Below are 227,308 nucleotides of genomic sequence, written 5' to 3'. Positions count from 1 at the left end.
GAAACCAGCTTCTGAGTAACGAGATGGTCTAAATGCATAAAGTAAAATACAAAGTATCACAAAGCCAGGGGATGCGCAGAGTCCTGGCACCTGGAATCAGGAAGACCTGAGTTCAAATCAAGCCTCAGGTACTTAGGGAGCTCCGGCACCCTGGACAACACTTAACCTCTGTCCACCTGAGTTTCCTCGTCTGTAAAATGGGGATGATAATGGCTGCCAGAGTCGTTGTGAGCATCCAATGAATGGAGAAATTGTAAAGTGCTTAGCACAGTGTCAGAGATTCTCTCTCCCCTCCCTTGTCCTACAAAGGAAGTCAATTATATGGGCAGTTATACAGTAGGATGGGTAAAGCATTGGACATGGAGTCAGGAAGAGCGGAGTTCAAATCACAAGTGGTGCGACCCTGGCTAAGTCACTGAAACTGTTTGCCTCAGTTTCCCCAACTGCGATAATAATAGCACCTATCTCCCAGGGTTGCTGAAATATAGTTCTTAAAAAAAGAAACAACCAAGTTCATGGACCTCAAGTTAAGTACTGAAGAGAGATAGGGACTGTAGGTAAAGAATGTGGTCTATACATCTGAGGGGGTCACCAGGTGGCTTGAGCTTACTTCATTGTTTTTGTTATAAAGAAGGTTCTATGGGGTAAGGAGGAATTTATATTTGTAAATGAATGAATGGATAGATAGGTAGATAGATAGATAGATAGATAGATAGATAGATAGATAGATGGAAAGATAGACAAATGGATAGATAGATGGATAGATGGAAAGATAGACAGATGGATAGATAGAAAGATGGACAGATGGATGGATGGAAAGATAGATGGGTAGATAGATGGAAAGATGGATGAATAGATAGATAGATGATAGATGGAAAGACAGATGGATAGATGGATGAGTGGATAGATAGATGGAAAGATATATAGATAGATGGATGGATAGATAGATAGATAGATAGATAGATGGATAGATGGAAAGATAGACAGATGGATAGATAGATAGATAGAAAGATAGATGGACAAATGGATAGATGGAAAGATAGACAGATGGGTAGATAGATGGAAAGATGGATGAATAGATAGATAGATAGATAGAGAGATAGATAGATGGAAAGATAGACAAATGGATAGATAGATGGATAGATAGATAGATAAACGGACGGATGGATGGAAAGATAGATGGGTAGATAGATGGAAAGATGGATGAATAGATAGATAGATAGATGGAAAGATAGATGGATAGATAGAAAGACAGATGGATAGATGGATGAGTGGATAGATAGATGGAAAGATATATAACTAGATGGATGGATGGATGGATGGATAGATAGATAGATGGATGGATACATAGATAGATAGATGGATGGATAGATAGAAAGATAGATGCATAGATGCATAGATACATGTAAATTGTATAAACAAAAGCCATCAATAAAACTTCTTCTTTTCTTAAATACAGATGAGCAGTGATGAGGCTTAAAACCCAGTATGAGATAACTGTAAACCCCCGCCTGGGGAAGGGTACTTATTTCTGGACGTTAGGTGAAGAGGCAGATTAGGGAGGAAGGCGCATCCTCCACCATAGTCAGTGGTACAGGGGAAGACATGCTGATGATGACTTCACTATGGAGGTCTTTTGGAAGATTCTCTGTCTCTGACTTGGGTAAAAACAAAAAACGCTGGAGGCTAGAGAAGCAGATTCCTGAGCCGTGAGATGTATGGAGTAGCCTGAGCAGCCAAGTCTGAGGCAAAGGGTCAAGATGAAGATCTTGGTGGTTTGGCAGGACGTAGCTGAGAAGAGTCGTTTGGATGTCCTGTGTTAGCACTGAGGATCAGACCTGAGCCAGCATCCGTTGAAACGAACATTCTTCTCACCTGTAGTTCTTCCCTAATACAATCTGCAAATATGCCAGGGCAATGGGAAGGAAAGAGGAATTACTTTGGAGCCAGAGGGCCTGGGGTCAAGCCAGCCTCCAAGTTTCCTACGTGACCTTGGCTAAGTGGCGTAACTTCCCTGGGCCTCCACTGCCTCTTCTGTAGAATGAGTAAATTAGAGTGGAGAGTTTCTGAGTCTTTCAGCATCTCTAGATTTGTGGTTCTCTGTTTTCTCTACTGGAATCATACAACAAATGGTCATATTTACAAATAATGTGTACAACAAATGGTCATATTTTAGATGCAGAGCAGGAAGAGTCCTTAGACGTCATAGAGACTATGTCCCAAAGAGGATGATTGTCCAAGGTCACCCAGGCAGTGAGGGGCAGAGTTAGGATTCAACCCAGCTCCTTTCCTTCTGATTCTGTGTCCTCTCTACTGACCTCCAGTGGGGGGAAGGCACTTCCTCCTCTGACTGCCCATTCTTCTTTGGGTTAGTTCCAATTATCAGCAAGTTGTTTTTTTTTTCCCTGATTTCAAGCCTAAATCTGCCTCTCCTCACAGTCCAGCCTTTGCTTTTAGTTCTCCTCTCTGGAGTCGATGAGTCAACAAGCATTTCTTAAACACCTAGCTGGTGAGAGGTGTTGGGCAAGACACTGGGAATACAAAGATTAAGAAAATGAAACCCTCCCCCACCCACTACCCCCATCAAGGAGGTCACATTCTATTGGGGAGACAACATGCATATATAATTAATATGCACAAAATGAATGCTGGGTATTTTTAGGAGGCAACGGGGCATTATAGCCTGGGGGGAGTGGAAAAGGCATCCTAGAGAAGGTGGCTCTGAAACTGGGCTTGGAAGGCCAAGGGGAGGACACAAATAGAATCCCTTTTCATATAGTATTTTTTGAGTACTTGGAGACAGCCAGCATTCCTCTCCTGAGCTTTCCTTCTCTAGGCTAAACGTGCCCAGTTCCTTTAAGCAATCCTTTTTGTCACAAACTCAGGGCCCTTCCTCATCTGGATTGCCGTCCTCTGGACCCTCTTCCGCTCATCAGCATCCTCCCTATACTGTGGTAACCAGAGCTGAACAAAAGATTCCAGGTCTGGTCAGGCCAGCACAGGGGTTCGAGGGACCATTATCTATCAGCTATGCATCCTGCTAAAGTGGAAATGGCACCAGCTCTGAAGTTCATGGCCCAGATTCATATCCTCCCTCTGACACTGGTTGACTCTGACCCTGACATCCTCTCTGGGCCTTAGCTCTCTCATTTATAAAATGAGGGAGTTTGATGAGATGCCCTTTGTGGTCCCTTCCCCCCTAACTCTGTGCTGCTCAGGATACTTGAATGAATCATTCTTAAAGCAGCCAAAGATTGCATCCTCTTGGGGGGTGCCGTGCCATGCTGCTGAATCATACTGAGCTAGCTGGTCAGGAAAGCCCCTGGAGGCCTAGAATCTAAGTGTGACCCTGTTAAATTTCATCTCATTAGATACAGACCAATGTTCTAGAATGTCAAAAGTTAAACCAAGAATATATTAAGTACCTACTGTATGCCAAGCACTGTGCTAGGCTCTAGGGATACAAAGAAAGATGAAAACAGTCCCTGTCCTTATAGTAACCACACTGTAATAGAGGAGACAATATCCAGACAACTATGGACAAACAATATATATATATGTGTGTGTGTGTGTGTACATATATTGCATATATACATATACATACATGTGCATACATACACATGTACACCTACATATACACATGTGTGTGTACACGTGATCATGTAATAGATTGGAGATAATCTCAGAGCAGAGATATTAGCATTACCTTCCTTCCTAATCCTGTGTGTTCGCTCTTTTCTCTGCTGAAGGAAACTGAGTGTTTAAGTATCAGTTCTGAAACAATGTTCTGCACTGAATTATTCTTAACATCCTTCTTATTTAAGGACTAATAAACGTATAAAGGGCCTGATAGCTCAGGAAGGACTCCTACCTGAAGTGAATAGGGTAATATGAGACCAAGAGGGTTTGATGAAGACTAAGAAATATTTTCTTAATTCAATTAGTAGAAACATCTCTTGAGTTTTCCCGTGATTATTCTGAATGAAGAATCCTTCAAAGACGCTGTTAAAGAGAGTTTGAATGTTTTCTTGGGAAAATGATTCTCTAAGGTTCACCACAAGTTCCGACCATTGTTTTATTTGAAAAACCAAAACTGTCAGCTGCAATGTCACTGAGTTCTCTAACTGTCTGTTATCCTTAGCATGTAATGTGGTCTTTGTTTGGGAATACTATAAATTGCAATTTTAAAATGAGTGTTTCAGAGGGCTTTTCTTTTTTCAAATTTAATTAAATTGTTTTTAGCCAAAATTTATGTTCTCTCCCATCTACCTCCACGCTTCCATTAAAGTAAAAAGAGAAAAACAATACCCTTTTAACAAATTTGCATAGTTAAGCAAAATAAATTCCTACATTGGCCTTATCCAAAGCCTATGTCTTATTTTGTATCCAGAGTCAACACCTCTCTGTCAAGAGGTAGGTATCATTCTTCATCATCAGTCAGTCAACAAGCATTTGTTAAGCACCTTTTTTTTAAGAACTTTGTTAGTAATAAGGATACAAAAAAAGGCAAAAAAAACAACAACCAGTCTCAGCTTTTAAGGAACTCAGAGTTCAGTGGGGAGGAAACGTGTAAATAATGATGTACAAATAAAATATAGACAAGAGAAATTCAAGGGTGACCCGTTCTTTGACCAGTCATCTAGACTAGTTATCTAGACATCCACTAACCATCTTTTTGAAAACAGACCCTAGAATTTGCCTAGGAAAAGGACTGGCTCTATTACATCTTGATAATCTTAGAAGAAAAACGGAAAGGGAGGGGAAGAAGAGCATACTAAGAGGGGAACAGAAGAAGAAAGTAAGGAACAGTATCTCATAGAAGCAGGTGTGAAAGTAGACAAGCAAGGAGGAAAGGCTAGGGCAGATTGCTCATACTTGAACCTCGCTGTCATCTGAACTGGCCAAAGGAGGGAAGTTGGAAAAAGAAATAGGAACCAGGAGGGAAATAAGAGGAGGGAGAAAGGAGAACAAAAGAGAAGGTGGATTAGAAGGGAATCAGCCCTAAGCAGTGCAAACTAAGAATGCAGAAAATATTTTAAGTAGCTCTTTTGTGGTGGCAAAGAATTAGAAACTGAGTGGTTGCCCACTGAATGGGAAACGGCTGAATGAGTTACAGTATACGAGTGTGGCGGCATGCTATTGCCCAGTAAGAAATAAGGAAGGGGATGGCTTCAGAGAATACTTCCATGAACTGACGCAGAGTGAAGTGAGAAGAACCAGGTCTATTTATATGTGTACAACAATATTGTAAGATGAATAACTTTGAAAGACTTAGGAGCTCTGTTCAAACTAACCATGATTCCAGTGGATTCATGATGAAACATGCTGCCTATCTCCTGAGAGAGAGTGCAGAAACAGATACGCAGATACATACATGCACATATGTATGTATGTATATACACATATGTTATGTGTATTTGTGTATACTTATGGCCAATTTGGAAGTCTCTTTTCCTTGACTATATGTGTTTATAACATGTATTTTCTTTTTCTTTCTTTCTCAAATGGTGGTGGTGTGGGGGCCTAGAGGGAGAAAGCGGGCAGATTTTTGCTAATTAAAAGAATAAAATTTTATTTAAAAAATAATTTACTCAAGAATATAATTTAAATTCATTGGCATATTGTTTAAGATTCCATTTTCTTCCCTTTTTTGAAAATAAGTACATGTGCCCTTTTCCAGGTAATATACTACTTCTCCTGCGTTGAACTGAATCTAGTAAGATAAAATTAAATACAGATAAATACGGAAAGTCTTATGCTTGGGTTTGAAAAATCAATTTCACAAGTACAAATTGGAGGAAGGAATGGTTAGACAGCAGTTTGAAAAAGATCTGAGGGTTTTAGTGGACTGCAAGTTCAACCTGAGTCAGCAGTTGTGATGTGCCAGCTCGATAAAAGCTAATGAGATCTTGGGTGACGTCAAGAAAGGCAGAGCTTCTAGGAAGAGAGAAGTGATAGTCTCACTGTTCTCTGCCCTTGTCAGAACTATTAGGAACATTATGCTCAGTTCGAGGCACCACAGTTTACGAAGGATGTTGATACGTGTCCAGAGGAGGGCAACCACGTTGGTGAAGGCCCCCGAGTCCGTGTCACTTGAAGATGATCCGTTGAAAAGACTGAGGATCTTTAGTTTAGAGGTGACTCAACAGAGCTGTAATTGATGTAATCACGTGTCTGAAGATGTTCTGGCAAGTAGAAGAAGGATTAGATTTGTTCTGTTTAATTCCAGACTATAACCCCAATAAGAAGGGATGGAAGTTACAGAAGCAAATTGAGGCTTGATGTCAGGAAAAACTACGTAGCAATTAGAACTTTCCGAAAGGGAAATGGGCTGCTTTTAGGATATGGTAGACTGCTCCTTCCTGGAGGGCTTTGGGCAGAGGATCCTTTTTCTATGGGGGTAGACTGGATGGTCACTTCTAATTCTGAAATTTCTCTGAAATGTCACTGGCAGTGGCAGGGGAATTCCATCAGCCTGTTCTGCCAATACTTGAGGGCGTAGGGAAGTCATCAAAAGCAGCTGGAGGTCCCTCAGCATCACTGTACCTCTCTCGGGTATCAACCCCCTATAAGCCATTTCTGCTATTTCAAGTGCAAAGCTTGCTCTCCTTGGTGGCGAAAATAGGAACAACATAAAAACGAGAAATTCTGTCTCCTCTTTCTTGTCAGTTGCCATTCCAGCTCCCCCTGAATAGCTGTCAGCACTTTTTTGTTCCTCCACTTTCAGCACAGCTTTAAAACATACCACACACACACACACACACACACACACACACACACACACACACACACCCCTTTCTGTTTCTTGGTTTTCCTTATCAGCTCATTGTGGGTTTATTATTCCTGACACTATGCTTAGAGGAATTTGTTAGGCTTTTGTATTCAGCCTCCTTCCCAGTCCTTGCTTTCTTCTGTATATAGAACAGACTTGTGACCTTCTGTCCATATCCTTTTAAAATTTAAGTTGTTTGGTGAGTCCTCTAAGCATCCACATCGGTCTCTTAAGATGACTCTTGTTTTTCTTCGTTGGAATTACTTCCCTTTAGGTCTTCAGAATTTTATTCTTGAGAATTCACCAGCCCTTGTGGGAGGATTTCCCCAGTAGAATTTTAGTCCGTGGGATTCCACCTATCTTTCCTCCGAACTCACTGAAATCTGCCTAAACTCCAGGATGCATGGCAGACTGTGCCCAGCTTTCTTCTCCTCCACCACAGACTCTAGAAAAGAAGGGTCAGTTTCACTACCCTAAAGGTTCTCACAGTTTCCACCCAAGAAAGCAGTTCTTCTCTTATTGTCAAGAGTCAGAGACTAGGCCCTGGACCTAATGGGGTGGGGAACCTGTGGCCTTAAGGCCACCTGTGGCTCTCTAGGTCCTCAAGTACGGCCCTTTGACTGAATCCAAACTTCACGGAACAAATCCCCTTCACAAAAGGATTTGTTCTGTAAAACTGGGACTCAATCCAAAGGCTGTACCCAAGGACCTAGAAGGCCATATATGGCCTTGAAGCCAGAGGTTCCCCACCCCTGGACTAGGATTTCCCATTGATGGTTTCTCCAGATTTGAAGAATGAAATTATCATTAAGAAAAACCAAAATGTTATTAGCTCTTTTGCTTTTGGCAGAGAGAAAACCCCAGAAGATGTCTAGTCCCCCATCGCTATTACAGCATCTCTAGTCCAAGCTTGTGGTCTGTTTCCCAAACTTCTCATCTATTTCTTCTTTCTGTCATGGAAAGCCATAGTACAACCTGATGAAAAAATTGCTTCTGTTCTTCCCTTCATCAGTCTTCACCCTAGTTCATCATAGTCCTCTCCCTAGTTCCTGAATTTGTTTACATTTTAGGAAATCATTCTACTCCACTCTTCACCTTTTTAGTCAACAAGCATTTATTTTTTAAATTAAAAATGTTTTTTGTTATCAGCATTTTCCCCTCCCTCCCACCTCTCACCTCCAGAGAAAGAAAAAGAAAACAAAACTTTTTACAACAAATACAGCTAGTCAAGCAAAAAAAATTCCCATATTGGCCATGTCCGAAATGGTGTGCCTTATTCTGCCTCTTAGTCCATTCCCTCTCTATCAGGAGGTGTGGATACTTTCTTCATCATTGGTCCTTGGGAATCATGGCTGATCACTGGCAACAAGTATTTATTAAGCAATTATCATGTTAACATGTTCCAGGTACTATGGCAGGTGTTGAAGGTACAAAGACAAAAATTAAACAGACTCTGTACTCAGGGACTATTTTTTATCGGGAAATACATCAAAGACATATGCCAAATGGATACAGGTGATTTGATGGGGGAGGATGTGGGGTAGAGAAGGTTTCACATAGAAGGGCACTTGAGTCAAGTCTTGAAGGAGATTAGGAATTCTAAGAGAAGAGGTGAAGAGAGAAAATGTTCCAGGCATGGAAGACAGCCGGTACAGAGGCATACAGATAGAAAATAGAATACCATGGATGAGGAACATTAAGAAGGTTCGCTTGAGTAGACTGAAAAATGCATGAAGGGGAATAATATGTAATAAGGTTGAAAAATTAGATTTGGGTCCAGGTTCCGAAGGGCTTGAAAGGGCACAGGAGTTGATAATTGATTCTAGAGATAATAGGGAGCCACTGAAGTTTATAGAGATGGGGAGTGACATGACCAGATCTGTGCTTTGTGAATTTCACTTTGGCAGCTGTTGGAGGAAGGACTGGAGTAGGGAGGGACCAGAGGCAGGAAGACTAATTAAGGAGCCATTGTGATAGTCTAGGAAAGAGATTGTGAGGGCCTGAAATACCACGGTGGCTTTGCGGGTGGGAGAAGGGGACAGATGTGCCACATGTTGTAGATGTAGTCACGACAAGATTTAACAATGGGTATCATGCGTCTGGTAAAGGAGAGTGAGGAGTTGGGGACGACACCAAAGTTATAGATCTTGGTGACTGAAAAGATGTTGCTGCCCTTAACAGAATAGAGAAGTTTGGGAGAAAGGTGGGTTTGGAAGAAAGATAATGAGTTTTGTTTCAAATGTGTTAAGTTTGAGATGCCTCTGGGTCATCCACTTCAAAACATCTCAGAAGCAGGTAGACCGGAGCTAGGGAGAGACATCAGGGCTGGATAGATAGATCTGCAAAGAAATAAAAATTAAATTCAAATGAGATAAAAAAAAGACTAGAAAAAGATAATCAGGACCAAGACAGAACTTTGGGGAACCCTAACAAGTGGTAGGTACGACAGCGACGAAGAACGAGCCAAGGAGGCTGAGAAGGAATGGACAAAAACCAGGAGAGAGCCGCGAAATGAAAACTCAGAGCAGAGAGAATATCCACCCTTCGGGAGACAGCGGTCAGTAGCGTCGCACGATGCAGAGACAACCGGGAGACGAAAGACAGGAAATCCCATCAGTCTAGTGAATTTAGAGATCGTTGATAACTTCCGCCTGTGGTTTTAGTTGAGTGGTAAGGTTAGAAGCTAGAATGAAGCAAGAGGTTACACGCTTCTCACTGCTGGTCTGCCCAAAGCTTGCCAGACACAGAAACCGTCCATTCCGTATCCTATTGTACGACGAGTAACCCAAGGTTATTCCAGTCCAAAATATATCTTGACTTTCTCCCATGGAGGTTCCCTTGCCTTGAAATTCCCATCATCGAGAGTCAATGACTACTTAGACAACAAAGGCAGGGTGTTGATTGCAGGAGATCCTCCCATGAACAAGCCTATCAGCGTTTCATTTATTCAATAAATATTTATTGAATACCTGATGTGGGCAAGGTATCATGGAGGCAATGTGATGTAGCAGAAAGAGTGATTTTGGGGGGACGGAGTATCTGGGTTCAAATCAAAGCTCTGCTGCTACTTGTTTCCCAGGTGTGATAATGCGTAAGTCGCTTAAGCATTCTCAGACTTAGTTTTCTCATGTGTAAAACGAGAGGGCTGCACTAGGTAATGTCGAAAACCCTTTCCTATTTTAAATCCTATAACCTGTGCAGGATACAAAGATATATAAAACACAATTCTTGGCCTCAAGGAACCAACAGTTTAGTAGAGAAGGTAAAGCATGGACAGAATAAAAAGAAAGTAAAAGCATCATTGAAGTTTGTTTAAAATCTATGAAATAAAATAGAAGGAAGGCCGGAAGGAATCAGAGAAAAGTAGATCGGCTTTGAAAGCTACATGTTGCTTCTGGGTCATGTCGGCAAGAAGATGACAGACTAGACATGTTCTCCTATCCCCACAACCTTTCGAACCTCCCCAAAACAGAAATTATGTATGAAGGATAAAGCAACTTCAGCTATTTCCATGGTCCAAGAATCCAAAAGAAGGTTTAAAAAAAAACCCAAACCCAGGAACTGATGCTCACTGACCCTGAGTTCACTAAGTGGCCTTCTTCCACCTTCCACACTACCACCAGTGAGGCTACACTAGCAGACCCGAGGATGCAACACAGGCCTACATCAAAGCCCATCCCTATACCCCAGTCCCCCTTCTTCCTTCCATTGCCATAAGGACTCCACCTTGAGGCTGTGGATGTTTCCTCAAGTCCCAAAAGCCAGCTTGGTTAAAGCTCTTCAGGATCAAAAGCCTGCTGGGGGCTGCAACTCAGGAGTACCAAAAGTGCAAAATTCTGAACTTCTGGGGAAAGCAGGCTCTCAACCACAAGTGCATAGACATAGTAACTATACTGACATAGACAGTAACACAACAGTGGCCAGAGACCCCAATATCCCTCCATCGGTTTTAAATAAGTCTAACAGAAAGATTTTTAAAAAGGCAAAATATGAAACTGGATAAATTCTTGGAGAAACTAGAGTTAAAAGATTTATGGCATCTTCTAAATACTACTGCAAAAGAGCATGCATATTTCTATGTACTACATGGAACTTTTACAAAAATCAACCATGCATTAGGACACAGAGAAATTGCAAACAAATGTAAAAAGGCAGAAATAATCAAAACATCCTTTACAGACCATAATGCAATAAGAACAGAACTTGATTCAGGGACCACAAAGGAAAGCTACATTTTGACTTTTATTATATGCTTTAAAAAAAAAAACCAAGCTGGATATAATGTAATTTCATGTACAATCCTCTTTTTCTATTTTCTTTGGAAAGATCTGTTTTACTTTCTGTTTGTTAAGTTCAGAACAAAAATTAATTAATAAAATTAATTTAAAAGGTAAAGAAAAATGCAGCATGTGGCGAATATAATGAAATTTCCAAGAGAGAAATGATCACTGAGAAGGTCTTATCTGAGAAGGTCCTCAGGGAAACCTGGGCCTTGAATGTTAAGAGGCACAAAGGGTGGCAGAGTCATTTCTTCAGGTAAAATAACCAATAACCTGCAGAAAGGGTGCTCGTGAAATGTCATGTGGCTGTTTAACCAGAGGAAAAGGTTGGTGCAAAGGAAAAGTGAGCCAGGTTGTGGATGTCCTTATATATGAGACTAACGGATTTAGATTTTATCCTATCAATAACAAGAAGCTATAAAAGGCATTTGAGGCAGCTAATATACCAGTCTGGGGTGTAGGAGGTATTTGGGGAAGATTAGTACCTCTGGTGGGAGCACCTGTCAAGCCCATTTCAGGGTTGTTCATATATCTTTGGCGTCCACCTATCACCCAACTCTCACCTACGGCTCCAAGAAGCTGTAGCATGTGTAATGGCAGATGGGCTAAACTAGGTTGAGGATATCGGACAGGCCTCAAATCTGTGGGTGAGTTAGGAGGGTCTACCCCAAGCACGTGAAGACTTTCCCTGACAGAATGGGTGGATGAGAACAATTTGTTCCAAAGGGGGTAGAGCACTTACAGCTTGGTCAGGCTTCGAAGACACCAAAGTCATCCACTGTATCCTGGGCCATTGCCAGTCATCTTGACTTTTGTCCTGCCCCTGGACTTTGGTGACTCAGGGAGAGTGAGCCGGACACTGTTGTGCAATTCTGCCTCTCTTAAATCCAATTCATGCACAAGTCATCACCACTGATGTCACTGGTCCTCTTCCAAAATGAAGGATGAATGACAACATACCAACCTAAGACAACTCTGACAGGGAAGTGTAGGATGAGCCCAGAGGCAGCGAAACCCATTAAGAAGCTACTGTTTGAGGAAATGAAGATCTTAAGTAGGATGCTATTAGAGGGAATGGCGAGGAGAGGAAGGATTCAAGAAATACTGGAAAGGAAGAATCTCAAGGGAATGCGGGGCATGATGGAGAGCAAGGAGCCAAAAATGGTTCCCAGGCTTCAGCCAAAGATGGCTGGGGCAATGGCGGTGCGATTATAGAGAGACATCAAAGTCAGGAGAGGGCATGGGCTTGTGGCGGAGGACACAGGTACAGACGATTGGGTTGAGGAGTCAGCTGGTATGCTATACCCCATCAGCAAATCTCAAGACCCTCTCTGCTAGTCGTTTACTGGTACCACCTCTCCTCTTGACCGTGCATACAGTAGGTTATAATAATAATAGTAGGTTATAATAAACCACTGCTATATTTAATTAAATTGAACAGAACGTCTCCACTCTGTTCTCGGTGCTCTGCCCTGGCCAGACCCCATCTGGAGTCCTGAGTTGTGTTCTGGGTAGAACAGATTAAGAAAGACATTGATGAGCCAGACAGTATCTCAGAGAGGGAAAAGGATGGCAAAGGGCCTTGGGATCACGACATAGAAGGATCCCTTGAAGGAACTGAAGGTTTTAGCCTAGAAAAGAAAAGAGCCCTTGAGCTCTTTCTGAGGCTTCATGACCAGTGGTGTCAAGCACATCCTCGAACAGCGATCTTCTGGAGGAGAGACCCGGCTTGTGCTTGGCAGAAATAGGAGCACCAGGGTTGTAGATGGCATCCTTGGTGAGGTCCAGGTTGGAGTTGGTGGCTGCTGTGGTCTCTTCCATTCATGAAATTCTATGATTCTGAGTTCCTACCAATCAGCTCGGATTGGGGAAAACTTTCCTTCTCCTTTACCCTGTTCCTTAAAAGTAGCCAAAATACTTTCTTTAAAGCTTTTATTACTTTTTTTTTAACCAAGAGACTCCTTCCCCCTCTCCTCCCAATCTGTTTCATCGGTGTATGGGTAACTTTTAGTGTGGAAAATCCTTCTGCCAACACAAATTGGCAACTCATCAGTAACTTAGAGGCTTAAAGAACTACTTGGGGTACTGGGGTCATGGCACATGTGGAACAACTGGAGCACCCTGGACGATTTAGTTAAGAACAGAGAAAAATCAGAGTAGAGGCACAATCACTGTCTCTAAATCTTTGAAGGGCTGGTATGTGGGTGGAATAAATGTATCTGGTGTTTCTCTAAGGAGCAGAGTTAGGACCAGTGGATTTTGAAGAGGGAAAGATTTTTCACACAGTATAAGGAAGGATTTTCTAACAGAGTAGTTCACCAAAGGAATGGCCGACTTTTTAAAGTAATGTGTTCCCTGTCACTGGAAGTATTTTAACAGAGGCCTGCCAGGGCTTCTTTAGAGAGGATTCTTTTTAAAAATTTAAACATGAATTATTATTTTTATTATTATTAAACTTTGCCATCCACTCATGGTATATTGACATTCTTTAAATTAAATTTTATTTTTTTAGTCAACAAAAATCTGCCTTCTTTTCTTTTTCCCTTCCTTCCCTCCACATTGAGAAAGAAAGAACAAAACCCCTGTTTCAAACATGTATAGTCAAGCAAAATGAATTCTTGCATAGGTCAGGTCCAAAAAAAATCCACACCGTCAGAAGGTGGGCACATGTACAAAAATATTTATAGTGACTCTTTTTGTGGTGGCAAAGAATTGGAAATTGAGGGGATGCCCATCAATTGAGGAATGACTGAACAAGTTGTGGTATATAATTGTGATGGAATATTACTGTGCTGTTACAAATGATGAGCAGGCAGGTTTCAGAAAAACCTGGAAAGACTTACATGAACTGACGCTGAGTGAAGTGAGCAGAACCAGGAGAACACTGTACACAGTAACAGCCACATTGTGTGATGACCAGCTTTGATAGACTTAGCTCTTCTCAGTAATGCAATGATCGAAGACAATTCCAAAACACTCATGATGGAAAATGCCGCCTACATCCAGAGAAAGAACTATGGAGTCTGAAGGCAGATCGAAGCAGACTATTTTCTTCCTTTTTTTCTTTCTTGTGTTTTTTTCTCCTTTGTTTTGATTCTTCTTTCATAGCATGACTAATGTGGAAATATGTTTAATATGTTTGTATATGTATAACCTTTATCATATTGTTTACTGTCTTGGGGAGGACGGAGGGAAGGAGAAAAAATTGGAGCTCAAAATCTTGCAATATTAATTTTGAAAACTATCTACATGTAATTGGAAAAAATAAAATACTATTAAGTGGGGGGAGGGGAAAAAGGTGGGCAGCATGTTTCAACATAAGTCACTGAATTGACCAGTCTTTTAAAGTTGATTGTCTTTATCATGTTGTTGTCACTGTGTAAATTTTTTTCCTGGTTCTGCTCACTTTCCTTTTCATTGGCTTATGCAAGTCTTCCGAAGCTTTTCTAAAATCATCCCTTTCACCATTTTTCCATTACATTCATAAACCATAGCTTATTCAGCCATTTCCCAATTGATGGGAAGCCCCTCAGTTTCCAATTCTTTACCACCAAAGCAAAAGGCTGCTAAAGATACAAATTTTGTCCAGATGGGTTTGTAAGAAATGGGAGGAGGAGTTTTGTTTCCACAGAAGTAAAGGTGTGCTTCCCTGCCCTCCCCCACCCCAGCTTTAGCAGAGACCAGGCCTCAAGGTCGGGTCAGGTGAGAGGTCAGGCTTGTACTCATGTGCATACTTTTTGAGAAGGCAGTCTGGGGAATTAGAGAGGCCAAACCCACTTGAACCTGTTCAAGCTTATCTAGGGTCTGGTCTTGGTCAAGAATCCAGGCCTACTGATTTGCATCATTTGCATATGTTAAAGAGGGAAAGTAGGGGAAGTAAAAGAATATAGTTTAATCCTAAACTAAGACAAGGAAAATCTAATTAACTTCACTTTTGCTTCTGTATCCTTATTATCCTATTTATATAAACTGTATAACCTAGGAAAACTATGTAAAAAACAAAGATTGTAAACTAACCATGACTCTAGCAGGAGTGGAGGGAATGGTTACCCCTGCTCCTGCAGCTGTATCAGTGTGAGTGTTCCCGTGAGCACTGCACCCGCTCTCCCGGGGAGCGTAATAAAATGCCTTCCTCTGCCCACTCTGGTCCTGAATTCTTTGGGTGTGAATGGGCAAATCACATGGATTTTCCTAAGGTCAAGTGAAGGGAAGCAACAGGCAGCGGAAGCTCGCCAGGCTTACTCCTGGATCTTGTCTTGGGGTGTCCTGTGATCCCCCCTGCGGTGTTAAGAGGGCTACCACTCTGGATTCCCTTGGGGAACCCTGTGGTCTGCACGGCCTTCTTAAGGGGACATCACATGGGACTTCCGGCCCTGTCTCGGGAGCCTTGTGATCTTACTGCCATCCTAAGGGGCCATCACTTGGGTCTTCCTTAGGGTCTGACCCCTAGGAGGCCCTGTGATTCCCACAGATTAAGGGATGGCTACCACTTGGTCTTCCTCTGGGAGTCCTGTGGTCTGTACAGCCTTCCCTAGGGATTATCACAGGGTTCTTCTTCAGGACTTTGGCCCTGCCTAGGAAGTCCAGTGATCGCCAAAACCACGTTTCTCACAGGTTCATTTCTTTGTAGAGGGGATTCTTAGGGGTTAGAGTAGATGATCTTTAAGGCTGAGATGATCTTCTGAATCTCAGTGCCTACTCTTCCAAATCTAAGAATTCTTTGATTGTAATTAAATAGCTGATAGGCACTGGGGGAACAGAACAAATGACGAGTGCTACCCTCTGAGTCTGCTGCCTAGTAGGAGATACAAGGCAGGCAAGTAGGCAGGCATATTTTCAATAGGACTATGTACACATACAAACACACAGTAATTACACAAGTGTTCTCAGTGGGAGGGCTGAGTCAAGGAAGTCCTGGCAGGTTGGGGAGCAGGAAAAACTTATCAGAGAATATTTCCTAGAGAAGGTATCCTGGAGCTTTAATTTAAAGTGAGGGAGGGGGGCCTTACATGGCATAGTTAGTGGGAGGATATGGCCTGTGCCAGGAGGGTCCTTTCCAGGGGTGGCTCTGAATTGGCAGAATGATGGTTCTATGAGAGACATCATAAGAAGCTTGGTTTGCATGTCAGTGAGAAAGCAAATTGTCAGACCACAGGAAGTAAGAGTTGGGTTACATGCCCTGGGTTTCCATTGGGTTGTTGTTGTTCATTCGTTTTCAGTCATGTCAGATTCTTCATGACACCATTTGGGGTTTTCTTGGCAAAGATACCAGAATAGTTTGCCATTTCCTTCTCCGATTCATTTTACAAATGAGGAAACTGAGGCAAACAGGGTTAAGTGACTTGCCCAGGGTGACATAGCTTGTTAGTGTCTCAGGCCAGTTTGAACTCAGGTCTTCCCAACTCCAGGCCCTGCGCTCTGCCCACTGTATCACATAGCTGCCCCAATATCCACCAGTAGGGATGGGTTTAGCTGATCCATGCATGCATATACCCGCTGTTGTCATATGTATTTGCAAGCCAGTTATGGTTAAGTGGTCAGCTATGTCTGCTATTAGAAGTCAATCTCTAGCTCAACGGATCAGTCTGACTGGGGTTAGGGTTCACTCTATGGTTGATGCTTGACTCTATTCAGCAAACATTTATAAAGGACCTACTATGTACAAGGCATTGGGCTAGGTACTGGTGATACAGAGACAACAACCACCTACGTTCCATAGGGTTAGGAGAAGGAGAATAGTTTGTGCCCCGGGTTAGGGGCCAGTTTGTGGATTCGTTTAGACAAATAGTTATTAACAATGTACAAAGCATTAGGATACTTGCTTCTCCTCTCCCTCAACATACTCTCTCTCTCTCTCTCTCTCTCACACACACACACACACACACACACACACACACACACACACACATCTTCTCAGCTGCCATGAGTAGCAGTATTATCTCTAGGCAGATAACTCCCAGATCTTTCTCATCTGATGAAATGGCTCACAGCTTACCGAGGCTCACCCCTCTCCTTGTTCAAGTGATCCCATTCCATCCCATCTCCTCCAACAGATTGCCCCTGCCATCATCCCCACTCCACTTACTTTCAAAACTTTTCCAAATCTAGGAATTCTTTGTACTCTCTACTGGTTCATTTTTGACTTTCTACAAACATGTCCATGTTTCCCCCATCCTTAAAAAAATCTCACTTGACTGTTCCATCCCTACTGTCCGATATGTAAATAAACTCCTCAAAAAGGCCACCTGTAAGAAGTGTCTCCACTTTCTCTCCACTCACTCTTCTTAACTCCTTATCATCTGGCTTCCAATCTCATCATGCCACCAGAACTGCTCTCTCCAAAGTTATTAATGATCTCTTAGTTGCCAAATCCGTCGTCTTTTTTCAATCCTCATTCTCCTTGACCTCTTTGCAGTTTTTCACACTGTGGATCACTCTCTCCTCCTTGATGCTCTCTTCTCCCTAGGGTTTCTATCTCCTGGTTCTCCCGCTACCTCTCTGTCTGCTCCCTCTCTGTCCACTTTTCTGGGTCCTCTTCCAGATTATACACTCTAACCACAGCTATCCCTCAGGGATCTATTCTGGGTCCACTTCTTTTCTCCCTCTATACTACTTCCCTTGATGATCTCATCAGCATGCAAGGATTTAATGACCATCTCTATGCTGATGATTCTCGAATCTGCCTTTCCTGCCCCAATCTCTCTGCTGACCTTCAATCTCCCATCTCCAGCTTCCTTTCAACCTCTTGAATTGGATGATCAGTAGACATCTTAAACTCAATATGTACAAAACTGAACTCATGATCTTTCACCCTAATAATCTCCCCCACTACACACACACACACACACACACACACACACACACACACACCGCTTCCCTATAACTGCAGAAGGCAACACCCTCCTCCTAGACCCTCAGGCTCCCAACCTAGGAGTCATCCTGGACTCCTCACTATCTCTCACTCCTATGTCCAATATGGTACCCAGGCCTGTCAAGTTCACCTCTGCAGCATCTCTCCTAGCTTTCACCTTTATGTCTCTTGTCTATTTCACTTCCGCTGCACCTCTCCTAGATTCCATCTCTGCAGCATCTCTCCTAGATTTCACCTTTGCAGCATCTCTTGTCAATTTCACCTCTGCCACACCTCTCATAGATTTCACCTCTATATCTCTTGTCAAGTTCACTTCTACAGCATCCTTCATCAATTTCACCTCTACAGCAGCTCTCTAATACTCCCTCTCTTCTGACACTACCCTTACCCTGCTTCATACCCTCACCACCTCATGGCTGTATTACTGTATTATTGCAATAGCTGTGGGTGGCTGGGGGGGGGGTCCTGCTTGCCTCAAGTGTCTCCCCACTCCAGTCCATCCTCCGTTCAGCCACTAAAGTGATTTTCTTGAAACACAGGTCCAACCATGTCACCCTTCTACTCAACACACTCCATTGACTGCCTCAAGGAGCAAATATAAAATCTTCTGTTTGGCATTCAAAGCCCTTAATATCCTAGTCCCCTCCTACCTGTCCAGTCTTCTTACGCTTTAGTCCCCAACAGGCATTCTTCAATCCAGTGACACTGGCCTCCTCGCTGTTCCACGAACAAGACACTCTATCTCTTGGCTCTGGGCACTTTCTCTGACTGACCCCTATGCCTGGAACATTCTCCCCCCTCTGTTCAAACTACCGACCTCTCTGGCTTCCTTTAGGCCTCAACTAAAATCCTGCCTTCTATCGAAAGCCTTCCTCAACCCCTCTTAATCCTAGTGCCTTTCCCTCTGTTAAATATTTCCTTTTTATCCTGTATATAGCTTGATTCATATGTATTTATTTGTTAGAATATAAACTCCTTGATTTGCCTTTTTGTATCCCCAGCACTTAGCACAGTGACTGGCACATAGTAGGCACTTTGTTGTCATTTTCAGTCATGTCCAACTCTTCATGACCCTTTCTGGGGCAAAGATACTGGAGTGCTTTGCCATTGTCTTCTCTAAGCCATTTTACAGATGAGGAAACTGAGGCAAACACGGTTAAGTGACTTGCCCAGGGTCACACAGCTAGGCAGTGTCTGAGGCCAGATTTGAACTCAGGAGGAAGAGTCTTCCTGACTCCAGGCCTGGCACTCTAACCACCGCACCCTTAATAAATGTTTATTGATTCATTGATCTGGCCCTGGTTTGTCTGACTCCTGACCTTCAGTTCCATTACCGACAACAGTAGCTATAAGGACGACTAACACTTATGTGATGTTTTAAGGTTTGCCAAGCACTTTACACATTTTATCTCATTTGCTCCCCACCACAGCAGCTCTGTGAGGCAGGTATCATTCCCACTTTATGGACGAGGAAACGGAGGCACTTCTAGGTTAAGTGACTTGCCCATGGTCGCGCAGAGAGTGACGGCTGAGGTCAGGTCTGACTTCAGGCAGTCCTCACTCCAGGTCCAGCGCTCTATTTGGCACATGCCTCGGTGGGCTGTACCACTAACTATCTACTGGACAGTTCTACCTAGATGACTTCTAGGCATCTCCAACTCCTACGTCCAGAACAAAACTCATTGTCTTTCCCCTCAGAACCACCTCCCTGCTGAACTTCCCTGCTTCCGTGGTGGCCACTAACATCATTCCAATTACCCGGATCGACGAACTCAGAATAACCGTGGTTCTTCATTCTCACTCACTATACACATACAATCTGCTGTCAGTCTTGTCAATTATACCTCTCGTGCCCATCCCCTTCTCTCTACTCAACGTTGGCCGCCATCTTAGTTCAGGTTCTCTTCACCTTTCGCCTGGACCATTGTCATGTCCTCCTAATTGGCCTCCCTCCCTCCAGTCTTTCCCCTCTCCAATCCAGCCTCCACACTGTGGCCAAAGGGATATTAATAAATCATAGGTCTGATGGTGTCACTCCCTGTTCAAGAAGCTCCAGGGATTCCCTCTTGCCTCTGGATAATTTACAGGAAAAGCAAACTATATGTAGAAAAGTTTGCAAGATTGTCCTCTTGTGTTCTGCTCTACATATGGAAATTCTCATTTTTTTTTTTAATGTTCAGAATAATAAATCAGTAAAACTGGAAAAGCCACAAACTCCCCTGGCATCTGAAGCCTGTTGCAGTCTGGACCAAGCCTGCCCATCCAGACTTATTATTCCTAATCCAGCCAAATTGGTTCACTTGCTATCCCTCACTCAGGACATCTTGCTGCCTGCCACTGGGCATTTACTCAGTCTGTCTCCCATACCTGGAATTCCCCCTCTCCTAACTTCTGCTTTCTAGAATCTCTAGTTTCTTTCTGTAACACCAGAGCAGGTAGGGTCATTGCTTAGGGTCAGTTGACTAGAGATAGTAGATAAAATCATCACTGCCCTTTTCCTTCCTAAACTCCTTTTCTGTCTGGTGATTTAATTCTAATAAATTATACATATCTTTTAATAAGTTACAATAATTAACTCATTTTAAGCCTAGGGCCAATATAATGGCCCCTAAGGTTCATCTGGTGCTCTCTTCTTTTGCTTTAGGGAGTTTATATTAAACAAAAATTCAGAAGTACAATCACAGTTGCTCAGAGCCCTCAGTTAGGAAAATTCTTAATATTTAAACAGAGGTTTGACTCTCTCTTGGGCAGCTAGGTGGTGCAGTGGATAGAATATCAGGCCCTGGAGTCAGGAAGACTCATCTTCCTGAGTTCAAATCTGGGCTCAGACACTGACAAACTGTGTGACCCTGGTCAAGTCACTTAACCCTGTTTGCCTCAGTTTCCTCATCTGCAAAATGAGCTGGAGAAGGAAATGGCCCACCACTGCAGTGTCTTTGCCCAGAAAACCCCCAAACGGGGTCACAAAAAGCTGGACGTGACTGAAAATGACTGAATAGCAACAACAACAAAAAATAGTTTCCCTCTCTGCCTTCGTTTCAGTTTGTATTTATTGCTGGCTAACACTTGGCCCCTTTGTGTTTGAGGAAAAATTCAGATTAGCAGAAACATTTGAGTAAAAGAATCACACAGACTATGTCACAGGGTTTGTTAATGGGCAGAGAGGGGAAGTTGGAGAAGGGTAAGAACTTTTTCTTAGGACTTCCCCCGCCCCACCCCGCCCCGGGTCTCTGAAAAGATGGGTTCAGCCCATGCCTTCTGATCTGTAATGGACCCTTCAGGACTCCTTCCTTCTCTGGGTCTCAGTTTCCTCATCTACAAAATGGATGTTTTGGTCCTATTTTTTTTCCTTTGGTCTCACAGCTCGGTCCTGCTTTTTTCTTTCTTCTTTCATCTGTTGTCCCTGTGCTATTAATCCTTTCTAACTCAGCTCTTAAAGCCCCTGCTCCTTTCTCTGGGCTGCCAGATTCTCAGATTTCCACATTTGGAGCTGATGTTCTGTGTTCTACAAATCCCTCAGGCTTAGCCAAATCTCCCCAGCTAAAACCACCACACTTCCCTGTGTGGCATCATTAGTCTGCGACTTTTCACATCTAGTCTAAAGCCTTTGAAGTGTGTAGGTCTCACTCCCCTCAGACTTCAAAGCTCAGCTCAAATGCTGCCTGCTCCTTTCCTGATCCCTCGGGTCTTAGCACTCTTCCCCCTTAGCTCGTATTCCCTTTGTATATGTTTTGTGTTGTTTCCCATGACAGGATGTAGTGTATTTCATTCCAAGGTAAGCCCCTTGGAGGCAGGGTCTGTCTTTTGCCTCTTTTTGTCTCCTCAGAACTTAGCACAATTCCTGGAAAACAGTGGGTGCTTAATAAATGTTTATTTATTGATTGATGACTTAAAGACTGGAACTTTGGGGGCTTTTTTTTATGTTTTTGTATATTCAGCCCCTAGATCATAATAGGTGCTTAATAAATGTTTGTTGACTCACTGAATGATTCCAGAGGGATCCCAAGAGAAAAAAAAATCAACAATTCTTGCCCTCAAGGAGTTTATATCTTAATGGTTTTGATCGATAGACAAAGCATTTATTAAGGCTTCCAAAGGGCCAGGCACTGTGCTAAGCATCGGAGGTCCACATACAAATAAGCAAGACAGTTCCTGTCTTGGGGCAGCTAGGTGGCGCAGTGAATAGAGCACTGGCCCTGGAGTCAGGAGGGCCTGATTTCAAATTCGACCTCAGACACTTGACACACTTACTAGCTGTGTGATCTTGGGCAAGTCACTTAACCCCTGTGGAAAATATTATACTATTTTATATAATTTCTAATTTCAACTAGACCCAAAACCTGAATTAATGAGTAACTGGATGAAGATCCAGGACCTGGGCTTCTTTGTTCTCTCTAAAAGTTTGCTCAGGAAATACCCTTACGTCTGTCAAACAAGGCCAGATTAGACTGACCCAAGGACATTACCCTAACCCCAAGAGAGATTACCTTGCTTAATATTCTACAGGTATATACCATGTTATGGAATGGAATGAGACACAGACTTTTGTCAACATCCTTTACAACTCTATTCAACTAAGGAAAATCCTCTTCTTGTATCATGGTTAAACATACATGGGGGTCATAAAAAATGAGATAATACAGGCTTGCTAGCTTTGCTAAAATAACGTATATAAGTTTTCTCATTCCTTTGTTCAGACAGCCAGAGCCTATGCTCTGACTCCTTGTACGTACAAGTAAGCTAGCTTAGCTATGCTTTAAGGGAAAATAATAAACAACATGGATTTTTCTATCACCTAGCTCTGTTGTTTCCTTCAACCAAATTTTCAGGTTTAACACCCCAGTTGCCCTGCCTTCCCCCCTGCCAAAAAAAAAAAAAAGACAGTCCCTGTCTTCAAAGGGCTTACATTCTAAAGGGGAAAGACACCACACAAAGGGTAACTGGAAAGGGGGAGGGGAATGCTAGATGCGAGAAACGTGGTTTTGGGGATCACTGGACTCCCTAGGCAGGGCCAAAGTCCTGAGGAAGAACCCTGTGATAATCCCTAGGGAAGGCTGTACAGACCACAGGACTCCCAGAGGAAGACCAAGTGGTAGCCATCCCTTAATCCATGGGGATCACAGAGCCTCCTAGGGGTCAGACCCTAAGGAAGACCCAAGCCATGGCCCCTTAGGATGGCAGTAAGATCACAAGCCTCCCGAGACAGGGCCAGAAGTCCTAAGTAATGTCTCCTTAAGAAGGCCGTGCAGACCACAGAGTGGTAGCCCTCTTAACACCACAGTGGGGATCACAGAACACCCCAAGACAAGATCCAGGAGTAAGCCTGGCGAGCTTCCACTGCCTGTTGCTTCCCTTCACTTGACCTTAGGAAAATCCATGTGATTTGCCCATTCACACCCAAAGAACTCAGGACCAGAGTGGGCAGAGGAAGGCATTTTATTACGCTCCCCAGGAGAGCGGGTGTAGTGCTCACAGGAACACTCACGCTGATACAGCTGCAGGAGCAGGGGTAACCATTCCCTGCACTCCTGCTAGAGTTATGGTTAGTTTACAATCTTTGTTTTTTACATAGTTTTCCTAGCTTATACAGTTTATATAAATAGGATAATAAGGATACAGAAGCAAAAGTGAAGTTAATTAGATTTTCCTTGTCTTAGTTTAGGATTAAACTATATTCTTTTACTTCCCCTACTTTCCCTCTTTAACATATGCAAATCAGTAGGCCTGGATTCTTGACCAAGACCAGACCCTAGATAAGCTTGAACTTGTTCAAGTGGGTTTGGCCTCTCTAATTCCCTAGACTGCCTCCTCAAAAAGTATGCACATGCGTACAAGCCTCTGACCTCTCACCTGACCGACCTTGAGGCCTGGTCTCTGCTAAAGCTGGGGTGAGGGAGGGCGGGGAAGCACACTTTTAGTTCTGTGGAAACAAAACTCTTCCTCCCATTTCTTACACATGACGATGTCCTTGACCTGAGATGGAGGTCTAGATCTGGGCAAGGGGAGGCAAAGCTCACCTGTCAGAGCTCAGGGTGGTTTTAGGTGGAGAAAAGGTTGAGATGATGGTGGAATGGAGAAGGCATGTGTGAAGATGGCAGGGCTATGAGTGTTGGATGAATAGTTGGTGACCAGGGAAAGATAACCTGTGGTGGGGGGGAAGGGAACAGTCTGTAGCCAGGAGTAGGGCTCAGTCTGTGGCTAGGACTATGGGCCAGCAGGTGGCTGGTAAAGAGAGGGAAGCCAAAAGGCCCCACCCCTTAGCCGACTGGTGGTAGAAGAGGCCTAGGTCCAATTTTCCATTTTAGAGCTCACCCACAGTGGCTGCCCAGCTACAAAGAACATCTAACTGGCCCTCCACCCAGATTCCCAGAGTGCTAGAATCTGCTCCCCAGCTCACCTGCAAAAGCTAGGAAGAAACTCAGAGGATCCTTTCCAACAGTCTAGGGGAGTCAGCAAGATTAGGAAGGAGGCCGGATGGGCCAACCGAAGCAGCTTCCAGTAGCCAGATGTGAAGTAGGTAGGCTGGGCTAATTGTGGTTAGCATTGGAAATGTCATTAAAACTGCTTTATAAAATATTATTGCATAATAAGAGATGATGAAAGGGACTTTTCCAGGGAAACTTGAACCCAACAGATGTAGTGTGAAGTGTGTACAATTGGGGAAAAGATTTATACAGACACAGCAGCATAATCCTTTAAAAAATCACCTTGGAAGAATTCTGATCAATGCAGCAATCAACTTTGGCGCTGGAGGAATGATGAAGCGTGGTGCTCCTGACAGAGGCACAGAGGCCCATTTTTGGACGCCCTAAATGTGGGCGCTGGCTTTGTTTACCTATGCTCATTTGTGCTCAGGGATTCGGGGGAGAGGTGAGGAGAGAGAAGCTATAGACTGAGTCCACACCCCACCTCCCCAGCCAAAAGAAAAAGAGGAAGAAAAGAAAGAAAGAAAAGAGGGTCATTGGAGCATTTTTAAATGAGGCCAGAAAGGAGCAGAACGAAGGTCAGAAGCAAAGGCAGACAAGGACCACAGCTTTGAAAGTGACATGGTGAACTATATACATATATTTTAGAAAGCAAGCAGTATGTAACCTTCATGTTTTCACAGTTCTGGTCCACTTTGTATCCAGGAATATTATTTGTTTGTTTGCATTCACTAAAATCATGATAAATAAATTTAAAACAGAGAGAGAGAAAGAGAGAGGGAGACGGAGGGAGGGGGAGAGAGACAGAGACATCCATAGACAGAGAGCATTCTCCTGGGCTAAGGGAAACTGAACTAAAGGTGAGGCCTGCTAGGTATTAACTGACATCCAGAATGAGAGAGTAAGTGGCAATTCAGCTCACCCCACCCTTCCTGGCCTGTTTGGAGCCACTCCCCAAGGGTGACTTACCTGAAAAGGGTGGGAGCCTTTCGAAGGACCCACGTCCAGGTATAGGATAGTAAGGTCAGATCTGGAAGATACCTTAAAGGTCATTCAATGCAAACACCCATTTGTAGATAAGGAAACTGAGACCTAAATGGGGAAGTGACTTGATACCCATCCCATGGCTGTACTGGGCTGTATCTTAACCAGTCTTTTGTGAATTCTGCCTCTGGGCACTTCAACAAGGATATTTTGCCCCTAAGATTTGTCCAGCACTATGCTTGATGCAAAAAGGGCTATATAAGAAAGAAAATCTATTTAGAGAGCTGGCCTCATATCCAGGGTTCGAGATCTGCCAGTGATACATCCTGGCTCTGTGACCTTGGGCAAATCACCTAAGCTCTCAGTGCCTGGCCTGACAGGGCTTGAGGCAGCTCTCTTTTGCCTAGATAATAAGCTGCTAAGAAGCTGTCTGCCATCATTGGTAGAGGGAGTGTTCCCTCCCCTGGAAGCTTCCTGTACTAATAAAACCGAAGGTCCAGTCCCTATCCTGCCTCCAGCCTCTGAGTACATGTGAGACTGAGGAGGCAGAGCATAGGAAAGAACGATGAGAGGAGCCATGGAAAGGGTGCAGATTTTGGAGCTAACAGACCGGGGTTCGAATCCCAGAGCTGCCACCTCTTACCTGTGTGGCTTTGGGGAAACTGCTCACCTTTCTGGGCCTCAGTTATCAAATCTGTTAAACGAGGGGGTTGGACTAGATACCCTGTGAAGATCTCTTCCAGTTCTAGGTACATGAAGATATTGAAATTCCAAGGCGGGAGAGAGCGGTGTTCTTTGTGGTGTCACAGTCTGGGGACTGTCATCAGTCTAGCCATTTTATTAGATGGATACTACAAGGGCACACTGTTGCTGGCCTCTTCTAATTGTGCTGTTAGGATTGGCTTTCCCCCTTCTCATGCCCAAAGAAGGTGTAGCAGTAGAAAGGATGCGCTCAGAAAAATTGAAAACAAAAGCAACAAAGGATCCCCTGTGTGTGTAAAATTGGCTCAGAGATGCAGCACGTGTTTTCTGAGGGAGAGAGAGAAAGAGAAGCAGATAGAAAGGGGGGAAGGGAGAGACAGAGAAGGAGGAGAGAGAGAGGGGAAAGGGAGAGAGACCTACAGAGGGAAAGAAACCTAGGCAAAAAGGAATGAGATGGAGACAGAGGGAGAGAGAAGGATGGAAGGAGGGGGTGATAGGAAGACAGAGGGAGGGAGAGGTAAAGAGAGAGGGGGGAAGGGAAAGGTGGACAGAGAGGGAAGGAGGGAACGAAAGGGAGACAGAGGGAGGGAGGAAGGGAAAAGGGGACAGAGAAGGAGGGATGGAGCAAAGGAAAGGGGGATGGAGAGGGAGGGAGGGAAGGAGGTGTGAAAGGGAGACAGAGGGAGAGAAGTAAAGAGGGAGGGAAGGGAGAAGGAAGGAGGAAACTAAGAAAGGAAGCAGGAGAGAGGATCAGAAATTGAAAATGAGAGGCAAAGATAAAGACAGAGATGGAGAGAGGGAGAGATGAAGGGAAGGAGAAGAATAGGGAGGGAGGGGAAGCATACAGTACATAGTGGTGGCATTGGTCTATGAACTATGTCTAAACCTTCCCTCCCCCCTGCACCCATACCCCAACTCAGTAATACCAGTGTCGGGGGCCATGATGAGAGCCCCAGTTAGATTCAATATATATGCACAGCAGAACTCTGAATCCCTTATAGTCTTCACAGGGGAAAATAGGAAGAGGAGTAGTGGGTCCCTGAGCCATGGAGCAATCTTGCTTCCTCCTAGGCATCCCAAACAATTAACATGCTGAAGTGGTCAGACTGGTCTGTACTTGGGGGCAAAGGGGCAGCCTGGCTATGAGAGCTGAGCTTGGCCTGGGGCCACAGGGGCAGACAATCTATTCTTAGCCCAGTCACACATTCTCCATCTGGCCTAGGGGGAGTTTCTCCTTCTCACTTTATGTGTGAAAGTCATAAATGAGATCCCTACCCAGCTCAAAGCCGGGTGGGGAAGCAAAGCTCTGATGCAGGATAGAAAAATAACACTAAGGATTTTCCCAAACAGAAAAGTGGGACAAACGCCATGCACTACCACTGCTGGCGATCCAGAGTCTCCAGGTCCTCTTTCTGACTTCCTGGCATCCTACGGTTCTCCCTCCTTCTTGGTGGCTGCAGCTTACTGCTCGGGCAGACTGCCTGGCCAAATTTGAACCTACTCTGTGGTCTGCCAGGCCTGTTCTGCTGACAGCTCTAACTGCTGCGTCTTTATGACCAGTGAAGAGAAGAGGTGTCAGAAGATGCCAAGCTGGGTTTACCCCAGGTTCTGTGCAATTAGAAACTAGGTGCCTCAGCCATTGAGGTCAGTGAGGGATTTTCCATTACAAGAGGAGTAAATTTGGAACTTAAAGGTGGCCTCACAATGTTGGTTCTCCGGTGTCTAACCTTGAACCCATGGGCCTGGGGTACTAAGGCATTCCCATCCACTCAAGGGCTCCTGTGCTGCAGAACCAGGTATTTTGTTTGGAATAGGTTTGATCTTGGGGAGCATGACCTCTAAGGAGAAGGGGCCCCTTTTCTTACCCTCATTGGCTCACTAACCTCCCACCCTGACATCCTCAGGGATTATTCTATTTATGAATCATGTCTAGGATCTCCTCCAAAATGAGGGGAATAAGAAAAATACTCAATGTCTGATATGAGTCAGGTATGGGACAGGTAATTTATTCCTGCACACAAAAGGAATGCTAACCACAGGAGGCTCACAAACTGCATTTGACTAGACAAGCTCAAAACAGGATTTAGTAACTTAAATTCTAACTACTGTTACAATCTATCGGAAGGTTGATACTTAAACTTCATCAGCACATGAAGCACGTGAAGTACAGCACATGAAGTAGTCTGTAGGATGTCAATTAGACATTTCACATTTCACCTTGGCACCGCACTGTCCAACCTCTTTTTGGAGGTCCAAGGTAGAAGCCTTCCCTGACACTTGCCTGCTCCTGTCACTACCTCTTGTACCCAGCACCTCTGGACCTCTTGAATTCACAACATTGCCTCCAAGCCTCAACACATCTATAAATTACATGAGCTGTATTGGTCAAGAGAGTTCTCACACTAACAGAATCTCAGATGACTAATGTATTGATATACCTTTAGGTAGCATAGGTATTATAGACAAAAATCTAGGCTTATAAAACAGATTAATTAGGGAGGGAGCAATTAGTTTGCTTTTCAAAAATATTCACTGTGGGGTTTTTTTAATCAGCTAATTGAGAAATGTTACTTGAACATCTATTAATATAAAAGACACTGTCTAGGCACTATGATAGGGTTATGACATGCCCACCCGAGAAGGTAACAGCCCAAGGTAACTGATGATAAGGGCCCCATTCAGTGACATGTTCTGGGCTCTTCTAAAGGCTTATTCTTCTGTAATTCCTAGATAAACCTATGCCCCTAACTTCCCTTCAAAGCTAGTCTTCTACACCTATAGAATGATGTATCTGATTATTCCCTTCTATCCCTGTTGGGTAAAACACAATCTCCACAATGGGTGAGATTGTTATTTTTATGCTTGAGACCCTGGTGTTCCCTATATGAATGAAATTATAGGTCCAGTCCCTATCCCTATCCAGGATCATGTGTATTTTAGGTTGTTGAGGTTTCTTTGACCACACCCGTAATTTTATTGGTACATGACAGAGGTCAAATGTGAGGCCAATGGGCTGCACTATGGCTCCTGTGGCTAGAACTAGATTAAAATGTAAAAACTGGGAAATATTTAACAAAGGAAATAAAAATGCGATAGGGTGTAGTTACTGTTAATATGTGGTTTTCTATGGCAGTTTGCAGCTGTCACCTAAACTTCTGTCACATTCAGTGGCCCATTCTATTTAAGTTTGATGCCACCGGTATAGAGAACTCCCAGAGAACATAAGTTGCACAAAAGAGAAGTCAAACTGCAAAGGTAGAGGGAATTCCCCTTGTTCATTGATTGATTGTTCAGTCATTTTCAGTCATGTCCAAGTCTTCATGACCCCATTTGGGGTTTTCTTGGCAGAGATACTGGATTGTTTTGCCATTTCCTTCTCCAGCTCATTTTTATAGATGAGGGAACTGAGGTAAGTAGGGTAAAGTGACTTGCCCAGGGCCACACAGCTAGTAAGTATCTGAAACTGAATTTGAACTCACAAAGATGAGTCTTACCAACTCCAGGCCTGGCAGTCTATCCACTGTGCCATTCAGGTCCAGGCTATGTCCCTATTCTACATGCCAAGCACCTGTACTAGGTGCTGGGGATGTGATGGAGGGCATATAAACTGATACAGAGCAAAGGAAGCAGAACCAGCAAAACAATGTATGGAATGACCAGAATAATATAACTGGAAACAAGACTAAACACTCTGAAGTTCTAATGATCAAACCTGGCCCTAAAGAAGAGTCAGAAGAAAACCCCTCCCTTCCTCTCCCTTCCCGTCCCTTCTTTTCATTCCCCCTGCCCTGGGCCTTTTTTGGCAGGGAACCAGAATTTCGTTTGGAACAATGGTCATGACGTCAGACTTGGTTGATACATACTCTTTTTTCCTCTTTGTTGGAAGGGATGACTTTAGAAGAGGGGGACGAAAGTACTAGAAAATGAAAGTGATGTAAAAAGTACCGATAAAAACGTAAAGAAAAACCAACCTCCTATTTGGTTCAATCTAGCTGCTACTGTTCCCCCAAGTCTGCAGGGATTAGGTTCGTTATTGCTCATCATCCCTAGAATCTAGAGCTAGAAGGGACCTTACGAAGCTCTTTTTTTTTTTTTTTTTACAGACGGAGCAAACCAAGACCCAGAGATGTCCGGTGACTCATCCACAGTCACACAGCTAATATGAGACTCTCCACCCAGTCCTAACCCACATAGTGAGCAAACCTGCAGCTCTGTCCACCTTATCTTCCTCCAATAAAGGGTTCATTTCTGGCGGATTGTGTGGTGACTACCACAGAGAAAACCCCTGGAAATGCCCAGAGTTTGGGCACTAGCGGTGGGTCCTCAGAGGGCATTCTGAATCCCTGCTTTGCAGAGGTGTATCTAAGATGTCCCTAGAATGTCCTGGGCTTCTGAAATTCCTATCCTGTGACACTGACTCTGTAATCCCTTTTACCATTCAACTGAAAGGGGAAAAAAAGAATCCAACAACCTGAGTAGTGAGGTTCAAACAACTGTGAATGAGAAAAATCCTGCTCTCTGGAGCCTGGAACCCAGGGCCCAGGAGGAGCTGTGGGTGGTTGGCTGTGCCCTCCAGGGCCAGTGGCAGCCTCGGCAATATCATCACACCCAAAGCACTGAAGGAAAAGGTTCTTGATCCTTCTAGCAGAAAGGTAGCTTAAGAGATTAAGCAAGAGGCTGATAAACAAGAGGAAAGGGAAGCCTGGAAGACTGGAAAGGCGTTGTATCTGAGCAGAGGAGGTGATGAAGATTTCAGAGCCACCTTGATCCTAACAAAAAGAGAGACTACAAAGAAGGATCCTTGTGAGCTAATGGAGAGCTATTTACATCAGTTGACAATGAACTAGAGGAGAGTGAATTCCGTAACAGTGTCCACGTCATCAGCCAGACAATGGAACCTGAACGGAAACCCTGCGAAGTATGGTCCTGGCCTTGGGAAGACAAGACATCTAAGACCTTGAAAGGAAGGGCTGGTGATCTAAAGAAATGGCCAAGTATTGAGATGAGAAAACTGTGCCAATGATTTAGCTTCTGACAAGGATGTGAAGAAAAATGGTGTCCTCTTAAAAGGGGAGGGAGAAGAGACAGCCATGATGGATAGGGTGACTCAGCTGAGGGAATGCCTCCAGAGCTCTGGCTCTGATTTGACTGAAGAAATAATTGTAATACCATGCATTGAAACGTTGCTGGCAAATACTCTGGTCAGACAGGTTTACACAGTTTCACTCCTATTCTTGTCTGGGAAGAAATATTTGCTATGCAGTTCCAAAAGAATATGTTAATGAATTTTATCTGAAGAATGATTGATTTTTTAATTTAAGCTACAAAAAAGAAATAGATGGCAGTGATCCTTTTACCTGAGTGTATCTGGATGAAGGGGAAACAGATTGTCATGTTGGTTCACCTCTTGTTATCACACAAAATGTCAGAGTTTGATAGGACCTCCAAGGTCATTTGGCATAACCTTTCCTATACCAGCGTCTCTAAAATTCCTTTAAGTGGTCATCTGTTCTATTTGTTGTTTGGTTTTTTTTCAGTTGCATCTAACTCTTGGTGACCCCACTGGGGGTTTTCTTGGCAATGACGCTAGAGTGGCTAGCCATTTCCTTCTCCAGCTCATTTTACAGATGAGGAAACTGAGGCAAGCAGGGTTAGATGACTTGCTCAGGGTCACACAGCTAGCAGGTATCTGAGGCCAGATTCGAACTCACAAAGATGAATCTTCCTGACTCCAGGCCTGGTGTTCTATGCACTGCACTGCTCTATCCACTTTCATTAGCTCCCCATCCAATCTATGCTGAGCTCTGAGAGCTACCAGTTGTTTCCAGAGGCAGCCCCCTCCACACCTGGATAGCTCCCAATGTCAGGAAACCTTTCCCTGCTTTGAGCTTCTATCTGCCTCTTTGTGCCTCCCCTCCACTCATCCCCCTCCACTGCTGCTCTTAGTTGAACACTTCCTCCATGACCATTCTTAAACCCTCCTTTATCACATTTGGGGGGCAGATGTAAAGACTCGTTTCCCTCATGTTTGTGGGTGCTGTAGTAGCCCTGCTGATGGCACAGGGCTCTTGCCCATTACTAGCATCCTGACAAACCTGACCCTTTAATTATTACAACACCCTTCTATTAGGAAGCATAAAAAAAGTATGTGGAGTTGAACAGTAACATTCATCCCTGCCATATTAATCAATGCCTTCACAAGCAAAGAAAGCGGAGAACTGACTAAGAAGCCCAAATGCCTTGTGGTGCAAATGCCTCTCTTGCTTGGCTAATCTTTATTTGAAGTGGGACCACAAATGAACACAGACTGGCTTCCCTTGGCTGTGGATGATTGGCTGATTTCCCATAATAAACTTCGACAGATCTTCCTGTAGTGAAAGCAGTCTTAAGATGGAAGAAAGCACTATGCGCATAGTTCTCTTTCCAAGAAGTCTTCTTAAACTTTACGCTCCTGATCCTCTCCACTTGCTCCATAGTCCAGTGATGCTGGCTTCTTTGTTGCTCCTCAAGCAAGACCTTCCACCCACCTCCTCTGGCATTTTCACTGGGGTCTGGTCCCTCGTGCCCTCATCTCCACCTTCTGGCTTCCCTGACGTCCTACAAGTCCCAGCTAAAATCCTGCTTTGACTGGAAGCTTGTTCTGACCTCCTGTAACGGCTAGTGCCTTCAATGTATCCCGTAGAAAGCTTGTTTGTACCTAGTTATTATATATTGTCTCTTAGAACGGTGCCTGGCACATAGCAGGGGCTGGAGAAATGCTTCTTAACTGACCTTTTTTACAAATCTGAATTTTCCCTTACTGACCCGTCTGGTCACAGTGAGGTCAGTCACTGGTCAATCATGGTCTGGCCTGGGAAGCATCTCTGATCCATCCTCCTGGTGAGTAACTTAAGGAAATAAGCTTGATGTGACCTTGATGTGGAAACCGGGATCAAATCCTGCCTTTGACTCTTAGGAGCTGTGTGACCCTGAATTGGTAATTAAGATGGGCTTTTAACACTTATTCAATCAAGTGCCCTTGAAGAGTTTGGCCTTTGTTTCCTTGATTAAATTAGGAGTCCCTGATGACCTCCTTGCCTCAAGGGAAAGCCTATTTTATATAGGTTTGAGTGACATGTTTGTGACATCAGAGGCTTTTAGACCATGTGGGTTTAAGTTGCATTTTTGTGACGCTTTTAGGTCATGTGGGAGAGTTGCATGTGTGATTCACCTCTGACCCTGAACAAGACATAGAAACCCAGAGGTTGGCTTTTTCCCTTGGGGCTCTCACTCTTGGAGGTGTGTTGATGTGGAGACTCTGGGCAGCTGTAGTTAAGAGCCCTCTAGCTTGTAAACCCGGATGTTGGGACTTTGTTAAACCCTGGTAGCTATGCATTGAGATTTGAATCAGACAAGGTCTGTCTGTTGATGTTTGTAATTTTTTTGTATTTGCTCTGAAGTTCATGGTGCTGGCTTTTCCCCCTGAGCTGAGTGAATGATATGTATGTTGGATTAAACTGAGATTGTTAACCCCTTAACGTTACTTTCCTTAGTAAAGCAGATCAAAGAACCTGTGCTGGCAGCATTCTTGTTGTCGGACTTATGTTGGTCTTTCGCCCCGACGACAGCTGCTAGCCCAATTATTGAAACAGACCCTGGACAGGTCACTTAAACTCTTGAGTCAAGTAACTTCCTGCTAACTAGCTAGTTGTCTCAGGCTTGGAGTCTGGAAGACCAGGGTTCAAATCTTGCCTTAGATACTTACTAGCTGTGTGGCCCTGGGTAAAATCACCTAACCTCTGTTTGCCTTGGTTTATGCAACTCTAAAATGGGGATTAGAACAGCTAGGTGGTACAATGAATAGACCACCAAGTCTGGAGTCAGGAAGATCTGAGTTCAAATGTGATCTCGGACACTGGTGTGTGACCCTGGTTAAGTCATTTAACCTTGCTTGCCTCATTTCCTCATCTGTAAAATGAAGGGGAGAAGGAAATGGGAAACCACTCTAGTATCTCTGCCAAGAAAACCCCAAATGGGGTCACCAAGAGCTGGACAAGACTGAGAAACTGCTTAACAAGATAGGGATTATAGTAGCCCCTACTTTACAGGGTTGTTGGGAGGATTAAATGGGATATTCGTAAATCCTTTTGCAGTCCTCAAAGTGATATATCTGTGCTAACTATTATCAGTAATACCTAATGACTTATAGATTTGTAGCCATCTTTAGCAGGTGAAGGAATTCCCACACCACTGAAATCATGGCCCCATAACCTATTTCTCCTCTGTAAAGTGCCTGAATGGGATCAGTCAGTCAACCTACTGTCCATTGACTGAGTGCCTACTGTGTGCCAGGCACTGTGCTAAGTGCTGGGGTGAAACAGGTCCTGTCCTCATGGAACTGACATTAGAATGAAGGACACTGCATGCACACATTGGGGGTTGGACGATGATAGCCAGAGCAGAGGAAGGGAGACTCAGAGGGGAGGTGTCAGCCAGTTGGGAGGACCAGGAGAGACACCTGTACCTTCAGTGCCAGTGATGATAAGGGGGAGAGGGACCCAGAGGGTGACTGACTCACAGGGGCTAGTTCATTCATCAACCCTTAATTAATTGCCTACTTTGTTCAAGGTGCTGGACCCAGTGCCTTAGGGGCACCAGGGAAGCCCTAAAGGCATATCTTGCCACTTTTGACTGGCTAAGAATTACAACGCATTCATAGCCTGCCCTAGGCAAGACCTGTCTCCAGAACTCTCTTCCCTTCCCTTCCTCATGCTTCTTCTTAGCCACGTTTGGAGAGTCCTTTTTTTCCAAGGACTTGCTTTCACTCTAGATGATATAGTCTTCCCTAAGGGTTTACCTGATAAGGAATCAAGACATTTTCCCTTCTAGAAATGTTTGCCTTTTAGTAGGGGACTCAGAAAATTGGAAAATATAAACAATATAACCAATAACCAACCAACCAATAACCAAAGGAATGAAGCTATAAAAGTGGAATTGGTGGTATCCTACAGGCTATCGAGGGAAATATTTTGCAACCAGGCAGCCTCCCCAGCCCCTCTCAGCACACGGTGCCTGGCACTTTTTATCGTTGAGTCATTTTAGTTGTGCCTGACTCTTCATGACCCCACTGGGGGTTTTCTTGGCAAAGATACTGGAGTGGTTTGCATTTCCTTCTCCACCTCATTTTCCAGATGAGGAATCTGAGGCAAACAGAGTTAAGTGACTTGCCCAGGGTCACAGAGCTAGTAAGTGTCTGAAGCTGGATTTGAACTCAGGAAGATGAGTCTTCCTAACTCCAGAGACTGTACTCTATTCACTGCACTACCTAGCTTGCCCTGCCTGGCACATAGTAGGCACTTAATCGATTGATTGACTTATAAGGACTGGAATGTCTTCTCTCATTCCTTTCACCAGCTAAATACTTATTCATCCTTTAAGGGCCACCTCAAACATCCTTTCCTCTATAAAGCTTTCCCTGATCTCCCCTCTTGGCAGTGATGAAAAACTCCTCTCTTCAGGACCTTCCCTCGAGCTTTGCTTTGCACCTCTCTGAAACGTCTATGCGTTATTTTGTGTTACAGTAATCATTGCATGATATCTCCTACTCTCTGCGAAGGCAATGGTGGCTCTGAATTCTTGCATGTTTCCCATCTCTAGCATGCAGCCTTCCCCCTTAAAGGCTTCGTATTTGAGTCCCAAGGATCCTAGATGTAGACTTGGAATGAACCTCAAAGACCATCTTGTCCAACCCCTCCATTTTACAGCTACAGAATCCAAAGCCTGGGGTGATCAAGGTCACATAAGTAGTAAGTGTCAGAGGTGGGATTAGAATCCAAGTCCTCTGACTAAAGCCAGTGATTTTTCCATTGTACCAACCTGAATACATCCTCCAAGATGCCACTTGGGGAAAAAAAATGATTGACAGCTGTAAGAAATGGGGGAGGAGTTTTGTTTCCACAGAGTTAAAAGTATTCCCCTTCCTCCCCCTCCCCCCCATCCTCCCCCCCCTCCAGCTTTAGCAGAAACCAGGCCTCTGGTCAGTCAGGTGAAAGGTTAGGCACATGCTTAAATGAGTTATTTGAGGAGGGCATGATGTGGGTAGTCAGGGGTTTGCATCTGACCAATGAAAAGCCTGGCAGGAGATTTGATGCTGGGGTCAATAAAAGGACTGGCTTCCATCTGAGTCCTTTGTACGTTCTCCTGTACTCTGTTCAGGGGAGGTACCCATTTATTCAGGAGGAATAAATGTAAACTATAATTAAAATGTTCCTGGCTTCCCAGGGAATATTGTTTATTCCTAGACAATGTAAGTATGTTTCTAACAATAGCCTTAAATAAAGGACTGAAAAAATTCTCCAATTCTCCGGACACTCTTTATTATCCTTGTCAGTGTCCTAAAGGTGATAGAGATCAAGTGGGAAAAGCAAATGCCCAGGAGGCAGATGACTCCTATAAGTTTTCCCTAGGGCTCTGCTGATCAGCCTTCTGGGAAACAGCTAAAATTATAGGTTGCTCACCAACTGGCCCAAGAGTCTCCTGGCTGAGCTAAAGCCTGAAGAGAGCCTTCACTTTCTGCAGGCAGGGGCGAGGCTGTTCAGAGATGTTTCTGGATCCCCCTCTTTACACACAGGGACTTTGTTTTTCTGCTCTGGGCACTGCAGAAGGCACCAACACCCTGCTGTCCCTGTTGCTAAAGCCCCAACCTCCTCTAGAGGAGCACCATTGATGGACAGAGAGTGGAGGGTGCCAGCGCAAGCCCAGTGGAGAAGTTTCTGTGATTTTCCATCTTGGAGCTGGGCAGAGACCATTTACTCATTTTACCCATGAGCCGTCACTTATGGAGAAAGGTCTGTGTTGGGCCCAGTAACACGCCCTGAAAGTTCCCTCATCCTTGGCCTGAAGCTGAACTGCTGCCTGAGTCCTCCCAGCAAGAATACAAGCAATGGAGCTCTGCTCCCGCCCCCCGCCCAGGTCCCAGCCCCAGGGGTGGGGTGGAGGATCAGGGGTGGCTTTAGAGTTAGGGGCTCTGGGTTTAAACCTCAGCTCTGCTGCTCCCTCCCCAGGAGCCCCCTGGACTCAGAGATCCTTACATGAGGAGTGGACCCCAAGGCACCTTGGCTTGACTCAGGAATCTCCTGGCCTGGCCTGCAGGAAAAGCCTGATGGAAGCGCTTTTATCTCTGGTTCTCTGCTGCCTCATCTGGGAAAGGATGTAACCAATCAGACCTTTTCCCCACTAATTAGCCCATGGGGCACTCTAGAACTGCAAACACTAATGGGTAACACTTATGACACAACGACATAACCACCTTGAGAAATAGAAAGGGAAATTATTATAATCCCATTTCACAGATGAAAAAACCAGAGTGCTACAAGGATATTGGATGCATGCCTGCCTCCCTTCAGCCAGGCCAGACTCAAAGCCCCAACCCAGAGCTCTGTGCTCCAAATGACATCACCCATTGCAGTGGAAGGAGCCCACACAGGGAGCTTGTGCAATAAAGGTGACCCCCATAGTTTGGTGGTCTGAGGATGGTGGGAGCAAGCCGGATGAATATGCTGATTCTCATAGCGAAACTCACCTGTGTTCAACACATCTGCAGCACCAAGTTCCATGTGAGAAGCAGCCTGACATGGCATACAGAGAGCCAGCTGGGAAGCGTCAAAGTCAGGTCAAGAAGCAGCGAGGGAGCGCAGTGGATGGAGCACTGGCCTTGGAATCAGGAGGACCTGAGTTCAAATGCAGCTGCAGATGCTGACTAGCTGTGTGACCCTGGACAAGTCACTTAACCCTGGTTGCCTCCCCACAAAAGAAGCATTTACTAGGTGCCTACTGTGTGCCAGGCAGCCATCTAAGTGAGCATTAGACAGACAAAAACACAGTCCCTGCTATCAAGGAGCTCACAATATAATTGCTAAGCCCTGGTTTCAAGTCCTATCTCTGACATAGACTGTGGGATCCTGGCTATGGGGCTTTAAATAATGCGCTGAGTTACAGAGAAGGTATTGACCTACATATGTCAAAGGAAGTTTCTTTTGCCAGGTTATACCGATGAAATCATTTGTCCTGTCCCTAGCCTGAGGTCTCTTACAAATATTTAGAGGGAAGGCCATCAGTGGCATTCCAATATTCTCACAGAATTCCTACTCATAGGATGCTGAACACCAGGGTCCCTTAGAACAGAATCTTTGATAGAACTCTGGACTTGGTGTCAAGGGGACCTGGATTCAAATCTTTCTTCTGACACCAGGTGTAGGACCCTGGTCAAGTTACTTATCTCTCAGAGCCTCACTTTCCCTATGTGTGAAACGATACCTTAGAGGGTTGTCGTACTCAAGTGAGATAATACACGTGGCTACACCTTGCTTTCTTACATTCCCAATCATTATTTTCCTCTGGGCCAGAGGAAAAGAGACTGGCAAAGCAGTTTCTGATGACCCTGACATAAGATGTGGCAGATTACCTTTCCCCTGCCATAGGAATCTTGGGAATCTTGGACTGGAGAGAGCAGAAAGCTGGGTACCAGACAGAAAAATGCAAGCAAGAGGTAGAGGTATCTATCTGGCCCTGGTATGGCCATGCCACTGTTCTCATTTAGCGTGTGCCCTTCATCCCAACCAGTCTCTGGCCAACCCTCTTAAAATGGGGGATGGTCCTGACCTCAGAGCACCATCAGAGGTCACTGCTGATGCTTTCAGCCCTGAGAGGGTTTCAACATCAAAGCGATTTGTACATTGGTGTGCTAATCATGCTGGGCAGCTGTGGTCAGGCCGACAGGACCTCTTTGTAGTTCTGCATTTTGAAAAAGAACCCAAAAAGCAGTAGTTGCCCCTACCCAGAGATCTTTGAGGGAGAAGTCCTTTCGCACTGGTGGGAGCTGACTTAGGAGCTCTTCGTTTAGCAAGTAGAGCTGGAATGAAGTCCAGCACAGAAGCTAAACCCAGGCCAGGCTGCTACATTGTTGTGTGACTTTGGGCAATTCATTTTCCTTCTCTTGGCCTTCTGAAAGACGAAGGGGTTGGACTACAATACCTAGGACAACTAGATTTTACATGGCAGCTTTGCATCTGGCAAACCCTTCCCATGTGTCATTTGAGCTTCACAACAACCTGGAGAGGTCAGTGGTCTTATTATGCCCATTTTACAGGTGAGGAAACTGAGGCAAACAGAAGGTAAGGGACTTGCCCAGGGTCACACAGGTACTAAGTGACTGAGGCCAGATTTGAAATCAGGCCTCGTCCGTCATTCTGTCCACTATAACTCCTAGGAACATATCGGTCAATGTGCTCTACTAAGAGCCTACTCTGTGCCAAGCACGTGCTGAATTCTGAGCATATGAAACCAAAATGGAAATAGCCCCTGCCTGGCCTCAGGGAGCTCACATTCTAGCAGCTAATAGTGGAGAGGGCCCGTACATATTTAGGTATGTTTGGTGTATATACACCTTGTAGAAAGCTGCCCTTGAGCTCAGGCTTGAAGGAAACCAACCATTCCAAGAGACACTGACCTAGGCGTCTCTGATTCCTGGACTAGAGTCCTCAGCAGGCTCCCTGCCTCCCAGAGGTCTCTCATCACAGAGCTGATCTCTCTCCATACAGCTGAGATCAGAGCCCTGTCTGTGGCAGCCTCTCCAGGACATGAGCTCTTCAGAGCTCTGCCAACAGCACATGTTACCATATAGCCCTAGTACACACAGTTCTAGTCTCAGCTTACCTCATGACCTGCTCGGTAACCTTGGGAAATCTCTTCTGGCTTCCTGGCCACAGACCTGCCACCTGGAACATGGGACTGTTTATCTGGACCCATCCTCTGGCTAAGTGAGTGTGGAGTCAGGAAGTTAAGGATTTAAAATGTTCGATAAGATCTGTCATCTGGAGAGGAAGGTTATTGGATATGCTGATTTTCCCTCTCTTCCTTCTCATAGGGAGGTTCCAGGATCCAGGAACCCCTAACTACCTTCCATGCTGCTGATTTCTCCCCTGGGGCTATCCTCCTTTCAGAGTTTTGCCCAACCTTGGAACAGAGAAATGGAGCGTGTCAATCTTTGCATTTGACCTCCTTTTCTCTGAGAGTGGAGTCATGGATAGAAGACTCTGGTCCCTCACTAGCTGGGTAAATCTTGGGCTGGTCACTGACTTCTAGGCCTTGGTTTCCTCCTTTGTAAAGTGAGTGGGTTGGATCTGGTAGCCTCTAAAGCCCTTGGGGGGCTAAGGGTCACATCTTATGAATCGTGGATGTGCCCAGCTTTGGTGGGCTCAGAGCGTCACTTCCCTGAGCTGAAGTAGGCAGAGACAAGGAAAGGGAGGGAGGGCAAGGAAGGCCCTCAGCACGTCGTAGGCACTAAGTAAATACTTGATGCAGTGGCCCTCCGTCCTATATTTATTGTCCGGGAGGTCAGTAATTCTTGACCAAGATTGTTACAGGGGAAAGGGTAAGAGGAAGAAGGGAAAGGGAGACAGCAGGAGAGAACCTGGTTTCACTTAGAAGTCAGACCGCTGCTGCACTTCATTATGAGGAGTCAGAAAATAGAACCAAGTCTAGCAAATCAAAACAACGGTGCAGGCTCTTGCTCTGGCCTGCGTCGTTGGAAAGTATAACCAGTCAATCTGGCAGAGGGGAATTAGGGCTCCAGGTCTTGAATCAGAAGTGGACAGATGGGTTCAAACAGGGCCGTGGCCTGCTTTGAGGCAGATACTGGCAGCTCCGGACCCTCAGTTTCCTCATTTGCACACTGGCAATAATACTCCCACCACCTTCTGGTCAGGATTAGGGTCTATTTTTTTTAAGGAGAGTTTTTAATTGGAAGGTAACATGAATATGAATCATTATTAGTATGCTGTGACACGTTTCGCCTTACAACACCGGAACATATCCAAAGAGCAGATAAGTTGATGAGTTGAATTCTATGGGCATCAGCCCCAGCCCTGCAGCTGCACCCCTCCCCCCACCTGGAATTGCCCCACTAGCACCCAGAATCCAGAGAGGACTTAGCCCATTGGCTCAGTTCAGAGCTCCCAGACCCTGAGACTGAGCTGTATGGACAGGCCAGGGCTGAACCACCTCGCCCGCTGTACCCAGCCCTACCCATATGTATGGACACATTCCCCAGCCCACCACCCTGCTTTCCATCTTTTGATCTGGGAACAGTGAGCAAAGCAGCCTCACCATTGCTTCTGGAAGGGGCATGACCTCCGACTGCTTCTCCTACGGAGCCGCCTAACCATCCCTAGGACTCCCTAGTCCCTTCTCTGGCCATGGCTTCCTCATAGGGCTTGTCTCCTCCATTAGAATGAAAGTTCCTTAAGGGCAGGGACTGTCCGTCTCACTTTTGTATTTGCAGTGCTTGGCATATAGTAGGAGCTGAATAAATGCTTTTTTCAATCATTCTTTCAATTCCAAAGCTACATTGATTCATTGCTCCTAACCAAGCCAACATTTTGGAGAACCTTGGCTTCTTTTCCCTACCCACCACCTTCATGCCTCCCTTTCAATCTCTTCTCCAGTGTATTCTAATTTCCCTTAAACTGCATTTTAGTCTAGGCCTGAGAAGGAAGTCAATGGCCGATTTATGGGTGAGATCTTGAATGACTACATTTACTCATGGCTTTCTTCTTCTGGATGACTTCTATGCGAAGCAGGTTTATAGAACAATACACAGCATAGAAAGGCACAGAGGACAGGGACTTTTAAAGGCCCTCTAGTCTCCAGGGCTCCAGTTTGGTCAGGCTGAGTGCATTTATTAAACACCTACTGCATTCCAGGCACTCGGAAAGTGAAATCCTCCCTGCCCTCAGGAAGTTTATATTCTATCAGGGAGATAATCTATACATATGGAGGCATATACAAAATAATATTTTGGGGGAGGGAGGGAGACATAATCAGCTAGGAAGACCAGGAAATATCTCATGTAAGGGCCTGAACTGCGGCTGTGTGAGTAGAGAGCAGGGAATGGATGGGAGAGAGGTTGTGGCGGTAAAACAAGGTTTGGCAGCTTAAGCATCATAGCCGACATTGATGTGGCAGTTACTCTGTGGCGGGCACTTTGCTAAGCACCTTACCGTAATTATTTCATTTGACCTCACAACAACCCTGGCAGGCAGGTGCCACTATTACTGAGGCAGAGGTTGGCTTGCCCAGGGTCATGCAGTTAGGAAATGTCTGAGGTCACATTTGAACTCAGGTCTTCCTGACTCCAAGCCTGGCACTTCATCCACAGCACCACCTGTCAGCCGCTTCTTGGGTAGCGGGGGTGATAAAGGGAAGGAGCGAGGCTGACAGCCAGGTTGTGAACCTGGGTGACAAGAAGGTGGCCCAGTGCGGGGAGTGCAGAACAACTCACGTTGAAATCTGGCCCCAGACACTCACTTGTGGTGTGACTCTGGGCAAGTTAAGCCACTTCCCCACCGTCTGCCTCGGTTTCTTCATCTGTAACATGGGGATAATAATGGCACCTATCTTCCAGGGTTGCTGTGAGGATCAAATGGGAAAATCTTTGCCAAAAGTGCTTAGCACAGTGCTGGCACATAGAGGCATTAGATAAACGTTGGCTATTACGTGTTTTTGTGACTATTACCATTACTACTCTTGAGAGAAACAGGGAAGTCTGACACAGGTGGGTTTTGGCGGAAAATGATGAGTTTTGTTTTGGACACAGGTTTTTTTTTTTAAATTAGATTTTTTATTTTTAGTTCACGACACTTAGTTCTACATGTTCTTGGGTTTTGAATTTTCTTCCCTTCCCTCCCCTCCCCACTCCCACCAAGACGGCGTGCAGTCCATTGCTACATAAACCTTCCCATTAAACTTATTTACACAATAGTCAAGTTGCAAAGAAGAGTTATGACCAATGGAATGAATCATGAGAAAGAAAAAACAAAACCAAAAAAGAAGAGAAAAAAAAGAGAGAGAGCAAATAGTTCACCTCAACCTGCGTTCAGACGCCATAGTTCTTCATCGTGAGTGCTTTGGGGCTGTCTTTGAGCCTTGTATTGCTGAGGAGAGCCAAGTCTATCACAGAATCAATATGTCTGTGGTTGTGTATAATGTTCTCCTGGTTCTGCTCCTCTCACTCAGCATCATATCATGTAGGTTTTGCCAGGTTATTATGAAGTCCGTATCTTCCCCATTTCTTATAGCACAATAGTATTCCATTACATCCATATACCACAACTTGTTCAGCCATTCCCCAATTGACAGGCATCCCCTTGATTTCCTATTCTTTGCTACTACAAAAAGAGCTATAGATATTTTTGTACGTACAGATCCCTTTCCAACTTGTGTGATCTCTTTGGGATATAGCCCTAGAAGTGGTATTGCTGGGTCAAAGGGTATGCACATTTTATAGCCCTTTGGGTATAGTTCCAAATTGCTCTCCAGAATGGCTGGATCCCTTCACAACTCCACCAGCAATGTAACAGTGTTCCAATTTTCCCACATCCTTTCCAGCATTTATCATTTTCCTGTTTTGTTATTTTAGCCAATCTGACAGGAGAGATGTGGTACCTAAGAGTTGTTTTGATTTGCATTTCTGTAAACAAGTGATTTAGAGCATTTTTTCATATGCCTATAGATATCTTTAATTTCTTTGGACATGTGTTTTATATGGCCTACTGGAGGTCTACTTTGAAATGTCCTGCAAGCAGTTGGTGATGAAAGACACAGGAGGGGCAGCTAGGTGGTACAGTGGCCTGGAGTTAGGAGGACCTGAATTCAAATCCAGCCTGAGATACTTACCCGCTGTGTGACCCTGGGCATGTCACTTAGCCCCTGATTGCATCCAAAAAAAAAAAAAGACTAGAGCACAGGAGAGAGACATAGATTTCTGAGTCATCCATATAGAGATAATTTAACTCATGGGACTTTATGAAGCCACCAAGAAAATATAGAGAGAGGAGATAAAGGGGCCCAGGACAGAGCCATGGGTATACCCACAGTTGAGGATGATGATCCAGTTGGGTGACTGGGAAGGCAGGGCCAGAAAGGCAGAAGGAGAATCCAAAGGTTCCTAAAATCTCGGGATAGGACAGAATCCTAGGATAAGGGGTTTTCCACCCTGTCAAATGGTGCAAAGAGGCCCAGCAGGATGAAGGACTGCGAAAAAGCATCAGATCTGGCACTTCCAGGGTCACTGGAGGCTTTGGAGAGAGCAGGTTCAGCGGAACAGAGAAGTCAGAAGAGATCGGAGGAAATGAAGGGGAAACACCAATTGTAGATGGCCACAAAGTGGAGGAAAGACATGGGCTGTTAACTAGCAGAGATAGATGGATCAAGGCAGGGTTTTTTTTTTTTAAGGATGGGGGAGACCTGGGCACGTGCACAGGCAGCAGGGAGGCAGCCAGTAAGGAGACAGGAGGAGAATGAAGGTTAGTGAGAGAGGGGAGAATCTGCTGGAGAAGATGGGACAGAGTCAGCTCACTGGTGTAGGCAGAGGGCTTAGTCTTAGCAAGAAGGACCACCTCATCAGGGGACTGGAGGAGAGGAAGGCATCAGAGTGATGGGAGATGAGGAGGAGGGGATGAGAATACGCTCCTTGTGAGTGGTCCCAATTTTCACAGTGATATAGGAGGCCAGGTTCTCAGCTGAGAGGACTGGGGGAGGGTGAATTAAATAAACAGGTGTAAAAAAATTACCTTGCAGCAATGAGGGCCCAACTGAGATTTTGTAACATAAATTATGTAACAGAATAATAGCACCCACCTGATAAGGCTGTGGTGTGGATTAAATGGGATAATGTATGCAAAGTACTGAATAAATTCTAGTTATCATCACCTTTATGGACATATCTAAGCAATCATTCTTTTTGAGGGTTCATTATGTTGAAGCATATTGAAATAAATATTTCTCCAGTCTGAAGTCCTTTCTGGGCAAACCTGAATGCAGGAAATCATACCAATTCTTAATCAGATTTCTAGGAAACAATTTCCTTTACTAAAAATTCTCTCCCTCCCACTACTCCAGTGGATAGAGGGCTGGGGCTGAAGGAAGACTCATCTTCCTGAATTCAAATCCAGTCTCAGACACTCACTAGCTATGTGACCCTGGGCAAGTCAATTAACTCTGTTTGCCTCAGTTTTCTCAAATGAGCTGGAGAAGGAAATGGCAAATCACTCTAGTATCTTTGCCAAGAAAACCCCAAATAGGGTCACGAAGAGTCGGACATGACTGAAACAACGAAACAACCACCATTTTTTTTTATTAGGAGAGTTTGTAAAAGGGTGGTGACCAGACTTAGATGAGAAATGCCTTAATCTAGTGAAGTTCATTGCCCACCTCCACCAAAGAGCCAAGGTCAGTGGCAAGGTCAGTGGAGACTTGGAAATAGGAAGTCATGAATTCAAATCCCACTTCAAACCCCACCTTAGGAAAGTCATTCAGCCTCCTCTAAATTGGTAGCGATGATGACGATGATGATGATGATGGCACCCACTTCAGAGGATCTGAGATCGCTATACAAACGCCAGCTGTATCACTATTATTAACGGTATAGGGTAGTGTAGGAAATCATCCTTTAGGCTTTGCTGACGTTTTTGACTTGTTCCGTTTGATGAAAGCAAACAACTAAAATTCCGAACCCCTGCTCAGTCTTGACTGTGAAATCTTTCACGGATGCTATAAATTGTAGCTTCGAAATAGCTTATGTTAAGAGAGATTTCCAAGGGCACGAAGCGGCCTTGGCAGGACGGATTTTAAGCCAAAAAAAAAAAAATGAGGGGTAGATTAGAATGATTATGTTTCTGGCAGGTTTGTGCCTAAAATGTGGGGAGGACAGTTTCCTGCCACGAGGACGATGCCTTTCACTTGCACCTCTCCACTTCCACTTGGTGAAAACCAGACACAGCTTCCTTTTCGGAGGCCGAGGTGGGGGCTCGACAAGACGCAGGACCGCAGAATGCGGCTTAGCTCAGACACAATTCAGGAGTGGCTGTTTTGGGGTGCAATGGGCATTATTTAGGATTCAGCTTTTCGCAGTCAAGCAGCACGGTGGTTTAGTGGGTAGAGCACAGGACCGACATCCTGCCTCAGACAGCGCCCGGCTGGGTGGCCCTGGGCACGTCTGCCTCAGTTTCCCATCCTGTAAAATGGGCGATAAGAGCGCCCGCTCGTAGGGAGGATCCGATGAGGTCACGTTTCAACAGCCGGCTATTATGTAAAGCTCCAAGAGAAGCACCAGCGCCTGGCCCCAGGCCCCCCTTCCGCCAGCGGCTCCTCGGCCTGGGAGAGAAGCCCCCCCGGAGGCCGGCCCGGCCGCGAGCCCAGCCTCGGACGTGGCAGGAGGGCGGCAGGGGCGGGGCCGTGTCAGTTACCAGGGCCACGCGCCCGCCGGGCTCCCGGGACTCCGCAGCGCGATGCCCCCTCCCTCCCCGGGGGCTCGAGCTCCTCTCTCCGCCTTCTTCTCCCACCTATCAGGCTTCCCGCGCTCGGCGCGTCCCCGCCTCTGATTGGCCGGCGGGCGCGGAGGGGGCGGGCCCCGGAGCGGCTCGCCGAGCCGGCCGCGTCGCCAGCTCAGTCTCTCCGGGTCTCCGCCTGGGGTGGGTGGAAGGGTGCGAAGGGCCAGGCGGGGGGCGCGAAGATGCCCCAGGACGGCGTTGCCGGCGGCGCGCCCGGGCAGGGGAAGGGAGCCCTGGCTGCCGCCGTCGCCGCCGCAGCCTCTGCCGCCGGAGTGGTCGGGCTCGGCGGCGGGGCACTCCTGCCGAGCCCCGCGTTGGTGGCCTCCGTAACTGCGCCCGTCCCGGACCCGCTAAGGCGGTGAGCGCGTCCTCTGGGGAATCCGCGGCCCGGCGGCGAGTGCGCATGCTCCCTGGGGGTGTGTGGCCCCCGGAGGGAGGCGGGCGGGGGCCGGCAGGGACGGGGGCGGGCGCAGGGGCGGCTCCGGGCTCTGGGATTGGTCGCGAGGAGGCAGTGACACTGACAGCTGGTTGTGATCTGGGTAGCGCTTTCCCTACCTGGTCCATTTCATCTTGTGCTGCCCCGCTGGGAGCTCGGAGCTGGCCGGTGCCCGAAGGGGCCGCGGCGCTGCCCTGAGCCCCAGGCCTGCCCCATTCTGCGGGGTGACCTTGGGCAGGCCCCTTACGGGGCCAACTGCGGGGCGCAGGGGGTAGACCGCTGCACCTGGAACCCTGAAATCCCGAGTTCAGACCCGGCTTCTGGCCCTTGCTGGCCTCCTGACTCTGGGCAAGGTACTTAACCTCTGTGCCTCAGTTTCCTCAGCTGTAAACAGTAATCCCACCTGCTTCCCAGGGTGCAAAAACGAAATGATGTTTGTAAAGCGCTTTGCAAACCTTAAAGCGCTATCTAAATGCTAGTTACTATTAACTTCCCCTCTCTGGGCCTCAGTTTTCTCACTCTAAGGTTCTCTTTCTGGGATCCTCAGGATGCCACCTCCCCCTCAGGGCCCATTTGTCAATATAAGAGACAGAGCATGTAGCGCAGGTATTCTTGAGGTTTTTTGTGCGTCGGCCCCCTTGTGTCTGGTGAAGCTAGTGGCCCCCTCCATGGTTTTAAATCGGTGTGTGTGTGTGTGTGTGTAATGACAATTTTAAATACTGTTTTTAAATAATTGAAGAAAATGCTAAATTTCAGTTAGGGTTTAGTGAAAAAAAAAGATGCTTCCATGTTCATGGACCACAGATGGTAGACCCTAGGATGACAGCTCTGTGATATTATAGCGAAACCTCGTCTTACAAATGAGGAACCGTGACCAACCAATTAGGGTAAGAAACTTGCACATAGTCTTGGAGGAAGTGAAGACATCAGGTCTTTTTTTGGAATTGGAAGGGAAAGTCTTAGTCAAAACCCCCCAACCTGCAGGTGACAAAAGGGCCCAGACAGGGGAAAGTTGTGTGGCTTGTAAGAGGGAACGGCAAGACTTGAATTAAAGTGTAATGACATCCGGTCTAGTCCTTTTTTTAACATCAGTCTGCTTCCCTGTGTGTATACATGCTGGGATAAGGTGATTTAAGAACAGAAAGAAAATGAAATCTGGTGACTGGGGAAGCCTTGTGACTTGTGCCTCTAGTATAGAGAGAAGGAGGCCCCAGAGGATGAGTGCAAAGTTCAAGGTCAGATGGGTGGGAGTCAAACTTGAGTTCTTTGACTCCAAACACAGACCTTGATCCCTACACCAGAAAGATTTGTTCTTCTTACAGGCATTAGAAACCCATTTCCTTTCCTCATAATCACTCTCTAACTGTCCTTTTTTGTAAATCCAGATGTCCTTATATTAGTTAAGGACTATTCACAGAGAGCCTAACTCTGTGCAGACTGCTGTGTAAGGGTCTTCCATCTGTCTACGTGGGAGCATTGATTCAACACAGGAGGAGCATCCCATCGCCCACAACTTTAACTTAGAGCAATAGACTTTCCCTGCTCCTTTGGGATCATTAGGAATAAAACATTTTAAGGCTGTATTTGTGGCTTCAGAGAGATCTGGGAAGTCTTTTGATACGACCTTTCCCTTTTTATGTAATTTTTTTTCTGGTAGTGGGGAAACACATGCTATAGATTTCTGGGGTAGGTTTTGTGAGGGAAAACTGAGAGCGAGGGGAGCAAACTGGCCAATAGCCTTAGTCCTGAAGCTTCAGGCTTCTCCCGGATGCCAGTGGGCTGGGGAGGAGGGCGCTCTGCCAACGGCTTTGATGCAGTGATTTCTGCGTGGCCTAATAGGACTGAGTGATTCATTTCCCAGGCTTGGCTATATCACAAGTAACACAGAAGCCCAGCTAACTGGATTCCCATGCCCTAGAATGGGCATGACAGAGCATCCAAGAGCATGGCCTGTTCTCCTTAGCAGACAGAGGGGTCCTCTCTTCATAACCCTGCTCTTTCTTACTTTTTTTTAAAAAATCCTGGCAGAGTTTTAATGTGTAGAAATAGAGGTTTCCTTCTTTCTGTCCTGTAGTCATTAAATATTAAATTGAATGGTTTACAGAACCTTCCCAGCAGTTATGTGGTTTTGGATAATAGGATGTCATATGTGTTTTCTAACATCAGTATATTTTTTTGATGATACGGTCTCTTTCTTGGTCTTCTTCTAAGTCCTAATTCTGGAGATATTGTTATGTTTTGGTTTGCCCCTAACCCTATAACACTGGGCTTGTTTTGCTTTCTTATCCCATAAGAAGGGGGTGAAGAGAAATAGCTTGTGTCCCTTGGATACATTTTTGTCTACTTATGGTATTGCCAGAATTATTTGTTTCTTATGGATCGCCCCATTCTAGTGTGTTGTACTGTTTATACCAGTTGGCCCTATGGAGGTATGGTAGGCTTAGGAGAGGGGGATATGGCCATGTAAATACAGTTGTATCTTGTTTTATACAATAAATGTTTATGAAAAATATGTCATTTAATTGATCATGCTTTTAGAACACCAATGGAATTTCTATTTAAAGGAAGTCTATTTAGAATCCTTTCATTAAACCAATAACCCCTTCTCATTTCATCCTTTGTTTAATGGCTGGCTTGGCAGCAAGGTACCGGCTAATTTGGGGGCACCAGCAGTTCTTGAGTCTCCTCAGTCCTACAGAAGCTCTGGTTGGCCTTTGTGAATGGAGTATGACACTGGCAAAGGGGTACCTGTTTGAGGGATTGAAAGCAGAGAGCATCAAATCCTGGTCTTTGTTACACTGAGCTTGACTTTGTGGTTAGGTTTTTTTAAACAAGGATGCCTGTAGTGAGCCTCCCTAGCCTCTTTAGAAGGGTTTAAATTGGGGCAGAACATTACAAGATTGCCTGGCCCGTATTACCTCGTGTTAAAAGATGAGGGAAGCTGAGGCTTGAATAGGCTAAGTGACTTGTCCAGGGTCTCATGGGTCATTTTATTTGTGATTCACTCAATCACCAAAAAGCATTGCTTAAGGGCCAGATGGGGGCCTGACACTGGGGCGGGCTCAGCTTAGACATATTCAAGTTTTGAAATGAAGCCTGCTGTCCAGGAGCTCCCAGGCTTCCAGGGAATGAGGAGGTCACATAGAACCACATACAGAGCAACTGTAAAGGCAGCAGCCTGGCTTGGTGGGTGTCAGGAAGAGCTGAGTTCAAATTTTGCTTCACACCCTTACCAGCTGTATGATCCTGGGCAAATTCCTCCATCTGACTGAACCTCCAAGTTTTGATTTGTTAAATGAGGATAATGACAGCTCTTCCCTCACAGGATCATTGTTTGGATCAAAGCAGGTGATATCTGTAAAGTGCTGTGGAAATATTGGCTCTTCTTATAAAGAAAATAAATAGATACCTACAACATAGATAATGGAGGAGAGAAGGCACTTGAAGTTGGGGGCGATATCAAGAAAAGCTTTACGCGTGTGATACATGATCTGTGTCATGAAGGAGGAAAAAGACTTTGTGAGCACGGAGTGAGAACGACTGTATTCCTGGCATGGGGGGCAGTTGTGGGTGGGAAATGGAGTAGTACTATGTGTGAGGAATAGAGACCAGCCAGATGGCTGGGCTGCAGAATATGGAGGGGCAGGAATGTATGCCAAGGCTGGGAGATAGGTTGGGGCCACTTTGGGAAGGGCTTTAAAAGCTCCTCTGTGGAGCTGCATTTGGGAGCTGCTGGAGTTGAACCGGTCAGATCTGTGCCTTAGGAAAATTACGTTGGCATCTATAGTGTGTAGGTTAGACTGAAGTGGGAGAGACTTGGGGCAGGGAGACGGATTCGGAGGTTGTTGAGAGGTGACGAAGGCTGTAAGCAGAGAGGAGGCAGATGCAAGAGATATTGTAGATGTAGCAGATTTGGCAACTTATTGGGTACGTGGGATGACCGAGACCCAGGAGTTGAGGATGAAGCTGAGGCTGTGACCCGGGAGACTAGATGTGGGCTTTGGACAGAAATAAGGAAGTTTGGAAGAGGGCTGTGTCTGTGACAAAGAGATAATGAATTTTGTTTTGCATGTGTTGAATTTAAGGTGTTTTGGGGGCATCCAGTTTGAAGTGTCCAATGGGCAGTTTTTGACGTGGGTTTGAATTTCACGGGAGTCTGGTGCTGGAGATGGAGATCTGGGAGCCTTGGTATGGAGATCAGAATTAAGCCTGGAGCAGCTGATGAGGTCACTGAGGGGGAAGAGAACAGGCCTAGTATAGAACCCTGGGCAACCTCCCCACTTAGAGGCTGTCTGTGTGTGATGGATGGTGAACAAGGAGCCTCTCCCAAGAACCTGAGAAGGGAGAAGAATCAGGACAGAGGAAAACCCAGGGAGGGGGGAGCATCCGGGGGAGAGGAATGAACAAGGTTTTACAGTAACACGTTCAGATTTAGGGGCAGCTAGGTGGTGCAGTGAGTAGAGCACCAGCCCTGGAGTCGGGAGGACCAGAGTTCAAATCCGGCCTCAGACACTTGACACATGTACTAGCTGTGTGACCTTGGGCAAGTCACTTAACCCCAATTGCCCTGCCCCCCCCAAAAAAAAGCAAAAAAAAAAAGTTCAGGTTTTGTTTTGGGGGGAGTCAGGTTGAGTCGCAATGAAAAATCATATTTTCTTTCCCTTAAAATCAATAATGGACATTTCATATATATGGCGTATTTAGGGGCAGCAAGGCGGCCTGTAGTGCACAGAGCACTGGACTCATAATCAAGAAGACTTCTCTCTTTGAGTTCAGGTCCGGCCTCAGGCATTTACTAATGTGTAGCACTGGGCAAGTCGCTTCACCCTGTTAGCCTCAGTTTCCTCATCTGTAAAATGAGCTGGAGAAGGAGATGGCCAACCCCTCCAGCATTCCTGCTGAGGAAACCCCAAATGGGGTCATGACTCAACAACAAACAGCGTCCATTCTAGACTCACAACTCTAGGCATTTATTAGTTATTTTACACATGAGGAAAAAGACTCTGAGAGGTGAAGTAGGAGGGCGTGAGGTGCAGCAGAGACTGCTGGGTTTAGAAACTGAGGACTTGGGGTGGGGTCCTGGCCTCTCTAAGGAATGCTCCTAGCTTCCTTACCTAGAAGATGAGGGTGCTGTTGTACTAGGGGCCCTCTGGGGTCCCTAGTGGCTCTAAATCTGTGACTTAGCCTTGGGCTGGTGACTGGGAAGTGTCAGAGGCAGGAGTCAAGCCGTTCTCCTCTGCTCTCTGCCCTTCATCCTACCAGCATTTTTGTAGAGTCAAAGGAAATCAGTGGGGTAAAATCCTGGAACAATACAGTTTTTCTAGGATTTGGGTGAACGTGCTAGTGAGGGAGAAGGGCAGCACATTCTTTTCCCTATAATTTGATTTATAGAATTGAATAGTATCATATTCCTCGGGCTTAAGTAATTTTTATTATTTTAATGTGGTACATATTCCTTATTCCTTATGAGATTGGTTTTCTTACTGCTTATCAAAGTATTGTTTTGTCATTAAAAAACTGTAGTGTGGGAAAATGTGAGGCAGTAATATTGTCCTCGGTTAATTTGGTGGCATTGTCGTATCCAACTTCAGTTTGTAGCCCTTGGGGTCGGCTTTGCTACTGCATCTTTCTCCAGTGAGTTGTTTGCTGCTGCTGCTGCAGAAGGCCGTTATCACTTTCTTCTTCAGGAAAGGCACGGTTGGACGGTAGTGGCCAGTACGCTCTAGTGTTCTTGAGCTTTTGGACGCGCCTGTTGAGCCTTATTTGCATGGAAAATTTTTGTTTGTTTTAGATGAACGTCTTAACTGTGCTCTGTTTGACTCAGGGGCCATGAATTCAAAGGAGTGGCCCAGGCTTGGAGTCTTGCCAATGAGAGTGGTCCCAAAGTGGCCTGAACTGCCTGGGGAGGCAGTGCCTTCCCTTTCCTCCCAAGTCTTTTCCCCATTGAATTTTGTCTTCCTTCCTCTCCCTCAGCCTTGCCTAGTGCAGCCTGCAGGAGTGGACAGGGAGGCTTTGGAGGTTTGTTTCCGACCTGACTGAGTGTTTTCTTCTTTGAGGGCTCCTCTGGATGCAGTTGTGGGGAGCTCTTTCTGGCTAGCAGTTAGTTGGCTGACAACAGATCAGCACAGCCTCTCTCAAGTTCCTCCCACAGATATTTTACATTACGATATCTTAATTACCTTTGCCTCTACGAGCAAAGGTAGAAGGAGCAGATGTGACTGAACTACGGGTGAGGATGATAGAATTGGAGCTGATATTTGGGGAGAATTAAAGGAAGAGTCTGTTCTGGATGGTAGGAGATTGGAAGGCTCTCTTACCATCAGATGCCTAATTGTATATGCATGAAAAGGGAAAAGAAGAAGCCACTTTGGGCATTTAAAAGGACAAAAGAGAAGAGTTGGAAAAAATTCCAGATTTTTTTAATCACTAAGTTCTTAGAAAAAATTTTTTTCAGTTTTCTCAAAGTTACCTTAAAAATCTGTACAACCTACATATGTAGTGAAGTGGATGATGGAAATGTTTTGTGAGCGACAATGAAATATGATAGATTCCAATGCCCCGTTACAAATGTTAGTGTTCATGGAGTTGTCAACACCAATATCATAAAGCAGGTGATAGAAATACAGAGGAAGACGTTTCAGTTTGTTGGAGTGATGGTGTCATGCTGCATGTGTGGACTAGAAGGAAATGAACACAGTGACGTAGGCCTGGAAGAAGGGTTAGGTCTTGACTGATACAGAGTTAGACATTGGGAGGCTCATAGATTTGGCACTTCTCAAGCAAATACCAAGCTCATTTTAGCCATGATGTTGTTTCTTCCTGGGAATCTCTGGGAGGGGAGAGAGCTTGAGATGGCTGCCTTTTTGGCTTATTATTCCAGAGAAGATAGCTTAGGCTCATAGAAGTTAGAGCTGGAAGGGCCTCTTCGGATCACTGTTGTTAAGTCGCTCGGTCGTGTCTGATACTTTGTGACTCCATGGACCATAGAGGACCATATATTTAGAGCTCGGGTCCTTGTAAGTTGTCATCTTGTTGTATAAATGAAGAAACTGAGGCACAGAAAAAAGAATCATTTTCATGAAGAGAGCTGCCAATTGAAGGCTAGGTCCTCCAACTCCAAATGCACTGGGTTTTCCCCACTACACCACACTCCTTCTGATGGCCTTTCGCAATGCAGCCAATCCCTGTTGTATTCAGGGGTCAGTGGGGGAATAAAGGAATGAAAGCAAGTGCTCCTTTTTAGAGTTGGGGGGCGTATTCAGGTAGCGTGCTAAAAGATCAGTAAAATAACAGCTTCTAAGCAAGCCTACTTCGAAGACCCATGGCCTCCCCTCATTGGAGCTCTAAGCACAGGCTGGATGACTACTTGTCACGTTTATTGTATTGCAGTACAGTCATGCCTTCTACATCGAGACTTTCCCCATCTTGGTTTCAATATATCGTGGGTTGTCATGATAAATGGGTTTTGTAGAAGCAGCAGATGACACAGAAAAAGTTTTGAAACTCAGAGATGCATAAAATATATGTATAGTATTGTATACTATAAACATATTTTACTCGTTTTCTAGATTGAGGGCTAGTTTTTTTTACTCGTTTTCTAGATTGAGGGCTAGGAACCACTCCTAACCCCTGAGATACGGAAGGCATGACGATACTTCGTCACAGAAACTGCTTCCAGTTAAGAAATGTTGTGAATCGGTGAGCTGGGGAGTGGTTAAGGAAGTGCCCTCATTGTCCTTGGGGTTAGAGACACTGTCTGGCTAGGCCAGGGCCTCCTTGCTTGTTGCCTAGAGGGTTCGCCTGAAGGGGCATCGAAGTGCTCCCCAAAGCTGGCATTTCTACAGCTCTCATCAGAGAGAGCTCTCCCTTCTTATAAATTGTAAATGGGAAAAGTGAAATAAAGACTGTCTCAGAGGCCACTTAATGGGTTGTTTTTCAGTTGGGGGCTGAAATCTGTCTCTTGGTTCTGAGTTCAGTACTGTTTTCTTCAGAGATTTCTCTCCATAGCGCAGTCTGGGAGAAAACCTTAACTCTCTTTGTCTACTGAGATTTGGAGAATTGTCCTTGGCATTTCCCATGTGCTGTGCGCACCCTTATGAAGGTAGTAACAGGGAACAGTGATGCCTAAGTGGCTTTAACTACTGGATGCCAAGTGAGACTAACTTATCTCCACGAGGTAGGGCTTTCTGATTTTTTTAAAAGGATAGAACACCTTATATTTATGTAGAATTTTGCTTTCTTCTTGACAGCCCTTTGAAGTAGGAAATTCCAGAATTATTATATCCATTTTAGGGATGAGAAAACTGAGGGTCACAGAGTTTACTTATGCATACTTATTAAGTATGAAATTCCAAGTCTCCTTACCCAATGTCACTGTTCTTTCCACCAATCCGTTCTGCCTCTTATGACCATAAAGGATGTATGCCAGAGTCATGAAATGAACCATCAGGAGAAGGGGAAGTACGAACTTCGTTAATCTCTCACCCCAGGAGGTGTTCTTCAAAGACCTTTTCGTTTCTCAGAAGAGAGAATATCTTGTCTCTGCAACACTTCATTTAAATGAAGGTAGTTGAATGGCAAGGGGCTGGGAGAAAAGGTCACCAAAATTTGTGCTGGTTATAGTAGCAGGAGGTTAGCAAAACTGGCCAAGGAAAAGTTGTCTGAATTTGTCTGGGTGTGAGAAAGAGAGGCCTTTTTGTTGACTCAGTGGGTTTTCCCTTTTGCTAGTTTTACTGAAAGAATAGGTAGATGCAGGTCAAACTTAGATATTTGAGGGAAAAGTAATATGTTGTCTTCATCCTTGGCTCCAAATAAGCCTGTCAGATGTTGTGATTGTGTTCAGAATAAGCTGACTGTAGGCCTTTTCCTTGAACTATCTTCCTAGTTTCAAAGTCACTCTTCTGGGCAGTAAAAATGAAAGCCCCTGCTTGTTTATCTCAGGACCTCAAAACATTGCAGATAAATTCCAAACTGCCTGGCATCATATCCCAAGAATTCCGGCCCTCACCCATCACACCCATCAGCGCTTGCACGCACAATTCCCTAGAATAGCCTTCAGGGCAAGTGGAGCAGTCACACATGCAAGTTCTTTTGGAAGTCCAGCCTGTGCTGGGGATCTCCTTAAGCCCGGCAGTGAGTGGGGAGACCTTTCAATAAAGCCCAGAATCTCAATTGCTTCTAGCTCTTGACGTCTGCTCTTTTGACTGATGGGAGTTTCTTGGTTTTAAAACAGATGTGTCTGGTCAGTGAAGAGCTGCTTTGTGCGCTCTGTCCTCCTGGCAGTGCCACCCTCTCCCTGGCTTTGATGCCTCGCTGCTGCCTCTGCCTCCTCAATTGCCCGCCTTGTGTTGCCTTTTGTGAGTAGCTTGTGACCACGGAAAAGTCATTTTCCCAAACTGCCAAACTGACTCATGAAAAACAGATGAAAAATAGTGGTGATATTGGAAATAATTTTCTAATTTTTTCAAGAATTTGAAGCTGTTGAATTATTCTTCTGTAGCCACGGCCCTCTTCGTCCTCCCTCAGGTTCAATGTCTGCTGAGATGTTTTGAACACAACACAAAACATCACTAATAGAAAAACTTTCTTCTAAGAATATAAAAGAATTTTCCAAGTAAAGTGTCATTAGTCCTGAATAGTGAATGAAGAAAATTGAAATGGAGCTTGTCATCAGCCAAAGGGAATGGATTTCAGGAGTACCAGAATACTCTCTTACTGTGGGCCTTCCTCTCTCCCCCTCATCTCCCTTAATTCATTTATTACCTGGGACATTGGAGTAGTTCACTCTGGCATCAGAGGATGAGCCATGTTTATGACATAATGTTGAGTTTAAATGCTACTGGAATGGAAAAAAAAAACATTTTTAAGATCTTACTATGTGCCAGGGAGTGTGCTGACTTTTTACAAATCTTGTTACTCAATTAAGAGGCCTTCTGTTTAAATTGGGGGTTCTTTCTCAAGATCAGTTAAGAGAAAGGGAATGGGATGGGGAAGGATGCTTACCAAACAGCCTTTTGGTTTGTGGCTTCTCTCACCTTGTCACTGGCATCAATTATTCCTGCTAACTTCAGCACCGGACAATTTTCTCCAGTTTTGAAAAAAACACAGTAAAACAGGAGGTGAAGAATTTAGGATTTCCTGTTCTGTAGCCTCAGTAGGGGAGGAGATGGTCTACCCAGGAGGCTCCTAAGTCACCAATGGAATCCCAGAGCTGGAATGGCCCTTTGCTACTGAGAGCTCCTGTTGTGAGTTGGGTCTGCCATATTGAGTCTTCTGCTGTGGGGCCCCAGGCAGTGGATGGGGCCATGTGGGGGCACCATTTGTTTCTCTTGCTGGTATATACAGAGAGAATAGAGGCTCCTTGAGTGCTAGAATGATTTCATTGTTTGTGTCTCTGGCACCTACCACATCATAGGTACTTAAGAAATACTTGTGGATTGAAAGAATGAAAAAGCATTTATTAGGCACTTATGGTATGCCAGGCACTGTATTACGTGCTGGGAACACAAATAAAAAAGTAGCCAGTTCCTGCTCTTTAGGAACATGTGTTCTAATAGAGGGAACCAATATGTGGAGGGGAGCGATGGCCAGGTAAGTGTCAGGGAATCACAGGGCTTATGAGTTGATCTTAAAAAATCAGTCAGTTATTGAACAAGCATTTTTTAAATTATTATTTATTTTTAGTTTTAGTTTACAACAGACGGTTCTACATAATTTTGAGTTCCAGATTTTCTCCCCTCCCTCCCCCCTCCCTCCCCAAGACGGCATGGAATCTCATATAACTACCACGTATAACTTCGCATTGAATTAATTTATACACTAGTCAAGTTGCGGAGAAGAATTATGACCAATGGAATGAATCATGAGAAAGAAGAAACAGAACCCCCCAAAAAAACCCAAAAACAAAAACAAAAGAGAAGAGAAAAAGGCGAGCATGAAGTGTGCCTCAATCTGCATTCAAACTTCACAGTTTTTTCTCTGGATGAAGATAGCATTCTCCATCACGAGTCCTTTGGAGTTATCCTTGCACCTTGTGTTGCTGAGAAGAGCGAAGTCTGTTAGGTTTGGTCATCACGGAATCCATATATCTGTGGTTGTGTACAGTGTTCTCCTGGCTCTGCTCCGCTCACTCAGCATTATGTCGTGTAGGTTTTTCCAGGTTGTTACGAAGTCTGTATCATCCCCATTTCTTATGGCACAATAGTATTCCATTACCCTCATATACCACAGCTTGTTCAGCCATTCCCCAATTGATGGGCATCCCTTTGATTTCCAATTCTTAGCTACCACAAAAAGAGCCGCTATAAATATTTTTGTACGTATGGGTCCTTTTCTCGCTTGTGTGATTTCTTTGGGATACAACCCTAGAAGTGGTATTGCTGGGTCAAAGGGTATGAACATTCCTGTGGCCCTTTGGGCGTAGTTCCAAATTACTCTCCGAAATGGCTGGGTTATCTCACAACTCCACCAGCAATGTAACAATGTTCCAATTTTCCCACATCCTCTCCAGCATTTATCATTTTCCTATTTTGTTATTTTAGCCAATCTGACAGGAGAGATGTGGTATCTAAGAGTTGTTTTGATTTGCATTTCTCTAATCAGTAGTGATTTAGAGCATTTTTTCATATGCCTATAGATAGCTTTAATTTCTTCTTCTGAAAACTGCCTGTTCATATCCTTTGACCATTTCTCAATTGGGGAATGGCTTGTACTCCTATCTATTTGGCTCGGTTCCCTGTATATTTTAGAAATGAGGCCTTTAGCAGAGATACTAGTTGTAAAGATTTTCTCCCAGTTTTCTGCTTCCCTCCTAATTTTTGTTGCATTGGCTTTTTTTTGTACAAAAACCTTTCAATTTAACATAATCAAAATTATCCATCTTGCATTTTGTAATGCTCTCTATCTCTTGTTGGGTCATGAATTCTTTACTTTTCCACAAATCTGATAAGTAAACTATTCCTTGCTTTCCCAAATTACTTATAGTATCAGCCTTTACTCCTAAGTCATGAACCCATTTTGACTTTATTTTGGTATATGGTGTAAGATATTGGTCTATGCCCAGTTTCTGCCCTACCATTTTCCAATTTTCCCAACAGTTTTTGTGAAATAGTGAATTATTAGCCCAGAAGCTGCTCTCTTTGGGTTTATCGAAGAGTAGATTGCTATAGTTGTTGACTTCTCCATCTTGTATTCCTATCCTATTCCACTGATCCACACCTCTGTTTCTTAGTCAGTACCAGGTAGTTTTGATGACTGCTGCTCTGTAGTACAGTTTAATATCTGGTATGGCTAGGCCATCTTCTCTAGCATTTCTTTTCATTAATACCCTAGATATTCTATACCTCTTGTTTTTCCAGATGAATTTTGTTATAATTTTGTCCAGCTCAGTAAAATAATTTTTTGGTAGTTCGATTGGTATGGCACTGAATAGATAGATTAATTTAGGTAAAATTGTCATTTTTATTATATTAGCTCAGCCTAACCATGAGCGACTGATATTTTTCCATTTATTTAGATAGAAAGCAAGAGATAGAAAGAGAAATTCCATTCAAAGTTACTGTAGACACTATAAAATATTTGGGAGTCTATTTGCCAAGACAAACCCAGGGCCTATATGAACATAACTATGAAACACTTTTCACACGAATAAAGTCAGATCTAAATAAATGGAAAAATATCAGTTGAACAAGCATTTATTAAGTGCCCACTGCAAGCCAGGCACTGTGTTAAGCCCTGGGGATACAAAGAAAGCCAAAAACCATCCAAAAACTCCAAACCCCAATCCCTGCTCTCAAGGAGTTCACAGATTAACGAGGGAGAAAGGCAGATAGATAAGTAAAGAATGGGATCTATATAGGATAAATGGGAGACAAACTCAGAAGGAAGGCACAGAGATTGAGGAGGGCTGTGCAATGTTGGGATTTGGGTGGGGGTGGGACGCCGCTTAGGGCTGGGTGGAGGGTGGGGCAGGGACTACAGCTTTCCGGGTATAACGCTTTTCCGGGTATATCGCTGGGCGGTGCCGGCTTAGGATGAAGCCCGTCCATATAAGGCAATGTTATAGCTCTCGCCACTGGATTGGCTGCAATAGGTTATATAATGTACGGGGATAGGGGAAGAGAGGAGAGTCGAGTCGAGCAGTCGCCGTGGAAGATGTACCAATAAAGACCGTGAGCGAGATCCTCTGGCGTTCTGTCTGGTGAATTCCGGTCTGGGTGGAGGCCAGGCCGGCCGGTGACGACCGAAGGCTCGGTGTAGGAGCAGAAGAGGTCCCCCGGGGAGGACTGCCCGCGACCCCCGGCCCAGGAAGAGGCCTAGGGGGAACGCGGCAGTGCAAGGCTTCTTGTAGAAAGTGGAACTTTAACTGAGACTTGAAAAAATCTGGGAAAGCAAAGGGGTGGAGATGAAAGAGAGAACTCCAGAGATGAGGGTCAGCAAATGGAAATCTTGGGAGTGGCAAATGGAGTGGGAAGGACCCCTAGTGTCACTAGGTCACAGAAGGCTTGGGGAGTGGAGAGGAAGGTAAGAAGACGGGCCAGTTTATCTAGGGCATTAAAAGTCAGACAGGATTTTATATTTGATTCTGGAGAAAATGGGGAGCCATTGGAGTTGACTAGGGAGGGGAGTGATATGGTTATATCTGAGCTTTAGGAAGATCAGTTTGATGCTAAATAGGCTGGGGTGGGAAAGACCAACCAGAGGGATATCGCAATAGTCCAGAAACAAGGACATAAGAGCCTGCCCGGGGGTGGCAGTGTTAGAGGAGAGGGGTGCGTAAACGAGGTATTACAGAGATAGAAATGATGGCACTTGGCAAAAGACTGGCTGTGGGGGGTTGGGGAGAGCAAGGAGTTGAGGATGACCCTAGGTGTGAGCCTGGGCGCCTGAGAGGATGATGGTATCCTTGATAGTAATAAGGAAGTTAGGATTAGGGGAGGGTTTTTTTGGGGCGGGGAGATAATGAGTCAGTTTTGGACATGTTGACTTGAAGATGTTGATGGACATTTAGCTCGTGATGTCCAACAGACAATGGCAGATCTGACCATGGAAATCAGGAGAGAGGTCAGAGATAAATAAATCGATCGAATCATCTTCATAGAGATGATAGTTGAATCCATGGTAGCTTGATGAAATAGTTGAATCCATGGTAGAGGGAGAAGAGAGAAGAGCCCAGGACCAAAACTTTGGGAAACACCCATGATTAGCAGGTATGACCTGGAGGAAGAATCAGTCAGATTGGTAGGAGGAGAACCAGGAGAGAAGTGTGTCACAAAAACCTAGAGAGAAGAGAGTGTTAGGAGAAGAGGGTGATTGACACTGTCCAAAGCTACAAGAAGGATAAGGCTTGAGAAAAGGCCATTAGATCTGACGATTAAGAGATCATTGGTAACTTTGAGAAAGGATTTTCACTTGAATGGTGAGGTCAGAAGCCAGAATATAGAGTTCAGAAGAGAGTGAAAGGAAAGGAGATGGGGGCATCCGTTGCAGATGGCCTTCTCAAGGAGTTTAGCCGCAGAAGGGGGGAGAGATATGGAATGGTAACTACCAGGAATGGGTAGATCAAGTGAGGGTTTTTTGAGGATTGGGGAAGACACGGCCATGTTTGTAGGCAGGAGGAAAGCAGCCTGTAAAACTCCAGAGAGAGACTGGAGATTAGTGAGAGGGTAGGGACGATAGAGGGGGCAGGCTGCTGGAGAAGCTGGGATGGAATGAGGTCATTTGTGCATGGAGTAGGGTTTGCTCCTTCCTCTGTGCCCTCTGGAATACCTGCCCCATGGGCAGCAAACTTGCTTTCATCTTACATCTGTTCCATTCCCATTCCTTTGATCTTCTCATTCTCGTTGAGACCTCCTGATGATACAGACTCCCCAGCCATCCATGCCAACACTAGAAGTACTGTCACTCATTCTCATTGACTCACTGGTAAGGTTGGGGGAACTGAGCTACTCCTTGCTCCTCATTGCTACTTCCAGCCCATAACACCATCACTCAGTAATCTCACGAGGAATCCACGTCCACCATCAAATCCAAATTCTGGTAGCTGTTGTCTGCCACCCTCCAGGACGTTCCCTTCTTTCCTCAGCAAGCTCAGTGCACAGCTCGCGGTCTTTCTCTCCTTCCCATCACCTGCTGTCCTACTTGGGAGCTTCAGCATACACGGTGATGCTCCCACAGACACCCCAACATCGCAGCGCCTCAGCTTGCTCCTTTCACCTGGCCTACCCCTCCACCCCGCCCCATCTACACACAGAGATATTCATACCTTTGACCTTCCCATTCCCCGCAGATACACCGCTTCTATGTTCATGAACCCTGGAATCCCCTTCCCTGATAATAACCCTCTGTCCTTCTGCTTCTCCAAACCACACCTGCGCCTCGGTCCACACCGTGACCTCCGATCGTTTGACCCCTCTGTTTTCCCCAGGCCATCACCCCTGCACTGGCTACATTCTCCTTTCCTCACCTTGACCTCTTGGTGAACCTATTTGACTCTACCCTTGTCCTCTTCTCTTGAGTCCTTCGCCACCTTATCAGATCCCTGATGATGCCTAGTTGTGTTTCCCCCCTCTGCTGCCTCTACTCCAATGTATGTACTGATGAACAGAGGAAACCACGATGCTGTCCCGGTCCACTACTCACAGTGGGCCCACTGTGCTAGCCAATCCTTCTACACTTCCCTAGTTAACTCACTGTCCCTCTCATTGAGAGGGAGCTAGGTGGTGCAGTGATAGAGGGCCAGACCTGGAGTCAGGAAGGCCCGAGTGTCCATCTGTGTGACCCTGGGCAAGCCACTTCACCCTATTTGCCTCAGTTTCCTCATCTGTAAAATGAGCTGGAGAGGAAAATGGAAAACTACTCCAGTGTCTTTGCCAAGAAAACCCCAGATGGGGTCATGAAGAATCGGACATGACTGAAAAATGGCTAAACCAGAAATCCCACTCATCACAGAAGCTCGTCCAAACCTTTTCATCCCTCCTCAAACTTCCCATGGCTCCCCTTCCCTCCATCTTCTCAGCTGAGAACATTGGTACCTATTTGTTGCAACAATTCGGCTAGCAGCTGTTGTGGGGGTGAAAGCCCAACACAAGCCCAACAACAAGAATGCTGCCTGCACAGCTTCTTTTGATCTGCTTTACGAAGGAAAGTAATCATATGGGGTTAACAATCTTATTTTAATCTAACACATACGTATAAACTCACTTAGTTTTGGAGGAAAAGCCAGCAACCTGAACTTCAGAGCAAATACAAACAAATTACAAATATACCCAATATAAACAGACCAGATCACAATTCATAGTTACCAAGAAACCATCAACATCTGGGTTGACGAGCCGGGAGGCTCTTAGAGCGGCTGCCCAGAGTCCCACGCCAACATTCCTCCAGGAGTGAGAGCCTCAAGCAAATAGCTCTGTTCTCTCTTTTTATACAGTCTTTGGATGTCATCAAATGTCATTGGCTGTGGTCTTAGCAACTCCCTTTAGGGTCCTGGGGGCTTCCCGCCTCTCTGTCAAACTAGCCAACTAGTTTGCTAACCAACCTGGGGCTTTGCACCTCGTAGTAAAAGGGCTTGGGCCTGGGGTTTAGCACCTAGTAAGACTGTATCAAAGATGCTTAATTAATTTAGCATTCTAAAATAGAGTAAAAAAGTCCCAACTTAATTGATATTACACTATTTCAATGAAAAGATTTAGGGCATTCACCAAGAGCTCCCTCTTCTCTACTCCTCATATCACTCGAATGCCTTCCCTTTATCTCCTCCTTCAGCCCTGTCTCACATGAAGAGGTGGCCCTTCTGTTTGCCAAGAACAGTGGTCCGTTAACAAATATGTGTTAAGTATCTGTTATGTGTGGGGCACTGTGCTAAGCATTGGGAGTACAAAGAAAGGCCAAAGATAGTCCCTTCCCTTGAGGAGCAATCAAGCTAATGGGGGAGACAATGTGCAAATGAGGACCACGAATGAATAATCCACAGAGTGATGATGCTAGAATTAAGAGGCACCAGGAAAGGCTTAGAAGCTTGGAGGAGCTGAGCTTTTAGCTGGGACTTGAAGGAAGCCAGGAGGTGGAGATGAGAAAGGAGAGCCTTCCAGGCATGGGGATGGCCAGTGACAGCAGTTGGGAGATAGAGTGTATTGTGCAAGGAAGAGCTCAGAGCCTAGTGTTACTGGATCTCAGTATGGGGAGGGGGATGTAAAATTTAAGAAGAGTGGAAATGGCGAGGGGGCAAGGGTAACCTAGTTATAAGAGGTTTTGAGTGCCAGAGAGAGGGTGTTCTATTTGATCTAGGAGGTGACAAGGAGCCACTGGAGGGAAGTGACATGGTCACACCTGCGTTTTGATAGCTGATTAGAGGATGGACTGGAGGGTGGGGAGACACACTTGTGATGGGCCAACCAATCAGCAGGTTATTGCAGGAATCCAGGCACAAGGAAATGGGGGGCTGTGTGAGGTTGGGGGCAGTATCAGAGAAGACAAAGGTGAAATCTACAGTGGGAGATGACACTTAGGTTGTGAGCCTGGGTCACTGGGGAGGTGGTGGTGCCCTCAACAGAAACAGGGACACTTGGAAATGGGGGCACTTTGAGGGAAGAGAATTAATTCAGTTTTGAATATGTTAGATTTAAGATGTCTACAGTACATCCAGTTTGAGATGTTTGATAGACAGCTGAAAATCAGAAAAGACAGAAAAAAGATTAGGGTTGAATAGATGGATTTGAGAAGCATCAGCTAAGAGATGATAATTGAATCCATGGGAGCTAATATAATCACCAAGGGAAACAGTATAGAGAGAGAAGAGAAAAGGGCCCAGGACCAAGTTCTGTGGAACACCGAGGATAGGTGGGCGTAACCTAGATGACGATCTAGCAAAGGAGACTGAGAAGTGCTCAGATAGATAGGAGAGAACAGGAGAGAGTGGTGCCTGGAAAACCTGGAGAGAAGAGTGATCAGCAGTATCATAGGCTGCAGAGAGGAGGACTGACAAAAGACCATTGGACTTGATGATTGAAAGATCAATGGTAGCTTTGGAGGGAGCAGTTTAGATAGAATGAGGTCAGAAGCCAGACAGCAGAGGGTTAGAAAAAGAGTGGGAGGAAAAGAAGTGGGGACATCAGTTGTAGATGGCCTTCTCAGGGAGTTCAGCCACAAAAAGGAAGAGAGAAATGGGATGTTAACCAACAGAGATGGATAGATCAAAGCAGGGATTGTTTTAGGATCGGGGAGACATAGGCCCGTGTAGGGCAGTAGGGAAGTAGCCAGTAAAGAGGCAGAGACTAAAGATAGGTGATAGCGTGGGGATGGTGGAATGAGAGGTAGAGGGGTTTACTTCAGTAAGGGGAAAGCCACACTTATTAAGTGAGGCAAGGGGAAGGACGAGATGGTGGCAGAAGACATCTGAGTGATATGAGATAAGGTGAGGGGGAAGGGGGAGCTCTTGGCAAATGGCTTCGATTTTTCTCGGTAATATATGAGACAAGGTTCTCAGATGAGAGAGTGGGCGAGAGGGAGCCATGAGGAGGGATTGGAGAGTTTAGATGAAGCCCATTGGAGAGTGGGAGAGTGAGTTAATTAGGGAGGTGCACGAGGATTGCCTTGTAGCAGCTAAGGCCCAGTATTTATGGTTATGCTCTAGCTTCATTTAGCAGTACTTGTGTAGGAGTGCAGGCAGCAGAGGGTGGAAATAATCCAAGGCTGAGGCTTGGCTGGGCACAATCAGCGATATGATACGGGGGCAAGAGACTCAAGATGAGAACTGTGTAGAGCTGAACTGGTTCAGCAGTTCAAGAAGGGGTCAAGATGGGAAAAGGACAATGTAGGTAGTGCAGGGATGATGGCCTGGAAGAAAGCTGAGGGGTCTAGGTGTTGGAGGTGTGGACAAAAACAGGGCTTGCCATAGCTAGGCAATTTCAGAGTTAATGAATGTGGAAGTGGAGCATTTGTGGTAATGGGAAGATCAGGGCTATGAACATCTTTGTGAGTGACTGAGGTCGAGTAGAAGACTAGATCATATAAAATGATCAAGTTTAAGAACTGTGAGGTTAGAGTGTTTGAGGGAGTATCCGGGAGGTGTGGTGGAGTCCCCAAGTATGGAAATAGGAGCTGAGGAGAGAATGACTGTGAGCTAGGCATTGACCTCATTTGGGTGGTAGACAACAACTACCAGGATTCCGATGGCTGTGGATTGATTGAACCTCAAAGGAATAGAGATTCCTGAGTGATGGTGTTATGGTGAGAACCTAGAAGTGGCAGTGGGAGCAAGGAGCATTTCAACTCCCCCGACTTGACCGATAAGTCGAGGAGAAGTTATTGAGAGAATGAGGGGAGTCAATGCGGGCAAGGATAGCTAGAGAGTCTGTGTCATCAGGAGGGAGCCAGGTAAAATAGAGGACGAGATGGTTAGGGTGGATGACCAAGATTTTCACAGCTGTCATGGAGGATCAGCATTGCAGCGTTGAAGTGGAAGAGCATCTCATGGTAGATGAGGACACCCTTCATATACTCCTGGATATGTGCTTGCTGGAGCTTTCTCTGGAGGGAGTGGTCCGAGGCTGAGGCTTGGCCGGGCACAATCAGAGATACGATACGGGGCCAAGAGACTCAAGAAAACTGTGTAGAGTTGAAGTGGTTCACCAAGGGGTCAAGATGGGGAAAGGACAACGTAGCCAGTGCATCTTCCAGATGGCCTGGAAGAAAGCTGAGGGGCCAGGGAATTAGAGTGTGGACAAAGAACAGGGTTTGGGATGGCAAGGCAGAGGGAGAGGTGGAATGAAAATGAATTATTATCAGAGAAGGAAATTTCAGAGTTCAGGAACATGGAAATGGAACATTTGTTGGCGATAGGAAAATGGAATAGTCTCTGAATGAAATTTGCTTGTGGGATAGTGAATGACAATGGTCAAAGCCTAAAGAAACTTTCTTATTTAGATTTTTTAGTAAAATTTTATTTTTTTCAATCAGCAAAAATCTACCTTCTCTTCCTTCCACCTCAAAGCCCTCCCCCCAATCGAGAATGAAAGACAAAACCCCCATTACAAACATGTATAGTTACAAAATATGTCTCATTCTGCCTTTGCTTCTCTGTCAGGAGGGGAGTGAGTAGCATGTTTCATTAGTAGTCTGCTGGAATCACAGTTGGCCATTATGATGATCAGAGTTCTTCAGTCTTTCAGAGTTGTGTGTCTTACAGGTTGTTCTCTTGTTTCTGTTCACTCTGCATCAGTTCTTAGAAGTCTTCCAGGTGTCTCTGAAACCATCCCTTTCATCATTTCAGTGGGCTTTCCTCAGTAGTATTCCACCCCACTTAAGTACCATGGCTTGTGCAGCCATTCCCAGCTGATGGCTGTCTTCTCAGATCCCCTTCTTTGCCACCTCACAGGAGCTGTAAATCTTTTTATACCTCCTTAGATGCAGTGTGTTTTGCTTCCACCCTCCTTTTCTCTCTTCCCCACCTCCTTTCCCTCTCCTCTCCTATTTCCCTGTTGAATGAACACCCTGTGTCTGTGTGTTTCCTTCTCTCCTCTGACCAGTTCAGGTGAGAGGGAGGTTCAAGTGTCCACCACTGCTTGCTTTCTCCCTGTTTGTATAGACTTCTGCCTGTATACTCTGTTGTGTGTGATGCATTTGCCCACTGCCCAGGGTATTCCTCTTCTCTTCTTTTTTCATTCATCTTTTCTGATCATCAAACATAACATCCCACTCCCAGGCCTTCTGTCCAGTTAGACTCCCTCCATGACCCTCAGTGAGGTGAGATAGAGAGGGATACATGATCATCTCCCCACATTGGAAGAGAACAGCCCATCCTTGTTTAGGGCCTTGTGATTGTTTCATTTGTAGACACCTTTTTATTTCTCTTCACTCCTGGGTCCGAACTTCAAAGTTTCTATGCGGCTCTGATTTCTTCATCACAATGCCTGGAAGTCCTTTCACTGTAGACCCATTTTTTTTCTCTTGAAGGGTTATACTGAGTTTTTCTGAGTAAGCTATCTTGGCTGTAGCATATTTCCCATGCCTTTTGGCATATCAGATTCCAAACTCTCTGCCTCTTCTGCTGGTGGCTACTAAATCACATGTGACCCTGGCTGTGGCTCCATGGTGCTTGAATTCTTTCTTTTTGACTCCTTGCTGTATTTTCTCTTTGACCTAGAACCTCTGGATTTTGGCTGTAGTGTTCTTGGAAGTTGTTCTTTTATGGTTTCTTTCAGGAGGGAATGTTGTATCCTTTCTACTTTGTCCTCTGGTTCTATGAGATAGGGGCAGGTTTCCTAAAGATTTTTTATAAGATGTCTAGGCTTTTTTTTTTTTTTTTTGGTGGTGGAGTTCAGGTAGTCCAGTAATTCTTAAATTTTCTGTCCCTGACTTGTTTTCTGGGTCAGATGTTTTTTGATATGAAATATTTTATGTTTTATCTTTTTTTTAGTCTTTTGACTTTGTTTTGTCTCACAGAATAATTGGCTTCTATTTTGTCCATTCCAATTTTAAGGGAATTTAGGCAAAGGGTTTTTTTTTTTTTTACTTTGTTTTTGTTTTTTTTTTCCCTCAAGCTGCTAATTCAGTTGAATGTAGTTGAATCTGGGCCAAGCTGTGTTTTCTTTTGAGGCTTTGCATGTAGATGTTTTGAAGTCATTCTCTTCTGGGTCTGTGTCTTCAGCATCCCTGCCACCACGATAGCTTTTTGGGGGGGTGAGATTCTTTTCATTTTCTCCTTCTTTCAGTTTCTTCCCTGACTTCTGACTTGATGTTAGGGATTGGCCCTGCACAATTCTGGAGGAAGGTCTGGGCTCAACCTATTGCTGCTTGAGTTTGTTGAGTATTGTGTCATTCCGGGACCTTGGGGACAGCTCAGGCTAGGGAGCTGCGGGCTTTAAATGTTTGTAAAGCACAGCGTCTGGCACATAGTAATAAATGCACATTCCATCTTTGCTCATTCCCCCTTCAGTGCTGTTTGATCCAGGGCAAAGCCTGATTCCTGCACCTCCAGTCTGAGCTCTGCAAGATCCTGCTGGGCATCCATAGACTGCTCCTGGACTCAGACCCTCTTGTCCAGCTGCTGGTCAGAGGGATGGAACTTTAGGATTCCTGCCTTGGTTATTCCTCTGCAGCCTTCAGTTAGGGGGTGCTCTTCTCCTTGAATCTGAGCGACTGCAGCTGGCCTCAGAACTTGTCCCTCTCTGTCCGTATAATGGCTTGGGCCTGTCATCACCCCTTACTTTGGAATGCCACCCCAGGTGCTGGGCCCCACCTCAGTTTACCTTTGATCTATGACCTGTATCTGAGTAGTGGGTGGTAAAGCTGTCAGTGGGCATCTGTTTCCACACCTTGTGTGAGGTTGAAATGCCCCTGCCTGGGTGTGAGACCTCTTCTTGGCCTGGTACCCCAGCCTCTCCCTTGGTGCTGGTACCGTGTGCTCCTGACTCCCCCTGTCTTCAGTGTCCACAGATCTCCTATGCCAAGCTGGGTTGGACAAAGGACTCCCTGGCACTTTTTCTACATTTCTCCATCAAGCTTCAGTCTGGGGCATTTTCTAAATCCCTAAGGAGGAGTTTGTGGAGAGGAGCTTTCTGCGTTGCTTCCAGCCCCTCCACCATCTTGGTTCTGCCACTGGCAGATTTAGTCTTCATGTGAAAAACTCCTAACCTTTAGAGCTATATGGCCAATAAACATTTACTAGGCACCTACTGTGTGCCAGGCACTGTGCCAAGCACTGAGGATACAAAGGAAGGTATAATACAGGCCCTGCCTGCAAGGAGTTTACAATCTAATGGAGGGAAAACATATTTTAAAAAAAGCTCAAAAGGGGTAGGGCAGGTTACCTGGCAAGAGGGTGTGAAGAAATTCTGCAGCTGCGGGGGGAAAGGATCTGCAGAGGTGAGCAGTTCAGAGTTGATTTTGTCTTGCAGAATGATGAGTTCTAGACATCATGAAATCCGGGAGGTCAGCTGAGTGGGAGGTGATGAAGCCAAATGAAAGAAGGGAAGCCTCCAAACAGACTAGAATAGCAGTGACCCCATTTGTAGTGGGGATTCTCTTTGGGATGTAGATTGAACTAGAAGGATGCTGAGGTCTCTTCCAACCATGAAGTTCTGTAACTCCCTTGTCAAGGCCCCCAGTTTAGTTTAGGTCCTTACCACCTTTTGCCTGGCCTCCGGTAATAGTATATTGCAATATTGGTCTTCTTGTTCCATTCTCTCCCTTCCTTGGTCCATCCTCCATCCAGCTGCTAAATAATCTTCCTAAGACACACGTGGGACCTGGTCACTCTCCTATTCAAAGGCCTTCAATGTCTTCCTATTGTTTCTGGGGCCAAATCTGGTCTGGCCTCCAAGGACCTCCGCCGTCTGGACTCAGCCCAACTGGTCCAGTTGTCGTTTATCTTCATTCATTGCTCTCCTTCGATTCCCTGCCTTCTAGGCCACCTGGCCTACTAGCTGGTCCCTAAGCTTGGCCTTCTGATTCTCATCTTCAAGCCTGGAGTGTTCCCTTCTCATTAGGCCTAGTAGAGTCTTACCTGCAGAACACTCAGTCCTGTGGTGATGCCTTCCCTTATTCCACCCCAGTCTCCAGCCCCTCGTGCTGTTGCTGCTCTTTTCCTCTTCCAATCACCTTAAATTTCTGTCTTTGACTTGGAAGGCGGGGCCTCTTGATGCCTTGTGCACAGTAGGTGTTCCACAAGCGTTTGTTGAATTTAATAAAATATCCTGTTGTGTTGGTAAGCAAAAATGGGTTTCTTAGCACTTAGTTCAACAAGTGCCCTTGAATAGTTTGGCTTTTGTTCCCTTTGAGTAATTCATTCAGCCTTACTAGATGCTAAGCCCCAGGCCCAAACCCCTATTAGGTGTAAAACCTTAGTGGGTGTGGATTGGCAACTAAGGTGGGGCCCAAGGTGGGGCTAACTCCAGGGAGGGCCTAGTTTACATGTCTGGGAGAGCAGAGGCTTTTAGACCACATGGGTTTAAGTCCGCCTCTTTGTGACGATTCTAGGTCACGTGGGTGAGTCGCACGTGTGACGCTGACCCTGACGCTGAAAAAGATATAAAAACCAGGGGTTGGCTGTCTGTTCTTTGGAGCTCTCTTACCCACAGCAGTGGTGGTACATGTGACTCTGGGCCAGCCCTTGTTCTGAGCTCCCGGGCTGAACCTAGATGTTGGTAACTATGAATTTGTATTGGGTCTGTCTGTTGATGTTTGTAATTTGTTTGTATTTTGTTCTGAAGTTCAGGTGCTGGCTTTTTCCCCTGAACTAAGTGAATGCTGTCTGTATGCTGGATTAAAGTAAGCTTGTCAAACCCTTCACCTTGCTTTCCTTAGTTAAGCAGATCAAAAGAACCTGTGCTGTTGGCAGCTTTCTGGGTGCTGGCTGTGGGTGGATCTTACACCCCCACAGAAGCTGCTAGCCAGATTGTGGAAACACCTGTTTGTCCAGTCTCTGTATGGTTGGTCTTTTTTCTATGTTTGTCATCATTCACATTGGTTTTCTTGACGAGAGCTCCTTCAGGACAAGGAATATGTTGGATTTGCTTTGCCGAGGCTCCCGTACAATGATGTGCACAGATAAATGTGAAGTGATGCTTTTAGATGATGATCATGGTAAAAATTCAAAAATTTCACGAAGACAAGAAAAGTTTATTTAGAGAAAATAAGACCACAGGGAGCAGGAACATCTTTGCAAGTTGTGAGAACTGGGTCAGTTTGGGAAGCTTTGAATAGGCCTTCCCCAGCCAAGTTACTCAGTGAGCAGGCAGCACTCCGTGCTTTGTGACACAGACCGCTTGCCAGGCTGGCAGGACTGGAGGAGGGGCCTGAGGCTTGGCAGCAGATCCTGGCATGAAAAGAAGGACTTCCTTCTTCCAGGATGTGGCCGTGGTAGGTGCTCAGAAGTGGGGTGGGGGCTCGTTACCATGTCAAGAGATTGCCTTCTCAGTGATTTCAAAGCACAAGACGATGATGGTGATGATGGTGGCGATGATGATGGTGATGATGATGATGACATTAATACTTCTAGAAAGTGGGGGGGGGTCTTCCCTTTGTTGTGTCATAGAGTCCTTCAGTGCTCTGGGGAAGTCTGTGGACCCCTTTTCACAATAATTTTTTAGTAGTTGAAGGAAATACCAAATTTCAGGTGGAAATCACTGAAAATAAAGAGGAAAGTTTTCCCCCATTCATATTCACAGACCCCAGTGCACTGATCCTTTGTTAAGAACGCCTGCTGAGGAGCTTTTGTTGGAATAGACAATCTTTCCACAGGGACAGACCCTAACTCCTCTCTTACTAATGGTTGAAAAGTGAATTGCCCGGGTGCTACCGTGCTAGGTGGGCGGCCTCTCCAGATTTAAACTAGGCTGACAGACCTAATTGTCCATCACCTCCCACTTGCAATCTTTCCTGCTTGGGCTGACCAGGCAGGGCTGGCATGAGTTTCACCTTCCTCCTCAGTGAATCAGGAATTCATAATAGTCATGCTTTTTCAATTATTTAATATATTTTTTCTTCAATTACATGTTAAAACAATTTTTAAACTTTTCTTTTTTACAGTTTTGAGTTTCAAATTCTATCTCTCCTTCTCTCATCTCCTCCCTCCCCCATCTGGTAAGCTATCAGATATATGCTGTACATGTGCAATCATGTCAAACACTTTCATATTAGTCATTTTGTACAAGACAACTCAAATAAAGAAAAAGAATGAAAGAAAGTGACAAATGGCTGCTTCAGTCTGTATTCAGACAAGATCAGTGCTTTCTCTGGAGGTGGAGAGTGTGCTTCACCACTGGCCCTTTGGTCCAGCGATGCCACTGCCGGGTCTATAGCCATAAGAGTACTATTAATAACTAGTCTGTAGTATTGCCATCTGGAGGCAGTTAGGAGGCCGCCCCCTCCCACTCCTGCCGTTTGGGATTCAGTTATGCAGATATAAGTCATTCTCCAGTGGAAGTGCCCTCTCCCAGAGAATCCAGAGGATATCTCTTTGAATGCCAGCAACAGTACTTCGCAGCCTGTTTTCTGGAGTTTGGGACAGTGTTTGCCCTATTCCATGCGTCCCGTACGTCTCCATTTTTCAGGATTTTTCATATATGGTGACTGGTTCAGCAATAACCAATTGTCTCAATCCCCAGGGATATAGTTCGTCCAGACCAGGTTAATTGAATTCACCATTGGCATCTCCGTGCTCCCCCTATTGGTCACCATTAGCATTGATCCTGCTGGTCTCAGAGTCAGCCTCCAGAATTGTGATGGAGTCGATGCCCAGCAGTGCCTGCCCCAACCTTGCCAGGCACCGTCACTGCTAGTCTTTCTCTACAATGCCCCAGAAGCTTCTTGTTCCTTGGAAGCTCCTTCTACCTCTGGTCTTTACCCATTGGAAGGAGCTTCTCCCTCTGAGCGAACCCAGCCAGGCCAGCTGGGTCTTCCTTCCTCTCCTGGCCACTCTCCTCACTCTCTTCAGACCTGAGGCCTTTATCTCCTCTGTCCTCTTCCCCCTCTTCAGCTTCCTCTTTGTGTGATGTTTAGACATACTAGAATGTAAGCTCCCTGAAGGCAAGATCTGTATTTCTGCTTGTATTTGTACGTGCCTGGCATGTAGTAAGTGCATAATAAATGCTTGTTAACCTGTTGTTGACTTGTGTGCACAATATTGAGCAAGCTACTGAGGGGCAGAAAAATTTAAATAATAATACTAGTAATGTAGTGATAGCTAACATATAGTGCTTACTATGTGCCAGGCACTGTGCTAAGAACTGCACAGAAGTCATTTCATTTGATCCTCACAAAAACCCTGGGAGGGAGGTGCTGTTATCACCCCAATTTCACAGATGAGGAAACTGAGGCAAACAGGTTAAGTGACGAGCGCCAGCTAGGAAGTATGTGAGGCAGGATTTGATCTCAGATCTTTCTGGCTCCAGAGACAGTGTTCTCTGTACAACTGGTGCCTATTGGCAGCGTCTTGCCTTTGTGAACCTTGCAGCATAATATGATAAATATGGAATTACAGAAAGTGCATGAAGGAAGCATGAGCCAAATCTGGCCTGCTACAAGAAGGCAGGTGTTCAGGTGAGTGGGGCAGCCCAGCTGCCACCGCTGTGTCCAGTCATATCTAAAGTTCATAAGAGAATTCACTATTCCACACTCAGGCCTTTTTTTCCTGTTTTTTCCCTTTGTATTTTGACATGCTCATGTTGTTCTCTGCCAAGTTCATCATGAAAAAAACTAAAACTTAGCAGGGGCCAGTGATGAGGGGGCCAAGAATAGCTTCTCGGAGGAGATGAACAGATGAATGGAGCACTTTTTGAATGCCTACTGTGTGCCCGGCACTGTTCGAAGCATGGGGATAAAACAGAAAAGTCAGACAGCTCTTGCTCCCGAGGAGCTTCCAGCCCATGAGGAGGGTGTGAGCAGGAAGGGAAGGCCTGAGGATGATTCTGGGATTGGGGCAGAACGCACTGGGTTTGGAAACAGAATTGTGATTGTCTGTTCTCCTCCCCTGCCTTTTCTGAGCAGAACAGTGGCAGCCACCATACAAGCTGGTGGGGCTTTCATCATTTGTCATGTATGCATGGAAGGTCTCACCTTTGAGCACCACATCTTGGATCCCTGTAGACATCTTTTTTGTGGCTAATAGAAAATTCCAGTGGGCTCATAGCTAGGATAACTTTTCATATGTTTGTGTGGGGGCGGGGGAGGGGTCTTTAGGCACAATGTCGGTGATTGTTTTTAAGTGCTTCTGAGGGGATTCATTGGAAAGGATGACCTCTAAGGCCCGTAGGGCTCTAGGGTCATCGTATTCTAGCAGCTATTATATTAATGGTACATGAAATGGCTGAGTGTTGGATTCTAATTAGGAGAGTTTCTTTTAAGTACACATTTTCATTAAGTACCTAATACTAGAGCGTATTGGGAATTTCTGAGACCGGACCTTCCTCTCAGAATGGCAAAATCTGAAGCCCTCTTGGACTTTTCCTTTGGCTAAACAGTATTAAGCTCTTCATGGAACAAACATCCTCAGATTCTTCGGTTCTGTTCTCATCAGAAATTATGACCTCCTCACCACCTGGGGGTGGGGTTGGGGGAAGCTTTGATGAAGGGGACATCAGGGCTTCCCTGCAGGAGACACTCTGCCAGCCCCAGGAGCAGGTGCCCCATGATTCCCTGAGGATGAACCCAGCTTAAGAATCTACAAAAGTTCACAATAGAAATTCACATTCCACATTCAGGTCTTCTGGAGGAAATGACTCCAACTTTTATTGAGACAGCCTGGCTGTGGGAATAAGCCTGTCACTTCGCAAAGACTAGAGCCTGCCTTAGATGAGCCTCTTGAGAAGCCTGGGACGTTCTTTCCTCACAGACATGAGCTGATTGACTAGACTTAGGTTGTTTGGGAGTAAAAGGGTCTCAGAAGCTTCCGGGTTTCTGTCAGAGCAACAGCTGAACCCGACTCATCTCTGGGCCTGACATTACCTTTCACTTAATGCTCGTTTTGCCTTCTGTCAGATCCATTACAATGGCATCACTACTGGGGCCTGGGCTTTCTGATGTCAATGGTGCTGCTGCCCTCAGACTTCTAGACTCTGCCTTGGACCCAGTTCCCATCCTGACCTTGAACGTCATGCATTCATGGAATTTCAAGTTCAGTGTCACATGAGATAACACATGCCACACTTTGCAAACCTTAAAGCGCTGTAAAGATGCTAGCAAGGAACACTTCAGGACTAGGAAGAGCAGCAGAAATTGCTCGGTCAGACCCTCGGAGATCAGTGCCTAGTCCTCTGCTACTGTTGAGGTTTCTTGTGTTTGTCTTGTGACCAATGCCCACGATTGAATACACTTCATCTTGGGCCATGGAGAAAGAGGGACGAGAATTTCACAAGACGAGAAGGAGTGGATGAACTTTGGTCTGTGCCGACGGAGGGAGGGACTCTTTATGAGGCTGTATGTCCACTCAGGTATTCTTGGACTTTGTCATAGGTTTCCCAGTTGGCCACTGTAAGGAGTATGTGTCTGTAGTAAGAAGAGCGCACCCTGTTCTCTCGAGATGACAGTTCTGGTCTGTGCTGCAGCTGTTAACTAATGAAGATGAGATTGCAAAGGAAGCCACTAAATCTAGTCAGGAAGTACCAACCTGAAGAGCATCAGGATGAGCTATCATGGCTGGTAATCAAGCTAGGTGGCTTAGTGCAAAGAGCTTTGGGCCTCGAGTCAGGAAGACCCGAATTCAAATCCAGCCTCAGACACTTACTATCTGTGTGACCCTGGGCAAGTCACTTAACCTTTGTTGGCCTTAATCCACTGAAGAAGAAAATGGCAAACCACTCCAGTATCTTTGCCAAGAAAACCACATGGATGGTATGGTCCATAGGGCCACAAACAGTGGGAGAGATTTGAACAACAATCAAGAGGGAGGCTGAGCAGCCTGTTAGTATAACATGGGGTGACGATTATAAACATTCTATGACCTAATAACTGATGTCTACAAACCGCCTTGAAGTAAATCTGGTTCTAATCCCAGTTGGCTTTTGATCCTTTGGGAGAAAGATAGGCATTTTTAGAATGAAAAAGACTTTTTTAATATTTGAAGGCAGGCAGATTTAGAGTCAGAACTATCTCTGTTCCTGCTCATCTGTGGGCTCCCAGGTTTGAGACACTCTGTGGGTGAGCCACACTCAAGAACAGGGCTCACAAGCCCCCACAGATGTGTTTACTTTTACCTGCCAGCCAGAAGAACCAATATAAAAAAGAAAATTTAATGAGACAAGAAAAGATTCTTCCATGCATACTTTCCCAGTGGTGTCTATGACACCAGTGGGAAAGGTTACACATACAGAGAACAGGTATGATCAGGGAACCGGTGTTGAGGCCAGAACCAGAACATGTGGCAAGGGAAGGCACATATGTAGGCAGCACGCACACATGTCATGTGCACGTGGCCAGGGCGTACAGAGAAGATGCGCATGTAGGGACACCTCTGGTGTCATAGAGGTGCCTGCGTCCTTTGGTGATGTCATTTCTAGATGCTGGGATACTTTCTGCTGGACATTCTGTCTCCATTTTCTGTGGCTCTACTATATCTCATCATAACGGAGATGTTCCTGCCACCATCTTGAGTGCTTCAAGGCTCTTTACTCACTTAATCAATAAGCATTTATTGTGTCTGTGGTGTATCAGGCCTTGTCCTTTACTCCACTGAGGTGCAGTGGCTAGAAAGCCTCTCCCTGACGGGATGCAGGTTGATAGCTGTTTTAGTGCATAGCTATCAGACCCCAGGGAGCAAACAAAAGGCTAAGATTAGCAGCTCTTTGGACTGTCTCTAGCGCTGATTCCTTGATCTCGGACAACTATGTGACTTAAGATGAGACAATTCCGTGTTTAATCCTTTTAAATTTCTGATTGTGAGCCTGTGACCCCCAAATCCAACTTCAGGGGCATTTCCCAAAGAACAGGAACTGCGTGAGAAGCTGAAGTGAGATGGTCTACCTCAATCTTGAGATCCTTCTAGATTGGTATGCAAATAAAACTTAGCAAAGCAGGTGGGGTCCATATTTCTATCTTTATTATTCATATCTGCTAGCTACAAAAGTGTGGATCCTCTGTGCCCTGTGTCCCCTTATGTATATTTGGATGAATCTGTCTATGTATCAATAGGGGTTCTAGTTCTGAGAATAAACCTAAAAGGGATTGTGGCATTGAGAACCGTGTAGGAACTACTTCTGAGCATATTCCACACTAATTGTCACTAGGACTGACCCTGGGTAAAGTGGTGAGGTGAATGAAATTTGTCCTTAGAACCCTGGGCTTTTCGTTGGTCCTTTGTCATAGGTCATTTCACGGTCCCCGGTGGTGGCATAGAGCTCCTAAGTCCGACATCTAATTCTGTCCTGGTCTCCCTGAGAAGAGCTCCTGCATACAGAGATTTAACTGTCTTCCTCCTCCGCCCTCATTCAGACCTTAATTGTTTGGGGGCCTCTTTGGCAGCCTACAGTGAGATGATCTGAGAAGCAGATGTGGGTTTTGTTCAGTCTAAAAGGTTACACTTCTGTCCTGCTTCCCCTCCCAGAGTTCAACCAATAACTACTGAGGTTCCTACTAAATGCAGAGCTGCTGTATCCCCTCCTCCTCTATGGGCATTCTGCAGAGACACTCTAAGTTCAAGGTACTTTTTGGGGATGTGTTCATTCAGTAGCACAGCTCACATGTTTTCACTTTTACTGTAGTTAACCAGAAGGCATTATTAGTTCAAAGCAAAGGTATTTCATGAAATACCATAGCAAGAAAATTCACAAGAGAAGATTCTCCCCATAAAAGTAGGGCCCAGTCCCCTACTAATGGCGACTCCGTCAGTGACTGGGGGATAGTGGCCAGGCATGGAGCATAAGGGGCACATCGCCTGTGGCCAGGACACACACACCCTGGGGCTGTCTTCTGGCGGTGTCAGGGCAGTGCCCTCGAGGCTTGTTTCCCACTAAGTGTGTGTAGCCTTGCTGAGCGGGACCCTTTGGGGTCTCGCCGGTCTTTGGGTGACCGCTTGGCCCAGAGTCTTTAGCGGACCCTGCTCTGCCGGTCCCTGCCGGCCTGGGTCTGAGTGTGGCTAATCGAATCTGGGTAGAGTTCACCCCGGCTAAGGTGACATCTGAGTGGAGGGCAAAGCCTGCCATTCAGAGACTCATCTCGTTTGGGCTTAGTTATTTGGTGTTACGTTTTGGCCATCGAACAACCTCAGGGTCCCCGCCTTCGTGCCCAGTACTGTGCCAGGCTGCGGGGGGCGGGGGGGCACGGCGCTGCCTCCCTCCTAGGGTTTCCCACCGCGCCGTGGGACCAGACGCAAACTCCTCCGTGGGGCATTTGGACGCCCCTTCACCCGGCCCCGCTACCACCGGACACTCCCTGGTCCTGACGTCTGTCCGCCCCAGCCAGCGCGGGCTGCGCCCCCTCCTCATCTCGGGCCCCTCCTAGACGTCCCCAGGAGGGGTCTGTGGCTCCTCTGCGCCATGGTTCGCCGGCAGGACCGGCCCCCGCCTTTCTCGGTAGCCCCCGGGCCTGGCCCAGGAAGGGCCGGTGTGACCCGTGCGGGATATCCCCAAGAGATGCCACGTCCACGGCCCTCGACGGCCCCCGTGCGCCGCGGCTGCGGGATGGTTTGTGCGGGCACGGTGCGGGAGGGCCGCGGGGGGCCGGCTGTAGCCCCAGCGCTGTGAGCTCCGGCAGCACGGGTGCACTTTATAAAACGCGGGCGTACCTGCTGCGTGGGCCCGGAGGAGGGCGTTAGGGCGGAGCCCCGAAACCCCGAGCCCGGCTCAGCTGCCCGCGCCCCGCGCCGCTGCTGCTCTCTGCCGCCATCTGTCGGTCCCCGGAAGACCTGCAGCCTCCACCCCGGGAGCGAGGGGGAGGCGGGTGGGGAGAGAGAAAGGAGGAAGAGAGAAAGGGGAGGAGGAGGAGGAGGAAGAGGAGGAGGGTGGGGAGAGAAAACGGAAGAAGAGGAGGGTAGCCAAGGCCGCCCAGCCACCTGTGCCCAGGCATTCACCACCATTAACCCCCGAAGTGTCATCTGAGTTTTCTGTCTGGCCTAAGCGGTGTCTTTGGTGTGGGGAGCGTCTGGTGAAGACACTGCCTTTAGCAGTGCGGAGAGCTCTTCTGCAACGTCGGGGGCCTTGGAGAGTGGCCTGGGCACCCAGAAACCGTGTGACTGCTTAGCCCGAGAGTGCAGCAGACCTGGCCGAGGTCTGCGTGGCTTGGCTCTGGCTCTCCATTCACTAGGCCACACTGCCTTTGTTCTCAGTTATGGTCCCAGGCTCCACTTAGCAAAACTGCAGAGGAACTGCCTGGAAGTGCGATGATGAAGGCAGGTTCTCCCCAGTGACCAACAGGGTTCTGGGAAAAGGACCAGGGGATGCTAGAGGTAGGGCTGAAAAGGACAGAAGACCTCCTCTGGTTTAACATCCCTATTTTAAAGGTGGATGTGGCTGAGAATCTCAGAGATGAGAATAGATTACTACTCTAGGTTTTCATGGGTGACAAGGAGCAGAGCTGGGGCTTGTACTCAGGCCCTGATGGGAATGAAATTCATTCATTTCCTCTTCCCTCCTTTCCTGCCTCCCTCCCTCCCTTCCTTCTTTCTGTGAGAAACATGGTTTTGGGGATCACTGGACTTCCTAGGCAGGGCCAAAGTCCTGAAGAAGAACCCTGTGATAATCCCTAGGGAAGGCTGTACAGACCACAGGACTCCCAGAGGAAGACCAAGTGGTAGCCATCCCTTAATCTGTGGGGATCACAGGGCCTCCTAGGGGTCAGACCCTAAGGAGGACCCAAGTGATGGCCCCTTAGGACAGCAGTAAGATCACAAGGCTCCCTAGACAGGTCTGGAAGTCCCATGTGATGTCCCCTTAAGAAGGCTGTGCAGACCACAGGGTTCCCCAAGGGAATCCAGAGTGGTAGCCCTCTTAACACCACAGTGGGGATCACAGGACACCCCAAAACAAGATCCAGGAGTAAACCTGGCAAGCTTTTGCTGTCTGTTGCTTTCCTTCACTTGACCTTAGGAAAATCCATGTGATTTGCCCATTCTCACCCAAAGAACTCAGGACCAGAGTGGGCAGAGGAAGGCATTTTATTACACTCCCCGAGAGAGCAGGTATAGTGCTTATGGGAATACTCACACACTGATACAGCTGCAGGAGCAGGGGTAACCATTCCCTGCACTCCTGCTAGAGTTATGGTTAGTTTACAATCTTTGTTTTTTTACATAGTTTTCCTAGGTTATACAGTTTATATAAATAGGGTAAGAAGGATACAGAAGCGAAAGTGAAGTTAATTAGATTTTCCTTGTCTTAGTTTAGGATTAAACTATATTCTTTTACTTCCCCTACTTTCTCTCTTTAACATATGCAAATCAGTAGGCCTGAATTCTTGACCAAGACCAGACCCTAGATAAGCTTGAACAGGTTCAAGTGGGTTTGGCCTCTCTAATTCCCTAGACTGCCTCCTCAAAAAGTATGCACATGTGTACAAGCCTCTGACCTCTCACCTGACCGACCTTGAGGCCTGGTCTCTGCTAAAGCTGGGGTGGGGGAGGGCAGGGAAACACACCTTTAGCTCTGTGGAAACAAAACTCCTCCTCCCATTTCTTACACTTCCTTCCTCCTTCCCTTCCTTCCTTCCTTCTTCCCTTCCTCCCTCCATTCTTCTCTCTTCCCTTCCTTCTTTCCTTCCTTCTTTCCTTCCTTCCTTCCTTCCTTCCTTCCTTCCTTCCTTCCTTCCTTCCTTCCTTCCCTCTTTCCTTCCTCCTTTTCTCATGAGATTTGGGGAGATGCCACCCCATAGAACTATTAGGTACTTTTCCGGGTTATTGGGGGCTGAAGGAATATCTCTGTGGCGCTTGTTCTGCACATCAGTTGTTGTGTCTTTCTCAGAGATGAGAGTTGTTGGATCGCTAGTGCTCAGGAGACAGACTGAAAGGTCTCTGAGCAGCAGCAGTAGCAGCCCCCACCTCTGGAAGCAGTACCTGCAGCTACCAGACAAAGGCCAGCTCTGACCCTCCACTCCCTTCTCTCCCTCTCCCTCTGTTCACAGAGGTTATCATACCCTTACCTGCAGGTGCTCTGCCTAAAGGAATGTAAATTTTGATTGTGAAACCTAGCGAGATATCTTGGGGTTTACTGGCTAGATTTCTTTCTTAAGGACCAGGCCTTAAAGCCAATTCACTCTGGTTCTCACTGATTGGCCAACAATATAGGTCCCAGACCAAGCCCACTTAGTGATAATTGTTTGGGCCCTGGTGGCTCTAGTGAATGTAAATAGTAATTATTTCTATTTTGGCCAGAAACCCTGAGGGTCTTCTCCTCCTGGATTGATTTTTTTTTTGATTAGGTAAAAGAAGCCATTCTTTGTCTCATTTCATACTTAGCCTTAATCACTGAATGGGTGTTGCCTCATTCAAAGTGAGAACTCAGACAGACCTTAGCTTAAAAAGGCCAAGGTCTCCCGCTGCATGGGGCCTCTCCAGTCTTCCTGATCTATATCTCTCCACTGGACCCAGATGGCTCCAGAGGAGGGAGCTAGGCTGGTGACTTTGCACAGTCCTCTCTTATTTAAATCCAATCCACTTGAAAGTCATGGCCTCTAGTCCTCTTCGAGAAGGAAAAACAAACTGCAGTAACAACATGGGAAGGACAAGAGGCTACCCAGAAGTCACTTCAGCTGCCTCCGCACACCCAAGTTCAGATGGCAGCAGCAGCATCTTCAAACAAACCAACAACTTTAAGTGTTTTCTTGATGTCCTTTTTTCATCATTGCTGTCACTTCCCGATGACCGCCCCCAGCTCCCCCCAAAATGTACCAAATCTTTATGGGAGATGGCGCCAGAGTTTGTGTCCTCAGACATTCTCTGGGTGACCCTGCATGGTCGCTTAACCTCTGTCTGCCTTGGTTTACCCGCCTGCAAGATGGGGGTAATGATAGCAGCTACCTCCCAGGGTCCTTGTGTGGATCCAATGAGATCCTGATTGCAAAGCGCTTGGCACGGTGCCTGGCACAGAGTAGGCCCTATAGAACTGTCTGCTCCCTCCCTTCCTCTCCGCTCACTGCTGTGAACATTCTGGAGAATGCCCGTCATCCTGCCTGGGGAAGGCTCCTCAGAGAGACCCAGAGTCCTGACCTGCCTCCTTGGTCACAGCAGATCCTTAAATACACGCCGCCTCACAGAGGTCACTGGGAGATGTCCTGAGCTAATTTTATACAGTACCCAGGTCTTTGCTGCCCCTTGGCTCAGCGTGTCAGCCTCTGGGAAACTTGCCGTGAGCCACCGGTTAGGATTGTTTAGGTTAAACGCAGTGTGGCTCAGAATGCACATTCTGACCAGTCTAGCAGGCAGAGGCAGCTTGCTGCTGCTTCTTCAGACTTTTCTTTCTTGTGTTTAGAAGTTAATAGGGTAATGCTGCCTTAGGAGAATCTCTTGTCAAAAGTTCATCTTTAAAATGAAGTACTTTTTGCAGCTAGGTGGGATCACTATGAATAACGAGGCCCTGAAGTGGTCGCATTATTTGAATTTGACCTCTATTTCCATTGGACCAGAATCAAATACCATATTTTACATAATTATAACTAAGAACAGTGTGAATTTGAATATACATGACCACTTCAGGGAATTCATCATTCACACTAAAGAGGACCTAGCTGTAATCTACTTTTCATAGGAACACCTAAGAAGGTGTACTATTTCCTCTGGAATGTTCAAACCTTTCTCTAAATAGGGATGGCGTTTGCATCTAAGCAAGGCCAGTAGGGTTTTCCAGAAAGACCCCTTCTCTTGGAGTTAAGGTGGGGCCGTGTTAACTTGTGCCTTTGGTTTCTGTATAGTATACTGGTAAAAGGCAGAGGGACTGGAGAATGCTGTAGCTGAACTCCTTGCCCTGAACGTTGGCTGTAGTGTTCGGTGTGGATTACAAGAAATCAGCATCAAACCATGATTCATTGTCAGAGGGAAGCCAAGGCCTTTGGGCGGTTTGCTGGCAATAATATATTTGGAGTAGTCTAGCAGAAGATCTCAGAGATGAGACAAGAGTTAGCTAAAAGAGGAAGGAAACCTCTGGGCATTGGAATCCCCCCTGGAAGTTATGGGTTGGAATTTTAAATCTTGTTTAAATGTTTCTCTTTTCCAGGTGCCAGAGGTCTGCTAGGGCACTGGGTCTTCTTGGGTACCATGCTTGTACCCCATCAGCGACCTCACCAAGAGTCTTGCTCCTGTGTTATCCTAAAAACATTATTTGCTGAAGAACCCCTGTGGGAGTATCTGGTTACTCCTTACCCCATCGCTTAAACCTGCTGATTCATTACACTAAGTACATTCAGCTGTTGCTCTTCAAAGTCACACAAATGATTTTGAAAAAGCAAAATTTTGCTTCATGCTTATGCACAACAGTGGGGAAAAAGGTTTTTTTGGGAAGGGTGGTATGGGTGGCAGGGTCCCAAATTCCTGCTGTAACCCCCACTGAGACTTTCCCAGGGTAAATGCACCTGAAGTGTTAGCAGAGCCCACTTTGTCTCTGCCACTATTCTAGTTGAGCAATTTCTCCTCTAATTTTTAATATTTCCACTTTTGTACTTATTTTGGATTTGTTTCTTTGTTGGCATTCTAATTTTTAAAAAGCCCTATTTAATTCATTAATCCTCTCCTTTTTTCTTTTGTTAATGTAAGTTTTTAGGGATATGATTCCTGCCCCCACCCCCCGTACTGGTTTAGCAGTATTCCAGAAATCTTGGGATACTTTTCATCATCTCATCATTATAATTTTCTTTTACCTAATTAGTAACTTTTTTCTGTGATTGTTCTTTGACACACTCATCATTTAAGATTTCATTCTTAAGTCTACATACAGATCTGTGTCTTTTGTTCGTACTTCCTAAATGGATAACTAGTCTTCTCGTGTAAAGGACATGTTTACTGTTTCTGCCTTTTTACATTTGCACTATCTCTGCCCTAATATTAGCATGGTCAATTTTTATGAAAGTTACATTATGATGCTGAGAAATACATGCATTCCTTTACAGTCTCATTTAGAAGCTATTTAGAAGAAGGCATATAGCCTTTTCACTTTACTTTCTCTAGCATTTTGTTTAATTTAGTATTTTCCTTGTGTATCTTTCTGTTAGACTTATCTAGGACTGAGAGGACACTGTCCTTTACTTCAGTATATTGGCATTCCTAATAAATTATTCTCCTTTATTTCTTTGATAAGACGTGCCATCTTGAATTTACATTTTTCTTTTCTGCCAGATATTTCTTCTGTGCAGGCCATACATTTTGCTTTCACAATTCTTATTTCTCCTTCAGACCATTCAGGAACATTCTGCTGTGGTTGCTTGCTCTCTTGGGAATCCACAGAATCCTCTGCCTCATCACATGGTGATTCATTTTCCTTTGTCTTATAATATTTCTTCATAGATGTCTGAGCTCTTTAAGCTGATTTGGAAGTCTTATTCCCTTCTGTTACTAATGTATTCCCTAACTCTTCAAGAATTTCAAGTTGTTTTATTTTCTTTATATTCCCTCGTTGCTTGCTTTCTGACTTCTTCCAGTTCCTTGGGGACTGGACTGGACAATGCACTTTTCTGTGGCTGTAATCTCTGCCCCAAGTGACTTCTGGGGTTGGGGGGGTGGGGCGGGGACTGGCTTCACCTGGATGCTGAGCTCTGTCTCTCAGACTTAGAGGAATGCCACAGATAGGAAACTGAGGTAGACAGAGGTTGTGACTGACTTGCCCAGCATTACACAGTGAATAAGTGTCTGGTGCTGGATTTGAACTCAGTTCTTCCTGACTCAGTCCAGCACTCTATTCACTGGGCTACCAGCTGCCTCTAGCACTTAAAATACCTTTCTCACAAAAGCCTTGTGGGGTAGGCCCCACAAATATTTATTAAGTGCCTGCAGTGTGTGCTAGCACTCTCTTCCAGATGAGGAAGCTGAGGCTTGGAGGACTTTGTTGACTGCCCCAGGATGACGCAGACAGCATTGGTCAGCGTCAGGACTCAAACCTTGGTTTTCTGGTTCTAAAGACTGCTTCATGGGTGGGCACAAGGAACCAGGGAACTGGGGGGAGCACTGTGCTCGGCTGTGTGCCATTCCAGGGAATGGGGCAGCCCCACGGCTCTTGCTACATGGAATCTTGGGCAAAGATCTGGCCCCCCTGAAGATCTCGGGGAGCGCAGGGCCCAGAGCATCCTGGCTGACCCCTGTCCTGGCAGGCGTCTGTGTAATGAGATTGGGTTCAGATCCCAGGCTGTTGGAGAGTTCTCTTTGGTGAAGTAGAGCTATGGGTGTGGTAGTGGGTGGTGGGCTCAGAGTTGCAGACAGAAACACCCAAGATCCTGACTCAGGCCTGTCTCAGTTCCTCTCTGTGCTGAATCTTCCATCTTGTGATTGCCCAGCCTAAGGAGGCCTCTGGAATCTTTGGTAATGGCCAGCTCCCCAGCAGCTGGGTTCTGAAGGGCCTCCTCTTATCTCCCTGCATTCGGCTGTAGCAGCTCCAGCCCATGGGCCTGGCTTGTGGTTTTGGCTCAGAGCCCCTCCTTACCCGCTTCTGCCTCGGGAGCTGCTTTGTCCCACTCTTGCTCTTTGCTGGCTCCCATTTACCTTTTTCTTGCCTCCAGAAAAGGTTTAATAACTAAATTCATTCATTTTTCCTGCAAAGATAGGAAATGGACCTGTGATTTCATCAGTATAGGGAACTCCCAGTTGAGTAAACTCCCTCCACAAATGCAGGTCAACACTATCTCTGTCAATTAGATTCTTACTAAGTTGCCCAGGGCGCTGTGATCTTAAGTGACTCCCCATTTGGTCACACACAAGGGAGAAGCCAGAGGTAGGACTTGGGGCTTCCTGACTCCAAGGCAGACTCTTGGGCCATTCTTCCCTACAAAAGATGATTTGTAAAAGTTTGTGGCATTTTACACTCCTAACACGATGCCTCTCCAGTTATGTGGTACGTCAGTGGGAAAGTAGCATGTCAGGAACAGAAATGAATGGGAGAGCCAACTTTTCTAGGATACTTCCATTGACCTTGATCTCCACTCTTATAAAAGTTGCCCGGAGATGTCCTAAGTTCCCTGAGTCACAGGCTCGTGCCTCCTCTTTCCTTTGTGTCTCCCAGAATTGCCTAATATGTACACAGCATACGCTCAACAATGTTGACTGGCTACATTGCATCCACCATTTTGTGCAGTTCATAAGTATGAAATGCCTTTGTGGGAGGTGGAGGTGCCTGTCCTTGATTAGGAATATTCTGAGCACCAGAGACAAGATTAGCCCTTGTGAGTCTCCCTCCCTGAAATAAGGGGCTTCCTTTACCAAGATGTCGATATAATCAGAACTGAAAGGGTCACTTTGAATAGTAAACCATGAAGATAAACTTGGGTAGATGTATCACTGGCCTCAGTGGAAGAAAGAAGGCTCCAACCAGCTCAGTCTGTTTGAGTGGCTTCTCTATGGAAGGACCTTCCTGGCCCTTGATTCTGCAAACACAGCGAGAAGCGTGTTTGTTCTTAATTTAATTTCCCGAATGGATTTCCTTACTGGGAAGAGAACGCTTTGACCACCTCTTAGTCTGCGTCGTACTTCCATTTCTTGTTGACTTTCTGGTTTTAAACAATAAGGACCCTTGGTGAGTTTGGGCATCATGAACCAGCTTCTCCCAGGGGCTGATCACACCTGGCTAAGCTGAGTATCCAGGTTCCAGAATTGGAAATCTGAGAGCCAGACCCTTGGCATAGGGAGTGCTAACAGCACCCGGGAAGTGGAGGATTCCTCAGGGACTCCAGGTAGTTTAGGCATTTTAGTGGCGGTTCCTGAACAATTGGCATTCTATGACTGGGCAAAGTTATGTAATCACATTTAATTGATTTGCTGCAGGTAGGAGTTTGTCTTCAGTTTTGTAAAGGTCATGTAAGCATTTCTGCACAGCGGCGATCTAAATATTTTGTCTCATAAAGTCTGTGATTCAAGCTTTACTCATGTAGAAGTTGTGATAACTCAGATAGGTCAGCTGAAGTTTATTTTTACTTCTCGTATTTGTGGAAGACAAAGGTTTTTGAAGCAAATGACAAGTGTAAATTATATTCAGGAGTGGCGTTTAAACTGTTGAAGAGAATAAACTTAACAGATATTTAGAAGCATTCATTTGTCCACAAAGACCCCAGTCATTTCTATGTCATGTCCTCTTTGCTATCCCTAGGCCTGTTATTTTGGTTTATATCGGTGGGAGAGTTGGAGGGTGGAGCTGGGAGTTGGGTCATCGGAGAAAGATGGGACGTTAAGGCGAGGTATAGGTGGCTAACGAGAACTTGAGAGAGCTCAGCTCCAGTTCAGTTTGCCTTTTTCTCTTCCCAGCTAGAACTCAAACATTAAACAGTCAAGTTCTTTCCTTTCCAGAGAAGGCTTTGTGGTGACAGAAGCCAGAAGAGCCTTTGCTGTGGGCTATAGGAAGAGGCCTAGAGCTGCTGAATGACCAGCATGTCCAAATGATTGGTTGTTCTTTGGAGCCCCATCATGCCCGTCTGGACTTTAATGAGTTACCTTGTCTTATACAAATGTCAGAAGATCCATGAAAGGGATGTAGGCAGCCATCAGGCCCAGAACAAACAGGTCCCCACAACAACCTCCCCAATCATCTAGCCGATGCCTCGAGACTTCCAGACACTGTTTTTTTTCAGGTGATTCACTCCACTTTGGCAGATTCTCATGACTTAGAAGTTCTTCTTTGTACAAAGGGGGCTGGATTTGCAGTCTGAGGACTCAGGTTAGATTCCTGGCTTTGCTACTCAGTACCTATGGGACCGAGGGTGAAGAGCCACTGGACTTCTCTGGGACTGTCTGATGAGAGGCTCGGAACAGACACTGCTCTCTGATGACTCTTCCAGCTACGTGCTCATCATTTTAAGCTGCAATTTTCCTTGACAGCTTCTACTGATCATTCTTGATTCTTTCTTCAGGGACCAAAGAGAGCAAGTCTCTCCTAGGTGTACAGAATTTCAAGTACTTGGAACCAGCTCTTATGGCTCCCTGAATCTTCCTTTCTCTACACTAAACATTTTCAGCTCCTTCAGCTGGTCCTCAAATAGCCTGAAGTCATTGCAATAGAAAAATCGATGAGGATTTATACTACACATTAGAAATGGAGAGAGGTTCTTACTTTTCTCTAGCATGTGACCCTATTATACAGATGCTTCTTATAACCTAATTACTACCTGGGTTTACTAGGTAATTACTAGATAATTACTAGGCCGTTATAACCTAATTACTACCTGGGTACTGACATTGGTAGCTGTGCAGATACCATTGGGAAAGTCTATGTCCTACCACCCAAATCACCCTTTGGTGTAGGCAGGTGCCCTTCTGTGGATGGGCTGTGTGTACCTGGGCACTTACACTAGGGGTGAGAGCCCCGCCCCCTCTTTTCATTTTGGCCGGACAGAGTGAGTCACATGGATGAGTTGTAATCTGCATATCACCTCCTTGTGTTATTTTTCTCCTTAAACCCACCCCCCTTTTGAGACAGCTGAGAAGCCCAGTGGGTAGAGTGTGGGACTTGGAGTCAGGAAGACCTGAGCTGAGATCCTGCCTCAGACACTCATTAGCTGGGGGAGTCCAGGGAAGATGCTTAACTACCCTTACCCATAGTTTCCTCCTTTGCAAACTAGGGTTAATAATAGCACCAATCTCACAGGCTTGATTTGATGATCTTAAGAATTAATGAGGCAGCTAGGTGGTGCAGTGAGTAGAGCACCAGCCCTGGAGTTGGGAGGACCTGAGTTCAAATCCGGCCTCAGACACTTGTGTGACCTTGGTCAAGTCACTTAACCCCAATTGCCCTGTCTTACCCCCTCCAAAAAAAAAAAGAATTAACAAAGGAAAAGTGCTTTGCAAACCTTAAAGCAATAGAAATGCTAACATTTGTTATTATCCTCTGTTCCTGTTGAGGATGCCATGAAATTTGGAGGACCTGAATGTAATGATGAGGGACAGAAGGGGTAACTGTCCAAAAATTGATGTGGATACACAGGGAACTCTTTGATTAGCTTTGTTGTTAAAAAGATGTAAAGAAAATAGAAGTGGTCCCAGGTAGCAGAGGAAGGACAAAAGGATCTCTTGGCGCAGGGTCAGACCCAAAAAGCTGAGGCTGACTGTGGCTGTTGAGGACAAAGAAAGGGGCTTATTTTGAGTGAGACAATGAGAAAGGATATCTGAGAAAAAGCACAATTCAACCCGTTTGCTTCTCTTTTTGCTGCCAAGGAGAACCCTCTTCATCCTTGGAAGGATAGAACAAAAATAATTAACAGGGATTGTTGTGTGTTTGTTCTTCATCTTTGAAGAGGACCATGACCATCAGGGAGATGATCACATGACTTGCGTGAGGGAGGGCTGCGCAAGGTCACCAGCCTCACTTTCTCCTCCAGAACCATCTGGATCCAGGGACCAGATATTCACCAGGATGACTGGAGATGGTATAAAGGATGGTATCGGAAGCAAAGTATGGGAGCATGGAAAATTTACCTGTCAGATCTATGGATAAAGGAAGAATTTATGACCAAACAAGCAATAGAGAGGATCATGGGAAGTAAAGTTAATAACAGATTGAAATGCAAGGCAAGAGGAAAGGTAGGACAGCATCTCGCTGTCCTGGGGGAGTTCAGGTCTCCAGACCTGGACAAGTCCATCCAGTAGCAGTGAACAGATACTCAGTACAGCATGATTGCTGACTTGCTGTGGGCCTCAGATGGCCTTTGGAAAACTGTGAGACAAATCAGGCTGGAGATGGGGGAAGAACCCCACTTTCAAAGTGGAGCAGACAGATTCTTCAGACTACAGGACTCTGTCCATTCTTAGCTGTCCGAGTGACCTTCCTAAAGCACAGGTCTGACCGTGTCGCCCCCTACTCAGTCAGTTCTGGCGGCTCCCGTTCAAGATCGAATAGAACATCCTCTGTGGGATGTTCAAAGCCCTTTGTAATCTTCCTGATCTTTCCAGCCTCATGTATTTACACTTTACCAAGTCCTCTTTGGTCCAGTAACACTGACCTCCTTTCTGTTTCTTAAACAAGACATTCCATATCCTGGCTTGGGGCATTTCCTCTGGAGGGCCTCCTCGCATGGAATGCTTTCCTTATGGTCACCTCCTGGCTTCCCTGGCTTCAAGTTCCAGCTAAAATTTTGCTTTCCTGATCCCTCTTAATTCAGCACCTTCCTTTTGGCAATGATTTCCTATTTGTCCTCTACAGAACTTGTTTGTATACAGTTGTTTGTACGTTGTCTCTCCCTTTAGATTGTGAGCTTCTTGAAGGCAAAAACTGTCTTTTGCCTGTTTAATTTTCTTTTTGTATCTCCAGTGCTTGGCACCTAGTAGGTGCTTAATAAATGTTTATAAAGAGAGACCACATTTAAGCAATGTATTCCAGAGGAAGACTAATGGGATGCCTCAGATGATCAAACACTTAGACTTTAGAGCTAGGAAGAAGAGCAGAGAAACAAAAAGTCAAATGACTGGTCCAGGGTCACACAGGTATTATGTCGCAAACGTGGTGAGGTGACCAGAAACCAGTATGCACCTTATAAAACACACACGAATGAAACTTAGAAAGGGTGAGGTAAGGAGGAAACAAAACATTTTATTTTATTAACAGGATAAAAATCCCTTATTGCTCTTTAGAGCAATGTGACCAAATAGTTCTCATTAACTTGGAAAAAATTCCTTTGTGTGTCCTAGGGGGTAAGGCAGATTTATAAATGATAGCAGTTCTTCAGCACATTGGATGCTAGCCAGCCAAGTACATTTCTCTTTCTCTCCTCTCCTCCCCTCCGCTCCCCTCTCCCCTTCCTTCCTTCCTTCCTTCCTTCCTTCCTTCCTTCCTTCCTTCCTCCCTTCTTTCCTCCCTCCTTTCCTTCCTTCCTTCCTTCCTTTCTTCCTTCCTTCTTTCCTCCCCCCTTCCCTCCTTTCTTTCCTTCCTTCCTTCTTTCCTCCCTCCTTCCCTCCTTTCTTTCCTTCCTTCTTTCCTCCCTCTCTCCTTTCCTTCCTTTCTTCCTTCCTTCTTTCCTTTTTTCTTTCAAGATAAACTTTTATTGACAGATATGCAGTACCACAATCCAATCAATGATCACCACAGTCAGTGAAAACCACTGCTTTTCACCAGGAGTCATGTTTCTCTGCGTGTGGATCATCATCAGACACACTGCCAAAATGAATTGTCTTTGATTTAATCAATTTTTCAGCATAAATCCATTTCTCCTTATTTACCTGGCCCTTGTCAATGGGTAGTCTCTGACCTTAATGTTGTATTCCTGTTTGGATAGTCGAGTTGGATTTTTGTAGGAGTGATGGGAGCAGTAAGAAAGACAATTTGGCTGGAGCACAGAGCACAAGAAGAGGAGTTGTGTCCAGTGAGACTGGAAAGCTGGGTTGGGGCCTGGCTGTGAAGAGGACTATTTAGGTTGGATTCTAGAGCCCACACGGGGCCACTGGAGTTAAGAATATCGAGTAGGAGCATGAAATGTTTAGACTTGGCCTTTAGAAAAATCACTTTGGAAGGTAGGTATAGATTGGAGAGGGTAGAGACTCGAGGCAGAGAAGCTGTGTGAGAGGCAGTTCCCATAGTCTCAGCAAAAAGTGATGAGGGGCTGAACTAAGGTGATGGTGGTGTGAGGGAGGAGACGGGCATAGATTCCAGAGGGGTTGTGGAGGTAAACATGACAAGATTTGGCACCTGAGGAGAGTGAGGAGTCATCAAGTAGGCATATGTGGGTGAATGGAAGGGTGGTGGCACTCAAGCAGTAATAGGGGAGTTCACAAGTGGTGTGGGTTTGGGGGAAAAGATAATGTAATGACATCTGCTGTGCACATTCCCTCTTTCAGTGCCCGTGTTCTTCCTGTACAACTTGCTCTGTCCCACTGAGAAAAGGGAGGGCTGGAGCTCTTCCTCACCCGTCTCCTCCCTAGAGCACTGTGCCCAGCTTCAGAGGGCTGCCTGCCCAACGCTCCCAGGGGATGTGCTGGGCTTGCGCGATGGTGGTGGTGGGAAGCCAGAAACAGATGCAGCCTCATTGCTTCCCCTCTTCATTTTTTAGTTGTAAAAGTTATCCAGAACTTAGGCTTGGAAAACATTTTAATCATTTTAGAAAAATTCCTTTTGATCTTTCAGTTTTATTTGGAGAGCTGGTGAACCTTGCCAAATTCCCCGTCATTGCATCTAACTCCTTCCCATTCAATAGGCCTGTCCTCCTGGGTCAGTAACTCATTAATATATTAAATTAGTCAAGTGCAAACCTTCCTTTAATAGCTCCAAGCTCCTAAAGACCCCATCCTTTTTAATGCCAACATTCTATTGATACTGACCAAAACAGTCTTTGAAGAACTGAAAATGAGTATCACCCAGAGGGCAGTGGAGAGGTCCCTGGTGGATATGATCAGCTGCAACTTGTGACAAATGAGGGACTTGGAAGAACAGGAGTAAAGGAAGTTACCAAGAGATTATGTGACGGGAAAAAGAGATGGGCTATCTACATGGTGAGGGAGAGAAATGACAGGTGCAGAGCCTGAGCACTCCACGGGTGCCTTCATGAGGTTAAGAGAAGGAGGAAAAGGCCATGAGGCTAAGGAGCACTGGCCTGGAATCAGAATGGCCCAAGTTCAAATACTGGCTCCCTGGGCAAGTCACTTCACCTTGTCTGCCTCAGTTTCCTCGTGTGTCCAATGAGTTGGAGAACACTCCACTATCTTTGCCAAGAAAACCCCAAATGGGGTCACAAAGAGTTGGACGCGGCTGAGAACAAGCGAACAACTATAACAACAAAATGAGTAAGGTTCAAGGGCAGGCGCTGGTGTAACAGTGGACATGGTCAGCAGGTCAGCCGCAGCACAGTGCTAGGCACGGGTGAGACCCCCAGCTTCAGAGAGCTTACATTGTGCCACTCGTGATACAGAATACCTACAAAGAAAACCAAAGGTCCTTTGTGGATGTGGCAGGCACTGGCAGGCTGTGGGATCAGAGAGGACTTGCTGTAGGAGGTGACCCTGGAGGGGAGCTTGGCTGCGCATTTGGAGAGACGGGGTGGGGGAAGAGAATGTGAGGGACTTAACTTCTCTGTTTCCTCTGGGAAGATGCGGCTAATGTTACTGAGACCTCCGGAGCTCATCTCCCTGGCCTGTTGGGAGGGGCTGACCGGATGCATGTGGTCTCTTGGTAGCAGTGAAATTCTGTTCCTAAGTGGGAGGTAGCTGAGTTCTGTTCTTGGCTCTCCTATGTTCTTGGGGCTGAGAGGATTACAGTGGATGACAAGTGCCTGAAAGATGAGTTAATGACCATCATTCTCACTTTGCTTTTGAGGAAACGGAAACGTAGACTAATTCTCAGAGCGTAAGTGACCAATTCCGTCCTTCAGGAATTCATGGCTTCAGATTAATCTGCGCGTCTTTCTGGACTCCAAGGGTCCCGTGAGAGTGGATGCTTCACTTTTGTCGGACTGCTGGAATCTTGCCCTTGGAAGAGGCCTCAGAAGTCATCTAGCCAGTAAATGGTCATTCCTGCCTGGTGGTCTTCAGGGGCCTCTGCTGAAGCATCTCTGGTGAGAGGGAGACTTGGTATTGAACAGCTTCCAGGAAGTGGGGCCTGATCCTGTCTGTGTTGGACAGAAGGTGAACATTGTTTTTAGGAGCAGCCCAGAAGAAGGATGGCAACTTTTTCTTCTTTTGGTGAGCATAGCATTCCTTTTTATAATAATTCAGTGATTGCTCTGGCCTTGCTCTCTTAGAGTGAGCCTAGATACATTTCCCTGAGGGACTGGGAGGTATCTTTCTCTAGTCTTGAGTATAGACTCCAGTGAGTCACTCCACCCGACCCCCCCACCCCTTCCCTTTCCATTTAACCAATTAACAAGATTTAGCTTTTTCTAAAGAGATATTTATTTTGAAGATAAATCAAGAACAGAAGTACTGGGGTCGCTATCTTTTACCACCTTGGTTCTGAGGCAGAGCAGGCCCAGATTAATGCTGTTTTGACATAATATTGGTCCCATCTGGTTCATGTATATACAGCCTTGCTATTCTGTGTGTCCTTCTCTCAGTTGCTGCTGGACTGGGTCCTGAAAGCTTTTCCTTATTGATTACTCCAATCCTGATGTTGGATTGGCTGGCCCAGGCTGTAGCTCCTGGCATTCTCCTTCACTTTACACAAAAGACACCAAGGCAAAGAACTCTCCCCTGACAGCAGGTCCATCTTCTTGCTTGGGAGCCCTGCCAAGCAGGGAGAAGGGAATGCTCTGGTCAATTAAGGTCTTTGGAATTGTCCGATTCTGGTGGTGTAGCTGGCCCAAAAGGTCTTCTTCATCGCATCATCCAGCTACGTACAGAATGTGTGTGAATGCTCTCCATCTGACTTGGCCTTCCACCACGAGTCCTCCTGACCTGGACGCAGGTACCCCCTGCCTCTCCCCTCTCCCCTCAGCCCAGCCCTCCTTGTTTTATCTCATTAGATCCTCACAATAACTCTTCGAGGTAGGCATTGGTATCCTCATTTTACAGTTGAGGAAACAGGCTGAGGGGTTAAGTGACTTGTTCAAGGTCACACAGCAGCATCCGAGGCATGGTTAGAACTCACGGCTTGTGGACTGAGAGTCCAGCACTCTATTCGCTCCACCACTTGCTGTAGGATCACTGAAGTAAGGCAGACTCTGAAAGTCCATTGGAAGCTCCATGCTTCTGCAATATCTGATTTTGGGATTTCTGAAACATCTGAATTTTGTACATAAATTCCCCTAGTTCCACCTGGGACAGCAGCAGCAGCACAGAAGGCCCTGGGAATAGCAGAAAACCACCCTAAAGGTCTTTGCGACAAAGGGCCAAAGCCTTGGACACTTGCAAATCCTTCCCGAGAGCATGAGATGGTTTTGCCCCCAAAACTGTGAGGCATGGAGTCATCCGGGGTGGGGGTGGGGAGGAGCAGAGGCCTGAATTGCAGGTGGTGTTTGGGCTGTGTCTCCTGGCTAACCTGGGAAAAGGAACAGATGGATGGAGAGAGAAGGGAGTGTGAATGAAGGAAGGGAGTGAACAAGGGCGGGAGCTGTAGGGGGAAGGGCTAGGCGTCTATAACAGTGATTTTCCTAAGGCAGCCTTGGTTGTCAGGAAGGCAGTAGTAGCTCTGAGGTTGTGGCTGGAGTGCTGACCAGAATGCTTATTTCAGCTCTGCCCATAACTTTTTGTGACCTTGGCCAAGTCACATGATATCTCTGGGTCTCAGTTTTCTCATCTGTGAAATGGTGAGGCAGGGGCTAGACTAGATTAGTATTTCCCAAACTGAATTCCATGGAACCCTGATATTCTAAGGATTACATACTGTAACTCAGAATCTAGTGACAACTTGTCTCTAGGAAATATTAAATTATGGATCAATGATATTTGTTAAATATAGAATTATTCAGGATGGAAAAAAGTTTAATCTCTTCTCTTTTGTTCCAAAGTTTCTTTACTTCTTGATTAACCAGTGGATGTCCCATATCCTAGACCATTTTTTACCCCTTCCATAAACATACTTAACATTCATATGTGTTTTGTGGAGAAATTAGTTTGGGAAACATTGGGTTAAATGATATATAATTTTTTATTTTTAAAATTCTTTATTGATGTTTTCTTTTACATTAGTATAGCATCCCATATATCCTTCCCCTCCTGACAGCCATCTCATATGACAAATGCTGGGGTTTTTTTTAGAGAGGAAGAAAGAGTCAGTGAAGCTGACTGATACATTGAAAAAGTCAGAAAACATATATAATGTGTAATACCTGTAGGGCTCCCACCTATATGAAAGAGTGTAACAACAGTGTGGCTAGCATCTGCTATGGGGGTATAAGACCCACAGCACCAGCACACAGGAGGGCCGCTAGCACAAGTTCTTTGATCTGCTTTTCTAAGGAAGGCAACTGTAAAGGGTTAACAATCTCACTTTAATCACACATACAAATATTATTCACTTAGTTCAGGGGAAAAAGCCAGCACCCTGAACTTCAGAGCAAATACATACAAATTAGAAACAGAGACAATATAAACAGACCAAATCACAATTCATAGTTACCAAAGAACCAATGGGTCTGGGTTAGCAAAGCTGAAGTGTAGTTACAATAGCTTGCCCAGAGTTTCAACGCTCCTTTCGTGAGTGAGCTCCAAACAAAACATCTGGGTTTCTTCAAAGCTGTGGGGTTCTTAACAATGGCTACCCAGAGTCTCCATACCATCATACTTCCAGTGACTGAGGGCCCCAAAGAAAATGCTAACCTCTGAGTTTATATACTCTTTTTAGGGCCTGAAGGGTTCACACCTAATCAGCAAAAGGGTGTGAGCCTGGGGCTTTATACCTAGTTAGCAAAAGAGTGTGTGCCTGGGGCTTAGCACCTAGTAAAACTTAATCAAAGGCACTTGATTACTTTAGCATTCTCAAAGGGAAAACAGTAAAAAGAGTCCCACCTTAATTACCAACACAAGGAGTAAGTGGGGGGAGCATCTTTTCATCTCTTTATTCCTGTTTCACTTGATCTTCATTATTTTGTTACATTTACTTTTGACTTTCTGGTGTGTTGTAGTTCCTTACGTTTACATCGTTGTGATCACTGTGCACATTGCTTTCTTGGCTCTGCTTTTGTCCTTCTGCATCAGTTCATAGAGATCTTCCCATGCTTCTCTGTATTTATCACATTTCATCATTTTTTACAGAGCAGTAGTATTCCATCACATTCATGAGCCACAATTTGTTTAGCCTTTATCAAGTGGATGGGCATCAACTTTGTTTCCAATATATTTTGGAGTATATGGGGACTTTTTTCTCATCAATGACTTCCTTGGGCTGTAAGTCCAGTAATAGAGTCTCTGGTTCAAAGGGTATGGACATTTTCTTCAGCTTATCTACATAATTCCAAATCATTTTTCAAATTGTATCATTTCATAGCTCCACCAACATTATATTAGTGTGTCTTCTACAATCCATCCAACATTTACTGTTGCCATTTTTCCTCATTTTTGCCAATTTGCAGGGTGGGAGGTAAAACCTCAGAGTTGTTTTGATTTTTGTTTCTCTTATTATTAGTGATTTAAAATATTTTTCCATGTGGTTGTGAATACTTTGCAGTTCTTCTTTTGGGAACTGTTTGTTCATATCCTTGGACCATTTATCTATTGTGGAATGGCTATTAATCTTGTATTTATTTATTAATTATTTCTATATCTTGGATACTAAACCCTTGTCAGAGAAGTTTGATACAAAGATTTTTCCCCCCATTTGAACACTTCCCTTCTTATCCTAGATTCATTAATGTTGTCTGTGCAGAAGCTTTTCAGTTTCAATAATCAAAATTATCTATTTTATCTTTGGTAATTGCTTCCATCTCATTTGGTTAAGAATACATTTCTTACCTATAGCTATGAGAGATACATGATCTATTCCTCTTCTAATTTATATAGTATGACCTTTAATATTAAGATATTATATCCACTAAGAATGTATTGTGGAGTGTGGCATAAAGTGTTAGTCTAAGCCTCATTTTTGCCAGACCACTTCCCAGTTTTCCCAGAAGTTTTTGTCGCATAGAGAGTTTTCCCCTAGGTAAATTCCTCTTTATCAAAGACTGGGTATTAAATCCTATTATTCTGAATCTTCCTTGTCTAGTCTTTTTCCGATGATTTATTTCCCTATTTTTTAAATCAATCCCAAATGGTTTTGATGACTGCTGCTTTATAATAGAATTTGAGGTCTGGAAGAGCATGCTGTTCCTCCTTTGACCTTATTTCTTTTCATCATTTCTCTTAATATTCTATATATTTTATTTTTCTTTTATTTTTAAATTTAATTTCTATTTATTTGGAACTTAAATACAAGAGGACAAAAAAATATTTCCATGTACATAGCACAACATAAAAAGAGGATTCAAGGCAGAACCAAGATGGTGGCTGGAAATCAGGGACTTGCCTAAAGCTCTCCCCCAGGACCCTCCAAACACCTATAAAAAATGACTCTGAACAAATTCTAGAACTGCAAAACCCACGAAATAGCAGAGGGAAGCAGGGCTCCAGCCCAGGACAGCCTGGATGATCGCTGGGTAAGGTCTATCGCACCGTGCTGGGAGCAGAACGGAGCAGAGCCCAGCGTGGGCCATGCCTGGACCAACTAGGCCTGGGAGCTGGGCGGAACAGGCCCTAGCACCCTGAATCAGTGAGCTGTGGCAGTTACCAGACTTCTCAACCCACAAACACCAAAGGCAACAGAGAAGGTTAGCGGGAAAAACTGGAGGAACAGAGTGAAAGGAGTTTGCTGTCGTCCACCGACCCAGGGGCGGCTGAGGTGGTGCAGCTGTGAGGCTGCTTACAGAGCGACAGCTGCAGTTGCTTCTGGCCCCAGGCCCACCTGGTGGGAGGAATTAAGTGGCAGATCAGAGCAGGCGTGCAGAGCCTGCTTAGATCTGAGTCTTGGTCCAGGTTGGTTCTTGGGGGAGGAGGAGTGCTGGTGTGGCAGAGCTTGCTGTGTAGAAATAGCTCTGAAAACAACAGCACAGCCCCTCAAGCTTGGGACAAAGTACTCTTTACAAGCAGTCATACCTTTGCAAAAAGCTCAAGGGTCAAGTAGCTGGCTGGGAACATGAACAGGCAGCAAAAAAGGTCTCAGATTCAAACTCAGACTTTGGAATCTTTTTTTGGTGACAAAGAAGACCAAAACATGCAGCCAGAAGACGTCAACAAAGTCAAAGAGCCTACATCAAAAGCCTCTAAGAAAAACATGAACTGGTCTCAGGCCATGGAAGAGCTCAAAAAGGATTTGGAAAAGCAAGTTAGAGAAGCAGAGTAAAAATTGGGAAGAGAAATGAGAGTGATGTGAGAAAACCATGAAAAACAAGTCAATGACATGCTAAAGGAGACTCAAAAAAATACTGAAGAAAATAACACCTTAAAAAATAAACTAACTCAAATGGCAAAAGAGCTCCAAAAAGCCAATGAGGAGAAGAATGCTTTGAAAGGCAGAATTAGCCAAATGGGAAAGGAGGTCCAAAAGACCACAGAAGAAAATACAGCCTTAAAAATTAGATTGGAGTAAGTGGAAGCTAGCTATGAGAAATCAAGATATTCTAAAACAGAACCAAAGGAATGAAAAAATGGAAGAGATGTGAAAAAAAGAGGATTCAATATAAAAACCATGAAATTCTATTTCATACTGTTTACTTTTTTAAAATTATGTAATAAATATTACACCTCGTTTTCACAGCTACTCTGCTTTTCCGTGCTTCCTTCTAAGTTTTCTTTTGTTCTCTGCTGTGCACTTTTTATTTAAGTGTGTATGTGTGTGTGTGTGTGTGTGTGTGTGTATAAAACCCTTACTATACAAACTTCTATTTATCAGTTCTTTCACTGGATGTGTATAGCATCTTCCTTCATAGGTCATTTGTAGTTGATTTAAGTTATATTCAAAATGACTTCGTTGTTCAAAGTTGTTCTTAGAACAATATTGCTCTTTCTGTGTACTTGATTCTGCTTATTTTACTCTTCATTATTTCATGCAAGTTTTTCCTTGTTTTTTTTTTTCTAAAATCAACCTGCCCATCCTTTCTTATAGCACAGTAGTATTCCATCACAATTATATACCACAACTTGTTCAGCCATTCTCCAGCTGATGGGCATCCCCTCAATTTCCAGTTCTTAGCTACTACAAAGAGAGCTGCTATAAACATTTTAGAACATATGCATTCTTTTACTTTTTCCCTAATTACCTTGGGAAACAGATGTAAAAGTGGTATTGCTAGATCAAAGGGGATAGGTAGTTTAATAACTCTTTGGGCACAATTCCAGATTGTTCTCCAGAATGGTTGGGTCAGTTTACAGTTCCACCAACAGTGAATTAATGTCCCAATTTTTCCACATTTGTGGCTTTCCCCTTCTATCATTTTAGCCAATCTGATAAGTATAAGATGATATCTCAAAGTTGTTTTAATGTGCATTTCTCTAATCAGTAGTGATTTAGAGCATTTTTTCATGTAACTATATATAGTTTTGACTTTTTCATTGAAAAACTGCCTGTTCATATCCTTTGATATGAACATTTATCAATTGCGGAATGACTTGAATTCTTATAAACTTGACATAGTTTTTTCTTTTATACTTAAGATATGACACCTTTATGTGAGAAGTTGTCTATGAAATTTTTCTCCCAATTTTCTGTTTTTTCTAATCTTGGCTACATTAATTTTTTGGGGGGGAGGCAGGGCATTTGAGGTTAAGTGACTTGCCCAAGGTCACACAGCTAGTACATGGGTCAAGTGTCTGAGGTCGGATTTGAACTCAGGTCCTCCTGACTCCAGGGCCGGTGCTCTACTCACTGCGCCACCTAGCTGCCCCTCATCTGATTTACTTCTAACTGCTGTCCCCCTAATCAGCACCTTTTAAAGAATATCTCCCTTAACCCTCCTCTTTCTTAATCTCCTCAACCCACTAAGAATCACTCCTTAGTCCTTTTTGTTCTACATACCCTTCTAAAAGTCCCTCCTCCCAGATCCTATCCCCTCTCCCTTCTATTTCTTTATACATTTAGAAGACCTTTATACCCTTCTAAGATGGATGTTATTCAGTCTTTAACCCAGTTCTGAGGAGAACAGAGTTCCAGCACTACCTGCCCTCCACCCAGTCTGCTTCCTTTGGTAACAGTTCTTCCATTCATCCCTCCTTTGTATGAGATAATTGCTCCATTTTACCTCTCCCTACCCAATTTTATTTTTTAGTATTATCCCGTCTTACTCATTTCAACCCCAAGCCTTCCATCTATCTATGCTCTTTCAAACTACCCAAGTAAGAATAACATTCTTAGGACTACACATAGCATTTTCCCATGGAAGAAGCAAACAATCTGACCTCACTGAGTCCCTTATAATTAGTCTTCAGTGTGTTTCTCCTGGATCTTATATGTCGAATTGTCCATTGATTTCTGGTCTTTCCATCACAAATACCTGAAAGTCTTTCAATTCATTAAATATCCTCTTTTTTATTTTCCATTCAGGATTATACTCTGCTTCACTGGGTAGGTTATTTTTGGTTGCAAACCCAGATCCTTTGCTCTTCAAAATATAATGTTCCACGCCCTTTGATTTTTTAATGTAGAAGCTGATAGATTCTGCATCATCCTGACTATGGCTCCAAAGTGTTTACCCTGGTGTTTTCCCCTTAGTTAGTTGTAGTATTTTCTCCTTGACCTGGAAATGTTACAGCTCGGCTATGATACCCTTTCGAGTTTTCATCACGTGGTGATCAGTAGATTTTTTTTTCTGTTTCTATTTTACCCTCTCATTCTAGCACTTCAGAGCACTTTTCCTTAATAACTTCTTGTAATGTTGTATCTAGACTCTTTTTAGGTCATCCACCAATTCTTGTTCTCTCTCCTCGACCTGTTCTTCACATGAGTTGTTTTTCTAAAGAGATGTTTCACACTCTCTTCTGTTTCTCCATTGCTTTGATTTTCTTTTATTATTTCTTGGTATCTTATAATGTCATTAGCTTTCCCTTGCCCAAGTCTAGTTTTTAAGGAGTTCTTTTCTTCCTTAAGTTTTTGAATCCCTTTTCCATTTGGTTGACTTTCTTTTCATCATTTTCTTGATTATCTTGGATCGTCCTTATTTTTTTCCTTTAATTTTCCCTCTACCTCTCCGATTTTTAAGGTCCTTTTTCAAGCTCTTCCAAGAACTCTTTTTGGGCTTTTTGAAGTAGGAGTGGCTTTTTTTAACTTCACTCTCTTCTTCTGAGTGTGAGCACAGATCTTTTCTGTCCCCATTGTATCTACCCATGGGTGGGTTCTTTCTCTTTTGCTTACTAATTATTATTAATGGCTTATAATTAGAGTTAGGTTCTAGTCCCCAGGTGTGAGGAACGGTGCTCCAGGTCTCAGGCCCTTCTTACTGTTATTTTCTGAGCTCTTCTGGGGGCATAATCTCAGACACCCTCTGCACCCCCAGCCACAATGCAAATGCTCTTGCTCCCTGGGGCCCCACCCAGCTGCCAACTTCTGCTGTCCCCACTGCCCTGGAGCTGAACCCAGGCCAGCTGGTCCCCACCCCTCTGTCACTGCACTCCCTGGGCGCATGAGCTGCTCGGTCCACAGAGAGTCCTTCCATAGTCCTCGGATCTGAGGTCAGACCCAGACCCTGCCTGTGAGGTGAAAAGTCCTGAACCGCCTGCCCCGCCCCCCCCCCCCCCCACTTGTTGTCTGTAGGCCTAAAAGTGTTTGCACTTCTAGAGGCCTGTCTTTGTTAAGGTCCTCTCAGGTTGTCCTAGGAAGTCACCTGCTTTACCCCAACTTCTAACTGTTTCTGCTGCTCTAAGTTCATATTGTTTGTAGGAGAATTATGGAGAGCCTGGTATTCCATCCTCTGCCCAGAATCCTCTTTGTTATTCTTTTATCAAGCTCTCATCCTCCCTGGATCCTATCAAAGTGTGTGTGACCCTTAAACTAGCCTAGCCCTGCTTGGTCTGTTCAGCCCATTCTCTCATCACGCTCCTCCTCAGGACCCTCCCATCACCCCAGGACCAGCCTGGATCCCTCCCACAATCTTCCTGCCTCAGATTCAATCTACCTGGCAAATGGTGAGATTTCTTAAGACTGCCCATTATGGAGAATCTGTAATAATGTTTTTCCCTTTGGCTGTGGGAAGGCTTGAGTCTAATTCAAGTAGGACCCGGAATGTTGGTGTTTTGGGATCTCAGACACCCTTAAAAACATCTGTCTGCCTAGCCTCATCACTCAAGGTCACACAGCTAGTAAGTGTGTCAAGTGTCTGAGGCTGGATTTGAACTCAGGTCCTCCTGACTGACTCCAGGGCCGGTGCTTTAGAGACTCACTGTGCCACCGAGTTGCCCCCATTCTTTAATTCTTTAAGAAGTGCTTTATAATTGACTCTAGTCTTTTGTGTTCTTTGGCATGTTGATCCCTAGATAATTTATGCATTTTATAGTTAACTTGTGGAATTTTCCTTCCTAGGATTGCTTCTTGTGTTTTCGTATACAGAAATGCTGTTGATTTTTGAGGATTTGTTTATGTAACCTGAAACTCTGCTGAAGCTGTCGTCTTACTTAGATCTTTGCTGATTTCCCAGTGTTTTCCAAGTAAACCATCATATTGTCAACAGACAGGGATAGTTTTATTTTCTCCTTACTCATCTTCATTCCTGTAATTCCTTGGTCTTGTCTTATTGCTTTTGCTAACGTTTTCAGAATTATATGCAGTGATTGTGAAAGCAGGCCCCCTCGCTTCACTCCTGTGTTTATTGGAAAAGGACTGGTGTGTTCTCATTGCACATTACCCTTGCTTTTGGTTTTAGAGAGATGCTGTTTTCTTTTATAATGTAAACATATTTTATTCCCCCCCGGCAAATTACACGTTAAAACAATGATAGATGATTTTCATGATATTAAAAAAAGTCCCTCTATATGTTTTAGGATTTTTAGCCTAAAAGAGTGTTTGTCTCAGGCTTTTTCTTCATCTGTTAAAGCATTATGTGGATTTGGATATTTTGGTTAAAATATGAAAGGTTGATGGTTTTCCTAATGTTGAACCACTTTTGCATCCCTGGTATAAATCCCACTTGATCATAATGAATAATTTCTTGGGCAAATCACTGTTATTTAATGACATTTTGTTTAAAATTTTGGAGCCAATTTCCAATAATGCTATTGGCTTATAGTTTTCATGTTTTATCTTTCTCTGGTATAGTCATTAGGGCTATATTTGTTTCATAAAAGGATTCTATTGGGCTTCTTTCTTTCTCAGTTTTCGAGAATGATTTGTGAACTGCAGTACTGCTGTTTAAAAGTTTGAGAGGATTTTCCTGAATCTTCAGTCCAGGGTTTTTTGGTTTTGTTTTGTTTTGCTTTTGGTAATTCCTTTATAACTAGAACTGTTTCCTTTTCTGAGACTGGGTTATTTAAGATCTCTATTTGGTCTTCTGATATTTGGGGAATTTTATATTTTTGAAGATATTTCTCCATTTCTTTTGTGTTCTCAGTGTTATTAGCATATAACTGCATATCTTCTGGTTATTCTTTTTATTTCTTCTGATTTTGCTGTGATTTCACCTTGTTCATTGGCCATTTCATTGATTTGATTTTCTGCTTTCTTTTTTATAAATCAGGTTAGCTAAGAGTTTATCATTTTATTAGTTTTTTTAAACCAACTTTTAGTTTTATTGTTTCTGTTTTTGCCAATTTATTTTCCTTCTAATTTTTAATTTTTCTTTTGTGCTTATTTTAGGTTTATTTGTTACTCCTGATTTAATCAAAGAAACAAAGGCCTGGCTCATTGAGGGCACTTGATTAAATGTGCTCCAAAAAGAGAAAACAATAAAAAAAAGTCCCACCTTAATTACTGACACGATCAGTGGAACCCCCTCCCACCTTTCTTATTTTCTCCTCTTTTCAGTCTTTCCCCCACCTCCTCACCCACTCCCGAAGCCCTTCCTGGCTGGCCCTTGATTTGACCCTGGCACATCACTCCCTTCTTTCCCCATCTCTCATGTACCTCCTATGTTGTAATGTATTCTCACAAAGGAAGTGTTCCCCTCTAGGCAGTTCATGGCCGTGTTCTGTCTGGAACGCCCACCCCCTGTCCACCACTTCACTGTTACCTCTGCCAGATTTCCACCATCTCCTTGTGTAGATTAAGAAGCCGCTTCTTGCAAGATCTTTCTGTTGTCCGTCTGTGGCTGCTGCCATCTGCATTTATTCACTCCTGCATTTCTGTTGATTGTGGTGTTTGAGATGCAAACCCTCTTTTCAGTTATAGTTTTCTTTCTAAAAGTGTTTCTCACTTCTTTATTATTGAATATTCATCTTTTGTCCTGTATATTTAAGCTTCTATCTGCAGGATAGTTCACCCTGTGCTGCACCCTAAGCTCCAGTACTCTTGGAACACATTATTCCATTCACTCCTTTTTCTAGTGGGTGTAAAATAGTTTGGAATTATTCCAGTGTTCTTTCCTTTGTATTGGAAGGCTTGCAGAATTTGTTTCTAAATTGAATTGTTAAATGTAATACTATGTGTCTTGGAGTTTTCAGCCTTGGATTTTTTTCTGGAGGTGATCCGTGAATTCTTTCCACTGGAATTTCATTTTCTATGTTCAGAAGTTCTAGACAATTTTCTTCTATTATTTCCTTCATTAAGTTTTTTTTTTTTGTATGTGTGCGTGTGCTATCATGTCTTCTGGGAGACCTATGATCTTTTGCATCCTGTCTTCAAGATCCATATGTTTTACTTGCATGGTGAGCACACTTTCTTGGGATGTTCTTGTTTGTTGCTTTTCTTCTTTTTTCTCTTCTTGTCTTTTACTTTTGTGTATTTGCATTCCTAATCTCCTGTTCTCTCTTTCGTTTCTTTGGTGAGGTTTGTTGCAGATTGCTGTTGCAGATTGATGCTTTTTCTATTCTGCTTATTTTTGCTATGCAGGACATAAATTCTTTCTCCTAATTCTCATTTCTTTTTTAAACCACTCAGAAACAGTGTGTTGTGGTTCTCTGTTCTCAACTTCCCTAGGGTTCTCTGTCTCATAAATGCTGGGTCACTTTCCATTGTTTTGTAACATTTATTCACAGATGCCTGAACTTGTTTACTAGATCTGGGGGCCACACTGCCCTCTGATTTAGCATTTTTCCTGTTGATTTATCAGTTTATGTTCAAGGTGTTTGAGATTTCTTCTTCTTAGAATCTTTGGTACTTTCAGTCTCTCTTCCCCATCCCCTTATTTTCCTCTCACTTCTCCCTCCCCCTTTCCACCCTCCATTAAGTTTTCCTTGGGAGCCAGATCTCAAAGCATCTCAGCCTCCCCCTTACACAGGGCAGTTCATGGAGCACCAACCAGCTTAGGTCTCTGCCCCGATTGACTTTTAGGTGATCAGAACTAGCTGAAGTTGGTCTCTGTGCTCTTCCCTCAGAGTGCTGCCTGGCTCCCTGCATGCCCGGTGTCCAGTCCTGGTGACCTTTCCTTCCTTCTGTTCCTCAGTTCTCCAGCCCAGAACCAGCGGTTCAGAGCCTGCTTTCCCAGGCCCTGGCAGATCAGAGCTGGGGTATAGGGGATGGGTTTTGATGTAGGTCTGTGTGGTGTCCGTGGGTCTGCCAGGGTAGCCTTGATGCTGGTGGTGTGCTAGGTGGAGGAGGGGTCCTAAGGTCAGTGAGTGCCAGTTCCTGGATTTTTGTTCTTGTTTTTTAACCTTCTCTTGGATTTTTGGTGCCCTAGATCATGGAAATAACTATTGTTCTTTTATGTTTGGCACATAATTTCTGTTTTGGGGAAGTTTGAGAGGTTGTGGGGATCAGAGAAAATGTCTAGTCGGCTGTATTGTTGCTCGTGTGATTGGGAAGAAAATATTCAACATTTCTAATATTAGCTATTTAGCTTGAATGTTTGGTGAGCTATCAGAGGTAGAGGATTCTGAGAGCTGGAAGGAACATCTGGGGTGCAGACACGGTCTCTTTCTGATTTCTCATGGTGGTCGTGTCTCTTCTAATCTTGCTTCCCCTTCCTCCCATTCATTTCATGATGAGATGCCCCTGAGATGTGGAGGCTGGGCTCTAGTGCTGGAGCTGTGTGAGGGTGAACCACCCCTCCCTCCATCTACAGAAAGGCAGGATGGTACTGAAGGGTTTCTTAGGGATTTTCCAGCTCTCCCATTATATAGTTCATGGTTGTAATGACCAAAAATATACAATGAAATAGCAACTTAGGAGGCATGCATTTCAAAAATGGAATTGTAATGCTGCGTCTTGACGTTTCTCTTTTATGCTTTAGGTTAGGAGTGTCTTGTGGGGAGGGAGTGTGTCTTTGGAGCCCTACTTGTGGTTGCTTTTTACCAGGGGGTGCTCAGTAATAAATCTGATTGGTGAGCATGGTAGCTCTGCCTTCTTTAGCTCAAGAGCGACTCAAATCGTAGCAAATCTGAGGAAACAATGTTTGTGTTTATACTGAAATACATGTCAGGCCAACTAGCCACGCTGTCAACGGGGCAAAAGCAGTGGTGGGGGTAGCAGGGGCAGGGGTGTAGCCGACGGCTCAGGTTTGGCTGCAGGAGCGCTGTTAGAAGGGACCGTTTAGCTCTAGGTATGGTTCTGAATACGGAGACAGGCGCATATACAGAGAATTCTGCGAATGGATTTGTCCAGTCATTATGCCAAAAGGAAGTTTATTTGGGAAGGAAGTGGCATTATCCTCCCCACTAGCGTCTTCCTTCTTTTGTAATTAGAAAAAATAAATGGAGGCTGATTTGTCATGTTGGGGTCGTGCTTCTTGGGAGACCTGGGATTTCCATTTCCAATTTTCTTATTCTAAAGGACTTTTTAATGAATTCTCCTTTCATTGTTGCTAGAATTATTACTAGGAATTTTCATTCTTGGGGCAAGCAGCAGGGAAGGACCCTCAAACGAACTTTGTAATCATGGAAATAATACAAGAAGTAATTAAGACAAATTGAGTTGCTCTGGGGAAAGAGCACTGGTTACCAGAGTGATTCATGGAGTGGGGGGTGGTGGGGCGTTAACAGCACTTAGGTCTTCTTTCCTTCCTTCCCCCAGCACTCACAAGACTAAGACCCATACAGGGCCAGCATGGGTGGGCATTGTTGGGCGGAACATCCACACGTCTAATGGCACAGCTCCGTGTGAATGTCGCCTGCTAGCTACTTATTTTCACTAATTCTTGTTAACTAGGCTCTAAGTGCAGTTTGTCTAGCTGCTGGTGTGTATGTGTTAAATCTTTGCACCTTCCAGATTTACCCACCCTAATTGTGACCACTCCAGGTGGGCAAACTTTTCTACTATGGCCAACTTATGCAGAGGCAGCTGGGTGGGTAACGTGCTGGGCCTAGTGTCAGCAGCAGAGAGACCCTCCATGAGTCACTCCACCTCTGTCTGTCTCAGTAACTATGAGATGGGACAATTACAGCACAGCCACAGCCCTCGTCCTTCTTTCCTTCACCCCAAAGCCTTTCTGATTGAGATAACTGAAAGCTGAGCTTTCACACCACCTCCTATGCTAGAGATAGAATTTGTTGTTTTTAGTCACTTCAGTCATCTCTAATTCTTCATGATGGAGTTTTCTTGGCAAAGGTATTGGAGCAGTTTGTCATTTCCTTCTCCAGGTCATTTTGCAGATGAGGAAACTGAGGCAAAGAGAGTTAAATGACTTGCCCAGGATCACTCAGCTAATAAGTGTCTGAGGCCAGATTTGAATTCACAAAGATGGGCCCAGTGACCTATCCACTGCACCACCCAGCTGTCCCTGAGATAGAATAGATATTAAAAATATATATATGTGTGTGTGTACACACACACACACACACACACGTATACATATGAGCCAGAATAGAAAAAAACCTAACAAATTTGACCCACTTCAGCTAAACAAAAGGCAAAACTTTATTCTTGGGTTCTCCTAAGGGAAAAAAAAAAGTATATCCCCCTCTCTGGGTTACTCTCCAACTTCTCCTCGAAGGGTATGTTGTATATTGGGTGCTGGGGAGAGGGATGACCATTCTTGTCAGTAACCTTGTGGGTCTGCAGCACACCTTGGCACATATTCCATTATCAATCAGCCAGTAGACATAATTAACTCTCAACAAAGGCATTTACTAAAGTGGCTGAATAAGAACAGTAGGTACTAGCCACTTTGCCCATTAACCTGGGGTACAGGGCCCCACAATACACACAGCTGGACTCAAATTTGCAGTCCACTGATAGCAAGGAGCATATGTAGGACACACACATGCAAAGGCACCTCCTGCCTTCCCAAACTGCCCAGCCTGGAAGGCCTTGGTCTCTTCAAGGAAGCCTATTCAGCTCCCCTTGGGGGGCAGTGCCTTAAGGCCCCCCCAGGGTATGCTCCTTGACCACAGTCAGTGCTTCTTTGGGTGCTCTGATTTCTGGCCGCCAAGGGCCATACTCCTTGAAACTGCTTCCTCTCTGGCAGGCCTGTTTCTCTTCATCTGGGCGAGTGAAGAGTGGATTTCTCTGTTCCTGGATGGAGGGCCTTAGACTGGTCCAGAAGCTCCTTTTCAAAGCCACATGGCTGATTTGGGGTGGGGAGTACAATGAGAAAGTCCCTTCCTTCCCTGGCAGTGGTGGGAAGTGCTGCCCACATCTGCCTCTAGCTAACACCTCTAGGGGTATGGTGTGGCTGATTGGTTTTCTTGGCTGGGCCTCATAGTTCCCTCAATTAGAGAGGAGTTCTCTGTCACCTTTAGTCAACAGCTCACCAGTATTTTGTGCTTACACTCTGTCTTAAATCAGTGGCCATGCCTAGTGTTCCCCTTCTCCCTACTCTTGTGGCCCCATGTTTGTTCATCCCTCACCTGAACTATTTTTTTTAACTTGGCATTGAATTTATTTACACACTAGTCAAGTTGTGGAGAAGAACTATGACCAATGGAATGAATCATGAGAAAGAAGAAACAGAACCAAAAAAAAAAAAAAAAACCAAAACCCACAACCCAACAACAAATGCAAAAGAGAGAAAAAAAAGGGGGAGAGAAAAAGGCGAGCATGAAGTGTGCCTCGATCTGCATTCATACTTCATAGTTCTTTCTCTGGATGTAGATAGCACTCTCCATCCTGAGTCCTTTGGAGCTGTCTCTGCACCTTGTGTTGCTGAGGAGAGCAAAGTCTGTCAGGGTTGGTCCTCACAGAATCCATATATCTGTGGTTGTGTATAACATTCTCCTGGCTCTGCTCCGCTCACTCAGCGTTATGTCGTGTAGGTTCTTCGAGGTTGTTATGAAGTCCGTATCATCCCCATTTCTTATAGCACAATAGTATTCCATTACCTTCATATACCACAGCTTGTTCAGTCATTCCCCAATTGATGGGCATCCCTTTGATTTCCAATTCTTAGCTACTACGAAAAGAGCCGCTATAAATATTTTTGTACATATGGGTCCTTTTCCCACTTGTCTCACCTGAACTATTTATAAATAATTTTTTATTATTCTAAACTTGAGCATTTCCATATTCAAAGAAGAACAGAAAAATATTGTACATGAAACCATGAATCTCAATTTGGCACAACTTTTTTCAGTGTCCTATATACATAAATATATCCTGGGCAAGTCATTTATGTGTGTGTGTGTTTCAAAGTTATCCTATTTACATGTTTCCTTGTGAGGTACTTTTAGTTCTATTCTTTGCACTTTTCAAAAAGCACATTATTGACATTCTCAGCCTTACCCTATTCTTCTGGCCTCACTTCCATCAGCCACCACCTCTCCCTTACAATCGTCAAGCAGATGGGTCATTCCCTTGGACTTCGGCAATAGCCTTTCGTTGTTGCTGTTTGTGTTCATCCTTTGTTCTCAAAGAGGACAGATGCCGTCTGTCAGGAGCGTAATGGATTGAAGTGAGGAGGAGCTGGGAAGTTATGAGCCTCACTCTCTCAATAGCCTCCTAATCGGTCTCAGTCTCTTTCCTCTCCAATCTAGTTTTTACACCACTGCCCAAGTGAGATTTCTGAATTGTGGGCCTGGCTGTGTCCCTTTTCTCCTCAGCAAATTCTATTGGCTCCCTGTCAACACCCCTCTGTCATTTAAAGCTTGAGCTCCAACCTTCCTTTTTAGACTCATTACATCTTAGTCCTCTGCAGAAGCCTATGGGGCACAGCAGAGACAAGGCTGGCTTCAAACTCTGGCTCTAGTACTTGCTGCCAGTGGCACCTTGGGCAAGGCATTCCCTCTGAGCCTCTCAGATGTGGAGGTTGGACTAGCTGAGGCCTTTTTCACATCTAGATCTGGGATTGGCCTGTTTGGAATGTCATTTCTCAGCTTAAGGGCCACCTCTTACAGGAGACCCTTTTGTATGCTCCCAGCTGCTCCTAAGCCGCCTTGAACTAGAGGAGAGCTCTCAAACATGCTTTTTCCCCCAGAAAATGGAAGCTCCTTGAGGGTTTCATTTTTTTGCTTTCTTTTTTTTTTTAACATCGCATATTGATTTCTTTATTCATTTCAAAGGAAAACATGCTCTGCATCATAGAAATTTGCAGTTTTCATGTATAAGTTTGCTTTTCTCTTTCATAGTATATATGGAAACGCTTATGTAGTATTAATTTCATAATAGAGAAATAAAATGGGAAGAAATTTTTAAGAAAGAAATTTGGGTGATTGACATTCTTCATCCACCTGATCTTTCCTTAAATGAATGATTAAGTCAAACTCCTTTAAGGGATTATAGCTCTCTTACAGGAACTCTGCAGTGTTCAAAGGTTTGATGTAAGCAGTTCGGGTGTCAGGAGGCCCTCATTATTCAGAGGGAATCCCTCTTTAATCAGGAGTTCATGCTGGAACTCTCCCACCAAAGTGCACATTTTTTGTTCAGGGTGCCTTTCTCTTTCATGCCTTTTCTGATATTTATCATTAAACCTGGTTATGTTCTGTTACGTAGCCTAAGAAACGTCGAGTGATTCTGATATAAAAATGGGAGCCGTCTTGTACGCCCATCCGCTGAATCAAATCCACAGCACCAAGGGATCCCTCAGTCTTTACATTTTTACACGCCCGGACCCGAACCACTCATCAAAGTCCGTGCCTCCCTAGCGCCCTCCATCCACGGTGGGGGTCAGGGGCTGCTGACATCCTCCTGGTTGCCTTCTCCCTTCAGATAGCGGTCCGTGCAGCGCGCTGGGCTCCCCCACGTGCACCTGATGGGGTCTGTCCCGGCTTCGTGTTTCCTTTGCACTCCCGGTGTGTGGTGCATGCGTGTCGATCAGAAAGATAAGACACACAAAGTTCCAGATTTGCGACTGAAGCTGGCTCCATGGCACTCTGGCAGAATGTTCATTCCATAAACCAGACCCCCGGATCTTCCCTGCGGGGGGGAGGGGTGATGGGAAACTTAATCTGGACCGCGGGCTTAAAGGGAGGGCCAGATAGCGTCTCTGCCCCCGGGGCGGGGGGGGGGAGGGGGCGCGAGACCGGGGTAGAAGGAAGCCCCCTCCTTGTACGAGTCGCTCACTCCAAAGATACACCGGGGGCGGGCGAGACGCGACAAAGAAGGGAGGCAAGGGGGCAAACAGCCCCGGCCCTAGGAACAGGTGCAGGCCGCGGTGGCTGGGGCACGGCCAGTGCAAAGGTGCGGAGACGGGAGCAGCGTTACTCGGGAGCGGAATGTCGGGGTGACACGGTCACATGTCTGGCGGGAGCGCGCCCCAGAGCCGGGGACCGGCAGGTGCACGTCTAGAGAACCTGCGAGAAAGACAGCGCCGAGCCGGGAGGGGGCGGCGGGCCGAGCGGCGCGGGCCAGCACGCATGCGCGCCGCCGCCACCTCCCTCCCGGAATGGGCCCGAGGCCGGCTCTGGCAGCCTCCGAACGCCGCCTTCTCTCCGCCTCCCTGGGGCCCGCTTCTCATTGGCGCATTGGGGCAGTGCGCAAGCGCTCCCGCGGCTGGGGAGCCGAGGGGGGGGGCGGAGGGCGGCGCAGCGACAGCGCTGAGAAGCGCGCATGCGCGGCGAGGCAGCCGCGGGAGCGGTAGCGGCGGCGGGGGCTCCCATCGAAGGGAGTTGGAGAGGCTGCGAGGGTGAGAGGGCCGGGGCCGTCGGTCCGCTTGGCCTAGGTAGGACGGGGTCCTCGGGGCCGGGCGAGGGCGGGAGGCGGCGCTGGCGGGGACCGAGGCGGACCGTGGGGAAGGGGCCCTGGCCGTCCGCCGACAGGTTGGTTGTGGGGCCGGCTATTGTGTGTGGTGTCGCAGCGGCGGCGGCGGCGGCGGAGGCCGGCGCCTAAGATGGCGGCGGCACGGGGGGCGGGCGACCAGAACGAGGCCGGCGGGCCCCCCTCCCGCCGCCGCCCCACCCCCCCAGCCGCGCGAGCGCCCCTCCCCCCGCGCCCGGCCGGGCTCCCTCCCCGGCGGCGGTGGCTGCAGCGCGGCCCCCGGGCCCCGCGGTGGCGCAGGAGGCGCGGGGCCGAGCAGGGCCGGGAGCGTGCGCGCGCCCCTCCCCCACTGCTCTCCGGGGGGGCCCGCGGCGGGGGCGGGGGTCGCGGCGGGGGCGGGTGTCCATCACCTAGGGCCGGCCGCCCTCCTCCGCCGCTCTCGCCGTTTCGCCGCCCCCATCCCCAGCTCCGAGCCGGCAAGACGTAGCGGGCGGACCGGGGTGAGAGCAGCTCCCGGGGTCTGCGTCCGCCCGTCCGCGCGGGGGCCCCCGGGGGCCGCGGCCCCCAGTCCCAGAGGGCCCGAGTCCCGGAGCGCGGGCCGAGGCTGGCCATCCCCTGTCGGGGCGCCCGAGGCAGACGCGGGACGGAGCCTCCTCGTGGGACGCGGCGCTTCATTTCATTGTTGTCGAGAGCGGTTCTCGGGGAAACTCGTGCGTTTGTTGTAGTTACATAACGAGGGGCGAGGACGAGCCTTCGGCAGTCCGGGCCCCCCCACGGCTGCGGGGGCCTTGGGTGCGGTGTGTGCACGAGCGGCCGGAGACCAAGGTCACGCAGACGGCCCGACTCGGGCCGGGGGAGGAGCCAACCGGGGCTAAGGGCTGTTATCCTCATTTTACAGCTGAGGAAACTGAGGCAAGTAGGGTCACGAGCAGGAAGCGCCCGAGGCCTGATCCCGGCGCTCTGCCCTTCATGTGCAGCGGCCTGGGCACGTCCCAGGTGACCCGTTGATTGGAAGCCGGGTATTTAAACATGCAAGCCGGTGTTATTTCCGTCGCCTCTTTTTAAGTAAAAGCCTGCAGCCTTGTGGGTGCCAACGAGCCGTCCCCTTCTTTGTGGTCAGGATGCTCCCCGGTGCGGGCGCGGAGCCGGACGGGAGCATGGCCCGGAAGGGGCCCTGGAATCCCACCCCTGCAGCGGGGGCGCACCGCCCTCCGTCCTCCCGGCTGCCGAGGGGCCCTCCATTGCTGCTCTGCCTGGAGCCGCCTCTGTGCCCCCTTTCCCAGCCCGCTCCCCTCCCACACGGTCTGCGCTTCAGGGCCCTCCCCATGAAGACTCTTCCTCCGCCGTGGCCCGGCCTCAGCCCTTGCCGGGGCTTGGTTTGCCCCTCGGACTCCAAAGGCCGCTGGAGATCGGTGTGTGATGGGGGTCGGCGTCCCTCACCCTTCTTGGGCCTTAGTCCTCTTCTTTCTCTTGCCAATCTTTGGTCATTTGCTTCTGTGGAGCAGATCTGTATTTGCAGCCCCGCCATCTAACCTGTCTCCTGAGGGCGTCTCTCACTCGGTGTATCTCAAGTAAGTGCCTACTGTGTGCCAAGTGCTTTGCAAATAGCTCGTTTTCTCTTCGTAACAACTTAGATGCCTACGTTCTTTCCCCCTCCCCCCTCATATACGGTTGAAGAAACTGTGCCGAGAAAAGTGTCAAAGGAAAGATTTGCATGCAGGTCTTTTCAGCTCCAGGCCCAGCCTTTTAGCCTCGGTGCCACCTAGCCGTCTCTTACTACTCATCCCCTTCACTTAACTTGTTACCGAGGTAGGTGGTACAGGGGACCCGGAGTCAGGAAGATCTAAGTCCTAGACGGTTACTGCTTTGTAAACCTGGGCCAGTCAGCCTGCCTCCGTTTCTTCATCTGTATAATGAGGGGGGAGGGGGAAAGAACATAAGTATCTAGGTTATTATGAAGAGAAAATGAGCTATTTGCAAAGCACTTGGCAACAGCACCCCTCTCCCAGGGTTGTCGTGAGGATCCTATGAGATCATAATTATAAAGAGCTTAGCAAATGAATTCTAGTGGTTATCTGTGGTTGTTCCTTGTCTTCTCGCTTGTCACATTCACTTGTCAAATCCTGCTTCTCTGCCTCTCCCTCAGCAGCTTGTCTTTCCTTCCTCTCTGTTACCACTTCTGCCCTGATGTGAATGAGCCATTATCAGAGTCTGTGATTCCTCAAAACCCTTCAGAAGATGATAAATTTGAGTGCCAGCTCTGATAGCAACCACCTATGTGTGTTCTTGGGCAGATCTCTCAAATGAGGAGTCTGGGCCAGGATGGTCTGGGGCGGGGCTCTGGATTGAGAGTTAGAGCTTAGTCTTGGGGGGGTGTGTGTGTATGTGTGCTGCTCACGTGCACCTACCTTCATCTGCACAGGCAGGAGGTTGTGCTTCGTGACTTGCCTTGTGATCCTCCTCTTTTCCATGGCTAAATCCTATAAACGCTTAATGGAATTGCACCGTCCCCTCTGAGCATGCTCCTTAGTGCCCGGCCCGTTATTTACATCCTGGAGCAGCTGGCTGACTCCCATCCATTTCTGCCTTCTTCCTTTTGCCCTCTGTCAGAAGTGCTTTCCCAGCTAGCCTTGCCTGTAGAACTCTGGCTCCTCATCTTGCAAGCCCGGCTTGGATGACATTTTTCTTCATGGAGTTGTCTCTGATCCTTTCTCATAAGTGACCGCCGTTCTCTCTCCAGAGCTTGCACAGTCCTTGGCACACAGTAATGTTTCTGCGCTCCTTGCCTCTCCAGGATATTGTGCATGATAGACGGACTGGGGGCTCAGTGAGGCAACAGTTCTCATTTTACTTGGAAGCAAACATTTTCATCGCAACATCTATTCTCTTTGTCTTGTGATCAAACAACGCAGGGCAGCAATTCATGGAACTCGGTCCTTCAAGACACTCTTACCTTTAAGTACTTTGTATCTTCAGTCTTGCTATTGATTGACATGGTTAATGAATGTTTTTTTTAAATAGATTTGAATTTTCTTGGATCATTTTTTTCATACTGCTATTTCCTTATCTTATCACCCTATTGGATCGTAAGCTCCATGTGGGTCATCTTGCCATGTTCATGCTTTCCTGGCGTAGTGCTCTGTACACAGTAGAGAGTTAATAAATCCATTAAATTTCTGTAGTGTAAGACATAGTGAATCCAATTAAATTACTCATTAGCATCAAAGATAAAATTTTACCAAGAAATAAACATAGCTTACCAGTCGATCTCGTTTTAATGTATTTTCCTGAGAATGATATGAGATAGCAATTGAGACCTCAAACTGAAAATGATCCCATTAAAGAGGAAAAAGCGGTGTCCTTGGAGTCAGGATATGTCTGCTCTAGTTCAGTTCTTCTCTTGGAGAATCTTGGGCAAGTCCCCTCATTTTCTTTCACCTCATTTTCTCATCTGTAAAATGGGGATAATATAGCTGTTCCACTTAGTTTACAGAGTAGCGTGAGAACCAAATGACGACTCCACCTTGTGCATTAATGTAGGTAGTACTGTCACGTTCACTGATTATTTGCTTGGGACCTTCTAAAAGGGTAGTGCAAGCATAATCCCTATCATACAGATGAGGAACCTGAGACTGAAAGAAGTTAAGTGACTTTTATGTGGGGCCCTAGTGAGCCATGTATCCTAGCTCTGTCCACCTGCATCCACCTCCTTTGGCTCTCAAAGAATGGAGACTTGGGGCGGTGGTAACAGCTGAAGGGCTTACGGTGGCCCTGTCAAGCAGATAGTGCCAGCTCTTAGAAGCTGCATTTTCAGGTGAGAAAGCTGAGTTTCACAGAGGTTATGTGACTTGCTGTTGGTCACCCACAGTGTCAAAGAAAGGATCTGAACCCAGCTCTCTGGGGCCCAAGCCAGTCTGCTATATCCTTATATGTATCTGTGAAAGTGCTTTGTAAACTGACGTTTGCTGAAGGCCCCTGCTTCCCCCACCTCCCTAGAGGAAAAAGGAAGGAACAGAACAGCGTGTGGGGAGGCAGGTGTGGTCAGAGTTGGCCAAGAGCATGGCTACATGTATGACTTGGGGGTCTAGGATATTGTTTGTCACTTCCAAAGATTCCCTTAAGGGCAGAAGTTCATGGTGGTCTTTTTGTCTTGATACTTGACTGTTGCTTGCCTTTCTGAAATTTTTTTAAATTTTCATCTCCCATTATTTGTCTGTTTTCCATATTAGTAAATAGCTGCCACCCCCCTCATCACATCCTGCTCAACCCCGTATTTCACTAGCATTTTACTGAGCCAAAGATGCCAGTGTCAGGAAGAGTCCTGTATATGCCAGGCATTGTGCTAAGTTCTGGGGTTACAAAAGCAAGGCAAAAAGCTTCTGCTGTCGAGCTCAGTCTGATAGGGGAGACAGTGTGCACAAAAGCACAAGCAAGAGAATGATGATGCATTGGAGATAGTCAACCGAGAAGGCGCTAGCATTAAGGGGATCAGGAAAAACTCTGTATGGAAGGTGGGATTTTAGTTGGGACTTGAAAGAAGCGGAGAGGCAGAGATGAAGGGAGAGAGTGCCGTGCATGGGGTTTAGCCAGTTGGGATTTGGGAAATGGAGTGTCATGTTCGAAGAATGGAGGCCACTGAGTGCTCATGGGTGTGTGTGTGTGGGGGGGGGGGTAGTAATGTAAGAAGACTGGAAAGGTGGTAAGCGGCTAGGTTAAAACTGGAGGTGATAGGGAGCTATTGGAGTTTAGTGACTTGGTTGTTGTTTGTATTTAAGGAAGATTAATTTGACAGCTGTGGAGGATGGACTGAGGAGAGAAGAGATTTGAAGCAGGCAGACTCACCAGTAGGCTATTATAATAGTCCAGGTGAGAGGTGTTAAAGACCAGCACCAGAGTGGTGACAGTGAAAAAGAAGGGGGTAAGGGGGGGAATGACACGCGTGCAGGACATCAAGTTTGAGATGTCCAAGAGACAGTGATGTGAATCTGGAGGTTAGGAGAGAGGTCAAATAGACCTAAGAATCAGAAGCACAGAGATGATTGACTCCATGGGGACTGAGAAGATCCCCAAGTAAAAGAGAGGGAAAAGAGAAGAGAGTCCAGGACAGAGCTCTGCTAGAATGGGCGCCCTTTATGCCATGCTTGGGAAAGAGGCAGGCATTTTAGTACCTATTGCTCATGCTATGGGGAATGTGCAGAAACTCTCCTAGTCTGGGTAACAGAACCAAGGGTTCCTTTTTTCTTCTTTGAAGATGTTTCATTTAAGTAAGCTAAATTATAGTCTTCAGTGTACTTAGGAGTGATATCAACACCCCCAAAGGAAGGATTACCTAAAACTTCATGTGGAGATTTCCCCAAATTAATTTTGGACACTATGGTATATGAATTGACTATCAGTCCAGCCATTATAGGGGCCGAATATAATATAAAGGTGAAAGGGAACCCTAAACGTAGGTTTTGGACATTATGGACACATAGGTTGTTTGTAATTTTTCACTATGCCAAGTGAAGCAACTGTCTTTTACGTCCTTTTTAATAACATTTACGAGGACTTCACCATCCTTCTGAGGTTTGAAGCCTCAGTGTCATCCTGACACATAAGTCTTTAAGATATACTTTGTGATTAATTGATAATGATTACATCAGGACAAAAGTTTTGTATAAAGACCAGTAAGATCAGTTTAGCTGACGAAGTTGGGAGAAAATTAGGTTCCAGTCATTTACCTCTCTGAATTTTAAGTTTTCTGATCTGCAAAACAAGGGCTAATTAGTCCTCCCAATATTGAATATATATGCATATATGTACACATATATGCATATATATTTACTGTTTTTGCCAAATTGAGTTTGTTTTAATTTGTTTCTTGAGTTTGTTAGAGTTTGGACAGTTTTTCAAGTGACTAACAGCTCATTTCCTCGTTCGTAATTACTTCATAGTAGTTTCTGGATATCAGATCTTTTTTTTTAATCAGATCGTTTTGCCATAAAGTGTTCCTAGTCTGTTTCTTTATATTGGATATATTATTTTCTGTAGTATAACATCTTGTGTTTAATAACATTTAAGAGTTGGATGTCTGATTATTCCTTGCATTTGTTCATTGAGTATCCGAGGGTTTGAGTTATAATATACCCAGTTGTGCCACTGCCCGATTCCATAATTTTGGGGAGAAACATCCCCTCTTTGGACTTCACTTTTGTCATCTATAAATTAGGCAGTTAGACTAAATGATCTATTTCTCAGATCCGTTTCATTTCTAATTCGTATGTTCAGTGTGGACTTTTTTTTAATGCTATTACCTAATTTTTCAGCGCTTTTAATGAATGAATACTGATCTTTCACACATTTTCTTGTCTTCTAGACTTCCTATTTGGTTCAACTGATCTGTCTGATCTTTCCCGCATTTTTCAGTAAGCAGGGTAGCAGCACAGTGGATACAATGCTGAATTTGGCATGAAGAAGTTGGGGGCTCTGTACCGTCTTTTGCTCTGTGACTTGTGGATGAGCCCATTAAACCTCTCTGAGTTGCAGTTTCCTCTTTTGTAAAGTAGGAGTAATATTTATAATGTCCATCTTGATTAGGGTAGTTTTGAACCTCAAATGAGGCAACATATGTAAATCACTTTGCAGAATTTTAAAGTGCCATAGAAATGTTTTCTGTCATTAATTATCTGGATAATTTCTTAATTGGAGGGTATTCTGAACTTCGGCAAACCCTCCTTTATCAGTTTTATTTTCCTGGCTCCTCTTGACAACTTGCTTATTCTTCTAGGTGATAAATCTGTTTATTTTCACCAAGTGGAACCCATTGGCATTTGGACAAGAATATCAATTTGGGGAATATTAACATTTACTGTGGACTAGATTGGCTTGATGTACCTGTATACAAGGAATATCCTTCTAATTGTAGTTGTCCTGGAATATAAGCACTGATATGATTTGACTGACTCATTGAATGTGGATCTCTATGAACAAGTTTGGAAAGAATATAAGACACTGTTTTGTGTTTTAGATTTAACATATAAAGGAACGTTGAGTTAGAATAGGCTTTGTCTTTTGGGATAGTGCTTCAATTCATTTAGCGGGAGTTCTTAACATTTTTTTGTGTGTGTGTGACATGAACCCCTTTGAGAGTCCTGGTTAAAGCCTATGGACTAGAGTCCATGATAATAATGTTTTTAAATGCTTATGGGATACAGGATTAAGGAAATCAATAATAAATACAATTACTAAAATATTAAAAAATTCAAGGACCCCTGTGGGGTGGGGAGGCACTGGTGGATAATTGATGAAAAACCCCTGTCAGAGCCCATACCTGCACACTCCTTGCTGGCAGATTGGTAGTTTTTGAGAGAGTAGTAATTTTACAGGTAGTAGCTCCCAAGATCTCTTGGAGTATTGCCCTTCTTGCAACTTCCTTCTTTTGGGAGCCCCCACTCCCGAGGGAACAGTGAACTTTTATCTGTCTTTGTATAATTTTTTTGACCAGGGAAATCTGAGAGTGCGAGACCAAATTGCTTAATGTGAACTTTATGCAAAAAAAACTTTGTTCCAGGTCCCCCCTTATTCACTGCAGTCCAGAAACAGAGCCTGGAGCCTGGAGTCTGTGGTCTGAAGCTCTTTGTTGTGGTAGTCTAAGGTGGCCTTTTTTAATCCTCTTAATATATGGTAACCAAGTTTCTAGAAGGAGACTCGTCTTCTTTCTGTTTTATGTCACTACTGCTCATTAAGCTTTGCACCGCCTTGAAAACAGCCAATGACTTAAAGGTGCCAGTCCTGTTTGTCTTTCCCATCCAGCATACCTCAGGGTAGTGTTGGAAGGAGGAGAGTAATTTTATCTTAAACTAATCGTTAAAAGACGTGGGGGAAATCGTATAAAACTTTTCTAACCAAAACTTGGTTCTGCTGAGGTTTTTAGAGTGTTTGTGGGCATGCTGTGACGGTGGCACACCAGTGGTTTGTATTGCACATCCCGTTTTTTGATGGCTTAATATCGTAAAGCACCAACGTTTCGCTAGATACAGTAAACTGTTTTGGCCTTAATCCTAACAATCCCTAATGAGGAAACTAGACGTCCCTTAGTTACAAACAGACTATTAGGTTAAGAACTTAATATTTAGCATAAAGCACAATTTTAGGTTTAGGATCCCTGGAATGGAACGGACTCTAGCTAGCCTTGGTTCCATGCCCCTTGATGAATTTTTGGCCTTGTCTGTGTAAAGTAGAATGAGTACAACTGACCTCTTTTGAGTTCGCCTGGGCGATGGGACCTGGCTCTCAGAACATCGTTGCTACCGTTAATGGAGTAATTCTGAGAGCTCAGGTTCCTGGGAAACCGAAGATGAAATGTCTCTCTTCCACAATGCCAGGAATGGGACACCAGGAACCTCTTAGTTGTCTGTGGTATTGGCCCTTCCGGAAGGGTCCTAACAAGGTACGGTGGCCCTTTGAAACCCAGAAAGGCGTTTCCTTTGTGCTTGCCACTCTAGCTCCCTTTCCTATAAAACTTCTGAAAACACTTTTTAAGGTTGATGGGGTCAGGGTTATTTTTTCTTAGGGGGAGGCTAAACTTCGTAATACTTTACATTTTTTTTTTTTTTTTTGATTTAAGGTTTATAAAGAACTTTAGTCACAACTCTGTGAGGTAGTTGTGGAAGTATTTTTATCTGCGCTTCAGAGATAAGGAATTGGAGGCCCTGAGCAGTCACATGACTTGCCTGACCCAGTAAGTGTCTGGGGTGGGACTCAAACCAATTTCTTCCGATTCTAAGCTCATACAGCATTTTGCATTGTGCCACATGGCTTCTCCTGTCATCTGAAAATCTGGATTAAACCAGTGTGTCCCTGACCAGTTTGACCATGGGCATGAACAATCTCCATCGATAAAGGAAGAATCAAGAAAATTTGGAGCAAGGTGGTACAGTGAATAGTGTAGAACAGAGTTTGAATCCTGCTTCAGGCATTTAGTAGCTGTGTGACTCTGGGCAAGTCACCTGGACTGGCCTAGCCTCACCTTGCAGAATTATTGGAACAATCAAATGAATGAAGCACCTGGCAAATCTTAAAGGGCTTTATATAAATACCGGTTCCCATTAAACATTTTCTTAATGAATGTTGCTGAATGTAATTGTTTCTGGTCTGTGCAAGATTGTAGATCTAATGTAAAATTCAGCCATAACTGAAACTTTTTCATGTACCGTAGTGTAGGATGCAGGTTGTGAGATGGAGTGAGGTGCTAACGTGGAGAGATTTCAGGTGCAGAGATTTGGTTCAGTTGAAGCTGTGCTCTTGATTGCTAAGAGAGTGTGATAGTTGGCCAGCCTTCACCCTCAGACATTTTATGTGCAGTTTCTACTCTTGTTTCAGACAGCAGGGAGCTTTAAGCCTTAGAGAAGTGTAAGGAGCTGTCCTTAAACAATATGTAAGCTAGTTGTTGAAATGACATGCATATAAAAAGAATAATATTTATGGGATTTGGCCCTTCCAGACTTAAGGATGGTGGTAAATTACAGCTCTTGGCCTTCTTATTTTCTGCTTTGTTTCCTGATCAGCATTTACAGGAAGCAGTTGATCTTAATGTATCTATTGTTTTGTAACCAATGTTATCAATGTATATAAGCTTACATTCCCTTCTGATTTCCTTTAAGCATAAAGGGACCAAGGAAATATCACTGTTTTCCTGCCTTCCGTTCTGAGGTGGAATTGGGAACAGATTTTCCTATGGTAGTAGTTTTACAGAGTTTATATTGATTTAACATGAAAAGTCTTAACTGACTCCTTAAAATATATCTACCTTTTCAGGTTTCTGCAACCCATGAAAATGTTTAGGCACTAACATGGGTTGCAGAGTCTGAAAGCTTTTTTACAGATACCTATTTTCAATGTTATTATTATTAAACATTTATTAGGTGCCTCCTCTGTGGTAGGCACTGGGGATACAAAGAAAGGCAAAAGAGGCAGTCCTTTTGAGGAGCTCACAGTCTAATAGGACAGACAGCATTCAGATAACTACGTACAAACAAGATACATACAGCACAAATTGGAGATAACAACAGGAAATTCCTAGCATTAAGGAGGATCAGCAAAAGCTTCTTACTAGAAGCTTGAAGGAAGTTGGGAGGCAGAAAGAAAGGCGAGACCATTCTAGGCATAGGGGACAACCAGAAGATGGAGTGTCTAGTTAAGAAAACAGCCAGGAGGCCAGTGTCACTGTGTCAGAGTACATGGGGGTGTGTAAGGTGTAAGAAGACTAGAAAGGTAGGGAGCAGGTTATGAAGAGCTTTGAGCTTGAAACAAAGGATTTTATTTAGGGAGCTGTTGGATTTTATTTTGTGGGGGGGTGGGGGTTGACATGGTCAGACTTGTGCTTTAGGAAGATCACTTTGACAGCCAAATGTAGGATGGACCAGAGTAGAGAGAGGCTTGAGGGAGAGAAATGAACTATCAGGCTTTTGCAGTCTTCTAGGTGTGAGGTGATGAGGGTATTGGCAGTGGCAAGAGGTGAAAAGGGGGTATATGCAGGAAATGTTATGAAGGTAAAATTGACAGGACTTGGCAAAAGATTGGATGTGAGAGGAGAGAATAAGGAGTTAAGTATAACATTTAGGTTGTAAATCTGGGGGACTGGTAGGATGGTGGTGCCACCAACAGTAATTGAGAAGTTAGGAAGAAGGGAGGTTTCGGAGGAAAACAATAGTGATTTGAGTTTTGGATGTGTTTAAATGTTTATAGGACATCCATTTTGAGATGTCCAGTAGGCACTTGGAATTGGAAACCTGAAGGTTGGACTGGACAGATAGCTGAGAATTATCAGCATAGAGATGATAATTGAATCCTTGGGAGCTAATGAAATCACCAAAGGAATTTGTAAGTAGTATAGAGGGAGAAGAGAACAGGGCACAAGACAGTTTTTGGGGACACCCATGGTTAGCAGATGTGACCTGGATGAAGCTCCAGCAAAGGAGACTGAGAAGGAGCAGTTAGACAGGTAGGAGGGAAAACAGAAAAGAATAATGTCCTGAAACCCTAGGGAAAAGTGAAGAGTGGCAAAAGAGGGTGATCTTGACCAAGTCAACAGCTGTAGAGAGGTTAAGAAGGGATGAGGGTTGAGAAAAGGCCGTAAAATATGGCAGTGGTAGAGATCATGGGTAGCTTCAGGGAGCCGGACTGCTGAATTCAGAGAGAGAAGAGGCGCAGCTTTCTCAAGGAGAGATGTGGAGGGAGAGACGTGGCCAGCAGGGATGGAGGAGACACAGTCATGTAGGTAGCCAGTAGGAACATGGCCAATGGATAGAAATGGAAGATAGGTAAGAATGGGATGATAGAGGGGGCAGTCTGAAGAAGAGGAATAGAAATCCACATTATTAGAGGTAATGACAGGAAATTTGTTCTCAATTCTGAATGACTAAGAAAAGAAATTTTTGGATCACAGCAGGTGAGGAAGCACTGTTGAAGACTGCTTGTCTATGATAACGTATGCTTTTTATTCTTTTTGTTTTTACATTACAGTCATTTCTGGATATTAGCCTTCTCCCCCCCCCCCCCACCCCCAAAAGTGAGTCTTCCTTTATAACAAAAATAAATAAAACCAACTGATACAATCATGTCTGACAGCATATATGCTAAATTCTGTACCTATAATCATTGGTAGTGAGTTGTAACTTTCTCACGCTCACCGTGTGCCTCCCCATTGTTCTTCGGGTGACTGTAGCTTTGATTATCATTAGCATTAAATGTTTAAGAACATAGCTCAGTGGAAGCAGCAGTCACCAGGCGTGTTAGGAAGACTTGAGTTGAGCCTGGAAGGAAGGGGCAGGAACAGACATTTCTGGAAAAGGTACAGAAGTGTATTGGTTATTGTGCATATTTGATGACTAATCACTATAGAAAGTCTGGCTGAAGTAGAAGGTTTGCATAGGGGAGAGTATTAGGTAAGGACTAGGTTTTCAGAACATTTCTACCAAAATATGGATAAAGTAAAAGCATTCTAAGTGTAGAGCATTAAATCTTCAGCTAGCCAGAAAATTCTTCTGGCCTGGAGTCTCATTTCTGGATAATTTCCATATAACTACTTGTTGCCTGAAGCATAAATAACTGGATTTTACCTTGGTGATTGATCACCCAAATTGCGTGATGTTGCATTCATAAATATGTGAAATGTCATCCTTCTCTAGATTTCCATGAGCCTGTTTTTTTTATAATTCTAATTATAGATTATGTTGTTATGCTTTGGAACCTCCCAGAGTTTTCCTTTTTTATTTTTTTCATAGGAATCAATTTAAAAGTGATACTCAAAATTGGTGATGGCTTGTCATTTTAGGTGGTATGGCATAGAGATGTCAAACACATGGCTCATCTGCAGCCTGAACTAGATTAAAATGTAATTGAGAAGTGTTTAACAAAATCAATAAAATTACAATAAAACGTAGTTAATATTTCATTTTAAAAGTGCCACTATGCAGCTCAGCCTACAGGGATCCTTACCTACAGATTAGTGGCCTCCCTTTCTACTGAAGTTTGATGCCACTAGTGTAGTAGGTAATATTGGACTTGGAGGCAGGAATGCCTGTGTGTGCCTGCTCCATACACTTAATGGTTGTGTAACTTGGCAAGTCATGTAACCTCATTTAGCCTCAGCTCCCTCATTTGTAAAATAGTGATGAAAGCACTTACTTGATAGGGTTGTTGTGAGCACCCAATTGAGAGAACAGAAATTCCTTTTGCAAACCATAAAGAGCTATGTAAACGCTAGCTTTATTTTTATTTATTATTATGTTTATTATATGTAATGTATATGTATATATGAAATATATGCATATATAAATAAATAATAAATATGTTTATTTTTATGTATAATATATAAATGTAATAGTTATTATTTTTCCTAGCTTTGTGTAACTTTCTATTTGTGATTGATAGAAGCTATTCAGCAGATTTTATTTTGTGTATTTTTTTTTTCCAGTAAGTAACTTGTCTAGCAAGGTAGATAAAGAGTTCTGTGCTATTTAAAACCAACTAGATTAGCACTTATGTTCTCTTGAATATTATTGCTACACTTAAATAGTTTGGAAATTTAGCTACAATGAGGGAAGAAATCAAAGCCAGACTGTGTGTTAAATATACAATGAGAAAACAATCATGTTTAGCAAAGTGTCCTGAAATGCAGTAATATTTACTCAATGCTTGTTGGTTGATTGATATTCGAACACAAAATAGTTGAACCTGAAAGACAGGAAGAGAAAGTACCAAGATTTAACATATTTAAGTGAATTTCAGAAAGGCAGCTGTTGAACTAAGGCCACACCAACGCTATATAAAAAGCATGGCGGTGAATGAAAAACATATATTGACAGACTTGTTCAAGAACATTGACATTTTGTCAGGGAGTTCCCTTTGCTTGTTATTCTCCTACATAATTTGAGATTTGGCTAGAAGGGACTATTTAAAGGGATTTCTTTATCCTTTCAACCCCAGCTGAAATGCCACATCAGCCTTTTCTGGGATCTTTCTCTGACTGCAGCTAATACTTCATTTTGTAGTTTTGGTGTAAGTGTAGCTATCTGTTTGAATGTATAATCCCTCAAATAGACATTGAAACTTTGTGAGTCCAGGGACCTTCTGTTATCTAAACCTGGTAACTTCCCTGTGTAGCGCAGTGCTCTGTTTAGCTTTGTGTTTTGTGTGAGCTGAAGCGCAAACACTCCCTTGAGAGATTTGAAGACAATTGAAATCAGAGTATTTTGAAGGGAATTCTTTTTCTGTCTTTTTGGAGCATTGCAAAGGACACGTTTATGTTCCACTTTGAATTGGACAAGTTGATTGAGCGTTCTCGGGGATCTCAGCAGCATTCACACTGTAAGAAGCAGAGACGTCACTTGGGCTTGGCGTAGAGCGTTTCCTTATGCAGGAGTTCTCCATGCCAGTGATCACAGGTCCAAGTCCTGGCCGTACTTTGATGTTAATCGTAAGAATCATTCTTGAACTTGAGCTTCAAGAGAATGAAATAGACTTTTATTAAAATTCAGAAAAAAGATCATGAGCCACCTTGCCCGAGAAAAATGAAAAGGGGAAATTTTGGGGAGATTCTGACTCCTTAAATTTCGTTTTGTTTTGAGACAGCAAGTTTCAGCCTTATTGTTAGGAGAACACGTTTTTCACGTATTCTGAAATACCTGAGATGAAACTTTGGAACTTTATTATTGAGTTGGTGCTTAGGGCTACTGCTTTTTTAGCCTGGGGAGGGGGACTTAGAGCTAAACAAATACATATGTAAGCAAAAAAGAAGAGAAAACAAAGAAAAATACTGAGTGAAGGTTGGTGTGGGAGGGGCCAACCTATGTTAAATCAATGGAAAAAGGTTTCCAAGTGACAAATGCACATTGTAAGATTCAAATTAAGTGCGTGATTTGAAATGTTTTCACATTTGTAAAGATGCTTGAACAGTAATCAACTTTATTTTCAAATGACAAAAAAGGAAATGCTCTCTAAATCTAGTCCCACAGAGACAATCATGATAAAGACCATTTTCCTGTATGGAGATTTAAGAGTAGATACTGAGGCAGTAAAAACCAGCAAAAGACCATTGCTTATACCATTTTGGCTACTGGACAGATAATCTGTGGGTAGCTGAACAGGCAATCAACATAATAAATGCTTGTTTATTGACTATAGTAGTTTCATTCCAGTATACTTTTTTGTAAGAAAATTCATGACCAGTGGTAGAAATGTAGGAATTATTCAAAGAAATAAACTAATAGGAGATGTTTGAAAAACTGTATAAAAATCCATATATGGGAGTCTTGGAGTAGAGCTGGGAAAGTGGAGGGAATCTTAATTTGTTGCTCATGGGAGGGACAGGCGATGTGAAGAGAACTGTACTAAGGATGGACATTTCCACACTAACTGTAATAAGTCCCAGGAGGAGTTGTATGCTTCTCTTCTCCCAGAGAAGAGAGGGATGTCTTCAGAGCCCTGACTTCTTTGCTGATCATATGGACTAAAATGACTAAATCACGTTTCATTTCAGAGCTTGCCTTACAGTAGGTGTTGTGTGATTTCAGAGCCTCCTTGTACCCCACAATCTCTTGCCTGTTTGTTGAAGCCTTAGATCCTTTTAAAAAAGAAAAGAAAATCATAGTGATTTGTGCTTATTCTGTACAAGGTGCAATAGAGCCAAAGGCTGGGAATAGACCGGTCTGGTTATAGTCTAGGGTTTGAGTAGGGAATAAAAGGGTGATCAGGTTGAAGTAGTAGAGTGAAGAAGATTGTGAAGGGCCTTGAAATTATCTATAAAGAATATGGACTTGAGTCTTGTAGGCAGTCTGGTGATATGATGAAAATGTTATTAGAAGATTAGGTAGGTGACTGCATTTAGGCTAGATTATAGAAGAATGGATTAACTAGTTTAATATTTTCCAATCTACAGGGTAACATGCGTAAAGATATGGGAGGTATGGGTAAATTTGTAGCATGAGCTAAAAGATGGTAACTGAATATACGGAATTATAGCAGAGATGGCATAAAATGGAGGCAGGCATAGAGGCATTATCTGTCTTTGGCCATCCATGCTCTGGTGTCAGGCATAAGGAGTAGTTGGCTAGAAGCCCCTTGAAGCCTATTATTGTCTGCCACATACTTGATCAGGTGGCTCCTGCTTGGCGCAGTGCTTTTCCCCTTAATGCATCTTTAGGGAGTCTTTGTAACTCCTTGAGTGTTATATATTTTGATTGTCCATGTCTTCTCTTTTTGGAGAGTCTCTAAGAAGGTTGTGCCAACTTAAGAAAGGCTAAAAAAAATCTGTTTGTATTTAAACCCAGAATTCATTGTTAATGCACAACTGATTATTATAGGGGTTCCAGTATATTTATTTGTGGGAATCGTTTCTCCAGTCAAGTTATTGCTGCCAAAAGAAAATCCTATAGTTGTATTGCCACTTTACATTGTATAGGAATAGCTACTGAACCAGTTTACTTGCTTCTAAAAAGTATGACTTGTGATATGTCTCTTAAAATATTTGATATGTCTCTTAAAACGTTAAGTTTTACTGTTCTGTGGGCATGCTGGCTTATAATTGAGAATTTAAAGTTTTTATTAGTTTATCACAATCTAAAGTGTTCACCTTTTTTTGCCTATGTATTTTTGTAACATTACAACAGCCTGAAATAAATCCCCAAATCATTTTTGAAAAAAAAAAAATTTAAACAGTTTTAAGCATTGGAAGTCATTGCCCAGCACCTTGGACAGCTCTTGTTACCCCCTCCCCCCCCCAAGATGGGGGGAAATGCCCAATTACCATTATGTCAGAGTATTTGTGTTTTTAAGAACAAGAAAGAAAATACTGGGATTATTGTGATTTTTAATTTTTCCTGAAGCTTCTATTATAAAATCATTTGAAGTTTAGCTTGATTTAACATTTCATAATGTTTTTCACTGGCTATAGAATCCACTTCATAAAATAGTTTGAGTTAAAATGATCTAATATTTGTGTTTTAACTTTCAGCTTTGTGTTATTCTTGGAAAATTTCGCACCACTTGTGAATTCCTTGAACCTGGGCATTGCAAACCCACTTCTGTTGGGCCCATCTCCTTTGCAGTTTGCTCAGATTAAGACACAGTTGGCTCTACAACAGCTGAATGCAGTTGCTTCACATGGTTCAGCATCACCTTATTCTTTATTAAATCAGTCATTCTTGAAAATAGCCATGTCGAGACCCAGGTTTAATCCTCGAGGACACTTTCCAGGTCAAAGGCCGCAAGCACCTAACCCTTCGGGGATGAAGCCTCATGGAGGATACATGAGAACTGAAACAATGGGTATCCCAAGATTACATCCATCAGGAAGACCCCATGGAATTGCGCAAAGATTTGGGGGCCATGAGTCTTACCAGAGCATGGGCCCCCATAGGACAAATGTTCAGATGATGCAACACCGGACCGACCCAAGATTGGCCAAAGAAAAAATGGATTTTCACGAAGCCCAACAAAAGAAGGGAAAACCTCATGTTGGTCAGTGGGATGATAGTCCTCGTCCATCTGGAACAGCAGGTCTGAAACGTGGTTCTGCAACACACATGACAGACCAGAGTCCTAAAGTACATAGTCGATACACAAAGGAAAGTGCATCAAGTATTTTAGCAAGCTTTGGATTATCCAACGAAGACCTAGAGGAGCTCAGTCGATATCCAGATGAACAGCTCACCCCAGAAAACATGCCATTGATACTGAGGGATATAAGAATGCGTAAAATGGGACGCTGGTTACCTAATTTACCTTCACAGAGAAGTGGTAAAGAAACCCTTGGTGGCGAGACAGTTTCAAGTAATGTGATTGATTATGGACATGCCAGTAAATATGGTTACACAGAAGATCCATTGGAAGTACGAATTTATGATCCTGAAGAACCTACGGAAGAAAATAAGAATGAATTTCAGTCCCAGCAGAATATTTCTGTGTCTGCTCCAAATGTGATATGTAATTCAATGTTTCCAGTTGAAGATTTGATCAGACAGATGGGTTTCCAAAGTGAATCCTCCAGTAATCAGTCATTTTTCCCAGTTGATAGTGCAAACAAGATGTCAAATTTAAACATGACAGGACAGTCAGTCCTTGAACCAGTGAACTCTGTGAGCCAATCTATCAGTCAAGCAATGAGCCAGTCACTTATTTCTTCAATGAGCCAATCTCTGATACCACCTCCTATGAGCCAGCAGTCCTTCTCAACTGAGTTAATTACACCTGTAAGCCAACAGGAGAGGATTTCTCATGAACCTGTGATTAATTCATCTAACATGCATATTGGGTCTGGAGGTGGGAAAAAAAATTACTCATCAGAACCTGATGCTCCTATTCAGTCTCCATTTGGAATTGTAAAAGCATCTTGGCTGCCCAAGTTTTCACAGGCGGGTGCCCAGAAGATGAAGAGACTTCCAACTCCTTCTATGATGAATGATTATTATGCTGCATCTCCAAGAATATTTCCACATATGTGTTCTCTATGTAACGTAGAGTGTAGTCATTTGAAGGTGAGTGGTTTCTAAAGATCACTGTATAATTCTCAGCGCCTGAGTAAATTACATTCTACATTCTGATGTGTTCTGGTATTTATTGGGAATTAAGAAACTGATAGGCAATTAAATCTGATCTTTATGTAAACTATAAATTTTTGGAGATTTTATCATAAATCATCTGAATAAGATTAAAGTATTTCTCTGCTTGGATGAGAGCTTAAACCCTATGAATCATGTGAAAAGTTGCTATATTGCATTTATCTTTGGTACATCCTTTGGAGATCCTCGGCAGCCTTGCACATACCTGTGTGTTCAGGGCCAACGACATTTAATGCTGATTTAAAAGTGTGTTCTGACTGGGAAATATGGGCTAGATAACTTTTAATACTTAAAGGTGAGGCAATGACTCTGACATGTTAGTTTTCTAAGATGACAAAATTTATGTCAGAACTAAAATAAGCATTATTTTTGTTCCTTAACACTCATTGGGTATATTGCCTCTTTCAAAAATTATATACATATATGCACATATGTATGTATTTTTTCTTGACATATTTTGTTTTTATCTTGTCTAGTTCAGGGATTCTTAGCTTCCTTTGTATCATAGATTCTGCGGCAGTCAAAGGAAGCAAAGGAAACTAATATTGAAGTACAGTTCTCAGAATATTAAAAAAAAACAACTTCACAGGTCCCACACTAAGAGCCTTTGGTTTAGATGTTCCTCTGGGAAATTGAGCAAAGCTAGGATATATTGCCTCTTGATAAATGGAATTAATAATTTACTGAGGCTTTTTTATATGTCTAGCATATATTTTTAGAGACTGTAAAATGATGACAAAATATGGAGAAATATAAATGTAGATTTATCAGGTTTAAGTACTTAATGGTTAGTGTAGCTGTCACAGTAATATTTATAGAGGTTTTGAAGAATATCTGGAAGAAGGATTTTTAAATGGTGTAATATGGTATCCTCTTTTTCACAATAAATACGTTGAGTTCAGGATGAACAACTTTTGTAGTATGTTTACTCTAATGTGCTTGTGTACACTATTTTCTGCTAAAATTCTTTGTAATTTGTAGTCTAAATCCTTGGGCTTAAAATAGGAGAGGAAAAAAATCCTTCTTACAGGAGCAGGTTTTTTTAAAGAACTTTTTATTTTGTACCTTAACCATTGTTTTTGAAACCTTTGGATTTTTGTCCATGCCCAGGGTGTGAGTCTTCCTACCATCTTATTCTCATTTAGTCTAAATACTTATCTTCTCTTCCCTTAGCCAAATTCTTTATTTACTAAGGATCAGCCTCTGGTGCTCATTTCTGGAGCTGGGGCAGTTGACCCAAGATGACCATTGTAGAGACAAATGTCTTTGGGTTGTTGCCATATTCAGTTTTAGCCCCTTTAGAAACAGGGTCTCTGTCTCGGTCTGTTGAGGGGAAAAATGTCATACGATTTTTATCTTCTGAGCCTGGAGAGACTAGAGGATTGTTATGGTAGAGATTATGAGGGGACAATAAGAATATGTGAGGGAACTCCTGCCAGATTCTCATATACACAAAATGTGTGTATTTCATATATACACAAATTTCATTTCTACTTTTGGATGATTTTTAATACAGTTCAGGGAGGTAGATTTGAGCTTGGTATAAGACAGTATCTTCCGTTAGAGGTATCCAAATTAGAATTGGTTGCTTTGAAACCTGGCTTCTCTGTCATTGAAAGTGTTTAAGCAGAGTTTGGTCAGGGTTGTTGTAAAGCAGCCTGCTTGGGTGGAAGAATCGAATTAGATGACCTTTAAGGTCTCTTCGGTTTAATGTTTACTCCTTTCTATTTAAAGATAGAGCTTTTATTTCCCCTCTCATGTTTCTTCAGCATTAAATTTGTCCTCATGCAGGATTACAAAATTGCTTCTACTCCTAATCATCAGATAGTCCACTATTGTAAAATTTTCATGTGGAAGAATGTTTAAATACTTGTAGCTCAGGAAAAAATTTGTTTTTTAAGTAGCATCAGGGGCTTGTATTATAAATGTGATTGTACATGTGTATTATAAATTGTCTTTCTAGGAAAAGCAAGAAAAATATAACTTGGACAAAGAAATGGCATGTAAAAAAGCTATTCTGTGGTCAGTAGTTAATAGGTAGACTTCTCATCTATAAGAGAGACTGCTTGATTTGGAGCTGGTTTAGGCTTAGATCCCATCCCTGCCCTTTATTACCTATGTGGGCAAGTCCTGCGTTTCCTCACCTGTAAGATGGGATTGGACTAGATGATGACCTTTTGGGTCCTTTAAAGCTTTAAGTTGATAGGGTTGACCTTATGATGTTAAGGATAGTCTGTCAGTGGTAAAAAGTAATTCAATTTAGATTGGTCAAATTTAGAAAATTTAGGGAGGGAGTAAAGAGAAGGTTGAGATCGTTAGGAGACTCACAAACAATACTATTTTGGGTCTTACAGCTTGTCACCTCTAGATAGGTAGAGGAAATTTCCTTTTTATCTCTGGACATTTTGTTAATGTAGATGCCATCGTGGGAGATTTCCAAAACACTAGAGGAAGCGCTGTCAACCTATAGGTACTGTTACTGTTGCCTTCTTTTGGCTTTCTGTTGGCAGGAAATGTGTCACAATTTCCCCATTTTCATTCCCAGTCCATATTTCCTGGGGTGGGGGGGGGGGTGGGGGTGAGGGAGGGAGGTCTTAAAAAGTCAGTCTGGTTATACACCTTAAAGGACTACTGGTGCAGAGGCATCTTATATATGGGATAGCTTTGCCTCTGCCCTAAGGCAGATCAGATTCTTCAGTTATCAGTAGTTTGGTGGTTTTACCATCAGCTGGGATGTTAGCAGTAAACTAGGATTTGAAACAAGGGAATTGTGTACTCTTACTTTTTGTGGGGCTTACTATATGAGATAGTTTTCTGGTTCATGTTAGAAAAACAAGACAGCACTAAACTATGTTTTGTTTTCAGGTGGTTCACTTCTGGTTTACTTCGAGAATTGTACTGGCTTTTTGTGTGCTTTAGGAGCTAATGGGGTACATTTGTTATTTGAGGGCAAATTTCTTTGTGTTGTTATTTCTTCGTCTACCTAATAATTTAGTAATGCCCAATATTTAATTTTTATTATATTTAAACATCTATAACTTGGTATAATTTTAAAATGAAAGCCAACTTTAAAACTTGAATTGTATTTTTAGACTATATGAAACCATATCCTTGTGTAGATCTAATGGTGACTTCAGTTGGAAATATACCTGTCACAAATGATAAGATTTTGGTAGTATGGGTTTTATATTGTAAGCCACTAAGCACATGTTTTTGGAGGCCACATGTCATAAAGACCATTTTCTTTAAAACGTATGTGGTCTCTGGCATTTCTTTTTACTTTTGGCAAAAATGAACATTATACTCTGCTTTTATTAAAAAATTTTTTTAGTGATCTCTTTTAAACAACTTAGACTCTTGAAGTCTTGCCTGAGATGAAATGAGGTAAACAAAATTTCATAGTAGTTTACTTATCAGCAACATCAGGAAGTTGATGTTGTTAAATGTAGTTGGGACTTTATTTTCTTATCTTTGTTAAGTTTATTGAATATAAATTTTAATATACTACCTGTAATTAATTGTGTATTTTAGTTTTGGAGGTCAGATTAGCTGCTGAAACAATTGAGAAAAATCCTAAACAACTCTGACCCTAAGCATTCATAATTATGGTGGACATGTCATGGTGTGGTGTATTCTAACTTTAACACTTTTCCCCCTTTTCTAATAGAATTGGATTCAGCATCAGAATACACCCGCCCACATTGAGAGCTGCCGGCAGTTACGTCAACAGTAAGGACATTTATTTTTTCTTGGGTAGATAAGACATTTAGAATGCCTGTTGGTAACCTTAAGTCTGAAACTTTTTTTGAAAATACTTGAGGAATTTTCATTTATTTTACAGACATACAGTATTTGGCCCTTTTATAATGGTAGGAAGAATATTTTGAATTGGCTGATGGAAAAATGTCTAGTGATTTTTTTTTTTTGCCTTATTTGCTACTACTCTCGGGGCACAAAATCATTGAGTTGCTTCTCTCAGTACACAGACATTTTCAAAGGTAAATCTTTTTTGGTCTCTTTTCTGTTTTTCTAGGAAAGGCCTACTTTGTTTTTCTTTTATGTGTTTTAGGATTTATTCATTAGTCATATATATTAAGTACCCTTGATGTGCTAGGGTTGGATGCTGGAGAAAAAGAAAAATCTCCGTGATTGCCCCCTGGGATCTCCCCCTTGGGGGAGGTCAGTCATCGTTTGCATAGATACAGGGTAATTTGAGGAGGCTGAAGATACTTGGATAGACTTGATAAGAAAAACCCTGGCCTATCTTCAGAAAAAAGATAAATCTTCCATCAGAGTGAGCTAGGAAAATTATGTCCTACTGCTTCTCCTTCTCTGTTCCCAAATTCATGAGATTTGGTACCTTCTTTGGGGGAATTTTTCAAGCATAAGCTTGGGCTACTAATCTAATACCAGAAAGCAAGAAAGAAAATAGTTTTTGTCTTTTCTGTCTCAGGGACTTTCTTAAATGGTAGCTTTGGCCCAGAGGCAAGTCTCTCATTCCAGGTACTGCCAGATGCCTTGGTATACTAATTGTATTTGGCTGAATAGTTGGGGAAGCTGTTTTGTTACCTGGAACCTTCCAGAGAACTGCTAAGATTGTGGTTTTTTTTTTTAAATTATACCATAAAAAGAAAATATTCTTTATTGTATAGAACTTCTATGTATAGGTCCTCAATTCCACATATGGTGGCTTTTTGCCTAGGCCCACATAGATATAGGTCCATGGTCCCCAGCTGGTATCCTAATTTCTTCCTGAGTCTGGGAGAGGTTAAGCTCTTCCCCAGGGTCCTACAGGTACTCCAAGTTCATTCTTCATTATTTTAAATTGCAGTTGCTGCTATCAGTCTTTTAATCTCTTAAGCTGAGGTTTGTGCTTCTTATAGAAAGTCCTTAACATATTAATTTCATGGTTCAAGCACATTGATTCTAAGCTAAGTTTGAAAACTGAAGGGTGTTTTCTGCTTTATATGGAGAGTATTCAAGGGGGTGGAATCTTTCCTTTACTGATAAGGTTAGTTACTCATTATGTAGTGGTCCAAAGTTTTTTACCCCATGTCATGAGAAGTAAGAGAGGAAATCCCACCAGACCACTGTATTGCCTAAAGTTTCACTGTATCTTCCATAAATTAGTCTTATAAGGGAGTTGAATAACCTCTGTAGTTAACTTCATGGATCCTGTTTCTACTAGTTAAAGTTGCGATGTTGCCTAAAGAATCTTGAGACTACAAGGGTTATATGTAGAAAATAAACTTAATTAGGAATCATTTATTAAGCACTTATATTCCTCAAATAGTGCTAAATGCTAGAGGATATAAAGCAAATAGTCCTGCCCTCAAGAAGCTTATATTCTAATGGGAAAAGATAATATAAATCAGTATGTACAAGTTAAATAGAGTAGGTGGCACTTGAAGTGATTTAAAGAACGTAATTTTATGGAAAGAATTTAAACACTTATGTTTTTTCTAAAAGAAATATATAACATTTTATAAAGTTATAGCATAAGATAATTTTTTTTAATCTGTCACATATACCTTTGCCCTGTTACTAAGTACTTTTCTGCTCTGTGAAATTTTGCATACCACTTTGATACATGGACTTACTGTTGACTTAAAATTCTTTCCATCTTTTAGTTTGTGATTTCTGCAGTAGGAACATTTTTACTTTAAAAAATTGATTTCTAAACTCTACTTAGTATTTGTGTCTAAAAGAATATCCATTTTAAACTAAGAATATATCAAGTCATAAGTTAGAGGTGAATGCCTAACCCCAGTAGCACAACTGAATTGTTTTTAAAAGTGGAAATTACTCTGGTAAACTTGAGATGTTTTGGAACAATCATGTTTTTTTAATTACAGTTGAAAAAAAAAGACATTGTATTCTATAACATTTGATTTTAAAGTATTATAGTAACAATATAGTTATTGTTAATTAATGTGTTTTCTCAAAATAGGTATCCTGATTGGAATCCTGAGATCCTGTCTTCCAGGAGGTAATGATTTTTGCTAAGTAGTTGTTGTTGAATCCTGTCCACCTCTTTGTGACCCTATGGACCACAGCATGTCAGGCCTTTCTATCTTTTACTATCTCCTGAAGTCCGTCCAAGCTCGGGTTTATGGCATCCATGACACTTATCTGTTCATCTCTTTATCTTGTCCTTTTCTGTCCCTTTCTCCTTTTGCCTTTAATCTTTCCCAGCATCAGGGTCTTTTCCAGTGAGTCCTGTTTTCTTATTACGTGGCTAAAGTATTTAAGCTTCAGCTTCAGTATTTGTCCTTTCAATAAATAGTCTGAATTAATTTATTTAAATGTCGACTGGTTTGATCTCTTTGCTGTCTAGGGGACTCTCAAAAGTCCTCTGTAGCATTACAGTTTGAAAGTGTTGATTCTGTGGCACTCAGCTTTCCTTATGTCCAACTCTCACAGCTATACATTGCTATTGGAAAAACCATAGCTTTCTCTCTATGGACCTTTGTCAGCAAGGTGTCGTCTCTGCTTTCTAGTACGCCGTCAAGATTTGCCAGAGCTTTCCTTCCAAGGAGCGAGCATCTTTTAAATTTCTTGGCTGCAGCTGCCATCTGCGGTGATATTTTACTAAGTAGCTGGCTTCAGATAGGTTAAGCTAGTAAGCAGCAAAAAGAGCCCTTTGCAAAAATATCCACTCTTGATTTATTACAGATTCTGTATCAAAATGATTGCCAGTAAACATGTAATTTGTTTTGAATTGAACGTGACCAGTGTGAGTCTGGAGAATTGATGATGAAACACCCTCCCTCCACTCAATGTAGAATGGGGGTGTGTCAGAGGGAGGTGATATTTAGATTGAATGGATAGATTAGGATTGTAATGTATGCAATTGGTTTTGCTTCAACCTTTTGACAACTTTTTGGAAAAAAAAACTAATTTTAAAAAAATCAGTAGGCTACCAGTCTTTTCTGTTTTTGTTTTTAATAAGATAGTATTTGGATCAGTATTTTTTATGTGGAATCTTGTTAAGAGTTGGTGGAATAATCTTCTAATTGGTCTGCCTCCCTCAAGTCTCTCACCATTCCAGTCCATCCTACACACAGCTGCCAGAGTAATTTTCTTTAAGCACATATCTAACTGTGACTCTACCCAACCAACTTTAGTGGCTTCCTTTGCCTCTAGAACAAATGCCAAATCTTGTTTGGTTTTTAAGACCTGACACAACCTGGCCCTGACCTACCATTCCAGCTTCATTGACGTTCTTTTCCCTTCCCGTACACACACCATTGAAACTAGCCTTTTCCTCTTCACTCCTGCAATTCTGTGTCCTGACTCTGCCTTTCCTTTGGACGTTCCACATTCCTGCATCCATTCCATCCTCACCTGGACTGATCCTAGAAGATGCAGCTCAAATAACATCTTCTGCAGGGAGCTTTTCCTCATTATTCCCAGCTGCCCAAGCTGCTTTTGATGCATGTATATTGCATTTACATTTATGCTGTATATGGTTTTATATGTATTTGTCTTCCCCATTAAGGATTGTTTCAGTCCTTGTACCTTTATTCCCAATACTTGACACGTAGTCCCGATTTAATAAATACTTGATTGAATCCAGCTAGCATCTTGATTGAAAATTCCATCTACTGCATGTCCTCTCAAGTGGTCCTGCAGCTTCTGTTTGAATGCCTCCAGGGAAAAGGGGAATCCACTATCCTCCATTTGTGGAGAGCTCACACTGTTAAAAGGTTTTCTTTACACTGGGCTGGAATCTGCTTTGATTTTATTGTTCCTGGTTCGGCCCATTTGAGTCAAGCAGAGCAAATTGCCTTTCATCTTAACCCTTTTGTGTCTACTCTGTTCTTCTGCCACTCACTGATACTTGACTCCTTCCAGACGACTGCACCCCTGGCCACCCTTTCCAGCACTTGTTGTACAACATTAATCTCAAACGATGCGAGGTTGTAGTGACAGTGGTAGAGGCAGAGACAGGAAACGGTATGGGGTACTAGGAGTATGTGTGGGCCTCACTGTCTTTCCTCCTACATGCACCTTCTTCTCTTCTATACTTCTGTATAAGTATAAAGGATACAACCACTGTCCTGGTTATTTAGGCCTGAAACCTCAGTGGTGTTCATACTCAACCCACATGTCCAGTCTGTTGATAGATCTTGTCATCTCTGCTTTTATAATGTCTCTCATGTGTCCCCTTTTCTCTACTCATAAGGCCCCCACCTTTATTGCAAGTCCTCATCATTTACTATATTTGTTTTGTAGTCTTCTTATAATTAGAGATGTACATGTTTCCTCCCAAAGAAAATAAACCACTTGAGTAGGAAATATTTACTATTTTGGTTTTGTATCCTTTGAACTTAGCACATGTGTTGGGTGCTTAATAAATACTTATTGATGAATTGATTTTCCCAAGGAGGCTTCAGAGGCAGTCTAAGAACATCAGCAGGGTCTTTGTTATCTGTTTCCATAAGTTAGTCTCTAAAATTTAGAGTACAAAATTTTCCTTACCTTGACCATATTTTGGTTTTCCTCTGCAGCAGAGGTATCAGCTAGAGGGGCTGAGCCAGATTAAAATGTAATTGGAAAGTATTTAATAAATAAAAAGTATAATAGAACATAAATGGTGGTTTTCTAAGTTACTATGCAGCCTGCAGGGAAACTTATGTACATTTCAGCAGCCCCCTATTTCTCTTGGACTTTGACACCACTTGATCTACAGTATATATATACTTTTCAGAATACACATAGTATTGATTGTAGTTATTCAGATAAAGTTTCTAAATTCCTTACATAGGAATACTTCAGGATTTGTGGGTGTCTGAAAGAAAAGCATTTGTGGGATGAACCAGTTAGTTCTTTACCAAATATGTATTCAAATATATCTAATTATAAAAATGATTTTTTTCCTCTTTTGAAGGAATAAAAAGCTGTCAAGAGTTTGGTGTATGCTTGCACAGCTTTTCTGAAAGTTACTTTTCCAAAAATTTTAAATTGGCTTAATTCTGAATAAAATGAAATTAAGAGTTTGCTTAAATCTAGCCTGTTAATTTTATTTCACAGAGATGAGGGCAATCGAAAGGAAAATCAGACTCCAAGGAGACGTACTCACTCATCTAGTGCCAGTCCGCGTCGGTCTAGAGGGCCAAGCTTTGGTCACAAGTTGCGGCGATCTCGGTCTCGAAGCCCTGGACGTTATATGCAAAATAGGCCAAGAAGTCGAAGTCCAAGATGTTCACATCGGTTCAGTCCTAGACACCGGTCTCGGTCCCCACATCGATCTAGAAATCCCCTCAGGGGCAGTCCTAAGCCCCCAAGATCTGCTAGCTCTGAGTGGACATCAAGGAGACGGCCAAGGTCACCAGGTACAGCGATGGCCACTTTGCTGATGTTAAAAATCAGTTTACCTTAATAATGTTTCTCTCAGTTTAAATGAGACTTTTTTTTAAATAAAAAAGACTTGCCATAGTAGCTCAGCTCCCTAATTTATTCTGCCCAGCAGTAACAGAAGGTGGAAGAGCATAACTGTATACATTCTTTAAATGCATATCAAGCATTTGAGAATGTGATCTAGTAGAAGAAGTGGTAGAGTCAGAGTCAGGAGAACTATTTTGGATCCTCATTCTAACATTTAAAGTGCTTTGCAAACCTTAAAATTAGAGCTGTTACTATAGCAAATTTTTTTGTTACAGTAAAAAATTATAGCACATGTTACAAGAGATGAAAAACCATTAGTTATAAACTAATCATTTTCACACAATAAAATAGGTAGGGTGAGGGGCTTTGTAAAAATTTAAGTCTTAGCCTCATCATGTGCCTCTGCTTGGTGTAAATTATATGAAGCAAAATTCAGTTTTATTCCCTGCTGCAAGTTCAGATATTTACGTTCATTTACCTACTAGAAAGATAAAGGACTTTCAAATAGAATTAATGATTTTTATAAGAGTGCACTATACCAGCTGTTACATTTTAATTTCCTATAAATGTTCTTAAGAATAATGAAGACTAATTTTGAATGCTTTGTAAGGATGCTCAGTACATTGGAATTGACCTGATGTTAAGCTCTGGATAAGAGAAGCCTGGAAGTTGATGACTGTGTGTCATCAGCATGTCCTTTTTGTTCACAAAGCAGTGAAGGGATTACCATGCATCGGTTTTTATGATGATGTAGTCACTGACAGCTCTAAGTCTTTAAGACTCAGGTTGTGCTTTTTCCTTTGCAGATAAAAGAAGCTCATTGGAAGCTGTGGTACAGAGCTTAGGACACAGTTTTTCTGCAGAGTTCAGTAAGCAGAAACACTTTGAAGCAAGTGGGAAGGGGAGATCCTCGACCCAAAAGACTCTTAGCAGCGGTTCAAAACCTCCCTGTAAGACTGTAGGCTCAGCAAAGAGCGAGCCCTCTTCGACCAGTCATTCTGCTCGTCATAAAGCCAAGAATCCTGACGATGCCTGCTCATCACAGATGCTGGAGGAAAGTGTTCCTCAAAGAAAGGTTAGTGACTCTAACACTTGCAATGCAAAGCTTGTTCTCCTGGTGACTGTACTCACAATACAGTTGTCCTTCTCTCTTCCATACTTGAAGAATCAAAATCTCAAAAGTTGAGTTAGAAGATAAATAATTAACCATCTAGCCAGAAACCGCCTTTGCTAGTGGGGACATAAGGGTAATTATTGGATCATAGAGGTATAGATCTGAAAGGGGCCTTGGATGTCTGAGAGTTTTCTGCTGAGCTGGTGGTGTAGTGTAGGGGATGAGTGGAATGTGGCTTAAGGGGCTTCAAGAGAGAACAGGATTGCAATAGAGACTGAGGACACTGATATGATCAGGAAAGATTCTGTGGACTTAGGTGATTTAAGGGCTTATCGAATTTTTAAATTATGTCTTGTTTTTATATCACCAAAGTGATCCACTGTGTGCTTACCAGAGAGCCATCCCTTATGATAATTAGGGGTTTTTGTTTTGTGTTTTCAAGAGGATAACCAGCATATTAAAGTTCCATATCATAGGCAGTATTCCGCACCTCCCTCTTCTTTGGAGCCAAGCTTGGTCATGATAGTTTTATAGCATTCAGTGTTGATTGTGTTACTGTCTTCATTGTTCCTGTATCCATTCACATTGTTCATTTCCTGGCAATGCTTACTCTGCTTTTTGCATCTGTTCATCTAAGTCTTTGCAAGTATTCATCACATTTATTGTCTCTTGCAGCACAGTAATACTCCATTTTGTTCAGGTTACCACAGCTTGTTTAGCTATTCCCAGTCTGTGGGCCTCTGCTATGTTCCTTCCACAAAAACATGATGAGTGTCATAGACTTGCTTGCCTAGCAGCCCTGGACTCTAGGTCAAATGCTATGGATAGTTTAATCCTTTTCTTGGCATAATTCCAAATTGCTCTGTAGAATGATTCTAACATTTTGCAGCTCCAACAAAAATGCATTAATGTGTGCCTGTATTGACACACTCGCTGCGACATTGACTGTTCCCTTCTTTTGTCATCCTTGCCAATTTACTGGATGTAAGTTCTTCAGGGTCCTTTTGATGGCCACTTTTAAAATTTAATTTCTTAAAATTTAGGCAATTTATAGTTAAATTTTTTATATATGCTTTTTCTTTAAATCACATTCATTTGTAAAGAAAAAAAGAAATCCACCCAGCATTCCTAAATTTAATATTTTAAAAAAACAAAGTCTAAACCACCTGAGACAGTAACAGAATGTGATGACAGCCAGTATATGTAACATTCTGTCCTGGCTGTCCACTCTGCTTTGAGGCATCATTAGTTTTTCATTATTGTGCTCGTGGCTTTATTTTACTTTGTGACAAGCAGTTCGATTAGGGCGTGTGTCTTCTTAGGACCCTTTTGTTGCTGTTATCACTGTTTGTAGGGGGCTGGATGAGGTCTGAGTTGAATTTTCATTATTCTTGCTGCTGGTGTTTTTACACAGCTTCATGTGCTCATTGGTAGTTGAACTGCTTATATATTAGAGAAAGACTTTAGTGTTATTTGTGGCTTAGTGTTTTTAAAGGTTTGTTGGGTTTTTTTAAACTTTAATTCTGGTTTTTGATACTGTGTTGGGATAGGCATTTTTTTTTTCAAATTTGGAAACTGTCTTTGTTTTTGATTTATTTTTGTTAATCTAATTTCAACAGTTTTTAAATTTAACAAGCAACAAATAAAAAGTAAAAATAAAACCCATGTAACAAATATACAGAATCAAGTGAGGCAGATCTCCTTTTAGCCTTGTCCAAAAATGTAGATCTCTTTTTGCAATTGAAATCCATCACCTCCCAGTCAGCAGATGGTTAATGTGCTTCTTCACTTCTCTGAAATCATGATTTCTTATGACATTGATAAGTGTTCTAAAGTCTTTCAAAGTTGTCTTTCTTTCTAACGTTATTGTCATTATATAAATTGTCTTCTTAGCTCTATTTCAGTCTTCGTCACATCATAGAAGTTTTTCAGCTTCTTTCAAAACTATTTCTTATAGTACCATTATATTCCATTACATTCATGTACTATAATTTAGTCATTCCTCAGTAGGTGATCACTCCCTTAATTTTCAGTTCTTTGCTACTATGAAAAGAGCTGTTAAAAATATTTTTGTACTTATGGGTCTTTTCTTCCTTAATCTCTTTGGGAAAATGCCTAGTAGTAGTATTGATGGATCACAATTTAGTGACTTTTTGGGCATAGTAATATGCCCAAGTAGCTTTCCATAATGACTGGACAGTTCATAGCTCTCCTCTCAGTACACCAACGTGCCTGTTTTCCCAAAGCCCCTTCAGTATTTGTCATTTTTCCTCTTTTGTCTTTGCTAATGTGATGATTATGAAGTGAAACCTTAGATTTACTTAATGTTCATTTCTCTAATTATTAGAGTTTGGGAGCATATTTTCATATGGGTATAAGTAACTTTGGTTTCTTCCTTTGAAGAGCACCTTTTGTATATCTTTGGCCTTTTATGTATTGGGGAAAGACTGGTAAATTTGAATCACTTCCTTACATATCTTAGAAATGAGACCTTTATCAGAGAAAGATTTCCCCCTCCATTACATGTTTTCCTTCTAGTTTCAACCCCATTGGTTTTGTTTGTGCAAAAAAAAATTATGTAATTAGTTATCTCATCTTCTTTGATCCCCTCTGTCACTTATTTGGTAGTGAACTCTTCCTTATCCATAGATCTGAAAAGTATTTTCTTCTTTCTCTAATTGGTTCCTGGTATGACCTTTTATATTTAATTCGTGTATCCATTTGGAGCGTATAGTGGTAAATGTTGGAAGGCATTGGTTTATACCTATAATTTCTGCAGCTTGTTTTCTAGTTTTCCCAGTAGTATCTGCCAAATGGTGAGTCCTTAGTCCGTTCTCTGGAGTGTTTAGACTGACCAAACACTAGGTCTCCTGTGTACTTGGAAGCTGTCGTGGGAAGTCATGGACTCAAGGCATAGGAACAAGTGACAGTTTGGCATCAAGAAAGCGTCAGAATTTTAGGAGTGCTACAGATAGGATTTGGAAGCATTCGAGGTTACAATGAAGAGGAGTGTTCAGAGTTTAAGATCCTAGAGATAGCACAGTTGTGCTTCATGGAGGCCATTGCTCTGGGTGGCTTAGAGTGTAAAAACGTAGGTCCTTCAAGGCCTCGAGTATGAAAATGTCTTATTGACCGAAGTATTAAACTCATTTAGGAAGGAGGCAGCCCTCCCTGGTGTCCAGTAGGTGATGCTGACTGTATCTGGACTGATCAGTGTTCTAGATCAGTAAAATAATAATATTTTGCTGCAGAACTCAATATATGGATATTTTCACATCGTTATAAATATGTTCAGTCATTTAAGTCGTGTCTGACTCTCATGACCCCATGTGGAGTGGCTTGCCCTTTCCTTCTCCAGCTCTTTATACGGATGAAGATGCTGAGGCAGACAGGGTTAAATGACCTGCCCAAGGTCACACAGCTAGTAAGTGTCTGAGTCTGGATTTGAACCCAGGTCTTCCTGATTCCAGGCCTAGCACTCTATCCATTGTGCCACTTAGCTGCCCTATCATAGGGATATACTACTTTACAAATATATTGTGTATATTATAGCACAAAAATTTTAAATGTATAAAGGTGATCAGTGATATTTTAAAAGTTCATTAACAGTAAGCTACTTTGTTTTGCTTTAATTCACAATGTGATTGAATAAGCTTTATTATTTTTTAAATTCCTCTGTATATGTCCTAGGAACAGGTTGAACTTGTGAATAAGAATTGTTAGTAATTAATTATTCACCTAACTTGATCATTGTAGTTGGCCAAACAGGTAAATTTTGTAAAGTGTTTTTTATTAAAATCTTATAGTGATAGCTAACATTTATAGAACATATAGGGTATGTGCCAAGCACTCTGCTAACTGCTTTACAATTATTACCTGATTTGATCCCCACAACCAACCCTGCTATTACCCCAATTTTACAGATGAGGAAACTGAGGCAGACCAAGGTTAAGTGACTTGTACAGGGCCACGTAGCTAGTGAATGTTTGAAGCAGAATTCAGACACAGGTCTTCCTGATTCTAGGCCTAGCGTTCTTTGTCCATTGTGCCCCCTAGATAGGTCATAACAGGAATCAAGTTTCTTCAGTTAGACTCGGTCACCATAAAAAATGTAGACAGTTAACCTAAATGAATTGTCTAATTTCAACTCAGCAGAAAGTTTTCAATATAAATACTTTTCCTCCTAATTTACTTGGTTGTGCTTAAAATATATTTAAATTATGTCCCCATATTTGGGTATTTTTATTGTGCTTTTATGCATAATAAGGCTGAAAAGGTAGATTGGGGGTCAGTTGTGAACAGTTTTAAATACCAAGCTGGGGTAGTAGGGAACTAGGGAACTCTTGGAGTTGGGGAGAAGGGTGCTTGGGAATCAGTGTGTTCACACCTGGGCTGTGTGGAGAAGAGACTCCCTTTTGGCAGGGAGAGCAGTTGGGCCATAGTGGTAGTTCAGGTTCAAGGTGATGGCTTCAATGAAAATGGTAACTTTGTGATCATAGAGGAAAGGAGGCAGATTCTGAGAGCTGTTTGGAGAGAGAAACTAGGTTGGACAGCTTATAGGATGTCTGGGGTGAGGGAAAGCGAGGAAAGGAGGATGGGTCCATCTTGGCAACATGGTAGGTGCTGGGGGATGCTTCACAATACAAATTTAGAAAGAAGGCAGTTTGAGGGTAGGAGATCATGTAAAGAGAGCAGTGGTGCAGAGGGAACCTCTTTACTCTTTATTTTCTGCAGTATGTAGTTCTTTAATACTCAGCCCCGGTGTTCAGTGCCCATCCGCCACAGGGCCGTTGTCACAACTACAGTCTGAAGAACTGGAGGAAGAGAATTTGTCCTGTTACCTGTATTGCTCTATCTTTCACCACAGCTGCCAGAGGGATTTTTCTTAACAGCAGGCAATGCCATTCTTGTACTCAGATTTCAGTGTCTCCTGTTGTCTTGAATCAAGTATCAGCTCCTCCATTTAGCTTTTTTAAAAACTGTTACAAGGGAATGTTTGCTTATCTTTTACTGTGTTGGGGGCATTTTGATGAAATTGAAGTTTTGAGAAAATTAATGAAATTATGAGAAAATTATAGGCAGGCTTTGGCAAATGATGTTTTTTAGTGACTATGTTTTTTATGGGCATGCTGTTGTTGTTGGGAAAGTTTAGTCACAGTGCTCGGTTATTAAAGCCTTTGGGTAGAAGACTTTGCTTATTTTAAAATTCTGCGACAGAGAACATCATAGGACTCTCACTGATCCAGGTGAGACAAAGCAGGACGGTGTATATATGCAGACCGCTGTTGTGGAAGGTGTGTGTGCTCAGTCCGATGAGAGAGATGGTGAAATCCTCTGGGTACTGCTCTTGTTTGTGAATGACACTTGCAAAGTCTCCTGTATCAGATTCGTAAGTGCTTTTGCATTTACTGAAAGCTTGCTGTGTTCAAGGCCCTGGGGGTATAAACAAATGCAAGGTCTGAAACAGTCCATACTCTGAAAACTTTTATTTCAGCGGAGACACAAGTACACATATAAATATATAAAGAGAAAAGGTGTCATGTAGTCTGGGGAGGCTGTGCTCTAGCAGTGGGAGAAGGCAGTGGAAGATGTAAAGTGGAGGTAGGGCCAAGTCCTGAAGGGATTTACCAGCTGTCAGCTCTGTAAGGTCGGGGTGAGGCTTCAGGCTGGGAGGCCAGTTAGGAGTCTTTTACAATGACAGAGGCATGAGATAGTGAGGTCTGAATTATAGTGGTGGCTATGTGATGGAAAAGGGGGTCAAAGGTTAGATGTGGAGATGGAAATGGCGCAGTTTGACAACTGATTGGATCTGTCCAGGAGGTAGGTGGAATGCTCATTATTAGGCTTCCTGAGTTAAGATTAAGCATTCTTAAGTCTATCAAAGTTGTTTTTCTTTGCAGTGTCGCGTATTAGTTCTCCTGATTCTGCTCACTTTACTCTGCATCGCTCATACAAGTCTTCCCACGTTTCTCTGAAACTATCCTTTTTATTCTTTTTTACAGGGCAATAATACTTCATTACATGCATAAATTATAATTTGTTCAGCCGTTCCCCAGTTGATGAGCATATCTTTTTGTTTCCAGTTGTTTGCTACAACAAAAAAAGCTGCTATAGATATTTTCACTATGACCTCTTTGGGATATAGGCCTAGCAGTGATTATCTACGGGTCAAAGTGTAGGCTCAGTTTTAGTTTGGGGTATGGTTTCAAATTGCTTTCCAAAATGGCCGAACCAATCCATAGCTCCATTAACAGTGTACTGTGTGTTTGTCTTCCACGCTGGGCTGATTTTCACACTGTTTGAGTAAAATCGAATACCATGTGAGAGTATGGTTGGCCCAATGAAAAGTCATCCCTCTTACTAAGGGCAGAAAAACAAAGCACTTGTGTCAGCCTGACTTACTTGTGTCCTCTTGTTTACAAAGAGCAGCATAGAATATCTCTGTGTTGTTTAAGAAGTGCTCTGCAGCCTCCGGCGCGCTGAACTTTGGACGCTGCGGCTGTGACCACGGTAACTTGAGCGCTCACGATCTGCTAGTGCGCTTTTCCTCTAACTCCAGAAGCTTTGTTAATGTGAGGGTGCGGTGACTTATTTGGATTGCTAGAAATCCAAATAACTTTTCTCCTCCTCCCATACAGCCGTGGGAAGATGAATCCTTGCGTTGTGACACAATTATTCATGTGTCAGAGTTACCAGCTGATGGCTACACTGAGCAAGATGTTATAAAGATAGTTCAACCATTTGGAAAAGTTAGTGATCTCTTGATTGTCCCATCTAGAAATGAGGTAAGCAACTCAATCAGAACCTTTGAAGGAGATGATATCATTTTGTGGGAAATAACTGGTTTTGTTTTGTTTTGTTTTGTTTTTGTTAAATTCAGAAATGACTGATTTTTACCAGCTGTTCCGGGCCATTCCCTCATTCCCATAATCTCCTAACCCCCCTTAAACTAGACCTATGATGTCATTGATATAGGCAATTTGGCTTGGAAGCTGTTTTGCACCTTGGTAGTGTAGAGAGTTGTCAGAGATGATCAGAGGTTAAGTGACCTGCCCAAGGTCACATAGCTAGTAGATGACAGAAGCGGGTCTTCCTGATTCTAAGACTGGCTCTCTCCAGCCTCTGTGCTGTGTGGCCTTTCTCCTTTAGGTGTCCTGGCTCCATTAAGATGTGTTTTTACATAGTTTTACAGTCTACAATTGGTTGTGTGTTTTCTGGAAGCTAGTGTCAGGTTTCTTGTTCAGTACCCACCTTTAATACTTTGCAGTAAAACTTAGGAATTGTGATAAGGCAGGTAGCTTCTTGCTATGAAACATAAAAAGCCTGACGTGGTAGCCAGTTATGTTGATTAACCTAAAACCCATACACGCCAGAGCCGGGTGGGACTGTCATCGAGCTCAGACTTTCTCCCACCTCCCTGAGAAATGATCTTTAGCTTGTATGGGAGCTCTTTCAGTGAGATCACATTTTATACATTCTGAGGGCATTTTCTGGTTCTATTCTGTTCATTTGTTGTACTTTGCCTTCCCTTGGATATTTCTATACTGTGATATATAGCAGTTTTCCTCTCTCTCTCATAGATGGCATCTGATCTTACCTTTTATTTTAATTGGATAAATTTTAGTCTTGAATGAAGTGATCATGGGTTTTAAGGTAGATTTCTAAAGGAGCCTGTCGTAAGCTGCCATCCATATGTATTGGGATACTTATGAAATGCTTAGCTTTGACAAAAATATTTTATAAGACTTGAAAATAAATGGCTTCTGACCCTGTAGCTTCATTTCATGAACCAGTAAGAAGTTCTCTGTCCTGCAGCTCATGCATTCCATGTGACCAACTGACCAAATAACTTACTGCATTATTCTGACTAGTCACAGATCTCCATTCTCCCTTCCCCACCTCAGTAGAAGAAAGGAAAAGATGAGTGTCTTCTCTTTTCCATCTAGACCCTTAGACAATGAGGATCACTGCTTCCTGTCAGGATCTGCTTTGGGCAGAGCTTTAGGCTTCTCAAATTGTATGTCTGTTTTTAAGTGAGCTGTTTAATTTTGAAGAATTTGTTTTTAAGTATGTATATTTGATTATTTGGGAATGAATATAACATTATGCCATATTCAAAGAAGAATACAGCACTTCTCTGTTAAATCTGTGCAGCTTGAGCCTAGATCTCCTAGAGGCACCTGGGTCTTTTTTTGTGTCAATAAATGGACTTGGGTGGTCACTGTTACCAGAATACCATTTAGTATTAATAATCACTGCTATCTGCTTAGTTCTTTTAGGTTTACCAGCATATAACATATTATTTTTTTTAACAATGAACTCTGTGAATTAGGTGGGTATTAACTCATTTTTCAGATGAGGAATCAGAGGCTGGGGGAGGTCCCACAGCTGAGCTAGGTGAGACAGGGTTTGCCTTAATACCATGCTTCATTACAAATAAAGCCATAGTGCAGATTTTTGCTTGTACAGTGATTCCTCATTTAAGAGTCAGGATGAATAAGAAAAGAAGGAACCAGCCCATTGATGTGAGCAGATCAACAGGGCTAGATAAGAAAGGCAGTATAAAAGAAGCTAGATCTGATGCTGTCTGTAGAGCTGCTCGTTCTGCTTTGATTCACGTAGCTGCTTTGCCACTCTTGGCCATCTCTCCCAGGAAGTGCCTCGCCCCTGTCCGTCTTTCCCAGGGGTGACTTCTTGCTGGGGCCTTCTGTCAGCTTACCAGAGCTGTGAGTTGAAGTGCTTACAACCACCTGCTTAGCTAACAGACAGCTTGCCGATGCTCAGGACGGGGAGCTTGGGTAGAGCGGGGTTCAACTCTTAGATACCATAAGCATCAAATGAAAAAAGAACAAGGAAGATGAGTGCACTGAGGGACCCATATAGTCCATGTATATGTCTGACACCTTTTAAACATAGACTCTAGGGAGATGAGACATAAACTTGCCATTTCTTTTAGGCCTACTTGGAAATGAAGTTTAAAGAGGCTGTGGCAGCTGCCGTGAAGTATTGTGAAACAACACCAGTCCAGGTGAAAGGGAAGCGGGTGAAGATCAGTGCCGCAGGGAAGAAGAAGTTGCCGAGTACCATTCAGGTAATTCATTTATTCATTTCCCAGTGAGCCCGAGCATCATCACTGTGGGCATGCACACGACATGTGGGAAATGAGACTTTCCAAATAAAGGAATTTCTTAATCAAGCCTTACAGCTATAGAAATTTCTGAGGTTTTTTAAAAGATGAAAAATTTTTACTAGAACTATTGCATATTGCTGTTTTAACTGTTCCTAGTGTTTTCTAAATATTGTGCTGTCCTTGAAAATTTTAGCTATTCCACTGTGCTGCATATGTAGATGGTCTGTAATCTAAGAATGAATGAGTATGGATCACATGGTCCCTAGTCTTAACCAGAGATCAGGGAACTGAACTGAGAAATATTTCAGTAACAGTATTTCAATATAATTGATTTTCTTGGTAACCATAAGCGTTTTAAAACTTATAATTCTGAGAAAGGAAGGGATATATAGGATTCACCTGGCTGCCAAAAGAGTGGTCCTAGTGCTCCAGAATATTTAAAAAAAAACGTTGTAAGCACCTTTGGACTAGAACTTGTTTTTTTTTTTTTTTTTTAGGGAAAGTGCCTTAGGTCAACTGCTTTCTTTAGCTCTATGGTAATATACTTTGCTACCACCCTGAAGATTAATTATTGAATCAGAGGATGAAATAAATTACCTTTAAGTGTTGTATCCTCTGGAAAATCAATGCCAATGTTATTAATATCCTTTGGCCTGTCAGCCACATTATAGCAGCCCAAAGTTTTCTCTAATTCCTTCTTCAATTATTATTTTAGAAAGGATATTTCAGGCACAAAGAAATATTCAAAATTTCATTTTTAGTTTTGTAACAAGATTGATAGTTACTAACTCAATTGTTGTGCATCACTGTACTGAGCACTGGGGATATAAATACACAGAATGAAGGAATCCCTACTTGCAACTGAACTGAATTCTAATGGAGAAGACAAGTACATGTAAAAATAGATGTCTCAAAAGCCTTAGTGCCATTTGAGTTTTAATAGCTCAACTATTTAATAGCTACTAAAAGTTTAAAACGGCACTAAGGTTTTTGAGACACCATGAATATAAAATTAAATACCTTTTTATATCTACATATAAACACAAATGCAAAATAGTTAAATACAAGGTACTGTGGGAGGGAGGGCATTAGCAGTTAGGGGGATCAGGAGAGGCCTCAAGCATAAGGTGGTGATTAGCTGCATTTTACGGGGAGGAGGGATTTTATGAGCCAAAGATGGGGAGGGAGACTGCTACAATAAAGGCATGAAAATGTAGCATTGAGGGTGAGGAATAGAAGAAAACAAGAGTGTGAGAATTCTTCAGCAAACACATTTTTAATGTGCTGGGCTCTGTGGGATACGAAGAAAGGCAAAAGAACTCTCAAAGATGCTCACAGTAGAATAGGGGAGACAATGTGCAACCAAGTACAGACAGGACAGAGACAGGATAAACTGGAGATTATCAAGAGAGGGAAGGCACTAGAACCAAGAGGGATTGTCAAGAAAATCTTCTGTAAAAGGGGAGATTTTTAGCTGAGACTTGAAGGAAGTCAGGAGGACAACATTACAGTGAAAATGCCTAGAATCAGGAGTTAAGTATGTCGTGTCTGAAGCACAGCAAGGAGGCTGGTGTCACTAGATCAAAGAGTACATTGTGGGTGGGTGTGAGGAGCCTGGAAAGGTAGGAGGGGGACAGATTAGGAAGGGCCTTGAACCCCAAATGGAAGATTTTACAGTTGATCCTAAAAACAATACGGAGTCACTGGAGTTTATTGAGTAGGGGAGGGGAGGTATGTGACATGGTCTCACCTGTGTTGTAGGGAAGACCGAGTGGACAGTTAAGGAAAAATGGACAAGTAACCCTTCAGCACACTATTGCACTACTCCAGGCACAAGTGATGGTAGCCTGCAGCAAGGTGGTGGTGCTTTGAGGGGAGAGAAGGAGCGCATGTGAGACATGTTTTGAAGATAAAAAATGACAGTTCCTTCCAACAGATTATGAGAGAGGGAGGAGTCAAGAGTAACTGGTAGGCTGGGAACCTGTGGCTGGGAGGTGGTGCTCCCAGTGAGAAGGAAGTTAGGAAGAGGAGGATGTGTTTGGGAGGAAAGGTAATGGGGCAGTTTGGTACATGCTGAGTTTAGTATGTCCAAGGAACATCTGTTACATAGATAGTTGGAGATTCAAGGCTGGCATTTAGTAGAGAGGTTAAGATGGGACAAATGGATCTGAGAAACCTCAGCATAGAGATGTTAATTGAATCCATGAGAGCCAGTGAGATCACCAAGTGAAGTAGTAAACACTATAGAGGGAGCAGAGGAGAGGGCCCAAGACAGAGACTTGGGGATCACCTATGGTTAGCAGATGTGACCACACCCAGTGAAGGAGACAGAGGCCTGGTTTGACAGGCAAGAGGCACATCAGGAGACAGTAGTGTTCTGAAACTCTAGAGAAAGAAGAGAGTGATCTTGGCCAGTGTCTCTTAAGCTGTGGGTCGAAAGATATTTGGCAACAGTAAAAGGTTTCTGAATGGGCAATGACCAAAGACTAATTAAAAATCAAACGAGTAATGAATCCCAGGGGGTTTCTGTCTGGCAGTGCTTGCCCCCGCGGCCTTGGTTCTGAACACAAAGCATGCACACTTTTCACTGTGCATACACTCAGGCCATGAAAGAGTGGAAGTGTGGAAAAAGTTCAAGAAACCCTGATCTTGACCATGTCAGTGGCTGCAGAGAGCTTTAGAAGGATGAAGACTGAGAAAAGGCCATTGGATTGGCAATTAAGAGATCGCTGGTAACTTTGGAAAGAGTGGTTTCACTGGAACAGTGAGGCTGAAAACCAGACTGCAGAGTGTTTAAAAGCAAATGAGAAAAGAGGAAGTGGATCCATTGAGTGGAGATGGCTTTTTCAAAGAGTTTAGCTACAGAAAGGCGGAGGGATAGGGGACGATGGGGGGGATAGGGGAGAGGGTTATGTGTGTGTAATCAGTAGAGAAACACCCAGTAAACAGAGAGAGATGGAAGATAATGAGAGTGGGGATGATAGTGGAGCGATCTAAAGAAGATGGAACGGAATTGGGACCACTTGGACATGCTCCTTGAGGGAAACAGGCATAGAGGAGGCACTAGTGTCAGAAGCCATGGTGGGGAGAGTGAAGAGATGGGGAGAAGGGAGGACTTTGGTGACAATAGAGGGTTTGTATTCTAGAAGCAATGGAAAACAGAAGAGAATGACGTGGTCATCTGCTGTTGAAGGGAAATGACCTTGGTAGCAGTGAGAAAGGAGTAGAGTGGAGAGAGTCTCGAAGCAGGGACACCAATTAGGAAGCTACTGCAGATGATTTAGTCTAGTGCTGATAACAGCCTGCCTGGTTGGTTTGTAAGGAGAACGAGAGAAGTTTGGGGAGGCAGAAACAGCAAGAGTTGGCAGCTGACTGGAGATGTAGGGCGAGATCGAGGAGTCTAATGCGATGCTGAGATTACCTCCCTGATAGTAAAGGAGACACACTAGGATAGTGGTTTCTTTTACTTTGACAGAAATGGGCAAGTTTGGGAAAGGGGAATATCTAGGGAGAAAGACAAGGAGCTGAGTTTTAGACATAGCGAGTTTAAGATGTCTTTTGAACATCAATCTGAAATGCCCACCAATAGGCAATTGGTAATGTGAGTTTGAAGCCCAAGGGAAAAATTGGAGGCTGGATATGTAAATCTGGGGTCATCTGCATAGAGCAAATTGCTAAACCCATGGGAATTGATGAGGTTACGGAGAGAGAGAGTATTGAGAAAGAAGAGAAAAGGACCTAGGAAACTACCTTGGAGGGAATATTAGCAGTTGGGGTCATAATATGAGTGTGACGAACTGGCAAAGGAGACTAAGGAGTATTGAGATAGGTAGGTGTAGAGGGCCAGCTCTGAGATAGTCCATGATGAGAAAGGTACATGCCAGGTTTTCCTTTAAGCCTGAGTTTGTTCTTCTCTGGGCTGTGTACTCAGGATGTGGGCTCTCCAAAACTCCCTTCTAGCTGCCCTTGAGGACGTGCAGAATGGCATGTGGAGATCCAGCTATATCTTGTTTAAGCCTCCTGGGCCTCTGCAAGGCAAGGCCATTTGAGGCAAGGTGTCTGCAAGGCAAGACTGTACAAAGATAAGAGGACATGGCAAGGAACCGCCCTCGCAGCTGTTATCCCCATGGGAAAGAACAGTAGTGTTTCAGTATGGTTAGTATCTATGGAACTAAGTAGCAACATGTCCCGTGGGCTACGTGAGCCACGTGGCAGGATGTTCCAGTAAAGTGACAAAGCGATGCAACGCTTGATCCACTTACCTGATTTCATAGAATATATAACCTCACCGCTACTGCTTAATAAATGGAGTTGTTCTACACTCTCCCGCCTGGCCCGTGTTTTTCTTTCACTCTCTCTGGCATTCAGCACAGTGCCGCCTCCGCTGATGGCAGGTGGCACCTGAACACAGGGACCGAATCAGGAGAACAGGAACCCGAAGCAGATGGGGTTGGAGAACAGAGGCTCTGCAAGAGTGAGTCTCCCGGGGAGAGGCCTTGGACATACACAGGAGTTCCGGTTGGACAGTCGACTAAGGTAAAGGCGATAATCTTTTCAGTCGATGTAAGGGCGACAATAATTTTTTTCATTTCAGTTTTCCTTTCTAAGTATCACCGGGCTTATACGGGATTATATTTCACAATGGGACAAGTACAGTCAGGTGAAAAGGATCAAGAATATCATCTCAAGGTCTTAAAAAAGTTAGTCAGAAAGAGAGGACTCTTGATAACCTCCAGCCAGTTAGAAGAATACTTGGAAATTGTAGAATAATATTGTCCTTGGTTCCCCACCGAAGGGACTATAGATCTGGAGAAATGGGACCTCGTAGGAAACCAAATGAGTGAATATTTTAGGGAGGCGGGACCTGTAGCTTTCCTGATAACTGCCTTCTCGATATGGAACATTTTAAAAATATGCCTGCAAAGTCCTGAAGCAGTACCTCTTGCTCCGAAAATTTTAAAGACAGATGTGGCTGTGGGAACGGAGCAAGAGGAGGAACTCGCACACTTGTTAGACTCCACGTGTGAAATATCAGAAGAAGGCAGCTTAGGATACAATTCAGAGGAAAGAGTGAAGTCTCCTTCGGCCCCTCCTCCACCTCCTCACTATAAATCCAATCCATGCATTTGGGAACGTAAAATATCCCCAGAACTGGAAGGTGTTATAGAGAAGATTGTAAGAAGGGCTAAAGAGCGTGGGGATGATGTCCCCTTAGAATTTCTTCTTGCGCTGCCCGTTTCTGAATGGCCAAATCCCCAAAATAATCAGCAGGTTATTAGAGAGCCTGTAGCCCTAGATTTAAAGACCCTGGAAGAGCCTCTAATTATGGGGCCAATAGCCCCTGTGTACAGACCATTATTGAAAGTATTTCCTGCCAGGCCACGTGCCCCCAGGATTGGTACACCTTGGCAAAGACCACCTTAGAAGGTGGAGATTATTTGGTTTGGAAATTGGAGTTTTTTGAAAATGCTTAGAGCAAGCAAAGAGGAATCAAAGGGTACAGGTTAACATAAGCTTTGAGCAGTTCACCGGGACTGGCCAGTATCGTGCACTCCAGGACCAACTCACTTTTGAGCCACATGTGAATGAGCAGATTGTGAACTGCGCCAAAGCTTCATGGCAGAGAGCTCTAGGAAAAGCGGATCGTGCTTCTTCCTTTACAAAAGTCCTTCAAGGACCCCAAGAGCCATTTCCTGAGGAGGTAGTGATGCTGCTACCCTACTGTCACAAAAACTAACTTTAGAAAATTGCAGTGCCAACTGTGAAAGGGCAGTACTGTGAGGGGGCCCATGGATGACAATCTCAGAGATGATTCAAAGGTGCCAGAAAGTAGGCACTAATTGCCTATAATGCTGAAGTGATAGTGACCATGTTTGATCAGCAACCTGCCAGATCCGGCCTTAAGTGTTACAGTTGTGGGAAGCCTGGTCATCTTGAGAGGGAAGGCAGAGCCCCCATTAGGGGAATAAAAAGAATTCCAGCAACACTGTGCCCTAAATGTGGAAAGGGAAACCACTGGGCCCCCGAATGTAGGTTCGGATCAGGAAACCACTGCTGGGGCCGGCCCTGGCCCCGTCAAACAATAGTGGTGGCTCTCTCTTTAGTTCCCCCACAGACAATCCCCACCTCACAGTGAATGACCTTATTCATGCCAACCCGGGGAGTGCTGGTCTTGGTCTCTCCTCTACAATTCGTTACTTACTATTTGCATCCACCGGGGTGAGTTCAATTCCTGCTGGGGTATGTGGCAAGCTAGCACCCAGGACAGCGGGACTCATTATTGGCTGGAGTAGCTCCTCCCTTAAAGGCTGAATGATAATCCCCGGCATTGTGGACTCTGACTGTACTGGAGAAATCGAAGTGCTCATATATACCACCTCTCCCACTCCCCTTCGTATACAAAAGGGAGAGAGGATAGCCCAGCTAGTTTTAATTGAATATAGAACTACTGATCACCATCAACCCAGGGCGAGAGGTGCCCAGGGATTTGGAAATATGGGCAGAGAAGCGTTCTGTGCTCAAAGTATGACAGACAAAAGGCCTGCCTCAAAGATTGCAATAGAGGGTCAAGAGTTGGAGGGTCTCGTTGACACCAGGGCAAACAAGTCGGTTATTGCTGCACAATTTTGGCTGAAGGCTTGGCCAATCAAACGGAGCGACATGGCTTTACAAGGAGTAGGGACAGTCATGACCCCTGGTCAGAGTGCCAGGTGGCCAAAATGGGAATTAGAAGGACAAGCAGGGAGTTTGAAGCCATGTATTTTACAACAACTACCTATTAACCTTTGGGGAAGAGACCTCTTAGAGAATGAGAGTTATTATACAGTGAAACCCTATTCAGAATTTTTAGCAAGGGCCACTTCGAAAAGAAACAAGGTACAGGTTCCCAAAATAACTTGGAAAGAGGGACCTCCGGTATGGGTCGAGCAGTGGCCCTTAACAATAGAGAAAATACAGGCTCTTACTGACATGATTCAGGAATAGTTACACGCGGGGCACGTTGAGCTGTCCCACAGTCCGTGGAATTCTCCCATTTTTGCAATAAAGATAAAGACAGGAAAATGGAGAATGTTAACTGATTTAGGAAAGGTTAATGACAGAATGGAAGCCATGGGCAGTCTTCAGCCAGGCCTCCCAAACCCAGCCTTGATTCCCAAGGATTGGCCCTTATGGGTAATTGCTTTAAAAGATTGCTTCTATACCATTCCCTTACATCGTGCAGATTGCAGATATTTTGCATTCTCTCTTCCCTCTATCAATCTTAGGGAGCCCCATAAAAGATTTCAGTGGAAAGTTCTGCCCCAGGGCATGAAAAACAGCCCCACTATGCGTCAACGATATGTTGCACAAGCTTTACAGCCTGTAAGACATCGTTACCCTGAGGCATGTTATCCATTACATGGATGACATACTCTGCTCACATCCTCAAGTTGAGGTTCTGAGCCAAATTTTAGAATACACAAGAGATCAGCTGCATACCTGTGAGCTTGTTATTGTACCTGATAGAATACAGCTGGTCCCTCCTTACAATTATCTAGGACAAACTATTAACGATACTTGGATCACACTGGCAAAAATCTCTATCCGTAGACAGGAACTTAAAATGATCAATGATTTTCAAAAGCTGCTGGGGGATATCAATTGGGTTCTCCCTTATCTTAATATTCACACTCAACAGCCTGGAGAATTGTTTGGAATCTTAAGGGGAGACCCCAATCCTGGTTCTCCTCGTCAGTTAAGGCTACAAGCCTCACAGTAGCTCTCCAAAAATGGCAGGTCAGTGGGATTCAGCCCAACCAGCCATTGGAGGTCACTGTTTTGCCCACCCCTAAGATTCCCTTCGGGCCTTACATCAGCAAGGGCAGATGAGAGAGTGGACATATTTACCTTTTCAAGCCTCCAAGAGCATTTCCCCTTATCCACAATTGGTGGCACAGCTTCTACTAAAAAGCCTCAAGAAAGCTGCTTTATTGATAGGGGAGGTCCCAGGTGCTGTTCATCAGCCTTACACTAATGAGCGGGTGGGACTGCCTAATTAATAATAATCCTGATTGGCAGATTCTCTTATCGATATATCGGGGGTGCATCGATTCAATTAGAACACATCCTGTGTTTCGATTCGTGACCCGTTATCGATGGATACGAGCCATGACCATTTTTACCACTGAGGCTGCCCAGCATGAAGCAGATACCCCATGTACCATTCACCTCCGCCCAGCAAAGTGAGCTTTATGCTGTAATTGCTGCAATTCAAGGCTTCCCTGAGCCCATAAACATTGTTTGTGACAGTAAGTGTGCTGTGTATGTGCACAAACATATTGAGACAGCCCAGAACTCCACCATGGATCAGCTCTTTGTGACCCTACAAAGCCTCCTGGAAAAACACAGGGAACCTATATTTTGTGCACACATACATTCTCACACCACCCTTCGTCAATCATCTCAGATGCTGCGCAGGCAATTTTACATCACAGGAGAACAAGCCCAGAATATAGTCTTAAGTCCTGTCCACAATGTATCCCTCACCTACCTTCCCCTCCTAATATGTCCATCAATCCCCATGGTTTACAGCCCTTACAAATTGGGCAGATAGATGTGACCGATTACCAGCCCTTTGGAAAGTTACAATATATACATGTCACCATAGACACATTTTCCTCTTATGCTGTGGCCACTCTTCAGGCAGGAGAAGTGGCTATGCGTGTGATAGACCATCTCATGGCTTGTTTTGCAATCTTGGGGCTTCCCCAAACTTTAAAAAACGGACAATGGTCCTGCCTACGCTAGCACCACATTTAAGAAATTTTGTTGTACATTTGGGATACGGCATGTTACAGGTATCCCACGTAATCCTACAGGCCAAGCGATAGTGGAAAGGCTTAACAAAGATGTAAACGTCCTGTTGACAAACAAAAGAAAGGGGGAGGAAGGGGGAGGAATGACCGCGTAAGGAGAAGACTGGATCAGGTAATATACACCATCAGTTTTCTAACGCCAGACCATCGAAATTTAACCCCGGCAGAAAAACATTTTAATTCACAAAAACTGCAACATCGAAAAAATACACCGGTTATGTGGAAGGACCCAAAAACAGGGTGCTGGGGTGGGCCAGGTAGGCTACTGACATGGGGGCGAGGGTATGCTTGTGTTTTCCCAGATGATGCAAGAAAGCCAATCTGGATCCCGGAGAGAAACCTCCGACCCTGTGAGTACCTTGGCCAACCAGATGGAGAACATCCGCCTGCAGAAGAGACCCAGAAAGGAAAGGAGACCAAGGAGTAGCCGTCCCCGAAGGAGAGGACGACGGAGAGGCGTTACTTTTCTCCTGGAAAATGTATTGTTGTTTAAGTTATGTGATGGAAAAGCCATATTGAAGAGGGTAGGAGAAGTGTCAGGTCAGAATTAGAAAGAAATAAGCAGGTAGGAAAGAGGAAGATGTGTAGAAAGTTTAAGGAAGGCATAATCTATTTTGCACAAACAACGTGAATAGAGGTTTTTGGCACTAGTAGCCTCTTTCACCATGGCAGCTGTAGCTATGCACAGTTCTATACAGATGGCTCATTATGCCAATACCCGAGCACTGGAGAAACAAATCCGAATATTTGTTCACTTCCTTCTTGCTATGCGCACAGATGTACACGAACTCAAGCTTCAGCTTAAGAAAGGGGGAGATGTAGAGGGCCAGCTCTGAGATAGTCCGTGATGAGAAAGGTACATGCCAGGTTTTCCTTTAAGCCTGAGTTTGTTCTTCTCTGGGCTGTGTACTCAGGATGTGGGCTCTCCAAAACTCCCTTCTAGCTGCCCTTGAGGACGTGCAGAATGGCATGTGGAGATCCAGCTATATCTTGTTTAAGCCTCCTGGGCCTCTGCAAGGCAAGGCCATTTGAGGCAAGGTGTCTGCAAGGCAAGACTGTACAAAGATAAGAGGACATGGCAAGGAACCGCCCTCGCAGCTGTTATCCCCATGGGAAAGAACAGTAGTGTTTCAATATGGTTAGTATCTATGGAACTAAGTAGCAACATGTCCCGTGGGCTACGTGAGCCACGTGGCAGGATGTTCCAGTAAAGTGACAAAGCGATGCAACGCTTGATCCACTTACCTGATTTCATAGAATATATAACCTCACCGCTACTGCTTAATAAATGGAGTTGTTCTACACTCTCCCGCCTGGCCCGTGTTTTTCTTTCACTCTCTCTGGCATTCAGCACAGTGCCACCTCCTCTGGCGGCAGGTAGGAGGCAAACATGGTGACAGTGGTGTCATGAATACCCAGAAAGATGAGTCTCCAGAAGAGGATCATCACCAGTATCAAATGCAAAAGATGGATTAAGAAGGATAAGGAGTGAGAGAAAAGACCACCAGATTTGGCTGTTAAGGAATATCTGGTAACTTGGAGAAAGCAGTTCGAATTGGCATAGTAATGTCAGAAGCCAGATCACCACACTTGGGGAGTGAGTTGAGAGGAGAGAATCTGGCACCACTGAGTAGAGGTACCAGAGGATATCAGCTAAGAACGGGGAGAAGAGCTAGAGGATGTGATGAGATGGCGGTTTCTGGTGAAAGCTGGGATAGGATCTAATGGGAGAGAAAAGCAGAGATACCTGGCCCAAAGGAAGCAGATTTGGAATTTACTAATTGGATATAGGGAGAGGTTTGGAGAGTGGGTCAGTAATGTCTCATTGATGGAAAGATCGTTGAATTCAGTCTGTCAGTCAGGCGTTTTAAAGTCGATCCTTTTCATTTTTAGAACAAAGATGGGAAAAAAGTGGCTTCGGAAACAAAGAAACCATCGACTTCAAAGTAAGTGCTTCTGTGGCTGTTTTGGGTGGGATGCTAAACTGAGGGGCGTTCATTTAAGAATCGTTCATTTTACCTGGGCAAACCTACTTTACTTTTTAATTTAACAATAGCCATGTTTTATCATTCCTTCCCATCCCTCTGTCAACCTTCCCCTTTTTAAAATAAAAACAGTGAACCAAAACAAACCCAGTGACAGCTTGACACAAAGTATATTGTCTTTCAGCCCCAGCCTGCCACATGTCTACTAAAAGGAGAGTGGAGCTTTCTCATCCTTTGCTTTGTATCCAGGTTATTTGGCACAGTTGTTTGGTGTTAAGCTGCATTTTCTCCTGGTATATGTTAGTTGCTCAGGTCTTTCTGCTAAAACAAACAAGATATCTTAACATGCTTTTGTGCTGCTTGCAGGCACAACTCTTTAAACTTGAGAGTAATTTTAACCTCTTGAGTTTCTGAAATTAGCATTAGCTTTATGAACCTTTGTCCTTTTTTTATTAGAAAAGAGGCGGATGCTTCAAAAGCCGAATCTGTAACGTCAGCTTCCACTGGTAAGTTGACTTTTCCTGCAGTATTTCTTGACTTGATTTTTTTTTTGTCTTTCCTAACTTTGACTTTAAGCCTGTAGAGGCAGAATGAGTAAGGAGAAGAGTTCTTTGATTTTTTTTGAGGTTGGATGAAGTATTTTTATGAGAAAACAGCTGTGTGTGTGCGCGCGCGTGCGCGTGTGCGTGTGCGTGTGCGTGTGTAAGAAACCAGTGCAAGTTAACACAGCACAAACTGTTTACAGACAGACACTTGCCCAGGGGTATCAATCTTGTTGAAGCAAAAAGGCATTGGAAAGACAGGCTGGAGTTGGGGGTGACCGAAGCTGACTCTTCAGTCTAGGGGGAAACCCTGGGAAAATCAGGGGAACCCTGATGAGGGATGCTGAGATCTCTCTCATCAGATATTCACAGCGATAAGGCCCTACTTACTGCAGGTCAGAAAAGTGTAGATTCAGAGAGGAGTTTGTCCTAAGAGGTAGGCATGGCCACATGTACAGCACATGATAGGGAAGTTGCAGGAAAGGCAAAGCTTTCTAGAAGAACTCAGATCTTAGAAGTCTTGAGACCATTTTGCTCCTTAGAGGATTAGTATATTTTTACCCAGTACAGTAATGATCTTGGCAAACCTGAGTTGTCAAGGAAACGTTAAGGTATGTTGTTGTTTAAGAACTTAGGAATGTACGTAATATGTTTTAGAAGACTTCCATCCAAATAGATTCAAATAAAATGTTAGTGCTTCTCATTCACTTATATACCAAACATACAAGATGATATTATATGCAAAACCTGAAAACAGTAGGGTAATATTTATTTAGAGGGTTTGGTGGTTTTGAAAACATTTTACTGTGTTAGTCAGTACTAATACCATTTTCATTTTACAGATGAAGAAAGGGAGAATAAGCTAGGTTAAGGACCTTGACCTTTTGGACAGGCCTAGGCCTGAATCCAGGTCTTCTGACTACTGACTAGATATCACTATTGTATTGCCCAAATACTGAAATTATTGTAATTAAAGTATTAGGGGCCTGTTCAGGCTGAGCAAGAGTAGAGGCGGGAGTGACCGTGCAGAGCCTAGCCACCAGTGTGGAATGACTCTTGCAACATAAGGAATTGGAATTTTGGAAGTCATGAAGAAGAAACTTGGAAAGAAAGGAGAGGAAGAGGGGAGAGTCTTTGCTGGCATTTAACTCCCTGGGCAGTTGGCATCACTTACTAATTCCTAGATCAAGGTCACAGGATAGACACAACTGGCAAAATGACTCTGTTTGATGCAGAATCACACTAATAGAACAAAGTGTATGAACAATGAGTGAGAGCAGGAGGCTAGGCTGGGTTTGTGATATGAAAGCCTGGCCTGGGGTCAGGGGGCTGAGGAGGCCATCTTAGCTGTTCACTGAATCAGAGCTTCACTTCTGGCAGGAGACTTGAGGTATGTTCATCTGGTCTTCTCATTTTATAGATGAAGGGTAACAGGAGCTAGAGAATCAAGAACTTTTCAAGGTCATGCAGCTTCTAACTTGGTGTCATATGGGGAACTGGAACTCAGGTCTGCCCCTCACTCTTGGCCCAGTGCTCTTCTCTACATCTTCTTCTCCATGGTATTAAACCATATTCACAATTGAGGGAAAAACTGGCTTTTGAAAACAGAAAAATAAAAACTCATCTTTATATTCTTTGAAGATTCAACTAAAAGGCTTCTGGTAATGACAGAAGAGGGAGATTGAGAAAGAATGATTATTTTGAGTCAGGAAAAGATGTGCTCTGCTTATAACATTTTCTGCTGTTACAGAATACGAGGGAATCTGCTTTTGAACACTGGAGGTAGAGGACGGGAAAGAAGGAGCAGGCACACACAGAGATTGTAGGTTAGAATCATAAGGGAAGTTGTCCAGTTTAGAGATCCAGATTATTGAATCTGTGTCTTGGGATCATGGTGGTGGTGTCCTTTCCCTTGGAACAAAGACTCTGGCCTGTGTTTGCTTAGAGCTACAGGTTCCTTAGAACAAGGAAACAGAAAAAGCCAAAGTAATAAGAAGGATGGTAGGACAGACACCTGGAAAATAATTGCTGGGTTTTGAGGATTGATAGTAATTCTACTTGAATCTTGTGTTTGGCAGCACTGTGTTCCAGAATCATCTCAGTTTCACTCTTGGTGCCAAACAGCGTATGGTACTTGACTTGTCTGATTAAGTCGGGTCATTTCCGTAAGTGCTAACTTGGTTTACAGGAGACTCATTTTGTTGGGTTTATATTAGAACTCAAGATCTTTGACTCCCAGAGAAAGCCATTGATTTAATAATGTTTTTATAACTAATGATGAGTTTCTTATTGCCTCTTGAAAATCATTGACCCTATTAGTCCCAGATTGCATTTGTTAAAACTAGTCTTGTGTTTGGGAATTATAATGATATGTTTTTCTTGTTACTTTAGCTAAAATAACAAAAACTGGACATGTCAAACCAAAGTGATCAAGCCTGCTGGTCTGTTGGGTATTAGGTATATGTTCAGTATGTTAGAGAATTCAAAAATATAGAAGCAAAATACGGCATTGGCATCAGACGTTTCATGTGATAGGCAGGGCAGTGCACATTGGTGAAGAATCGAGGTTCACGCAACCACCCAGAAACGTTCAGAAAACGTGGCTGAGTATGTAATGTTCTTTCTTCACAAATAAGTTGTTATTAGTCTTAGCCTGATGGCTGGAGAAGCAGCTTCTCAGATGAGATATTAAATGTATCTCAGCCCTCTCCATGACTGAGATCATATTTATAATTAACTTTTGCAAAATTGGCAAAGTAGCATTTCTCCTGCAGTTTATACATAGGATTGCCCTGCGAAAGTCACAGGTGGTGTTTAAGGTCTTTTACCTAATATTCTTCTCCTCCTTGCTCAGTGTCTGATTTATCCCAAGACATGCCCCTATTATAATACAGGAAGAGGTGAGTTGGTGACCTTGGTCCACATGCTGTTGTTGTCATGAATAAAGTTAGATCCAAGAGAGGAAGTATTGGCCTGCCAGTCATGAAGTTGGGGGTTCCGATTTTTTTTTCCTGCCTTTGAGTTGTTCTAGCCTCCACCTGGGTATCTAGTCATTTGTGATGTGGTGATCATCTTAAATATAGAGGGCAGAAGAGAATTCTGAAAGATTCCCTGCAATAAGCATATCCTTAGGCAGTACCGTGAGAGAGAAGAGATGGGGCAGGCATGGAGCATGTGAAACAAATGGGCACCAAGACTGCCTAACCCTGTGACAAGTGGAATTGCCAGCCCAGTGGGCTTTTGGGGGGAATGGTACCAGCTCTTTAGTCTGTTCTCTTCAGTCCACTTCATACATTCATTGTCTCCATTGAGTGTCAGCTGTCCTGGCAGGTGGACAGGTCAGAAGGGCTTTGGCATCTCACAAAGGTTAAGTGTACCTCAGGAAGAGACTCAGAAGGGTGGGATTGGTTTTAGAATTTTGAATCTCCTCATGCAGAAGTCCCTTGGTGTTCTCTGACTCATTAGTACCAGTTGGTGCCATCGAAGGCACAGACTCTGAGCCCCTGATGTTTCTAGGCCATAGCTGTGTGTGGAGCATTTTCATTTCTTGTAGCCTTTCAGAGTAGAAGACTGTGCTATCTGGACACCATGAAGGGTCAGAGAAGCTCAAGACAGGTTTTAGAGGAGCAGTGGGGTCTGAGTTGGGACTGTTGTGGGGCCACTGAGAGTTGCTTCTAAGTTCTGTTGAATTAGCTAGGAGCCTGGAGCTGTGTGGTGCATTATAGGGTTCTAGGCATCCTGACTCTTGTAACTTAACTTCTTGGGGGCGTTGTGACATCACCCCAAGAAGTAGGTAAGTAACTTTTTCTAATGGTTTTATTTTTTTTTTCTGTCTGTCGTTTGATTAACATATAAATGTCCTATACCATAAAGGTGATGGAATTCAAGTTGTAAAAGCAGTAATTTAATTTTGCTGCGTGTATTTGCTTTCATTTTAAAGACATTATTAAGGAATGAATGCTAGCTGAATACAAAGTTTTGTTTTAAAAAATGAACCAGTCTTGACTCTAATTTCTGTAATTTAGGAAAGTCATCAGTTAATAAAAAGTCTGTGATTTCCGCAAGTGCTAAAAGTAATAAAACTTCTAACAAATCAGGTAAGGCTACTGGAAGCAAAAAGCAGGTTTTAATCTATTCATAATGACTCTTTAGATAACATATCATCTGAAACAACTTCTAAACTCTGATATTCCCCAAACACATTCAGCTTTCAAAAATCTATTAAGTTTGGCCCTAAATAGTTGGGTAGATTTGATTATTTCTTTTTTTTTTAAGGACTTTAACAAAGGCTTTTGTGTGAAGATCTTCTAAATCATTAGGTGAAGAACTTATCAGATCAGTGTTTGACAGTGTTTTGTCATGTAGGACTGTCACTTGGTATCCTCCTTGCCATATATAGTTTTTGATTGTTGTCTTTAAAACATGACAAATATTGTAAAAATTTAGACTTCCTTCAAGCTTTCTCTGAGGTGTAGAACAAGACTGTTTATAGAGTATGCTGTTTCTCAGATTCACTATTATTGTGAACAGAACTTTTTGCTATTAAAAATCTAAGTCATATTAAGAGTGATCCTGTCAGCAGGGGAAGGAAGGAGGTGGAAGCAGTGACCTTTTCAGTACCGTTTTAGTCTCAATTTTGTGAAATGAGGCGCACGACATTATATAAAAATACTTTTGGAAACAGTAACATTCATAAGTTTAATTCTCTCATTGCTTAATTAAATGATAATAATGAGAAAGAAACCAATGAATGACTAGGAAAGAAAAAAATTGTCAGAGGAAAGCTGAACTCCAAATATAGCAGTACCTAGGTGTAAAAGAAAGTATATGATTGAGTAAGCTGTGCAATGTATGTTGGAATAATTATTTTGAATCTACTTCTAACAGCAAAACCTAGTGGAAAGAAGACAATAGAAAGCAAAAAACCTGTAGATCCCCAAATTAAAGACTCTAACAAGACTGTGACGGTACCAGGTAAACTTGGACTACCATTTTAATATTTACTTTCAGAAAATCAAAAGTGCTTGAATACGCTTTTTACACTTGATTTGCTGAATTTTTTTTTTAAAGAGAAACTTGCACCGTTACTTGCTGAATCAGATCAACCTATCAAGACTTTAGTTGACAAAGGTAAGCAGTAGGCTGTTTATAGGTTAATTTAGGTTTAGATTTATTCTGTTTGTCTTAATTAATCTGCTTTTGTGATGCTTAATAAAGAAAATTTTCATGCAGAAAACACTGAAACCAGAAGCATTTCTGAAACCAAGGCCACTGAGGGTGCTGCTAAAGAAAATCTTTCAGGTAGGTAAAGAGATGCGTTTTTGTTAATGTAATTTGGCTTGTAAACAGAAGTGACAATTCTGACTAAATGAAATTGATGCCTTATTTATGACCAAGTGAAATGTGGAATATGGCATGGTTTTCATTCTGTAGGAATTCTGTAAATTGATGAGTTTTTCCTCCTTATTTATCATCATTGTAACAATATGTCCTTAAAAGGGATAAAGCTGATCGTCACACACAGCTGAATTACTTTTGTCTGTGTTTACAGGCCAATCTCTAGTTTTGTCTGTCACATGTTTGTATATATGACTTTTCAAATTTTTTTTGTCTCCACGAAGCTGTTTCAGGGACCACTGAAAATGAGGATTCAATTAGCAAGGTTGGTTTAAATATTTATTTGAATTGAAGCAATTGTATTGTAGTTTTTGAAAGTTGAAATTAGGGTAGCATGAGATATAAATACCATAAACTTATTCTGTTTTCCCTAGCAGACAATTTAGAACATTGGTCATGATGACAAATTTCTGTGTTTTCTTTGGGAAGTTTTAGAATTGGAGAATTTGTCTTTGTCTGACAAATCCCTTTATCATTATGTAAATAGTGTAAAAACAGATTATACAAGAATTCTCAAGTAAGCAAAGAACTTCACACCAACATTTATATTATTTACAAGGTTTTTATTGATAGGTTTTTTTATATCATATTAAATTCTAAATACATCTTTCACCTATTCAGCAAGCCACTCCTTACAATTTTAATTTTTAAAAGTGACGAGGGTTAGGGGGATTTAAACCATTCCACATTCCTGTATGTGTCCAATGTTCCACACCCAAAGTACCCCATCTCTGTAATGAAATAAAATCCCCGACTTTAGAATGTTTAAAAATAAGTATTTGAACAACATGCAATAAGAGGAGAGCTAACAATATCATCATCTCGATTTAAAGGAGACTGAAGAAATGTGCATTGTCCTTATTTCAAATTTGCCAAATAAAGGATATTCCACAGAAGAAGTTTCCAATCTGGCAAAGCCATTTGGTGGTTTCAAGGATATTTTGATTTTATCATCTCATAAAAAGGTAGGAATTTTCTTTTGCAATAAAGAAAGCTTTGATTACTTGTTCAAGTAGTCCAGAGGTCCTCTTTAAAAAAAAAAATTACTTCTGTGAATTGCTTAATTAGGATGTAGAGATTTAAAATATTAAATTAATTTCCTTTCAGTTGTTAAGAAACAAAACAAAAATTTTTTAAAACTGTCCAGTCTGGTCCCAGTAAACTCAGACAGTAGTTGTTAAAATGTGCATGCTAATGTACGTACCACAGAATGCTCATGTAGTAGAACTAAGTATTAATTGTGCAGTTTGTCGAACACGAAAGTTTGAGGTTTAAAAAAAATAAAAATATTCCTCACCCTGTAAAATTTTTTTTCTACTTGACATGTATAACCATAATGAACCTCACAATGAGAATTAGTAGGAGATGTACATCCATATAATGTTGTAGACTGTATTTAAAGCTTTCATTCATTTAGGTGCTTCTTATCACTGACTTACTTTTTTCCTCTTCTTATGGAGCCTTGAAAATTAGTGAGAAACTGGAGCTGTGGGGTTAAAAGGGTGCCAGACCTAGCCACTGGAATCAGTGTTTGCTGCTCACTGGATATAAAACACTATAAAAACTCTAATTTAAAAATAAAATACTTGGAAACATAGTGTGCTTAAACAGGAAAATAATACAAACAGCTTACCTGTAATGCCTAAACCACCATCGTGTTTCTGTTCATAACTGTTGGAGAATGGTTAAAAGTCATTATCACGAGGTTGTAGTCATTGTGTATCTTCTTACAGTTGTGTTCTTTTGAGTTGTGCTTTATTTCACCAGGGCGGCCACAAGGAATTGGAGGTACTATAGAAACTTGAAGGAGATTCTGGCTTTTCACTTTCTCTGTATTCGCATTTTGTTTTCTTTTTACCAGTTCCGATTTACCTCAGTTTACTTAATTTTCCTTTTTTTACTCATACTCATTGAAGCTGAAGTTAGATCTTGCATTCCTTTTAGTGTAGGCCAAAGAAAAATGAATACATGAAGGATCTGTGCTTTTGGTTACTTTGTGAAACCCCTCCACTCAAGGAGATCACAGTCCATTTATTGTTTAAAATGCATAGAGATTAATTAATAGGCCCAAGGTCACTTCACAATCAGTACTTGAATCTGGGGCTTCTCAAGTTGAAGCCCAGCAGTATCCACTGAGGTCACAGTGTTTTTGAAATGATAAAGAACAGCCTGGTTTTTTTTTCCCGTTTTAAAAGGTTATATTGGGTTTTGATTGGAGAGGCTAGGGCCATTGGCTCTCCTGAGCCGCCATGAACTAAGCCAGTTGAGCGTCCACTACTACTAAGTGTAGCACTAAACCTAGGAGGCGTCCCCCCCTCCCCCTCCCCCCGGCGATCAGAGGGCACATCAGCCTGCTTGAGGAGGGCTGAGGGCAAGGGTCAGGGTTCTTCTGTTGGTCAGGAGTTGGCCAGTTGCACTTCCAGCCTGGTCAAGAGAGGGAGACATAGTGTGCTGTGGCTCCCGCTTCCCCTCTAGTTACGCAGCATAGTTAAGGTTGAACAGAATGTAATTCAATAGAATTGTACAAGCGGAATTGTTGGTCAGTCATGTCAAGCTACGTATAACAGTTTGTTAGGTAAAAAAATGTATTTTCATCAAAGTCATGCGAGTAGAATTAATTCTTGAAAACTCAGGATAGTGAGTAACTCCAGTGGGTCATTTTCAAAGATTCTACTGTCGAAGCCTGAGATAAATAAAGGTCACTTCAAAACATTAGGTTGGTCAAAAGGAAAGTAACATCCTGTTCTTTGTTTGAAAATTCAGTTTTCAATCTCAAGCAGCCGTATAGTAGAGTCCACCTAGCTGTGAGACCAAGGCAAGTCAGTGGGCTTCTCGGGGCCCCTGGCAGAGCTCCTTAAAGGGGCCAGTCTTTGTTGGGGGACAGTTTTTCCTCTTTGGCAATTCCTCAAATCACAGGCCTGCATTAAAATAAAACCCCAATATTATTTATGTGTTATTTTGCTAGTTGTTGAATGGTTTTATATAAACCGATGGGTTTTGACTTTTAGGACAGATAACATAGGGAAATATTTTTAAAAAAATAAGGTGGCAGTCTATCCATATGAAATCCAGATTTAAATGTGAGACAAGGAGTAGAACCTTTTCTATAAGGCAGAAATATAAAAAGGTACATAGTTGGAATAGTTTAGAGGAGAGGTCATTAACATCTGCAGTTGCACAGTATTCTAATCAGGCTGGGAAGGCTTTTTGGAGGTGAAATTTCAGGAGCCTGTTTTATGGAATTGACACTATTTGGTAACCTGGTGCTCTTAGGAAAGGTGCTAAGTTGACTGAAGGGGAATAAGAACTTGGAAATGACCTAGAAGTAGTTATACGTTGCCTTGGATTCTGTTCAACGTTGTTTTGTTATACTTCATATATGTCATACGGTATTTTTCAAATGAACTTTTCTTTTGAACGATTTTTCCTTAAAATATATCCATAGAACCTGTGAATGCTGGTGCTTGCACAATCTAGGGAGGGGGGGAGATATGTCAGACCCAGTGTAAGGGATGGAGGTTGCCAGGGCAATTGGGAGCAAAATAGAGAAAATTAAACCTATTGTTATAGGCCTGAAACTGCCACATGCAGTAAATCCCACCACCATTTTATTGGGAGAAAACATTACTAACAACTAATGGAAATTTCTGCTTATATCCTGATGAGTATCAGACTGCTATAGAACAATGTGGGAAATAGGTTTGAAGGTTGGATTGTTTTTGGAAATAAAGGTGTGTGTGTGTGTGTGTGTGTGTGTGTGTGTGTGTGGTTTTTTTAAATCATGGCTATGTAAATATGTAATTTTTATTTGTCTTGTAACTTCTGCTTTGAAAGGCATACATGGAAATAAATAGAAAGTCTGCAGACTCCATGGTAAAATTTTATACCTGCTTCCCAATGTCGATGGACGGAAATCAGCTCTCGATAAACATGGCTCCTGAAAATATTAATCTAAAGGATGAGGTAAGCAGTGGCTGAAATTTGTTTTGAGTCTGAGCACTAGGAGACTTTTATCTGTTCATCAGCACAGAGCCCTAGTCCTTAAATACAAATAGATGGGTTCTAAATATACTAAAAAGAATTATTTCCCTATTAGTTATTGGGGTGAATATTTTTTAATTGCACTGTTGCTTATTTTCATAATCAGATTAGATTTTCATTAGACTTTGATTTCCAGTTCTGTTCTGGCCGTGTGTATTATGGAATATATTCCCCAGATTCTCTTGGATATACTGCTCTTCATGTCTTTCAGACTAGGGAGTGTGTAGTTATTGTTGGCTCTTTCTTTTCCTTTATATCTAACATGTCATTGCACCCTCTTGATGCTGCCTTTGCCTCCCCACCGTCCTCATTACCTCATGACTAGATCTTTAGCTGATCTCTCTGCCGGATCTTTCCTTGTGTCCCTCCTAAAGAACCTGTGGTGGCTTCCTACCGAATCACGTTCACACTTCTCTGCCTGACTCTCACGGCCCTCCACAATCTAGTCTCACCCTACCTATCCAACCTTATCTCCCACTACGTGTAATAGAAGAGTGATGGAAACTAAGGTTGGATAGGCAGAGTAAGACCAAATTTGAAAATCAGGGAGTTATATTCAACAAATATTATTGTTGACCAGGTAAAAAGCAAATGAAAGGTGGCATCTGTGGTTTGGGGAAAAAAACAGTGGGCCGGCTCTGGAAACTTGGGTTCTGGTCTTTGTTTGGCCAAGCAGTTCTGTGACCTTGGGCAAGTCACTTAACTTTTATGGGCATCAGTTTCCTCACCTGTGAAACAAGGTGAGGAGGACTGTGAATTCTGAGATCCTTTCCTATAAATAGATCCCATGACTTCTGTGACTATTAGATAGGGGATTTTGTGGGGCGTAGAGGAGCCTGTCTTAATGATTGATACACTTGCATATTTAATAAATCACAGAATAAATACATAATTCATTAGAGGCTATACCTTTAGCTTTACAACTTTTATTTTTTTTAGGAAGCTATATTCACATCTTTGATTAAAGAATCTTCCCCTCAGGTGAGTTTTTTTTAATTTGTTGATTTCCATTTTTGTTTAATGAATCAGAAAGCTGGTATTTTCAGTTGTCTTAAAATCTAAGACACACCTTCTGGAGTCACTAGAGACCACCTGAACTTTCTATTTATAGGAAATAGAAGAGGAAATAGATTAGTTCTCATGAATTCTCCGTAATTGGACCACATATTAAGTATCAATATTGAGTCAGTACCATGACTGAGGCTTTTGAGAGTGAGTGGTTCCTAATAGTTGAGAGACCAAGTTTTACATGAAGCTTGTGGCATTGAGAACTTACACGTTGGTGGGGTAATTATTTTCCTCCCCTGGGGAGAGGGTTTGGTCTGAGGTCTGGCCTGTGTCATTTGTTCTTGGAAACTTAATGTGCATTCAGTTTTTGCAATGTGTTGGTACAGTTCTTTTATTATTTTCTTTTAAAATAAATGTGTATGTATCCACACAGGCAAGCCTAGATAAAATTCACACTCAGTTTGTGCATCTTGGCAACTTACCGGATGAAGGATACACAGAACATGAGGTAGTTTGTGTTGGACTTCAGTTTGGAAAAGTGGATCGATACGTGTTCATAAATAATAGAAACAAGGTAAATATGTCTTTTCAAAATTTTAGGTTCTGATTAGGATTAATGGTTGAGTCTTAAGATGTAGATAAATACTGATAACGTCTATTTCAGTCAATGAAGAAATTAAATGCCTACTGTGTGCCAGGCCCCGTGCTGAGTAAAGCCTGTTGATACAAGTAGAAAGAATGAAATCATCCCTGTTCCCAAGGAACTTATGTCCTAATGGGGAAAACAGTTGCATATAAAATAGAACAAATAGCAAACATTTGCAAAATAATACACTATAAAGTAGTTGGGAGGAAAAGCATTTGCAGTTAAGGGGATCAGGAAAGGTTTCTGAAGGTGCCTGAGCTGCACTTTAAAGGAAAAAGAGAGACTGGGGTGCTCGTAGGGAAGGAGCATGTTCCAGGTGGGGTGGGTGTCTGGTGCCAGGACACAGGGGTGACACAGTGTCCTCTGAGGAAAGGAGGAGACACGACTGACTGTTGCAGAGCGTGGGGTGTGGGGGGGTTGCTACCCAGTGAGGCTGGAGAGATGGCTTGGGGCCAGGTTGTGCTGGGTGTTACAAGCTCAGCAGAGGGGTCTGTGTTTGATCTTAGAGAAGCAGGAAGCCATGGCAGTTTATTGAAGAGAGTGATGACACGGTCATTATTTAGAGATGCACAGGGTGGGCTGGAGTAGGGAGAAGCTTGAGGAGAGGAGACCAGGGAGGAGGAGGCTGCTGCAGTCTAGATAAGAGGTGGTACCTGTGTGATTGCAAAGCTTGTGAAGGTAGAAACAGCAAGGCTTGGGACTCATGGAGTTTGTGGAGTGTGGGAGATAGAGGCTAATGCTAAGGTAAAATCCTGGACCCACTAGGATGGTGCTGGTGCTTGTGATAGTAGAGAGAACTTTGAAGAGGGGAGCATGGCATGGGGGTTAGAAGATGAGCTCAATTTTAGGTAGGTTGAGTTTAGCATTTCTCTGGGACGTGAGTTTGAAGTGTCCAGTATGAAGCTGGTGGTGTGAGAATGACCCTTGGGAGATAGTGAGGCTAAACGTGAAGATCCTGGAGCTATGTGCATAAATAAGATTGTTGACGAGTTTACCAGGAGGGGAGGGAACACTCATCGTTGGAGGCACCATGAGCCAACGAAGGAAAAGAGGCCAGCCGAGAGAGGAGGGAAGCAGGTCAGGAGCAGAGACTGATCATCTCAGTGCTGCGTGAAGCCCACAGGTTAAGAAGCACTGGCCCTGGGGAAGGGCAGTCTGTTTGGGTAGTTCAGAAGTCACAGGCGATTGACGAGGTCCCAAGCCAGATTAAAATGGTGTGAGGGACAAGTGACTGAGGAAGTGGACAACTATTTGACCAGAGACGGCTTTTTCTAGGAGTTTGGCTGAGAAGGAGAGAAGTCAAGCGCAAATGCTTTGGGGGCTGCTGGGTGTAGCGTTAAGACAGCTGAGAAGCAGCCAGTTGTTGAGGGGGTGGCTGAAGATGTGGGATGGTTGAGGATACACTTGGCTAAAGAGGAACAGATTCAAAGTGGATCAGGTTCCCTTGTAGGAGCATTAGCCTTTGGGAGGAAAACGGGAATGGAGGATAGAGTGGACGAGGAGGTTGTCACGGGGTTAAGGAAAAGAAGGTGCTCTCCTCAGTGGAGAGAAGGGCAGGAGAAGAGAAGACTTGTACAAATTATGTGAGGAGTGAGAGAGGGAATTAGGTAGGGAGGAATAAAAGGACTGCGTAGCAGTGAAGGGCCAGTTTGAGGCCTGGTTATGTTAATTTGTAATGTAACCGGTCAACACATGGGGTGAAAAGAAGGCAAATGTGAAGTCAGCCTCTGAACTGACAGGCTGCACATAGCTGTAAACCTTATTAAATTCCTTGTAGAGGGACTCCACAAGGTGCCCTGTCCACCTGTGGTTTATGGGGAAGCGTAAGCAAGGAGAGGAAGGAAGCATCCTCTGAGAGAGTGGAAGCTGGCTGACGCCCATCGTTAGGTTCTCGCCCAGCCACTAGCTTCCTTTGGGCCAAGTCATGGAATTCCCTCAAGTGTTAGGTCAGTGGGCTGGACTAGATGGCCTCTAGGTTGCTTTTAGCTCCAAAATTTGTTGTCAAATTGATACTTCTATGGGGAAGAAAAGAAAAGGATATTTTCACTTTTCCTTGTCATCCAAGTCCACTTCTTTGATGGTGTAGTAATTATCAACGTTTGTTTACAGGTGCCTGATTCCATATCTCATTGATTTATGAACTCTTAAGTACCATAAATAGCCATATCAAAGCAAAGACAAATTAATTTGATTAGGGCTTTGGGGCAAGAAGGAGTTATAAATAGTTTTGGTAAGACCATTATTATTTTGGTTGGAGCTAGTTTAGTTTTTAATATTCTATATACCCAATTCTGTGAATCTCACAAAATAACATCCTAGCCATTGTACACATTCCAAAGAATTCCCTTTTCTTTTTTTTTTCTGTGACCTCATTTGTTCATTTGATTTTATTTCTTTACTTTGAAAATAAAATTATATAAAGTTAAGGCCATTTTTAGCAAAGCACACAAATAGATGCTAACCAAGGTTAATGTCTAAAATTCCGAACAAAAATTCTACTTGGAAGCTTTCGATATGGGGCAGAAATGATGTTTTCCCTTTTTTTTTTCCTTCTCTCTCTCTCTTTCTCCCATCCTCAAAGGTAATTCTTCAGTTAGATAGTCCTGAATCTGCTCAGAAAATGCACAGCTTCTTAAAACAAAGTCCTTTTAACCTGGGTGAAAATGTATTAACTTGTACATTATCGCTGAAGACAGAGCCGTCGGAGGTAAGACAAGTTTGTAAGCACACTTCTTGGACTTGGTATGAGAAGAGTTAAGTTGAGGGTGGTTGGGAACCACTAGCTCTAGATAAAAAAGTTTAGGTGCCTTTGGACAATTTCCCTGTCTTAAATAGGAGGAGAAGCAACTTCTGTTTAATTTTCAAAGCTTTACCTTGTCTTGGCTTTTTCAGTTGATGTCAGTGAGCCTTCCTTGTAACAAAAAAAAGAGAAACAAACGCAGTTCATCACAACCAACAAATCAGCTACGTCAGACAGGTGTTTTGTGCCCACAGTACCCCACCTCTGCAGTAATAGCACCGTATTTTGTTTTTTGGTTAAAGTTCTGAACCTCTTAATCTGGATATATATTTTTTGCCACCTCAAAAATTTCCACTGGATCTTCCCACATGCTGACCCTTTATGTGATTTATGTGATGCATTATTTCATTTTCAGGTTTAATTAGTTTCTCAGAGCTTGATTATTTTAAGTCTTACTCTTTTTTTCCTAGAATCTGGGATTGATGGATCCACCAATAGGACTCTGATAGATCCTAGATAGTGACTCAAATAGCTTATTTAACATGACAGCTTTAGGTCTCTTGCCTTTCTGAAAAGAATCATTAACAATGTCTTTGTAAGACCCTTAAGTAGAAGCAGCATTGTATAACTCTTTATTAATCAGCATGAATCAAAAATTATTTTGAAAAGTTTTGGTTGCAGAATTGGGTAAGGGTCAGATGTGTAAGGAAAATGTGTTTATGGGGAAGTCAACAGGTGGTGCCAAAATTTCCTTAATTTAGAAGGTCCAGCTTTAGTATTTGGTATACAACTTGAAGCCAAGGAGTATTTTCTGTCCCATACTTTTATTAGTATAAAAGATGGTAAAAATCACAGTAGGTCCTGGATTAATAGAATTTGATTAATTACGTATAAAAGCCAGTCTAAAATCCTTCCTCATATAATAGATTTTATTTCCTTTTTATTCTTGACAATTTCTTCTTCAAAATTAATACTAAGGAAATATTAAAAAGAATATATTGAGACCTTGATAATTGTTAGATTTTTTTTTGTTGTTCATTTGAATCTCATTCTGTTATTCCTAACAGTTTTTTTTTTCCCTGAAAACTAAACAAAAAAGGAAATAAGTCTGTTTAGGTGCCTGCCGTATGGAAGACTTTGGGGAGGGAGAGTGGAGGTGGAGTTTTTAACAAGTAACTTATAACTGTCCCCTTATAGAGTTTTTCAGGCACTTTTTAATTACTTTATAGAGATGTTGGTACCATTTCATCAATTTCATTTTGTTGTTTTTGGTGGTTTAGTCTTCTAAAATTAGAATTATGCACAGTGCTATATGGTATATTGGATAGAGAGTTGGCTTTGGGACCAGAAAGACCTAGGTTAAAGTTCTGCCTCTGATATATTTTATCTGTAAAACTCTCAGGGGCCCAGACAGCTTTCTTAAGGCTCTGACTTTGAAAACAGATGGTCTCCATTGGAAGAGGGGAGTTTCCTCTTTGGAAGCTCCTGGGACCTCTGTGTCTGGTCCCCACCCTCAGTCCCCCAAATACCAAACTCACTGAGATAACCTCAGTTTAATGACCTAATTCGACCTTTGTGTCTTTTGCAATAAACTCTGTCTTTGGTGAGTCAGTCCTTCCCTTGTTCCCATCATCCCCTGCTAGACAACCATCTACATTAGAGAATGAGCCTGCTCAAGCTAAAATGTTGCTGCCCAGGAGAGAATGTTTTAAATCCTTCCCTAATTCTTACAGTGAAGATGCTGGCATTTCAACAGCAATTTTTATGTTTTTAAGCAGACAGTGGTACTTGTAAGCCCAGAAATTTAATATTAAGTTGTTCTCTACTGGAAGGCTTTCAATGTTTTTCTGTGTGATGGTACTCCATTAACAGGCCAGTGAAGTCTGTGGACCTCTTCTCAAAGTCATGTTTTTGTGAACGCACAAAATAAAATACAGAGGATTACAAAGGAAATCAATATTATTAAAATACAGTTATCAGACTAGTTTATGGATCCCAGGTCAATAACCTCTATTCAGTTTTTGATAATTGATGTGGGGCATATTACGCTAGCATGAGAGATTTTCTTCTAATAAGAACAAGAGATCTTTTGATGTAACTTGATATTTGAGGTATAGTCACACGTTCTTGAGTTTTTTTTGGTATTTAAGATATGATTATATTTTGATTGTCTTGGGTTTTAAATAATGAAAGCATTCAGTTCAACTTAAGCCTGCATAATGAAATTGTGTGGACCATAGGTGACATCGTATAGGGTTTTCCAAATTAAATAAATGAAATTTTATTTCAGGTTCAAACTGAGAGAGACCCAGAATCAGGAAAAGAGAGGTATGTTTTAGTTGTCTAACATTTGGTATCGTTCAAATATACATGTAGATTCTTCTGCCTTTTAAAGGAAAGTCTTTATGTGTATACATAGTGAAAAATTTCCCTCGCCTCTGGTTTGCGGTTACTTAATTAATATACGTGCAAGTCTGCTATGGTGTTCTTTTGTTTTTTTGTTCACTCAGAGTCTGTGTTCTTTTTTTTAGGAGATAATTTGTTGGTTACATTTATTTTAAGACAATGCATGAATGTATAGATGTGCTTTAATTTGAATATGTAAATATAGTCTTAGTTAAAATAATATATTGCTAAATTGCTTTTGAGTGTCTTAACCAGGGACCAACCTGTATTTTTTTTTGATGCTTTAAGTATCAGCCCCATTTCTATTTTAAATTAAGCATGGTAATAACCTTTCATATTATCTATTTTATTATCATTGGCTTGAAACAAAAAACATAACAATTAGTATCCAAATTTTGTCAAATCTTTATCTGGTTGGTTACCCAAAATACATAGGAAAACACAAAGCAACTAATGACTCACTTTTATAATAATAATAATTGCCTTGAAATCCCTCCTTTCCTTAAGGGAGGGGCCGTGGGGAGGGTAAAGGCCTTTGTGTAATTTTAGAGGTATTTCTGCCTATGTGTTGTAGGCAGAAGTTACTAAAAATCAAAGAAAATTATTCAAGATTTTTTATGTTTATACAATAGTAAACCATATTCTTGAGTGTTTGTAACTTAGTCCTTATCAGATATTTGTTTCTCCTTCCAGAGTATTTATGTGATTGATTCACATTTAAGTTATTCCATAACATCATACATGTTTTGGATGAGAACAAATTCTGTTAGAATATAGACAACTCTTTGTTCTCCCGGGTGACCCAATGTCTAATCTGAGGAGCCCTGAAAAATATGTGGGCTCCTAGTTCTTATGTTGTAGAAAAGAAAGTATTACCCATTATTTTAGAAATAGTGGATATGAATCACGTGAAAATATGTGGAGAACTTTACTTGCCCAGTAGTAGTGGACTTGAGGGTTATTCCCTTAGCACAGATTACATAGGTCACACATTCAGTCTTTTAAAATCACTCAGATATGCCAAAGTAGTAGTAATACCATCAACCTCTTTGAATGCTGAGAGTAATAGATGGTGGTAGACTTTACAAAGAGAAAAAGTGTCCCAAGGAAAGCAAAGGATCCATAGTTAATGTTGATTTGTCCACGTTTGGTCTGTGACTGGTAACAAGTGAATACCTTTCTTTGCACCTTTCAGCCTGAGCTGCCTACACGTGTTTGGAAATCTTCTCAGCTTCTTAGACTGTTCTCCCTACTACCTTGGTTCTCCGCCCTCCCCAGCTAATAACTGCTTTAGAAATAAATTTACAAGTAAATCAAAAACTAGACTTCATAGAAATTCTTCCTGCATTAGTTACAGCCTCTTTCGCTTCCCCTTTCCAATTGTGTTTTCCAAGCTGAGGAATGGTAGAAGGGAGCCAGAGGATGTAATGTGACCACTGTGGATTGCGTTTGCTTTTGGTTGTGAGCAAACCTTGAAGAAATGTGGGAGTTTTCTTCATTTTTGACACGAGGGACCTGTATGAATGTGGTCTATTTGATCATTATAGCTGCAAACTGAAGAAAGAAGATTTCACAACTTTTTGCCACTTAGCATCAGTCAATTTCTTTTGAAAACACAATTACTTAGCAGTATGTGGTTGAAACTCCAAAGCAGGATGGAAGAGCAAGTCTTAATGATATTTCAGGGGCACTTTAGAGTTGACTGAAATTTCGGGGTTTAGATCTGAGTTGAAAGCAACTTGGAGTGTGTGTTCTGTGACTTTGATCAAACTATTTACTCTGCTGTAGGCTCTTAACAGGCACATGCTCTTAAGGGAATTCAATTGGGAAGCTTAAGTGTTGGGGAGAAAGTGAGACACTGTTTTCTGGGAAGCTGGACTTAGCTGCAGCTGCAGGAATGATGCAGAGTAAGGGCGATGGCGTTCTGCCAATGGCATTCTGTTAGAGCTGCTGCTAACAAGGTCCTTCTTGGGGCACCTTGCCATGCCCTGCCAGTGTGCTTCCATCTGAGCTCTTGATGCCTAATTGTGCTTTTGTCTACCTTGATGAAGGCTGTTGAACTGTATTGTTATAGAGGGGTGGGGGGAGGGGTGAGAATTTTATTTCCATTTCAAACTGACTCCGTGAGAAACTTTGGGACAGACAATAAAAGAAGCTACTTCTAAAATGTCAAAACTGCCCAGAAAGCTGGAAACAGTCTGATTTTTGAGAAGAAAACTTGAGCCTTTGGAGCCCAACGTTTAAGAACAAAGATGGAAAAATAATGCTATTTTCATGAATAGTTGATACACTTTTATAGTATAGCAATATTCTGAACTTTTTAAAAATGTAGAACTTCTGTATCGATGTTTACAGTGTTGTGAAGATGATGAAATTTCTTAATGAAAACTTCCAATGTAGAAGAGATGGAACATAACACATCTTGGGATTAGGGACTAAAACAATTTGTCACCGCCTTTCTGACCCAATGAACCACGGGCCTTTTTTTTGGGGGGGGGGGTTCCTTAGGGCTCATGTGTAGGCCAATAAATGAGGAATTGGAATGGCACAACCACGACTGGAAGTGAATCTCACAATTTGAAGATGAAAGTGTATTTGGAAAGTTAGTTTCCAGACATCCCCTTTGCCAGGATTTTTTCTTGTCTTCATCCTGATTTTTTTTTTCTTTTTTGGCATATCAGTTTATTTAGACTTAGACCCAACAAGTTGGAGCTGTTAGCCTTGGTCCCAGGTGTTTATGAGGGCTGAATATGGATGAAAAGCTGGGTTTCGCACATAAACAAGATACTGCTTGCACCATGGAATTAAATTTCCAGAGCTTTAGTTTGTCATTACACTTTTCAGGAGAGTGGAAGATTTTTTTGAATGTGGTCACTGATGTGTAAGAGACTTGGTCTCCTTTTAGAAACTTGAACCTACCACTTTTAGGGAGAAGATGAGAGTGCACCAGTTCCACCAACTGGACTCCCAGGGTTGTAGTAAGCATTTGCTTTTTATCATGCACTAAGACTTGCTTCATCACTTGAGGAAAATACAGGGAAGGATAGTTTGTTGCCTGAGCTGTGGAAAGCTCAAAACTTACTTTTCTCTGGAAAGCATGAGATGTCATAGATCCTTTCATCTCCTCTTAAAACACAGAAGGGAAAGGGATGTTCTTCTGCTCACTATTCATGCCCATCCGACTATCTCTTGCTTTTGGACATGTCTTCCCTCCAGCTTGCCGCTTTTAATGGTGTGTGAATACATGTCACTTCATTTTTGATAGCCAGTGATCTGTGGAGTATTAATGAAAAGACGGTTCATTGGGTCTTTGTCTCAAGGAGAGTTGGAGAAGTGGGCATTAAATAAATGTTGAAACAAAAAGGAAAATACTGGTTCATGGAATTTTAAAGGAAGTATTTAACTTCCATTTTCCTTCCGATATGTAGCTGAAGACTCTTCTTTGAGTTATATATTCTCACATTGTGGCAATCTGATATTTCACAGATTTTCCTCTATCTTGAATTCTCTTCAGAAGGTCTTTATAGGGAAACCTAACTTCTAGTGGAAGTGTTCCTTGAAGTATTCTTTAAAAACAAACAAGCAAACAAAAAGAAAAATTCTTTATCTTCACAACCTTGGAAACTGAAGGCCAATTCATAACCAGTCGGATCACTTCCACCCCAAAAGAAGGGTGATGTTTGGGCTTGAAGGGGTATTTATTATATGTCACTTTTCTCTCCCCCTTTCTATCAGTTTCCAGTTGTACCTTTTTAGATGTGGTCTAGTCAAATGACACATTTTTTACACAAGGTTGGTTGAGAATTAGAGCTTTAGATCGCCACTTTTGGGGAAATGGGCTCTTTGTAGTAAATTGAAATGTTTTTGATGGGGGAGGGCAATGTTTTATGCGCGTACCTGTATACACATGTCCAACCTCCTAAAAGTCAGATGCCAACTTGATCTTGGAAAAGAAAAACCAAAATCTACTCCTGGGTCAAAGCCCTTATTAAATAAAACAGAAATGATGAGCAGAGTAGCTTTACTTGTACAAGTAATTTCCCTTGAGTTATATGGAAGCTCTCCATCTTGAGGAGGATTTCTTTTTAAATTAAGTTGTTCACTGATTTGCCTCAAATATTTTTAACCATTTTAACGCCGATAGGCCAGATTTCCCAATGCTAATGACTAACGCATCGGGAAATCTTAACCATTGGCGTCAAGAGGGTTGTTTATAATGGGTGAATTCTCATCATAGTTTGATTTTTGTTTGTTTTTTGTTTGTGTTTTTTGTTTTTAAATACCTTTAGCCCTGACTTGAAAAACAATCCAGTTGATGAAAGTGAGGTGCATACAGCAGCTGATAGTTCCTCAGTTAAGCCTAGTGAAATCATGGAAGAGACCGTCCCAAATCTCATCCTCCAAACAGAGCCTTCCACATTGCAGGAAGACACTTTGAAGGGAGAACCTGAACGAGGAGCAGTATGTGACTCTGACTCAGCTCCTGGAAAGGTGGAGGTGGGAGGACAGATGGAGGAGGCAGAGTCAAGGAATGCTGATGGCGCCTCTGCCCTGGCCAAGCCTGAATTAACACAGGATGGTACAGAGAATTCCATATCTACTCCTCAGGACAATATGGCTGATGCAGAGAAGGAAGAGACAGTCAAAGCTAAAGCTGAACTAGAACTGGATCCATCCAGTGTTCTGTGTGCTGAAGAAAAGGACAGTAAACAAAAGGTGGAAGAATCTCTTCCTGAGACTGAAGATGCCCACAGTGTGGAGAAGTCTGGGAATGCCCTTTTAGGGTCTGTTGGAGAAGCAGCAGCAGACATGGACGTACATGAAGCCGGTTCAGAAGTGGTGCCTCCTCTTTCTCCGGTGGTCACAATACAAGGGACTTCTGCTGAGAATGAGAAGTTAGCAGTAAGCAAAGAGGAAATTTATGATAAAAACACCCTGGAGGAAAAGGAGGACAAGGTGCTTGAGTTCAAAGACGCTAGAATTGAGCTGAAAACTGCGCTGGAAATAGGGCCTGAGAAAGAAGGTGACAAGAATATGGCCGAGGATGCCTCGGGTGTGGAGAAGTCTGAAAAGATTGTCACAGTGACAAGAGAGAAAACGGCAGAGACCAAGGAACATGCAAATAAAGGAGTGGGCCAAGCTAGTAAGCCTGATGAAACAAGTAAAACCAGTGTTCAGGTGGTGTCGAATGCCTCCTCCAGCAAACTGAGCTCTAAGCCTGGGGCTTCCACCCCAAGCACGCCCAAGACAAAAGTGACCGGTCAGAAAAGCGAAGTCAAAATGGAAGATCAGAGGACGTGCTCAAAGCTTTTCCCCAGAAGCCAAGCAAGTGGGGACAAGAAGCTCACGGCCAAAGACATGGGCTCCTTTAGACCTGCCTTTGCCAGGTCCACCCTGGGTGAAAGCAGCAAATGTAAAGCTTCCCCCAGCGGCATAGCCAGAGGCAGTGGGCGGACCTCAGTGCCCCAAGACAAGGATTACAGGGCTCTAGCAAAACAGTCTCAAGAGACAGAGACTAGACCTTCCACCATGAAACGGGATGACAGCGGCAATAAGGTGAGAAAAGGCAGGAAGGCCGGCTCGGTGTAATTGTCAAGTAACTAACTCTGCTGCTCCCGCTATGGGGCATGCTGTGTAAATGTGCTTCCTCGTCCCCTTCCCCGGGCTCCCCCTTCTTTTCCTTCAGAGTTGCTGGTTTTAGGCCAAAAGCAGCATGGGACTATCGGCATGACAGGTAATTGTTCATTTGCGTTGCTAACGGCTCTGGTACAGGATTTGAGTAACAGGTTTGAAAAGTGTTATATGGATAAGGTTCTGTCAGGGAGGACACGCTTTCTTTTTAAAAAATCCTATGCAGTGAATCTCTTAAATATTACTTTGGCCAGTCTGCCTCTTGATGGGGGGAAAGATTTTTGTCTTGTGGCTTCCTTTTTTCTAAAACCACTGATCACTTACACAAAGATTGATTTCAGCGAGAAGAGATCTTTAATCTGATATTCACGATGACTTCGTTTCAGACACTTTGCCTATATTAAGTGATTGATGGCTTAGTTTTATACTCATTAAGTATAAACAATTGAGTCCACCATGACCATGTTAACTTGCACTTGATGTGATGTTTTGGTTCTTTAAAGAAGACTGACTGCCTGATTGTGTGTCCTATGTTCCTTCATCCCTTGTCTAATCTTTCAGACTTCTGCTGGGCAGAACACTAAGAACCCTAAAGGCAGCTCTGGTAAAACTGCCAAACCTAGAGAGGTAAGGACTGACCCTCTCACCCCATCCCCCTCCTCGGGAGGATTCTATGTGAAAAAGTGTGTGGGAGAAAGCAGAAGGGATGGTGAATAAGGAGGAGAACTGGACTTAAATTGACCTTTGTTTTTTTAGCTTAGAACTTGTATATCAGACCTTCAGGAACTAGAGGAAAGAATCATGAATCTTAAACAGCCTATTACTAGTCTTAATAAGACTATGACACACACCATAAGATGAGTATTATAGCTCTAGGGAGGTGTAGACAATTTAATCGAGCCATTCCTGACTTATCCTCCCCCCCCCCCCCATTTTCCTTTAAAAAATAAAACAAATTCTGGGTCTTACCTTGCCCAGCCTGGAAGTATAGGGGCAGTTTATGCAAGTCCCACTATGATCAGCATGGGAACTTTATTCTACTCTGTTTCTTACCTAGGGTTTTTTTGCCCCTCCATAGACAAGCCCCTGTTCCCATCACCATGTGGATGCCTAACTTAGTGCAGATGCCCGATTTGCTTAGATGATGGTGGTAGCTTCGAACTCATGAGCTTAAGAGATCCACTAGCCTCAGTCTCCCTGTTAGCTGGAGGTAGCTGGGTTATAGGCTGCACCACCATGCCCAGTTCTTAGTTGTTCCAAAGAAACAGCCATTATTCAGGGTGAGCAGAATAATCTGCTTCAAAGTGATATTTTAAGGATAGAAGAGGAACAAGGTGAAACAGTATGTGTGAGGTATATGGGGCATATCTGCAGACAGAGTGTAATCCATGCCATTGCCCTCCCTTATAAGGAAATCAATTTCATTTTGTACTCATTTTGTATTTTGGCACCCCTTAATGAATAATAGTACAGTGTGATTTTAATTTCATAGAATAATTGCTTTTCTCATGTACCATTTTTTTTAGGTTCTTGTTTCAACATATAAAGCATATTTTCCTGTTCTTGTTTCCTTTCACTTTATTCTTTTTCTTAAAGAACTAAATATGAAGTTGGTTTAATCATGGGGATATACTCCTATCTAAAATTAGGTGCAGACTAACAGAGTTTTGGGGTTTTGTTTGAAAAACAGAAGGAAAAATCATAATTAATCTTTGGGTTTTCGTTAGTTTTTTTAACTGTAACTTAGTGGGTTTTTTTCTTTTCTTTTCAGTAAGGACTCCCTACTCTACAAATGCAGAAAGGTTGCTTAGTTTGAACTTAGAGGAGACCTTAAAAATCTTTTAATCCAACCCACACAGAAATTGGGAGATATGAATGATTAATAGAGCTAATTAGTGGCAGATTGGGGTTGAATCCATGGTCTCTTAATTTGGAATGTCTTGTTCCTTGTGTCACTGGTACACTGTACCAGATCCGGTCACTGTTAAAGTTTGGGGATGGGGGGAGACAGAACATGTCACCCCAGAGAAGAGACAAGACAATACCTGGTATGTTCTGTGCTCTTGTTAAACGTGCCAGTAAGGAGTCCCTCTTGGTGGGATTTATTTTCTTTAATTTAGAACTTATTTTTCCCTCCTTTACATGGCTTCCAAAATGACATTGTTAAAGCAGGACTACTCATGTAACTTCCTCTCCAACTCTCTGGCTTTTTGTCGCCTGTTTCCCCCCGACCTTTACAAAGAAAACGATAGTGATCCTTTCCTTAAGGAGTGTGCTGTTTTTCTTATTTGTATTTATTTTCACATCACCTTCATCTCTAGATAGGTCTTTCTCTTTCATCCCCTGCCAACTGTAGGTATCCCTAGTAACAAGGATTGAAAAAGAAAGGCAGTTCAGCAAAACCAGTGAACATGTTAACTGTGGGAGCATCTATGACAGTCCCCCAATTTGCAGGGCAGGGGAGGAGGAGGCATATTTTCTGTTGTTGTTTTTTGCCAGCCTTCTATTTAAAGCTCTTCATATGGCTCCCAACTGCTTTTCCTGTGATTCTTGTGTTCCAACCAAAATGGGTCACTGGCTGTTCTCTGAACTTAACATTCCACCTCCATGCCTTTACACAGGCTGTTCTCCTTGTTACCCTTAGAACTTAACAAGGCTTAGCTCAGTTGCCAATTAATATGGTTAGCCACCCTCCTTTTCCTTTGGTTGTTAAATGCTCTCTCTCCCCTCAAATTATCCTGTATTTTACATGTCTATCTTGGAGCGATAATACATTGAAGCCAGAGACTACTTTCTTTCCAGTTTTTTTTTAAACACCAGAATCTCATCTCAGATCGCCCACCATTGAATCCAACCTTATAACAAAAATTTGAGTAAAACTCCAACAACAAAATGAGAGTGTACGACAGCATAGTCCCTTCCCCCACCTGTCTTTGTATCATGTGGCGCCTAACACAATTGCTTTTCTTGCATATAATAAGTAGTCATTTAACACAGCTACTTGAATTCTAGATTAATTTTATTTAGAAAAAAAAGTTTAAAGATTCTGTTTCTGAATCTAAAGTTTAATCTTTGAATAAATAGTGTAAGATTCAAATCTTTTGTTTTATCTTTCTGGGCATACTTGAATCTATTAATTCAGAGATCATTTGGATATCATTTAACATATTGGAGTAGTTCATGTTATTGCAGGACCTTAAAAAGATGTACACAAAAGCATCTTTGGGTGATGCTTAAACTTTAAAAAAAATAAATAGCCTACATATCCAGTAGGATGTGGCTTGCAGTTTTGTGACCACATAAAATAATTGATGACTTCTTTTGAACAGCTTTATGTTTGAATCGGAGGTTTTTCTAAGATGAGATTCCTTTCATCATATAGGAAAGCTCTTTGGGGTGATCACTATGATGGAAGAAGACTGCCATTACAAATACTTTATCAGAGGGATAATAAACTATAGTTAGCTTATTTTTGTCAATCTCCTGAAAGCCTTTAACACCCCCCCCCCCGAATTGTTAATATTGAAACTGTATTGAAATTATATAAATAGGAACACATGTTATTTATTGTTGAGAGGATCAAATGAAACCACATATTCAAAGCAGTACATAAATGTTAGTTATTTATAATTATTAGAGTCAAATGTATCCCAACCAATTAAGTAGCTGGTTGTAGTTTATAACATACTTTTACTTTTTCAGGAGGAAGAGCTTTTTCCATTTAATTTGGATGAGTTTGTTACCGTGGATGAAGTCATAGAAGAGATAGATCCTTCTCAAGCCAAGCAGAATGCACCAAAGGGGAAAAAGAAAGAACTTAGCAAGAATCCTCCTTCCTCTGAGATTAGCTTAAAAAGAAGGAAGGGGAAAAGCTCAGTATCTTGTGTTGCTGAGAGTGAGTTGTCTTTCGTTACGTTGGATGAGATTGGTGAAGAAGAAGATGCAGCTGCTCACCTGACCATAGAGTCTAACTTAGAAACTAAAGCTCTCGTCACCGTAGATGAAGTAAATGATGAAGAGGAGCTTAATGTGGAAGAAATGGTTAAAAATGCAAATTCCCTTCTTACTTTAGATGAGATAATTGAGCAAGATGATTGCACTTCTCACGGGGAACCTAAAGATGTCACCATTTTGTCAGTGGATGAAGAGCGAGATCTTTTGAAGAGGGAACCCCTAGTAACTGTGGATGAAATTGGAGAAGTAGAAGAGCTACCTTTAAATGAGTCAGCAGATATAAATTTTCCCCCTATAAATCCCAAGGAAGAAGAGAATGCCGTAAGGGAGGCCATTGGCTTCATCTCTTCTCAGGTGCCTGAAGACCCCACCACTTTAGTTACGGTAGATGAAATCCAAGATGACAGCAGTGATGTCCATTTAGTCACTTTAGATGAAGTGACAGAAGAAGATGAAGAGTCTTTGGCAGACTTTAACAACCTTAAAGAGGAGCTTAATTTTGTTACTGTTGATGAGGTTGGAGAAGAGGAAGAGGGAGAGAATGACTTAAAAGTTGAGACAGCTAGAAAAGAGGTTTGCCCTGTGGCTAAAACAGGGGGCATTAAGAAGAAAACTATAGTCAGCAAGCAGGAGAAGCCTAAAGCTTTGTACCAAATGGGCCAGATTAATGAGGAGGTTATAGAAAAAGATCCCAAAACTATGACCGAACGACATTTAGCAGGTAGGAACTAACTAATGGTGTGTGTCTCTTATGATTCTTTAGTGAGCACTGAATAAGTGTTTGTTAACTTGACTTTCTCTATTATAAAAACTATCTGAAGTGAATCTCTTAAAAGTTATTTCTGCCACTTTGCCTCTGAATTGCAAGTTTTGTGTCCCTTTTATAAATTGGTAGCTTCTTATTAAATCTCATTAATCACCCTGCACTGATATTTGTTTTAGGGAGAAGAGATCTTTAATAATATCAGAATGACTTAAAGTCAATGACATTTTAACAAACACATTTTTAAAATGTTTTAACAAAAAGGTACTTTAACAAAAAACATGTTGGCATGCTACTTGAATAGTATTTTGGCCATGGGCCAGTAAGAAATAGGAAGGACTAATAGGAAGAGTTACCACACACGGGTTATTATTGCGTTGCTTGATTAAATATGTTAAAGATACTTACCCTTTGCTTAATTTCAGAGCAAAGCATGTCCCAAGGTTCTTCACCTCAAGAAAAGGGGATGAAGCCAGAGACCAAGCAAGAACACTCAGGTAGGAACTAGAGCAAAAATAAGTGGCCTCCCACTTGACTTAGAAGAGAGAGCCCATCAATTTCCTTTCCCTGCTCATCAAAATATGTGCAGTAGACAAAGAGTGAACAAGTAGCCAATGGCAGACATGGTAGGGCAGCGGAGACCTACTAGCATAGAACCAGCACAACCAAGGCTCCAGAGGTAGTCCCTGAGTTCTCTTCCCTGACTGCCCAAAGGATATCCCTTGGTAGATGGTCCATCCACATATCCAGCTCAGTGGGGCTCAAGGTCTTTCTCCCCAAGGCTGACTTTACTATTCCTGTCTGGGACAGGATTATCTCCCAGGAAGAATAGAAGCAAAGAGCCTTTTTTTTTTTGGTCTTTGGATCCCCAGTGCTGGGCATGTAATGCATATTTGATATGTCTTGCTGTTAGCCTCTTATTCCATCATTTAATATGATAATACATGTAAAGTGCTTTATAAACTTGAAAGCACTTTGTAATTGTCAGGTAATAATGAAGCTTGTGCTGCCTCTTCAGTCTGCTGTCCACTCCAAAACAGGCCCTGAGGAGCACCTGGCCTTTTCAGGGGTCTGCCTACCCCTAGCCTTCTCCCAGTGTCACCCTTCCTACCACTCCCAGACAAATCTTTGTTGTGCAGAGGCTCTGTTGTGTTCTAACTGCTTCAAACGTTTTTGAGGCAGAGTGGCTTTACTGCTTTGCTTTCAGGGCCCATAACAAACTGGCACCAATTTATTTTTCCCACTGGTTTTGGTATCTGGTTCCCACCCTTTATTTTTTTCTGTCCCACCTCTACTCTTTTTTTTTTAACCATTTCATACTGCTTGCTTTTTTTAAGGTATGTAGTACTTTCGAAACAGTTCCTATGGCTGTTTTTTGGTTTGGGGCATCACTCTTGTTACTTCTGCCCTCTTCTCCCACCCTCTTGACATTCAAAGCCAAGAGGAGGAATATAAAAGAACTCTCCTACTACACGAGTGTCCTCACGTTTGTGATTGAATCCATGCAGTGGCTGCGTCTTTCACCTCTCTGTGTGGGGGGGTAGGTAATATAGCTATATAGCTTATCCTTGCACATAAGCTGTTCCCATGGTTTCCTTTTACTTTGCATCAGGTCTTACCACCTGAGTCTCATACATCTTTATTACTTACAGCACGGTAGTCTTTCATTGGTATACCACCACTGTGTGGCCAGTACCCTGTTCTTTTGGGGGCATCTGAGGTAACCTTTAAGAGTCTCCTTTTTTGTTTTGCTTTTTTCTCCCCTTTGAACCCACCTTCAGGATCAGGAAGGTTTTTTGTTTATAGCTTTCTTTTCTTGAGTGCTATCCTCTTTAGCCTTTCCCCGCTCCCCCAAATTCCCCGTTACCACTCTTATGCACATATAGAAAAGAGGAAAAGAGAAAAATTTCTACTATAGGTTTCTGGAACAGAATGGAAAAATGTGTAATGCTAATCAGATTATCTTTCTTTTGACAACATTAAGTTATTAATCTCTTTTGCTTCTCTTTAAAGTGAAATCTTCAGCTAAGAGAAGTAGAACCAAGAAAATGCCATCGTCAGAGAATTTTGATACATCAGAAGCGCCCAAACTAGAAGAGGCTGCGATGAACATAGGTGAGATGGGACTATGCGAAAGTGAAGATCTAGTGTTGCGGTTATCCGTATAGGGGCAGAGTCAGGGTCAGGAGGGACCCACGTCTGAACAGGAACCACTTCAGTGACATTCTGAACAAGTCAGGCTTATCACTGAGGGGGGCGGGGCCAGGTTATTCTGACTGAGTGCTCAGTTTATTAGGATCAAGTCTAAATCTGCTTGACTTTAATTTCTATTGTTCCTCCTTTTTTCCTTTTTTTTTTTTAAGGGGGGAAGGCAGGGCAATTGGGGTTAAGTGACTTGCCCAAGGTCACACAGCTAGTAAGCGTGTCAAGTGTCTGAGGTCGTATTTGAACTCAGGTCCTCCTGACTCCAGGGCCGGTGTTCTACTCTCTGCGCCACTTAGCTGCCCCTTTTATTCTTTTTTTTCCTCCTCCTTTCTTATGGACCAGCCAAGCCTCATGCCTCTTCCACATGACAATACTTGAGCTGCTTGAGGAGGCAGGCTTCCTTTCAAGCTGAACCTAGTCACGTAATTTAGATTAGGTAACGGACCTTTTAGAAAAGAAATCGACTTAGAAGGTCTTTTCATATTTATCCAACAGTAGAAATGGAACATTGATTTTTGAAGTGAGATGCTTTTCAAACCTTAGGGGGTTAAAGTGAAAAGACAGACCAGCATGAGAAGCCTCAAGTGGCCATTTAATCACTTGATCCAAAAAACGTTCTCACAGGCAGAGCTTCTTAAATTGACCAATGTCCTTGTCGGTGCTTATGGTCAAAAGTACTGATGGAGCCAGACAAAAAACCATACAAATCAAGCTTGAGCAGGTGGGAGTAATCCTGCATACGTGGTCTGATGAAGGTGAGGTTATAGGGTTGATATCAGAGCACAGTGAATGCAAGATAAGTATGTGCAGTGGTACTTGCCTTTAGAGAGCTTACGTAGCTGGAGATAACAAGCCATAAGTCACAGGGAAATCACACTACAGGGTGACCAGAAGAGATGTTACCTCTGACCTTGAGCACATTACATCATCACTCTTGGCCTTAATTTTCAGTTGTGTGGAGTGAAGGGGATTGGGTTAGATGGCCTCAAATATCCTTTTCAGTTCTGTGATCCTGAAGAAATCCAAAGGAGGAAAATTCTGTGTTGTCTAGAGTACTTAGAGAAACCTCGATGGTGTCCCAGTCTTGGGCTGTGGGGAAAGAATCTCTGTCTGTCAGACTGGACTGATTCTAGGTCTGCACAGTGGCTAGCATCTGCTTACAGCACTTGTTGGTGTTAGAAGGTGTGGAGAATAGGAAGTTGATTCAAAACAGTGCGCTTATCCAAAAGGAACGGTGCTGTAAGGGGTAATAGCTATTTAGAGATTTCCAGAACAGCCAGACAGTAGTACTGTTTGAATGGATTTGAAACTGGCTAAATGGCTAGACTTGGTAGGCTAGATTATGATGCTCCAGGCATCTGTACTGGACAATGCATGATTTGTCCTACTCACAGATTTTAAAATGTTAAAAGGATAGATGACATCATGATCCAGTTTGTAGATGACAAAGCCCCAGCATAGCTGGTGACCGTAAGGACCAAAAAGAGATTGATGAGCTAGAGCATTGCACTGAATTTGAGATAAAATTTAATAGAGATAATGTTAAACCTAACACATAGTTACTAAAAACCAACTCCAGACATTTGATATTGTGATCATTTGTTAAAGAATAGTGAGGCTGGTTTAGTTTAAATCAGGGATTTGTTCTTAACCCAGTACCTGTGAACTTGGTTGTTTTATTTTTTTAAATTTTATAATAATAACTTTCAGTATAATCTATTTCCTTTGTAATCTTAGGTATTTTATTTTAAGCATTTAAAAATATTCTGAGAACAGGCTCTTGGACTAAAAGATCCATGACACTGAAAAGGTTAAAAACTGCTGACGTTGAAGCCTCTTGCAATGGAAATTCTGCAATTCTGAGGTTTTCCTCCGTAGCCCTTTTGTCTCTGTCTTACAGCAGTGCTGCAAATTCAGAGCTCCAACTTCTGGGTTATGAATCTGCAGGTCCTGCTGTTCTATAGTAGAATGTTTCTTGTACCTGCACCTTCCTTCCACTTTTAACCTTTAATAAACAGAAGCAGTAAATGTCATCTACAATTCATGCATACAGATCATGCAAAAGTAATTTTATTCAGCCTGTTAATTACCCCAACCACAAGCCACTAGGTCCCACAGGCAGTTCTTAAAAATGAATCTTGGTTCAACATGCATTTCCTAACTCAAAAAATTCCTAAAAATAATAGTAGAAAAAATGCTTCATTTGTTGATTTGAGAAGAAGGAGTAAAATGAGAATCACAAAGTGAGGTGTGAAGTATTGTAGACTTCATATTCGAAGTGTTTGGATCTTTAAGTAGGGGAGTGAACCGTTTGGGAGATAAGAAAAATAAATCTGGTGGGGGTTTTTGTTTGTTCGATGTTTTTTAAACTAAACTGTGATTTTAGTTGAAGAATCTGGATCAGAAGATGCCGAACCAGAGAAAAAGAGAAAGAAAGATGAAGAGTCTTCCTTAGGCAAGTAAACATCAGACCAGTCCAACAACAAACATTTTGTCAAGTCCTTTGCGCAGCTGTTGAGGGTGACACCAAGAATTAATTGATTACACAAAAGTTCGTGAAAGGCACTGAGAGAGGGTCTTGTGAGTTCTGAGGTCAAAGTCATCCGCTGTACTACTTCAGGGGAGAAAGATCATACTGATCTTTTCTCATTGATGCAGATTGTTAGCCACAAGAGTATTCTGGCTAGAAAATTGAGGAATTGTATTGCAGTTGTTGCTGGAAGTGCCGGATTTCAAGAATTTCTCTTTTTTGTGTAGGTGGCTTACTAGGCTGCGTATAAATATGATAGTATTAGCTTTGTACCTTTCTTGACATTAAGTCAACAGTGGGATTGTCATCGGAATGCCCTTCTCATTTCTTGCTTGTTGGGGTGGGAGAGAGAGACTATGTTTGCCCAAATAAATTTTAGATGAGTCTGTGGTGTGGTAGCTGATGGCATGTTTTCTCATGGTCTCCTGGTCTGTGTCAAGGGCTGTGACAAAGCTAAGCCTTGGGGATATCTGGGTAACAAACCCAGCCTTGTTGTGACCCACTGTATCTTCAAGCGAGTTGGTGTCCTCACACCAATTTGATTTTTAAAAGAACTTGAAGGGGTGTTGATTGAGTTAGGAGAAGTTCTTGGCCCTTTCTCCTAAATGTATTGAGACCCTGAACCTCTCTTAGAATCTGGAGGCACCTTGTCAGCCTGCCACTTCCCTGGGATTGATGAGTGCCAAAACTTGCTGTGTCCCACGAAGGTTCTGGAATACATGATTTCAAATAATTGTGCTTTGTAAAAGTCAGTGTACCTAAAAACTGTTAAAAAAACACACACACACACACACACATATACACACCTCCTTTGTCATCTTGTCTTCCAGACTTAGATTTTCTTATACCGAAGGCTGGCTTCTTCTGTCCTATTTGTTCCCTCTTCTACTCGGATCAGAAAACGATGGCCAACCATTGCAAGAGTGCGCGTCACAAGCAGAATACAGAGGTAACGTTCTAGAGTCTGTAAATGGTGCTTAGTCACAATTGGGCAATCTACCCTCTTACCTCTCTTTTTAAGGTTTTGTCTTAGTTTAAAGCCTTATGGTTTGTGCTCCCCTTTAGTTTCTGTTCACTTTGGGAGGTCTTTCCTAGAGTAGCCTGGGACAGTGACAAGAGCGGCAAACTGAGACGTCACAGAGTTTAAGTCCCAGCTCTCCACCTACTGCCTGTGTGACTTTGGTCAAGTCAATCTCTCTGCACTTCTATGGAAGCATTTGTGTCTATCCTCTTACTGCCTTTCCAGTGAGGATTTCATTGATGTTCATGGTCTATGTAATTCCCCGCTCTTTTCCAAACATTTTATTTTACGCGCCTGACCCAAAGCCTGCCTGTGGATCGGGCACCCTCCCTAATCAATGTCTGTAAGAGAATTAGTACGGCACTGTTCTTCCGGGAAACCAGGACATTCCTAATTTATGAAAGCACAATCAATGAGAAGTTAGGAGGAACTGTTTCAAACAATTTATATGCCAATAAACTGACAGTGTACATGAAAATGGATGAATATTTATGAAGATGCAAAGTGCCCAGATCAACCAAACAGAAAGTAGAGAACTTAATAACTCAGTCTTACAAGAAGAAATTGAAAAAGGCATGAATGAAGGAAGAGAACCTAAGACTGAAATTTACAAGTGCATTCCATAAAACATTTAAAGAATAATTCAAATACGACATGAACCGTTTGAAAAAAATAAGAAAAGTGTTCTACCAATGTAATAGGGTACAGATATGGTCTTGATACTTGTACCAGGGAAAGTCAAACAAAATTATCAAACCGATATGTATAAAAATATTAGCAAGGAAACTATAGTGACATATTACAAAGGTTGTATTGAATTACTGGTGTATTGATACCAGGAATCCAGGGCTAGTTCAGTATTAAGAAACCTATAAACAAAATTGGCAGTATTTACTAGCAATAACAACACAACTGATTATATCAAGAGACAGAAAAAGCTTTTGATACAACGCTTATTTGTGTTAAAAAAAAGAGGAGAAAGACCTTAATATGATCAGTACCTTTTCTAAAAGCAAGACTTAGCATTCTCTGTAATGGTGATAAATTAGATAACCTCTCCAGTACGATCAGGAGTAAAGCCGGGATGTCCTGATCACCACTACTCTTCAGGATAGTATTAGGACTGCTAGATGTAGCAATAAAACAAAAATAGTTACTGGTTGAATGAGCACAGGCAAATGGGAAACAACTCACTTTTTGCAGATGATATGATGCTTTACTTACAGAACCCTAGAGAGTCAACTAATTGAAGACAATTGACTTCAGCAAAGTTGTTGGATATAAAATAAACCCATACAAAAATCATTAGTATTTCTATATTTTGGCAGCAAAATCCAGCAGGAAAAGAGAAATTCCGTTTAAAATTATTATAGGAATTTAAAATAGATGCACACAGGAACTACATGAATATAATGACACTTTATTTGTATAATTAAAAATTGCTTTCCAAACAGTTGTGCTGATTCACAGTTCCACCAGCAATGTAGCTATTCCCATCTTTTGTCATCTTTGCCAGCTTGCAGGATGGCAGGTGAAACCGCAAGGTTCTGATTTGTCGTTTTGATTTTATTAGTGATTGAGAGCATGCTTTCATGTAGTTGTTAATAGTTTATAACTTTGGAGAACTTTTATATCTGGCCTGGACCATAGATGGCCCATGGGCTCTAGTCTAACCTGTCTGCTGCCCGAAGAGGTTGAGCCATTTTAATTTTGGTTCCTACCTACTGCTGAGTTGGGCAGGTTTATATCCTTTGACCAAGTATCTATTGGGGAAGGACATACATAGCATGTTATAATTTAATGCACATATACGTTTAGACCGTACTGTGGAACATGACGTAAGGTGCTGGTCTAAGTTTAAGTGCGTATCTTTGGGTGGATGCCAAGGGGGAGGAAAAAATTCTAATGATTTTTTTTTTTTTGTCACATACTATTTTTAACAGAAATTCATGGCCCGGCAAAAAGAAAAAGAGCGGAAAGAGGCTGAAGAGAAAAACTCGAGGTGATCAGGAGAAGAGTTGATTAAGAATTCATTTAGGGTCCAGTTGATTTTATGTATTTTGTTTATCACTTAATTTGTAACTTTGTTTCAGAAGCAGATATTCATGTTGTACAAATTTCTGATTGCACTTGATGTAGAAAGGACTGTTGGGGGCGGGGGGGTGGGCGGGGAGTATGATGGGTTTGATTTTTATATCAAATCATCTGGCCTGGAGAAACATCTTTTACATACAAGTGTTGAAATAAATGTTGCTACTGTATATTTAACAGCACCTACTTGTGTTTGTTGTTTATTGCTAAGGATCTTTTTGTGATTGCTGTGTCTTAAAGAATTTTCTTGGCTGACAATCTTGTGAGTCATTGTGGTGACATTTAGTGTCCTTGTTTTCAGAAGATAATTGTACTTTATCCATGTCTTTGGACCTGTGGTGTCAAAGATTTCATGGGTTAGACTGATTGGTCTGTTAGGATAATAGTCACCTGAGTATCTGTCATAACTTGGTATGTGACATTGTCCACCGCTAGTAGTTTGACTTGTTTTTTGTAGTAGCATGGCGTTTAGTTTGGGTACGAAGCGACCTTTTATTTTCTGCATCAAACCTTAACTGTTAACCTTTGGTCAACTCAGAATTTTAGAGACCTACATTTTAAGTAGTTCTCTCAAAATGGGTATTTATTTTGTTAAAACATAAATTTTTTTGTCAGGATGTCAACTCAAATTTTTCTTGGCTTCTGGGAATATCTGTCATATTTTGCCAAGGCCCAGTTATATGACACCTAAACTAGCAAGTCAATGTTTGTTATCAGTTGGGGGGGAAGGGAGTAGTGGAGACAGCTTATCACTAACCTACTTACAATGTTGCTTTTGATGGGTACCAAAGTGATCATACTTGCTAGGTATGAAATTATTGGATAAAAATATAGTAATGGCACATTTATCAAACAGGGAATGAGCTGTTAACATCAATTAATTTCCCTGATTTAAATGTCCTTTTTTATTTTTTTAAAAAGGGAATAGTTATTTGTAAAATGTATTCCATATTTTCCTGACTTATAGTGTATTGAACTCAATCTAGTCTTTTCCTGATGACTTAGGTTTTCAGGATGAACATGAATTATTCTGTTCTCGAATACAATGGTTATACTTGTATTGTGAAGTCGATGAGACCTTGGAAGTAATTTAATTGCATTTTTACGTCCTACTTTGGAAGTGTGGTTGTTTATTTGAGTTGGGAGTCTAGTTTGCAGAATGTCCATTGGCTTAGTAAGTCATCTCTTTAACAGAATCTAAGCTTTTAGAGGGCAGTGACTATCTTCTTTGTGTCTCCCACTTTGTATTGCTTTGCAGATCACAGTAGCATTTGCCCCAGATTTAGTAACCAAGAGAGCTAGTCACTTCAGAAAGCATTTAGTGAATGATCCAGAGATCCCTATCCTTAATACTTTACAGATTCTATGGAAAGACGTCTTATCAGCTGAATTTAAATCACCTCGTTAACAAGTATAAGGGAAGATAAGATGGTGCAAATAGAATAAAGAGAAGGGGAACAGGAGAACAAGCTTAGGGCACAGGCACAAGCATTTATTAAGCATCTGCTCTGTACAGGGCACTAGTTAGTATTAAGGGGAATGGGAGAAGGTGGGATTTCAGCTGGGATTTGAAGGAAACCAGGGAGGCCAGAACAGTGGAGAAGAGGATAAGAATTTCAGGCATAGTGGACAGACAGTGGAAATACCTGGAGTCAGTGGATGGAGAGTGTTATGCAAAGAATAGCAAGACATCCAGTGTTGCTGGGTTATAGAGTAAGGTGCAAGACTAGAAAGGTAGGAGGAGAATAAGTGTTTTGATTTTAGTCTTGAAAGGAAGTGTGATGGACATGGAAGACAATGGCGGGAGTAAAAATACAAGTAGGGAGATGAGCCTGTTTAGGTCAGAGGTGCCCTGTTTTGGGTGGTTTTCTTTTTTTAAATCTGAACTTAAAACTTTAGACTGAACATTTCCACATAAAGGAGAACAGAAAATGAGGCTTGTACTTGAAATGACAAATTTATTACCGCTTGTTTTTCCTTTAAGTACATAATAAATTCAACCTGTAACTTTCAAGGCTATTCTGTTTGTTTTTCCTTCTGGTTTTCTACCAGTTCTCTTGTATGCATTTTATAAAAATTCTTCATTGACCCTCAGAGGTGCCATGCTCCAGCATAAGAGATCAGTGTAAGAGTCTTGATTACAGATCCAGTAATTAGACTGAACCTCAGTGGTAGCTGTGGACATGAGAAAAGATCCCCCAAAATAGAAGAGGCATTATGCAGGAGGAAGCAGCACAGTGCAGCTCCACCAAACACTGTAACTTGCCAGCTTTCGAGCCGCAGCTCAGTCCCTGTTCTCTGCCCCCAGAGGGGAAGATATATGAGGTTGGTACCCCATATAAAGAGCAGGACCTCAGTGTGCTCATGTCAGTCCTGTTTCCGAGAGACATCTCAGTTCCTGAGCACAAGGGCCCTTGTTCTCACTCAGCCCAAGAGAAGTGATCTCAGAGCCAGACCCCCATGAAGAATAGGATCATACTGCCATCTCTCTGAGCCCAGCAGTAGGAGAATTGTTAATACAGACCAGAACCATACAAGGCTAGGTTAATAAGAGAGGTTTGTAGAACCTAGCTGAGACACAAAGACTATTCTGGGAAATAAATTAGGAAAAATGATGAAGCAAAAAAGGCCCATGTCTTGCTGCAAATATAATGACCAACGCTTGAATTGGGTTGTTGTAGTCTTCAGCTCTTTGTGAGCCCATTTGGGATTTTCTTGGGAAAAATACTGAAGTGGTTTGTCATTTCAGCTCATTTTACAGATAAGGAAGCTGAGACAAGCAGTGTTAAGTAACTTGCACAAGATCACAGCTACGGTTTAAGGTCACATTTGAACTCGGGTCTTCCTGACTGCCTCATTTGGATTATGCCTTGGGCTTTATGAAGTCCGCCTCCTTAACAAGTGGAGAAAAATCTCAGTGACTTGATTGACTTGGTCCCCAGCCTATATGAAAATCTTTTCTCTTTAAGCCCTTGAAAATTGCCAGAGATAAGATATTAGGAAAGATATTTTATGTTACTACAACTGAAAAGGAGATGTGTATAGTTCACCATGCAGCAGCAGGTCTGACTTCCCTTAAGAGAGGGGGGCACACCATCAGCTTACCTGCATAAGCTGGAGGTAGGAGCCAACACTGCCTTGCCCAGTAGCTAGGTGAGTTCTGTTACCTCTGGGATCTGAATTTTGCCTTTTCAGGGGGGTAATCCTCATTAAGAAGTCTGGAGATGGATCCAAGATGAAAGCCTCCTGGGATTTTATCCATGTGGAATTTCAGGAGAAATCCACTGGTCATCCAGCCCCATTACAGGTTGACCTCCACCAAGATTCTGTGCTGTATGCCATAAGCTGGGCTCTGGTGCCAGGAACCTGAGAGGCAGCCTTTGCAGACAGATGAAGAAAGGAAACCATGTGTGACTCCTCCCCACACTACTAAAATTGGGCGTCTGGCCGAGGACATGGAAAATAAAATCAAATGTATGCTAAATGAGATGCACTTTGGGAAAACAAAGGATGTTAATGAATTGAGGTCTGTGCAGACTTTTGCAAACGAATCCAAGTGAGCCCTTTAAAATGACCTGTTGGCCGCTTTGAAGAGGAAGCAGCAGTGTTAGAACGCTCTTTGTGCTAACAAGCCCACAGCATGCACTCACGGGATTCCTTAGAAAACTGACTCCTCCCCATCCCCCACTTGTCATATAACAATTTGCATCCCATGCTTTTGACACAGCATCATTACTCCCCATGAATAAAGGTGTATAAAACTTTGCATCTCTGAAGCCGACTTTTCACGACGTTTTCTCATCAAGATCATCCGTGTTCCCATTGTGGTCGTGTTGTTGCTTTTCTGATTCTTTCTCCTGGCATCAGCTTCCCCCAAATCGCATTTATAAGATTTAAATCACAATCCGCTGGCCATCCCCTCACCTGCTCTCCTACTTTTTGGTGACATTCGTGTAAAAATCGTAACAATTTCAATGCTGTAGTTTGTGAAAAAGAGGAAAAATTGGAAATAAATTAGTTCATGAGGGAGTTGTTTGGGATGGAGCAGGGTAGGGGGCGTCCAGAAGGGTTTAGTTGGGGAGGGAGGGTGATGGTTATGGGAGGAGTTCTCTGCACTCATTCCCAGTGCCAAGGAGATGCCATTTGGGGGGAAAGATGGTGGCAAGGAGTGAGAAATCTGCTTCACCATTTTGCTCTTCTAGTTCAGACTAAAACTTGATTTTTATGGAATTTTAAAAAGATTTTTGTTTTCTATAAATCATAACCTGGAAAAACAATAAAATTGCATCTTTTAAAGATAAGCTGTTTTCATGTCAGGGATCCTTAAGACCCAAACCTGTAGGAGAGAAATAATATTTTAATATTATTATTAATATATTTTAACACCTATAAACAGTGGCCCAGTGAGCAGTGCCCTGAAGTCAGGAGGATCTGAGTTCAAATTGGCCTCAGACACTTGACACACTTACTAGCTGTGTGACCTTGGGTAAGTTACCTAACCCCAATTGCCCTGCCTTCCCCCCAGGAAAAACAACACCCATAAACAATGACTCAAAGAAACAGCCACAAAGTCAGTTGTAATTCCTAGGGGGGAAAAGATGCAAGAATTTTTAAAGAAGAGGTTAATGCAATGAGTGCGATAGAGGAAAGAATTAAAAAAATGAGGTTAACAGAGACTTGGGAAACAGCTTAGGAAAAAAAAAAAGTCATAATAGACTCCCTCAAAATCAAAATGAACCATACAAAAATTAGTTACTCCCCGAGACAAATAAAACAAGATTAAGAGACTGAAAAAGTGGATTTTATTTTAAAAAGTTGACCTGGAAAATTATTGGAGAAAGAATTGAAGAATAGTCGAATATCCTGAAAACCATGACCAAAAATAGATTCTTTTGTAAAATCATGGAAGAAAACTCCAGACGTGAGGACTGTTGGGCAAGTAAAATAAAATCTCCTAGTATTTTCCTGAAGAAAAAGGTTAAAACTCTGATTGCCGTAGCTAAATTCAGGGGCTTCTAGGACAACCAGGTGTTATGCCGAAAAAAACGAGCGACACCCGGATATAAGTTAAATGTGGATTTATTGAAGCATGCCAACAGCCCTGAGCAAAGGGAGAGAAAGAGTATTTAAAGGGAAATGTATGGGACAGAACTTTAAAATAATACGAGAGACATCTTTAAGAGAAACAAAGTAAATTTATTTTACAAACGTTGCAAGATTTGGGCACACCTCTATAAGGGAGGAGGTGAGGTAAAAGGGAACCTGCCTTAATTTATAGTCTTAATAACCCACCTCTGTCCCTTCTCACCATTGGCTGGGAGGTGAGCTTACAGTCTAGGCGAGGAAACTACACAGAGGACCAAGGTTGATCCAGTCCATTCAGGTTTTTCTCTATCAGAACTCAACTGCCAGGGTGGCATCTGAAAGTCTAGGAGAAGAAATGGGGTGGGGGAAGGAGAGACCCTTCCTGGATCAGAGAACAAATAGCTCACAGGAAGTTCATTATCTTCTAACATCTGAGAGGGGGGGGGAAGGGCATGCCTCCCCAAAATTACAAGGCCAAATCCCAAAACCTCTCCATTAGACATAGCCTGTGAAGTCTTCACAATTATCCATCCCATTCAGTAAGAACACAATTAGATTTCCGTGGAGATGGGGACACAAACAGTAGGACAAGCTGAGGCAGGATTATTTCCGTGGAGAAGGGAACACAAACAGTGGGGTCCGTGGAGATGGGAGTAAAAACAGTGGGGTGAGCTTGGGCAAGATGGAGAAACTGGAGGTGGGGAGGGCATAACATTCCCCACTTTTTTTTCGAAGTGTGTCAATTCCTTGACACATTCTCAGGGGATCTGTCACAAGAATCAGGGGGACTGGGATTTGCCAATCGGTAATGGAGATCCCTAATCAATAGTAGTTTAACAGAGTTTATGCGGGACTCGACAAATTGCAGAAAACGATTAATGAGGCAGGGGCCCACAACCAGAGCTATAATGAAGAGGAGGAGGGGGCCAGCCAGGGCTGACACCAGGGTAGTGAGCCAAGGGGATCTAAGGAACAGGGACTGATATCAGTTCTCAGAGTTTTCCAGTTCCCTTTGTCTATTGGCAATATTTTGGCATACCAACCTCAGGCTTTCCCGCACCACGCCAGAGTTGTTAGCATAGAAACAACAAGCCTCTCCCAGGGCCGCACGTAGGCCACCCTGCTTGAGAAAAAGAAGGTCAAGGCCTCTGCGGTTCTGGAGGGCCACCTCCGCCAACGAGTCCACTTGTTTTTCTAGGACTGAGATGGACTGCTCTATGTGGGAGAGGTCAGTGTTTACCTGTGCACTTAAGGCCTTATAGTTGAGATCCCCTTTGACTAGGGCTGACGTTCCAGTGGCAGCAGAGCCCACAAGCCCCAGGCCCACTAAGATGGGGATGAGAAGTAGTATTGCTCGCCTTTGACGGTAACTTGGTTGTCCTTCGGGGGAAAAGTAGTGCCAGCCTTCCTCACCTGGGAGGAGGGAAACCCAGAGAATTATGGCCACCAAGATGCACAGGGGGCTCCCCCAGGCATTGTTGGTGTCTGAGGAACACAGTAGCAGAGACACGCTGGGTAAGGCCATCGTGACATGCCCACCAGGCTTCTGGAGGGGTCGGGACATAGTCTGAGCTGGAGGCCTGAATCTCCTGAGTTTGTTTGCAAATGGAGCCATACTGAGAACTGGATAAAGTGGTATCAGATGATGTAAGGCAAAGGCCTGTTCCCTGTATATCCCCAAGGGTGAGCCATGGTTGGTTCCACTCACAGTTCTCCGTATTGGAGGTAGGGGTGATGGAGGCATTTAGTGCCACCACTACATAGTAAGGAGGCTGGGCCTTAACGCAGATCTAACAATTTTTGCCCAGTATGTGGTTAGAGCTGTTAAGTGTCTTATGAACAGCCGATAAAAGGGCAAGCAAGGAAACCTGATAGGTATGGAGTTCCTGAGTAATAGGTGTTGGGGCAGGGATGGCCAGGTCCCTTATTGGGCCGATGCGATGGGGACCTGGTAAAGGCTTTTTGGTCACAGTCAGGGTCACGGTCTCTCCCACGTGTGGCAACCCCATGGTCACCCAAGGGATAATAATGAGTCCCAGTACCTGAGAGATCGGGCCTCTCTAGGCAGGGTCAAAAGGGTTTAGGACAATAAGATTGAGTTTGGGGTGCCAGGAGTTGGACCTGATGGTATGGATACAGAGTAACGGGTCTGACCCCCCAATGCTGCCCGCTGGGATGCACAGGGACTCACTAAGGTCAGTTGAGGGGAGGTTGTAGGCCGTGACACAAGGGCAGTCACATGTGGTTGGGCATCCTTAAGTAGAACGGAGCAGGTAGCCTGCGTCTGCTGGTGGACCCTCAAAAAGGGTATTGAGGGGAACATGTATGTCTTCCTGACTTTGGAAAGTCCAGGACTGTTTGTTCCCTGTAGTGATTACCCAAGCAGAGCTTAGCTTGGGGGCATGGGGATTGCCAGGGACCACCGGAGGGGTTAATAGGAAGATTAAGAAGGAGATCAGAACAGTCTTAGCTTTAGGGGGTTCTCGAGGGGCTCTGCCTTCCATTGTGCCGATGTAGCTGCTTTCACACGGCTGTGGTGGAGCCAGACAGGAATGGAGTTAACCTTGAATGCAGATGGGGTGGTTAGGGTGACAGTGTAAGGGTCCTTCCACTTAGGCTCAAGACCAGAGGCTGTATATTTTCGGACTAGGACAGAGTCCCCAGGCTGGAAGCGGTGGAGGTGGTCAGAAGTTGGAGTAAGAGGGGCTTCCCGGACAGATTTATGAAGCTGAGACTGGGTATGTTGCAGACCCTGTGGGAACTTAACGAGGGAAGCGTTAATAGGAGGGGGCCACCCAAAAAGAATTTCAGAGGGGGTCAAACCTAGTTTATTAGGGGTGCATCCGCTGCAGAGCAAGGTCAGAGGGAACTGAGTGACCCAGTTCTCCTGGGTTTCCAGGACAAGTTTAGATAGAAACTCTTAAGGGTGCGGTTTGCTCATTCAACCTGACCAGAGCTCTGGGGCCGTGGGCACACCTTAAGATACTTTGGCAACAAAGCTGGGGCCATTATCTGAGCCAATGCTAGGGGGAAGGCCGAAACGGGGGATCAGTTCATTCAAGAGTTTCTTTACCACCATGGGGCTGTCTCTTTCTTCAGCAAAGACCAAGAGACATTTAAAACCTGCTGCTGGTGGTTTGACTTCAGCAAAATCCATTTCCCTATGTTTCCCTGGTTGCTCCGCTCCCGGCAGCCCCATCCCAGTGGAGCTGTCTTTGTCTATTTGGTGTTCACTTGGGCACAGGATGCGCATCTGTTGACTGTGGTGGTAGGGATGTTGTCCAGGTCGGGGATGTAATATCTGGCCCTGAGTAGCTCCCCACCAGGGCTGTAATCTGATGGAGTCTTCCCTCCCAATCCCTCCCCAAGGCCTCAGGAATAAAAGTTTGGCCGTTTCCCAAAACTCACCACCCGGACTCCTTCTTCCCCTCCTTTTTTTTCTTTTGGCCACAAAGGAATCATCCAAGGGTGAATAGGAGGGAAGAGGGGTGGCAGAGGGGAGGGGGTCTGAAACAAGAAGAAGGCGGGGCAGCTTCCGAGAGGGGTGCTGCCCAGGCAGCGGCAGCGGCTGCGCGGTTGCCAATTGCTTCAGGGGAGTTGCCGAGTTGATGGCCCAGGCAGTGGACAAGAGAAACTTGAGAGGAGAGCCAAATAGAGTCCAGGAGGGCGAGAATCTCCCCCCTGCCTCCGACTGTCCTACTATAAGATGTGAGGGGGGCCCCGTTCTTTGTAAATAGAAAAACCCAGAAAAAAAGAGTATAATCTTACAGGGAGGGAAATGTAACTTAATAGAGGACTTTTTAGCATTAAACAATTTATTTATTTATTTTAAAATGGCCAATGGCATGCAGGGTACTTAAATGATAACAAAATCAAACAGAATCTGAAAATAATCTTGAGTCAAGAAAAATCACAAAAAGTAAACACATCAGCGATCAGAAGGAGTTTTATTATAAGGATGAACCATTTACATTTTAATGGGGGTGGGGAGATGCTGCAAGGACATAAAGGAAATTAGGACAGAGGGCCTAGGAATGGTGTTTTAATGATGAAAGCAAGAAAAAGGGGTGATAACTAAAGGGGAGGAAAAGGAGGAAAGGCAGAGGGAATTTATTTCATAATCAGGCTAGAAATCTGGAAATGGAAAGGGGTGGAGGTAGCAGGCATCATTTGAAGTAAAGCAGCCAAGGGGTAGATTACATGCAAAAACTAGTGTAAAATGCATTCAGCTCAATACAGGAGGGAACAGAGAGGGGGGAAGGGAAGAATAAGAGAAGGAATAGAGAAAGGGCATAGCGATAAGATTTAAACTAGAGGAGACAGGAGTGTGGCAAGGGGTGATAGTGAAAAAGTAAGAAACTGATGGAGGAGGGTGTTGGGGAAAAAAAAATTAGGATGAAGGGAAATAGACAATAGTCAAAGCTATGAATGGGATGGATTATTCACCCATAAAACAGAAGAGATTAGAATGGATTCCTAACAATGTGCTATGTACAAGAAACACCCGAAATGTAAAGATTCACATAAAAGTTTGGAGCAATATCTATTATGTTCAAATTCTTTAAATCTGTTATCTCTAAAGTTAGTAGTTAGTGCAATGACAAGCACATAGCAGATGCTTAATATTTACCGAGTCGAAATTGAAGTTGAAATACAAAAAGATAGGGGTAGCAATCAAGATCTCAGGCAATAGTAAAAATAGATTTGATTTAAAAAGATAAATGAGAAAATTACATTACGCTTAAAGGTACCATTCACAATTTTAGTACTTAGCATATTCACTGAATGGCAAAGCTCCTAAATGTGTGTGTGTGGGGGCGGGGCTTGGAGGGGTGCGGGTGTGGCTTCCAGTTTGAGCTGTCCAAAAGAAGTCGATGTGGGAGAGAGACTAGCAATGGATATACATCTTGGAGTCATCTACAAAAAGATGATCATTGAACCCATGTGAGCTAACGAGACCATCAAATGAGATAGTATAGAGGGAAAAGAAAAGATAGCCCAAATGTGACAAAACAGGAAAATGATACATGTTGGAGAGGATGTGGGAAAATTGGGACATGAACGCATTGTTGGTGGAGTTGTGAACTGATCCAACTATTCTGGAGAGGAATTTGGAACTATGATCAAAGGGCTATAAAACTGTGCATACCCTTTGACCCAGCAATACCACTTCTAGTTCTGTATTGCAAAGAGATCATAAAAATGGGGAAAGGACCCACATGTACAAAAGTATTTACAGTAGCTCTTTTTGTGGTGGCCAAGAACTGGAAACTGAGGGGATGCCCATCAACTGAGAAATGGCTGAACAAGTTGTGGCATATGAATGTAATGGAATACTGTTGTGCTATAAGAAATGATGAGCAGGAGGACTTCAGAAAAATCTGGAAAGACTTATATGCTGAGTAAAAGGAGCAGAACCAGGAGAACACAGTAACAGCCACATTGTGCGATGACTAACTTTCATCGATTGGGCTTTTCTAAGTAATGCAAGGATCTAAGACAACTCCCAAAGACTCACAATGGAAAGTGAGAAAGAGTAATGGAGTCTGAATGCAGATCGAAGCATACTGTTTATCTCTTTTTTTGTTGTTTTGTTTTGTTTCTTCTTTTCCATGGTTCCTCCCATTGGTTTTAATACTTCTTTACAACATGACTAATATGAATGGATGTGTAGAGCCTATATCAGATTGCATGCTGTCTTGGGGAAGGGGGAGAAAATTGAAAATTCAAAAGCTTATGGAAGTGAATGTTGAAAACTAAAAAGAATAAATTAAAAAAAAGAAAAGAAAAGATAACCCAGGATAGAGTCTAGATGAAGACACAGCCAAGGAGACTTGAAAGGAGCTGTCAGATAAGAAAGAGAATTGGATTAGTGTCAAGAAAGTCCATAGCAAAGAATGTATCAGTGAAAGAAAGGGAGAGAAGCCAAGTGGAGTAGCAGGAATGCAGCTGAACTTTTCTCCATGAAGATCTAGAAAATGTACCAGATCAAATCTTGAATGCGAAATCCAAGAGAAAAAAAGAGTCAAACAATTTCCCCTGTTTGATATACGAAGACAGATCTCTGTGTATAGCTGTGTGCTGATAAATGTGTGACATCCAGCTTGGCAGGGGTCAGGTGGGCAAGGGAGAATGCACAAGATACTTTTAGGTTTAATTTTCATTATTAATATTTTCTTTATCACTTTCCTAAGTCTAGACAGTCAATAGAACAATAAATCAAACTCAGATTTGTAGCACTTAACAATTTAGGAAGACTGCGAACACCGAAAATTTAATGATGAGCTTTTCAGAGCTGGTTCCAGCATAAACATGCCTGTGGAAAATGGAGACACAGTCTAGACAAGAATGTCCATGTAAAGCATTGTAGTTCAGGGAACAAGAAGACCAAGGACGTGCACAAAAAGGTCCCAAACACATAGAGTGGGCTGAATTTTTGCTCACTACTCAGTTCTATGTCACAGATTCAGAGTGAACTGAGGAGGGACCCACTTAAGAGGTGGCATTCCAAGGTAGCGAGGAGTTGCAGCAGCTGTGTGGCTCTCAACCAGATCAAGAAACACAAACAAAAGTGGAGACTACAGTTCTCCCACTCTGAACTCTCCAGCTGGCTAACTAGTGGCTGCATCCAGCAATAGTCTAATGGAACTCCAACCAGGGACAAGGCCATAGGAGTGTTGCTCAGATCCAAACATGTCAGAAATTTTTGGAACTAGTCCAGAAGGGTAGCAATCAGACTTGACCCTGGATCAAACTGCTTTGGGAGCAATGAATGCTTCCAGGTCACCTGTTTAAGTTGTCTCTGACATCCTGTAATATTACTACACTCTACCCCAAGAAAACAGTAGCAGGACCAAAGTGGGCACAAGCTCAGCCTTTTCCCTCTAGAAGTGTACAGAACATAAAGTCTAAACTTAGGAAGTAGTCTGGAAGAATAAGCCAATAAAAGAAAAATCCCACCATAACTATTATAACAGGGATAACTCAAGACACAAACTCAGAAGAGAATTTCTTCAAAACATCCACAAGCAAAGCCTCAAGGCAAAATACAACTTACTGTACTTCCCCATGTATAAGATGCTCCCATGTATAAGATGCACCTTAATTTTGGGGCCTGGAATTTGAGAAAAAAATACATAAAGTTATTGAACTCAAGTTTTATTCATCTGCTTATAGCTTTCAGGCATCTTTTGGGCAAGTCTGGTACATGTACATATGCTTAGCCCATTCCGTTTCATGAACCTGAAGCACCAGTTGTGTCCTCCTTTGAAATTAGTAACTTCTTTTTCATCAGCAGTTCTTCTTGCCTCATGCTGAACCATCTTTGTGGACACAGGAATTCCAATTGCCTTTTGCTCTTCAATCCATATCTTCAATTCCCTCTCTAAATCAGGCCATTTTGCTGACTTGCCTCTCATGGCCTTCTTCTGCCATGGCATTTTCAGTAGGGTTTCTTCTTCCCATAGCCAGTCTTGGATTGTTTTCTCAGTTGGAGGAGGACCAAACTTACATTCAGCAGCACGATTTCCATTCACTTTTGCAAACTGGATCACTTTTTACTTGAATTCAGCAAAAAATCTTTTCTGAGCCATTTCTGGGCAGAATGTGGCAAAATGTAACCTAATATACTGGTAACAAATGTGAAACAATGAGCATGAAGACAACAACCATGAAAAAGAGGGAAATGCAAATAAAAAAAATATACAACCACTGCATAAGACGCACCCAGTTTTTAGACCCCAATTTTTTAGGAAAAAGGGTGCATCTTATACATGGGGAAATATGATAGTCACAAGTTCAACTAGAACTCCTGGAAGAGATAAAGCAAGTGGGTTTTTTTTAAGTTTAATTTTTTTTTTAAATAAGTGAAATGACAGTAATAGAGGGAAAAAATGGAAAAGAAATGAGAGCTATGGGAAAAAGAATTGAAAATAGAATTAGCAGGTACAAAACCCTGTCCAGGAAACAAAGTCTCTGAAAATTAGAATGGACCAAATAGAAGTCAATGATTCCATGAATGATATGAAATATTAAAGGCAAAAGACTAAAAAGAAAAAGAAGAAAATATAAAGTATCTTAGAACAAAAACAACTGACCTAGAAAAAAAGATAAAGGAAAGATAATTTAAGAATCATTGGACTTCTTGAAAGCCATGACCAAAAAAAGCCTAGACATCATATTTCCAGAAATCATAAGACTGCCTACATCTTTTAGAACCAGAGGACAAAGTAAAAATAAAAAGAATTCACTGATTGGAAACCCCAAAATGAAAAGTCTCAGAAACACTGTAGGCAAAATCTAGAGATTCTAGATCAAAGAAAACTACTGCTAGCATCCAGAAAGGACTGAGGAACGATAGTCAGGATCACAAAAGATTAAGGAGCCATCATGCTAAAAAAAAATGGAACTTGGAATATGGTGTCCCAGAAGGTAAAATATATAGGCTTACAATAAAAACTGAGTATAATACTACTACAGGGTGGAGTGGGCAGTTGTATGTGTAAGCAAAGTGGATTTTAGTTATTATTTCTTGGAGTTTAATTTCCCAGGGTCCATGGCCACAACAATCTTCTCTTCCTAGATATTTTGCCTTGCTAATCAGGTGCTGAGTCAGGCAGGTTTTCATGTTTTTCTGCACTGAGCCAATCAGGTGCCAAGTCTACATATACTGGAAGATTGGTTGAGGCTCTCTCTCGGGAAGGACTTTTGATTTCCCGGATGGCACTCTGGGTAGCCATTTGTTAAGAAGCCCCCAGCTACTTAGATGTGGGTGCTCTCCCAGTCTGGTGTAACAAGATTGTTAAGACAGTTGGGGCCCCGTCTGTTGGATATCTTGTTTCTAATTTCTCTATGTTTCTCTGCTTGTTAATAATTGATTTCCTCCACTTTCAGAGTGCTTCCCCCTTTCCTCTGAATTAGTGGAAGATGTTAGTCTTTCCTAGCTACTTCCATATCTTTCTACATTGTTTAATTAAAGTGAGATTATTAACCCCTGTGAAGCTGTCTTTCCTTTAGAAAACCAGATCAAGAATTTGTGCTAGCAGCCCACCCTGTGTGTTAGCATGGTTGCTAATACAGCAGGGGGAATAGAGAAATAGAGCTTTCTGATGAAAATGGCAGAGCTGCATAGCAACTCTGAGATACAAACACAAGACTTAAGAGTAGTCATAAGGGGATAAACAGGGACGAATTGTTTACATTCTAATATGGGGGGATCATGTTGCATAAATCTCTTCACAATCCTATTATCAGGCATCATTGAGGGAGCCTAATAAGACAGAGAATTTAGGAATGGTTTTGTTAGGTTTTGATGATTTGAAGAATGGAAGAGAACAGGAAGAGGAATACTCTTCATCAGGGATAAAAAGGGAGGGGGAAGACTGAGAAAATTATCTTGAATAATTGGGATGAGAAAGGAAGATAGAAACAAAAGGAATGCTGAGGAAGGTGAGTAACACTTGAACATTCCTTACCTGGTCAAGGAGGGAAGAATATACACACAGAATTGGACACAAAAATACATATCAGGGAAATAGAAAAAGGGGGGAAAGAAAGGGATTAAGATAGAGGGTAGATTAAGGGGTTAATCCTAAGCAAAACCAACTATAAGGAGGGTGGAATCCAAAGAGGTGTTTAAAAGAATAGAAAGGATTAGAACTTTTGTGCCTTCCAACCCAGATGCCCCCAGGGCTTGTTTGGAGATTCGGTGGAGTCTGCCTGGAGGTGTTTTGCACTTCAGTCAGGCCAAACCTCAGCCCAGATGGTTGGGTCCTTCCTAAGGTCCTCTCAAGTTGTCTTAGGAGGATGAATGCTTTACCCCGACCTTTATTTGCTTCTGCTGCTCGAAGTTCACTTTGAGGAGATATTTTACCTTGTTTGTGGGAGAATTGTGGAGAGTCTTGTGTTTCCTGTCTTATTTCACCATCTTCCCAAAATCTTCTTTTTCTTTGTAGTCCTACAGATTTTATTTTATGCATTTAAAAACAGTCTGAGAAGGACTCCATAGTTTTCACCAGACTGCCTAAGGGGTCCATGGCATACACATAGATTTACACCCATTAAGAATCGAATCCCTGACCTAGAAGAAGGGAATGATTAACAGTATCAAAGGAAAAAGGGGGACAGGTCAAAAAGAACTGAGAAAAGACCTTTAGGTTAAGCCATGAATATCTCTATACCTTTAGATGTTACCCTTATAATTTCATTTGAGCAGTGACATCAGACCTAAATATTAAGGGGCTGAGAAGTGAGAGGAAAAGAGTGTCAAAAAGTATGGACAGATTTATATAGTAGTGTGTGTGTGTGTGTGAGAGAGAGAGAGAGAGAGAGAGACAGAGAGAGAGACAGAGAGAGAGAGACAGAAAGAGACAGAGAGAGAGAGAGACAAAGAGAGAGAGACAGAGACAGACAGAGACAGAGAGAGAACAAAGGAAAGGAGAGACAGAAAAGGAGGGAGGGAGAGACACAGAGAGGGAACAAGGGAGGGGGAGAGGAGACAGGAAGAGGGAGAGAGGGAGAAGGAGAGACAGAGACAGAGGAAGACAGGGAGACAGAAAGAGAACAAGGGGAAAGAGAGAGACAGACAGAGACAGACACAGAGAGAGAGAGAGAGAGAAAGAGAGAGAGAGAGAGAGAGTGCCATAAGATACCAACTTGAAGGAATGGTTGAATCAAGTGAAGGGTGTGTTGGTTTTTTTTATTTGTTTGTTTAAGATGGGGAGACCTGAGCATCAAGGAAGAAGGAACTTGGAGATTGAAAGAAACTGAAAATGAGAGAGGTAAGAAGATGATTAAAACCCAAGCCTCTTCTCTCTAGGTTTCTATGACATGACTTTATCCTGTTTCTTCTTCCGCCTGTCTGATTGCTCTTTCTCAGTCTCCTTTGCTGGATCTTTGTTCAGATTATGCTTGATAAAGGTGGGGATCCTCCAGGACTCTGTCCTGTACCCTCTTTTTCCCTCCCTCTATACTTTTTTTGATTAGTATCTCATGAGCTCCCACAGATTTAATGATCATCTCTAAGCTGATGATTCTCAGATCTACTTATCCAGCCTTAACCCCTCTCTCCTAACCTCCAGTCTGCTATCTCCAACTGCCCATTAGATATCTCAAGCCGTATGTCCCACAGACATATTAAAGTCAACATATCCAAAACTGAATTCATTTCCCCCAACAGTCTTCCTCATTTTTGCTTGAGGAAAGAGAAATATCACATTACTTGACCTGTCGGAACATAATTGATTTTTCACTCCCTCAAATATTGCTGCTACCTGTTAGTGATCTCTTCAATTATATTGTTATAATTATTGTTTATATTAATCTTTTGGTTCTACATAGTTCATTCTTCATCATCTCAATCAACCAAGTGTTTATTAAGCACCTACTATGTGCCAAGTACTGTGCTATTCATTGGGTATACAAATACAATGAAAGAAGCAATCTCTACTCTACATTCTTCTGAAAAAAATAATTTATTTTTAGTTTTCAAAATTCACCTTTATAAGATTTTGAGTTCTAAATTCCCCCCCTTCCTGTCCTCCCCCCTTCCCAAGACATCATGCCATCTTATATAGGCTATACATGTACAATCATATTAAACATATCTGCACATTAGTCATGTTGTGAAAGAAAAATCGAAACAAAAGTAGAAAACCATGAAAAAAACCCCAAAAAGAGAGAAAATAAGATGCCTCGATCTGCGTTTAGACTCCGTTGTTTTTTCTCTGAATATGGGTAGCATTTTCCATCATGAGTCCCTTTGAATTGTCTTAGATCCTTGCATTGGTGAGAAGAGCTAAGTCCATCAACGTTGATCATTGCACAATGTTGCTGTTACTGTGTACAGTGTTCTCCTGGTTCTGCTCACTTCACTTAGCATCAGTTCATATAAGTCTTTGCAGGTTTTTCTGAAGTCTGCCTGCTCATCATTTTTTTATAGAACGATAGTATTCCATTACATTCATGTACCACAACTTGTTCAGCCATTGATGGGCATCCCCTCAATTTCTTGGCCACCACAAAAAGCTGCTATAAATATTTTTGTACATGTGGGTCCTTTTCCCTTTTTTATGGTCTCTTTGGGATATAGCCCTAGAAGTGGTACTGCTGGGTCAAAGGGTAGGCACAGTTTTATAGCTCTTTGATCATAGTTCCAAATTGCTCTCCAGAATGGTTGGATCAGTTCACAACTCCACCCAAAATGCATTTATGTCCCAATTTTCCCACATCTTCTCCATCATTTATCATTTTCCTGTTTTGTCATGTTAGCCAATCTGGTAGGTGTGAGTTGGTACCTCAGAATTGTTTTAATTTGCATTTCTCTAACCAATAGTGATTTAGAGCATTTTTTCATATGACTATAGATAACTTTAATTTCTTCCTCTGAAAACCGCTTGTTCATATCCTTTGACCATTTCTCAATTGGGGAATGACTTGTATTCCTATAAATTTGACTCAGTTCTCTATATATGTTAGAAATGAGGCCTTTATCAGAGATGCTGGCTATAAAAATTGTTTCCCAGCTTTCTGCTTCCCTTCTAATCTTGGTTGTATGTCCTGAATAAATATAAAGAAAATGAACACAAAATTGTTAGTCACAAGGTAGTTTGAGGTATCAGAAGAAAACTTCATGTAGAAGATGCTGCTTGAGCTAGAAAGAAGAGAGGAATTCTCTGAGGTAGATGTGAGGAGTGAGGGCATTCCAAGGCATAGATCATGGCCTTTACCAAGACACAGAAACTGGAGATGGAACAGAGAGAACCAGCTTGGCTGGATTACAGAATTTGGAAGGAAGAGCAATATGCAATGAAGTTGGAAAGATGGGCTGGGCTCAGGGGGCAAAGAGCTTTAAAAGCCAAACAGACAGAGAGTATATTTGATTCTAGAAGTGATAAGAAGCTTCTGAAGCATATTAATGAATGTGGAAATGAGATGTTTAGATCTTCATGTTGCAAGAATCTAGAGTTTCCCAATTCTCTTTTTCTCTCTCTCTCTGTGTCTCTGTCTGTGTTTCTGTGTCTCTGTCTCTCCTCTTTGTCTCCTCTCTCTCTCTCTCTCTCTCTGTCTCTGTTTCTGTCTCCTCTCTCTCTCTCCCTCCCTCTCTCTCCATCTCTCTGTCTCTCTTCTCTGTCTCCTCTTTCTGTCTCTGTCTCTCTCTTTATCTCTCTCTCCATCTCCTCTCTGTCTCTCTCTCTCTCTCTCTCTCTCTCTCTCTCTCCTCTTCCTCTTTCTCTCTCATGTACACATACAGTAGAAGGCTACATCTCCCCCCTAAGCAGGGATACCTATGAGGGGTTAGGGTGATTCCTTACTATTTCTGGTGGCTTGAACCCCCATTTTAATGTGTTCTCCTCAATGTTAAACTACTAGTGATTGTCTCTTTTATATCAATACTATCTAGTGATTAGCACGCTAATATTATTTAACCAATTAACATAAATTAACTTTTACAAAGGGGCTTCTAGGTGATATAAATCTGGCCTCAGACACTTACGTATCAGTAAGGCAATAAACACAACATCAACAATAATCATGAATATCCCTATGTAGTTCTGTATAGCAAGGTATGATAGACTCTCCACAAAGAAGGTAAAAGAAGTATAACATAAATCATATCCCATAACCAAATGTTCAGCTCCTACAGCCAGTCAGCCCACTTTATCATAACAGCAAGGAACTTAAAACACCATATCACAACATGGAGCCTCTCCATCCCAAAACCTCTCTAACCCCCTCCTACGGTCTTCCCAAAGACAAACTCACAGTACAGTTAAGTCAGCCTGTTCAGTTCTAATCATCACAACAGTGGCCATTAGCAGCCATAACTGCTCTCTCTCTCTCCCCATTTCCTGTGACATAACTTCCTTTTCCTGTCAGGAAGCTCCTCCCACCACATGTGTCTTAGGCTTCCTGTGACATAAGCAGGTCACATGGCCTATTAATGGGTGGGAACGATCTTCAAATCTAAATTGCTACTACATTTGGCCTCAAGATCTTTCTTACCCATTACATAGGGCAATGGGAATTCTGGGATAACTGGTATCCACAGAACTTTACACAACAATATAACAAGGATAACACAAGATAAGTATATAAAACAATGTCCTCATTCCCTCCTCGAACAAATGGGGCTCAAAATCTTGGGGTAAGGGGCAAAGATCTTGTCCTCCAAAGCTTCTTCCTGCTGAAATTGGACATGGAGCTGCCCCTGCCCCAAAAGATTAAGAGTCCTATTCGAGAGGTCAGTTCTTTAGCAAGCTGGCATCTGGAACTCAGTTCACACCAGGTCCAGGGATGATACATCACAGTTGTGGACAGGTCCAGGGGTGACATCCAAACACATCAGAGGGTAACATCTGGATTAAGGGATCAAGTATCTATATGCAGGTGGATGGTACTAAGCCTGCAGGAAACAAATCTCACAAACAAATTTAATAGATGAAAGCCAAAAAGAAACAAAGAGACTATCATAGCCTCATTCATGATAGAATACATGAGTCAAGGGTACAATTTCTTAATCATTTTCTCCTGGGTAAACTATTATTACAGTATTGTCTTTCCCATCTGCTATAATTTCTGCAGCCTTTGGAACATCGTCTAGCTTCCGTTTTACCCATACTTTAGCTCCCAATTTTATTCTATCAGTAGAACCAAATCCTTCCTTTCCTCTGGTAGTTATTTTGGAAGGGGGCTCAGTTTTCACAAGAGGTAGTGTTTCGCAAGGAATAATGATCAATTGAACTCTTCTATCATTTTTACACAACTGTACAGGTTCTTTGCCTAAATTCTGGAGTGTCACAATAATTTCTCCTTGATAACTAGAATCTATTACTCCAGCCAATACATGTATTCCTTGAGCTGCTAGTCCTGGTTTAGGTAATATCTGTCCAAAATGATTTTTAGGGATTCTCATACATATCCCAGTAGGGATTTTTCTTACCTCTTTTCTATCCAACCAGAAGTTCTCTAAACAATGTAAATCATATCCTGCTGAACCAGCTATTCCTGGATACGTTGGTGGGACATCTTCCCTCACAGTCCAATACTCAATATTTTGGATCTTATGTGTCTGATGTTTTCTAACTTGCAGATTCAGGGTTATCATTCTGGCTAGAGGTATACTTCCTCCTCATGGTCTATTATTCAAATTACATAAAGCAGTGAACAAATTATCCTTCCAATGTTGATATGAATTATTAGAACTTAACTTTCTTAACTGTTCTTTCAACAATTCATTCATTCTTTCTATCAATCCAGATGCTTGTGGATAATATGGAATATGATATATCCACTCTATATTGTTCAATACACAATATCTCTTCATCTCATTACCTTTGAAATATGACCCATTGTTACTTGGAATCTGCATTGGGGTTCCATAATATAGACTTCAAATATCTAGAGTTTTACAAGTGTTTTTCTGGGTTGCATTCTTATAAGGACAAACAACTAGTACACCTGAATAGGTGTCAACACAAGTACATATAAATTTGCATCCTTTATCTTGGGGTAGTGGTCCAATATAATCTATCTGCCAAATCTGGGCTGGAACTTTTCCCCTTGCTATTTCTCCAGTTACTACCCAAGGAACAGTCTGTTCCTTATCCAAATGACATATATAACATTCCCCTGTTATTTGCTTCAACAATGAATAAGACATATTAATACCTTGATCTTGTGCCCCCTGGTGTGGCCTGGACCTCTAAATGTCCAGCCATTTGGTGGACCCATCTTGCTAGTACAGGATCATCAGTTGGTGTCAAAGTAGGGACAATATGTTCAGTAGCAATCTTTGCTAGTCCATCAGCATGTGCATTGTACTCACGTTCTGGTATAGTGAGGGGCACATGAGCATCTACATGAAAACCTGACAAATTAGTGACCAAAGACATGTCCCATATATCTTCCCATAGTTCTTTGCTCCAAACCTGTTTACCATGAATTTCCCAATTTGCGTTTTTCCACATTGGCATCCATGTAGCTAACCCATTAGCTACTGCCCACAAATCAGTGAATATATGACATTGTCCTCCTTTCTCTGTTTTGGTAGCTTGATGTACTGCCATAAGTTCAGCCTATTGACTACTTCCACCTATCCCAGTACTTTCCAAAGTTCTCTTAGTACATGGGTTATAGGCTACTGCTTTCCAGTGTCTTTTATGACCCAAATATTTTGCTGTCCCATCTGTAAACCATTCATGTTTCTTCTGTTCTTCAGTCAGTCCATCATATCCATCATTCCACTTTACCAAGGATTTTACCAACTGTTGCCTTGGTTCAGGAGTTTGTCATTTCCCTCAGTGTCTATATTTGCTATAGATTAATGTAGAGCAGAAACTCCACTTTTGCCTGTTTTTGATCTATTCTGAATATACCTTTTCCATTTGATTATGCTAGCCTCTTACACATGTCCAATTCTGTGAGATGCTGGGGTAGTCATTACCCAATTCATAATCGGGATTCCAGGTCTTAGTATTACTTCGTGGCCCAGAGTCAGTTGTTCAGTCTCTACCAAAGCCCAATATGTAGCTAACAACTGCTTTTCAAAAGGTGTATATTGCAATCCAGATGAAGGTAATTTCCTTGATTAAAATCCTAAGGGTACATTTTGGCTTTGTTGTTTCTGCCATAAACTCCAATCTTGTACAGTCACTTGTAATTCCACTGGTCCACTTTGCATAGGCCATAAATCCAGAGCCAACTGTATAGCAGCTTTGGCTTCTTCAAAAACTTTACTCTGTTCAAGTCCCCAATCAAATTCATATTTTTTCATGGTAACTTTATATAAAAGTTTCAAAATCTGTCCAAGATGTGGAATGTGGTGCCTCCAATATCCAAACAGTCCTATGAACTTTTGTGCCTCCTTCTTATTAGTGGGGATAGGAAAATCTTGAACCTTCTGTTGAGCTTGTGGGAGAATTTCTCACAGTCCTTTATTCCATGGTATATCCCCAGACTTTACAGTTTGAGCTGACCCTTGAATATTTGCAGGGTTAATTTCCCATCCTTTGCTTTTCATATGCTCAATTAAAAGTATCAAACTCTTCTCCACTTCTTTTACATTTTACCCTTGTATCAAAATATCATCTATGTAGTGGGTAAGCTGTACACCAGGTAACTTCAATTCATCTAAATGTTCAGCCACAATCCTATGACAAACAGTTGGGCTATGCAGATATCCTTGTGGCAATCATGTAAAAGTACATTGTTGGCCCTGCCATGTGAAAGCCAACTGGTCCCATTGTTTGGAATCTATTGGGATCGTAAAGAAAGCATTGACTAAATCAATAACTGCATACCAAGTCCCATCATATTTCTGAATCCTTTCTATTAAGGTAACAGTATCTGGAACAGCAGCATACAAGGGAGGAGTCACTTTATTCAATTGTCTATAATCCACTCTCATTCTCCATGTTCCATGTGACTTTCATACTGGCCATACAGGATTATTCCATTGAGTGGTTGTAGGGACTAACACTCCTTCTTCAACGTATTCCTTTTTAGTATCGGCAATTTAGTCTTGCCCACATGCCACATGATACTGCTTCAAAATAATTACTTTAGAAGGTTCAGGTAAAGTGATTGGGTCCATCTTTACTTTTCCCACTAAAACCGTATTAATTCCTATCTTCCTTATGACAAATTGAGATCTCCCCTCAGGCTAATTCAGAGTCATGCCTTTCAATATATCTCTTCCAATGATGTATTCAGGAATGGGTACAGTGACCACAGTATATTCTTTCTTAGGCAATTGTCCAATTTTCATCATTAGTGTCACTTCTCTGGCTGACATTTCAGCCCCTTCTAGTCCTGTGCTTGTAATAGGAGTTCCATGCTTAAATTTTTCAGGGTTTCTATAAATCAAGCTGGCCTCTGCCCCAGTGTCTATCAATGCCCTAGTAACAGTATTTGATCCATTCTTCCAATATATAGTCAGATTAACATGGGTTGAGTAATACCCTCTGTGTGTTTCTTTATTCTGAGCTAGGGCTTGGCCTATTCCCTAGTCTTTTTTAAGGTGTGACTCACCCGGATACAAGGATTCAAGATCTGTAGGATTTGTAGGGGCAGTTCTTACTTCTCTATTCCATTTGCTATTAAGCTCCTTACCTTGATACATTTTGTATAGCTTATCAGTTGGAATACCGTCTATTCTTCTAAAGTCAACCCTTGCTTTCAATAGAGCAGTAAACATTCTCTCCTTGTCATTCTGCTGGTTTTTCACTCTTCTCCCCTGAGGAAATTTATTGTTTCCCCAGTCTCCTAAGTCACTTAACTGTGAAATCTTATCCAGCACCTTTGAAAGAGGGTTCCCTACTTCTGCAATCAGCAGAGTCAGAATTACATGTTTATAAGTGGGGGGTACCGTCTTAATGATCTAATTCCTATGAGAGACTCCCAAGGGAGTTTCATAATAAACTTCAGCATTCCCTAACATAATAGCAGGCTTCATTACCTCCTCCTTCAACTTTCTCATACAGCTCCTAATTGAATACCAGAGTCTATCTGGAGTAGGCCACACAGAATCAGCAGGATATCCTTCTTTACAGCCTGCTGTAGCCAGAGCCAACAAATTGGTTGTTTGGTTATCTCTTTGCAAATGATAATCCCTAAGAGCTTGCTGTACAAAAGAATTCTGACTAATACTTATGAATCTCATGCAATCCACAGAATCTGCAGACACTCCTGAAGCCCCTTCATCACTGATTCTCACCATCCAAGATATTAATGATTCTCCCATTCTCTGGGTGAACCTACTCAAGATATCTGTGATTTCTTGCTGTATAAAATCTTCCCACATCTCCCTAAACATAGTATTGCAACCCCGTGTTTATTGGTTCCTTCACTATATGGGGCACATTTCTCTTTGAGAAGTCTGGTGTGATACAGTAACATTCCGTGGCTCAGAAGTAGCATCATAAAATGGTATCATCTCCTGCCTCAGCTTCTGACATTGAATCTTCCTGTCTGGAGTCTCTGCCCCTGATACCATGGTAACCAGACTGACTGCTAGGCTCAACCTGGGCTGCACTGAGGTGCACTCTTGACTTCCTTGGCTCCCTCTGCCTTCTAGCTGAATTTACAAGGCTAGCAGGCTCCTGTTGCTCTACCACCTGAGGTTCTCCATCTTGCTGTGGTGGAGGAGAAGCTCTCTCAGTTGCACTATCAGACCTTTCAACAACTGTCTGAGTCTGAGCTCTCTCTTGTAATAGTCTGTCCCTGTTTTGACATATAATAAGATAGGCTGTGAGTAAGATTCAGCCTCGTCTAGAGATCTCTGTTGGCACTTTCGTTTCTGGCTCAACAGTAGCTTCTCTGAGGCATGGCTCCAAGTCTCTGGGTCCTCCACCCCGCAGCTTCTGCTTCCAGTCCTCACAGAGACCAGTGCCCTTAGACTGTTCCATCTTCCCATCCTGGGACAACCCTTCTACCTCTAAATAGAGATCTTATACCTTGTGATCCCATCCTATTCGCTGCCAAATAATGTATCAGTAAGGCCATAATAACAATGTAGATGATAATTGTCAAGATGCCTATGTGGTTCTGTATCACAAACTATACGAGACTCTCCACATAGAAGGCAGAAGAGGTAAACCATTGACACCAGAGCACCAGATCCCACAAGCCGTTTACCCAATCTATCAGAGCAGTAAAACATTCAATACACAACATCACAACATGGAGCCTCGCTGTCCCAAAGCCTCTCCCACCTTCTGCTGGGGTCCTCCCAAAACAAACTCACAGTACAGCTAAGCCAGCCTGTTCAGTTCTAACTATCACAACAGCAGCCATTAGCAGCCATAACTGCGCTCTCCTCTCTCTCTCTCTCTCTCTCTCTCTCTCTCTCTCTCTCTCTCTCTCTCTCCACCACATGTGACTTAGGCTTCCTGTGATGTAAGCAGGTCACAAGGTCTATTAATGGATGGGAAAGATCTTCAAATCTAAATTGCTGTTCCCCTCATCTGTAAAATGAGCTGGAGAAGGACATGACAAACCACTCCAGGATCTTTGCCAAGAAAACCCCAAAAGGGGTCACAAAGAATTGGATATGATTGAAGAAGACTAAACAATAACATATTTTTACAAAGAGCTATTTACTGAGAAGATATTGTAAGAATAGAAGTACAAACATCCTACCCGCTCACACCTAAGGGTGCCCTCCCCCTGTGCCACCTTGGTCTCTGGGTATGGTGGGTTCACACTTAGACAAAGTATTTGTCCCTACAAGTTCCCTTTTGAACATGGCACTGCCAGTGGATGAGTTCCTTCCTCTTTCAGGACCTAGCATCTTGTCTTCAGGGGCAGTCCGTGTCTGGGGTGGGTCCCAGTCACTCCTCAGGATTAGGTTGGCAGACCCTATACTCTTACCCCTCCTCCCCACTCTCCTGAGCTTTCAAAGTTCCCAAGGTTGCAACGAGACTGATACAAATGTTACTGCAGGCGCTATGGCCACATCCTTTGAAGACAAAAAAGAAAGCTATCGAAGTCCTTGCCGCCATCAAAGGGTTTAACAGCTGAAATGTCATTAAAGAATAAGCCTCCCCAGCTGCTTGGCCACTGCCCCTAAGGGTCATGGGACTTCCAGCTGAATCCTTCCATTAGAATAGCAGCTCTTCCAGAGCAGGAACAGTCTGGTTTTTCTACGGGTATCCTCAGCACAGTGATGGCACATAGTAAATACTTAATAAATCACTCACTCACTCACTTGTTCACTCATTCATTCATTCATTCACTCACTCATTCACTCACTCTGTCACTGACCCATTCATTCATTCACTCATTCATTCACTCACCAATTAATTAATTAGTTAATTCTCCTTCACCCACGAGCCAGAAAGAATAGACACAAGGGAGACAGAAACACCAGGAAGGCCAGGGTGGAGAGATGAAGACCTAAGGGTTCTCTTCCCATCAGGAGGCAGATTGAAATCCTTGCCTTCTCACTCAAATGTAGCAGGGGCAAAAGGGAAACTTTCCCTAACTGGGAAGCACCTCCATTCTCAGTCCCAGCTCAGCCAAGAGGTTGTTCTTCACATCAGATGCAGAGCAGAAGCAACACAGGCCGGTGCTCTGAAACAGGGCAAGGGGGGACTCCCTTAATTCCCTGTCATTGAGCAGCCACCAAATGTGAATGTTCACAAAAAGGGATGATGACCAGACCCAAGATGGTGACTGTGAGTGGAGAAAAGGCATCAGGTTTGAGAAAGGGTGTGGAGGAAAAAAAAACCCAACAGCAAGCAAAGCTCGGCAGCTGCCTGGCTATACAGGGTGTAGCCATAGGAAGGGAGGGGAAGGCATTGAGGATAATGCCATGGTTACAACACAGGGAGACATGAAGGATATGATATTTTTGACAAAATAGAGACATTTAGAAGTGGATTGGGTTTTGGGAGGGGAAAGATAAGTTCTGTTTTGGATGTGTTGAGTTTGAGATTTCACCAGGACCTCCAGTCTGAAATATCCAGTAGGCTACTAGTGATGTGATGTTGAAACTCAGGGAAGCTACTGGGCCTGGAGATCGAGATCTGGCAGTCATTGGCATGGAGATCCCAATTAGACCCGTGGGAGCTGATGAGGTCACTAAATAAGAAAGTATAATAAGAGTAGGGAGGTATGCCAAGACCACATTTAGAGTCTGTGATTTGGCTGAGGAATCAGCAAAGGAGACAGAAAAGAAGTGCTTTGATAAATAGGAGAAGAATCTGGAGAGAGCAGCACTATGAAAGCCCACAAAAGAGAGGATATCAATCAATCAACATTTATTCAGCTCAGTGCCTGGAGTCAGGAAGACTCATGTTCCTGAGATCAAATCCAGCCTCAGACACTTACTAACTGTGTGATCCTGGGCAAGTCACTTCACCCAGTTTGCCTCAGTTTCCTCATCTGTGCAATGAGCTGCAGAAGGAAATGGCAAACACTCTGGTATCTTTGCCAAGAAAATCCCAAATGGGGTCACAGAGAGTCAGACACAACCGAAAAATGACTCGACAATAAGTGCCTAATATGTACCAGGCACTATGATAAGCCCTGGGGACACAGAAGGAAGCAAGAGGCAGTCCCTGTGCTCAAGGAGCTTACAGTTTAATGGGAGAGACAATATGCAAGCACATATATACAAACAAGCTCCATATAGGATAGATAAGAAGTAACTAACAGAGGAAAGTCATTGGAATTAAGAAGGGTTGGGGAAGGCTTTCTGTAGAAGGAAGGATTTCAGTTGAGACTCAAAGAAAGCCAGGGATGTCAGGAGTCAAAGCAGAAGAGGGAGAGCATCATAGGAACTGATGCCCAGAGCTAAGAGGTGGAGTCTCTTGTTCATGAGACAGCCAGGAGGCCAGTGTCAGCAGATTAAAGAGTACTCGTTGGGGAGAAAGGTGTAAGACTGAAAACACAGGAAGGGCTTTGAACATCAGAGGATTTTGCATTTGATCCTGGAGACGGAAAGGGAGCCAAAGGAGTTTATTGAGTGGGGGTGGGGTGGGGTGACATAGTCAGAATTGTACTTTAGGAAAGACACTTTAGTGGCTGAATGGAGAATGGACTGGAGTGGGGAGAGACTCGAGGGAGGCAGACCCCACTCCCTCTCCCCGAAGCTATTGCAACAGTCCAGGTGTGAGGTGATGAGGGTGGGGGCAGGGTCAAAGGAGAGAAGGGGGCATATTCGAGAGATGTTGAAAAGGTGACATCAACAGGCCTTGGCAAATGATTGGATATGGTGGGGTGAGAGATAGTGAGGAATCCAGGACAAGAGATTGGGTGGATGGTGTTGCTCTCTAACGTCAAAAGGAAGGAGAATGAGGAAGGGTTACGGGAAAAAGATAATGAGTTACTCTTTGGACATCTGGAATTTACGATGTATATTGGGCCTCCAGTTCAAGATGTCCGAAAGGCGAGTTGGAGGTCAGCAGCGAGCTTAGGGCAGGAAAGACAGACTTGAGAATTATCAACATAGAGGTGGTGATTAAGTCCGTGGGAGTTGATGAAGTCACCAAGAGAAGGAGTACGGAGGGAGAAGGGAAGAGGGCCCGGACAGAGCTCTGAGGGACACCTGCAGTTACAGGGCGTCATCTGGAAGAGGCTCCAGCAATGGAGACAGAGAAGGAGAGGTTAGAGAGGTAGGAGGAGAACAAGGAGAGAGAGTGTCCTAAAAACCCAGAGAGAAGAGAGCATCAAGGAGGAGAGAGTGGTCAGCAGTGTCAAAAGCTGCAGAAAGGTGGAAGAGAATGAGAATTGAGAAAGGCCATTGGCAACTAAGAGAGCACTGGTCACTTTGGAGAGAGCAGTTTTGGTGAATGATGAAGGTGGAAGCCAGATTGTAAGGGTTTAAGAAGAGAGTGGGAGGAGAGAAAGTGGAAGCCCCTGTTGTACATGATCTGTTGAGAGCTGTTGGCTACAAAGGGCAGAAGAGATATGAGATGAAAGTTAGGGATGGAAAGATGAGGTGAGGTTTTATTCAGGATGGGGAGACACGTGCATGTTAGCTGGCAGAAGGGACTATGTTGGCAGATAAATGAGTGAAAGAGTAAGGAAAGTGGGGGGGGGCGTATGTTGGGGGAGATGGGAGAGTGCCAGATTGCATGAGCAGATAGAGGAGTTGGCCTTGGTGAGCTGTAACGCCACTTCATCCTGTGAGATACAGGTGAAAGAAGAGATAGGGACAGAGGGAGGGGGAGGGAGGGGGAGGGAGAGGGGAAGGAGGGGAGAAGGGGGAAAGAGGGGGAAGGAGGGGGGAAGGTGGGGGAAGGAGGAAGGAGGGGGGAAGGGGAAAGGAGGGGGAAGGAGGGGAAAGGAGAGGGGAAAAAGGGGGGAGGAGGGGGGACGGGGGAACTCTTGGTGAACCGCCTCAATTGTTTTTGTAAAATATGAGACAAAGTTCTCAGCTGGAAGAGGAGGGGGAAGGGAGCCATAAGGGGTTTGAAGAGGGATATGACAGTCTAGAAGAGCCACGGTGGAGAGTGGGAGAGTGAAGGTATGGTGGAATTGCCTAGCAGCCAGCCCTTGCTAGATGGTGTGTGTAACATAAATCTGTAGTGGTTGCATGATTTTCTCTGTCTTCTTTTGTTGCGTTCATATACCATAGTTGGTTTTTTTCAGTCATCCCACAATCAAAGACCCCTTGGCAGTAGCCAAGAAAGAAAAGATGATACCATGAGTATTTTGTTACATATTGACCTTTTTCCTCTGCCTTTGACTTCCTTAGGGCATGTGACTAGGAGTGGGATCTATGGGTCAAAGGGTATGGACAGTTTAGTTATTTTGCTTGCTTAACTCCAAGTTGATAACCAGAATGGCTGGGTCACTTCATAGTTCCACCAACAAGGTATTAGTGTGCCTATCTTCCCATAGCCCCTGTTCCCATTAGTTCTTGATGAAGCCCACCTGGCTCTTTGTGACCACCGGCTCCTTTTCTAGATATCCACAAACATCCCTGTAATTATCTGTCTTAGAATTTTGCCAGGAGTCAGTTAAGTTCATTGACCTATATTTACAGATACCACAGGACTGGAGGTATTCCAGGTTATTGTGATAGCAAAATGCCTAAAAAAGAAAAGGAAAAGGAAAAAAAGACATTAATTAAAGACCCAAAGAATACGCAGAAGAAAAATACAGGCAAAAAGTTACAGATGGGGCAATGTTGTTACCACCACGTGAAATTTAATATAGCCTTAAAAAATCTGTAAATAACAGGCATGAACAATGTTCACATACTGTCCTCTTTTGTTCTTTGCATATTGAAATGCTGGCAGTATTGTATGACTCAAAGTTCCCGGGCTATGGTATTGGAGGTCCTATAAAATCTCAGCTCTGACATTTGGGGCAACTGGATTGGCTTTATTTTCCTTAACTCAGAAATAAGGGGACCAGACTAGACGGTCTTTAGAGTTTCTTCCAGTTCTGTTAGGATCTTTTTATCTTTTACCTAAGATCATATTAAAAAAAGAAAAATTTAAAAATTAAAAAAATTTCATAGAGATCGATACACAAAACATCTTTCTTTACAAGCCACTTCCCCCCCTTTTACCTTTAGAAAATAAAACCTAATTGGCTTGATTACAGAGTTATGAAGTCTCTACTCCATCCCCAAAGCCCACTATCCCCATCCTAGCACACAAACACCCAACAGTGCAGAACTGTAGAATTTCACATACATCTGCCATCTCTGTTTAAAACAAGATGGTTGGGGGAGGGGCTTTTGGATTCCAATTCTGCTTTGAGTTTCTACCAAATCATCAGTTAAACGGAGAAAAGAAAACAGCTTTTGTCTTCCTTGCCTGCAAAACCAGTCTTCTAGCAATTGTGCAGAGGCGCTTCAGTTACCAAATGCTTTCCAAAAGAGCTTATTCCCAAGAGGGATTATGTACCGGGAGTGTCCGCACCTGACCATTCCAAGCTGAAGCAGGTTCACTATACTTTTCCTACATGTGAAATAGGGAAATCACATTTTTGTAATACATAACATAAATAAAATGTTGGGGACAGAAGAGTTTTTTTGTCTTGAGGGTATCTGTAACAACATTGTAGTTTAGGTTGAATGGACCAGGAGGCCATTTAAGTGGACATTTCTCTTTTGATCCTGTAGCTGTAGACAATGACTATTGCTATCCCCATTTAACAGAAGAAGAAACTGAGTCTGACAGTGAGAGGTAAATTGACTAGTTGGTCAGTCATGTGTGGTTAGGAGTTTCTTCACCCAAGAATGC

At 43.1% G+C, this 227,308-nt stretch overlaps 1 protein-coding gene and 1 pseudogene across 7 annotated transcripts; both read left to right on the top strand.

Annotated features, from left to right (window-relative positions):
- The first annotated feature begins 46,647 nt into the window (after positions 1-46,647).
- ZNF638 (zinc finger protein 638) lies at positions 46,648-196,705 on the top strand. Of its 7 annotated transcripts, none has more exons than XM_036750228.1 (30): positions 46,648-46,758; positions 129,469-130,990; positions 134,742-134,803; positions 137,025-137,063; positions 140,111-140,412; positions 141,271-141,539; positions 148,217-148,363; positions 150,535-150,669; positions 155,077-155,244; positions 161,457-161,509; positions 162,005-162,054; positions 166,116-166,187; positions 166,978-167,064; positions 167,161-167,220; positions 167,323-167,391; positions 167,712-167,752; positions 168,321-168,452; positions 171,322-171,450; positions 172,468-172,509; positions 172,970-173,110; positions 175,764-175,889; positions 178,213-178,250; positions 182,618-183,884; positions 184,521-184,586; positions 187,662-188,634; positions 189,102-189,173; positions 190,690-190,791; positions 193,268-193,336; positions 194,242-194,360; positions 196,376-196,705. In XM_036750228.1, exons 2-30 carry the CDS (start codon positions 129,671-129,673, stop codon positions 196,436-196,438), a joined length of 6,213 nt encoding a protein of 2,070 aa, XP_036606123.1. In that variant the 5' UTR covers positions 46,648-46,758; positions 129,469-129,670; the 3' UTR covers positions 196,439-196,705. The 7 variants fall into 7 exon arrangements, with proteins under 7 accessions (XP_036606123.1, XP_036606124.1, XP_036606127.1 ...); XM_036750229.1 differs by lacking the exon at positions 46,648-46,758 and adding an exon at positions 47,172-47,189; XM_036750226.1 differs by lacking the exon at positions 46,648-46,758 and adding an exon at positions 112,829-112,938.
- A 2,035-nt stretch (positions 196,706-198,740) lies between these two features.
- LOC118842834 lies at positions 198,741-200,134 on the top strand (annotated as a pseudogene).
- The last annotated feature ends 27,174 nt before the right edge of the window (positions 200,135-227,308 follow it).

Source organism: Trichosurus vulpecula, chromosome 3, assembly GCF_011100635.1.
Source record: "Trichosurus vulpecula isolate mTriVul1 chromosome 3, mTriVul1.pri, whole genome shotgun sequence".
In the NCBI taxonomy this organism is placed as follows: Eukaryota; Metazoa; Chordata; class Mammalia; order Diprotodontia; family Phalangeridae; genus Trichosurus; species Trichosurus vulpecula.
The sequence above is the reverse complement of the archived record's forward strand: the minus strand, read 5'-3'. Positions and strand labels throughout refer to the sequence as shown.

What these genes read in the sequence shown, in the direction of transcription:
- ZNF638 (XM_036750228.1), top strand. Translation starts at nt 129,671, where the DNA reads ATGTCGAGACCCAGGTTTAATCCTCGAGGACACTTTCCAGGTCAAAGG. An exon ending in AAAGTGTTCCTCAAAGAAAG is followed by an intron (nt 141,540 to 148,216) that starts GTTAGTGACTCT and finishes CCTCCCATACAG; the next exon opens with CCGTGGGAAGATGAATCCTT. An exon ending in TCATAAATAATAGAAACAAG is followed by an intron (nt 173,111 to 175,763) that starts GTAAATATGTCT and finishes CCATCCTCAAAG; the next exon opens with GTAATTCTTCAGTTAGATAG.